The sequence below is a fragment of the Accipiter gentilis genome, chromosome 17, assembly GCF_929443795.1.
Source record: "Accipiter gentilis chromosome 17, bAccGen1.1, whole genome shotgun sequence".
In the NCBI taxonomy this organism is placed as follows: Eukaryota; Metazoa; Chordata; class Aves; order Accipitriformes; family Accipitridae; genus Astur; species Astur gentilis.
Window position 1 is genome coordinate 19,394,675 of NC_064896.1, and position 288,358 is coordinate 19,683,032.

Genomic DNA, 288,358 nt, shown 5'->3' on the forward strand with positions numbered 1-288,358 from the left:
GAATCCAACGCAGCAAAGCTGCAAGTACTAGCTAGGAAAATGAGGCCTGATCCAAAGCCTATTGGAATCCATGCAAAACCACGTTTAATTACTTGATCCTTCTCTCTCTGAAGTCAATGAGATGTTGACATTTATTTCAACAGAAGTTGCTCTATGCCTTTGATATTCTCTCATGTATTTCTCAGAGAAGTGACTTCTGCAAATCAAAGCAGAATCAAAACTGTATCTGAGCACACAAGCCCAAATGTCAGAAATGAAAATATCTGTGGAATAAAGACCTTAGGGCACTGAGGACCCGGCATTAATAAAATGAAGACTTTTAGTGATATTCCTTAAGGAAAATGTCCAAATATATCCCTGTGGAAGACTAAATCTTTTAACAGCTGACTAAAAGACTGGCTACAACAAGGACAATAAAAAGAAGAAGCAAATGCAAATCTTTACAATAATGATTTCTTGTAACTTTCATAAAGTCCACCTTATTTGATTATCTGTCAACTCTTCTCAAAATTCAAATATACCTTACAAAATCATATGTGCTACAAGAGAAGTTTCAAACTTCTTAAGGTTCTGGTTGTTGCTTTTCAGAACTCAAAAAATGGTTCCATGATTTGTAATTACATCATCACTAAAGCTGACATTATCCCTTACATAAAGTGAAATGACACTGAGATGTGACTCTATTGTAGGAATAAAAATGGGATTATAATTTTGTGCCTTACTAAAATGAGAGTTATCCTAGAGAGTATGAGGCTCATTTCTTCTGCCTTCAAAGAAGGGATTTTTTGATTCATGAACTGAAGATTTTGAAGAGACTGGTGCTGGCTAGCTAGGTACTCTGTAGATGAGATTGCAGTTATCAAAGTGACTAAGAAAAAAAATCAATTAATATTGCATGATAATGGGAGCAAGAGATCATCCTGTGCTCAGATTTGATGTATTATTAGAAATTTTACATCAGTAAAATCCTTTTTAGCTTCAGGGAGATTTAACCAGCAAGGACATGATCTAAAGAGTGAAATTTCCTAGATTTGTGTCAGTAACCTGCATTAGACAAGCTCTATCTCCTTTTTTGTCAAAATATCAGAGAAAATATTCACATATGGGGACCCCCCCCCAACAAAACTAAAAAAACCTTCCCCCCCCCCCCCCCCGCCCAATGCCTAAACCCTAAACAACAGGGTATTTGCATTGAAGAAAGGAGGACTAAAGAAAGGAGGACTAATGTTACCAACCTGGGGATGTGTTACTGGCCAGGTGTGCTGTGGGATAGTTTGTTAGAGCTTGCCCTCTTAAAGGACAGAGGCAACACAGGGCAAATACAAATCTTGGCAGTTCTGTGCCAGTGTGGGGGAGCCCTACTACTGTTACTGCAGCAGAAGCACTGAGTGTATGAGAAATTGTGAATATGAGGAAGGTAGGGTGATGAAGAACCCATCCCCAAACTTCCCTAACAAATTAACTTGTAGTCATCTGTGGGAAGAGGGCTAGAAAATTAACTAGGTGTGTTTTGTTGGTACTGTTTTTTAATTAGGAAACAGGGACCCTGTGGAATAGTTTAAATATTTATTATTTGCCAATGAACCAGTGTTTTGAACTGTTCCTCAATAGACATGTATAAATCTGTTAATGTGTTTGGAAACTTGAACAGAAATGTTGCTTAGAAGGTGTATCACACTGGAATAGTTCCATTATATACTAAGGGTATTATGTGATACTTCAGGATCAGGTAGGAAGGGCTATTTCCTGCACATGTGGTAAGAAAATCCAGCTATTCCAGGCTCCAGGAAAATTATATGCTCCCACATAAAGAAATCACCCTCCTTTCCTTAGATCTATTTTCTTTTCCTCAATCTATAAAGCCAAATTCCTTTAAAAGAACCACTCTAATGGCTTTATATGTTCATTTAAAACAAAAAGCATTACTGAAGGAAGAGAATATGAAAATTTATATTTAACTACTGATTCTCACCAGAGAGGAATATGATGACAAACTTCAAGACCAGGAAAATACCTATGCTACCCATAATGGCCTTTCATGTGATGTAGTAGAATGTCAAGGTTTTACCCTCATATGAGGGTTTCACCCCCCATAAGGTAAGGAAGTCTTATTACCTGCACGCTATAGGCCACGAACCGATACACACCGTGGATGCATGGATTCTCAAAGTCATGTAGGAGATGAGTGGTGGAGGAGGGAGTTTGGCACAGTCTCCTGAGACCCAGGCTGCGACTTAACAACCAGCCCATCTCTTTTGTATACAAAAGTTCAGTTAACTTTGAAAAAATCCAAAATTAATCAGAAAGGATCAGGCAGGTTGTTTAAATACCACAAGAAGAGCTTTTATTGTGTTGGATATGTAGATAGTATTACATCTACAAGAATTTGAATAGATAGGCTTGCACATGTCAGGAAAGGGAGTGCTTTACATAATCAGCCACAGTGAGGGGATGAACATCCTGCAGCGGAGTTAGCACGCATGGCTTTATACTAGTTGGTAAGGCTAGAGTGTTTTTCAGAAGGGCTATTCTTACTCTTTTCTCCTGTCTTTCCAGTGCGGGAGAACGGGCTAGGACCGAAGGAAAAAAAAATTACAAAGCAGCTGCACTGTTAAAAAGAATGGATTAGGAACTCGGTCTCACTGGAAGGGGAGGCTGTGCAGCACCCAGGAAGTTGCTATTTCCCTTTATAGCTGAGCGTCCCATGCTTCACATAAGGGGGAGTGGGCTAGGGTAGCTGACAGAGCCACATGTAATGCCAAATTTGTGGTGCTTGATTAGGGTTTATTAATCTAATCTTTACTGAAATGTGTTCATCTTGGCCCAGAGTGATTAAACTGTATCTTAGTTACATTTTCCTTGGGAGAGAAGTAGGTGTGACTATGAATAAAGAATTTCTTAATTCTGGTTAAGTAACATCTAATGAAACATAATTTTAAAAGACGGTTATGATAATAGTTCAGATTAGTGACTGTGAACTATATATTCATCTTTTGGCCGTTTTCAAAGCTCAAATATTTAAGGACAATCACTAAATATACTAATTATAGTTATTACAATAGCAGGGTCGCTGGTGGTCTTCATGCAGCCCCTGGCACGTCACCCTAGGGAGTGCATGAAAATTTTGGAAGGACTTGGCAGTAAAGTTTTATCTTCTTATGGCCCTAACTTTTCCTGAGAGGAGTGGAAGAAAGAGGACAGCTGGTAAAGGTGAAGAGACAGATGGGAGGCCAGTGCTGTAAGCATCTTTCCTAACCAAGAAGGAAGTTTTGGAATATTCCGCAGGAGGGGTTAAATTCTTTTTGACTTTGTATTTTCTGCGTTCTTTGTGGAGGAATCTTGCTTTCATGTGGCTCTCACTGCTGGCCTCAAACTAGGAAGACTTTGTACAAATGATATAGATATTATTTCTTTCATACACACATCCCCCTTTGCAACTACAGTTCACTTTTGCTGGAAGTTTGCCAAGAGCATTTTCTCATTCCTTGTTCTTGCCTTCCTCAAGGCTGCTGAAGAAGATGGTCTTGTAGATAGCAGGGAACCAGTATGCACCATTACTTCTATATTCTAGCTTTTATCACTTTGAGGAAAAGTACATTTAATCCCCCAAAGTTAAATAAGCAGATAAACATACTGCAGTTCAAAAGTTAACGATCGAGTAAAACTTGGGTTCAGCCAAGCACAACGCTAGAAGACAAATTTCCACCCAAATGAGAGGTATTTTCCACAACAGAACGCTTACCTTGAAGTCAACAAATTATTTTAGAGAGTTGGTTAAATGCTTGGCTCATTAGAGACTGTGTTACATTCAGCTGTGCATGGTTAAATAGGGCCACATTCACACTTGTTTTCTCTCCACTTTATCCAAAGCAGCTTTAAATTTGGCTCAGAGCAGGCAAGTGTGAAAAAGGTCAGGTGGCTCATGTCATGGCACAGTATGTTCCCACCCGCTTGTTTGCCACAGCCTTCTTCAAGGTCACTTAAGGTATACTGCCTGCGTGGCACATGTCAAAATATGTAGGAATGTTTTAAGTTACCTAAAAGTAGGCCTGCTGAGGTTTTTATCAAACCTTTAGGTTAGCTCGAGCTGCAGAGCATTTTACCCTCCCTGTTGCAGCAGTTCAAGTGAATCCCAGTTGTTTTTCTCCGTTCTTTCTTTTTTTCCACAAAACTTCACTTCTACCGTTAGCAAGATGTTGTTCTTGTTGATCAAAGTCAAGGAGCTGTAGTGCAAGTGCTGTTAGTTGCATTACCTGTCCATCTTGAGCTTTCTTTCCACCAGTTTTCCATTTGCTCGCTGACCTAAATCTTCTTAAACCTCCTGAATCTATGACAACCGTTAAGCTTCCTCAAATACAGAGCCGAAGAGGCAAAAGAAGCCGTCGCCGAGTTCCCCACGTCCCTCTCTGCCGGATGCGCTGACACACGCACCACTTCCCCAAACTTGCAGGTGGCACCTTCTCCACCGCCCCCGCGGGGACGCCGCTCAGGGCCGGACCCGGGCCAAGCAGGTGAGCCCCTGCCTCCAGCCGGGCGAAAAGCCACGGGAGGGCGTGGGGCAAGGAAGGAAGGAAGGAAGGAAGGAGAGGGCAACGCACCTTGCTCGGAGCGCAAGGGCGCCCGGCGGCGGCTCGCAGGGGGCTGGGGCGGCCGGCCCGCCTCCGCCCGCCCCGGTCCGCCGGCCCCGCCCCGAGCCGCCCGGAGCCGAGCCGAGCCGCGCCGCGCCGCGGGCAGCATGCGGAGGGGAGCCGGCGCCGGCGCCGCCACCGGTGGGTCCGCGGGGCGCGCTGCGGCGGGCGGAGCAGGTGCGGTGGGAGCGGGACGCCCCGCGGCGGGTTGGGCGAGGGGGGAGGCAGCCGCCGGGGCAGGAGGGTCCCTCCGCGGGCGAGGGCAGCCGGAGGAGCCCGGCTCTCCGTCCGCGGGTGGCGGCGCTGCGGGCGGCGGCGTCCCGGCGCGGGCGGCCGGTGGCCGGCGGAGCGGAGCGGAGGGCTGCGCGGCCGGTTGCCCCCAGGGCTGGGCTTCGCTTCGCTTGGCTTTGCGGCTCGGGGGTTTTGCCGGCCGGGGCGCTTTCGGAGCTGCGGGCTGTACCTGCCCCTGCGCGGTTGTGGGAGCGCGGGGTAACGCCGAGGGGTCGCTCTCCTGCCGGCTCGGGGGGCGACGCGGGAAGAGTGAAGGTAACTTCAGCTTGGCGAGGCCCCCGGGACCGAGACGGCGAAATGCTTTGCAGACGTGTTGCAACACTGAAGTGGGCTGTTGGTTTGGACGCGTCTTAAGGAGAGCGTTAATCGGCATAACGTCCTTCTGCGCTCACCTTTTGGGCTAATTGAATATGGCATCCGTTGGGCTTTTCTTTGTGCTTTGAAGTACGTGTTAACCTGTGATAGTAATTGTCTTGTCATGTTCGCTACGTTTTTAACGTGTAAATTCAGCATGTGACTTGAATTGAGATAGTTGGCCCTGGGTTGGCTCGAAGACTGGTGATTGTAGATTTATTTGCCCCTAGGCTTATAGGGTTGAACCAGTATCAAAAAGTTTTAAGTTCTCTCTCAAGCTTATCGGAAAAGATCTGGAAGTCTCTGTCGACTTTAAAAACCGTTTACAATTGGCAACCTTGCTGGTACTTTCAGCCAAAACACAATCTGAGCGTGGAAACCAAACTGCATTCTCGTATCTAAAGATGGTCCCTGCAGGTCAAAACTGAGGCGTGTTGGCGTAGGCAGGAAACTTCACCTGAGTGTGGACTTTTTTTTTTTTTTTTTTTCCTTAGAGACTCTGAATCTTGCAATAAGGTGGAGCAGTGCAGCCTCGGGCCGCCAGGCCTGGCTGGGGTGTAGCTGCCCCTTCTCTGACTCTGGTGTTGGTTTTGAGGAAGTTCTTAATCTCTCTGTGACTCAGTGTCCTAATCTTTAAAATGGCTTAATAAGAATTGTCACGCTTGCCGCCCAGGGATATTAACATCTAATTGATGCTCCTGAAGTGCCTTGATCTCGGAGAAAAGAGGGCTTCTTGCTTCCCTATTTTGCCACCTTGTATTGGTTGCTAATTACATTACATGGGTGGAAAACAATTATCCAGCAACCAAACTGGAATTCATGTCTGTTATTGTGTACGTACTCTAAATAAGTGTATGTCCGTGTATGCTTAGTTTGAAGTATCTGGGTATTTCTCTAAGTACAGGGGGTTTTATCCTTTCTGGAGGATGCATCTGAAAAATGCACTTCTAAAATACTGTGCTGAAGCATCAGCAAACTTTTGCTCTTAACTCTAGAGATATTATACAGTTTTCCCCTGTGTATTATGAGGTCAGTAAACGTTTTAAGAATTAAAATTATGTTGACTTACTTAACACTCAACACATCCTTGATCTTAGTCTTACTCAGACTGAATCTTATATTCAGTCTCCGTTTTTTGTCAAGTTTCACTTCTTTAGAAACTGGAAAAGGGTACAACAATTCTCTGCTTGAAGATACAAGTTGTCTTTAAAATACCAGTGCTGTATTTATCTTTGTAACCATTTTACTTGCTGTCCAAAGCGGTGATTAGTTACTGTAGTCCCCTGACTTGAATCTTGCCCCACCTCCTCCTCCTCCTTATCGCTGCTGCCTCCCCGCCTCGGGCAGATAGCAGAGCCTGTGGGGCAATAGCACAGGGTTGGGGTGATGGGGTCGCCAGCAACCTATGCCAGAAGACATCAGTATTCCAGACATTGGCTGGTGTGAATGGACACACCTACTTACAGCACAGGCGTAAGCTAAAGCCTTGGCTTGAGAAATTCTCAGTCCGTTTCCTACGTCTTGGTTTCGCCATACCACAAGGCTGTGTGCTAGGAGGCTGCTTTATGACTGGGCTGACCAACCGGGTACCAGCACGTTCAACTCATGCGTTTTATTCAGTTCTCCTTTTCAAGATCGTTGCTGCAAAAAATACATTATCCCCCACATTAAACAGACGTGTCAAGGTGATACCTGACAAAGGTTTTAAAATGCTGCTTGGCATCGCTTAGTGCTGTTCTCTTCATAGTACTAGAAAAAGATATTGGAGATGCAGCTTATACTGTGTGGGGGAGAAATGGAAGTTCCAACGGGAAACTGAAGGATGCTGCATCCAAATTCCTTTTGCCATATGGCCCGCAGCAAGCGACGTGACTTTTCCTGCCCTATCTGTAAAACTAGGTGAATTCTTAGCAAACCGGTAAAGTATACAGAAATGAGAAGCTGTCTCTGTTTGAAACTCTGAATTTCTTTTTTGTTGTTGTTTTGCTTTGTTTTTTTGTTCCGAGTTGCCTAATGCTGCCCTAAAGTTGAAATCAGGGTGGTGGTTGCATCGCTGTCTGTGAGGAGTTGAGGTTTCCTTCAGTTTTGTCTAGAATGTAGAAGTAAGTATGATCTGAAAAGACTTTGGTTTTTTTTCTAAGATATTCTGAAGCAGAATTTTCTTGTCTGGTGTCCATGTCCCATTCCTTGTGGAGATGAGGGAGACTATTTTTTGGCTGGAGATGTTCTCTTGAGTGTAAGAAACCATAAAACAAGAGAGGTGATGGCTAGCTGGTTTCTCTGTGAGTATGCTTTAAGTCTTTCACCTCTTTTAGCACGTACCTTGTATCTGCTCCAGCTGTCTCACTGCTCTGGTATTTTATAATTAGTATCTTGAAAACTCAAGGGAAAACTTTCAAATGCTATATATTTCCCATTGGGACTCTTCCACGTGGCTGTAACATTTGTTGTGAGTCCTTGGTAACGTGTATCTGTTCCTCAGGAGTCCTTAGTCTCAGTTTGATTCCCCTGGCGTCAGCAGAAAAACTCTGTTTTGTAGTGGAAGAGGCTTTGCTGCTTAGGGGCTTGGTGTTTTTTGATTCCCTTAAAACGAAGATAATTTCAGATGACTGAAATTGAGGTCTTCCTCCCTGTACAGTCTTTCTATTTTCTTAGCTTGCTCGTGTGTTGTGTCTGGAGCCAACGAGCTACGGGAAGGCTCAGGGGTTGCTTTGTATGGCTGTAGATGCAGCCCAGCATGCATGTATCTGTATCATACGTGTGTACCGATGTAACATAGATTTAGCATGTGCATTTTGTATGCGAGTGAATTGTTTCTTTGAGGCACCTTTTCTTTTCAAGCTCTTTCTGTGTGAGGAGTCCATTAATTTGAAAACGCAGCCTCTGCTCTGTGTCTGGCAGCCTGGCTGCTAAGGGCTGGCACGCTGTTTGCTGTGCTCATCTCTAGGACCGGTTTTAGAGGTGTTTATACTGCAAATTGACTCCTTCAGAAGTGGTCTTAGTAGTTTGGGGTACTCCAGCACAGTACATTAGACTGTTTCCAGAAAATACAGATATTCTAAATTAAGGCTATTAAGTGTCCACTGATTCAGTGACCGTGCAGATACATAGTTAATATTGTATAGTGACACATTCTGGAAATTGCTGGGTTTATTTTTGACATGGAGAAGATGACTAAGAATAACTCTTTCATCTATGCATAGTTACATTTACAAGCAAGTAAAAACTTCCCCAAAATGAACTTTTGTCATATTTAGACTCTTAGTTCCATGAAAGGAAAAAAAATTCTGACTTGTGTTTAAATCTGAGCTGCATGTGCTATCAACCCCTCTTCCTGCTCTGGTCTGCCTGTTCAGGAAGGCGTTTGGGGTTGGGGTTGTTTTGTTTTGTTTTATTATCCTCTCCAAATTTTTGTGAGCAATCTACTGTGTGGGGAAGGGAGGAAGAGAAGCCCAATTCTTCGTTGGGAAAGGTAGACCCTACCACAACACAAATTACAGTAGACGCTACTGCCCTAGCTTGTGTTCAGTTCAAGTTCTGATTATTTTTATTTCAGTGTCCCAGTAACATTGATGTAACTAGGAGGAAAGTCTGAACTTGGGTTCATTTCTTCTTGCTTTTTTCCTCCTAGAGCTGTGATGGTAAGACCTGGGAGGAGAGAATTATTCTGAAGACAACCCATGGGTTCAGAGATCACCTGCCTCTCTCTTTCTAGACACTTAGCTACATTTTATTGACTGGTCTCAGAAAATTTCCTGTTTGGGGCCTGACTCCTTCAGGCAGATGATTTCTTGAATTGTGATGGGAATATGTGGATTAGATTTAAACTTTTGTTCTCATCACTGGCATCTTGTCTGCATTGGTCTGGACAAATAATGTCAGTATTTTCTCCACTTGCTCCGTTCAGCCAAGTGGATGTTACCAATTCAGTTTCTAAAATGACTGCGCCTGCCATTTTAAGTGTGTGTTGTGGAGTTTTGGCTTCTTAAAAAGCAGGTTATTTGGATCCCTTAGTTCACGATAAATCCTTCTCAGACCTTTTAAGCTTGCAGCTTATTGCCTGTTGTAGACTGCAGTAATGCCCAAGGGGGTGTTACAGTTTATCCTTCTGTGTAACTGCCATAGCCAAGCAGCAGAACAGAATTTCCAAAGCTGGGTGAAATTTTTGTTGGGAATATGTGGGGATGTTTTATAATCAACTTTTAAATAGTCTTTGGTAATTCAGTTGCTTATCTTAACTCTTTTACATATTTTATGGTTTGGTTTTTTATATAGCGTTACTTCTGAAAGACTGAGTACATCAAAACGCTACTTGGTTCAGGTAGCATATTTTGCCATTTTCTTACCTGAATAGGCAGCTCCAAAAGCCAATTGGAAGGCTTTTATATCTTCCAGGATGTTTTTTCCTAATCTATCATGTGCAAATCATGTATGATGGAGTTCGTAAAAAAAAAAAAAAAAAAAAAAATTATTAACAGGTTAAAAAAAAAAAAAAGCAAAGCAGCAAGTGGAACAGGAGCATAAGATGCATTTTCTCCTGTCTTTGAGAAGGCTTGGGTTTGGCAGATAGTGGAATTCTTTTTTGCATGTCATTGGATGACAGGATATCGCAATAACTATAATCTGTGTTACCAGCTGAGGTGAGTCCCATCTTTTAGCAGTGTTTGGGATGTGCAATAGCCGTGGCCTCTAAACTTGTGCACACAGGGAGCAGCACAGAAGGATTTAGAGAAACAAGTGCAGTCTCTGAAGGCAGTTGCTAAAAGCAAGAGAGAAATTAATAATGCAAAACAATGTTCTCTGTTGACACCCTTTCCAGCTGAAAAAACCCTCTGGTTAAATGTTACCCTTAATGAACGTTAGGAGATAGTGGGTAGTATTTGGCTTCTGCTTACTCATAAGATCAACTTCTTTTCATACAGGATCATCTATTGTATGCTTGTTATCAGGCTCTTTATTGTGGATTTTCTTTATGCTGTGTCACCTTGTGCTGAGCTGGGGAATAATTTTAAGTAGCAATCTGAACTGATCAGGAGAAAATTCCAGGCTTGTATTGCAGGAAGTACTCGGGCTTGACTTCATGGTAGTAAGTGTATAGTCAGTGCTGATTTTATTTATTTATTTATCACTTCACCCCAGCTGTGGATCTGGCACAGTGTATACTTGTACACTTGAATCTCCATTGGTTTTCACCTGTTAAGAGGTTGTAAAGGAGTGAGCATCCTGAGAAGAAAACTTACTTCTCCAGGTCTCATTTCCATCCTAGCTGGACTGAAGGAACTGCTGATGAAATGTGATATTTGGGTTTGGATAATTTATGTGAATGAGTTCTCTTTCAGATCCAAACTCCTAGCCTTCTGCCCCGTGTTTGGTTTTCCCCTTTCACTGCGTGCTAAGGATTCCTATGGTTGCCACCTGTGCAACCAACTGTTTCTATCAGTTCAGAAAATTGTTTAAGTAGTTGCACAGCTGTAGGGGCAGAATAATATCGAAGTCAAGAGCCGTTTTTTCAGATTTCAGAGGTTTGCTTCATAAGATGAATGCAGATTGCAGGTTCCTCCCATTTCCGTCTATGGACTTTTAAAAGTAACACCTGAAACTCCTCTCTCTGTACAGTATTTGTGTTCAGAACATTAATGTGGTTGAAGTAATATCAGAAATGTGCACATTTAAAGCTTGGAAACAAGCGCCATAAATATGAACTATTGTGCATATTCAAAACTGAATTCAGTGGATGTAACCAGACACCCTCTTGCTGTACTACTCTGAAAGACTGCCCTTGCACCAAGTCAACATTAGGTGTCCTAGCAAATGCATTAGGGAGAATAAGGCTTGCATAAAGAACTAAATACATCCCAACAGTGAACCTGTTAAGACAAAAGAAACCATCTTTCTGTTGTTCTGATGGGGGGTGTATGTGAGAGGGGAGAAGGATTAGGGTGGTTGACTTTATTTCCTGGAAATGAATAGCATACATTTTTCAGTGAATAAAACGGATATTACTCAGTTTGTGACCTGCTTCCTAGTAAAAGTGTCTTGAAGCGAGGATTGGTTTAAATCTGTTGCCTGCATTCCTGACATACAGTATTGTGTGATGCTATCTTGTCGCAGAGGCATGCAATGTGGCATGATGTATAAATAACCCTGTATGTCAAAGGTGATTTGAGACAACGTGCCAAATATTTAATGAAGGACTGGGTCTTGTCCTGGGTACCTGGTATATATTTGGGAGTAGGTATCTGAGCTGAAACTGCAGCAGAGGGGTGATGAGTAATGTAATACTCCCCAGCACATACCGCAGAGCTACTTTTTTACGGTACAGTAAGACACAACCAGCGCTACAGGTCAGTGACATTTTATTTGTAACTTTGATGCTTAGATAAGCAGGCAGGAAAATAGGTTAATGTGCACCAGGCCAACCTGCTTTGTGCAATTGCCTTCAGTATCCTCTGCAGAGTAACTTTAATGAATACTTCACATCAATTTTCAAGATAAATATAGAAGAGCATACAGAGGGGAATGGCTTTATTCCTTTGGGAGCACCACTTCTCCCCCGAAGGTGGACTCAGCAGGATGCTCGCCACAGGCAGTTCAGCATGTTCTGTGCTTTATCGAAGAGTTAAGGCATGCTGGGGCTGACAGCAGCCCTGCGAGGGGGATGGCTTCTTTGGGAGATGCGAGGGGGATGGCTTCTTTGGGAGATGCGAGGGGGATGGCTTCTTTGGGAGATGCGAGGGGGATGGCTTCTTTGGGAGATGCGAAGCAGTGGGTGCTGGCACAGGAACGGGGAGCTGTGTCGTGTACCAGGAGCTTGGCAGAGGCCTGGGTATGGGTGGCAGAGGGGGATGCTGGCCCCTCGCTCAGAAGGGAGGATTTCTGTCTGGGTTTCCTTCTGATCTGGGAATGAAACTCCACAACGGGGAGTTCTCCTCTGTGTGTTTATGTGGGAAAGGAGATCCACAAGGACTTTATCTTAGACTTGCCTGTGCAAAAATGCAAAGGGCAGGGTTATTTTCTTTCTCTCCATTTTCTTTCTTACTGAGGAAGGAGTTGTGATTGTTTCCTGAATGCATGCATGTAGAGGGCTCCAGCAGTGTTTCTAATGCTATTTCATGACAAATGCAGAAGCTTATAATATCTTAAGGCCTTCTTTATCCATACATTTAAATATATACCACTGAACCTGTATGTAGCTGCTGCTTTAACTACCACCTGACTTCATGAATGGATTGATGTTATTAGTAACTTGCATGTAGAAGCATCTTCAAGCTCAGTTATGGAGTCAGAATATTTGTTTCCCATTTATCTTATGTTTATCATGCGTTAACAGAGAACAACAGGAATTACACAGCTATTTCGGAGCAAGGTGAGACATTTTTGTGTGTTGTTCACAATACTTTCCTCTTACAAAGGTGAGTCCAAGGTTCAACCTGACATTCAAGACAGTACAGAAATGACTTAACACTGTGTTTGACAGAATTTCTTGACTCAGCTTTTTCTAACGGAGCATTTGTATGCGCCTGTCAGATGGTCAGGTAAAGCAGGTAGTTCTAAAAAGCAATGACAATATGAAACTCTTTTGCCCTTTGAGGTAAAGCTTTGTGGGTTCTTTGACAAGCAAAACATTCAACAGGACATAACTGACCCAGAACTTAATAGGATACGTATTTGTAAGGCGATCTGGCTCGTTTGAAATCTCAAGCCAGTATAACTACAAACACTGGCTTCTGGAAAATGCTGTATAATTACTTAAGTGTCTCTTTTAGTTCATTGATTTCCAAGATTAAATAAAGGAATGGCATACATAGTATAGAAGGTCTGCATTTGCATACAGGACTTAATTTAGAAGTAAATATTGATGCAGATATGTCACAGGTTTTTTTACTCTAATAGTTCTAGCGCACAAAGAGGCTGTGAACCACTGCTTTTCAGTTTTATTCACTCTACTGAGGTAACATACAGACAAGCAAAGAATGGCAAGGCTCTCTTTGTCTGTCTGCCTTATCAGCGGTTATGCAGCCAAAATGCCAATCCACATGCAAAGTTTATTGAAAATGTGTGTGAGAGAATATTACTGGTACTTCTACAAAGTAGAAAGCAAACTTACTTAATTACTTGGTCTGACTTTCCTACTAGGTATCAACACACTGTAAGGTTGTGATCAGCGCTTCTGGTGAGTTCATGGAAGCCTTCATTACATTTATTTTTAATGACTGTTTCTCTAATGAGAAAAATACACCTCTGTCATACTAAGAAGCAACCTACATTTTGAATCCAAATTTTCTACTTTCCTTATGGGCTTTGTCTGTTGCCTAATATTTTGCTGGAATATTTTGCCGGACGCAGGACTGAAATGAATGTGCTTTTTAATTTTGGAGGAGGTAGTGAAGCCAAAGCCAAGTGTTTTCTTCCTTTGGCTGATGATTCCATTATGATTTTAATAATTATTCTGCTTTCTTGGGGGAAGATATCCAGAAGAGAGTGAGCTTTTCTGTTTTCTGCCAGGTCTGGGGAATTTCAAATGAAAACTAATTGATTGTCCTGGACCTAGTTATTGGAAAGGGGTATTGCCAACATAAGTATTGCCTCTCACAGTTGGAATTAAGCAAAAAAGGCAACATTAACATTAATTATTTATTTACCTTACAGGTCTTTATTCACATGAATAATGTCTGTCAAGTGTATCTGTAGTCACCTTTCTATTTTTAGAAATAGGATCCTGATTTCTAATATTTCTTACGTGATACATTTTAATCTTAAATAGAATATTAACAGTTATTGTCCTGTATGAATAGTTGTTTCACATCTTGTAGTGTGGTGGTTTTTTCTTGTTAAGGCTTCTTAAACTTAATTTGCAATGTTCTGTCTTCTCCCATATTCACAGATTGGTGGGAGGAGGGAGATAAGAAGAAATTACCTTTATTTTCAAATTGATGGTTGAGTATTGACGTACCGGAATGCATGCTTAGTCATGTGCTGTGATGCTGCTGAGTTTCGCTTGGCACACCCCAGCAGATGCAGTCCCTACCCTGTTTTCAGCAGATGACTGGATTTGTTTTACAGCAGTGACACAGTGTAATGATAACCTTGCCAATGCTAAGGGGAGGTGGAAACAGCTGAACTTTTTGCTTGTATAGCATGTTTAAAAATTTCACCCCAGGTGCTGTCACTTGAAGGTTTTGGACAGTGTTACTTACAAAACTGTCTGAACTTCTGTAAGAAAGTGTGAAAGTGGCAGTAAGGCTCGGCCCAAGGGTTATTTTTTCTTTTACCAAAATTGTATTTTCGTTGCTCAATCAGGTTTTTTGCCTTTACCTGCTTTTTCTCTCCTCTAAGCCTTTATTCAAGGTTATGTTCCTATCACTTTTGATTAAAATTCCAGCAGTAAAATTTTCAGCTTTAAGCTGTGAGATGCGCTGGTGTGCAACCTCATCGGGATCAGAAAAATGCGATGTAGGCAAGGATGTAGAGAAATCCATTTGAGAAGTCCTGTGGTAATTGTGTTGTTAACTGTTGCTAATAATCTGGGGTTTCTGTCTGGGAAATACAAGCATGTTGGATTTATTGTACTTGTTAACGCGTGGAGTATCTGTAAGGTTACAGCAGTCTGTCCGAGCCTGGATGGACTCTTTCCTCGGTGAAGGTAGCGCCTGCGAGCGCAGTGCACCTCTTCTGCCTGCTCTGGCGTTTTGGAGATCCGGAGAAGTGGAGTCGCATTAGCAGTGGCTGTGCTCCGCGTCCTTGGTTGAGATCCTTGCCCCTGCCTGTCGGGTGTATGCCTTAAGCAGATTTACTAATCTGACCTTTTAACCTGCTGATGACTAATAGACCTCTGCCAGAGCACTATGAGACACGGTTACTCTGGAGTGGCCCTGCCAGTAAAGGTCTGCCATGAGGTAAAGGGAGTTAATCATGTTAAGCGCAGCTGCCCCAACTGCGAGAAGATGGGATGTAAGGGGCCTGTGCAAAGCTGTCAGCTTCTCTTTTTAGAAAGGAAGGGTGCTTTCTGCCTGATGTTGCGCTGACCTATTTAGGTAGTCTGACCTGAAAATACCGAGGTGAACTGTTCACACGTTGCCATACGCTGCCGGCCAAGATGCCTTGTGTAAACATGCTCTGCAAAAGTCGATACATAATTAGTTGATATGCTGGATATTAGGAATCCAATGAAGTGCTGCCTTCTGCACTTTTTTCTAGTAATCTCCCCTAGACCCAATTTATATGTTCAAAGTGGTGTTTCATGTGCGCATCTTACGGGCAGCAACAGGAGAGATTGTAGTGGCCACTCGTGTAACTCAACATCTGTAATTTAGACCTCTTTACGATTTTTTTAGTCTCCTTTTATGCAACTGTATAGCATCTTTTGTTGCAGTGAAAAAAATAAGCTGATAATTGAAGAATCCTATCATGTCAATCACAGAAAGCTGGGAATAAACTGCTCTGGATGTCATTGACTTGCTGCTTTAGTGCATCTGGTAAGCAAACACTTCATAACTAAGGCTTTTGAGTTTTTCTGTGTGCTTGTGTTGCTCCCCCAGAGGCAGCACACCAGTTGGGTTCGCTGCCAGGACCAGTGGTCAGCAATGGGCAGCGGTGGAAGAGCCCCAGCTATATGTGGTGGGGTGAGGAGGATTTTGGACTGTGGACAGATAAACCGTCGTCTGAAATGCAACAGAAGAATTTTTCATGAAAAGCTCCACATCACTAGTGGCAGCAGGAGCCCTAGGATATGTGCTCACAAGCCGAACCACTGTAATATATCCTTGGATGTGCATGTGTGTGGTTTTAGATGTGGCAGTTTAAGGTAGCAGGTTAATCTGGCTAGAAAGGAGCCCATTTTCCCTAGATGCAGACAGTGGTATGTCTGATGGACCTCCTTTGAAAGGAATTCCCTGAAGCTGATAGCATCAATGGAGAAGTCCTGCTCAGTCTAGCTTTGATAGAAACATGAGATCTGACAGCCCTCTCATCCTGCCTACTTGCACCGGGCACCAGAACCAGCACCAAAGAGACATTGATGTTCAAAGCCTTTGCTATGATAATCTGTGCTACACACAGGGGAGGTTCTGGAGTATTTGAACTTTATGTATTTCATAGTGATCGGTGCTTGGCAGGAATGAGGGCAGCAGTAAAAACTCTTATGTTGTACCTTACAGAGATGGACTGATCCTGTGACTGTTGCAGTCACTTCCCGACTCCCTTTCGTAAGGATTTCTGATTTAGAAATGTATTATGGAAATATCTTGACTGGCATACAAGCTTTTTTTTATGCTGCTGTGCCTTTCTTCCCTTTTTTCCCCTTTGGCTACTGGTTTGAGAGTTTTCTTTTAAGTAGTATCTGGCTGTAGTGTGACTTGGAAAGGAAGCACTGTTCCTTGAAAATTTTGCTTCCAGAGCTGGTATAAATACCCTTTAAACTTGTTCCATACTTCTTCCTCTCCAGATTATTTCATCAGAGGTTAAGTTTGTATGTTGACTCACTTTTTTTTTTTTTTTCCACAATGGGGGTGAACTCATAGTATTCAAATGGTATCCATTTGGACCTGATGTGCCAGCTGTACAAAACATCTGGTATATGCCTCTTTTTCTTTTTTTTCTTCCCTCCGTGCAGTAACTGCATGATACCTGAAACTCGATTGTGATCACATGCTTGTGGGTGCAGCATGTACTGAAGAACCTGTTTTTAACTTCAGTTTAAAACTGAAAGGGGAAATACTGCAATTTTACATGCATCATAATTCAGCTTTTACTTCAGAAAATATCATTGCTTTGCTTTGCTTTATGCAGTGTATCACTTCCTCATTCTCTTTGCTAATCCAAGTAGCAGTTCCAAGCAACTGTTTGGGGGGGGAGAAAAAATAAAAATATTAATGTATCTTTAAAAAACCCTAACTCCCAGCTGGAAGGAAAAGCTGAGGAGCAAAAACTGTCCAACAGTACCTCTAAAGTTCTCTTTTCTTTTCTCTTCCCCCCATCACAAAGCTTTATAAAGCTGAAAGGTACTATGCGATCTTTTGGGGTGTTTCTGCCAGTCTGGGTTTTCTTTGCAGCAGAGTAGTGAGTGGTGTTGTCTGAGGGTCCTTCAGCTACTTGTCCCAAACCAGCATCTGTCACTGTGCTGTGACGGAGGCAATGGCAGAATTTGGTCTGGTCCTCCTCTGTCTGCGCCTGTCCATCACCAGCCACCTCCGTGCTGATGCCTAGGCCAAAAGTCAGGCTCAGCATGACAATGGCAGAGCGAGATGCCAAATGCAGATCGCTACACTCTGTAGCGAAATAGCTAAGAAAGTGCACCACAAGTAAAGGCTAGTTCTGTGCTGGTTTTGTGGGTCTATGAACACTCAAGAGCCCCATGTAGTGAGCTCCAAGGATGTCCTCCTTTTGAAAGATGCTGCAACAAAGCCTATGCTGTTTTATGCGTATAGGTCTTGGGGCATTGGTTGTGTTAGCATTTAATTGCAGTGGTAATGCAGCCACTGTATTAGGGCATTAGCTAACTCTCTATTCCTGGTAAACTAAAGCTTGATAACCGGAGTGTCGATAAAGATCTGGTTGCACATTTCAGTGAAATAAAGGCCATACTGTTTACCTGTATGCAGAAGAGAGGGAAAAACCTGCACTAATATAAAACTGGAGAGAAATCCAAGCCAATATAAGGTCTTGGGCTCAGGAACAAAACTTTTTTTAAAATCATATTTGTAAAGTGGAGAACTTAACAATATTTCCTTGGTGAATAGCTTACATCTAGAAATTTTTCTCTCCATCTTTTTTCTGATGGTCAATTCTCTGTTTTCCTTCTTGGTCTCTATAATTTGGGGGATATTAAAATTGTTTGAGCTATATATGAAGGAACTGTAATAACAAAATACATCTTCATGTCGTCAGTTGGTTTGCTTTGTGTGAGCACATCGGATGAATGGAATTTGGGTTTTCTTCTGATCAGGAGTTGAGTAAAAACTTTCAGTATTCTGACGGTTCCTGTTCCCCAATTCCGGCTCTTCATAGAGCAGGCACAGTGAGGGAGAAGCGCAGCACTCGGGGCAGTCGGGCTTTGCAGGCTCAACCTCCGGGACCATGCAGGGTCCCTGGGCAGCCCGTGGCAGGTGGGGTGAGGGCACAGCCACCCCATGCCCCCCACCCCGTGCGGCCCTGGGGGGCTGGCAGTGCTGAGGCATGGGCCAGTGGGCATCCACCTGGCTGGCAGAGGCTGGGCTGTGCTAAAGCAAAGCCAACTTGACCCAAGATGTTTCTGTAAACCACTTTCCTTCCTAAATTGTTGTTTTCTCTAACAAAGCCAGCTCTAATGAGGACCTTGTGTACCAGGCGCTCTGCAAACCCAGAACCAGTTAATCCTTTCTCTCTCTGAAAATTACAGACTGTTTGAGAGTTGAGGCACCAAAGCGGCTTTAGCTCTGTCTTCCTGTAGCTCTAGGAAGGGGAAGAAATGTGATGCCTTTAATTTGCTCTGGTACCGCAAACATGATGCTCAAGTGAGCAACACGTAGTCACCACATGGCATCATTTTAGGATCCCCAAACAGCTGTAGCTGTTACATGTAACCTCATGTTAATATATGGGAATGAAATGGTAACACTGTCTTAAAACTTTATGGATATGTCTAACATACCTGCAATGTTTTGCACTTACACATGCTTAACTCTTTAAAAGCGTTATTAAAGTTGACTTTCAGATATGTATGTGTTGATGTTGGCCACAGGCTCCTACAGATGCATTTTTTCATTAAGAAATTTTGAGTCTTGTATACAGTAAAGAGAATGTTAGGACTAGATGATAGTGAGAAAAGTAACTTTTTAGAAAGAATTGACGTTGTTCTTTGCCTTGGCACTTTGGAGGTGCCTGTGTTCCTACAGTGTCTGCCCACTTACGTGCAGGGAAATACAGGTATGTGGAAAAACAAATTTTCCAAATGAAAGAATGACTAATGAAGAGCCCGATGACAATATCTTCTATGTATTTAAGCATAGGTCATTCTGCTGGGCAGGTGATTGGAAGCAAATGGCCAGTGTTGCATGAAGACTTTAATATGAGAAGGTATATCCACCTCTGAACTTCAGTATTGTTGACAGGACTAACACAGAGGCTTTAAACCTCAGGCTTTTGGAACCAGGCTGTGTGATGAACAATTACTATTAAGAAGTGCTTTTTTGGTGTTTCACATTTTCTAGTAAACCTTTATGTGCTGGAGAAGATGAATCATAATTTAATTCTGACTATATCTCAGCTTGCCTTGTAAAAACAGTGATGCATTTGTCATCTCTTCTATTATTGGTTAATTATGTTCTGCCCTCAGAGGTGTTTTTTTTGTAGAGGCTGCTTGTTAACATTTTATTCCCACTGCTATTTTTTTTTTTCTGATGGATTCCCCCAAAATAATGTTTCGAGATGTATTTTGTTGTTTGACTGAGAGGATTTTTCTGCAGCAGGAATGGATGATGTATTTGTAACTCTCTTGGAATCTTTATTTGGTTTTTTTTATACTTTGTTTTTCTTCATTTTTGGGGGGAAGTCAAGGCTGAGAGAGGGTAGAAATTGTCCTGCATATTTTCTTCCAAAAATACTGTTTCTACTTTCAGAAGCGATGTCTTTTCTAGTCTCTTCTGGTAACTATGGGTCCAGTTTACATGGACAAAAAAGGAAAACAGATATAAAGCAATCCCCAGTAGCTTGCTTTCTTTTTTGTCTTCTCATGTAAATGTTCCCTGGAGCAGAGTTTGGTGTTTAACCTAAATTTTCTGGTTTTCTACCACCCTCTGGCTGACTTGTCTGGGTGCGGCTTCACAGTTCTCCACTGTCCTTCAATGGCTGGTTTTCAGTGGTGAATTGATGTTACTCTAATCAAGGAGCCTATCATTCACAACTCAAAACTGCTTTTGGGGTTTTTTTATTCTTTTTCTCTTTCTTTAACTTATTTGTGGTTCCCATGGATTTCAGTGTGACTGATAACATTAATACCCCAGTAAGCCGCAGGAAGTATTGTGTGCTAGCTTGCATTAAAAAATTACAACAATGGAATGTGTTGATTCGTAAAAGCATGTGTGTATGCATATGAAATATTGCCCAGAATGTTTTATTTCTTTGTTGATTGGCAATGCAATACTGTCTGTGTTTTCAGTGGATTAATCCTGGTTACTGATCTGGAAGTCTGATGTCTACAGATGAGGACAGCTCTGCCAAATGAATTATCGTGGCCTGGAGCCCTCAGGGTCTTGCAGCCCTTGTGCTGACTTTATTTCCCCTGTTCAGCTCTTGGGTAATTGCCACAGCCCCAATAACAAGAGGGAAACATACTGGAGACAAGACATATAACCAGAGATCCACACTTGGAAAGGCAATCTGAAACATACGCCAGAGAGCTTTTGGCATGTATTCTGTGAAAGCTAACATTGGTACCGTTCCTTTTCTTCCCCTAGGACATATCCTGGGCAGTTTGCTTCAGCACAGCCATAATTTCATATTTTTGCTTAAAAAAATACCCAAAAGAAACATTAATTTCCTTTCTCACAGAAATCCTGAGGGGAAACAAAAGACAGTCTTACTTCGGTATCCACTGTTCTCTGGTGCCTCACCGCAAGGCGCTTTTTGGTGTCTCCAGCTGATGTCTTTGGGCAGTTCTCAGGTTGAGTAGCAGCAGTGCTGGTCACCTTTCTCTGCTCCGTAGCCCCTCTGAGTCAAGAGTGGCCACAGTAAGGGGACAGGCTGTGTCTGGGTGGCTCCCAGCTGGAGAGAGCAGGAAGGCACCGACACCGGTGGCCCCCTTTGCCCCATGCTCCTTGCTGGGGGCTGCCAGCTGCCTAGAAATGTGCTGGTACCACCTTGGGCACTGCCAGGGGCCTTGACGGTCTCGTGTTGCTGTGTCAGTTCATAGCCTATCTCGCTGCCCCGTTGTTCTGGATTATCCTTATTCTCAAAGTGTCACGAACACACATCATTTCCATGATTGGAGACTAAGAGAGTCCGCTTTTTCATGGTTCATGCATTTATACTTTTTTCATGGTGTATTTACCTCCATCATTTTTGTCCCCGTGCATACAAAAGGAAAGTTTTACTAGAGGAAATGCTGCTGTCAAATGTGGCTCAATTTTGTTGGTATAGCTTTATCTATACCAGGGGTTTTGCTGACATAGGTAGCTCTGTCAGCTAGCGTGTATACATTTTTTTTCTTGTTCCTCACAGACACAGCTGTGCCATCTAAGTTCTCCCTGTGAGCTGGGGGTGAGGAGTAGAGAGGAGGACACGGGACTGTGAGAGGGAGTGGGATGTCGAAGCTCCCGCTGGCAGCCGGGCAGAGTGGTGCCAGAGCTCCCTCTCCACCATCCCCTGGCATCGTCCGCCCCTGCTCGACACGCCTGGCCCTGCCGCCTCCCTGCTGGATGTGATTTTGGTAATGGTAAATAGGATATTACTTGCTCTCTGAAGCAGTCTGGCCCAATGTCCTAACATCCTATTGAAAGTAGAAAATCTTGCACCGATCAAAACCCAACCAATCCTCTGCTTGTTCTGTGATTAACTTTTATATCTCTGCTGTTCCAGTTTGTGAGCTTGAAATTTTAAGTGTCACTATAGGAAAAGAAAGGCAGGATTTTCAAAGACCTTAAAGTTTGTCCTTTTCATTGTTTTCACTGACAGTATTTTCATAACATCTTTCTAACTTAAATAACAGGTGCCTTTTCTTAAGAGGTACGCTTACTTGCTGGCTGATGTTATCCTTATGGTGTACTTTTTTCCTTTGCTCTTGTGATCCTAACCTAGGAAAACATCAACATAAACTTTCTACTGTTGTTTATGTTGTGTTTCTAATCTACTGCAACAGAGCTGAAAAATGTTTTCTTGTAACCAGTCTAAACAAGAGTCAGGTTTTAATATCTTGTTTATGCATAACATAAACCCCTAGTGACTGTGGTTTAATCATCTACAGTTAGCTTTGAAGATGTAGACTGTATGGAAACCTGGGACCTTGTAATAGACCTTTTAGCACCCCTGTTAGAAATAATAGTTTTTAAATACTCGCTGTAACCTGCATAGAATAGTAATTGGGCTAGAGACATTCTTCCTCAAAACTATTGGACTTAAGAGTTTAGAAGTCTAGAGCTACAATTTCCAGTGGTGTAGGTACAACACTATTACTTAAAAAAAAAAAAAAAAGAAAAAAAGAAAATTTCTTTGTTTTACAACTCATGCCTCTGAAATGCATCAGTGTTTCTGAGTAGTTTAAGTATATGCTGCATTCAGATGCCTGGAAAACTATGTTTTGTCATTCATTTGAAATACTTGTGCTTGTGCTTTGCAAAATGAGCATCTGGGGGTTTTAGCGATGCTCACAGGACAGGACTTCCTGCACAGGCAGCAGAATGGTGCGAACCCTGTGACTGCCGGTTTTCTGTTCTGTGTTGTCTGAAATCTGGGTTGCAAGAGTTGGCCGAATGGCAAAGCTAGTGCAGCGTGCCTTGGGCCCACCCGCGGCTGTGGAAGGGGCAGATGTTTGAGCCTTCATCTCTGGGGTTACACCTGCGGACCCTTGGGCAGCATCCCATGATTTATCCATGCCAACACTGTACGCTTGCTTGAATGGAGACATATACAAGCTGCTGGCTTATGTGGTTCATCTTATTTTACTTGTCAGTGTCTTAGTGTATTCCCACAGCAAAACCGGAAAGCTCAGACCAGTAACGTCAAGAAACAAGCTGGACTATTTTTAAAGCTTCAGCTTTAAAATGTGTGGAATGTGACTTAGTCTGTGGGGCAGATAAAATCCTACAGATAGGTCATTTTATTTTATGCTTCCTGTGAACGTAGCTAAAACATTTACTGTAAAGTGTTAGTGTCCTTGTACATGTGCTTCCAGCTATATTTTATTGTGGGATGATTCCAGATGTAGCAGGTTAAATCGGCACAGCAGCACTTGTTGGAAGGCTTATGTTTGAAATGTCTCATATAACTTCGGCAAAACAAGCCGATAGCATGTACGGTAACCTTGTAAGTTCATAGGCACAGAGTGTCTCGGTAGGAACTGTTTTGAATTCCATACTTGGCCTGAAAAGTTATTTTGCAGGAGTTCTGTGGAAGTCAGCTTTTTATAAAAATACAGAAAAGTAATCTGTCTGTTTATAAAGACAGACTGTTTGTGAGGCTTTGTTCAGAAGCAATTTCTGTTCATTGATGTTTCTGTTAGGATTGTGCATCTTAAGAAATGTGTTTTCTATTTGTCACCAACAGAAAACAAGTATTTTAGGCAAATGTACTTTTGTGGTTTTTAACTAGTTTTATAAGCAAAGCAAGGGAGAGATTCGGTTGTAACCAGAATCACATTTAACATTTTTTTTTTCTTCCTTTTATGTCAGTTCTGGGAAGACATGCAAAGAAACCAAACCACCGAAAAGCTATGTTTCCTCCAGATAGAAATATTTATATTTAAAATGGTCACCATGAAAACAAAGTGCCTAATGTGAGTAGAAACTAAGTTGAAAAACCTAGAAGGTCCTGTAACACAGCCAGTCTCGCTTGAAAATTTCACTTATTGTAATGGTATTGAGATTTTAGACAGTTAGGTCAGGGAAGAGACAGCAGAAATGCTGTAGGTTTTACTCATGATGAGGAAGGGCCAAAGTAAATGATTACTACAGATGCTGCAGAATCCAGTCTTCTGTTTCTATTGGTGTTTCTAACCTTAGGCAAACAATAAATGTATTGTATTCTGCATGCCAAACAAGTCTTAATAAAAGAATTTATTCTCAGTAAACATGGCAGAATTAGGGCCGTATTGAAAATGGAATCAGGATTAGTGGTATTGAAATGTGAGGAATTTAATTCTTTTCCAATCTCCCTGAGGAACATGTTCTCAAACATTAGAAACAGAGCATTAAGGGACTAAGGAAGGACTTAAGTGCTGCAAGTTTGAATTAAAATTAGGGTTGTTCTCTCTCCAGTGGGACAAATAAGCCAAGAAAGTGTTTTGATATTTAATATACTACCTCAACACTGCTGACAAGCAATTCACATGGTACCGCTGTCAAAAAATTTAAGTTATTTTCATTTAATGACTCCTATATGTCAACTTTATTGCTTGCTTTGTTATGCTGAAAGGCTTCATGTGCAGACGTGAACCAGCTCCATACATCCATTGAACTAGTGATAATTAGTGGAATTAGCCTGACAGTGGAGGCATTTTTTCACTATTCTCAAAATCGTCTGCAGTAAGAGAGCTTGTTTCACTGACAGGAAAATCAGCCAAGACTTGGAGGCATTTGCTTTCATATTTATACATCTGTACATGCACCATTGCTTTAATTTCTACTTTCTCTGTGTCCCTTTTGCACTGCTTTACTTTAAGTTGTAATAAGATCTTCACTTTCTCCTTGGGTAGCCATGAGGCATGAACGGCACTTCTCAGCTTTTCTTATCTGACATTCCTGTTTGCTCCCAACTGGAGGCAGAAAGGAGCTTGGACTAACTTATTACAGTAGAAGGGATCATCAAAATGCAGCCCCTCTTCTTCCCAGTGTCTGCGCCTTGTGTCTGGGAGCCCTCCAGAGACTCCTGTAACACCACTGCGTGGAAGGCCAAATTTTTGTATGTGCTTAATACATCATGCGTGGGACCTAAAATGACAGTTCTTGTTAGCGGTGATCTAACCCATGGATGTTTCAGTTCTGACTTAAAAGAACTGGGTGTCCAGACTATTTCCTGCTCCCTAATTCTCCTATGTTCTGTGGCCCAAATTTTTACGGGGCTCTGTACCACTTCAGTAAAGTTTCAAATAAATGTCATTAAATTTTTGGATTGTGCTCCCAGAGGAAGTCCAATGGTCACTTTGAAAAGCATAGTTTGCAGTTTCAGCATCAATACTCACCTTGATGAGGCTTTTGGATCTATATTTCATCCCTAGTGTAATCTATTTGATGAAGGAAGAAAAAGGGTAAATGATAATACTCTAAGAACTCAAGTAGTTCCTCAATTCTGGAGTTTTTTTGTTGTTTGGGTTTTTTGTGTTTGTTTGTTTGTTTTTTTTTCTTTCGCACTGCAGGTAAGCAGTTCATGCATTGTTTCTTAAGTCTTTGAGACAGTTACAGAACAGGAAACTTTAATTATAGTTAAGAATTACTCCATTCAACTTCTTGTCCTTATTGCAGTGTTTCTAGTGAGTTATGTACAATACTGTAGTGAAATATTGGTGACTCCCCAGAAAAAGATGCATGCTTTTCCATGAGCTGCATATACTTAGAGCACCAACTTCTTCTGTTATCTGTCAACAGTGTTCATGCCAAAAAAAAAGAGAAAAAAATGGTGTTTCCAGCAAGCCAGAAACCCCAGTAACCAGAGTCTCCTGTCTCATCCTGCCTTTCTGACCACAAAATGTGGCTTTTTTGGAGAACATGACCTCTGACACAGTGAGGAGAAATGCTTTGCTGGTGAGCAAATGTCTCTGCTGAGATGCCACTCCACAGCTTTTCAGTGTGGGCAAGATGGGAGTGTTTTGGAAGTTCATGAGGAGAAGATTTTGTGCCCAGAAAGAATGGCCTCAGTCCTGCCTTTGCGGTATTGGAGGAGGGAAGTTTTAAGGCTGGGGAAGGTGTCCTGCCTGTCCTTCCCAGCTGCTTTCTTCCCCATGGAAAGGCGGAGGAAGCCCAGGCCTGCTGCGTGTTTTTGTGCGTGTGCGGACGTGCGTGCAACACCTACTGCCACTGGTTTGCAATATGCCAAAAATGTTTTCCTCTCCTTCTCTTTGCCTACAGTGGCTCTTGCTGACAATCTCTTCTGTCTTCTCCTCACCGTTATCAGCCCTGGCGCATGCTGCTTTTCTTCATTGCTTGGTTCAGATATGGCTCTACTCTTTTAGCTTCTCTCTTCCCCCCTTTCCTTGCTGGATGGAAACAGCTGAGGCTATAAAAATCTCCTCTCTGTGAGCAGAAAAGATACGAAATTAAAGAGCTTGTGACCAGACTTACTTATGAATTACGCCAGAGTTAACTTTTAAAGATATTTGTGTTATATGAACATGATAACAGTCTTGTGGTGAGCTAATGAAAACAGTGGAGAGGAAGTATTGTTTTATAGCTATTAAGCCAGTCAGAGTCTTTGGTAGCACTGAGGCAGTAGCGATGTGGGTTTATAGTAATTAAGAAAACCTAATCTGTCTGCCACTCCCTTAGCTGAAATGTCCAAAGTGGAACATTTCACTGACACTTCCCCACTCCCCATGAAACTATTCATAATTATTTTGAGAGAAAAGAAAAATACTTTGGTTTTTCTATTATAAAAAATCTCAGGCAGGTATGGAAGTCGGGTAAAGAAAGTGTTTATCCTTGATTTTAATTCTTTTTTCAATGGGCCTTGAATCCTGGGGTGCCTGTCTATCAAGCTGTTTAAGCCCCATTGTAGCATCTTGCACTGTGCTGTGCTATCTTCAGTTGCCCTGTGTTGCCTTCCCCTTGTAAACAACAGCACTCACCTGTACAGCTTTAGCCCAGACATACATGAGCCTCTCCCCGTGGCATTCCCCTGCCTTCTGCCTTCTCCCTTCCCCTAGGAACTTCTGGATCTATCGGCCAGTTTGGGGCTAACCCCAAAACTGCTGTGTAGCTCTGTGTTCCGAAAGCCGGGGCTGATGTGGGCCCCCCCTCACACCCACGCCGGGGTAGCGAAGGTGGCTGGGCTCCCTCCTGCCAGCATGCAGTTGTTGGAGGGGTTTGCTCGTTAATCACTGAGGACTTGAACCTGGAAAAGTGCTGGATGTGCTGAACTCCTTTTGAGTCAAGGGAAGTTCACTGCACTCAGTTTCTTGAAAAATTATACCTTCTGGAAGTTGGGGCATATAAAATGCTTGTGCTTTTACCTCACAAAGCCACAAAGCTCTTCAGAAAAGGGCATGGAACATACTACATATGAAGTATTCAGAGGGGAAAACAAAAATTTCCTGACTTATTCTTGGCACCAAATATTTAATCATGACATTTGGTCTAAAAAAATTTACAAACTCTCAACATTGCCAATTTATTTTACCCACAAACCAACAACAGACTGATGATGTGCACACAAAGGTTATTTATTTTGAGCGCAGCCAGGGAATATGAGTATTCCAAATGCATCCTTATATCTCCCCATGGGATCTCTTTAATAAGTTGCATAATATTTTTCTGTATTAAGAGGATTGCAAGATAGATATGGTAGGTCTCTTCTTTACTTAAATACACTGGTTATGTTTTCTCTTTTCTTCTTTGAAGGAAATGCAAGCAGAGAATGAATAGTTTGTGAGCAGTATTAAATTAAAAAGCATAACTTCAAAGGCCTTTCTAACAATTTATTCTAAAACTATCAGCCAACAGATGATGTTCCAAGCAAAATAACTAATTATGTAGGAGGTTGGGCAGGCATTGATTTAGTTTTTGGTTTCTTGGACTGGCACATAATTCTTTAATAGCAAGAAAAAGAATATATGGCTTAAATCTCTAGACCTGAGTCCAGGTAGACCCTCTTCTGAGGACAAGTTTATACATAACCTGTAACAATTTTCTTGGAAAATGTGAAAGCCACTTGGATATTTTCTGTGCACCTTGGCTGACTCTGAGATGCTCCCCGTTAGAGATTGAGAGCAAGGTTAAAGAAGGATAAGGGAGTGCCACAATGAAAGTATTTTAGTTCTTTCAAACTTGTGTTAATTTTGAATAGCATTACTTTTACAGAATGTAAGGTTATTATCTAGAATATCAGGCATAGTTTGACAGTGATCATGTTACTAGGAAAAGCCAATGGGGCTTAGTGGGCCAAACATCATTACTTTATATTATCAGCACATGACAAGGTAAGACTCCAAACACGTAACTTTAGCATTTAGCATGTGGAGACATGGAGATAAAATTCCTTTCTATGCACTAGAGCACCAAACCCTTTCTCATTTTGGCAAGAGAGTTAGAAAAAGGGGAGCTCTCTGTGGTTACTTGTTTTCTGTTTCTTCAGTGCTGGTGTAACTTGTAATAATGTTTCTGCCTAGCCTGTTTTGTGCATTTCCTCATGGCAGGTAATTGTGCAAATTCTAAATTGCTCTGGCTAAGCTGCACTTTTGGCCCTAGCTTGTGCAACAGGAAAAAATTCCCTCAAATTGTGTTGACTTTTGATGTCAGGTTTCTAAGAATTCTTAAGACCAAAACATTACCAGAGATGTACTTGCTGTGACATAAATCCTGCTTGGGAAAAGCAGCTGGACATAGGATTTTTCTTCATCTGTTACCTAGCACTTATCACTGAACAGAAATTGAAGAAATCCTCTTGCTCTCAGTGAATCTGGTTGGTTTTGAAGCAGTAGACTTGAGTTTGTAGGGCTTTTTATAAGAGTCTTTGTGAAGTACATGTCATGACAGCACACATACGTTATGTTTGTTTGTTTGTAACACTTGGATGCCACTACTAACTTTTTGTACCTGGTTGTCTGGTCACCATATGCTATGTGTTTGTGTTCATATTGGATATGCAGTTTGTGGGTTTAATGTTCTTAGGCAGAACCTGCTTTAACGTGACCTGTGTTTGTCTTTTCTAGGAATAACATGCTTGGAAGTACTTGGTAGTGTTGATTACCTGTACCCCAGCACGAAAGCTCCAGCTTAATCCTATTCAAACACTTCTCTCAGAATATGGGGGAGAACGATGATGAAAAATACAATCAAGCTGGCCAGATATTTGAAAACTTTGTACAAGCATCAACATGCAAAGGTACCATTCAGGCCTTTAATATACTCACTCGCCAACTTGAATTAGATCCTTTGGACAATAGAAACTTTTACACCAAACTGAAGTCAAGAGTGACCACATGGAAGGCCAAAGCTTTGTGGAACAAGCTTGATAAAAGAGCAAGTCACAAAGAATATAAACGTGGAAAATCTTGTATGAACACTAAGGTAAGTGGAGTTCAGTTTTGGATTTCATAGCTTAGAATCTTTTAAACTTGGTTTTCTGCAGAAGCAAGGTTTCTACCATCACATGCAATGTGTCCATTCATGTAACCCTCCCTTTAATATACTTTTTGAAACCATGGCTGGCATCAACTTATTTAGACAAATTTTCAGGTATTTTTGTTCTGCAGGTTTTGTGGAAACACACAGCATGTAAGAGGGTTCTTAAAAACACTCTGTTTTACAATCTGCCTCAATCATTCCAAAAAAGTTTTCTGCCCTCTTTAGATATCAGTGTCAATCAGGCATGAGGCAGTAGGCTTCATTCATTCCAGGCTCACAAGAACTACTTGCTTTATTAAACAGGGTTTTGCAAGGTGCAAATCATAGCATATTCAGCAGGCTCCTCAGCTTGCTGCTCGGTGCATGCTGTAAGAGACCAGGGCTGGCCGAATGTGTTTCAACAGCAGGTTCTAGGCTGTTCTCTGGAACCTGCTGCTCGGAGGTCTGGGGTTCTGTCTTTGTCACCTAGCATTGGCTCTAGTTATTAAACAGCAGCAAAGGAAAGTCCTGCACTATTTATGGATTTAAATACTTTCCTGTAACTGCTTTTTCACAAGCAGAATGTGGATAATTATGATATGGTCGTTACTGAAGGAGACGGTGTGCTTGGTTGTGGAAAGGGCAGGAAATTATCTTCTCTTCAGCAGAGCATGCAAAACCATATTTTGATAGAGAGAACCACTGAACATTGGTATAAATCTTGTTTACAAAACTGTACAAAATACTCTAGTGCACACCACTTGTTTCATCTAGCTATCACAGAATATTTTTAATAGCTTTGTCTCAAAGCAATTCACTTATTTACTGCTGAGTGATGGCTAAAAGTTGCCCCAAGTAGGGTAAGGTTTAAGAAACTACTTGACTGTATAGAGGTAGAACAGAGAGGAAGGGCACGCTGGAGGGTAACTAGACACCAAACTGTGGAGGAATTTTTAATTAAAACTATCACTGAAGTGTTATTTTTATGGGCTCAGTAGACAAGCAGTGTTGAAAGTCTCTTTCTTCTTGTTTGCATCGTTGCATTGAAACTTCTCAAAAGCACCAAGGAGGACACCATGTTACCTTCAGTACATATAGAGGCCTCTGCTTTCATTCATTCACTTTTAATAGGCCCCCAATGATTATTAACTCTTTCTAAGGTAATAAATGTCCTTACTACAGTTTTTGTTAGAAAATGAAGAGTGCCATTACAGCTATTAGCACTGTTTTCCTGACAGCCTCTGTTTTTCTCCTTTCCTTTTCCCCTTTGTTTCCCTTTTTGACCTGTGCTTCCTTCCTGCCTTTTGTTCTTTTGAAAAGGCCTTGAACATATGTCATTGAGCATCTTTGTGATGAAAGCAGACAGGAAAGGGAAGGAATGAAAAAGCGTCTGATGAGTAACAAATTATAGGAGATATTCCACATGCAGCTCACCTACACATACAGCCCCAGGTCCAAATTTCCATGGTTAGTTTGAGGAAGTATTTGCAACACAAAAAAGCAGTTTTAAGACCCATGTGAAATATAAAAATTAAGCCCTTCTCTCTGAAGTGTGACATTACAAAGCCAAGGCCTGGTTCTGCAAAGTTCTTAAGCAAAGTGATTAACTTTTATATGTGGTGAGAAGACTCATGGAAATTGGTTGGTACATAAAATACAGCCTGTGTAATGCTTTACAAGGTTGCCAAGCAGGAGGCTAATCAACACCTTCTGCAGTGTTGAAAGTATGGTATTACTACTCTTAGAGAGTAAAGATCTATTTGGAGTGGCATGTTATAAGTATATGCAGAAATTAATGGACATATCTATGATGCACATATGATCAAATAGTAAATGAATATAGAATGTCTGTATATGAACAGTGTGTGTATAGATATTCTGTGAAATACTTGTAGATGTTCGTTATGAACCTGGTCTATGCCCAGACCTGTACTTCACTGTGTCATCACTGATTTAACAAGAGAAACATGAATCTTCAGATTGCTGCAAATGAAAGCAGTAACCACAGTCTGTGGGGATATCTACCAAACATTCCTCACACGTGAATCACAGTCTGCTGTGAAAGCCTATCTGTGCAACATGAATGAGAGGAGACATGTTGCGAGAAGACCCGCGGACTCCCAGGTCATTGCAGTGGTGTACTCTGACAGCCCCACTTACAGATAAGGAATTCTCAGAAATGCTGGCAGTCCAACCAAAATGTCAGTGTGGAGAGATTAGGCTGCAATATACATACCACGATTTTCCTTCGGTGCAACTAGTGACTGTCTGTCTTGCATGTTATGCCAGCTACCATTTTTAGTAGTGAAGCAGGCAAGCAGGCTAAGTCCTGACAGTGGTGCCCAGCTCGCACCTTTGTGGAGCTGCCTGGGGACTGGTTGAAGTAGATCAGCCTGGAGTAAAAATCTTTTTTGTTAAAGCAGGATCACAAAATGAGCTAAGTGGATTTTCGCAATTGCAGTTCTGTAAACAGAGCCAAGGTTGCTAGTAGGCATCATTTTAAAAAAATATATGACTTGAAGGCTTTATATGAGGTTGTGGCCATGAGCTCTGTAGCTGAGTCTGCAGCTCACAGTTCTTCTCAGATGTGGCTTTGCAATCTGTCTGGTTTCTTGCAGTCTCCCTAATCTTTGGAGGAGATAAAGGAGATAAAATGCAATAGGGATCTAAACAACTCGGGGTCTTTTTTTTTTTTTTTTTTAAAAAGAACCTGCTGCCTCACCCAAAAACTGTTCACTATTTTGCACAGTATTTGAGCTGAATGCTGTACTTGTTGATTTTTGTTCTTATAAACTCTTCAACCACACTTAAGTTACTCATTACAATATACACAAGTTTTATGCATACATAACATTCCACTCCAACTAAATAACAATAATCCTGTGTCTTAACTGGTCTTGAAGAACATTGCCAAATATGGCCTTCAAAGTTTCTACAATGATATGATTTTAAGCTGCATGAAAAAAAACAGTTGAACAATTTTCAAGAAGTTCAAACCCACTACTATTTCAGAGTTGCCTTACTGTGGACGTTATTTTCTCTTTAATTCTTTGTAGAATAAAAAACCCACCTCAAAATAAAACCAAAGTGCTGTAGAAAGACATGCACAAAATTGGGGTAGAAATGAACTTTTTTTGAAACTGTAGGAATCCACCTGTATGTATGGTTAATCTGTATGAAACATACATTTCCTTCCATCACAAACTTGCAAAATGGGAAAGACTACTGTTCAGAACTGCTGTTTCTGGAGCTGTGGCATTTGCACAGTTCACCAGTATTAGAATCAGAAGCCTGTCCTAAGTAGCCAAAACTTTAGAACTCATACTGTGATTTTTTTTTTTTTGCAAATATGTCTAGAAAAAGAGCACAAATTTATTATCCTGGCAAAGTTTCTTTCTCATTTTTGTCTTTTACTAATCAGTGCAGAGTGGCGTGCTCGGAATCTGTAATGTTTGTTTCATCATGGAACTAAGTACAGCTAGACAATTGAAGAAGATTAAAGGTTTGACATAAGTTGTTCACCATGGTAGCAGTTTGAACAACTCTAAAGTTTTGAACATGCAAAACATAATACAATGATGAACAAGAATTCATTCAGCTAGTTGCAGAGTGTATTGAATAGCCTTTTTAAGACACATGTGTGTGTTCTCTAACCATTTAGTTGAACCTCTCTGTATGGAGTAGAGTCTTGCACATGATTTACTGGCAGTTTACATGCACAAATGATATAAATATGTGCATGCACATATAAATGAGGCTCCCACTGATGTTTGAGATATGTGTGTGTATGTATCAGAGGGTAGGACCTGGCTCATGCTCTGCACCTGAAATTCTGGCTCTCCCATGACTGTAGATTGATGCTTGAGGACAGCAGAGATTGCTGGGCATGAAAACATCCCAGACTTGCTCTGAAGGGAGGTGTTGATTCTCTAACGCATGCAAATGTGGTATCATCTTCCCCCCTCAAACATGTATGCTGTTTTTTCAAAAAACATGCATACACTTAAGGAGAACTAAGGAAACATCATTTAAAGTGCTAATGTGTAATTATCAGTTGCTTTGGTGGACTCTAGCATTTCTCTGTGGATGTATCAAATTTTGGATGATGTGTTGCGCATTGCAGGTGGGGCAGTGACAAATTCCTGGGCACAGCTTTGGTCTCCTAAGCATTGTCTCCATTGTAGACCCCACGGTGGGCACAGTTCCTGCGCAGAGAACTTGTACAGTCTGAGCTGCGGTTTCAAGGCCTAACTGGACATTAGCATAAAACAAGTAAATAAAACTGAGCTAAGGAGTTTTGAGTGCTGTGTATATAAATACATACATGTGTGCATTTGTAGGTATATGTCTATATAGAATCATTAAATTCCTGAAAATCAAAATAAATTATCTTGAACTTGGTCCTTGTTGGCCTGTCTAGTTTTTCTTGTTCCTGGACTTGGCCTTTCAAAGCTTGGTTTGTGATAGGCGAGGTTCCCTTACAAAAACTCCTGTTGGGAACCTTATTCCAAGAGAGCGACTGTGAAATTATTTATGACCATGTTTTCAGGGCTTATGTAAAAACACAGTGGCTCTTTTCAGTAGCATCATGTGCCGTCAGCCTTATCGAGCCTCGGTGGGATTGGCGTGTCTGCTGTAGGGAGGGCTCCAGGGGCTCCTCTGGTGGGGTGATGCTTTAGCTGAGGCAGCGTTACAGAGAGGGACAGGGGTGGAGGGGAGTCAGGGGCCAGGGTGTGAGTCAGCTGAGGAGGAGCCCAGGTCAGAAATGGGGATGGAGGCTGGAGGTTTTGGGACTGACTCAGCACTGGCTCCGAGCCTCATCTCCCTGTACTAACCGGACTGGGGTACCCATGAATGATTGAACCTTATCTGCCAAACCCCTTCCGTTCCTTTTCATATTGTCTACGTTTCCAAAGACTGTCAACTGAATGCTGCGGGAGTTAATAAAACCTGCTTCACCCGGTGGTCTCCTTCCCACAGAGTTGAGGAAGGGAGAGGTACTCCGGGGCCGTGCTGGGTGCTGCCATGTTCCGTAGCCGTGGGGTAATCAGCCGGATGAGGAGTGGATACCAGGTCTCCCTCCTTGTTATTAGGTAGAAATTGGCTTCCTACCAGTCCTCAGTTGTTTACAAACATCCTAATCTGCAGTCTTGCCTCTCACAGTAAACGAGATGGGTTGGCTTCTAGATGTCATCTCCCCTCTCTCCACCTTCCTCTGTAGCACTAAACAAATAATCGTCTCTTAATTAAGCAAATCATCCAGCATGTATAAACCTGCTGGTATTGTGGCTAAATTTCCTCCTGAAGTGCTGACATTTGTTGATCCTTTGGAGGCAACTCAGATTTTCAGCCACGTTTCTCCCGTGCTGTATATACTGGTACAGAAGCCAGTGAGTTTATGAGTTCAAGTGTCATGATTGGTTGTGTCCCCTGAGATAAATTTTTTTTTGGAAGAGTGTAATTGAATTATAAGATGAAAGAAGGGAATGCCTGTTGTGCTCCAACTAAAAAAATATCCTTATTATAATGAAAACTTTAACCTGTTTATGTTATAAAGAGTGACTATCCAGATGGCACATCCCTTTTGCTGGACATACTAATCTCTTCAAAATAATAATTGAAACGGGGAGATTTCCAAACCTGATAATCACGGTTTATAATGCACACACCAAACTTATCTTGGAGGTATTAAATAGCATTGCTAACTCTCTTAATATAATAAAAATGCATTCCTGTGAAGGTCATAAAACTTGAATCTAGAAGTTGACTGCCATATTTATAGGAAGTTTAGTGAATGAAAGGTTGTGACTTTTCACAAAAAGACATTCAGCTGCTTTTTTTTTTTTTTTTCCTTAATCCAAACACACACACAGTGCTTGCACAGCAGAATCAAAACCTACTGAGGTGTTGGGGGTATTAATGACCACATATTCTGCTGACTTAAGTGACACCTAGGTGTGTTTGGTACACTTGAAAGACAAGCTGTTTATTTTGGTATCTATGCTTTTGCTTTTGCGTTTTAGGGCAGAGCACCTAAAGCCTTGCAGTGGATTTCCATTGTAAATTTATTTTTAAGAATTTTAATAAGTAACTTCTACAGAGTTATTTCAAAGTAGTAGAAGATATGGGACTAATGGGAATGAGTGGTAAGGAAGATTTGTTTGAGACAAGGGGAGAGGCAGCAGATCACCTATGAACATGCAGTGAAACCACAGTCGTTGAACATTGTCTATGCATTCATTGCTCTAAGAATTTTTAGAGAGGGGATGGGGAGAAGCTTGGGCGATGACAGGACACACAGCAGACATGGTTCTTTGAAAACAAAACGAAGTATTTGACTCTTGGAGCTGTGTTTTAAACTGAGATTGGGCCAAATTACGTCAGCAAAAGCTAATGTTTGGCATGCCATTTGGTAACGAAATCACTTTATTTTTATTATCTTACAGACATTTCCACAAACACACAATTTTTCAGCTTTATCAGTCATGAAAAGCAATGAAGCCCGGCCAAAGTAACATAATCAGACAGCCTAAATAGAATTTTTTGAGACATTTGGGAATTTTTAAGTTTTTTTGGCTTGCAAGATAACAGTAGCTTTACATCTGTACTTCAACAGTGCTGTGCTGTTTCTCTGTCCCTTGCTTAATGGCTTTGCAAGTAATGGACAGAAGGGAACTGTCCCACCCTGACCTGGTTTCCTAGATATTTTATAGAGATTCCCACAGGGAGTGACACCCAGTTACTTTCACACAAAACTCTACTATTGTCACCACAAGTGGCTTAATTAAGTTTGAAGGAAACAAAAGGTTACAACAGGGCGTGTTCCCGTAACTGTGGCTTTGTAGTGCTTTTTTGGGGGTTTGGCCGTGTGAAGCCGGCGGGCTGTGTGTCCGTCCACGGGGCAGGGTGGTGTGAGTGGGGCGAGGGGTGCTCCCCAGGGGTGCTCCTGCGTGGCCCCCGGCGCACAGCCTGTGCCCACACCGTGCTTGGGTCAAGCCTTTCTCCCGGCCTCAGAGAGACCCCGACGGTGCCAGATGTGGTTGTTTAGGGGTTTGTCGTTAGCTACGTTTCCAGCTTCGATCTCGTAATGTTTGTGTACTGATAAGTGAGGAAATACATAACTTTTGCTACCAAGAGGTGATTAAACACTTGGCTGCTCAAAACCAGATTGCAGACAATAAGGCAATTTCCTGTCTCCTATAGTTCAGGTCCTTCCCGAGGTTCCCATGTTGGTCCTGAGAACTGGGGGTTTGGCGATGTGGTTGCCTGCTTTCTTTCCTCTTTTTGCTGCCAAATCTAACTCTACGTTATTTTCTGTTTTAGGCATCTGTGCAGATAGCCTTTAATATACTTTTAGTAGAATGTAAAATACCACAGCTCTAAGAGGTGCTGTATAAAGAGGTGAAAGTGCAAAATATTTCGGTAGGAGCTGATTGTCTTAAGCAAACAACAGAATTTCTATTTGCATTCTCTCTCTAAAAAGCCTTAATATTGATGGAGTCCATGGTGGAAAAAAAAATTAACTGGGATCTGTTGTACAGACAAAGTAGAAATTCCCTTTTAATGCCCATGAGATTGGGTTAATTTTCTTTACTTTCTCTGCTACAGCATTTAAAGGTGGATTATTTTGTGTCAGTCCTCAAAATTCCCACAGGCCCTAACATGTCTACACTTACACACAAAATCTGTTTGTGTCTGCAAACAGCCAGGTTTCTGCAAACTAACCCAGATACCTGTTTGCCACTTCAGGTCTCTAGGATCTTTGTGTATTAACCTGTATTTCTGATGAAGAGTGCGTATTGAAAAATAATCTGAGTTTGTACTCTTTGGTCTTTTAACCTTTTCCTCATGTCAGAAATGTTTGGGTGAGTTTAAGCTGTATTTTGAAACAAACGGCGGGGGGGTGGGGGGGTGGGGGGGAGGCAAACTAAGTATTTCTTTGGTGAAAAAGCATTTGCAAGGAGAGCTGTTGTCCTGGCAGCTGGTCTCATCTTGCTTCAGGTCTTCCCGAACTGTGAGAGTCTGGCAGGTACCCAGATGGGCCTTGGTTTCATTCTGGGTCCTGGGTGATGACAGAGGAAAGGACAAGCGTTGTATCATTTCAGCCAACAGAAGAGCTATGCTTCACATCTACAGAAGTTTTAAATTAGACATATATGCGAGTTGTGGGCCTGTTATACTCACCACCTGGGAGAAGAGGGATGAAGTGGGTAATGGTGACATCTTGCATTGATTGTGAATGCTACAGCCAGTTACAGGTATCTTCCTCCTTTATGAAGAAATTCAGCCAGCATATGTGAGGGAAGCAGAAGTTGCAATTCTGACTTGACCCTCACAGAGCCCTTGCTTTAATGAGCAAACTTGCGAATATGGTTTACATTATGTCACATGGGCAGCTGAAGAACTGTACTTATAGTGGTGCTAGCAATAGTTTGCTGCCAGACTGGGGAAATGCATTAAGTGGGATTTCGGTGATTCCTGTTGTAGATTGGTACTTGTTAAAAATCTGGGTGCTGGATTAAGGAGGTGCAGATGTAACCAAACTGGGATGAGCTGCAAGCACTTTGAAATGTGGGATTAGAATTTTTAAAAATCTTGAAAATTTGAAGAAATTATCTGAGATCAAGAGGATAAAATTTCTAAAAGCTACTGGAGAATTATGACCCTTCTAACAAAGGAGCGCAACACGCAGAAAAAATTGGGAATATGCTGCAGTAAATTATTTGGTGCTTATAACAGACAACATGCCGAGCCTGGGTCCGTAGGCTGTAGTGCTGACCCAAGGGGAGCTGATCCGGGGAGCCTGTCTAAGGAGGCCTGTGGTGTGTCAGGGACTGGGGCGGTTTCCTTTCCACCTAGTTGGTGCAGGTGAAACCCCAGCTAAAATACTGTGCCCAGTTTGACATGTGTTATAGGCAAGAGACAGATAAACTAGAGCAAGTGCAGAGCAGAGCAGCAAGAATGGTCTTTAAAGAACGTGACCCGTAGGAGAGGCTTAAATACCTTCGCTAATCTACGTTAGAGAAGACCCGTAGAGGAACACTTCATAGTTCCTTGGAGCACAACCAGAACTGTTATTCATTTCACTTTCTCTAACAGTCTGCCTAACACTGCTAGATCACATTCTGATTAGTTTTTCAAAGTTCGCATTTTGCCATGGACAGTTGCTGCTCCTATTTCAGCCCTGAAGAACAGTTTGTTTCCCAAGGTTGTGCCTGTTTCCGCTTGAGAAACCAACCAAGAGGTACTGCCTTGCTGGTCTTGCATCACTCTCTGGATTTCATTTGACTAAGATACTAACTTAGAAGGAACCACGTGGCTATGCCACACTTTGAATTAGTCTTGTGTTGTGTACTTCCACTGCCCCTTTGAATAAGTTGCAAGAGCAGCTTTAGAAGGACCTGTGCAACAGCAAATACTCCTCTCTGTGACTGGTGTCCACCTCCCCATCCTACCTGTGCTCTCTGCCATCCTCGCTGGATTTACAATTCAGATAAAACAACTGCCCCGGGGTAAATTGCAACTCAGATTAGAAAGCATTGCAAGAGATGGTAGTGAGCTTCCTGCCAAGGACTACACACCCAGATCATTAATAACAAGTTACGCTGATCAGCAAGTGCTCAGTGGAAGGCAAAGCCATTTCCCTCAGATTATTTTTTTTTCCTTTTTCTTGTGTGTGTTTGCTTTCTGGCGAAGTAGGAAATAATTGCATGTGGTAGGAAGGACAGGCGAGGGCTGTTGTGACCGGTGAGGCTGCCGCTGGCTCTGCTCGCTGCCTGCAAGGGCTGGGCCGGCTCGCTCCATCTCCTTCTTGGCTGTAGGCATCTGGGCTAGGAAGTTCGCTGCCTGTCGGCCCAGATACAGCCTCAGTAGTGGCGGAACAAGCGCAGCCGGTGTTGTTGAGGCAGGTGCCTCCGTCTGAATTTCACCCTGGCTGGAATGTGAAAACAGAGTCATTAATATGTGGCCGTGTAAATAAACGCTGATCTTCTATGTTTGTTTATCTATCTCCCTTCTCTTGTGTCGGATGTTGGTGTAAGAGACTATTACACCTCGTGATGTGCAATTTGCTGCCAAATTTTATGTCTTCAACTTTCCGCCCCTCTCTTTGAAGCATGCTCCTGTTCATGTTTTTTTCAACTTTTTTATATTTACTCTTATTTTTCAAGACTCTTTCCTTCAGTAATCAGGGCTCTCATGTACCTTTTTTGTTTTCAGCCAAAAGGGTTTTGGAAATAAGAGCTAGAGGTGCTGAAATCTAATTTTCACTGTGCGATACTCTGCCAGCAGCCTGGTTTGTTGGTTCAGTATGAGTGCTGTTAACTCCCTGCTATCAGAAACCTTCCTACAAAATGTTACGCTACAGATACATTTTCAAATTATAGTTGTTTGTTCAAGTCCATCTTGCTTGTTGACGCTATTGGATGCCGTATTGCTAAGAGGTGCTGGTTGGTCAATTCCAAGTGTTTTCAAATCGTAAATAAAAATGTAGAAAGTAAAAGCATTGTCTACCCATGGTAAACTGGTATGGGCAAGTGACCAGTTAAATAAACTGGAAAAAAATCAGGTTATCACTCTTTAGAGCTGTATTTAGCTTTACTGGTTAAGTGGCTGTGAATGCTAGCACTGGAAAATGCAGTGACTTTGAAGATCGCACGATGAGCTGGAAGAAAATAGACCCCAGAAGCCCAGAATTGCTGCTGCCTTGTACAGCATTGCATTTTGAGCTCAACTATAGCTGCCATACGCTACTGTACAGTCATTCTGCTTAGGAAAGCTAGAAATGATGGGATTAAATTATTCAGCTCTTTAAAAATAAATAAATAAAAAATTAAAAATCTGGATTCTGACTCAGACCTGATGGCTAGTTCTGTATGAGCCCATTTACCCAGTACTGGCTCCTATAAGCCAAGACTTAATTGGTTGGTTAATAATTCACCTGATATAAAAATGTATTTTAGAACATATTCTAAAATACTCTGTGAAATGACTTTGAAATAACTTGACTCACCACTTACTTTAAAAAGCCAGTTTCTGAGCAGAAGCTTAGCTGATTTGTTAGATTGTTGTAATTGTTGTTTAGTTAAAAATTTTAGGTTCAGTGTAGTATTTAATCTCTGTAGACAGACTAGGCTGTAGCAATAGTGGGGGTTTTTGTGTTTGGTTTTTTTTTTAGCATATTACCAACTTCTTCCTGTAGCAAAGCCGTGGTTGTTGACCAACTTGTTTGCGTGGTTTGGATGCCATAAAGCATGAGAAATCCCTTCCTCTGGGTCTGTAGGCAAGTCCTCTACTGGCTGGTCAACCCCGACCCTGAAACCATGTAGAGGATTAATTATTTTCTTGCAATTGCAATCTCACGAGTGTCACTACTTGCAAGGCTCCCAAGGCTCGAGGCTTGGTCTCTGCTGTGCTTGGAGGTAAGGCTCTTGGTGCCTTTGTTTCTTCATGTCTGTTCACCAGTTCTCTGTTTCTGGATGAATTGGTTTGGTTTGGGTGTTTTTGCTAAGTTTTTAAGGATAGCCTTAAAGCATTATCTCAGCATGACAGGCGTAAGCCTACAAAAAAAAGGCTAGGTACTTAAATGCTGCCAACTATATTCATGACTGGGACAGTCAGACAACATTCTTTCTGCAAGGTTTATCTTGTTTTCATTTTGATTGTTTAAGCAACTGGCCAAAAAAAAAGAAAAGAAAGCAATCTCTTCTGGGTTTTGGGTGTGGTTGGGTTTTTTTCCCTGTTTTGATTACAATGAAAGACAGGTAAGAAAACAGCAAATATGCTCTTAATTCCAAAGGATGTTAGAGGGTTTATTTTGTGCTTTATTTGAGAAGATTTAGGGGTTAAAGTGCTTGCCTTTCTGGTGGATAATCTGTTTATTAGAAATAATATAACATTTCTTGTCAGATGATGTGCAGGTTTTCTTCAGGTAACTGTAACTGTGGTGCAGGGGAACTGAAAGTTTGTAGTGATGCTTTTCGGTATTATGTCTACCAATTGCAATTTTTAAAAATTTATTTTTGCAAATTGTTATAAAAGCTCTGAGATCAAGTCAACATATTTAAATATGACCAATGTTGCCTGAGAGAGGTCTTCAGAAAAGCTTCAAATAACAGGGTCCTGACAGCTTTGGTGCATCAACAAAGAAACTCTTGACCTTCTAGCACACAGAATGCATATAGCCTTTCTTCAGGGTGTTGCATAGCAGACTATAAATTTCAGATGTCTTTCATACCATTGTTTTAATTTCAAACTATGGAAAGGTTTTTATATGCAAATCTAATATTAGTACATATATCCGAGAGACAGAGAGGATGGATGGACAAGTGTGTCCAAATTCATCCAGGAAAAATGAAGCCATGTGGTTTTTTCCATGCAGAAGCTTATCTTCCAAAAAAGAGAAAAAAATCCCAGTGAAGCTGAGCCAAATGAATGCAATAAATGTACTAACGTTTCACTTCTGGCATTTCGACCCAATAAAACAGGAGGGCAATAAAGATAGGTCCTCTGATCCCTGGATTGTGCCGCGTCCAGCTGCAAGTGCAGCAACTGCAGGGTGCAGCGCTGGGGAAAGAGCTCTGTCCAAAATCAGCCTAGATTAGGTAGCCTCAAATCCATGCTACAGTCTTTAAGGAAAATAGCAGTGGCTCCATTTTTGCCAATTGCCGATATGGGTGCTTTTGGAAGGAGATGACGAAACTGCGTATTTCTCAGGTGCTCAGCTGGGGATACAACGGGTAAAATAAAATACTGCTGGGATCGAAAGCAGAAATGGACTCGTCATGTTGCGCTTCCTGCACTGGGACAGGATTTTGTTGTCTCAGTTGGTGGCAATTAGGGGTACGTGAGCCTTGCTGTTCCCAGCTGCTTTTGAACTTCCCCAGCAGTGGTATTTGTGGTGTTCACTCTCTGATAATGTCTGTTCAGCAAGATACAGCTAGTCTTAATAGTATTTTAAGATAGATTTTAGAACTAGCTGTATTGCATTCAAGTAGTGTTCATGTAACCCTTTGGAGAGTTAGGACCTGTCATTAAAATACATTTAACTGAATATTATTTTTGTCAAATTAAACATTTTTAACCATACTTATTTTATAAGGAGCTCATAAAGCATAGTATAATAGAGGAAAATATGCTTTTAAAGATTACTTAATTTTTGTAGGGTGAGTTTAATTAGCTCCTGTACCTTCTCCTTCCCCTTCCTTTGATGGAAGAATTAATTTTTTTTTTCCTTTAATATTTGTATGTAGTATAGCTCTGTTAACCACAGAGGTTTTGGGTATATGTCTCAGTATCTGGCCTCTTTCTAAAAATGAAGAAAATAAATCTTGTTTTAGGATGGCATTGTCCCTTTTTTATATATGTGTGTAGTCGAATGGACACCTTCCAAATCACTGTCATATGTAGTTACAGTTATCATCACTGTTCTTGACAGGGTCATGTTCTCTTGCCTTTTAGTAAAACCAGTGGTATAGGTATGGCAGTGTTCAGCAATTCAGGCAACAGGCAACGAGTACAAGCATCTCATGCAATGCAGGGCACGTTACTGTTAAGAAAGTGCTATACTTGTGTGGCTCTAATGTGTCTGGTAACCATGCTATTTTATAGCAACACATACTTTGTTGGTGCCAGTGGCTGGGCTGGTTTGTAGAAAAGGAGATGACAAGGACTTTGTACTGGGGGTCTTTGCCTAGAGAAGCAGTGACTACCTGAACAGGGTTGTTGAGTTTAGGGGAGCAACCATATATTGAAGTGCTTTGATAGACCAGGGCTGTAGCAAGATTAGACTCGCATCTTAGATTGATAAAATGCATCATGCCTATTGTGAGCTTAATTGGTTTTTTCCTTTTTTTTTTTTTTTTTTTTATCTTTAGCTCTTGACATTTTTAACATCTGAAGTGGCATGTAGTTTTATTTGTATGTATTTTTCAGTGACTTCAAGTATAATGTTTCAAACTTTAAAAACTATATTGGCTTTTCAGTAGATTCAGGGTGCATTTGACTGCACTGTCATATCCAGTGACTGTCAATGAATTTGTGTGATAAAGCCTAAGACTACAAATGCAAGATGAACTGTCAGTCAGTAAGTCAGGAATGTCCTACTGAGCAGTCCTATTTTTGCCAGAAGCATTTTCATGTCTAGTAAAGGGGATGAAGTGAAAAGCATTGTGGTGGAGAGAGCTTCCCGCTGCAGCTTCTAGTAGCTGTCTGCCTTAGCTGCTTATGCAGCTGTTTCTCTTTGGAGCCTTTCCAGGGGAACAGTCATTGCTGATCCAGAAAATGTGTTGTTTCATTACATTTTGTGCCTATCTCATGTTGCATCACATTTAGCTCGATCATGAATAAACACTTGCCCAAATCCATGTAGGTTGGAATCCTGTGGAGTCAGTCAAATTAATCCTTGGTGCATCCCTGTTGCTTTGGACGTTGCACAAAGGCCAGGGCTGGTGTGAAGTCCCAGGTCTGGTGACTATGGAAATGCATGCACGTGAGGCCCCGAGCAAATGATGGAAGAGGGTTTGCCATGGAAAAGTGAAGCATTCTGTTCCTCTGCGTCCTGCAGGCTGTCTGGCTGCGGGCAAAGCCTCTTATTGCTGTGTGGGGAGGCCCACAGCCGCTGGAGGCACCTACAGCACCAGGCAGGGCTTTGAGGTGCGCGGGGAAAGCCACCCCTTGGTGCTCATGTCTAGTAGCAAGATCCATTCCTATAGGTTTTGATTTCCAGTTGGTGATTTGGGTAAATATTACATATAAGATAAAGGAAGTTAAATAATTTAGGCAGATGGTTTTCACTATTTTTTCACTAGTATATGTGTGCATTTCCACTGAGGAGTAGAAGTGGTGTTTCTGACTTGGTGTGCCTTAGGACAATGAAGCGTGTCTCTGTGTCTATCCAGTTGCTGTTGAGCTGGAGTCTAAAACTGATCTCCTCTTTTTCATCTCCAAAACAACTGAAGGGTAGAAATGAGAAAATCTTGAATTCCTGGAGTGATTGTAGCTTCTGTCTTCATCCCAAGAGGATATGGAGAATGGATCATAATTGAACACACTTTTATTTTCCAGGACAAATTTAGTGGTTGGGTACCTTGGGCAGGAGAGGAGTGAGGGATTTAGAGTTGGATGATAACAGTGTAATGCATTGAGCTACAGCGGGATTTATCTATTCTTAACTGTGCAAAGAGGTCCTGTTTGGCTGCATACTACACCTGCATGCTACTACCAGCTGGTACATAATCCTTGACTGTGAGCAGGTAAATGCTGCGAGCTAACATTTTTTTACATTTCATAGAATCATATAACGGTTTGGGTTGGAAGGGACCTTAAAGACCACCTAGTTCCAACCCCCCTGCCATGGGCAGGGACACCTTCCACTAGACCAGCTTGCTCAAAGCCCCGTCCAACCTGGCCTTGAACACGTCCAGGGATGGGGCATCCACAGCCTCTCTGGGCAACCTGTTCCAGTGCCTCACCACCCTCACGGGGAAGAGCTTCTTCCTTACATCTAATCTAAATCTACCCTCTTTCAGTTTAAAACTGTTACCCCTCATCCTGTCACTACAGTCCCAGTTAGAGTCCCTCCCCATCTTTCCTGTAGACCTCCTTTAGGTCTCCCTGGAGCCTTCTCTTTTCCAGGCTGAACAACCTCAACTCTCTCAGCCTGTCCTCATAGGGGAGTGTCGTGGTTTAACCCCAGCCAGCAACTAAGCACCACGCAGCCGCTTGCTCACTGCCCCCCGCCCCCCCCCCCGTGAGTGGGGAAGAATATTCGAAGGAAAAAGGTAAAACTTGTGGGTTGAGATAAGAACAGTTTAATAGAAGAGAAAGGAAGAAACTAATAATGGTATTAAATAATAGTAAAATGACAACAATAATAATGAAAAGGATTGGAATATACAAAACGTGATGCACAATGCAATTCCTCACCACTTGCCAGCCGATGCCCAGTTAGTTCCTGAGCAGCGATTGCTCCAGTTTATATACTGGGCATGACATCACATGGTCTGGAATACCCCTTTGGCCAGCTTGGGTCAGTTGCCCTGGCTGTGTCCCCTCCCATCTTGTGCCCCTCCAGCCTTCTTGCTGGCTGGGCGTGAGAAGCTGAAGAATCCTTGACTTAGTCTAAACACTACTTAGCAACAACTGAAGACATCAGTGTGTTACCAACATTCTTCTCATACTGAACCCAAAACATAACGTTATACCAGCTACTAGAAAGAAAGTTAACTCTATCCCAGCCAAAACCAGGACAAGGAGGTGCTCCAGCCCCCTGATCATCTTGGTGGCCCTTTTGCAAGGTCGATGAGTAGATTTGGCCTTTCAGTTATTAAGGTAAATGAGTTTTTTGTGACTAGGTCATTGTGGAATGTTACTTTGGTTTTTGTTAAACATAGTGCTGGTATTCTCGCTCTCCCCCCTCCCTTCTCTCAAAACCTCAGTTGTTTCTGTAAGCTTACTTTACTGTGTGAAGACCAATAGAGGCATTCTGCAAATTCTCAGCTGTTAAACTGCGTATGGTTTTTCAAGAATGGGATGTAGGTGTCTGGATTCACAGGCTGCTGATTTAATAGTGCGGGACAGGAAGGGTTGCAAGAGGCCCCTACTTCACATCCCTCTCTCCCTTTCCTCCCCTTCTATTTTGGAAGTTATATTTGTACATCCAGACAGGAGATCACATTGAAAACCTGTGCCTGGCACAAAAGTCATTCTGCTTTTGGAGAGGTAACTTCTGCTTACTTTTAGCTCAACACGAATTGCTCTTCTCAGTGTAGAAACATTTCCTGGAGATTTTCAAGGCACTGCCATTCGTAAACATACTAATAGAGAGAAAGTAGCATCTCTTACGGTCAGATCGACCTTTGAGTAGAATCAAGCTTATGAGACTTACCAAATGCTGTGTATGTTTGTATTATTACAGGTGAAACTTTTTTATATCTTTTAGTTGTACCAGCAAAAAAATACATGAATTCTCTGCTTTATTTCAGTCTGAAGATAAATAATGCAATGAGCGGTGTGCTTGCTTACAGTGTGGGACAAGATTTGTACAGAAACAATTATATTTTAGGGAAAAGTACAGTACTTCTTAACAGTACTGTAGAAACAGTATTTAGCAGCTTAAGTAGACAACTTCTATTACATATCTGTCGGCTTATTAGTGTTTTATTTTGAAGTAGAAAAATTTCTATGCTTTACTTAATATTTATAATTTTAAACTGAAATACTCCTAAGTTTATCACTAAGCAACTATTACTGGCCTGTAAACTTTCATTAGTCCTCTTCAATGGGAATTTTGTAACCGGTGTTCTAAAAATGCTCTTGCAGAAGTTTAACTCAAACCAGCATGTCCATTTACTTCTGATAATTTATATCGTAAGTGTGACAGTTTCATTGTTGCATTTATCGTAACCAGTAATTAGCATCATTCATATCCAGGGTATTTGCAAGAAGAGTAGATGAATTTAGCTCACATAAAATTCTCATTAAAAGTACTCATGGTGACCATTGCCTGTAGGAGTCAGTGTTTATGGGCAGTCTCTTCAGTACTGCCAGTACCGCGTAGCAGGAGTTTGATGCAGGAAATTTGATGTACGTAACCTTACATGGTCCTGTTGCTGATGAGGTGATGGAGCGCAGGTTTCTGTGGGAGGCAAGCCGCTCTGGGGATGCATGCAGGGTGTTCATGGCACCCGGCTTTTCTCCCCTTGGCTGGGGAACTGGTGGGCACAGCGCTGGGCTGCGGTGAGGGACGGGGACAGGGAACGGCCTGGTCACGGCTCCCTTTCTCGGTGTGTGCGTTTCCTCTTCTAGAGGATGTGGGCTCAGTATTGTGAGCATTTGTGCAAAGATAAATTATTTTCATAAAGGATAAAGGAGGAAACTTGGCATTTTAATATCGTGCTTTGATCTGCCACACGAATGCATATCTGTGTTGTTTTCTCCATCCTCATGTATTCTTTCTGTACTTTTGCCTGCTCCTGTCTTGTAACGTAGGTGGTGTTCTTGGGGAGTGTGTTAAATTTAATGAAGCTTCTCATTTGACAGGAAGTGCTTACATTTGTAGGCAGAAGATACTATGAGGTTTTCACTGAGAGAAATGTCTTTTCTCAGTATTGCTATCTTGCACTAACATGGTATACTGTTGGTAGTAAACCAGAATAGAACATCCAACATGATACTGATTTTTTTCAGGCAGATCACACGAGTCTATTTGTGATCTTATTCTTGGATAAGCTGCTCTGTAATCTATACAAGTCTTTCTCCCTCCATTTCAGGCCTGAACAAGAAATATGCAAAAGCTCCTTGTCAGTCCTCTTCAGCAACTGTTACTTTGATTAACTTGCGGAAGATGCTTTGAAAAGTCAAAGTACCCTTTACCTTTTTAGGACATGATCTGGCATCACTAAAAGACAGTTGAGCTGTGAATGGCGATGTGGTTGTCAAGAAACTGTTGGTGTTTGTCCAACCCTGTTTGTTAGATTTCAGGACTGATCATTTGAGACTTCCATATGTGATGTCGGTTGTCACAATCTGTTAAATTGCAAGGAATTCATTTCAAAAGCAGCCCCTGATGAGCCAGAAGACGGCGGTAATAGGAGGTGAAAATAGGAAGCCATTCAAGGTTTGTTCTAGGCTGACTACGAGGAGGTTTCTCCTGTGACTTTGCAAGCAGAGAGCTGGGGAGGGAGGGCAAGGACAGGACAGTGGTACGGTCCCTTTCCTTACTTAATAAAGGTAAGAATATAAACACAGTAGGAATTAGCTTTGCCAGGGTTTTGTGCTGGGTTTGACCCCAGAAGTTTCAAAAAAGATGACAAAGTGCCAAGAGTAAGCTCTCCACCAGCAGGAAGCATCCTTAATAAATCAAAGAACAAATAGTTCTGAGACGTAGATAAATATGTTTATGGAAGGTAACCATGGATGATGGTAAGTATACAATCATTTTTCAGTGTCTCTAGGTAATTAGGAAGGTATTTTGTCAATGGTGATAGGAGGGGAGAGGGCAGAATCCTCCTTAAAATTGTAACATGCTGTGTTGCAGAGCACCAGGAGGAACTAAGAGTGTTTTCTGTGTGGGTTTTATTACTTGGCAGGATCCACTATGACTAAATCTCAAAAGACTGCTTTTTTAAAAAGTTGCATTTATTTATATATAATACAGTTTGTTAGCCAAAAAACCAACCCCACCTTATCAAACCGTGTATGGTCTTTACTTGCAAAATGTTTCTAACTGCTTGCTAAACACTACTGGAGGACTGTGTAGCTGTGAAGACAGTCACTTACTTGTCAGAGCTCAGAGTTCCCATGTTAATCACAACAAGCATGTGCAGAAAAGAGCTGACCCAGACTCCACCAGTGATCCTCTTGAGTCAGGATAACATCTGCACTCCATTTTCTTCCTTTATATAATTACATCTGTTGATGTTTTCTTAATATTTAGCATGTAGTGAGGAGTGTTCTTATGAAATTATGAATTAAAAATGTTATTTTAGGAGGAAGAAAGCCAAGTGGCTAATGCAACAACCTAACTTTAACTTATTTAATATCTCTAGTTAACAAAACACTTGCCTAAAGCAAAGCAAAAGTGTTTCACAGGAGCTCTCCTTTCAGTGGGAATTTGAATTACTTATTCAATTTTTAAAAAAATTTTGCACTTTTACGATTGGGATGGACAAAAGTCAGCACCAGAATTTTTGCTTAAGTTGTTAAATTTGAAAACAAATGACGAACAAACCAAAATAAATGAATGACTCTATTTCATGAAATTGAAATGTAATGGGAACCAGACTCGTATCTGACGAGCCTCCAGATACAGTCCGTGCTTGCTTTGAAACTGTAATCACTGTCTGGCTATGTGTGCGGGACGCACAGGAGCATGTCTGGCGTGTGAGATAATGGGTTTGGATTTGTAACGTGGCACAGCTCGGCCTCAGAGCCAGAGCTCTCCCCTCTGCTCGGGCTGAGCCCAGTGCTTGAACTGACGGCATAGGTTTTGTGAAGTCTGCGCGGGTTTTGAGGGGTCTGGGGTGAGGGCGTGTGTGGGGAACAATAACGTTGTCCAGCTATTAGACTGTTTCTAATCAGGTTTTAGTAATCAGTCAGGAAAATGTAAGCATTAGATATGTCTTGAGTTTTAATTAGTTTGCTTTCTGGAAATCCTTTGCTTGTTAGTCTGTGAAAACTTACAGCTGTCAGCTAAAGTTTGGGTGAGAATTCTCTGTAATCGTTTCTGAAACAGTTCTTCTGAGGTCACCCAAACTTAGCTTTAAGCTCCTAAAATGTCATCTTCCAGAAGGTGAGGATGTTGACCACTGGGTGAAATGGAATAGCACAGGCCGAGTTCCCCGGCGCTGGTGAAGCAGGACAAGTCTGCTGAGCTCTCTTGACATGCTCTGCTTTACAGCAGGAGGTGAACCAGGCTGTTACATTCGGGATATGCCCTCGCTTGAAATAGAAAGTAACTAATACTGTAGGACTACTGGCTTATCATAGATTTGTCTAACAAGTGTAGCAAATGTACACCAATTTCCTCTTCAAAACAAAAAAAAAAAAGACCACTTATTTCCTTTCCCCTCCCTTTCATGTAGCTGTAATCCTGTTTATGCAAGCACTTTTGAGACACTAAGTGCAAGTGAGTTAGAAATGTACAAGCAGATGCTCAAAAGTGTTTGGCTTTTTGCTGTTTCTTCTGTTATACCTTTTTCTCAGATGCTTTTATGTCTGCATGAAGCACAGTTTTTCCTCTTGTATAAATTGACTGAACACCACATGCAAACAAAATTTGAATGTTTGTTGATTTAAATAGGTTACTTGAATACACTCTCAGTAGCATAAGTCCAGCTGAATATCAAGCAGTACCAATAGACTAAGTTAGAAACTATGTGGAAGTCAATACAAAACCTTATGTAAGACTCCTCCTTTTCTCTGCTAGTGTTTAATTATTGGAGGTGGCCCATGTGGCTTGCGGACTGCCATAGAACTTGCCTTCCTGGGAGCCAAAGTTGTCGTCGTGGAGAAGCGGGACACTTTTTCAAGAAACAATGTGTTGCATCTTTGGCCATATACAATCCACGACCTCCGGGGACTGGGAGCAAAGAAATTTTATGGAAAATTCTGTGCAGGATCTATTGATCACATCAGTAAGTATCTGAGGGCATGGGCAGTCTTCAGATAAGAAGTGTACCAAAGAAAGGAGATGAATGGAGACTTTCTTGATTTGGCAGAAAGCTCATCTGCCTTAAACATGTGCGAGTAGGTGCATGCACACACACAGAGGGGAAAAAAATAAAGATCTCATTGAAGCAAAATGGCAGTTGAACAAATGACAGTCTTATGGAGGAGCTTTTTTGTTAGTCTGGGAAAAAAAGCTTTTTAGTTAGCTTTTTTGTTGGCCTGGAAGTGTTCAAGGCCAGGTTGGATGGGGCTTTGAGCAACCTGGTCTAGCGGAAGGTGTCCCTGGCCATAGCAGGGGGGTTGTAACTAGATGGTCTTTAAAAGGTCCCTTCCAACCCAAACCATTCTATGATTTGTTAAACAATAGGGTTTTATTACAAAGTATGAAGAATATTGATATTCATTCTAGAACATTGAAAGTATACTTAACCCTTAATCTAATGAGAAAATATGCAAAAGTGGGATATTTTACAGGGAAATATGCTGTAAAATTTTCTATCCTAAAATGGTCAGCATATTGGTTAGCAGATCTTTTAAATATCATTAAGAAGGAAAGCTCTGAAATAGTATTCTAAAACTCCCTGGAATGAGTTTTATTACCTATGAGATGGTGCTGTAAGAGGAAGATGAGACAAGAGGACAGCATCCTGTGGTGGTTGCTATGTTTGCATTTGTCACATTATGGGAAATAATAATGCTGCATGCTTGTGTTAACGATGGATATCAGTTGAGTGGCATGCTGGTAGCAGCTGTGATTAATCACATATTAAATACATCTTTGTTACTCGCTGTCTGCAGGTATTCGACAACTTCAACTTATCCTCTTCAAAGTTGCACTTATACTAGGAGTTGAAATCCATGTGAATCTAGAATTTGTGAAAGTCTTGGAACCTCCTGAAGATCAAGAAAACCAAAGTATTGTTTATCATAATGTATTTCTGTTCACAGTAACTTCTTTTTATGTCAGGCATTATATGAAATCATTCAAGGTATTTGAATTCTGTTTAAAGAAACGGGAGGGTTTTTCTCTTCTTATTGAGCTAGGTTTGCTATATGCAGTCATATGCATTATAAGTATCACTGTGACAGAGCACTGATAATTCCTAAAATATGACCTAGTCTGAAAAGTTGAGGTTTTGCACTATGCCTTCTGGCATGTGTTTGAGGCTTTGTAGGGAGTCTGGTGTGGCTTTTTGGTATCTTATTGCAAAAACAATTTTTGATTGATAACATAAATATTGAGGATGGATTAAGCTCCCTGGGCCTCATTTTGCTTTCACATTTGATATAACTCCCACTGGCACACAGAGTCGTACCAGCCATCTTATGAAAGATTTTTAAATAAAATAAAGGTTTCTCATTCTTTTGATCTAATTTTTTTTAAAAAAATATTAGTATTTAGGGTGTAGTAGCAATAGAATATTTTAAAATTTTATTTTAATTAAAATAATGTGCTCTCTCTCTTTAAATGGTCATATAGAGACAGTAGAACAAATATATTGGTTTAAGTAGCTAAAGCATATATAATTTTTAAATATGGACAATACAAACATTTTCACTTAATCAGCTCTGTGTTAATGCAAAGATTAAGTTTAGCTTTGTGAGTATGCTTCTGTATAATTTCTATTTAGAAGACAATTAAAAGTATTGATGATGGAATGCTATTTTTCTTCTTTTAAAACCCAGCCCTCCTTTGCTGTTACCACATATATGTACTGTCCTGATAAGGTCATTGTGGGGCTATTTCTGTGAGAACGAAGTGCTTAGGCGTATTCTTGTGATATGGGTCTGAGAGGAAGTTTAGTGCATTAGGTGATATAAATGAAGGCTTCCGTTATTGTTATTGCCAGTTTATGAGCTTGAGACCTTGCTAATACAGCCTGAGCATATCTTTCACCGCAGCAGAACTTCCCTGCATCAAACTGAGGCAGAATTCCGCTCCCTTTGAATGAGAAATGGACCATTTCTCTTAATGCCCTTTCTTCAGACTCTGAAAACACTTCCCCATTGTATTACTGAGGAATGAATAAATATTACTCTTTGTGTTTTTAGAGATAGGTTGGAGGGCTGAATTTCTCCCCATGGATCACCCTTTGTCAGAATATGAATTTGATGTTATTATTGGTGCAGATGGCCGCAGGAATACGTTAGAAGGTAGGTGAATGTGTGCTTTTAGTCATTTTAATGGTCTTTAGGGTATTTTGGAAGGCCTGAAAGTCAGACGAGAGCACAAAGCAACAGGCTACCTTTCAATCCAGTGAAGTTCATGTGGAAACTATTTTTCATGTGGTATCTTCTGCTTTTGTTGTTAAGCTGTAGCTCAAAATAAAGACATTTTATGTCATTACTGATTCTCAGCACTGTATATCTGCATTGGTTCCAAAATGCATCATGATGCCATTGGGCTTGCTTCAAGGTTAAGTAGTTACATGATGATTTAACTTTAAGGAGGCTGACAAGATACATGTCAGGAATTGCATGGTCTTTGCTATTGTGCTGTAAATTTGCACTATATGTTTGAACTAATGACCAAATTGTGACTGCCGGGTATTTAATGAAGGCATCAGAGGTATCACTCTTTTATAGAGGTGATTTAATTGCAGAAGCAATTACTTTGGATACTAGAAGATAATAAATAACTATAAGGTGGTGGGGGAGAGGGGGGGAAATGCTTCATGAACTTGAGGCACTGCTGAGAATTCAGACCACCTGAGCTGTCTTCTTAGCAAGACGCTAGCTAAGGTGCTCCTGTATCACATGAACAAACCTGTTAATTATATATTCCCCTCGTAGCTTTAATTAAGTCCATGTTAGTTTCAGTTCACCAAGTACACTATTTCCTTTTTTTATTAGCTTCATAGTTTGCTTATTCTTGTATCTGCCAACCACAATATGCTTAGAGTTAATTCTTTGTAATGGTCTATTAGAAATTTCCCCACACTATTGTCCAGCTGTCTCCCATAAAAGACTGTTTAAATAGTCAGGTATCAGCAAAGCGAAATTATTCTTGCCTCAGCTGCAGAGTCTATTGAGAACTTAATGGTTATTGTAGTACCAGGATCTAAGGGAATATTTGTGCACTGAAGATTGTTTACATACAGAAGCTGGTATTATTACATATTCAATTTATCCCAATGAATTAACAAGAGCATATCAAGAAGCACAGAGACAAAAATTCACAGCTGATTTATTTCTTCTTAGAAAATACATGTATTTTCTGAAAAGTCATCTGCAATTGGCTAAAAATACCCTAAGGACCCTCTGTCCTACTTCATAGTTTACTTACAGATAAGGGGAATATGCAGAGGGAAAAAACTTAAATGTGTGATTGCAAGATTGTGGCCTAGTGGGGTTTTTTTTGTGAAAAGAGGAAGCTAGGATAGAATGAGAGAGCAAGTAACTTCACAGTTGGTCTCACCTTGGAAATCTAACAGTTAAGCCACTGAATTTTTTTCAACCCCCTGATATCTTTGAAAAATCTCATTAGCTGGTAGTGTGTGCACCTAAGCACTGTTGTACAGGTTTCTGGTTTTCAGATCTCTCTGATGCTTTTGACTGCTGATCTTTTGCAGTCCTTCACTTCTTCCTATGTTCAACTTCTTCCCATAGTTTCCCCCCAGACCTATTGCTTTTTAGTGAGGCTTTCTCTCGAATGCAGTACAGCTCCAGTTTTGGAGCTGGGAGTGGGGAGAAAAGACTCTTTGCGTTCAAGGGAATTTTGGAGGAATGACGGAATCCGCTGCTGTGTTGTTTGATGAAGTGTAGGACTAGACATAGGAAAGAGACTGAGCTGCCTTGTGCTGACCCTCCCTGAAAGTCTGACGTGAAGTTTCCAGTGTTTTTAATTCTTTTCTTTGCTTACCAGGTTTCAGGAGGAAGGAGTTTCGTGGAAAGCTGGCTATAGCGATCACTGCCAATTTTATAAACAGAAATACAACTGCAGAAGCCAAGGTAGAAGAAATTAGTGGTGTTGCTTTCATCTTTAATCAGAAGTTCTTCCAGGACCTTAAGGAAGAAACGGGTGGGTGCATCCTCATTTTTTCCCACAACCAAATACAAGAGGCAATAGAGGAATTATTTATCTGCCAGGCCACCTTCCTGTTCCTATTAACATAAATTTAAATATATTGTATAAAAAAAAAAAGAGATAAAATACTGTTGATGTCAGAATCTTGCAGATGGAGGTGTCCATTTATGGTACAGTAGGATTTTTTTTACAATTTTTTTACCTTGGGCGTGGCCACATCATAGCTTGTTTTAATGTTTAAATTTTTCTCAACTGCAAAAATGTCTGCTATGTTGAACAAATTTAGAAGAGCATTTTCAGTGCCCAAAGATTTCCCTTAAGACATGGTTTGTTTTGTTTGTATCCGTTCACATACTGAACAGCTTAAACCCTGTGAAAAAGTCTCTGCCCTTCTGGGAGGAGTTTATTCTTGCTTTTTGATGTGTAGATCTGATAAACTGAAAAGAACTAGACAGGAATCTGCCATAAGTACTTAAAATATAAACTGTGAAATACATCTGCATGAAAAGGGGTTTCAGAATAGTTGCATCCACTGTCAGTAAAAGCAATTCCATTCTTGATTTACAGCTGATTTTTTTTTTTAAATTATTATTATAATAATAGAAACCCAAACTCCTGGTTAGACCCAGTGCCAGAGCCCTCGCAACCTAAAAAGCACTTTGTTCCCTTGGCTCCCCTTTTCTACCTCAGAAGATTAAGGCTGTAGTTAACTGGCTATTCCTTAAAAGGATGCTAAATAAATTATGCTGAGACAAACTCTTGTGGGGTAAGGCTGATCTCCTCTTGTTTTGATTTGTTTTGTTTTAGAGCATCTTGCCCACTAATGCTTCATCCCAACTGGGAAAGTGAATGTATCCCAAGAAGGAAACACACCTGTGGGGATTGTTAGTAAATGACACAGACAGTGCGCTGTACTTCATAACAGATGTATTGTCTCTTTTCAGGAATTGACCTGGAGAATATTGTTTACTACAAAGATAGCACTCATTATTTTGTGATGACAGCAAAAAAGCAGTCTCTTCTGGACAAAGGAGTGATTATTAATGTATGTAAAAATGCTGGCTAAAACCCTATTTTATTTACTTGGAACAGAATAAGTATGAATATTAACATAAACATTGTTGCATGTTATAGAGGGTGTTTATAGACTTACTAGATCACTTCTTTAAGGCTCAGATCACTTATGTCTTAGTCTGACTTGTTTGTTTGTTTTTCCTTCCAGTCAGCACAAAGTTTCTGTAGGGAACTGAAAACAATACTTTCTAAATTTGTCCCTTCTGAAACTGGCTGAAATGGAATCTTGACTCACCTTGGAAATACCTGGTGTGGTCATCTCACCAGAAAATAAAACCTTATTTATTTAAAGGAGAACTTAGAACAGCAATGTCCAGTTTTATCAGGCAAATAAGGAAATGTTAAAACCTACCCCAGGCTAAATTGCAAATTCTCTGAAGTGGGTGAAACATGATAGGCGGAGGCTGTAAACATGATGGCCTGAACTTTGAAAGGTACTTGGGACTTTGAGCCCTTTTTTTTTTTTTTTTTTTTTTTTTTCTTTCTTTTTTTCGCCTTTTTCTGTAAGATGTGTGGGTCTGTTTTCTTTTGTTTCAGTAAAGTGTTTCGGCACCATTTAAAATGATCTTCCTGGAAACCCAAGAGAGGTCAATTTTTCTTGCAAAATAAGATGGTGCCAAAACAGTCGAGTATAATTTCCCGAAGGAAGTACTTGTGGGGAGCTCTCGGAAGGCTTCTTGGCTTTCTGATGGACCACGACGCTCGGTGCCACAATTTCCTGCCCTTCTGCAGGACGGGGGCTCCCGGGACGGAGCAGCCAGGGTGGGAGAAGGGAAGGGGGCAGCCCCCAGCAGGGTGCCTGGGGAGCGGGAGGTGGGCCCGGGGCTGAGGGGCTGCTTGTGGGTGGGTGCAGTCCCAGGAGATCTGTGGGGAGATTGGAGAAGAAGAGAGGCAGCAGCTGTGGCCCGTCAGGGCTGTTTTTCTGATGTGCTCAGGTCTGAGAGGGGGGGAAAAAAACCCAAAGAACAAACAAAACCAGTCTGTCTAAAACAACTGGGCTAAGAGCGGTTCTGTGGTATCATCCCTACGATTAGGGGTCTCATCCACGATTAAGCTGTAAATAGAAACAGCCGTATTAATAATCACTGGCTTTGAGTAGGATGACCTATAAAGGCAGGGTCCTTCACCACAAAGGCCAAAAAATCCCCAGCCTAAAGCAGAACAACAGAAAAGCTTCTAAGATCTAAGTTTGAGTGTGTTGCTACTGAGATGCTGTCAAACCTTCAGACTGAGACCCACATGTTGTATCATCGGTCCATCAGCGCTTCTGCTCTCGTGTGGTTTCAGGTGTGGGGTGCACACATGCAGAAAAGCATTGCGGTGGTGATGATAACATCTTTTGATGGGAGGGAAGTAACGTTATGAAAATAACACATAACCGAGCAACTGGGAGGCACTGTAAACTTCTATTGCAAATAAAGGTGCTTAGTCAGTGTTGGCATAGAGAGCGTTCCTGTTTGGGGCAGCAGAGTAACCTATGCTTGTGTATTAACTTTTTGAAGGAGATGACAAATCTCACTTGGTTCTTTGTGCTGTGAGATGTGTAGCTGCAGCACTGATGCTATGAGACTGCAACGTTCCGATCCAGAGAGGATAGCTGGAGTATCTGATCCTGTATGCTTCTCTCCTTGCAGGACTATATTGATACTGAGTTGCTCCTCTGTGGGGAAAACGTGAACCAGAACAATTTACTGTCCTATGCGAGAGAAGCTGCTGACTTTGCAACCAATTACCAGCTGCCGTCCTTGGATTTTGCAATTAATCACTATGGGCAACCAGATGTAGCAATGTTTGATTTTACTTCCATGTATGCATCTGAAAACGCTGCACTAGTGAGAGAGAGGCACAGACATCAGCTCCTGGTGGCTCTTGTTGGAGATAGTTTGCTTGAGGTATATCTTGGAATGCTCTCCAAGGAGTCTTTTTTATCCCCCCCCCCCCCCCCCCCCCCTTAATCCAGCCTTTCAATCTATCCTCCAGAACAAACTGTCCACTCTTACATGTCCTGAAACAATGGTACCTTCTTTGGAATAGATTTTTTTTTTTTCCTTTTTTTATGCCATAGCCTGTTTTGCTTTACGCAAGTTGTATTTCTGTCTGAAAACTGTGAGTTGTGTGTCCTCAGCTTGGGTGCATGGCGTAATTTTCCTCACTTCCATCACAGAGAAAAACTTGGTCCAATTTTTTATTGCAGTCTCTTTGCCTTAATATATTCTCTTTTTCTCTTTCTGAAGTGAAAAGAATATGTTGCAACTACCATTTTTTTTTATAACTCGTGCTGACAGCCTGAAGTGTTTGAAAAGATCAATCCAAAGCAAAATTAGGAGATGAGAAGAAAAGCATCTTTTTTCCCTTTTTTCCTTAATTAATTCTTGAGTATTGAGTCTTTTTTTTTCTCTCAGGTTTTACCTTTTGAGGTTAAGAAATTTATTTTTAAATATAGAAGTTAAAAAAAAGAAAAAATTAAAGCAGTCTTTTTCATTACCTAAGACTTGGAAGGGGGAAACATCTAAAAACTACAAGAGTTGGCTATGTCATATTTTAACTCTTTCTGGGCTATTTTTCTAAGACAGTGTGGAACCCTGGACTCCAAATTCACATTGCAAGTTACCTTTGTAATAAGACCGTAAGAAATACAAGGAATTAAAATGTAACTGCTTCTTACAGCCCTTTTGGCCAATGGGTACGGGCTGTGCAAGAGGCTTCTTAGCTGCTTTTGATACTGCATGGATGGTACGGAGCTGGGCTCAAGGAAAACCCCCATTAGAAGTCCTTGCTGAACGGTGAGTGCTGCTTTTTTCTTCTCCATCACTTCCACTGTTTTGAAGAGTTGCGGTATTGGTAGAAGGCAGTGGAATTCACAATGCCAAAAGAAGAAATATTCTTCTTCACTGCAGTGGCATTGGGTTGAAATTATACGTTCCTTCAGGTTACTGAATAATTTAAAATAGCAGTAGGCTGTTGCTCTGTAAGCTTCTGCACACTAATACAGAGATCCAGCAGTGTGCCTGACATGGGTTTAAATCACTAATTTAAGTCACTAATGACTAGAATTAAGTGTGATCCTTAAGGAAATAAAAAAAAAAAGATACTTTGTGTCAAAAACCGAACCCTCCAAACATCTCAGCACCTGTTTTTTTTAAATTAAAAAAAAATAAAAATTCCTGAAACAAGTCTAAAGGAATACTTTAACACTAACATCTTTCATAGTTGGTATCTGTGACTGACTCTGTGTTTTAGCTTAGTAGTCCTGAAGCCCTCTTTATTTAGACTGATGAATGTGTGGCAAAGGAGAATTGCTATAAAGCTGCGTCATAAGCTTCTTTATGTAATGTCTTTTCGAGCAGAGCAAAAAAAATCTGTTTTTAAGTATACCAGCAATCCTGGTGTTACCATGATTTGATGATTGAAGATTCTGACTTTGGTCCTGATGGCAACTGGCCTGCTCTGCTACAGCTGCCCCGGCTGTTTCAGGGTAGATACACAATAGAAATAGTCATGGTTGTGGTTATGCAAGTAGAAGCATTACTAAGTACAGTGCTTTGAGAAGTTTTAAGATAGAAGCCAGTGGGATGACTCAAACACAGCATAGTCCCAAATGGAAAATTGAACAGCATAATAAAAAAGGCTGTGGTGGTTATAGGAATTACAGAATGATGGGATTTAGTACTGTTATGTGGTAAAGAAGTTACTCCTTGGGTGGAGGTTAAAGCAAAACCAGATGATTGAATGATGTAACCTCCTTCTCCCCCCCCCCCCCCCCTTCTTCTTGCTTGCTTCCTGCCTCAGGAAAATATGGGCATAAGTTCTAAGAGTCTGTCTTTTTGTTGTCCTTTTTCTGTCTGGCATCATTGTTCTGCTGAGCAGAGATAAGAAATGCATTATGCATTTAAGGATGCATTATGCATTTGGTGCATAACACTTGCCCTGGAAGAATCATAAGGTGCAGGTAGCTGCAAAAAAACCCAAAACTCTTTATATAATAAATATTTATTTTAATCAATATTTCTTGCATCTTTTTTCTCTGTAAGAGAGAGCATTTATCGACTCTTGCCTCAGACTACCCCTGAAAATATTAACAAGAACTTTGACCAGTATACCATTGACCCGGGAACAAGATACCCGAACTTGAACTCAAGCTGTGTGCGGCCTCACCAGGTCAGTACTTAAAAGGCTTGCTTGTGAAATCACAGTCAATTTTTTATCCAGGAGAAATAAGGCCACAAGTAGTGCTAGTATATAAACAACATCTTCAGGAGACTCCTTAATTTGGATCCAGCTGTTGATAAAGTTAACCTAGAAAGAAAATTCTTTTTTTTCTCTCCAAGCAATTCTAACATTATGCTGCCAATTGATTGTACTTGTAGGTGAGGCAATTATATGTTACCAATGAGTTACAACAATGTCCTCTTGAAAGAGTAAGCTCCATTAGAAGATCAGTGAATCTCTCGAGACATGGTATGTTACATCTCGTGTTTGCTGTGGCTTAATACTTGGAGCCTTCTAAGCATACAGAAACTGATTGAAATGTTTTTGCTCTCCACTGTAACTGCAGAGTCGGATATTCGACCTAACAAGCTTTTGACCTGGTGTCAGAAACAGACAGAAGGGTACCGTAATGTTAACATTACAGACCTGACTACCTCCTGGAAAAGTGGCCTTGCATTGTGTGCAATTATCCATCGCTTCAGACCTGACCTCATGTAAGTGACATCTGTAGGTCAAGACCTTGAGTGTAGGATGTATTAAGCATTTACCGAAGTATAGCGTAAGACTAACCAGAACACTGATACTCTACAGTCCCCTTGTATTGCTGGTTTTTGCAAGGAGGTGCACACCATTGCCAGGTTTGGGGGATGGAGAGGGTGGGGTTGGTTTTGCTTTGGTTTTTCTGTACGTCCTCGCGTGCCATTTAAAATGAAATATATATGCTTTCAAAGAGCTAGGAAGGCTTTGAACCTTATGACTTATGAACATGTTTGTAGGAGTCACATGGCTATTTAAAACAAAAATTGCAGTGCTTGGAGAACATGAGAGTTGCATTCCTGGGTCCCTGGAGGCAGGTTATTAGTGTATGTTTAAAACCACAGCCATGATGGCACACAATGAGTTACAGAAATACCTGGATGAACCTTAACTGAGCCGTCCTCAGTGTGTTGCAGTGATTGTTGTGACAGTCATGTAGGGAAACGCTGGGCCACGGAGGTGCGCAGGAGGTGGTGGCTTCGCACAACTCTTTGTCCAGAAGAGTGCAGTGCCCTTGCACGTGGGCTACGCAACAACGACTAGCCCTTGAAAACTAACTGCTGTAAGGATGGAATGTAAGCCAGCATTCCCCCTTTTGACAGTGTTTCTGGGCTCCTAACCCTACAAGACCCAACTTCTTACATGTGAATATTTTGTAAGGTTCCTTGGTCAGATACAAGAGGGTCAGTGTTTAACAAGTGTCAGGAAAAGCCAGTTGCTGGCACTGGGTTACTGGGCCTGCTTGATGCAGTCTGTGGTGGGGTGACTCTTCTGTCCTCTCACCAGTCTCCAAAATGCAGTGGATACGTTGTCTTGCCTTCGTACACGGGCTTGGGCGTCACGAATGGATTATTGTCAGTCTCCCTTTATTGTGGATAAATGAAAGAAATGAGCTCTTTTATGAGGTACGATAAGTTGGAAAAAATAGGAGCAATACCCAGGGCGCTTGTTCGTGCAGCTTTGCCAGAGGAAGAGCTAACACTGTAAGAATAAGATATTTTTTTGCCTCAAGTTAGTTTTTTAAAAATAGGAATTATGGATGGTTTTGTGGATATAAGCAGGGGGAGAGAGAGTGTAGAAAGCGAAGCAATCTTTGCTGTCTGTGGAGAGCATGTCTCTTAAGCACTGCTCTCTATAGCTTCCTGAGCTAACAGGCCTCGAGCTTTTTAATTAACATTGTGTTTGGATCTTTTGGGCTTTTTGTGTTAAATGGAACTGCTGAAGGGCTTGGCCGGATGAAAGCTGGGCAGGCAAGAGAGGCGGCTGCTGGTGGGCTGTGGGCAGGGCTGGGGCAGAGGGCTGCCTGCGGACCCCGGGCTCCAGAAATAGGCAGAGTGTGTGGGTGGCGGGGAGAGAGAGAAATTCTTTGGGGGTTCAAAAACTCACATTCCTTATGAGGAGAAAGAAACTACCCTGCCTGGAGCTTTGTAATTTATTCGCATGCTTATTTTAATCGTGAATTTTGGACGCTGTTCAAGGGGTCAGAGTCTTAGAATAGGCCCCATAGAAAGTGGATTAAAGGATAGATAATACAGTTCCAGATGTGTGATGTGCTTATTTAGTGCACTGCTAAATCCGTTACAACACGGGCAGGAGGTTGTCATCCAAAGTGTGCGTGTAACACCTTAAAAAGAAATGTAGTGCCTCTGCATGTGTGTGCGCACACATGTAACATGTTTGTTTCGTAAAATGCTAGCCTAAATGTACTCCTTCTGGCTTTGATGATGTATAGAACTAATTGAAGCTAAAAAGTCAATTGCTAACAGGTGCAATCTGTAGTACCACAGCTGTATTTGGAGAGGAAAAAGCACTTCTGAGGAGGAACTGCATTTCTTCATAAGTAAGGGAATCCTTTTTCATGGGACTACATCAAAATCCAGTTCAGTGAAATAGCTTCTAAATCACATTTCCGGCAAAGCCAGCATTTGTAATGACAGGATTTGTATGAGACTTTTACCTTTGGCGCTGCGTAGACCCTGTAGCTTTGACCCAGTGAAATGCCGGTGCCCTCACTCACGGCACTGCGTCTTTCTGAGGGGGGCAGAGAGCAAATTGCCACTGATGCCGGTGTGTTGTCCCCTCAGCGACTTTGATGCTCTGAACGAAGAGGACGTTGTCAAAAACAACCAGCTGGCGTTTGACGTTGCTGAGCAAGAGTTTGGGATCCCCCCTGTGACCACGGGGAAGGAGGTGGGGTCAGCCGGGGAGCCCGACAAGCTCAGCATGGTCATGTACCTCTCCAAGTTCTACGAACTGTTCAGGGGGACACCTCTGCGGGCAGTAGGTAAGCTGAAGCCAGACCGCTCCCAATTCTTGCAAGTTTGGGGAGTGGAAGCACTTCATGCAGGCTCCTTACAAGCAGTGCTCTTGAGCCAAGAGCCCTTTCCCAGCTGAGTCATTCTGGCACGTGAGCGTGCCTGCTTCTGTCTGCAATAGTTACCTTGTGCTTAAAAAAGGAAAGAGGGAAAACCTTGATTGAAGACCAGGGTTTTGTGGGTCCTTGATGGTTTCAGAGAGCAGGAGCAGCTGGATAACTGCTGCTTGACATCATGAAGTTCATGTATCAGATTGTTAGTGATTCTCTGGTAAGGATGACTGCATACAGAATGTCCATTCCAGGGTGTTTCTCTTCCGTTTTTTAAAGTCACCCTATGTTGTATGTATTTACTTTTATTTGGCTGGGTTTCTTATATGTAATTGCTACCAGCACTCAACTGGAAAGTTGTGGCTTAGTCAAAGTATTTAAAAAAGAAATCTGAATAAATATCCTAAGCAGTTGTTTTTTTGAGCAGATGCTGGTGACAAGCAAAATGGAGAAAATAATGATCTTTGTTCAGCAAAATCATCGAACTTCATCTTTAATAATTATATCAATTTAACTTCACCAAGAAAACGAGTACCAAAGGTAAGTTGTGAAGGAAGATTTGCCCTATAAATCTTTCTCTTTTAAAATGATGGAAATAAAGTGTCAGGCTCAGAAATAAAGGGTTTTTTTGTATATCTCTATCTCTCTCTCTATATAGATATCTATCTTCCATCCAGTATTAAAAGACCTGTAGAAGAAGATTTTTGAGCATATTAAAAAAGTAAAATAAGATTTCACAGTAAACAAAGCTAACGCGCACGTGCACACTCAATAATCATGATGTTTGTAAGGATAAAACTGAAGCACTGTCAGTGTCAAATTGCTGAAGCATTAATAATAGTCCCAGTTAAGGATTCTGTGCAAATGCAAAATTGCGAATCACAATGAGAATTTGGGTGTACTTGGGGAGAATTCATATCCATTGTCTGTGGCAGTCGTGTTCAGTGTACGTAAAAGTGACAGGAGGAGGATGTTTTATTTGGTGTGTTTATAAATTGCCATTTTCAACTTGAAATATTTGAGATCTTGGCTCTGTTACGTGTATTGTCTTTTATGTTTTATTTTTGAAAATTTTTCAAAAGGTGTTTTTAGGACGTTTTGTGCAATGCTAGGGAGCTTTGGGTTTGGTTTTTTTTTGAGACAGGAAGGTCTGGGATTTTTCTGGCTATTTCTACCTTTAAGAAAAATAGGACTGTAGTTCTGTGTTCCTAGAGTTAAATATACAGCCATAATATCAGTTCAAATAATCAGTGGTATGCTAGAATGCTTATTGATTGGGAGTGCTGTTTTTTAATGAAAGCAGTGATTTGAACAGTTTGTGGATGCTGCAGAAGCTTTCAAACCCTTACAGATATATAAAGCCTGCAATGGTGACAAACAGTAGGCAGGTTGACTAGCATGACTGAGGTAATGATCTCTTAGTCATACCCATATAATTTTCTCTCTTGGTCACTTATTAATGAAAACTTATTGACAGGACCTGTTTATGTCCCTGTATAAAACACATCCATGCCCATACATGTTGCAATTAAAGACTCCAGGGCCTTGAAGAGTTATAGAAACCTGAGTTAATACTGTCTGGCATAGGACTGTGTGCAGTGAGAGTATTGTGTATATGTTTCTGAATGGATTATAACTTCAAAAGTTTTATATGATTTAATTTAAAAGTTACTCTAATGACATTATTCAGTAATAAACTGTTTTACCTTCTGCCTATTCATTAACTTGGTCCTCTCCTGAAAGGAGACCTTGAGGAGGGGCTTTTGTTTCACAGCCAAGCCTACCTTCATTTTAACTTCAATTTAAATGGGGAGTGTCTGCACAGCCTGGCTCAGAGGCAGCAGTATCTCAAGTACAACTCTTGCAGATTTAGCAGCACAAGTTAGACAGCAGCGTATGCTCCTCCACCAAAATGAATTTAACTTCTGCGTGTTCTGAAACACAGCTTAATGCAGAACTGTTCCAGGTTTTGAGTTTCCTGGGCTAGCCATAAACTGTATATTGACTATGATGATTCTCAAGTTCTTTCTTTGGTTTTTTTTCTTTTCTTTTTTTTTTTTTAAACAGACCTCCTTAATGCTTAACTGTATTGCTTCATTTACACCTAAGTTTTCCCTCCAAAAGTATAGATTTCGTACTTCTTTTGGAATTCAGTGTCCTTAATAAAAGTTCAGGTGTACATATATGTACTGCGTTTCTCAGTATTTTAATATATTGCTTTTTAAATTTGTTGCTATTTTCTCTATTTTGGTAGAAATATGATTTTTATTTTTTTTTCCACATGAAGAATTACTCTAGAACCTCCAGATATTTCCATCTTGAATATTTTCCATCCACAAACACATTTTCAAAACCTGTGGACAGTCAATTGTCCGGTAACCTCATATATCCTTGTTAGGAAATAACTTTTCCCTGCCACCCACATATACACAAAACCAAGTGACATGTTTCCCAGCTAACCAAGCAGTGAGAAACCAAATAGGCAAAATAAACATTACTTTTTCTTGCGGGTGACTTCTTTAGATGAAGAACCTTTTTCATGACCACATTATTGTTGTTTTTCCATGAGTTATTTGCAGAAGTAAATAGACTTTTAGCAGTGGGGAGGGCTCTCCATTGCTAAGCCGTACAGCCCTCTGACTAAACTCCCGTCGTGAAATATGTCTTCTGTCATAAGAGGAGGTATAGTTCTTGGTGCTATATGAAAGCATGAGGTGATTTGCTTGACAGGCCCCTTTGGTTTCACCCTACAGGAGCTCAATTGAAATGAGAAGTGGAAGCGGTATTTTCCAAATCAGCTTGGGGAGCGGGACTGTTGAGACCTTATTTTGTGTGAGGCTTTGCAGCCCTGTCATGGGTGGGGTGTGAAACTGAGCAAGAAACACAGTACTTGGGTTCAGACAGAGATTTGCGAGTGCCATAACCGCCTGAAACTAGCTGGGAAATGAAGCTCCTTGGAAAGCAACTGCTTGAGTTAAGAGTTTGGCTGTGGCTTCAGTTTTAGGATTCTTTCCCCTGCAAAAAGTGGTGCTGAGCGTTACCCAGGTGTGACAGTAGGAGAGCACTTGCATATCACAGAGTCAAAAACCAGCTGGGGTAGCAGTGTCGCTTACTAAACTTTCCGTACCATCTAGTTTGTCCTTTTATTTGGCTGGAAGAGGGATCCTTATCTGGGCGTAGGTTGTGAGAGACTGGGAAGCGGGGGCCCGGAGCTGGTGTGGCGGTAGCTGTTCTGGCAGCGTGTGCCGGGCTGGATAATGTTTTTCATTCTCCTACAAGGGCTGGGCTGGAGAGGAACTGAGATTTCCTGTGCTCCAGACTAATAAATGAATGGAGGTGTTTACACAATAAAGGGCACAGTCCTTTTTCTTGGAGTTTTTGCTAGGCAATTAAATTGCTTTGTCTTTCACTTCTTTGTAAATATGTTAATGAAAGTCCTTTATGTAAGATTTTTGAAAGGCAACATCTTGTTTGCTCCATTCGCTTAGGCAAATTCTGCTTTTATGTGGTACAGGTTATTAGGCAGAATACATTGTGCTGTTACGTTGTTTGCTCTTCCTTGGTAGACTAATGACTATAGGTAGTGCAAAGCTAGGTTATTGAGAGCTGGTGTTTGAAAGACAATGTACCAAAGCATACCAAGTAATGAAAATATTGTCATCTGATTCTTCTGGTGTTTGCCCAGAAGTTGTTTGGGATTACTTCTATTCAGCGCATAATGATTTATTAAAAACACTGTATATGTAAAAAGGAAGCCTGTATTCTTTGATCTTTCTCTCTTTATTCTTTTTTCTTAAGTTGGCTGAGTAATCACTAAGTTACGGCGTGGGCAAATGCAAATAAGTGGAATGTAGTTTATTGTTCATAAAATATAACCTAAGATGAAATTTATCAGACCAAAAAATCTCTTCATTGTACCAGTTCTTCAAGACTGAATTTAATAAGAACTGATAGAATTTTGTTAAGCATTGACTATTTTGCAAGTTTGTGCAGGCTGAGTATGAAGTGTTATTTATTATTTGTGTAATCTCTAGTTCAGTAAAATAATGAATTATGTGCATAGCTTGAGCACAAAATAGGCAATTTGGTTGCTTAAGTACTGTAATGTAAAGCATAGTCAGGGAGATAAACCTTACAAGGGAGACAGACCTTTAAGGCAGACAGTAATTGCTCCAGAAAAGGAGATACGTCTGCACTACGAACACACAATCTGCATGCAGATATCTAGGTTAAAAGAGATGTGGAGGCTATAGTGAAAGAGTGAGGGGTTTCTGGATTTTGTTACTTATCTGGAAACCAGTGTAGTCTAGATTAAAATTCACGGAATAACTGGTGCTGTAATGCCTTTTTCTTCAAGGATGTGCTAGTGCTTTATGAATTATAAACTCTTCAGTACCGAAAGAGGAAAAGGTAAACGCCAATATTGTAGGGCCTGCGTTCAACAAAGTGGACGAGCATGTATTTTCACCCATCAGAGTCCAGCGAGAGCTCCCAGTCAGGGGTTACAGGGCAGCTTTTACGTAGATGGTAACTGCCACGAGGGCCACCAGGCTCCTCGCACGAGGAACGATGCTGCTGAGCTGGGGGGGTGCCTAATGAGGCGTGTCAGTGCAACGAGGACCCCCGCGTGCTGGCACCGATCACCTGTGTTTGCCTTGTTTAACGCAGGCCAGACCACACTTGCCTGGTTATGAAAGTTAATAACCTGGGAGGAACTGCTTGGGTAAATCTGGTATACTGCTGCAGTAATCTGTAGAACTTGTTTTGCCTTTGCCATTTCAGGTTGAAGGGAAAACGGAAGAAAATGAGACTAACAAAAGACGTCGAAAAGGTCTTCTTGGTGTCTTCGAGGAGGTCGGTGTTCAGTGGTGTCCACACGTATCCAGCTCCTTGATGAGCACCAGAGCAGCAGAGGCAGTGGGAGTCGAGGGGCCAAGGCCTCTTGTGCTTGGCAGGAACAAAAGCCTTTCCCCTTAGAACCTTGAATTTACTGTGGTGTGCACTAAAGGAAAGCTAAATTTGTTTTAAATTTGTTGGGAGGAGGGCATTACATAAATTGCACTAGTTTTCTTTCTGACCCAAGAACATTTAAGGTATTGTGGGTTGGGTTTTGTTTTGTTTTGTTTTTTTAATCTTTTCCCAACTCAGTTATTTAAACAAATTTTTGTTTGAAGAGTTTGCATTGCAGCTTGGTTCCTAGCCCCTCTCTGATTAGTTACCTGCTTTATCATCACCAGCACCAATTAATGTTCTCTTTTTACTGTACTCTGGGACCAAAGAAAATATTTTTGGTGATTTTTGCATGCTAAACAGTGTCATTTTTAATATACTGTGGACTGTATTTCCTTTCACACTTTGCTGATCAGGATGTTATCTCTCTCCTCTCTCTTCGTAAGTGTCATAGGTAAACTCAAGAAAAACGTAGTTTGTTGTGTTCTTGTAGGCTTCAGGCTTTTCAAGCCAAGGGACAAATGCTGGGAAAGAACAGAGTGATGGCAGAGAAGGAATGAACCAGAATAAAGTTAAATCAATGGCAACTCAACTGTTGGCAAAGTTTGAAGAGAATGCTCCAAATACAATTTTTCGGAGGCAGGTAGGTCATAGATGAACATAAAAGTAATCTCTGAAATTAAACTGTAGTCCCTTCTTGTGAACATGATGCAGATTTCCAAGGGAAAAAATGGATGTGTTATGTGTTCAAAGTGGGTTGTCTTTTTTTATACTTTATGCAAATTAAAGGTGTTCCTCTCAATACTTAGCGAACAAATATGACTAATATAGATTGACTAATGCATATTAATATAATGTATTAAAATCTATTATATTAATAAAGCGTAGTGGAATTGCAATGACCAGAAATCTCTTGTAAGCCAGTCTGTAGAATTTTTGCTTTGTATGGAAGTTTAAGCTGGCTGCATATGGCATTGCAGGAGGACTTCCCCCCCCTCGCCCCCCCATATTCTGTGAATAAAGGACACTACATATCCAGTGGTAATCTTTCTTTGTGGAAAATTAAGAAAGTGTAAGAAGGGAACCTAATTTTTTGCAACATGTGTCTGGCTTCCATTTCCATTCCTAAAGTAGGCATAATGGAATATATTTGTACATTCCACAGCATTTTTGTGGTTTGTTGTTAGTGTGACTAGTGGTGTTTTAAAAGTAATCCAGCGCTGTCAAGGTAGGGATGATAAGCTCAAAGCCACACTTGAGTCAGTGATGGTTTGAGTCAGGTGCGTTCAGATCTGTCACCTAAAAGATCTGAAGGAAGGATGAGCAAGGTGTCAAGGTTCTGTCAAGGATGGTGGCTTTCTTAAATCTTTGTGCTTGTATCCATTTGTTTATTTACATATTTAATTCCTCCAGAAGTGTAGGCTTTATAGATGCCAAGTGACTTTCTCAGTCCATGAACCACTGTTGTTTGCACTCTACCTGGCTGCTTGTCAATGCCCTGAGCTTTCTGCGCGCGATATATGTGCAGCAGTTTGCTGGGCCTTATTGAAGGAAGCCTTGATGTGTTACTTTTTGATCATAACCTCTCTTAAAGAATACTGAATGTGCTGAATTTTAAGTATATCTTTGATGGTGGAAAGGGTTAATAAAATGGATAGGTGACAAAAATCTGCAAAACATGTTGTTAAGCTCCATAGTAACCTGTCTTTAAAAGCAGCTTTTCTTTCTTTCTGCCTCAAAAGATCTTTGAATCCTATTTACTGTCTTCCTTTTTTTTCCCCTCCCACTCTGTCTTTATAATTTTAAAAATACTTTACAAGGAGCTAATAGATAGACCAGCCCTGCTCTCTTCTGACCCTCCTGTTAATCCTCGCTTTGCTAAACCTAAGGATCCAAGTCTTCTTCCACCTCAACCAAAAAGGCAGGTAGGAACTCATATGGGTAACACTTAACAAGCACACCATTTCTCTTACTGCTGGGAACTCAGTGTTATTGTATAACTACAGAACATATAAAACAATATTTGGATGTAATCTGCAGAGTTAATAGATATATTTAGCTGAGAATTGTGAAAACAACATTAAACTTCAAGGCTCTTTTACACCTGCTTGACCAGATGAGAAAACTATTTGAAAGAATTAGTAACTGTGTGGAAAAAAAGCCTAAAAACATAGTTGTTGATTTCTGTGTTATCACATCTAGGCTCCAAATTATATAAATATAATTACATAGCTACATTTAACATGCAAGAAAACTACAGCAGTACCTGAAAATTTGTGTGTGTATGTACTGGATGCTTTGGGCTATTGTAATGATAAGGCAAAGGGGGTTTTCCACCCTGAGAAACCTGGCAAAAAAGTCTCTGATAAAAGTTTGAGTGTTGGAAAGCTGATATTGATGCCCAGGGTTTTTTTATTTCTTTAAGTAGAACTTGTGATTAGAATTTCTGCTGAAAGCTCTTTTGTGGCATCATATATATGGGAAGACATTGTCTAAAATTTTCTCTTAGTACTTCCAATGAAAGCAATCTCATATCCAATAGTATTGATGTTCACTTCACATTAGAGTTTTAAATGGAAGTACATATCCTGTAGTGGCATTTCAAGAGTGGTCTGCAGTGGAATGAGATCTGCATTGCAAGTGGAAATCTGCAGATCAGCTTGATGAAAAATGTGGATTCATAAATGAGCAGAAAATTGGTGTTTCAAAGGCAAGTGTGCTATCCTGAAACATCAGGAGCACACTGCAAGTTGATTGACATTAGTATTTTTTTAATTTTAATTCTGAGAAATTTGGAAAATTTGTGTATTTCTTTGAATTGGACAGATAGAAAGAAGTAGAAAATTGTCATGAAAAGGCCAGCTGGAAGGTCATTTTTAAGACTGATTTTGATAAAGCTGAACTGGCTCAAATGTTTCATTTACTTCAAAAGCTACTTTATATGAAGACTTAAATTCAGAGACCTATTCTGAACTCCTCAGAAAATGCTTTAAATCTGAAATACATTATAGCTTGACTTGGGTCAGACTAGATCTAGAATTATGCCAAGAACTACTGTTGATATTCTTACAATTTAAGTTTAGTTTCAGGCAGATGTGATGCTAAAAAAAAACCCCACAACCCTAAACCTTTTCTAAAAACCCTAGAAGGAGATGTAGTGTCGTGTTCTTCTGCACTGATGCTATCTGGGGATATTCATAAAAACTGACACAAAGCTAGAGAAGGATGTCAAGGCCTGCATAAGTTATGTAGGACTGATTTATTTCAGTGCCTGGACACAAGCATCAGAGATGCAGTAGATAGTGTGCAAAGAGTGATGTGACAACATTTGATTTCTAGTTATGTGCATGACTGTGCTGCGCTTTCGGAAGCATCCTTAAAAGCTGCATATACTGCGTGCTAGTGCAGAAAGCAGATTTTTTTCACTTCAAGTGTTTCCCAGTTTCAGGTGGTAGCTAGGAGTGAACACGAGGTCAGGGAACCCAAACAGTCTTTAAGTGGTTCTGATCATATGGCCAGGAGAGCAAAGACTGTACAAAAAACAGATACCCAGCCCAGTCTGTCAGAAACCTCTGAAAATCTCGCATCTGCCTGTTCTGCTGCATTTGTACTTTCTGGAGTGCTTGAGCGTCTGCAGCACCTGGAGGAAAAAATGAAACAGGTGACAAGCAATTTCTTTTCCTTTCTATCTCTTACCTGCATATGTTAATCTGTGTACTGTATTTTCCCTGGATATGCTGACCTTTTCCTCTGTCGAATTTAGGTTAAATATAAGACTGTAAAAGTCTTTCTACAAACTTTCTGTATTCTGATGATGCATGTGACATTAACTGAAATCTCTCTCTTTCTCTTTTCTTGGCTTTCCTTCCCTGGCTCTTATTGCAGAAAAGAGCTCAGACCATAGCAAATAGGGAATTCCATAAAAAGAACATTAAAGAGAAAGCGGCACATCTTGCCTCAATGTTTGGATACATGGAGTTTCCAAAGGTGAATATTAGGTTTTGCACCTGAAGAAGTGCTGAGTTAGAAGACGTGTAAGGATTCATGGTGGGGAGGGGGGGACCGGGGCAGAAATTGCAGTGGTTTTATTTTAAACTTTCCTTTCATCCTGGGTGGATCTGAAAAGTAATGTGGATTCTACTGAAACTGGTAAAAAGCTTTGTTTAAATATTATTGCATAATTTAATTGAGGTAAAACACAATCTAAATCATAAAGCTAGTCGGAGTACTTCAGCACGAGAGAAATGTGTTAGAATAAACCATGTCTTGTGCTTAAGTATACACTGGTAGCTCACAGTTTCTAATGAATCGGTGAACAGTAGCTCTTAGGGCAATCTGGCATTCCTTATGTTTTGTTATGCTTTTTCCCAGCACTATCTTATCTTACTGCCTACTGTAAATATTTTTAATAAGAAAACTGAGTACAGTAATATCATTTGCCGTGAAGGTTTTGCCATGATGATTTCCATGGCTCATCACTGTGCAGAAATAGAGAAAAGAGTGGAATTGTAGTTACTATCTTTCTTCTTTTTTTTTTTTTTTTTTGATGCATGACTGAAATTATTCTCTTAACCTGTGCTAATGTCACTGTCTCTTGGATAACTCTCCTGTTTCTGCTCTACACAGAATAAGCTACCTACTAAAGGCTTATCCCATTCTCAGCCCCCAACTCCCTCTTGCTCTCCACCTCATGATTCAGCTGCTGCCTCTTCTCCATCATCTGTCGGTTCAGCTTCCCCTGCTGTTCCTTCTAGACAGGTACTCTACTAACAGATTTTTTCCTCTAAAACTTGCACTAAAGCTGCTTGAGAAATGGCTTGAATGGAAGGTGCTGCCAGCAGATCTGTTGTATAGGTTGTATTTCACATTTGAATCAAACTTTACTTTGTTCACTGTTGTTAATTCTGCATGTTTGTAAGAGGAAAGTTGTTGTTAAAAACAGTTCAGGTATAAAACTGAGGAACAAAGTAAATAGCTAACAAAATTTTTGCTTCAATTCTGAAAATTTTGCATTGCTGCTTAATTTAAATGTTCTGTTGTTGGCTAATACCACAGTCATGCCTAGCAGAGAAAGAGCTTCACATTGTATAGCTAACTGGGTGTTATGGGACCAGTTAGTTGTTCTTGGGTGGCATTTGTGTTTCTTTTCATAAGAATATCCATCTGGACTGCAGGGGAGAACCTGCACAGTAATAGTTATTTTAGCTAGAAGACATGTCTTAGAATTGTATGAGCACTTGTCAATACAGACAGATTTTACTGTTGTTTTGTTTGTTTGCTTATTTGTACTTTAAACTTGCTTCTGCACATTAATTGCTAGAATACAGTTCTTTGTAAGAGCGAACTTTACAGAGAGGTAACATGCATACTCTGAATGAAAGTGATTAGATAACACTTGAATCAGAGATATGCAGCTTTTACTACTTTACGCTGATGTTACAATGGGCTGTGCTTTTATCTCTGGAAGTTAAGATGTCATTGGCTTCGAACTCCCCTTGTTTTAGAAGGATTTTAATTGAAGAAAGTTTGGCATTTTTTCAGCTTTTCAGGGCAGGTGAAGGCCCAAGTTCCATTTCCTTCACCCACAGATTTATGTAGCGGCAGTCTGGAACACTGCAGTGTTGAATAGGGTTGGTGTGGAAGTAGAGATGGAAACATCAAGTTTCTAGAAGTATTGAAGGCGACTGCTGTGACCCAGTGCAGGTGCTGCTGGAGCTGGCGGCTTTGCTGCCTGACGCATGAAAGAAGTGCTATTCAGCAAAATCGGGTACCGTCTCCATTTACTGTGAGGAGGAGCAAAGCATTCTGCCTGCTTCTGTTGTATTTAAATAACGGTAGTTTTATGAAATACTCATGAGTATTGCCCAGCTCCGGATAAGCCATGGCTGAAGGTAATTTCCCATCTGGTGGGAGGCAGGATCATTTAGTGGAATTGGTCTAGATCTTTTTAGGTTATTTTGCACCATATTGTCAACGCTCGTTGGAAATCAGGCTCACAGCCTCAGCAGTAACTGAGCAGGTAGATACTGAGCTGACTTGCCGTTTGTAAAGGCACGTTCCTCAGCTGAGATAAAGCTGTGTTGAAAAGACTCCCTCTCATTGCCTAGGAAAATACAGGCTACACAGCCCTTCAAGGACACTGCAAGCCCAGCATGTGCCTTACTGTGGTAATCCCCTAATTCCCTTCAGCTTCAAAATAATTCCTTTGCCTGGATTTACCTCTTACTTTTTATGACTTAGGGGGTATAGCATGTGATGGGTTTTAAGCTAAGTAATGGTTTCCAAAATATTGGGGCCTGCTGCTTGTTTGGTTTGGAGAGCTATCGTGACACTGAAAAAAGAATTAAAAAACCCCAAACTATGTGAACAACCCTTTAGAATGTGAGAACTAGGCTCTTAATCATATGGAAAATCTGTGAGCTATAATTCTACTAGGATTTTAAAATTTTTTCTTAGAGAACATTTGGCTGAGCGATCATTTTTTGATGTTTTAATTCAAGTGCATTTAGTTTAAAGTGCACTCACAGCCTTTTATTAGTTTGCCATTGTATTTAAATGGTGTAGCAATAGTTTGTTGTGACTTGATTTCACTCAGGCTGAGTTTACTTCAGTTGAAAAATGCTCTTTCCAGAAGTAATGGCAGAATGCAGCACAGCTGAGGCAAGAAAAATCTTGTTCTGTCACCAGCACAGTAAATATGTGTTCATTTCATTTGGTAAATATTTGTCTGGTTAGGTAGGACTACATGTATTCTTTGGCAGATCTACACATATGAAGATCTTGATGCCTAGAATACTGCTCCATGGGATTGTACAGGCCCAGGTCCTCTTGTACACTGTATGCATTACATATGTCTAAATATGGTGCATTTGGCATGGCATATTTGAGAATTTTTAAATAGCAGGTCTGATAATGAACAGGCTAACTTTTATTTTCCTCCCCTTCGAGGCAGGTGTGGTAATAGAAAGCTGAAATGCTGAACCCCAAGTGATGATGCTGAAGCCCAAGTGATGATGGATTGCTGTAGATGTTTCAGTGGGAAAGGTAGCAAGTGGATTTAAAAAAAAAAAAAAAAAAAGGGCAAAAACCCCCTTTGAGTTTCCTTTCCAGGGTTGCCAGTGGGTACAAGTGACATTGTCGGTACTGCCCTTGCTATGGGGGTAACTAAGAGGGAGTGGAGGGGTTAGACAGGGTCAGTCAGCCGTGGTGTCTGTGCAAGGCTGTTGTGCAGAAGGGGAGGGTACCGGTGCCCCATGCCCACTGTTGGCACAGTAAGGAGTGATGGAAGGTCACCATGGAAATGGAGATTCAGGTGAGGCTTGAGGATGGGCATAGGGCATCCTTGACTAGTAGAGCAGGGTGCTGGGGGAGGCCTGCAGTCTGCAGCACGGACGCCTTTTGGAGCAGGTTATGCCAATGTGCCCTTACTTTACATAAGTAAAATGGATCCTGCCCTGGGGATGTAATGGCCCTTTGGACCTATGTCCAGGATTGTTACTTGCGTTGGTGATGTGCTGGTGAGGTGTTAATGGATGTGCAAGACTTTTGGTCTCCACACTATTCGTGTGCTGTGAGGTCAATTCAGTCCTGTGATACCCCTGTTACTTTAGCTTTACCTCTCTTTGGCAACTTAAGTTCTGTTCATCTTGAAGTTACACAGGCCATGTTTTGGCTTACCTTTTGTTACTTCTCAAGCAAAATTTTTCCAGACGCAGATTTCCTACTGCAGTTTTTACTCTAAGAGTATGAAACCTTGGGGGAACACCTGCTGCAGCCTTGATTTCATAAAAAGCAGTATGTCCGTGCCCTTCCATGGTTAAATTGTTTTCCCCTTGTTTTATCTTTTAGGATTGCACACTGTTGCAAGCATGAAAATTTTATCATACTCCATAAAACACTGGCTAAATGTGCAGCACTATATGAATAAAATTTGACAGTATTTCAGGTGCACAGTGCACATTTTCAAGTATTGTTCATGATAATTTAACAATATGTTTGGACCTCTCTGCTGTGAATATGTATGGGTAATTGCTTGTATCTGTGTTATCTTGAAGGTGGGGTTATAAGACTCAGAATTTGTATTTCTGGTCTCTGTTCTGAGAGATATCGCTAGGTAAGTTTAGACTTCAGTATGAAAAAGGGCTTCAGGATTGGTAAGCCCACGGAAAGAGCTTCCTGATGTTGCTCTCGGTGTTTCTGCTTTTTCCCAGCAGAAGAACAAAAGATAATAGAAGTCTTTTGAGGTTTGTAAGATTTCATGAGATACGACCTATAAACATTAGCACCCTACCATCCTGTACTGTCATTTTAATTTCAAGTGAGTACTGAGATTATCAGACGTGACGATCCCTTACATCTGTTGAATTTTCATTGGACCAGTATTAGTTATGGTGGCTAAGAAATCATACTGTCTTATTACAGAAACCTGTTATTAAGCCTCAGTCCTGAAAAGAGTACTTGAAAGGAAGGCTTTGGAAGCATATTGTTTCTCTTAAAGACATATAGTCATTACAACTTATTAAGAATTAACTTCTATATGACACCATATGCAAGTTGCCAGTAATCATCAAAACTACCTTCTAGCTTTAATCAGCTGTCAAATTTCACATAGGTAGAATTATGAATTAGCAAATATTATATTACAGGCTGGGCTTTGGTTATTCCTGTTTTCTGTTTAAAGTTGGATTGACGTTCAGAAAACTGTGTTCATCTGAGCTTTGCATGAGTGAATCCACACAATACGTCATAAGAACTATGAAGATGTTGCAATCAGTAGACTTTACTGCCTCCAGAGTTTGGACCAACTACTTCCCTTCAGTGACGTGACTCTAATTACCAGCAGTAAGCAGAGCTGGGGTGTTTCCTACATGCAGTAACTTATTACTCAAATGTTGTTTATCTCAGAGGTAAAATATATGTAGCAGGTGGTACCAAAAGTAAATAAATTATGCACAGAGCAAAGTAAGACTGGGAAAATCATAAAGGATATGATACAACAAAGGGGAAGCATTGTATGCTTTTGGAGGCAGAAAGTATATTTCCTTTGTTTTATGAAAACACTACTGAGGCTTACTTGTTGGTTGGCTGTGGTGCTATAAATAATAGCACAGGGAAATACAGAAGGTAGCTTTCTCTTCCCATGTTAATAACCACCTCGATCAACTTGCTGAAAAGCTTTGGCAACATGTCATTGACGGGTCAATAGTCTTAGTAAATCACAAACACCTGGGGGATTTTTGAGTGTCGTCTTGGTTGTTTCCTGAAATTCACCATGTGAGGTAACTCTTTAAGATTCCTTTCCAACAAATGATTTAAAGCTACTGGTATAAACTTGCCTAAATTGTAAGTAGTAGCCTGTTGCATATTGATGGTGGCCCCAGCACTACAAAATTGCATGCATGTGTGGGACTTCACGTACACCAGTAGCCTCAAGGGTAGTAAGTGCATGAGCAAAATATAAAACCTATTATGTGTATACTGATTTTCTAAGGTACATCAAGCAGGCAGAGATCTGTGCGCTGTAGATCAAAGCTAAGCCATGTAAGAGCTGACAGGTTCTCTAAAGGAATGTGTGTAGATTTGGGGTCCGACCCTCTCTCCTGCAACTGGAGTTTATTACACTTGCTCGATTAAATGGGTGAGGGTGTTATGGAAGTCCTTGTCCACAAGCAGGGTGAGGTTTAGAGAAGGCACAGGGGGTTGCTCAGCAGTTGTGCTGTTGTATGAGGGCAGAAGTCAGGAGCCTTGCAGGGCAGCGCTGCTCTTGCATGCCCCGTCCCTCCTGTTCTCCGTGGGTTTCTGATGGTGGCAGGTGCTCTTGGGCCTGCCCTGGTGGATTCTCGTCCTGCCCTGATATTTCTATTTTGTGATTGAATGGCATTTGAATAGAATAGAATATTTTCAGTTGAAAGGGACCTACAATGACCATCTAGTCCAACTGCCTGACCAGTTCAGGACTGACCAAAAGTTAAAGCATGTTACTAAGGGCGTTGTCCAAATGCCCCTTAAACACTGACAGGCCTGTGGCATCGACCCCCTCTCTAGGAAGCCTGTCCCAGGGTTTGACCACCCTCTCGGTAAAGAAATGCTTCCTAATGCCCAGCGTAAACCTCCCCTGGCGCAGCTTTGAACGACTCCCATGCGTCCTATCCCTGGATACCAGGGAGAAGAGCTCAGCACCTCCCTCTCCACCTCCTGAGGAAGCTGTAGAGAGCAACGAGGTCGCCCCTCAGCCTCCTCTTCTCCAAACTAGACAACCCCAAAGTCCTCAGCCGCTCCTCCCAGGACATGCCTGCCAGCCCTGTCACCACCTTTGTTGCCCTTCTCCGGACGCGTTCAAGGACCTTCACGTCCTGCTGGAATTGTGGGGCCCAGAACTGCACGCAGTGCTCAAGTGGAGGCTGCACCAGCACTAAATACGGGGGGATAGTCCCCTCTTTTGACCGGCTGGTTAGCCTGTGCTTGATGCCCCCCAGGGTGCGGGTTGCCCTCTTGGCTGCCGGGGCACGCGCTGCTGACTCCTGTTGAGCCTGCCGTCCACCAGCGCACCCGGACCCCTTTCTGCAGGGCTGCTCTCCAGCTGCTCCTCTCCCAATTTACACTTGTGCCCAGCATTACTCCGTCCTAGGTGCAGGATCTGGCATTTCGACTTGTTAAATTTCATCCCCTTAATCACTGCCCAGTGCTCCAGTCTGTCTAGATGCCTCTGCAAGGCATCTGAAAGGTGCAGTACCAAGGCCACAGCAAATTGATCTCCTCTTGACTACCCGCATATCCAACTCAGTAAGGAGAGCGAGTAGAGATCTTCCCACAGTAATGTGTCCTTATTAAACAGTTTCTCTAAAATGAGATCTACTTAGTCCTCAAGTCCACTTGCTTCCTGCCTTCGCTGCTGGTGAGTAGCAACAATGCTTGTGTTGGTGGTTGTTGATGAGGAGACCAGAGCAGTCAACAATCTTTTGGTTGCTAGATTAAATTGAAATCACATTTGCTTTTACGTGGAATGTGAGTTCACATTCATTACAGGAACATTTCCTTTTAACAACACTTTTTTAAAGCACGTACAAAGACACAATTTTCTTGTTTTGACTGCTTTAATGTTGACATAGATTGTTCCAATGGGTGGAGAACAGAAATCAACCAGCCTGATGAATTTCAAGGTGTAGTTCGGGCTCAAGGATACTCTTCCTGAAATTCAACTACTTGCACTTTAAGCAGCAGCCTTATTGTTTAACTGATTGCTCCAGCATTTAACTAGTTCAAGGTAAACTTTCTGCTTCAGCTGACTTTGAATGCTTTCTTTTACCTAGGAGCTCATGGGTAATAAATTGTATGTGGCCTAAAAGTTGCTCAGCATATTCAGAGGTGCAGAATTTGGGGAGGAAAATTTTGTGTTCTGTGATCTTAAACAATACAAAGGAACGTAGTTTTGCTGTAGTAGCAAGTAATCTCACTTCTGGTATTGGTTTATAATTTAATGTATCACTTAGGACAGCATTGTGGTATGCAATTAACAGTTTATTTTGCTGTTGCTCCCCCACAAGTTGTGCAGATATTGAATAATATTCCAAAATCTTTTTATATTAAACAAAACCAAACAGTACAGAAATTTGTCCCTTGAATGGCCTTTGTCATCTTGACATATATATTTTATATCTGCCTGGATATTAAGTTAATTATGGGATAACTCTCAAAAGATAAGGGGAGCTATAAGGGCACCTGTAAGGGGCTGGACATGTTCCCTTGAATTTTTCTTTTTTATTAGCAAGAATATTTTTATCCATCATAATTTTTGAAAACACACCCACAATGGATTAAAGTTCTTTTTAAACTTGGCAGAAAATGCTTTAAAATTATTTTAAAGTATCATGAATACCATTGCAATTATGTTTTTCTCCTTTCTTCATGGTAACTTTGATATTTTAAAACCTTTCAATTAGCAAGAGTTAGTGTGGTGGCAGTAGAAAAATCATTTTACTGAGAAGTGTGGGAGTTAAAATTTGGGCTCTGTGGGAGGCAAATAGAGCATAAGATATGAAATCATGGATCCTTTCAGGGGCGGGGGGGGGGGGGGGGGGAGGTGGGTGTGAAGTCCTGACTTCAGAAGCAGAGTATCAGATCCCTGGCTGTACCAGGATGGCCTTTGCTGCCTTTGCTACCAGAGAGGTTGTGGGATCTTATATCGACTATAAAACTAAAATCAAAATCACTACAGAAAATTTGGTTTAGGGTAGAAAATATTTCTGTAAATCTATGAAGTCTTCACAGTATTTTTTTCCAGGAACAGAGAACTAGAGTATCTGCCTATCTGCCTGCCATGCACACACACCTTTTTTCTTTTCCAGTCCCCAGGCATGTGTTTTGGCAAGGAAGCCTGGACCGTGCGGTCAGTGGTCTGGTTATGGTGCGTTTGGAACCACAGCCCAAGGAACTGCAGTCTCCTTTGATGAATTTGGTTAGAAACAGCCTAACATTCATGGCTGCAATAGTGTGATGAAGCAGATTAAAGGAGATGTCCTCCTTTCATGAGCGTAGTTTCTCCAGTTTTCCATGGTGTTAAGATGAGTCACTGGGGAGAGGGACAATGGTTGCTCTGTGAGCATCGACAGAATGTTTCTGTGCGGGACTTCTAGTACGTTTTTGTAGAATGTTTCCTGAAATGCCACAGTTTGGTCCGTTAATGTGAAGTTTAGTCCCCACTCCAATTCTGAAATATAACAACCAAGTCCCAAGAAGTCAAAGTGAACAACAGGGTTGGTTTTTTTCATCTGTCAGAATGGTCCAACCCTGATAGCCAGGCAGTAATTCCCAGCTCAGCCTTTCATGGACACAGTGGGAGGCCTTGTGCTGTGGGAGCAGCGTTTGCTCCCAGCGGCTATTTCTCCGTCATCTGCAGGGAGAAGTGTGTGGGCTGCACGGAAGCCTTCTGTGGCCACCAGCTGGACCATGCTGATCATGCATGAACGTGCTTGTGCTCTGCTAGACATTGCCTTTGCTCTTTCTCCTAGCCTCTCTTTATTGTTGTTTGCATGTTTTCAGATCATTCTTGTCCTTTTCTCCTTAAGTTCTTTTTCAAGAATAACTAAAGCTCTTCCTTCTATTTTTCTTCATCTCCCCTTTTCTGGTTAGATGACTGTAGGAAAGGTCTCAAGTGCAGTTGGAGCTGTGGCTGAAGTTCTTGTCAATCTGTATGTGAATGATCACAGACCCAAGCCACAGCTTCCCCCCCTTGAACTGGTAAGACTAAACCCACAAAGAAACAATAACTTGACTGAAAAGAGTGGTGTTTTCAAAATGTCATCCTGACTTAAGACCCTGGTTGTGGAGCGCTTTAAGCATTATGAGAGGTCTTAGTCTAACGCTTACTAAGGAACCAAGTGCATATTGGCAAAATATGCCGATGTGTGGATGTGTTGGAAATGTTGCTCGCTATGTCTTCTATTTATATTTTTATTACTTGTCTGTATGAATTAAAACTTCAGGAGGCTTTTATTAAATGTAATTACTGGTACAATTACTAACAGAAGATGATTATTAATCAGGGTGGCTTCTGAAGAAAGTTTTTCACAGTACATGTTTATGCAGTTATTTTTAACACACAAATGCTGAATCACCGTGCCTCATTTTGAAGAGAGCTGTTTTTAAACTCTGACACTGTTCTGTGTTGAATTCAGAAGCGGTCTCTGGAGAGAGCTACAGGTTCTTGCCCCATTCCTCATTTGCCATCTCCTGCCTCCACTGCTCAAAGCTGTCAGGTATTGGGAAGCAAAGTAAGGTGTTGTGCTGTGGTGATGACACTTATTATTAGCCAGCACTAAACCCAGTTGCTTCCACTTCATTGTAACTCTCTGTTCTATTAACATCGTATTTTTAAAAATGCTTTTGTATATTTTTCCATTGGCATGGTTGTTCATTTGGAAAATTTCATGCTCTGAAATGATCCATCACAGCAAAATGGATTACTAATGGCAGATTTGGAATAGGATTCTCAACTCTTAAGCACAAGACAATGTGACAATGACAACTGTGACTTGCACTTAACATTGAGAAATTGTTCCAAGGCCTTCTTTTGCTGGCAAATTAAAGATGAGTTGTGTGGACTGATGTGCTGATGTCTGAATGTGCCTGGACTCTGCCAAGCCTGCGCCTCCTCTGTCCCACGTGTGGGACCTCTCCTGTGGCAGTGGGCATGGTGGAAGGAGAAGGAGATGGTGATGGCTGTGGTAGATACAGGATGCTCCTCTGTACCGACCTATAACTAAGCATGATACAATAATGCAAAGTAACATCCTCATACCTGCCTCTAATAAGAAAAGGGAAGCCCAGCGGCATCTAATCCATTTATAATTTATTCTTCTGTACCTTTTGCATGTATATCCAGAGAGGATGAGATTTGTGGCAATTAAAGAATGTCAATTGCCAGCCCAAATTCAACAAAAACTTTCAGAACAGTTTCAAGTTGTTAATATGGATCATATCTTAAAGTCCAACGAGTTAAAAATATTCTGAATGTCTATGGTAGGAATTTAATTGATATTTAAAACAAACCAAGTCCCAGCTTGGGCTGTCATCTCAGGAGGAACACGGCTGAGAGGGGAAGCCTGTCTGCGGCGATGTAAATGGTAATTCAGACACCAGCATCGAAGACTGTCAGTTTTTCTTCCTGGGCCTTAAGGCACGAGCCTAAGTTTTCCTCTGGAGCGTGTATGAGCTGAGTATTCAGGGTGTCTGTGTTCTTAGCTCCAAAGGTGTGTCTTGTTCGAGGCTGGTGAGGTCTGCCTTTGCCCTCCCCTGAGGAACCGATGCGCAGAGCCGTGAGACGCGAGTGCCGGAGCCGGCGCGGTGCGGGGCGATGAATGAGCGCTCGGAGCTGATGCTGCCCTTGCGCCCGAGTAAACACAAAATGTCGGTGAACTCCCAGAGGGAAGCTGGATGCGAGTCCAGCTGAAAACTCACCCTTAAAGTCCTTGTGAGGTCTGATTTATGAATTGCTGCATAAACCTACGGAATTGCAGCAAATGAGTAATAAAAAAGCTGACTGATGCTTATCTTGATTGTATGTGGAGGGTGCTGTGTAAAACTTTGAGCAGCTAAAGCAGCTGCCCGCTTAACAATTTGTATCTGGGTGTAGTGCAACGGTTTTATGTGCATTTCTATTTTTATCTTTTAACAGGGATCTCTGCGAAAAGAATTTCCTCAGTCTATCGGGGGGAGTGACATTTGTTATTTCTGCAAAAAACGGGTATATGTTATGGAGCGGCTGAGTGCAGAAGGCCACTTCTTTCACAGGGAGTGCTTCAAGTGTGAAATATGCTCTACAACGCTCCGTTTAGGAATTTATGCCTTTGATGTTGAAGAAGGTAATAGGAGCTATTTAAGAATATTTTAAAATGTCTGACTATTGATGCTTTTAATGGAACTAGGGAAAAAGACCTGGCCAAGTAGCTCGGTCAGGAGGAGGTCTGCCAAGTATGTTGTTTGCGTCCATGCTGATCTTTGAGTCTTGTACTGGCAGTTCTAGTCTTTCAAAAGAATCCAGTTATGACAGACCTGAGCTTTAAATGAAGAAATCCTTAGTGGAAAATAACTTGCGTGACCAAAATGCAGTTTGTCCAATCACAGGTCAAAGCAGGGAGAAAAAAAGGTGATTTTTCTCGAACAGTACAGAATTATTCTCATCTCTCATTTGTAACTGGCCATTAAATAATGTGATCTGTAAGGATAAGCCGTGATAGTGGCAGATTTACATGGATGGGGGGAATATAGGTTATTTCTTTCAAGATGTTATGGCTCAGGAGTTGAAAGCCCTAGTACTGGCCAAGCAGCAATGTAATTTATTCCAGTCTGCTTTAGAACAGGGCGGGGGGCGGGGTGAGATCTTGGGCACTGAATCCCACTTACAGCCTGCGGTTTGGAGATGGGGAATTATTTTTTGCCTTTTTTTTTTTTAAGTTTAGAAGGAAATTATTAAACTGAATTGAAATTCCCTTGCCGCTTCCACGTGATTTGAGTAGATTGGAGTATTAACCTGATCTCCTTCTACAAAAGGATTAAAGACTCAAGGCCAAAGGTAGTACTTTTGCAGTCCAGAGAATCTTCTACAAAGACTTTTTGAACTGATTATTTGACTTTTTGCTGCTTGATGTCTTGTGTTGGTTTCTGCTATTTATTAATCTTAAACCTGTGTGACAGGTAAATGAACTTGCCTTGTTTAACAGATGTGCAAATCTGTGTACTGTAAAAGAAACCCATTCAGAGCAGTGAGCTATTCAGAGTCAGTGGCATGTTTCCCATTCCTTTTGCTGCCCAACCATTAATTATCCTGATTTCATCTTTTTATAGACACAACAGTGGGTTTTCAGTCCGTATACATATAGATAAAATAGCATATCATTTATCTTTTCTTTTGTAGGTAAATTTTACTGTAAACCTCATTTTACGCACTGCAAAATCAGTACTAAACACAGAAAGAGAAGAGCAACGTTACAAACCCAAGGAAAGGTACGTATTGGTTATATTACTAATGCAGGAAATGTTGAGGCAGCTTTATCTGGAGCAGGGTGCAATACTTGTGTATGTATGTGTGTGAAGATGTTTTCTACCTGATGTCCAGAAGTAGTAAAATCAATACTAAAATATAACTTCCCGGTTCTGTTAGTTTGGCATATTTATAGTCTGGTTCTCAATGGAATTTAGCTTTTCCTATACAAAGTAAAGTTGAACTTAAGAGCAATTGGAAGTGAAAATATATATGAAGACTTGAAAACAGTAACGGAAACTGGGCTTTTCAATATTCTAGAAGTATCTTTAACTTTTTTTTTTAATGCTTTATATAAGGAGGCAACAGAAGCATGGAAGAAAGAGGAACCCAAACCCACAGAGACCACCACAGAAAGCACTTTGTCTACTGCTAGCAGTCCAGAGGACAGGTCCCCAGGTATCCTGACTTCCTTCTTTAGGGGCACGCTAAGCTGGCCCCTTCGGGTGACAAGGGATCTGCTTGACATTCCCAGACGCCTGTCTAACTGGATGCATGGTTTTCTGCACGCTACCAATCTTCATTTCAGGGACAATGCATATAACTATACCTACTTGTATGAACTCTTGAGCCTTGGTGTGCCATTCCTCTGTGCTCTTCTAGAGGTACTTGCTCATATGTACCGGGAAGCAGAGCTATCACTTGAAAATGTGCTTGAATGGGTGAAAAAATTCTATAGGGTTTAAATTCTTCTACGTGTCTTGCTCAGTTGTGCCTTTCAGATTTTCAAAATTAACAGCCTCATTATTTTCTTGAGGGTTTTTGTTTGGTTGCTTTTTTACTTTTCATGCAGTTTAATGTGTGACTTAAATGAACGGTGGATTCCTTCTGCTATAAACGAGGTGCAATCAAAATTTTCCATATAAAATGTACTGTATGTTAGAGCATGAAGGGCAGTGTCCAGACACATTTCCAGAACACGGAGACAGATGAAGGATGTTTTGTAGATTGTTTTGGTTTGGGTTTTTTTGATTCCCCATTTTATCCTGTAATCAGACCATTGGGAGGGTGGTACATTTTAAAACCATCCTTCCTGCCCCACCCCACCCCCTTTTTTCTTTTTTTTTTTGTTAGACCAAGAAAAAAATGTGTGTTCTTTCAGATATTTAGGGAATATTTATGACAAATGACTGGGTTTTGAAACCTGAATATGGCGCATATCTTTTTTTTTTTTCCCTTGCTTTCATCTTTGCGCTCTGGGTTATGAGGTTTATAACTTGCATGAATATGTTTAAAAAAAAATAATCATGTAATTAATTCACATTGCTCCTAGTCATGCCTTCTACATTTCTTATATGTGATAGATGCCCTTTGCTAATAGTGGGTATAATCTGTACTACTAATTTATTTAAAGCTTTGAAATAAATTCGAAGAGCAAATCTAGTGGAGTAAAGGCTTGATTGAAACTGTAAGTCAAAGGAACTGGTAGTGTAATGAGACCTTACTCATTCCTCAAGTTGAGGCTTCCTTATCAGGTGGCTGATTCGAGGAATATCAATTTATGGAGCAGTCATCTGTAAGTGAAATCACTGCTGTTGTGCCTCTGGGTAGGCACTACTCCTATTGTTTTCTGGAATTTTTTAAAAATACAAGTTTAGAACAAACAACAAAAACCTACAAATGTATGCTAAGGAGATTACTTCTTAGTTGGGTATTTCATTTCGATGTGTAAAGCTGATGGCAGAAAGGTGAAATTCTATTATTTGGAGCAGCTGTTAAGTAGATTTCTTTCAGATGTCTCTCAACAAGGTCTACCTTAATCAGAAGGTGTCAGGACAGGTTAGATAAGCTATTTAGTAGCTTAATAGCAAGGAGACACCAACATCCCAAATTCTGACTACTTTCAACCTAGTTAGCCAGTGAGGTAAGCATGCTCCCTGCCTCTCAAATACTTAAATGGTTAAATTCAGAAGTTAACCAGGAAATAGGTAAATACGTAGACACGGTAATATACATAGCCTAAAATTGAAAGCATCTGTAGCATTTATTTCTAGCCAAAAGAATGTGGCTTAAATAATAGGAAATAATGTCGCATTCAGTTAGTGTTAAAGTTGAGGATCATCTTCCATTGGTCTTAAATGACTGTGCTGCTTATGGGCTAGCAGTTTTTGATTTATTTTTTTTTAACGTAATGTGGGAAATGATGATTTGAATTGTTTTGTTTCTTAGGTATTAAAAGGAAGTGTGTCTTCTGTTTAAAATAAATGACAAACTGGATTTCTCTTCTAGATAGTTTGAGTTTCTTTAAACTACGAGGGTAAAGCTTTTCACATTTTAGAGTGATTATGTATTTGGGGAAAAAATGGTGAGCACATGCACAGAACTTGAAAAAGTGCTTGAAAGAAGTTGTTTAGGTATAAGGTAGCATTCGTTAGAAATAAATTGTCATTAATGCTCAAACATGTATTCAGCAAAACTTTGCTAGAATGTTGACTGAACACAGCAACAATTATAGTAACATGGTGGGCATCTGTATGTATGTAAAGAAATGTATCTGTAGCTTTTTTTTATGGCCCTTAAAAAAATGCTTTGGAGCACTGTATACTTTTAAATTATTTGCTAATGATAGTAATTGTTTCATCCAAAAAAGGAAAAAATCTGCAGTGCATTTTACCATGTTACTCCTGCAACACACTAAACTGCTGAGTTCTACAGTTTTAAAATTTGGGTTTGCCATTAATTTTGATTTCAGTTTCTCAACAGCACAGTCTTTAGGAACACTTTTTCCTGAAATTTTCTCCTGCTGTTTACTACAGGAAATTCTCTCCTTTTCAGCAGAGTGAGAATAATGGTAAACTTGCAGAAAATGGTGATATAGTAAGATACTTGGAAATCTTTGATGTCCAATGAATTTAAAGCAAAAGAATCTTACTAGTAGAAAGTTTAAAAATAAGTTTTAAAAAAAATAATTAAAAATATAGTATTGGCTTTATATGGATATGTAAAAGGGAATAAAATCCCTACATTCCCACAATAGAATTCAGCAACTTGCATAATGAAAACGTTTTCCTGAGGAATCTTAATTACACTGCCTATTCCACTGGGATTTTGCAGGTGATTTTGTTGGGCAGGTTTTTTTATTGGTATCAATCTAATTGATACATTTTTTTTAATCTCTTCATATTAATATTCCACTAGTAAGATTCATACCTATTTGTCCTTGTTTAATGAACAAAGGCAGTTTCATTTTGGCCAATTCTTCTTTGTGCCTACGTAATCTTTCCGATGCTTTCCTATATAACCAAGTTAAGTTCTGTGTTTTTTTTTCTTGCCGTCTTCTCTGTCAATCTCCCTCGTTGCTTTTAGTCCAATTCATCATTCCGGTGCTGCACCCGCTCACTGGCTGAAGCCTTTCTGCTCTCAGGTGATTTTTTTTCTGCTTGCCAGTTCCAAAATTGTGTGACTAACACTGTTGTTTGACAGCATTTCATTGCGTGGTTTTTTTAAGACTTTTGGAGCAAACTGTGTGTGTCTGGTATATTAATGGATGTGCGCTTTGGCATGATCATTTAACCTGTTGCTGAGTTCATGGTTCTAGAAAAGGTAACGTCTGCGCTCTCTGTAGAGAATGTTTTTCTCTCTGTGTCTGTGCATGAACACTTCCTTGTGCCTTTAAGGTAAGTTAGGCGAGTAAATTGTTTCTTGAAAGAACTAGTTAAAGCCTTACTTCTTTCAAAATATTGAAGGAAAGATTTAAAATAAGGTCAGGACAAGATTAACCAACTGATTCTCCTGGTTAGCGTGAGCACCTATTTCCATTGAGCTCGAATATGCAATGAGCAAGCAACGTTTGAGCGCTGTGGTGCTTCCTAAGCACTTCTTTGCTTTTATACTGGAAAAGTATGATATAAAAGGATTCTGTTGAAAAAGTAGCCAAAGCGATGCAAATTCCAGTCTTCTACCCCAAGTACCATAGTAGGCAGGCCTAACAGCAGTACATGTGCATGCTATTTTTAGTCTGTAATATCAAAATGCCAGGTTTATATAACCAGAGTGTTTTGAATTGTTTTGTTAACGAATTAACTAGGCCCCATTTGCCATTCTGATGAATGGATTCGTCTTGCTGCATGAGACATTGCCACTACTCTCCATGGCAAATTTGTATGTCTATTTTACATAAGTTCCAGTGTGTGTAATCACGTGTTGATAATCCAGAAGGGGAAATGAATCCAAACAAGAACCAAGGGCTCAGTCTGACAAGCAAGTGCTCTAAGGTTTTGGTCGACATGGTCATGACCTAGCCTTCCCTGCTGGGGATCCCTTTCAAAGGGAACGGCCTTTGGGAATTGAGCTAAGCACCAATTTTCAGGAGGGGCCGAACAACCTCTGCCACTTGCCCCGTTTCGCACTCCTCGGTGGGGAATGCAGAAGGGCTGCAGCGTTGGAGGCCCACGCTCCTCATCTTGCTGACCTGTATGTTTGCGTGACTAAAGCAATATTATTAATTTGTGTGGGTATCCTATAATGTCTCGATGGCTTTGAAAGTCCCCACACTGTGCCCACGCAGAAACCTCTCTGTATTTTAAGCATCACTTCCTGCACAAATGGTTAGGACGTGACTTGCTGTGTATTTCAGGGCTACGGTGTTTTGTTACAAAGCTCAGCATGCTTTGAGATGAAGGCCGTGACGTGAAGGTCTGCCATTTCAAACCACTTCCCATTGCTGTGTTTTTTTTACCCTCTGTTGCAGAGTCTTCCTAGCTCTTCCTGGCCAGTGAGGATTCTGTCCTTCTCCTAAATCTTCTGTCTTCATTTTACTTTATAATCTTAACTGAATATTTTTATTAAATAGTTTTTAATGCTGTATTTAAATTTTCACATGGAAATTCTGTATTTTGCACACAGTGAAAATTGTTTTAGCTTTATTTATGATACCTGCTGTAAACAAAAATAAATGTAGTTCTTTTTAAGTCTCCTTGTTTCATCTCTTCCTTTAAAAAATATTTCCTGAGGACAGAGACTTAATAGTGACTTCACGCTCGTTTGCAAATTCCTCTTCTGGTGGATGCTGTTGCGTTATCTTTGTTGTGGCCTGGCCCAAAGGCCCGAGAGTTTCACTGTGGTGGTGTAATGGCATGTGTGTCCCTTCTGAAAGGGATATACGTCGGGGTCCTTGAGAAGTTATCCCATCTGCTGCAGATCAGGAGGTGCCTGGTGTTGGGATTTATCCTTCCTGGGAATGCTGAATTGGTGTTGGAGAGCATGGGGGTTGCTTGTATTGCATACACAAATGGCACTTCAACTTCTGTTACCTTTTCCTATGTTTTTAGTTTACATATAACAAATGTTGTAAAGGTCATGCTAAGTTAATGTCTTTGGGATTTTATATTGTGTACGGGAAAAGCAGGCAACAACTGTGGGTAAAGCTTTACCTTTGCTACTGGCTCTGGAGTGCTATTTGCGAGCTCCCTCTATCTTCTGGACCACTGGAAGCTATAGCTAATGGTGATCTATTATCTGTTAACAGGGGCCTTATTTTATTTATTTATTTAGCCTTCTTTTGCTCTGCCATGGCTTTTTTTAATTTTCATTTTTGTTTTTAAAGCTGGTGTTGTGGTTCTTTTTAAACAGCAGGTTTTCCAAAAGAGCTTTCCCTAAGTAGTCCTCCCCTTCTCCTTTCTTTTGCTTGCTCTGCAATTCTTAAGCTATAATCTCTTCCTTTGTATTTCAAGAAAAAAAACAAATCCCAGAAAGAATTGTCCCAATCATTTAAAATACATGTGACGTATTTTTTTTAAAAAAGTTAATTCAAACTGAGCCTCACTAGGGCTCTTTGAATGACAGAAATTAATTTTTTGAAAGTGTTGCAAAACACAATGTTGCTAAAGAACACCGAATGCTATTCCCAATGAACTATTCCATCATCCCTGCCAAAGAAAAAGCACCATGCACAGTAGGAAGTTTGCTGTCCGAGGGGGCGATGATTTACATAATGAAAACATAGGGCAACAAATACCATTTAAGACAATACTTGGCACTTCCTTAATTTCAATGGACAAAGCAATTCGGGTAGAACTAAATTTACTCTTTGAACAATTTACAGTTTTGGAGCAGGCTCATTTCTGCCATCTTGATCATTTTAGGCAGAGGCAGTGGCATGGAAACATCAGAAGAGGTTTTTGTGTCTGCAGAAGATGATGATTTGTTTGGCACTGAAGCTTTGAGAGGCATCAGATGTTCATGCTGTTCTCATAAAGTTTCACTTATTCCTGCTAAAATATCAGTACAATAACTTGGAAATGGGGTAATCTTAGAGTCTAGATTTGTTGTAATTGTGTTTCTCGTGGTGGCAGAAGTCAAATCACTAGCAAATCCTATCACTAGAGGGACGTACCTAGCAGTAAACAGTCCATACCCTGGAATGTTAGTGGACGAGACAGGACACAGTATACAGGAAAGAAATAAAACAGACAAAATGAGCAACCTGTGGGGAGCAAGTTCGTGTTAGGTCCCTCACTCTCTGTCAAAATCATTACACGATAAAACTAAATATTCCTTGTTTTGCTCCTAGTAATGCTGCTAAAGGAAGAGAGTAGTGGGTTAAGCTCTGTGCGAGTTTAACAAGCCTAATTTGGGACTCCTGTCCTTCTCTGGCCATGTGAGCAGACCTCCCTGTGAGTAGGAGGCCTGAATCCTTCTATCGCTCTTGTGTTGAGCTCTTTCCAAAAGTTCCAGTGCTCACAGTCTCCGGCAAGCACGTGCTGTTACTAATGCACACCAAAGCAGCAATGCTTTGTCCCTTCGCATAGCTGGAATTGGCAGAGGTGCTGGTTTGAAAGGCAAACAGGCTGCTACTCTGGTCTTGAGCGGCCGCTGAACTGGGTGCCTTCCAAAAATCGTGGTTTCGGAGCAGATGATACTAATGCCTCTTTACATAGTTAATGCTTTCTAAGACTTGGAAGCTACTTGATGTTATAGATGCCATTATAGCACTAGAAGTGCAGAGGTGACGTTTGCTGTGTCTGGCAGCCACAGGAGTTGCTCTTTCTTCCTCTTTATACTGGTTCAAATGGGTTCTGAACTTGTCTGTTGTCACTAGGGCAATTTGGATTGGAAATATGTACACAGATGGGCTTTTTTTTTTTTTTTTAAAAGCCAGGCTAATCTTTCATTCTCAAAGCAAGGCAGCATTACCTGCCTAGATGTCTGTTAATAAAAATCAAACATGTTGGGATTCTGTAAAGGTAACCTTCCTTTATTATAATTATGTTAATGCTTTATAATGAAAAAGATCTTGCTGGTTTTAAACATACTTGATTTGAAAAAAAAATGAGTACAGACAAAACCTCTTAAAATTGCTCAAATTGAAACATCAGCCTTTCATTAACTCTACCAAGAAGAGTAATTTCTGTTCCTCTCGGTTTCTTCTAGATTGCTACAGCTATAAAATGCCAGTGAAAGTTGCTTCTGTATGTATTCCAACCTCAAGCAAGGGCTATGGTCTGCGTTTTCCCACAACATTATGGCAATTAGTTTCTATAATGGGCTTTAATTCACTGCTGGCTCACTCATTCCTCACATTCCAATCAAAAGAATGAGTTCTGAAATGCACTGAATTTTGCATTAATATTCTTGTTTTTGAAGGCATGACATGTTTGCAGAAGACTTGATTTTTTTTTGCATGAAAGATCATGTCACTGAAGATCAGAAGACATTTTGTATTAATGCTTGATCCAAGTATACATATTAGTCATGTAAATATTTCCCTAAGTCTCTTTCCTTTTCTTCATGAACTGTGTTAACATAAGAAGGCTTTGATCTCATCTCATCAGGTGGTGGGCTCCAAACTTGTTTGAAATTGATGGAATTTCTGATTTTTTTTTTTTAATGTGAAATTACAAAGAAATTTGCATGTTGCTGTAGTCTTGAATTTGCTCTTCCAGCATTTATTCTGCAGGTATTCATTCACGTCTTTCTTTTAAGGTTTTTGGTGCTTTGAGTCTGTGGGCAAAAAATATTATTTTGACAGACACTGATCACTCTAGGGACTGAACTGTTGTTGCTGCACTCTGAATTCACAATTACTACATGCATTAATATACCAGACTAACACAGATTGCTCGATAAAATATGTATTTACTCTAAAATTACGGAAACAGTGGGTTGTTACAGCAGTTTTTGTTTGAGACGCAATTTTTCCATAAAGATACACATTCAGTATATGTAGTAGGTTTTCACTGAGTTGCTTTTTCCTTTATCTGTATTAATTTTTGCTTAGTTTGTATCAGAGCGTTAATGTGCACCATCCTGGATGCATTCAAAAGTCGTGTGCTTTGGGCTTTGTCTTGCTTTGCCGACTTCAAATTCCCTGGTTGTGTTTCATGCATGAATTCAGAAGTGTCTGTTATCGAGTAAGTAATGGATACTTGGCCAAAGTGTTGTCCTGCTGAAGAACTTGTGTAGATGCTGGCGTGGGCCCACAGGGGAGTGGGAGAAGGTGGGCTCCTGGTGTGGGATGGAAGGAGGGGGCTGTGGAGGAGCCTGTCACTGGGCCGTGGGTGGAGAAGAGGCAGCAGGAAAGCGTTCGTAGGCGCTGGTGGTTGGCAGCACAGGGAGCAGCGTCCCACCCCATGGATGATGGGAGAGCCGGTTGCCTTTTTTCTTTGCCATTTTTAGCCACCATAACATGGAAATGACTTCCGTAGATGTACGAAGCAAGCATGAGGAAAAAGGAGGAGAAATGTGGCAAGAACTGAAACCTGTGAAATGTCAGACACCGTATCTTTTACAGGAGTCATTTTTCAAAGATGAAAAACTGCCTGACGGTTTCTCAGGTGTGATGAAAAGTCTAAGTTTGGACGGGACATCAGTTTGGGAATGCTGCTAGGAGCCCTATAGCCTCCAAAGGCAGATCTGTGAAATACCTTAATGGGATGTGTTCAGTTTCAAACTGTAACAGGGGTGATCCTCCCCTGCAGCCGTACGTGTTTTGAAGCTCAGGTTACAGGGCACAGCTGAAGCTGTAACAGGTTTGGGCTCCAGTTGCACTCCAGTGTGGGCTGGCAAGCAAGTGTATTACAGCAAGAGCAAGGTCTAACCGATCTGGAGGTGTCACGGTTTTCCCCCCATCCCCTCTCGCAGCCCCGTGTGGGCTGTGCTTCCCTGGTGAGCCCTTTCTGCTCCGTATCTCATCCCTCGGCTCGCCGGGTTCGTTTCAGCTGTGCTTCCGCAGCACTGGTAGGAGACGCCTTCCTTCTGCCCCCGCAGCTTTCTTCAAGCACTGCTATATTATAAGCAGGACTTGTAAATTATTTTTTTGGTTTATTATACAGTAAGAAGTCAGAGAGGCACTAAAGTGTGCTGGGTGTGCTACAGATCAATTTGTGGTCTGCTGACTGAATTTCTTAACGTCGGTTTTTGATGCCAACCGGTGTTTGCTTTCACCATCAGAGCTGCCTACGTTTATGAGTAACTCCACTTTAAAATTGTTCACTCCTGTCATTGCCTTAGTCAGCAGCTCCATACAAGGCCAGGCAGAGGTCTGCTCATCCTGTGAATGAGTTATGGGGTGACACAGTTTAATGGCAGGCCAAGAGCCTCAGGATCGCTCACCAGGAAAGCAGGATGCAAGTTAGGCCGGGATCTTTTTTTCTGCGGGGGGGACAGACACTGTGTTGTATTGGGCCAGTTGCACAGTGGGGAAAGTGAGCCATGTGCCAGCCCTGGGTGCCCGGGCACCGGTCTCCTGCTGATAAGAGCAGCACTTGAGATTTCGGTGGTGCTTTTCACCCGAGGACCTGAAAGCCCTTTGCCAGCCTGGAACGGCTGGGGCAGCTGCGGGTAAGTACTGCTCCTGCTTCACAGCCCTCGGGGGGTCACAAGAACGGGATGTGTCAGGTGCTCAAACATCACATCCCAAATGTAGGTTGCAACACCTAATTCCAGTAAGTTTCCTTCTCCGCCCCCCCCCCCTCCCCAAACAAGGCCTGCATGCAGGTACGCAACATGGGAAGGTCTCTCAGGAATCAGTCATTTTTTTTGTCTGCTTTTCCTGAGCCGCAGAGCAGGTGCCGAGCTGCCTGCCCTCAGGGCAGGGCAGTTGTGGCAGGGTCCCCTCTCACTGCCAGCAGCAGGTATGAACAGTTTCTTACCCCTTCCAAGGGCCCAGCCAGGGGGTCTCCACCCAGTCAGCCACCAGACCTTGCGTTTGGTGTGGGGGGACCCCCAAGCCGGGCAGACCAGGGTGCTCTCGGGGGCATTTTCTGGACCAGCCTCCCTGCAGAAACTTTATTCCTGACCACCAGTACGCCGGGTGTGTTGTGGCCCAAAGCAGAAAGGTTGATATAATTTTAAAATTTGTTGTTTCCTGGCTCTGTTGCGTTTCTGGTTTTCATCGTGCCTTCAGGGATGTTCGCCGGGTTTGTCTTAGGTTAAGTTTTAGTACTTTGGTTAGCTCGGCAAGGCTCGTTCTTTCTGCTTGTGCAGGGCTCCCGTTTGGTCTGACTTGCCTTAGCCAAGAAATACCGGGAGAGCTCTCGCTGTGCCTTGCTTAAAAATTAATTCCCCTCTCATGACTTAAAACCAGCTAAAGAAGAGGAGGGAGGATAAATGTGAATGATTCTGGCTGCTTATGGCACGGCAGCATTCCCTTGATGGGGAGGCTGCCGCAGCTGGCGCAGTTGGGGATTTTTCAGTGGAGCATCTTTGACCATTTTTGTCCAAGACAGAGAGAAGCACGCACACAGCAGCCACTCCTGAGCAAAGCTGATAAAATGCAGCTGCCCTGAGCCAGCTGGTGTCCGAGGCACTTGGCCCAGCGCTCCCGGTGGGGAGGGGGACGTCGTTTGGCAGAGCTCAGGCTTTGTGCCGGCACGGGCGGGCGCGTGCTCTGCCCGAGGTGGGGGGGAAACAGCCAACCTGGTCCAGCTGCCCCAGCGGGGGCTTGGCTCTGCCCAAATTTGGCTGGTTCCCGAGCCCTTGTCATCTCATTGCCAGGTCCCAGTAATGTGATTTGTCTGATGCTGGTTTAGCGGATGACTCGGGAGCAGCAGCCGCCCGTACAGAAAGTCAGGCTGCCTCATCAAGTAGGACTCGCCAGTATGAATAACATCTGCTTACGTTGGCCCTGGTGTTATCAGTGGGGGGACTCAGATGCTGGAACGATCAACGCCTTATAAATGGTAATCATAGAAAGTGCTGAGAGCAGTCTGCGAAGCCCTGGGTGGGTGGACGCTAAGCCCCTTTGGAAGGGGTTTCTCCTTTGCCGCGTGTGCGGTGGCACGCTGCTCCTGGGCAGGTTTCTGAAAGGGAGCCGTGCCAGGGACCGTCACAGGACCATGGTGTTTTCATCACCTAAGCAAAACCCATTGCAATCACGCTGCCAAGCATGGCATAACATGGAAATAGGTTTCGGTGCTTCTCTGCGCAGCCCTGAATCGGCACGGTGTGCCTGAGATACCAGCTTGTAACTCAGCACCTTTCCCTCATTAAATTGGGCTGGTGTGTTGGCAAAGCCTTTGGGACCAGGAGGAGGGACGTGATGATACATTTATCTGTTTTGAGGTAGCAGAGGGAGCTTGCCTGCTGGTGGACTGCATTTAGCAGTTTGTTAGTCATGGAGGGGCAGTAAACAGCTCTGAGATTTGAGCTTTCAAAAATCTGAGCTTGAGCTTCTTGGCAGAGCGGTCTAGTAGAGCTGGCACGGTGGTGCCGAGACCGTGAGACAGCATCAGTCCTGGACTTGGGTCTGCGCAGCTCCGTGTGTGCCCTGTGCAAACCCTCCCCGGTCCCTGCGGGGGCTGGCAGTGACACCCTGCGACACGGGGAGGGCTTTGCTCTCTTCCAACGTGGGGCCGACGGGCCCGTGCGGCTCTGCTGCTCCTGTTCAGCTGGAGCAAAACCGGCACGGGTGCCTGGTAGCCGTGGGGAGACCTGCCCTGTAGTTCCACAGGTACAAACTGCCTTAAAATCACTCCAGGAGAAAATGACTAACAAAACTAATTGCAAGCTTTCAGGGCTTTAAGAATATTCACGTAGCTCATGTCTGTAATATGCAGCATATTACAGACAAGAAAGCCCTCTCCACTGCTGTGCTTGTCTGTCAGCTTTGCCCTTGTACCTGAGGGAGGGAGGTGAACCAAGGTATCCACAAAAACACTCCAGATCCCTGATCCCGCATGCCGAGACGTTTCCCTGTCCTTGTTTCTGGGCATTGGGATGACTCGAGGGGCTGTCCCCGCTGCGGGGCTGGGTCGTGGCTCTGCACGCGCGGTCTCCCTGCCATGCCCCCTCCTTGGCCGCTCCTGCTGGGCACAGAGCCTTGGCAGGAGAGTGGTGCTGCTTGAAGGCCCATTAGATGCCGACATGCATCCAGACCACTGAGGGTGCTGGTACAAGAAGTTACTTAAAAAGGCAAAAATGCTTTTTAGGTTATGGTGCATCATCACCGGGTGTTACTCTGTAAGCGTGCAAATTTTACAATCCTGTCATTGAGAAAATCACCGTTGCAATGATCTTTCCGTGAGCAGAAGAACCATACGGAATTTGCATGCTTTTTGCTAGCATGAAGCTGCCTTGAGCCTGTGCGCTGTCTTCAGGGCTCAGCCAGGGAGACTGTCTCCAGAGACATGAAGGGAAAGGTCTCTTAAAAACTTCTGCAGTAGGGCTGCTGCTGGACTTGTATATACATGGACCTCCAAATACCATCATTATATTCCTAATTAGAGGCTGCTACTTTGCCGAGCCATCAACAAACCACAGTTTGTTTCTCAGATTCGATAATCGGCTCAAAACAGGCCCCTGCCGAGTTACCAGCCCTGCCCGGCTCCTGCTTGGCGGCCGTGCTGAGATGGGAGCATCTTCGTGTAGCCGTGCTCCCCTAAAGCGTGATGAAGGATTCGGAAGGGCCGGGGCTCTGGGTGCGGGCTGGCAGTCCAGCGCGTGACCTTGCTGTGTCGTTCCAAAGGTTTGGGTTGCTTTGTTGCCTCCTCTGCTCCTTGGTACAAACTTCCCTGAGTGGGCCAGTCTGCTCAGCCACAGTCTCTGCTAGGTCTGACGTGTGAATTCCTGCAAGTCCACCAAGAAGCCATGAACTGGCTGAAGATGGTCTTGCTGTCCAAATGTTCTCTCTATTTTACCTTTAGCGAGTAAATGACTGTGGTGTTTGGATTATTGGTGCTGTGGGGAAAACCTGAGGATTTGTGCTCTGTGACCATATCTGTTCGGCTGCAATAAGGCCCACGTCCGAGGTTTATAAACCTTCCTAGCGTTGCAGAGATCTTGTAACGTCTTTGTCTCTCACTGACTGCACCTCTGACTCATTCGAGACTTGGCGCAAAAATTGTTGTCTCAAATGCAAGGGTGAGCTGGCACAATATTGAATTGAGAAAACTTGGCATGACACTTAATGGAGAATAAAAGTGTGTTTTACTGGAAAGAGGTTTGCATCTGTGTGGGGGGTCTGCAGGGGCTGTTTGGCCAAGCCCATACATTGGAGTGAGTTTTGAACAGCCCTGACCTCCGGGTGAGCACTGACCCGGATGCGAGCCCTGTGGATGAAGCTTTAGGAATACTTCTCGGTTACCGCACGGTTTAGCTAAATCCTTGCCTTGTAAGGAAAACAGTCGTTTCTCTCCCTGTGTGAGGAGGATGAGGTGGGTTTTGAAATACAGATAAAGGAGAAATTGTTTATCCAAATTTTTCATCGTGTTTGAGTGGGCAGGCCAGATGAATACAGGATTGTTCTGTTGAAATCGCTGGCTGTTTTGCTGCCATTTAAATAACGGAAGGCAGCTAAGCTCCACTGCTTGCATTTAAAAAAAACAAAACAAAACAAACCCCAAAAAACCCTTAAAGCTGTGCTGTTTGCTCTCAGTGCAAGTCAGCCAAGGACTCTGATCAGGAGACCTCTGACTAAGGAGAGACACTTGCACTGAAGAGGTGGGCAGTAGAGCTTGCGTGTGGAAATGCTGGTGCTAAAGCAAATAAACTCACTGCAGGCTTTGGCTGGGCAGGCAGCGTGTTCTCCAAAGGCCGGTTGCCCACGCCACGCTGTGGTGCAGCGTGCCCTTCGTCGGCGTGTTCAGTGCCCTCAGGACCCGTGGGTTGGGAAGAGGAAGCGTGAGGCTGGTTTTGTGGTACTGCAGAGCTGTCCTCGTTGCTTTGATGGGCAGAGCCCCTCCAAGCCTTCGCCTGAGGCCAGGTCCACCTGCTGTGGAGCCAAGAAGATGTCCCTGGCCCCAGAAGCTGGCCGGCTCAATACCGGAGCCAGCCTGTAGCTGGGTGAGGGCTGTCGAGGTTTGGAGCTGGAGGAGGAGGGAAGGGAGCACCCAGGAGCTGCTGGCTAGCAGGTGGTCGTAGGGACATCACCCTGCGAAGGGAAAGGCAGCCGGGAGGTCGGGGATCAGTTAGGCAAGGCACGGTGCGCTGGGCAGGAGAGGAGGCAGGAGAATCGGGAGATTGATGGAAATGACATGGAGTAAGGAGGAGGTTAACAACTTAAGGAATGGAGAACTTAAATTCTCTTAATCCCACCAGACCTTCAGACAACAAGTTATGGCTGTGTAAGCGTAGTCCATAAACCAGACAGCATAAACACTGGGTTGCGGAGGACCTGCTGCTCCTCGCTCAGCAGAGCCGGGCGGGCTGTCCCGCCGGCTCACTCCCCCTCACCCCTGCACGGAGAGCACCAAAGTACATGGAGGATTTGGAAATCAGCACGTTAGCTCCCTGGCTCACTCGTACCGGCTAGCTTAGGAAATTTCAGCACCTAAAAAACGCAAGTCAGTTGTTGTTAGGACGTTTCCCCTTTGACTGGCCAGCAGCATGCTGCGAGATATTTGTGGCGTGTGCTGCCTGTCCCCGCAGCCGTAGTCGTGTGACAGATCTGGCCAGCTGACTGTGGCCTAAGATTAACGCCTTCCCATGGTGCGGCTTGTCTGTGCCCCTCTGGGTAAATTATTTGAACGTTTTGGCAAAGGATTAATAGGGACTCCAGCCCAAAGTCTGCTACGGAGCAGGCGTACTCACTACTGGAGGTCTTTAGCATGGCGAGACATAGATAGTAGGAAATCTGAAGTGAGCGTGATGGAAATGAAGTAAGATCTTACGCAAATGCTATTTTGAGTGACTGTTTCCTGAGGACTGGGCTCTCCTCCGATAACGTCCGGTGCTGCCCCGCGGAGGTCAGCGCCATGGCACCAGTTCGCAGCGGCAGGAATCGGTGCCGTGCCCTTTCCTGTCCCGCAGACCGGACGTCTCTCTAGTTTTTATGTTGTATGAGTTTATCTTAGAAAGTTCAATTCCTCTGGCTCGGTCTCTTCACTTCTAGTAGAAAAACTCCTGTGCTGGGGAGGAAACCTGATGCGGGAGCGAGAGTGCCGGCTGGCCACGGAGGTGTCCGTAGTGTCGCCGGCTGCCTGGGTAATTCCAGATGAGTGGCTTGGTCCACCCGTGTGCCCCTTCCCCTTTGGCAATAACGATAAGGCCATTTTCTGTCTTCTGGTGAAGAAGTCGGATAACGTGCTTAAGTACAGCCAGGCACAGATGTATGAAAGGACTCAAGCACTAGCAAAATTGGATATCTCGGAGCTTATGTGGGAATTGCCGCCTTGGATTTAGGAGCTCAATGTCCATCTCGATCCTTTTGCAAGAGCTTGAGTTTCCCCAGAAAGCAGGGGTGGCAGGGGGGACTGCTGCACGTGCCCAGAAGTGTCAAAGAACTCGGGCTTATCCCCTGCCGGAGCACAGCTCAGCCTCCGGCGAGGTTCTGTCTGCCTCCTCCATGAGGGCCAGTTTATCACCCAGCTTGGTGCATGACCAGTTAATTGTAATGGTCACTAGAGGTGCCAGTCTGAGGTGCTTAACTCTCAACCTACTGTGTGACGGGAATGAGGGCACTGAGGTTTAGAGCCCGGTTTCCACCCTGGAGTCAGATTTCCAAAAAATCAGTGTCCTCCCACTCAGCCTGGCTGTGCTGATGTCTCGCTGAAGACCTGACTGCCCGTGCTGCAAGGATGAGTGGCTGTCCAGGATTCAGGGAGAGCTGCGAGGCTTCTAGCTGGAATGGAGAGGTACGAGCGCTGCTTCTTATTTTGCCTAGCATCTGTTCAGGAGCATAAATGTATGCCTCACCTTTGTGTAAGTACTCAGCCTTTGGGCTGATTCAGGAAAAATTAGTTCAAACAACCCTTCTTACCTTTTTGTGCAAAATAAGAGCTTTAAAGAAGTCCCGGCTTTCATTTTAAAGTCCTTGTTTATATCAGATCATATTTTTCCTTTTTGATACTCCTTTAAAATTAACGGCAGCGATGGCTGGTGGTGGAGTCGCAGCTGATGGCTGACTGGATTTGTTTGCATTGCTGTGGAGATGCAGGCAATAATTGCCAGGCGGACCCCAGGCCTGTGGAGCCTCTAGGCTTTTGTTTGAATTGACCATGCTCTTTCTCTGCAGTGTTTCCATGAATCCAGCAGCAGCTTGTCCCCGCTCTCTCTACTGGGTCCGTACCCCTCTTGTTCTTATGGATTGAAATCTCTCCCTTGCGGGAGCCCAAAGTGCTCCGCTGGGCTGTGTTTCTCCGTGCAGTGCCTGCCTGCAGCGTTGGGGGATCGGTCCGGTGCTGCAGGAAGGGCTGTGTTTTAGGAGAGACCAGTCAAATTGTGTAACATCATCAGAGCCTACAAAAAAACCCTGACGCTTGGGTGTCTGGGACATCTTTGCCTTTTGTTTGAGCCTGTTACCCAAGGTGAAGCCCTGCAATGAGAAACAGTGGTACTAACTTTAATCTTTTCGAATGTCCTGCAGAACGTGTAACCCAGTGTTTGAGTTCATGTGCACTCGTGGATGTCCCACACAGTGAAACACCAAGGCGGTCCAGCTTCTGCTTTTATGGAGTTGAGTGCAATGTAGTTTATTCAACTTTATATGTCACAATAAATATTGATTAAAGCTGGTAGTAAGGAGTGGGTTTGCTTTCTAATCCTAGACTGGGTTGAGTTGGAAGGGACCTTTAAAGGTCTAGTCCACCCACCCTGCCATGGGCAGGGACATCTTTCACTAGATCGAGGTGGATGCTAATGCAGGATGCTGATCTTAAACCTGACTAGTGTTGCTGTGAATGCAAACTTATCGTGCTCAGAAAAGACTCAGCTGTGTAACAGATTCCTGAGAGGGTCAGCCTCTAGGTGCAGAATTAAAGAACGGAAGCTACCATGATACCCGCCCCCCTCCCCCCCCCCCCAAAAAAAAAAAGGAAAAAAGAAAAAAACCCAACCACAGGAATGTAACTCTTCAGAAAGAGGTGATGGTGCCATCCATCACTGTCAGTCAGTGGCCTGGATGACATCCTGAGGTCCTTCACCAGGTCTGACTATTATGTCTATAAAGGTTGAAAACTGGATGTGTAACAGGCTGTTGCAGAGGGACTTGTTGACTGGAAATCTGTTCACATCCAGGAACCATGCTGGGAATCATTTTAGGTAGTCTGTCTGTCTGTGGGTTTCGATGCTCTCCAGCTGTGTGTCTGTTAGTCATAAACATGTTTTCTCCTTTTTTCTGTTAGCGTGGCGGGGAAAGCATTAATGGGCGGGATGGGAAGGGAATACGTACTGAGTGTGCAAGCAAACGACAAAACTGACTTTCTTTAACAGCCGCTTGCAGCAACCTTGGGCAGTGCTTATCGCCAGCATGGGCACAAAGTTTATAGACATTGCTGGCAAATTTTTGCTTTTTTTTTTTTTGCTTGCTCTGATTTTCATATAAAATGCAGCATCTTTTAAGGATAAAGTTGAGTTGAAGGACTTGGGTTTTACAAATTGGCTCACAATACTTCTTTCTCCTTTGCTTCTGGAGAGTAGAAATGGCACGTCATGGTCCAGCCAGCTCTGGGGGAGAGGGGGCTGTTCCCAGGAGGGTTCCATGCCCCCGTGCGAGGAAGGGCAGCAGTGCCCTGCTGCGGGCAGCCGTGCCCTGCTGACCCGTGGACTCCCACGCTGCTGTGCACTGCCTGTGAGTGGCTTTGGGGTGAGTGGCCTGGCTGGGCCAAAGTAGAAGTCAGACATAAAAATCAGAGAGGGATGAATTTCCTCCATCTCCCAAAGGAAATGAAATCTCTGCGGTCAAGAAACACATGACTACTGTTAGTGAGCTGGACGTAGAGCCTGAGCACATGTTTTCACATGGGAGCATCTTGCTCTGGAGAAGCAGCGAGCCACTCCTCTGTCCTCCTTGGCTTCTTGACATAGCAGAATTTTAAAAAAAAAAAAAAACAAAACCAAAACCAAAACAACCCCAACACAAAACTCTTCTGAGCAGTGAAGTCTTGAGGAGTTTTCAAGCCAAGAAAATACGTTGACTTTTATGAGTGGTGAAAAACCAGAGCTCACCACAGCCTTTTGAAAAGTGCAATGCTCTATGCCACTTGGGAGAAGCGTAATCAGTAAAACTACTAAAAAATATGACTGCGAAGCCATCTTAGTCTGTAAGTGCATGTAAGAGAGCTTCACCTGGCCAGCAGAAGAGTTGTACCTGTAGGGCAGTCATCCGTGCCACCAGCAGCTGGGCTTTCCTCAGTGGTGCCTATTTTCATAGAAGGGGGGTGAGCACAAACAAGACCTGGGAGAGGTGCAGAAGCTCAGAACACCGGTTTTCTTTTTCTGGGGGAGGTTGGGAGCTACCCGAATCATGCAAAATAAAGGCGTAGCTCTGCTGTCACAGCTTGTTTTGAGGACCTTGTTTCACGGCTCCACAGAAAGGGTGACGGGGATGGGACAGCGATGGACGGACCGGGCGATCCGAGACGGGGTTAGGGCTCGGCACGGCGCGGGTCACGCACCTGCAACGCCTGCCGTGTCTGCTGCCCCTCGGGTGCGAGTGAACGGCCGTGTGTGATGGCCCAGGGACAGACACGGGGACTGCAGGTGGGGAATTGCTGCTCTGGAGGGTCCCGTGGGCCAGCGTTTGGGCTCTGTCGTGTATATAGTCCTCCTGATGCGTCTGGGATTTGCTTGTAGCGCTCTTGCTCCTGGTGGTTTTTTTTTCTGTGTTCAACCCATGCAAGCGCTTGACATTTGAGTTAAAAACCCTTGCAAGGTGGAGGACAGGGTTGAGTCTGCTCCTGCAATAAATGGAGGAGCTGCAAGTTAAAGAAGAGTTTAATTGATGTTTACTAGTTAGTTTGCTCTAATAGGTGAGAAAATAAGCCGTGTCCCAGGTCTGATTTTTTCCACTTATACAGGAGTAAATTAGAAGCAACAGTGTTGAATTAAATGTGGCAAAAGCACCACACGTGGTAGGGAAACCAAGCAAAACCACTCTCCCAGAGCTTGTCATTTGTCCCTTCTGCACTGACCCCCAGGGGAACTTGCACAGCTGATATGTTGGTAGCTGCTCGTGCAGGACATTGTGGATAGACAAGGTTGCTCAGAAATTAAGGATTTCACAGGGAGAGATGATCTCCTGTCTTTGGCTCCATCTATATCACCTGGGGTGAGCTGGGGAAGCATGGCTTTATTCTTTATTCCTGCCTGCCTGCATGCGAAGTTCAGGGGTGGTGCTGTTTAACTGCTGCGATGCTCTTTCTTTTCCCAAATCAGCGTCTGTATTTGCTGTATGCACTCAAAAATAACCTGAAGAGCCTGTGTTTATTTTGCTCACTCCTGCTGTCCTAAATTGACCTAAACTTGCAATAAAAGGCTGAAGATTCAGCCACCCGAGCAAGGTTGGTCCATCTGCCTCCTGCCACACACACGCGTACGTCGGGGGCCTGAAAAGAGACCCTAAATCCCTACCTGTGTGACTGGCACATGTCTTACTGCTGCCACCAGGCCCCCAGCCTGATGGGCGTCCCGCTGAGCAGGTGTGTGTCCCCCCGCCACCCCGTGGGCTCCCTCCTGCCCTAATGCCCTGCTATCGCCTTTGTGCTTTCCCAGACCGCTGCCTGCCTGCGGCCGACGAGCCCACCTTCCCGAAGAAGGCGAAGAGCATGTCTGAGTGCCACGACTTGGAGAGCTGGTTCTCGCCCCCTTCTCCCGAGTGGGCCACCGTGAGGGTCATCCCCGAGGAGGAGATGACCGAGCACAACCTTCTCGCTATCCGAGTCATGGTCACCAGTGATGCAAGCAGGTACTTTAAAATACAAGCAAGCCTATAAAAAACCCATAAGAGCAGCTTGGTTTTCTCTGGAACGCTAAGGAAAAATATAACAAAATATAGTACTGAATGTACGTACAACTGGCGAAAGAAAAAGACAAACTGCTTGGAATAACAGTTGTTCTTTACCGCAGCCATAAATCCCCCAGACACATGACTCACTTTGCAGGAAATGTTCAAACATTCGCATCCCACACAGGGGCCTGAATCAGAAAAAAACATTGCCCGATCACCTCTTTGTGTACCAAAAAATGTCGGTTTGGGGATTTAGGGCAGTGGGTGTGTTGTGGCAAAAGGTGCATCCTGTGACGTGGCTGCCTCCCACCCTGGGCATCATCCTGCAGCTCCGCACCCTGGGTCTCTGCCAGGGCATTAGAGGGCCTGCCTACCCCTAAGAAATCTGAAATTTGATGGTCCTTGGGGAGCTGTCAGAGGAAGCCTGATTTCTGTGTACAAGTTAGAATGTATTGGCTTTCTGGGCAGGATTTTGTGGGAGTTCATTCCATCTAAAGATTAGATTGGTATCTCCTGAGTAAAGCAGTTTTCCTTAGTGAGAATTAAAAAAGAAGAGGGGAAGGAAAAAAAGGAGGGGGGGGGGGGGGGGGGAAAGGCAAACCCAAAGCCAGCTCTTGCAAACAAAGAGCTATTGCTCTGTAAGGAAGCTCATTCAAGTTCTTGATGTCCTTTAAACACCTCTTCGTGGTGCTGTGTGTAGCTTGTGGAGAGCAATGCTTCTAGAAATGCAACTTTCTGCTATTCCCTGCGGTGGTTTTAAATGGCATTTGCGCTCTGCTGCATAGTTCTGGGTGCTCTTCTGGGGAAGGATGAACCTCTCTGGGGTTCCTTTCCCACAGGGGATGGAGATGTCGGGGAAGGGTTTCCCACCTGTTTGACAGCCCCCACTGCGGAGCATCCGCTTGTATCCCTTGCTAATACCCTCCAGCTCGTGGTGCCCCTGCGGCGAGCGAGCAGCGATGGCAGTGGGTAATCCCTCTGATCTGAGGGATCAGGTCCCTTCTCCGGACGGCAAGGTCCCTGGTTCCCCGCCAGCGGGACGCGGCACAAAGGGTGACGCCGTGTCTGTCACCGGCGCGGCGGGTGCCAGCAGCTCCGAGGTCAGCCTCCCGCTGCTGCAGCGGCTCGGGCGCCCTTTGTCCCACGCCGCTCCGGCTGGCCAGCTCCTGCCTAAAAAGGGGGGACGAGAGAAATAGCAAGTGACAAATGGCACCGCTGAGCTGGCTGCGGGACGCTTGGTGGGATGGGGAAAATGCCCAGCTCGGTGACGCAGCTTTGCTAAAGTTCAGGCTTTAGGTACTTGTGAATAATGACTACCTATCAAGCAGAGATCAGAGGAGAAGCTTCATACTATAGCACTTACATCCTTGCCCGCCAAGGAAAATAAACGTTTTGCTCTTTAAAACAGAAATATATCAATCAACGTTAATGGCAGGTCTTTTTCTTTTGTGTGGCGCTCTGCCCAATCTCAGTATCTCCACATCCACACAGCATCTCAGCCTTCAAAGACTTCATATATTTATATATTTTTTTTACATTTATCTGTATGCTTGACGCAGCTTGAAAGTCACCTAAAAAGTATGTGTTCGTGGTGAAATTTGAGGCGACTCTGATTCAGCCTACCGAGAAAGCAACGCACCTGGAGCTGTGCTCCCGTCCTCGCTGCCTTGCTGGCCCCGGCCTCCCAGCACTGCTGGTTTGATGTGGGTGAAGCAGTGGTGCAGGAGCGGTGGGCACTGCCCATGTGGCATTTACCCTGGGTTTATGCTGTCTGCAGCCTTTCCATTAGCTCTTCTTTCTCCTGCCTCCTGGGCTGTACCTGGGGCTGTTACAATAAATCTTTATTTTCTACAAGGCAGTGCAATATAAACACGAAACAGTTTTCTCCTGCCACGCCAACAGGACTACTCATGGTGTAAGCTCCTCTTTTTTAAGGTAGAGCTATTAATCATCACAATAAATCTATGAATTAGCTTAGCAGTATTGTTTGCATTAAAAATAGGCCGAGTGAGATGATGGCATGCTTATTTATGGCACTGGGAATGTGGTCACATCAGAAGGCCTGAAAGTGCCTGTTCCCTCCAGTCTGGCCTTTAGAGATGAAAGAAATCCCATGATTATTGAAGAAAGGACTAATAGTCGCCTCAAACGGTCATTCTCCTGCCCAGAGGCAAGGTCACAACATGCGTGCCGTTCACTTGTGTTTGTGTGGCATGTTTTTAATTACATTTAAGGAAGGCGATGCCGTAAATCTGCCTCTGTGATCGTTTCAGGTGCCTCATTGCACTTGCTGTTCAATGGATCGTCCCAGCGGGCTTCCAAAGAGTTCGTTTCATTGTTTCCTATAGGTGCCTTTTGCACGCTTGAAGGGTGTTCATGTAGCTTCACTTGGTCTTCTCATCTCTAGACTGATGCTTAGAATTTTCTCCAACTTCTTGCCTAAGCCCTGTTTGCTTGGCCAGCGGCTGTCCTCACCCCTCTCCTCCCGGCTCCGTCCTTGTCCTGTATCACAGCACCCAGAAGTGGAGTCAGGACCAAGTGCAGCAGCTTGCTGTGGTCCAAAACCCTCCCCACGACTCCACGAGGTGCCCAACACACGATAAGGAATGATGCTGGTGCAATAACAAAAATACCCAAGTTTTGCAATAACGAAATACCTGAGTTTTACAGAGGTCTCATCCGAGCCACGGATGCCAGTGACACCTTGGGGTCAAAATGGCTTGGTGTTACGTGACTTCCAGCATGGGTTCCCCCAGACTGCTGAAGGCTAGGAGAGCCTCCCACCCCTCAGCACTTCTTCAGCCTCCTTAGCTTTATCTTCTGCCAGCAGTGCCAGCGCAGAAGCAGGCGGGTTGCAGGAGGGGGCTGCGCCTCCCCCGCCGTCAAGCCTGCCTCACGGTCCACGTGGGCTGCCCTGGATTTGGGCTCTTGCGAGTTCCCTATGGCATGCCTCTTATGTGCAAAAATCTGTGGGGAAAAAGGTGAAAAGTCTAGAGTTTTGCCCCTCGTGCTTTGCTTCTAGGCAGATTACAGCATTGCCAACGCTGCTATTTCCCTTTTCTTCATCTCGCTACAGCCTTGCAGGCAGAAGGGCCCGTCCCTGCTGCCCTAGCAGTGTGGTGTTTCACCCCAAGTCGCTCTCAATGCCAGTTTGATTCCAGGTGCTGAATGCAGCAATCGTGGGTGCGAATCCAGGCAGCAGAAGTCTGATGGGAATAGGGATATCTCAGCTGTGTAGGACCTACTGCAAATTACAGCGTGCAATGACAACGAAAAAAGGAAAATAAGGATGTCAGCTCTGGCTGCAAAACGTCCATTTCTCCGCTGCCTGCACTGCTGTCAGGGCTGACGCTGGTGCTTGTTGCACTGAAGGGGAGCAAATACCTCCATGCCGTGCATCTTGTGACACGTCCCGCTTTCTTTTCATCTTGCCCTTTTTTCCCCATAGCTCTGAGCTGGAGTCTGATTGTAACGGCGACGTGTCAAACTCTGAAGTGAGCGAAGGATGGACCTCGCTGCTGGAGCCCCACGCCTGCACGAGCCCCGTCCGGAGGTGGGCATCGCTCGCCAGGAGCCCTGTGGTGCCAGAGGAAAGCCCCAAAACATCCAAAGTCGCTGATGGTAAGCAGTGTCCCAACCTGGGGATGCTCCAGCAGCCTCTCCTGAGGGCTGAAGTCAGGGTTGGGTGAAGGTGTTTCAAAGCGGAGGCTGTTACCTGCTATGTGGCCAGGTTGGATCTGTTAACGGTGCCTTTTTTAGGGGGGATTTGTGCCTTTTGGGTGCTGTGGCTGAAACAACATTTCCAGGATGCAGGATAACCTGGAGTAGTTGCACCTGGTACTTTGCTTGCAGGGGCGAGATGAATGTTTTCCCACCGGTAAAAAGTTTGAGCGTTATTAGTAGCTAATGCAGTATTTGCTGCGTTGCCTAAGTAAGGGTGACGCTGGGAGGCACTGGAGGGCTCTGCTTGGTTCAATTTGTATTTCTGTCAGTAGCTGCTTAAAATTTTTTGTATCCAGTGAAAGCACAAGGAGGAAGGGATATAGCTAGCAGGGAGGTGGGGAGAGGTTTAGGAACACTCTGCGTCCAAATGGAAACTCCTTTCTGGAGCTGGAGAAGGTCAGAACTAAAAGTTGTGCTAAAAACAGCCAGAGAAATGGTTTCGCAGAAAATAAAAGGCCATCGGCATTCATTTCTTCCCATGTCCCACCACCCCCACATCCATATATGCATCCCCCACATCCACATATGCATTTTTAATCCAAACAGAAAAGAGGGGATTTCATACAGCCATTTAAACTGACTCTTGAATAACGAAGCCCTTGTTTAGGGCAAAAAAGAAGGACCGCAGCAGCAAACCCCAAAGCGTGCCCAGCAGCGTGTGACCCCGTGCAGTCACTAAAAGAGGTCATCCTTTTTCCTCCCCCCGCTGCCAGCTGCTACGGTCACCTTCTTCCTCCCCAGCATCCCCTCCCTCCCCAGCATCCCCTCCCTCCCCAGCATCCCCTCCCTCCCCACCATGCCCACCAGGTTCTCTGGAGCTCCGTGAGCAGCCTGTCTCCCAGCTCCGCATCCTCACCCAGCTGCGTTACAGCATCCCTAGGCTTTTACCCCTTCAGTCTGTCCCCTCGCCCGCCCGTCTGTCTGTCTGCCTGCCTCTCCGCTCGTGCCGCCTGCCCCGAGAGAAGAGCCAGGGCCGCTCTGGGGACAGGGGAGGCCGAGGACATGAGCTCCGTTCCCGGGAGCCCCTCGCTGCCCCCCCGGCAGCCGGGGCCGGCGGCGGGTGCGCGCTGCCCCCTCCCGGCCGCCGCCGCGGGGAGACGGGGCCGGTAGCGAACTGACCCCAACCCCCGGCTTGGGCATCCCCCCTCAGCCCCCCCTTTCTTTTTTCCCCTCTCTATCTGCGCTCTCTGGCTTTTGCCACCTTAGCTGACCGCGCGTCTTTTCTGTTTCTGTTCAGCGCTGCAGAGAGCCAACAGTTTTCACTCCACGGCGTTGAATAAGTGTCAGAATTGGAGGAGGAAACTCCAAACCAGTGAGTAAAGCCTGAGAAGCGACCACGCCTTCTACTTGTGCTGTCTTCTGTTTTCCTCTCTCTTAAATGTCTGTTTCTCCTTCTCTCCTTTAAAAGTTTTGTACGTTTGAGTCGCTAGATGAGGAAAAAGGGGTCTAAAATGCACCAAATATTTCTTTTCCATTTTCTTGTCCTCAAAAGATCAAATTCCCTTGCTGTGTGACTGTTCCCTATGCTATTACACTCACCAGCAAGTGGTGTCTGCCCTAATTCTCTAGTTGAGAAAATGCACCCCTATCCCAGAGCTGTGTTATTTTGTCTCTAGCCCTGCCTGCACTGATTGCTTTTGATAAGGTACCACGCTGGATCTGACATTTTATTAGAAATGCTCCTGAAGGTGCCTGTTTACGGCCGTCTACAGGTTCTCTATCGCCTCTTTTTTGTCAGAAAAAAAGCAGGTGATGTTTCTGGGTTACTGGAAGGGAGAAGAGTATTAACAGTCATCCCAAGAGGCGTGCTGGTGAAAATAAGCGTTACTAGTTCTTGTCCTCTAGCAGTTTCGGTAGGTTCGGGCTGATCCATCTCCGCCCACAGAAATCGCGGAGGATTGCAGTGATTTCGATAGCGATTGGGTCTGTGCTCCATTCACTTTCGAATCGCGGCGCGATCAACCCTTGCAGCTGAGGCTGTGTCTGGGTAATCTTCCTCCTGGGCTGCGGTCCCAAAACAAGCCAGCAATCCTCGATCACACCTCTGCTGCTCCTAACAGGGTTGCCCACCCGCCTTGGCACAGCTCCTCTGCAAGTGCACACGGTGCCAGCCCAGTTCCCACTCAGGACTCGCAGGCGCCTGCCAGGGTTGATCATACCAGGAGGGGAGCTGGGTGAGCTTACCAGCACCCCAAACCCTCTCAAAACTTGGTTAGAAATGTAGTTGTATCCGTTAGACTGGGGTGTTGGCAGTCTGAAGTATAAAGCATGAATGTGCAGCAGCGGAAAGAAGGGATTTGGGCACGTGACCGAGTGCCACGGTTTCTGGGTATGTAGACAGCAGGTTTTGGGGAACGGTGGTGACAGCCGCTCTTTAACCCTGCCCTCAGCTGCCCTCTGCAACGAGGGGGATTTCAGCCGCTCAGAGCCCCGGTTGCCTTCAGAGAAGTTAAGGGCTCTGCTCCCGAAACAAGTAGGATCCCTGTGTCTGTTACGGGACCAACGTTCAAGCAGGGGCGTCTCGGCTTGTTTCGTTTGAATGCACAAGCAAGCTTCAAGATTATTTGCAAGTACCCCCTGTGGAGTGAATTTTCTATCTCAGAAGAGGAGACAAGCTGCATCTCTCCTTCCAGGCACCTGGCTCGCCTCCGAGTCAGATGCCTGCAGGTACGCAGGAGCCCTGTCAATGCCGACCCCGCGGTCCCTCGGAGGCCCCCGATGCCACACGTCTGGGGTAACTCGGTAAATCTCAGTAGAGGATGCACAGGGCTATTTCATGGTCCTGAGAAGATGCTCCCACCGAGCTCAACTTCAGCAAACCATCCCCTGTGATGGGCTGTCCCCGGAGAGGCAGCTGCGGCAGATGTGGCCGCGATGGGGCTGCATTCCCTGGGATTCACCGCACTTCTGAGGCGCGGGGACTTGCCGTGCTCTGAGAGGTCTCTCTGGAGCAGCCACACGAGATGTCCCACCCGGGGGAATGCTGTCCCGTACCTGCGATGGGGACGCAGAGCTGGGTGCCCTCAAAGTCTCGTGGCAGCTGCGGCAGCCTCAGGGCTGTCTCTGAGCACTGAACAGCATTTGGGGATTGGCTTATACATCAGAGGTTGGCTTCACCGAAGGCTTGGGTTTAAAATCTTGCCTTAATTCATCTCAGTTTTTAGAAGATCAAACAAAAAAATGATGCTTATTCCAGGTTTGAGGGGGGGGGAAGAAAGATTGTGAGAGAGGAAAGAAGAGAAGACTGGAGGTCACTCTCAATTTTGACTCATTTTCAGCTTGTTCTTAGGAAGTATATTACTTAATCGTTTGCCAATTAATTTTCCCCTCATTTTATTAAAATCTTCCGTGTGCTTCCGAAGGGCTCTAGAGGGAGCTAAAAGCCTTTAAGAGGGAAGCAATGCGCTGTATGAGTTTGAACCTCAAGTATGCTGTTAAAACGAGGTGTAAAGCACATTCAGTGTATACTGGGAACAGAATGAAGGCATTTTTTACTCTCCGGAGGAACGCTGTAAGTCTTAGTTTCTATATTTAATCCACTTAATATTTTGTTACAAGAATTCATATGATCATCAGTCACATGAAAGAAAAATCTGTCTCCTCTTCAGACTTATTTCCCAAAACACATATGTTTCATAAACAGCACAAGGTACGCAGCCAAGGAAAGGAAATCAGTGTCATGGTTATATTGGCTGAAAAGCTCAGAGCAGGATATTACCTTTCAAAATCTTTAATCCCTGCTGCACAGCCACAGGGAACGCCACGCTCTTAATTTATCTTGGTCACTTGGAGTAGCTTTTGGGCCAAGCAGATCATGATATTGCCCTAGGGGACTTTGTTTTTTTTTTGTTTGTTTGTTTTTTTGTTTTTTTTTTTAAATCCTGTCTTGAATGTGAAGCTGCAAATATGGGTTCAATGTCTTGGTGGGAACAAATCCATTATCTCTGTGAAAGACGGCGAGCCGTGGCTTTGCGTGAAGCAATGTTCTCACGTGTGCAGGCCCTGTCCTTCTAAGCTAATGCACGCCCATGAGAGCTTAGTGGGAAGTAGTTCTCCCTGCCGGCATGTGCCGTTACCCTGCAGACCCCTGGGATGTGGGTTTTATGTTCTCATCGGCTGTCGCTGCTGCAGTGGTTGCATTTCCCTGCGGTGTGCTGAGCCATGACGTTTGCCTGTGTCAGGAGGCTCAGGGCTTCAGTGGATCAGGCTAAACCCCCCTGGCTCACTTATACGGGTGATAGTGAGATTTTTTTATCCTAATTCTGGATTCCCATGTTTTCCCATGGCTCAATTCACGTTACAGAATGTGAAGGTCAGCCCCTGGTTGCTAGTCCCTGCAGGAGTTCCTTAACGAACGCCAGCGCATCATTTCCCTCCGTTCTTGACCGAATATAACAAATTGCGTCAAGATTGGGAACGAATAGGTGAGGCATGAGAGGAAAGTTGGCCTCTCTCCCTGGCTTGCTTTTTCTGAAGTCCATGTGCGAGAACGGTCTTCTCTCTCTGGTGTGTTGCATTTGTCCTTACGCAGCTTTTAATCCCTGTGTAGAAGAACAAAGTTTGCTTTGGGAACCTTTGTGAGTTTCAGAGCTAATAATTGGGTTTGGGATTTAATAATTCAGCTATAAATATACTTGTCATGTTATAGCTCAACATGGTAATATCTTGGCTCAGGGATACTTTTGTTCTGTCCAAAGATTATTTATTACGTAAAATTCCCACAGGCGCAAATGTTAGAGAGTTCTCCTGACTCCCTTCAGGTGCAAGTTACCTCCCTACTTTTTCTTCCAGCAGGTCTAAGTCTGTCTGTGCTAGTTTTGGTTCGAGGCCTTTAGCCATTTTTTACCTTGCCTGATCCTAGGAGAGCCCCGAGCACACTGCCCATTGCCCTGGCTTGGGAGACCGCAGGACTATTTGCGCCCTTACTGCCTGCAGGTGGTTGTATTTCCCATTTCTCTCCCATTCTGACAGACAGCCCTCTCAGAAGTCACCTATTTTCTTCGTTTCTCGGAACTACCCAAAGCTTCAAAGGTCACTGGTTGCTTTGACTGCCTCTGCTTTTAAGGTCTGGAAGCCCTCTGAAGAGGGCTGGTTTTCCCAAAAGTTTCCTGGAACTCAAAAGCTGCTTCACTACATCCAGCTGAAAAGTGGAAGCAGTTCAGGTCTGCCGCTGAAAATGTCAACATGTGTTTGGCACAACTTGCACACACATGTGAGTGAGGCCATAAACTTCATTACTCTAGGTCAGTTCTTGAGGTACAAATGTATCCAGATGATTGTTTAACTTTCTACTCTTGTTCTTTACTTGCAAACTTTATTTAAGACAAAACCAATACAAATGTGATGGTAAAATTTGTGCCTTTGGCAGGTTTCCCTCTACTGTCCAGCAAGAAACCTGGGCTACACTGGAAGGACAGCTCAGCCAGCTGTCAGAGTGGTCCTGGAGAGGATCAGTCCCAAGCACAGGTACGAAGGAGAACTGGGCAGAGCAAAATGAGCGTAACTACTGTTGGGGCCTGTCTGCTGTCAGCAGGCTGCCTGAGCATCCTCTGCTCTTTCAAATAGTTTTGGTCCTCGCAGTAACCACTAAAGTTGGAGTTATGCCTGTGCTGTACGGAGGGAAGAGGCTCTGACGCTCTGCTTGATATAACCGTTCCAAAGTCGTGCAGCTAAGTCACATTTGCCGTGGGACTCGGACCTCGACTGCACTGAGAGTTAGGCACTGATCTGTTGCCTCAGTCAACGCGTAGGCACCCCCACGCTGCCCTTCCCTCGCAGCGGGAGGTTTAGCTGCCGCGGGGATTTCCTTTGTGCCACGGTTTCTGCCCAAAGGAGAGGAAATCCGTCGAGCCTCTGTCCGCTGGCGCTCCCGAGCTGGCTGTCGGTCTGTCCGTGTGCTCACGGGGCTGGATGGAAACGCGTGGCCTGTTGGGCAAGGCCACGGGCCACCAGCGGTTGGGGGAGAGGGTATCACGTCCGAGTAGCTGAAATGCCACTTGATCGCTGTGCATCACTGGGCAAAGGGCCTTGGAGAGCAAATCTGGGAGCTGAGGTAAGGGCTCGCACAGTGCCAGCCATAGGAAACCTGGCATAGGAGACTGGGGATTTCAGGCCGTTATGGCCCTTAGACGTAGGTGTGCCTGTGTCTAATGTTTACTCCTTATATCCGCTGGGCAGAAGACTTCTTTTCTTAATTTGCAGCAGGCCCTTGGCTCCACACTTCCCACAGCTCAGGACCCTCTTCAGCTTCCTTCAGGACCTAGGATTTCCATTGTATTTTTTTGCTTTTCTTAATTTTAAATTATTTTTTTTTTTAAGGCTGAGGAAGGGTGGGCCTGCCTTAAGCGTAGCACTGCAGCAGGAGTCGTGACTGACCGTCCCGAGCAAAGGGCAGCACGTCCCCTGCGCTCAGAGCCGGGAGGAACAGGGACCAGCCCATGTCTCCCATGTCCCAGCCTGTTGTCCTCATCCTCGGGTTAAACATGATTAAAATTGCTTCGCCTCAGGGTCTGCGTTAGCAAAAAATCAAGTCTTCCGCGTCCACCGTGGTAGTTGAAATCCGGTCCAGGACAATAGGGCCAGGAAGGGAACGTCCCAGGGGAGCAGAGCTGCACAATGCTGCCTGGCCACGCCACGCACGAGGAGAGGTGACTCCGTGCAGCTCCCACTCTGTAAGCAGTGCTTAGCGGCCTTTTTCTTACTCTAAAGAGAGAGGCTTAAGAGAGTGTTTGTTTGTTTATTGGTGTTTCTCATGTTTTTCTATCTGAGATCCTGGCCAATGTTAATTTTAGTCCTCAAATACAACTGTGAAACAGGGAGTAATCATTATTGCCTTTCTTCTGGTGCTCCTGGGAAATGAGAAGTCAGATTAATGGTTTCACCCGTGTGAATTCAATTCGGGAATCTGGCACATAAGTGGAAACAGGAATTGAACCTTCACACCATCCGTTATCACATAGCATTGAGGATGAAATGCCTCCCTTTTAAGAAGGAAAAAAAAAAAAACCCCTCTAGTTTTGGTCTGCTGGCTAGATAATGTGGGCATTTATCCTTGTTACTATCTCCGGCAGAATTCTGTGGCTAGAATAATGAATTTAAATCTTCACCAAAGTAAAAATAATCATGAGAGAGAACTAATTGAATTGTTTAAAACTACCATCTTGCATTTTACAGTCTTTTCTGGTTCACTTCATTCATTCCTACCTGCACTATATAAGCCTGCAACATTATAAAAACAGTTAGACAGAATGAGTGATGGCCTCTTGTGCTTCACCTAAGGTGATGCAACTGGAATGCACATGGGAGAACAGAGCAGATCTGCTCTTGCTTATTTTCCTGTAGATAGGGCTGCTTCTTTCTAGGGAAAATATTGTAGGCAATTCATAAAGATATGACAGATTCTTAGCAGGAATAATATTATTTTTAGACTACTAAAATTTCCAGTAGTATTAAGATCTCCGCTCCTAGAGGAATATTAGCCCTTTAGGGAGAAAAGGTTTTCTTCGTATTGTATTATCATCTACATATGTATGTGTGTATAAATTAAATATTATGTTTATTAGTATTACATTAAGATTAAAATTGATTAAAATATTACATGAAATAAAAGATACACTAAATTGTTTTTCTACCCCTAATATAATCTTTTTTCATGCGCTTCACAGCTGGCTTCTTACAAGAAACCACCAGAAGTTATAAGAGGACATTTCAAACCCCACAGCCCAGTATTTCAAAGAAAAGAAAAAGCCAGAGAGATGCCTGAAGACATCCATCTCTACGTGCCCCATTGTCCTTTTCAGAGCAGCACCAGAGGTTCTCCACGGACCCTTCCTGGGAATGGGACACTGGCTGCTGATTTTTCCCATCCTGAAGATACAGATAGTGACATGGGGACACACAGACCCCAGGGCTGGAAGGAAAACCCCCAGAAATATACCTCTGAACCAGAAGATTTTAGTAGGAAGACAAAAGTGCTGTCATCTCTGGATTTGAAAGAGAAAGACGGCAAAAATACAAGGCACCCAGAAGAGAAGCTTGAGCAAGAATTGAAGGAGGCAAAAAAGAGGCTGGTGCTTTGTACTCAACCGCGACCCTTGTGTGATTCAAACAGGACGGGCTTAGGTGGAACCAGACCAGGGTATCGAAACAAAGGAGCGCTGTGGACCTGTGAGAAGGATGCTGACTGGAAAAAAGATGTGGTCAAACTGTCTGTTTGTCCTGTGCCTCTCTTATTTGCAGATGATGCTCCACCAGCTTTGCCAGTTGATACAAAAGATGCTCTGAGGAGTCCAGATGCAGTTGCCAGGGAGCACGCAGCTGGCCAGCCGAAATCACCACTGAGGCTCATAGCCAATGCTATCAAAAGGTCCATTTTGGAGCCTCTAACCTCATCTCCAGAAGGACTAAAGCAGGACTCGGACAGCAAAGTCAAAGCCTCTTCAGAACAAACTTTCTTCAGCTTCCCCAGTACTCCTGCCTATTCCCTAAGCCAAAGGAACAGTAACAATAACAGAGCAAATAACCCTCAGCCACAGCAGCTTAAAGTAGGGGAGTGGGCAGGAGAATATTTAGGAAATGGGAGCCCTTTCTCAAACCCATTTAATTTTTCTGTCGGCTCTGAAGAGAGATCTCTAAGCCAGGAGGTATCCTTCCCCGTCTACAGTTCTCACGCCAGGCCTCCCGAGACAACCAGTATACCTCAGAAATCATCTTGCACTAGGATGGAGGATGTCCCTGGACTCCTAGAAAAGTTTACCTTTAAAGAGACTCCTCCAGGGGCTCCCAAGGATGACATGTTTATTTGTAATGAAAAGTACCTCCTCCTTTCATCTCCAGAGCCCAAGAACACCTCCAAGGACAATCTGGATGACTCTGCACAGAAGGGTAGTCTTGGGTCGCTCTTCGATAGACTGAGAAGTAAAGTTCATGACAGAGAAAGGAATTCCTTTGTGTCATCTCTGCCTTCCATGAAGGACCGTCCTCCAGAAGACAGGCTATGTTATCCTTCCACAGGTGAGGACCTGAGTGGAATTATTTTTATTATTCTTAAATGATGATGATGATGATGATGATGAAATAGCACTTAACATTTAAAAGACCCATGTCTGATCATGCAAACACATTGTTGTATGTTACATTTCACTTATAGTTACTTTCTACATAGGAAGTCTTAATAAATCTATTTTTTAGTTAAGGTTTAGGAGTTTCTGCTGGTTTAAAGGAGCAGAGCGGATTTGCAAGCAGAGCGCATCTCGCTGGGCCCAAGTTTGGTCTGCCGCTCGCTGCTGTTCAGATGTGTTTGGGTCAGGAAAATGCACTCGGTGAGGTGGAAGGAAGACGGAGGCAGAGTGGGATGCCATGCAGACCAGCTGCTGCTGTGACACTGAGCGTGTTGTGGAAAGGGGAGTACAGCCCCACAAACTCCAGTGCAGCGTTTGCTGCCCTTTCCATGAGGAGCTCAGAGACCAAAGAAATACGGTTGCAATAGCAAGAAGCTTTGCTTTGTGTATGTGCTTTCTCAGCAGGTGTCTCTTCAGCTCTTTCTGCCGTTGTCGTGACCGAACTCTAGACATACTTTGGGGAGCTTTGCGGTGTCATTAATATCCCCTTGTCTTTTATTTGAGAGAAGATAGCGCCTTATTGACCTACTCTGACCTATTTGTGAGGCTATCTGGGCAGTGATTAAAAGGCATCAATTTTCATGTTTGCTTGCAAGAACAAGGTTAGTATTAAAATTGCAGATGAGCCTAAGAAATATTGACGTCAGACAAAGAGCAATCTGAGTAATCTGAGCACAGGCTCAGGAGGAATTAAGTGCAGCACTGTTCCAGGTATGAAATATGAGGTATGAGAGCTGCACCCACCTGTCTTTCTCTGATCTGTCTTTCCACTAGCCCACTGCAGAAAGTCACAGTTATTTAACTAAATAACCAATTGAATTTTATTGACATACCTTTTGTTTCTTACTTTATTCAATTGCAACCCAAACTGTAACCCCCAAATTGCCCCTATGCTGCACTATTAAAATAACATTCTGCATGTAAAACGTGAAGTCACTGGAATCTTCCCAGTGAGCTGCCAGATCCTTTTTGTATCCTTTCTGCTTCAGAAGTACTGCATACTGTGAGGAAGATATACAGTATATATGAGACTTGATCTGATGCGCGTTGAGTCGACAGAATAACTCCCGTTCTCATTCCTGAACTTTTGGATCAGATTCTTGGAGCATCCTTTACCTAACAACTTGCAAAATCAGACATCCCCATTGATCCAGAGGATGCCAAGGACTGCGCTGAAGCCACAGGGAGTTGCTAGTGTTCACGCTTGTCATGCTGTGGCCTCCAAGAGGAGGCTTTTTCTGAGCCTATACCTAGTCATCACCCATCAACTAAGCCAAGCTGACTTGCTCTTAACTAGATGTATTACAATAATTAATACATTGTGTTCCTGCTAAAATGGGAAAAGTTCATGTCAGGTTTGAATAATACTATACTTTCTTTTAAGTATTTTGAAAACCATGCTGGGTTTATATGTGTTGCATCCCTCTGCTGTGCAAGCCAGAGGAGGAATTATTAATTTATTATGATTATTGAATGTAGACATTGCAAAGTCTGTTCAGAAGAAAAAAACGCAGCTTTGATCTAGCCATTTGCCCAATAATCTGTCGTCTTCAACGTTTCAACATTGCAGCTCCCTGAACTTTTTCAAACATTCATATTTGAGTAAATCAAACTGCTGAAGAGCCAAGTCCTGCTTGGCTCTCTAGAATGGCATTTGTCTTGTATTGGCACTTGTCTGAGGCCCAGGCTTGGCAAACTTCAGACATGATGACGAGCTTTAGCCCGTGTTACATATCATTATTCTTCTCTCTTGAAATTTACCACGAGTCACAGAAAATTTCTTTTCTTTAAAGAAAAAAAATACTCCCAGCTCCTTGCAGACATCAGTTTAATGGGCCTCTTTCTCATACTCCTCTTGGCTCTTTGCAGTAGGGCTTTTCTATCCTATCCGAGGCCAGACAGACGTGTCCTGTGCAAGTATGGTTGGTCTAACATTACGCTGGTGTTTTCTGCCTCAGTGGGCTGTTTTGCTTGTGGAGCCAAAGAATGAGCTGGGTGATAAAAGTCCATGGGCTTGAGATAAGAGTGGGCAAGCTCATTGAAGAGAAATCCACTGAGGATTAACCAAATGCTTAGAAACCTCTTCCAATTTAGAAAGCTCCTGAAGTAAAAAATGCTTGGAGGCTGGGCAAGTGTTAAAAGGAGGAGCCTCGCGTGACTACCCGGTGCCTGTAGTGTTCCTTTAGATATCCACTGCTGGAGACAGACTAGAAGGACCTTCTGTCTCGCCCTACGCAACTACTTCTGTGTTACATTGCTCATCTTTCCCTACAGCTTATCTTAGTTACTTCATCTGCAAATACATGTCCAGGTGTCTTTCCTATGCTGATGACTTCTGCGTTTCAGACCCAGGTGTCTGTCCAAACTAAAACTATATTCTGTCCTTCTGTCATCTCCTGCCAAGTGTTCAGCTGCCAGCTGAAGCTCAGCATGAGGAAACGGAGATCTTAATTTCTCAGCAGGAGATTGCCTGTCACTCAGACATGCCTGCAGTTACACCTTCCATACAGATCATTCCAGTTCCTGATGTCCAGACCTGGTCTAAAGACTTTCTGGCTAACGCTTTCTCTCTGTTCTATAAGAGCTGTTCCTCAGAGCCACCTGGAAATTTGGGCTGTGCAGAGATCTGGCTGCACAGACTACCTGTGTGGGACCTTGGACAAATCTGACTGAAGGAATGGGGGTTCATGCACTCATTTCAGCAAGAGATTGGTCTAAAAAAAAAAATAAAATCCTATCTGAATTTGCCTGTAGAATATACCAATGTCCCCAGATAGCCACACTGGAGTTTCTAGGTGCAATTCCAGATTCTTTTATTTGCTGCACAAATATCTTTGAGGCTTTTGTCCTTTGATTCCTCCTTTGGGTTCCAACCTGCAGTTTAAAAAGAAAAGAAACCCAAAACTTGATCAATAAAATCAGTCAATGAGATGGCTAACTGATCTCTCCTATGCCTACTTGCCCTTTTGAAATTAAAAAAATGCCAAAGTGCTATGTTAGTTATAAATCCTAAAAATCATCAGTAACACAGAAAAACAACAGTAAAAAAAAAAAAAAGCTAAGCCAGGTTGTATGAGAAAGTTGCAGTCAGCAGAGTGTTTGTAATGAGACGCAGTAGTGGATCCAGGGTTTAGGTTGTTTTTGGCTTATGGACAGACCTTTTGGAGACCAGCCCACAAAGGTGGTTGGTTTTTGGCAGATGTTTGGGACTCAGGAGTTGCTTCTTGATAGTGATGGAGACGTGGAAGGAATATTTCTGTCCCTGACAGAGTAGGAATCGCGTGATAACATCCTTAGAATCGTCCCTTAGGTGAGGTGAGAGTTGTTACAGCTCAGTTTGTGACTGTGTGTTGTTTAAATGGCTTGCACCATTAAGCAGAGCTACGAATTCAGCCGATGAGAAAATTAGATGTGTTATGAACTCTGCTGTTTTTGTGCACTTTTAGGTTGAAAAAGGGTTACTTGTAAATATTTTGGGTCCATACACAGTTCCCATTACTGCATCGTTGTACCGCTGAAAGTGTGTGTGTTTGCAATATTCTTGGCAGCTGAATTGACACTGTCATCTCGGTGATTTAGTATTTTAGAAGGGGCACTGAGGCACTGCAAGATTACATTACATGCCACATAAGAAACCCACGGAGAAGCAGAGATGTGAAGCCAAATAGCCAAGCCCACTCTTGATTTCTACTGGCCTTTCTCTTCATCTCCTACCTCGTGCCAATTCCCATCTGGTTTGGGACACCAGTGCCCCAAGAGATGTGTGTGACTTTGCCTCTCTCTTTTGTAAAACACCAAAGTACTTAAAGAGGTCATGATTAACTCCAATGACCTTATAAAAAATATGCAATCTTGGACATTTACAGAGGAAGCCAACAGATTAATATATAACATCATGTTATAAAAACAGTTCCTGCTCCGAGACTTTCTGTGTATTTAGACTACAGTCATTGCTGTGACACAAAAACACCCCAGGAAAGGGAGGTGAGCTGTGACACGCAGAGTGACGGCAGTGGTGGATTTCCCTGTACATCTCCGGGACAATCAGCAGTGCTCCCATGTCCCACAGAAGGTATCACCTTCTTCACCTCTTCATAGGACACCTCCCTCTTTGTTCAGGGGACCTCAAGTTTCCTGGGAAAACCAGTACCTTAGACTTACTTATACGTTAAGGGAGGGCTTCTCAAAAGCGCTGGGCTTTGGTTCAGTTGATCCCTCAGAATACAGCAAGGGTTTACCACTGCTGGCATTCAATGGCAGCACGCTCAGGCCAAAGCAAAGGGTCTTTGAGACTCACCCTTGGATTACCAAGCTGTAACAAACTGGCCGTAGGAAGGAATTTTAATTTTATGGATGTAATTTTTCTTATGACATACACATATGAGGATACCAAGTCCCAATATCAAGAATTGGAGGTTTCCTCCAACTTTGTACTTTGAAGAGTATTCTGTGACACTGTCAGATTCAATAACAATAATAATTAATACTCAGTTTCCTGTGATTTGACAGCTGTAAATCAGGTATGCTGGAAAGGGCTCTTGACCAAACTCCTAGCAGCTACTGTGAGGTAAAAATCAAGAATAGATTAATAAAGATTTCAGAAATATTTGTTCCTTTCCCCTTTATAATTAAGAACTAAAACTATGGCTGGCAGTTCCTAGTGATCCAAAGTCATGTTAGCTGGGGAGGAAAAGCTCTAGAATAACATATGTTAATTTGGAAGTTACAGAGACACTGGAGTACTTAAGAAATAAGTAATAAATATCTCATTCCTTCAAAATGGGAGTTGGCTGGAGAGAGAAAGCCCAAGTCTAGAAAAGTTGAGTTAATATTTGGGGAAAAAAAAAAAAAGTATATTTTTGAGATCTCTTCTGTAGCTGTCGAGCTTTAAGGCTTGTCATATTTGGAGATCTAAGGTTCAGATTTAAATGACCCAATAAGTGTAAAAGTCCGTAAGGTGAACATTTGTATGTGTGAACTCCTTGTCCAAATCCTCACAGCTGGTGGCTAAATTCTGCCTATCCCACCCCTTTAGAGATGGGAAGGATTAATGCTCAGTTGTCTATAGCAGAACACATAGATGCTGTAACACAGAAAAGTGGTGGTTTTTTTTTATTTTGTTGTGGTTGGGGGTTTGTTTGTTTTTCTTCAAAAATAAAATAAATTTGTGGTATTTTTCTTAGCTCTGCATAAAGGAAGTTCATTCAGTGAGGTAATTTCTTACTATGCTTGTTATAGTTGTCTCGAAGCTGAAATTTGCAGCTGGTGTACATTTTAGAGCATGTTTCTGAGCTCTCGCCCAAGGAAATAGCCAAAGAAAAATGGTTGAGCAGAGCACCGAGTGGCTGCCCTTTTAATGTCGAGAGAAATGCATTGTCCCACTGTTTCTGTATCCCTGAAATGTGGCAGGACCACACATCTGGGAGCCGAAACCCTGTATTCTCATCCCAGTTCTGTCACACTCTGCTGTGTGTTTCCAGGCACCTCCTTGGAGCAGCCCATGCTTCAATTATTCATATCATGTTAGCAGAGAACATCAGTGCTGTGAAATGTATATGCAATAAATGTGACAGAGACCGTAACTGTCGGTGCGCGCAGGTAGATCCATCAGATGCCTCATCGCTGGGTGGTTTCACGTGGTCCTTTGTCCTGTAGGCTTCTCGGGCGGAGGCAACGAAGGACGTTGCTGATGGCAGTCGTGGCTGTTGTCTCGCAGGGCTTTGGGTACCGCACCTCTTGAAAGGCTGAGCTGTGCCGCAGCAGTGTAAATGGCTTTTCTCTGCAGAGCAAGGTGCAAATACCTGGCTCTCCGTAGCAGATAGGCGTCGTAGATGTCATGAATCTATTCCACGCGCAGACATCAGCTTCCTAGCGCTCAGGAGATGGCTCTTGGAAGTCCTTGGGGAAGTCATTGAGCCTCCCTCTGTCCCAGAAAAGCAAACGGCTCCCGAGTCACCCCCCCCCCGAGGAGGAGGCAGGTGCCCTTGTGTTACGGCAGGCTGCTTTTCCTCTAGACCTTGTAACGCTTTTTAAATTATTGATATCAATCAAAGAGGAGGACATGGGGAAGCAGTCACTTATTCCCACAGCTGGGAGAAGAAAGGGAGCGTGTAATTGCTTGTGTTTCCAGGCCTGCCGGGCTGTTGGGTTTGCCGCTTGCATATTATGGAATTGATTTCCCCAGCAGCCTGACCTGCAGGGTGGTTACTGCAAACTTTTGGTCGCAAGAGGAAAAGCCACACAGGCGAGCTTACTCCTCGAAAGGAATGGTAACCGTGATACCCCCGCGCCTTCCTCCACCTCGCGCACGAGGAAGGGCCTTACGGCTGGCCGTCCCCGCTGGGGGCCGTGGCGTGGGTGGGTGGGTGGGTGGATGGATTCGCGCTCTGGTCCGCGGAGCGCGGGGCAGCGCGTGCCGCTGGTGCGACCCCAGCGATCCCGAGCCGTCGGAGCGTCCCTGGCAGGCCAGCAAGCAGGAGCCGTGTCCCTGCTCCAAGGGGAGGTGTGGGTCGGCAGGCGCGGGCAATTCTGGAGCAGGGGAATCACCCGGGGGAGCGGAGAGTCCCTGGCGCTTCTGGCAGGGCTGTTGCACCCAAGGACCTGTCGGCTCCACCGGACCCTCTGAGCTCGCGGCTTCATTGACGCAAGGACGGGGTGCTTCTAAAATTGAGACCGCCGACAAAAATCAGAATTTCTGCCTCAAATCGCTTGCATTTGCTTTCATTGCTTTACCGCCTGGGATGGGCAGGTTTCAGGGATCCTGATTTTTAAATTAGGGCTTGAGACAGAAGTCCTACATCCTAGGACTGGGATCCCGGACAAGGCAAAGAAGAAACGTTTACACTGGGAGAATGGGAAGTGATTTTAATCTGAATACAACTTGCACACAGAAAGCCAACCGTTACCTCGTGGATACGAAGAAAAATGGCACTGTTAGCTTTAAATAATGTACATTTCCAAGATGCTGCCCAGCTGTTAATCATTAACCCCGTAGCAGGTTGAAGCATAGAGACAGATGTTCCAAAAGCAATTTTATTTTCTGAAATAAAGAGAATGAAGCTATGAATTGGACAAATTAAGAAGAAATTCAAATATTTACACCCAGCTGAAACAAGATGCTGGAAAAACAGGCATGATAAAATTGCTGCAATTAAATGTAATTTAATTTATAATTCCGAAAGCATGCTTCTTCCAAAGGCAGCCTTTGCGTTTTCCTTATGGAGTGCATTGTTATGATGTATGGATTTTCCTGACTTATTATGGCATTCTAATCAACAGTTCAATGATGTGATAATATTCCTAAAGCAGAAAAATAAGTGACGTTTGTTTAGACATAATTAATGAAATATTTATGTTGCATGAGGCTGTGTGATAAAGCCTTGTTCTCTTAGTCCATTTGCTTCTGATTACATTTGTGATTTTTTTATATGACCAGACATTCTGACGCCAACTATTTTACACTGAGCAGATGTCATGTAGTAAAAATGGGTGCCAGATGCTACAAGCCACATAAGGGTAATTTGTTTAAGAGCTGGCTCAGTCTTTTTGCATTCAATTACACTGTATAGTGAGCCTTGTACAATCATTTGAGTAATATGGCTAACTTCAGATATACATTTTAATGAATGTTGAGTGCGTTCAGAACAGCAAGCTACATGCAGGGTGCTCAAGGAATTAATTTATTTGTATGTAATACCGGAAAAAAAGAAAATATACCCAGACAGAGTTTTTGACAGGGATCGAAAATTTAATTAATGCCGTCAGCCAAATTTCCAAATTGCTCTAGGTGCTGCTGATTAGAACTCAGGGCAGGTGCAACGTGTCCGTGTAAGTTAAAGAACAGTATTTTTTGCTTCACTGACTGTTTTGTTTCTGCATTTAGGATGTGAACACCTACCTGTCAGAAAACAAGCTATCGAGTATTCTACTTCTTCCTCCGATGACGAATTTGAATCCAAGCCTTCATTAACACACAAGGTAATCTTGACTTGGAAACAGAAAGAAATTTCCTCAGTTGGACTGCATTTAAGATTCATCGTGTGATTTTGATCTAAAACATACGGCAATTTCTCAAAGTGGGGATTGGAACGTTTTATCAGTGGAGGTTATGTGTCATGGAGAGAAAATACATTAAAACTCTTTAAGACAGATGAACATCAAAATTTCTTTTTCCTCTTTGGATCTTTAATTCCCCCAGGTTACACCAGCGTTGACAGAGGAGGTCTTAATTTGACAAACAGACATGTTTCACTGAAACCACTTTGAAGGTGCCTTCTTAAGTGGCCTTAATATGTAGCCCAACAAGCAAACTATTGCAAAAATTAAACCAAACAGATGCAGATTTCCCTTAGGGAAATGCAACTTCATTTGAGAGGCACTACAGGCAGGTTGTGTGGAAAACGCTGTGTTTAATCCTAATCAGCACGACTGTGTGAGCCACGAAGTCGCACCCGGACCCGGCCGAAAGGGCCGGCTGCACGGCGGGCTCTCCGAGCCTCAGCTCGGTTCCTGTGGCTAGCAGGAGCCCTGGGGTTAAAGCACCAGTGAACTCTTGATACCCAGCTCCCGTGTGAAGAAACAGAGCTTTTGTTGCCTGAATAGCTCATCAGAAATGTGTTTACCTCTTTCCTGTGGAGGGGAAACATCAGTAAGTGGAATTAATAGTATGAGATGGCCCTTTGATTTGATCCCTTTGAGGGGGGGAAAAAAAGGAAAGCGAAGCAAAAGGCTGCCCAGTATGCTGAAAAAACATCTGAGCTGAAAGCTACGTGGGGCTTTCAATAGAAACCCAATTGCACAGCTCCGGAGGAGCCGAAGTGCCACGGGGCAGAAGGGCGGCAACGTGTGGTGGCACGTCCCGCCAGCGGCTCTGTGTCAGGATGCGCTGAGATGTCAGGATTCATCACGCATCTTTCCTGTTACAGGAAAGACAACCTGTAGTAAGATAATATTATGGGGAATTAAATAAAGTTTAAACAAAATAGAGAAAAGAAGGGCGATGTGGGAGAAAGCTGGATAGGAGCAACTCCCGGGCGCTGGGGCAGCCGCAGGGACAGGCAGGACCGGGCAGCGGGGAAGGCAGCGCTGCCGGGGCAGCTGCCAGAAACGGGGTGAAACACGGGCGTTAGCAGTGATTCAGCCTCGATGCGTGTTCCCCACTCAGCTTGTTTCTCTCGCCTGCCTCCTAGCACCTCTTTCCATGCCAGTTCTGGCTGCTGTTTTGCCAGTACCGCCATTTGTCTCTGGCAAAACACGGTGAGAAAAATTTTAGCGGCTTCCTGGCTTGTTGCTTTTTTAATCATCCTGTCTACGGCGCTCATATATTCTGTCTCCTCCAAAATGGGAAACCCACAGCCCTGTAGCACTTCTAGATAGCTTGGGTCAAAAGCAAGATGGCGCAAGCGCAGGCAATTCCCTCAGCCAGCCCGGCAGCACCCCAGGGAAAGGCAAAACACCTCCGTAATGCCATAGAGAAATGCCATTGGGGAAGGTTTCGTGGAGCTTCAGGTAGTGTCCCATGATGGCTGTTTCTTTCGGATACGTCCCTCTTACTGTGGTACAAGCGATCCGAAGTGAATTTTATTACTTAGCAGCTACAGCAATAGAACTGGGTTGAGTTTCCTTAAACTGGTGCTTCCCCCTGCCTGTGCCTGGCTTCTTCCCTGATCGTGGCGATGTCTGCAGAAGCCACCAATAGTGGTATGTTGTATATAGTCAACTTTGTGATTCATACCTTTTTTTTATTGATAGGCACAGCTCACGCTCACTTAAGGTTGCAATAAGAGCTTGTAATGATTTAAAGTCGATGAAAATACTCCCACATGAATATTTTCATTTTGGTTAGGTTGCCCCAAGCACCCTGCAGTAGCTTACCTCGCTTTGAGCAGGGGAGTCGGGTTAGATGAACTTCAGAGGTCTCTCCCAACCTCAACGGTCCTGTGATTCTGGGGAAGGTTTGAGGAAACCTTTAATGGTGTACTTATGCTTTGATTGCCTTTTTTTTTTTTTTTTTTTTTTTTTTTTCCCTCTCCTCTCACCCTTTTGTAGGCAAAAAGAGCTCTCAGAAGGAGAAGGAAGCAGGAGAAGGAGACAAAGCAACTGATTAAGCAAGAGGAGCTGAAAAGGCTTCACAAAGCACAGGTGAAAACCTAGCTTGCGGATGTCCCATTTGTCTCCCAAGAGTGACTAGCGAAGACACGGGGCACGCAGTGTGGGCTCTGTACCTCCCCTCGCTCCTCGCTGCGTCTCACTGCCTTCTGGGTTGGAGTCCCCCCAAACCATCAGGAGCAGGAAGATGTATGTGGCAGGGTCTCGCACCTCTATATGTGACAAATCCACGTGTGCCCCAGGAGATCATCATAATTTTGTAATTGTGTATGAAAAACAAGTGACTAGCAATAAGAGAAGAATACACTGGAGAGAGAGAGAGAGAGAAAGAGCAAATAACGTTAGCCCCTGAGAATGTAAAAAAAAATCAGCTATTACCCCTATATGCTACAGGAGGGTATGAAAATACAGTGATGGTTTTTATTGTCTTTCTGCCATAATGAAAGTGAACCATTTTCTTAATGATGCAAAGCCACTTCACTTTATAGAGGCCCTGCTCTTCAGAAAATGCTGGAAAAGCTCTGGGCTCTGCTAACGCTTTATTATTTCCAATTACTGTTCAAAGATTTGGGAATGAACTTCTGTACAACTTGATCTCAGACTGTGTTGTCTCAGTTGTCAAAATTTTCAGGTTTATCTATTTCACTTAGCACACATACATATCTATATGCATACACCCACACCCACCCACCCACCCACCCTTTAATGGCTTATGTGGCCATTAGCACTTTTTGTGTGTTTCTGTACTGTAGCATAGGGTAGAGCTAGGTTTAATCTCGTTAATTCAGGTTGTAATGGTAATCAAGATACGGTAGTGGGGGAAGAAGGCTTTTTGAAGGCAGAGTTGTTCATCGTCTTCTGTTGTATTACTATAGCAGGTGGATAGTTTTGGTTGGAGCTTCTACTTGCTATTTCTGTACCAATATTAAATTAAAAAAGAAAGCTAGTACGTTGTTTTTCAGATGTGAATCTGAAATATCTGCTTTTGTAGACATCAGTGCTTTTGCAAAATGTATGACTGAAAAGGGGAGAAATTTTGTGTTTGAACCAGACAGTGGATTTTAGAAAATGCTAATATCTCTCCATTACTATAAAACCTGTGACAGAATAAAACCCATAGGAAAAAAAATCATATCTTATTTAATCCGAAGCAAGAGCAACTATGTTATAGTTTTTATCTGAGAATTGTAAATTATCTCAAGGTAAAATTACACGCATACGTGCCTTCTCTTATCTTACTGCTTTGTGGAGCTAATCAAGTCCAAACTTCTTGAATCATCTTTCATGTTTGTTAGGCTGTTGCTGAGGGCTTGGCTTGGTATGCCCTAACACAGCCTGAAATGGGAACTGCTGAGCATCTATCTTTAACAATTCGACCTTTTAAGATTTTTCATGCCTATTATCCACATGACACCTCTGAAAATCTTATTTAAAAGGGGATGGACCCGTGAATGTAGAAGTCCTTCCTGAAGTGCCACTGAATTATCACTTCTTAGCTCTTAGACCCTTTCCTTCCTGTGTCAAAGGCTTGTGAAATATGAAAGCAAAACAAATAAGAAAACCCCATGGACAACAAAATAGCTAGCAAAGCTTTCTAGCTGTAAACCTTAATATTTATGTGAGCTTTATTCACGTAGCATCTCAGAATATGTGCCTCTCAATGTGTAAGGTGTTGACTTTTCACACCTTGCGAGACACAGAAACGTTCTGATCTCTGTTTTACATCAGGAGAGCTCAAGTTCAGAAAAACTGAGGTTCTTTTAGTACCTACGATACTTACCCACATAAAAATGTGAACAGATACCTAGTGGAATTATTAAATTGCGTAGGCACCTAATACGCACAATGAGTTTGCAAATTCCATGACTCCTCCAAGACCTTTTCAAGCTGTTTCTCTAACCACTGAGGCCATCTTTTGTCTCTGAATTTTTAAGCTATGTCTGTAGCTTGTGTATCATTACAATTTTGCAGGCAGTCCAGCGCCAGCTAGAAGAATTGGAGGAAAGACAAAAAGCTCTGGAGGTTTTTGGTGTCAAACTGGAGAGAGAACTAAGAGGAGAATCAGGTAAACGAAGCAGTGTTTGGTTGGTTGGTGGTGGGTTTTTTAATCTTTTTCAAAGCAGAGGGGTTTTAATGATTGTCATAGAAATAGAGTTCAGTGCAAAATCTGAAATCGTAACCGGAAGGACAGAAATCATTGCTTACCCTTTCCCTCAAACTCTGTTAGCTCAAGCACCTTTACGCTGAACGCTATGAATTTTCTGTTGGTCATCACAGATTTGGAATTATTTGCCTCGCTATTAAACCTGAATCTACATTCCCCCCCTGTTTTTTTTAAATCCCATCCTGAGCTTAATTCCGTCTTCTGGAGGGAAGCAGTGAGGTTTCCAGGAGCTGTATCTCAGTTACCAAGCCAGCAGCAGCCCGTGCCTAGTAACAGAGTCCTTAATGACTTCTCCCGGAGTGCGGAACGCCATTAATACGATTAGAGCCGGTGGCCATGCTATAGCAACAGCAGCATGCAGGCACACAGACCCAAACTACACGGCTTTTCCCCCAGTGGGTAGAAGATAAAACGCGGACGTCGTCCTGGCGCCGGTCGCAGGCGCGGTTTTCCCTCGCCTGAACCAGCAGTCCCGAGCACCCAGGACTGCAGCACCCTCCCGCCAGCCCAGCCTTGCCGCTGCTCCCCAGCACGCGTGGGGTGAAGCTGGGGGGACGTCCCGCGGAGGGCTGGGACGGCTGGGGGCTCCTGCCAGGCTCCCAGTGGGGATGGGAGTGTGAACCGCGCGCGAGGGGCTTCAGAGGGGGCCGTGGTCCTGTGCTGGAAGGACTCTGGGGAGCCGACAGCCCGATGGCCGACGTGTCTTTGCTTACCTCTGTTTTAGAAAGCTGAACCTCGTGCTTTTGTGACAGGCGGTTGCACAACACCGAAAACCTTAGATGTGTTTTGGCACCTGATCTTGTTGTCTTAGCTAGGCAACCCAGCACAATCTCTGCATGCTGGCTATATTAATGCCATATTTCTTAGCAGTTATTGCCCCTGTTCCAACACTGAACTAATCAGTTCAGCAAGAGACCGTTTGCCCGACCTTTTATATTTATTAACTAATTTCCTATAATTGATAGTGCCAACCTATTTCAAATGTTATTTAAAAGGCTAGCATCTTTTTTTCTTAAATGGAAGCATAACCTTTTATCAAATGACACTCACCGTACTGCCTGTGAGGAAGTCTGCTAAAAAGACTTTGAGGATTTGCGGTGTTAGCTTTTTTCTTTACTGCCAAGTTGTATAAGGGTGGTTGTTTTTTGGAAACCTCGAGAATACAGAGGGACAAGAGGCTTCTAGCTCTTGGGATAGACACTGAATACCAGGATAAATGGCCTAGAGCCACCTCTTGTTTTTGCTGTTTTGACAATCACATTTCCTAAAGAAGGCTGTCTGCCAAGAGATTGATGCTTCTCATTCTCTTTCCATCCTTAGTAATTGGATTGCCCTCATTAAGGTGAAAGTACTATTTTTTCTCCCTGTTGATTGTTTGTGTGTAGGTGGCCAGTTACAAATAGGGCAGATACTGAAATGTAGGATGTTACTGTCTCTCAATAACTCTTCTGGTGCGAAAGCATGAGGCTGTAAGTTTCGCAAACAAAATGTGAGCGCTTTGTTGCTTTTAATAGCGTACATGTAATGATGCAGGAATTGGTGAGTTTAATACTCTGTTCAACCTTCTTAAAAATAATAAGCATTGTTATTTAATGAATGACCAGTGTTTATTAGGTTAAGTTGTATTTAAGCAGGTCTGCGCTTATGCAATTCAAGTGATTTAATAGGTATTATTAAGGTAATTAGAAAACGATCACAGTTCAGCAATAATATTGAGCTGCAAAGGTTGTGAATAACCAAATTTAGAGACAGGCCTGCAAACACTAGTCTTCAGTGACATTTACGCAACTCTCCTCTAATAATTCTGTAAGCCCGGGGTGAATGGCCCCTTTGTTAGGGGGAGTTATTCATTAGCTCCTCAACTGAATTAGAAGAGAACATGCGTGGGTGCGAAACAACTGCCATGAAGACTGATGAGCAAAATGAGGCTTTGATGATCTTCTAATTGTAGTGACAACAATTCATGCATTTAAAAAAAAAAAAAAAAAAAAAAATCCGTCCTATGAATAAGTTTTCATGCCCGTTATTCCCTTTATTCTAGTTCAAAATACCAAATAATAAATCACTGATGTACCGTTGCTTTGTTTTTCCACTGACATTTGTGGAGGCTTATGGAGATCTTCTGCCTACAAGAAAATACAGAAATAAAAATCTTGAAACACATTTGCCACTGAAATTAGCATAACCAAAGCAGTTGACTAAACAAATCATGTAGAATGATGGTAAAGAGGAAAATCCATGTTGAGAGAACATTAAGAAATCTCTCCATGTTTGGAAGATGAACAAATATCTGCACATGTTGCAGCTAATTTTTTATTTCATAAGGAGCACATCCAAGGTTTCTCAGACCTTTCAACAGAGTCAGAATAAATCGGTTAAAAACCTGTAGGAATAAGGAATATGAAGTTTAGCTGTTCCTAAACAGGAGCAAACTGGCCGAGCCCCTTTTACTGTGTGACTGCTGTACGGAGGGATAGCGTAGCATCACTCTGGAGAACAGAAGGTTGAGGTTTGGAGAACAGTATTCAGTAAATACTCCTCTCCAGCCTGGCATTGTCTCAAAAGTGAGGAAAATAGAAATAGCTATGGTGTAATTAGAAGAATATCTGATTTTCAAATGGGAGCTAGGTTAAAGGAGACTTGGGTAAACCAAGAGGAAAGGTTTGCTTTAGCAATGCTTTAAGAAAAAGCCAGCACGGCTCACAAAACAAAGTCACAAATTGTTTTCCCTCTAACCTTTGAAAAGATCTGTCGTACTGCATTACGCAAACGACTTCATTGGCTTGTTCTGCCCTTGGAAGGCATAAAAGCACTCCATCAGACTTAAATAACTATTAACACTATTATTAACAAACATTGAGAAGTTCAGGGACAAAATGCCCCTGGGGACACTTGGGGGGCATTCTGTGGGATGGAGGAGGCGGCAGAACAAGGGCTATTTTTATTTCAGTTTGCACTGAGGATTTTGCGAAACTGAGCGGCATTTTTGTAAAGTGCATTACACTTTGCTTACCTCAGTCAACCTATGATACATAGTCTTTTATTAGGGATATAGAGATTTTAAAGTGTAAAGCGGAAACATTAAAAAGAAGAAAATTTTTGCCTAATCAAGAAAACAGCAAAAAGGGAATAGTAATCCTCTCTGTGTGTGCAGGACATACACATACCTGCAATTGCAAATGTTTTTACTGACAATAAGATAGATCAAATTTTGATGATAACTTCATGTCCTGGTTTCAGCTGGGATAGAGTTAACTGTCTTCCTAGTAGCTGGTACAGTGCTATGTTTTGGGTTCAGTATACAAAGAATGTTGATAACACTGATGTTTGCAGTTGTTGCTAAGTAGTGTTTAGACTAAAATCAAGGATTTTTCAGCTTCTCGTGCCCAGCCAGCGAGAAAGCTGGAGGGGCACAAGAAGTTGGCACAGGACACAGCCAGGGCACCTGACCCAATCTGGCCAACGGTGTATTCCATACCATGGGATGTCACATCCAGTATAGGAACGGGGAAGTGGGGGCGGGGAATCGCCGCTCGGGGACTGGCTGGGTGTCGGTCGGCGGGTGGTGAGCAATTGCCCTGCACATCATTTGTACATTCCAATCCTTTTATTATTGCTGTTGTCATTTTATTAGTGTTATCATAATCATTAGTAGTTTCTTCTTTTCTGTTCTATTAAACCATTCTTATCTCAACCCACGAGTTTTGCTTCTTTTCCCGATTTTCTCCCCTATCCCACTGGGTAGGGGCAGTGAGTGAGCGGCTGCGTGGTGCTTAGTTGCTGGCTGGGGTTAAACCACAACACTTCGGATAGTGGCATATGAAGACATAAGGGTCTTAATACTGATGCTTCATCCCTCCATTAGATCTGTGAAAAGCCACCGTTGGCATGTCCCATCGAGAACTGCTCCAGCAGTCACTCTGAGAAGACATTTTTTTATCATGACTTGCTGACCTAGGAACACATCCATTACTGTCAAGTTTTAATGGAATCGGGCAGAAATCAGACCAAGATTGCTCTTCCCTCTCCTGCTGCTTTATCCTCCCATCTCATGGTAACTGCAGACTGGGGACAAATCCTAATGAGAAATCGCAGAACTGCACCTAAGACAGCGTGACTCCTGTCCTCGGTGTGGGGGCCCATGTAATTCCTCCGACGCTGGCAGGAGGTGACCCAGGCTCTCTGGGATGCCAGTGCCTGCTGAAGGCAGGCAAATGGGCTGGTGATCCCAAACACGCAACAATTTCCCTCCTGCTCAGGAAGATTGCTAAAGGGCTGCATTGGGTGAGATCATTACTGCCCAAAGGGGATGGGCTTTAAACTTCTGTTCTGGAGCGGAGTCAAATCCTGGCTTTGACATTAAAGTGAGGGACAGCTGAAGCAGTAGAGGCAAGAGGATAATTCCTCAGGTTGAGAACAAAGCATGTTTCAAAACTACAACAGAAAGGCATCCAAAACACTGGTGAACTGTCTTAGGACTCTGGCTACCTCTTCACCTGGTAATCTAGTTTAATGATACTCTTGTAATTGTCATCTCTGGAGCTTCAGCCTGAGAGCTTTGGGTTTAAATTTCAGCACTCTCAGTCATCTGAAATAAAGGTGCAGTCCTCTTAAAGTAGGAGAAATCACATAAGTCTCCATCCACAGAGAAGAGCTAGGCTGGTTTATGGGGTTTCTATGCTTGGTTGTCTAGCAGCGTGATGCAAAGACTGAGGAGGAGAGAGCTGTGTTCCCCTGCCTGCTGGCAGCACGTCCTTCTGCTTTGTCCCAGGTCCGGCTGTCCCTGCCTCCAACACGGGGCTGCAGCGCGGTGGGGTGTGCGACTACCACGTGCTGAGGCAGGAGCAGGGGCTGGCTCTTGGGTTTGTGCTTCTGAAGGGGTCAGCGTGTCACCTAAATTGTTGCCTCAAGCTGGAGTACTGCAAGATATTTGCTTCCTACAAGTGATGGCTATTTTGTGGCAACAGATGGCGGATGGGCAGAGCAGATGTTGTGGGAGGTGTGTTTGCAGTGCCATCGCTGCTGCTGTAATTCTGCACCAAAGGGTGGTGGAGTGGTTTTATTTTGTGAAGAAAATGAATGGAAAACGTGGAGTGATGAGCATGTTAAAAAAGGACAGTGAGGAAAAGAAATGCATATGTGCTCTGACTTGCCACTTGAAAACACACAGGGTTTCTTCATTGCCAAAGATTTTTGTATAGATGGCATTTTAGGAGCAGTAAAGGCCCTCACCTGGTGAAAGAGAAATCCGTCCTGCTCTTCAGCAAAGCAGAGTCAAGCTGTGAGCTCTTTGAGAGAGACCATCTCAAGTTTCATGTCTGTATAGTGCCTACCGGTGATGCCCTAGCCCAAAGTGTTACAAAACCATGCAGTAATAATACATTTGTCCTGTCCCACAACCTTTCCTGTCATTCAAAGCAGATGCAGATTTAGAGGCCAGTTGGCAAATGAATGAAAATTTGTAGAGGATTTGATTGTGCGTCTGATGCCCACTGGAAGCAGGGACTATCTTGATACGTGCCAGCGTGTACATCCTGAAGTCAGATTGTGTTAATGGGATATCCGTTTATACATATAGTTCAGCTGTTGGAGTCCAGTATCAACAGAGAAACTATGCTATCAAAGGCAGGACTAAGAGAAAGAAAAAGTGCACATTAAAAAAAAGAAAGCCTATACAATTATTTGAAAGAAAAAACTTAACTTCCAAAACAAAAGTAGTTTTACATCTAATGCATCTTTAACTGCAATAAACTACAACATACAACCAAACATAGACAAGAATGTTATATGTATTTTACCCAGACATTACAGATATGTACAGCAAAAAAAATCTACATTTGAACTCACCTGGGCTTACAAATGAGGACTATTTACAGTGAACTTAAGTGGTAAGAGCACTGGCAGGAAAGCTGATAATGCACACTTAAGTTTCCTATTTTAAACAGATTCAGGCATGAAGGATGAAACTCAGATGCTACATGAATGGTTTCAGCTGGTCCTGGAGAAGAATAAATTAATGCGTTATGAGTCTGAACTCCTGATTATGTAAGTAAGGACAAGCATTAGTACTAAAGATGGGGAGGGGAGGGGAGGGGAGAGGAGAAAAGTGTATTCACAATACACCTGAACACCTTGCCGCGTGCTGCAGTTTGAGACTGTCATGGAATAAACGTACCCAGAGTAGCTACAATCTGTTTTGAACACAGATTTTAGGTTGAGCCCTCCTAGTCCCTCCCTCCCACAGTGGTTCAATTATTTCAATCCTACATGATACTCTAAACGAGTAGAGCATATAGATGCTCTGCCTTTACATAATGTGGGTCTAATGAACACTTGGGCACTTTCTCCTGCGGAAGAAAAATAGTCTGACAAATTTATCTCAGTTTTTATTGGGCATAGGAGAAAAGATCTAGGAATTCACTACAGCAAAGAAACAAGCAGATACACCAAACAAATCAAAATCACCTCAGGTGCCACTGTTCGTGGCTGATGGATACAATATTGGCTGTAGCTCTCTCACCTTGCCTCTGCGGAAATGCACTCAACAGATAGGCGGAGGTGACTCTCAGCTGTTTTCTCCACTATTTCTGGGCAATGTGGGAAAGCGATGAGAGCTGCAGCAGCCGTGACTCACCCCTGGATTTCACACCAGTGCAGGCTGCTACTTGCCAGTTATCGCTTCCATATCACTTACTCAGCCCCCCATGCTGTGTGCAGGGCTCCAGTCCAGCCACTAGCTCCAGCCGCTCCCCAGTTTCTCCCCAGCTGTGCTGATGCTGCCAGGGACCAAACCTTTTCTTTCCCCTTCGGTTGTCCTCGAGTGTTGTGGTAGCAATGCTTCCTGCTCGCACTGCCTGCAAAGCAGAGTGAAAAACGCAAAAGCAGGCCGTTTTTAGCACTGCAGGACACAAAATGTTGTTGTCTGGATGCGTTCGCACGTGTTCATTCCCTTGCCTCGGGACCTGTTCCTGTGCAGAGGGTCTGGCAGGGCCCTTCGTGTGTGGGAGCGTTCAGTCCTATTTGGAATCATGTTGTGGGTACCACCGACAAAGCACAGCTGGTCAAGGCCTTAAGTGTTGCGACGTATGAGGGAGCTTAATCTGATACATAGTGCAAAAGGTGGTAGTGGGACTTCTGGCATTGCACAGGCAAAGCTTTTAGCCTTGACTGCCCGTGAGGAGAAAATACTGGATAAGGAGAACACAGAATTTCTTGGTTGAAATAGTATTAACATACGTGTCTCTATTGAAAAAAGCTTACTCTTCAGCATGCTTTTTATTGTACCTAGAGCCCAAGAGCTAGAACTGGAGGACCACCAAAGCAGGTTGGAACAAAAGCTGAGGGAGAAAATGGCCATTGATGGTGAGTCAAAGGGGGGAGCATGCTCCAGCCCACAGTGATGGACCATGCCCAAGTGAGCCCCTGCTTGCTCCAGTAAGGTCTAGAGTGGCTGAGGCTCTTCCTCCTGTGCTCTTCTGCGAGTGCAGCTCGGCCAGCAAAACGCAACTTGTGAGATCTCATCTCACGACTTCTAGTCGTGACAGCGAAGCTAACCCGTCCAGTTTTACACTGAACTGGATCAGAAGCACTCGCACGTGTAATCGCACTAATTGTGCTGTGCAGGGAGCAACATCCAACTAACATGTGATGATGAGCAGCAAGAGAAAGTAATTTCTTCCACCACCTACCTAAACACAAAAGAGGTTATCTGCTTTTATGTTAACTGTAGCATTACTGGTTACTCTGCGGTATTTTGGAACTGCTTTTACGTACTTGGGATTACAGTTTGGGCTTGTCCTTTCATTTGGTATTAGAAAAGAGAGCATGGGAAGGAGGAATGCAGGGAGAAGGGGGGGGTTACAATAGCACTGAAGACTCCAAAATATCCTGTTGTGTTCTAAGGGTGTGGATTGTGAGTGATGGCAGTTTTCAATACTTTTTGTGAAAAACACCTTCCGTTTTCTTACAGGTACTGCATTTCATGGTTGGGCTTTTTACCTTGTATAAACTAAATTCAAATTCCAGCTTAAATGTTTTTACAAAACAAGTAGCTCTCTTTCTACTCCTTCCAGTCTAAGTTTTGCTAAAAGATCTACTCTAGACATTAGGAGCCTTAATGGTCAACCTTAAATGGCCCAAATGCCAGAGAAATTTTCCCTGAGCTGTAACATGAAAAATATTAGCTGCTATTGAATTCATTTTTCATTTACTATAATATTAATTCAACCTGTACACCAACAGTTAAAAATGCAAAGCATAACAACAGAGTGATCTGGATTTTAACCTCTTGTTTTGTGATCTTATAGACAGCCTTAAAGATGACATGGATCTGAATGAGGAGGATGAAATTTTTACTGAGATGATGAAAGTGGTTGAAGAAAGGGACAAACTCGTGTCTACCTTAGAGGAGCAGAGAGTGAAAGAAAAAGCAGAAGACCAGCACTTTGAAAGCATTATATTATCTAGAGGCTATCAGCTGAGCAGGATTTAAACAGTCACATGCAAATAAACATGATTTCAGCAACATCTGTAATCATGGAGATACAGTCTTCTGAAAAATGAAGGAATTAAAATTTAATATCAGTTTATTTGGGAAACATGTTGGTTTGTTATCGAAAGCTCCTAAGCAGTTCTTTTGCTCGTACTGGAGTGAGTCATGTCACTATCAGCTTAAAGGATCACCGAAATAGAGAATAGGACTGAATTTACCTGTCTGATGGGCATCAGGGTCTGTGAAAGGGAAATCAGAGCTCTGTTGTTTTCTTGGAATTTTATTTTAATGCTGAGAATAGAGTTCCTGAGAAACATGATGACATAATTTAGTATTTTCAAGATGGCATTGCTTCCATCTGTCTGAATCTGTATGTGGTTTTGTTAATATTTTGGCACAGCCAACCCACGTTGAACTATTTAAAGGTCAGAAAGCAAGCATCTCATATAAAAATAACATTAATTTTTATTTCTGGTTGAGGAAGGGTCATTTGACTAATAACTGCGTATAAGCACTCATTAAAACCACTGTAAATGCAATGTCAGAAATTAATTTTCCAGGAATTGTTATATTTTAGTGCACTGTGTATTTTTGAACAAGAAGTTAAAGCAATATTAAATCCTTATGTTTTCTAAAATGGTAAACGATTATCAAAGGGGTGACTATCCTTAAGACTGTTACATGCTCAAAAAAGCTTTTGTATGTCACAGATTAAGGTCTTCTCTAAAATATGCTGAAAGATAATTTAAAAATAGTAATCCAGATTGACTGCTTTACAATTGCTTGATAAAATACATCACAACTAGTATCATTCGATGTGATGAGTGGTGTAGCAGTTAAAGATCTCCCCGAGTATAATTCCTCAAAAGGGTTGCAAAAAATGTTGAGTTTGTAATGTCAACATTTGATAGAAAATGTTGTGGGTATATTTAAACTATATTTATCATGTTGCTCAAGAATATATATGCATATTTTTTTCTTAAGGGAACTATATCCTCTCTTTTTTGTACATGTATTTGTAGATACTGGCAAAGCAGATGTGCAGAAACTCTCCTTAGTATTTGGTGTAATTTAAGTACTTTCTTAAATCTGAGAGTATTCCCAACTGTATGTATGATGCACTACATTTTCAAACTGCAAAAACAAGGAGAAACTGAAAGACTGGGTTTTTTTGAATATCATTTTACCTCATGCTCTGAGAAAATTTGATGTTCTCATTATTTCGTGAATGGTGCTAATTTGCAGCAGTTGCCTATGGTACAGTCAAAGCTAGAAGCATTGCTGTTCCAAAAGCTTTAAACTAAAAAAACCTCTTGGTAAGTACTTGTAGGGTAACAGACACACTGGATCCTGTCACAGTCATTTATGAATGATCTTAAGTTTTTGCTGTGTTTTGCTGTGTAAGAAATTTAAAATGCCCTTTCTAAAGATAAAAGCAAGATTTTACTATTGACCACAGATAAATAATATACCTCTACTAGTGCAAGGAATATACTATTATTCTGCAATATTTATGTATTTATATTTATTTATTAGACTGTTTAAAGAGGATAAGAGCGTCTGGTTACATTTTACAGTTTGGATGTTGTCTCTGATTTTGATCGATAAATGTGTATTTCTAACAGCTATGTGTAAGTAAAGCTGTGCATAGTAGAGTAGATAGCTTTATCGATTTCGTAAATAATCAGTAATAAAATATGACGTAAGATTTTTAAACAATGTTCTTGGTTACCATAACTTGAAGGGCTACCCTTAAAGCATAGCACGTAGGGCTTTAACAATATAATTTGTCTTTCATCGCAGTGGAAGGACATAGCAGAATCCTTGAATATGTTCCAAAATTACCATCAGACTTCTTTTTTTCTGTCCTTCATAGGCTAAGCATACCTGATCTTCGGATTTACATTTTTATTGAGATGGATTGCAGTGATTGATTTTTAAACTAACTTAAGATTGACACAAAGTAGGAGCAGGCAGGGCAGCAATAAATATTTTAATTTTCTCTGTTGAGATCTGCTGGTATTTCCAGTTTTGTGGAGAAAATTTCTGGATTTTATCACTGTTCCCAGTAGGCTCACGTAATCCTATAGAACAAGACTGTCTAGAACATCTGACAGTTTTCTGTAGAAAATGGAGAGTCATAATGCTTTCAAGGTATTTAAAAAAAAAAAAAAAGTTTTAAAACAAACTTCTTAGTGCTTTGCACAGGAGGGGAATTCAGCAGAAACCTCCAGTTAGTCAAAGATTATTTTTCTCACCTCACTTTTACAATCTAAAAAGTCCATTCACCTTCGTGTTGCTGCTGTACGAAGAGGAAGAGGAAGGGCAGCCTCAGAGAAACATGATGCCCCTAGTCCCGAGGAGGAGATTGCTCTCCTCTACCAAAGTCCAGCCTGCTTGCCCAGGGGAGATGGGCACACTGCAATCAGTCAGGTTCAGGTTGCTCTGAATTGTAAATAAACCCTAAGATTTCAGTTTACAGCAGATACCTGTTTGGCTATAAAACGAAATGCGAAAGGGTGCTTTCCTTTTAGCTCCAAAGATTTGAGTTCTTGAGAGTATTAGCGTCAACAGAAGCTGAGGGCCATCAGCATTTTATGGACCTTAAAAATATTCTTTGCTAAAAAGATACTTTTCTGGATGCCATGTGGTCATAACACATGCTCCACCCAAACCTGTGTGTCCACTCTTGGGTGGAAAAAGCTGTCAGGCTACTGTTACCCTGCCTGATATTAAGTACCTCACAAGATTAGATCCAAAAATGAACTGTAGAAGTGACTCTGAAAAAAAAAAAAAAAATACTCTTAAGTCATTTAAAGCAGGTCTTCATGTATCGTGAGAGTAGAGGAGGAAGGAAAAAAAAAGAGAAGCAACGTGCAGTGTTCACAGGTCAATTTAATATGGTTGGCTTGTATTAGAAATGTATTTAAACATTGGTTTGGTTATGAGTCTTCTGTGAGTTCACTCACAAACTTATAATAGATTTGTTCATTTTTAAGTCCTTGGCACTGTTGTTTTTGGGTGTAATATGATGTGCTGGACCGTATTGACTGTCTAAATGGACTAGATGTGAGCAATTTTCTATTTGAAAAAAATAAAATTATATCTCACTCTCTGAAGTCCCTGAATCATTTCCATAGTAACTTCTCTCCACCGGTATCTACAATGTAATAATGTGTGTCTAGGAAAGATCTATAGGTAAGAAATTATATGTTTCTTAATTCATATACCGGTAAGTAAATCGTGCTGTCTTGCAGTTCACTGATGCGTTGTATAGTTTAGGAATAATGACACTCTGAAGTTAGAGGGCATTTGACTCTACCTTTAACACAAGAGGCTGCGAACTCCAGAAGATCAACAACTTCCTCACATTCTTACATAGGAATTCATGAAGATCAACAACTTCCTCACATTCTTACATAGGAATTCACCACCTAATTTCATTAGGCATGACATACGAATTATAACAGCTCCTTGAAGACCTAAAAGAAAAGTGTCACTGCATGGATCACTAAGAATTGGTGATCAAAACCTTAATTGCCATTTTTCAAATGCCACTAGCCTTACTTCTATCAGGTTATTTTGTTTTGTTGCTTTCTACCAGTGGGAAAGCCTTACAGAGCAATCAACATGCTCGGGATGAGAGAAGTATATAAGCAAGATTTGGGCTTATGTTAGTGCCTGCACCATTGTCCCCTGCTCAATGACTCTGAACTGATGGATAGTTCTCTTCTCTTCAGAGGACAGATGGACAGCTGCTTCTCTTCAGAGGTCAAGGTAAGTTTTGGCGTATTGGAACTGAGGTTTTTCTTCCACTGTCTGTCATGTCCTTTCCCCTCCATCTTGTGTGCCTCAGAGGCAGATGAGCATGGTGGTGACTCCTCTGATAATGTTATTGATTTGTTATTATTAGTTAGAATTAATCATATTTAATTTTAATAGGGATGTAGAATTTTAAGAAATATTTTAACAAAACTATACGTATCTATTACATTTTACACATTTAACCATGGGAGTGTTAAGTTTGAAATATAGTCATAGGAACTTAGGAACTTTAGAAAATGTATTATGTGTAACCGTGAGAATTCAAGTATTGTCTAAAATCATTTAAGCACAGAAACTTTGACAAAGATTTGTTGATCAGCAGTGTTTTGTTTTAAGAAACTAAGGAAACTGTTATGGACACCAGTTTGCTGCTTGGAAACCCCTTACCCTTCCCACCTTGATCTAATTATCGAGGATTCCAATCAGTAGAGTTAAGTGAGATTAACCAATGATTGTTTTAACATAAGAATATTAATGAGATGGTGTGACTGAAGGACCAATCATTAGAAAGGTTATATTTAAGAACAGACATAGTATGCATTTTTATGTAAATGATGGTGAGAATCGTACTGCGCAGAATCACCTGAGAGGTCAACTATCGGACAAAGTGAGGAAGACTATGGAAGACCACCAGAGGGTTTCTGAAGACCACCAGAGGCTTCACCACGCCTGCGTAGAAGGACATTTGCATATGCTAATAACTTCCCAGAAATCTAATGGATATGTATAACCTTTCTTGGAAAACTAATGAATATGAATGAATAAGTTTAATATAAGGGTATGATTTTGGTGTTTAGGTGTGTGTGGTTTTTTGAGAGGACTCACCCACGCACCCGGCCGTCAATAAAGAAGTGTCTGCTTATCTACACTAAATTGGTGTTGATAAGTTCTTTATTCCGAGTTTTTCAGCAACAATAATACCACACATAAATTCTCAGGACTGCACAGGAATTAACTGCCTGCTGGCTTTATTGGAAGTAATACGTCAAACTTTTATCTGTGTTCAAAACCTTGAGGCCAGGTTGACTTCTTAGCCAACTGGTCAGCAGCTGGAGGACTTGGCTGGCCCACGAGTAGGATGTGGGTGGAAATGCTACCACAGGACTTTACTGAGGCTCCCCTCCTGTTCACAGCACACACACACCCTTGTCCCCTCTTCAGAAGATCATAGTTCTAAAGAAAATCAGTTGTACAAGAAGTTCAGGAAAAGGATTTTGTAAGCCATTATTTGACTCAAGGTCAATCCATTTGCCCCCAAGGTAAAAGAAAGCCTCCCTGATTTTTAGGGTTTTTGGCCAGGTTTCTCTGGGCACAGGAAACAAACTTACGAGGTCTTGTGCTTTGAAACCTCTGCTTTTTAGCCCAATGCATATCTGATTTCGACTAAGGATTTCACTTCAGTTCAGTAGTCTCTTTCCAGAACGATATACTCTGTTTTCTTTCTTGAGCAAGTAACAGGATGTGGCTTAGCAGATTAGAGATTCTCTACGTTTTTTAAGACTTTGCTACTGTTAAGATCTAAAACTGTCTCTGCTGGCTTTTGCATGGACCATACAGTTTTTGCATAGTTTAGCACAATGGATTTACCATGTTAGCATGCAAATACTACCATTGCAGTCTTCATGGCAGCCACATCTCATGAACGTAGATCCTGGCAAATACTTTGTGATGAGTTAAAGTATTTGCTGGATTTCACCTAAGTCTCTTTGCCTAGTATTTATGAACAAATTGTGTTTTCTTCTGTTGGTTCTAATGAACTACGAAAAGAGACCTGGTGGCCCTGCATGCCAGCAATGCACTTGCTGGAATAGTCATGTAACACAGATGTACAAAATTACAGGCACAAGTGAAGCTTATTAAGAAAAAAAAATCGTAACATTGTTTTCTTTCTAAAACTATCTCAAGAAGGCCAGATGTAAATACAGGTAAACTTGACCCGGTATTTATAAATAACTGATTGATGGAACAACATGTTATCAGAAGCATTAAATACCAGGATGATGTTCTCATCTTACTGAAAATTTTAAAACCCACTTTCTTTCCTTTGAAACTTTCCAAATAATTAATCTCTGGGACTGTATACAACATATTATCTTTTGTCTTTCGTGTGCATTTTTTCTCATTGCATCTTAGTCTATCGTTTTTGCTCCTTGATGTACGACAGAAAATACACTGTACTTTTAAAGAATCTAGTTGAAAATACTCTGATACTTTTATGAAACTATGTTAGTTTATTATTTGTTATACTATTTATTTAAAGAGAAGATTCTTATCCCAAAGAAGTTACAAGTTGAGTAGAAATCATAGCTCTCTTAAATTCAAGCATAAGCATACGCTCAATCTTAAATTCACCTTGTGAGCTGGAAACAAATTTATCCTCAGATGTGAGTTTTAGATGATGGTGGCAATGAAAATTTGGAGCCCTTCTACCCCTGATAATGATGTTTTCTGCTGTTATAATGTAGCCCCATTGGGATGACCAGTCAACCCTGGGCCTGTCTTACAGGGTCTGAAATCACGTGCAGCAGAGTCCTTTGGGATGTCTAAACGTTCTTGCGTGGGTGTGGAATGAGGTGTGGATGTTCAATGCCAGCCAGGTGCGGCTGTGCTTTAGCCTTCTCTCTGCGCTGCCTCTCCCAGCGCCGCGCAGAGGCGGCCGCTGCCTGCAGCCACGCGAAGAGGAGCGGGGGGCTTCCTGGTGGAACTCAAACCCACTTTCCCGCAAGGCAGGGCTGGAGGCAGCTCATGCTTCCCAGCCTCCTGGGGTGCCAGCATCGGCCATGGCCTTACCTCAGCTGAGGGAGCAGGTGCCTGGCGCGTCTCGCCCGTGGACACCTGCGGGACTGCCAGGTCCTGCCAGAGCTCTTATCTCCAGGTATTTTGGGGCACTCTCCGGAACATCCCAGTCAAGCCATAGATAGATGTTAAACATCCGCGAAGTAACCTGGATGGAAATGCCTTCTTTTCTGAGGAGGCTCTTTTAATGTGCTGTTAACTATTACTCAGGGTGGGGCAGGCATGTTCAGCAGTTAACCACACAGAATTGGCAGGTCAGTAGGAGGCTGACTGCAAGTACTTAAAAAAATAAAAAGGGTAGACTTTGGACTAGTTCTGTTCTTTCTGAGGCCAGTGAAGGGTGTTACTGTAGGCAATCACAGCAATAGCAGTAGGTCCATAGAGCATTTTTGAAAATTCCCCTTTCATTCTTTAAATGACCAAATGATCAAAAGGCTAGAGCAGAGGTACACCTAGGAGAAAAATGCTAGGAGAAAACTCTAAGACAAATGAATAATTTATTGTACGGCCTTAACCAGCTTGGCTGCTGCTGTGCTCTTCCTTACTTAGCCTAGCCTGTGGTTGGTATACTGCGTACCCTGCCTCTTCTGCCTCATGCGGAAAGTAAGACTCTGTGATTGTTCTGAGTCCCATAGTAAAAGAAATAAAACCCAGGTGTGCACGGACAGATATGCAGGTGAGTAAGAATTATTTGAAGTATGTGGATTTAGCCTTCTTTTATTGCCTGGCAAAAGGCAATACAATATATGATCAAGATACAATTAATTTGAGCTACTGGTTGGCTCATCTGTAAGAACAAGGTGCTGACAGGGAGCACCGTGAGAGCTCTCGTGGTTTGCTACAGATTTCTATATGCCAGATGCAGCGGGGCCAGCCTGAATGGCAGTCTGCTGACTACTGTGTCCTGTGCGTGAGCATGATCATGAAAGTATTCAATTATCAAATATAAAGCAGAGCAAAAACCTAGCCAAACAAAAATCCCCCACCAAATTTCTATTACTGCAGCTTTTATTTGTGGTTAAAATAAAAGAGCATAAAATAAGAGCAAGGCATTTAAAATCAATGTTCCTATATCTGCCATAACTTAGACCTTGTGCATATCTATAAGGCCTTTTGTGCTGAATGCAATACTAACTTAAGGTCACTGACCGTATATATTCCCAGATCAAAAGAAAAAAAGTAGCATATATAGTTCTAAATTTAAGATTCAGGGGAAAAAAACATTGTCACTATCCTCAAAGAGAAACATCATTAAGTGGAAAAACACTGCAATAATATTATACCCAGAGAACTGCAAATAAATTCTGAAAGAAACCCATAAAAAACCCCCAGTAAACTTAAGTCTGTTGCTTCAACATTATTACTTAAAACACACAGTATTTGTGGTTCCAGATCTGATAAAGTTGATTTTAAACACATTGTTTAATTTAAAATTTATTTTCTCCTTGTGATGTGAAACACCCATAGCTCATGAGGCTATTAAATAAGTAATATTGCATTTGTCATTAATTTACAGATGCTGAGTGTAGTGAAATAGGAAAGACAGATGCTGGGTCTTCTCAGCTATTTTGTGGGAGACTTGGCAAACGCATGTTGAATTCTGACTTTCCCCGTACTGCACAACCCAGCACCCGTTACTGTTCATGAGGTGTCTGGCTTGTTCTTTCTGTCTTTAGTGGTACAAAGGCAAGCACACTTGTGCTTGCCAAAATACTGTCTCTTCTGCTGTGCCCACAAAATCCTATATTGACATCTATATGTAGTCATTTGGGTCCAAATGGAGATTTAGTTGGGTCATTTGTCTGTTTGTAAATGCCACAGATTCACATGCTTATAAAAAAGGGCTCAATGTGTTTATTCCTCCTTCTTTTGAAATAGTCTTTTATTATGTTCTTAAAAATCATTCAAAACTGTTCACTTCTTAATCCACACACTGTGTGAGTAGCAGTTCTGTAAAAAGGGAATAATGTCTGAAATTTGGAGTGTTCTGTAGACAACAGCCCTGCCACACAATTGGTGCTACCAGCCAGAGAGCAAATGTAAGGAAAGGAGAGATTGTGCTAATGGCTTGGGCTCATTCCTGCTTTTAACTGATGGCAGTATGGATGAATAAAGTTTTTTCTCTAGGGCATATACTAACTGCATGCAACAAATAGGCATTGATGTCTACCGCTCATCAGCTAACCAATGTTACCAGCTTGTAAAAACGCAACAATTATTAGTCGATTTAGAACTATCCTCATGGTAATTTCATTTCACTTATTATGCCTAATGGATAGCTAGATATTTGCATGAAGTGTGTGTGGCTTTTTGCCTGAATTGTTAATCGAGTGATTAAGTGGTAAGTGAAAGTAATGCATCCAGATGACATTAATGCTGTTCCAGTCCTGGGTGCCTCCTGAACCAGTCACAGCAAATTACCTGTCTTAAAGATACTTCTCTCTTAAACTGCTCATCTGCAAATCAAAGCAGGGTTGGTATAGGCAATCTGTCATGAAAAGTCTTTCCCACTGGCTTTTGTACCGGGTCTGACTACAACAGTTGGTTTCTTTTGTAGAAGTGGATATGATGGTGCCAGCTGCCTCTGACCACAGATGTAGCTGAAACCTACAGGCAGAAAAGCTGCTTTGCAAAACGTGCTCGAGGCTGAAATATACGTAGTAAGCTTGAACTTTAACTTGCACAAAACTATTTAGTGACGCTTTATTACTTCATTAGCTCTTTTCCATCAGTGCTGACCACAGGGTGTAGAAACATCTGCCTGCAGCTGTGCCCCGCCCCATCCTTCCAGAGCCTTCACTTACGGATAGTTATGGATGAACTGAGCTGTCAGAGCCCTGGTCCTGCCTGTCTATACCTGCCTTTAACTTTTGGCACGGGTGTTAGCTAGCACTCTCGTGCATGTGGTCACCGACGTTTCTGCGTCCGACCAACCAGCCCGAGCTGGTGACCCACTCCACTGCAAGGCAATGCAGAGGTGGATGGACCGTGGGGCGAGGCACTGTCCCGTGCCTCAGTGGGCAGCCGCCCGCCCAAAAAGCTGTGGGCCACCTTCATACCACCCTGGGGCTGCAGCCCTCCTCAGGGCTCCCGCTGCCGGGCTTTCTCCTTCCCAGCGCCCTTTTCCTGAGCCTGAGGGACCAGACCCCACGGGCAGGTAAAACGAGGCCATGAGGCCCCCGGCTGAGCCCCCCTAAGAGGAGCAGGTAGGGGTGGCTGTTGGGCTGAGGAGGGGGCCCTTTGGTGGCCATGGGGCTGAGGAAGGGGCCGTTGGGCCGAGGAGGGAGCTGTGGGCAGCCATGGGGCTGAGGAAGGGGCCGTTGGGCCGAGGATGGGGCTGCGGGCAGCCATGGGGCTGAGGAAGGGGCTGTTGGGCTGAGGAGGGGGCTGTCGGCAGCCACGGGGCTGAGGAAGGGGCTGTTGGGCTGAGGAGGGGGCCCTTGGGCAGCCATGGGGCTGAGGAGGTGGGGGCTGTTGGGCTGAGGAGGGGGCCCATGGGCAGCCATGGGGCTGAGGGGTTGGGGCCGTTGGGTTGAGGAAGGGTCCGTTGGGCTGAGGAGGGGGCGGCCATTGTACTGAGGAAGAGGCTGTTGGGCTGAGGAGGGGGCCCTTGGGTGGCCATGGGGCTGAGGAGGGGGGGCCTTTGGGCAGCCATGGGGCTGAGGAAGGGGCCGTTGGGCTGAGCAGGGGGCTGTGGGCAGCCGTTGGGCTGAGGACGGGGGGCCCTCGGGCGGCCACGGGGCTGAGGAAGGGGCCGTTGGGCTGAGGAGGGGGGCGGCGGCGGGAGCCGTACGAGGGGAGCGGGCCCTCCCCAGCGGGCGCCGAGCAGGCGGGAGGGCGGGCGGGAGGGAGGGAAGGAGCGGGAGAGCCGGGAGAGCGGAGCAGGAGCTGCCTCAAATGCTTGAAATAATTCCGCTTCCGTTCAGAGCCGGGAGCAGCCTCCCACGGCATCGGGGCCTCGGACCCGGCTCCTCCATCCCCGAGCGCCGCCGGCGGCTGGGCCATCATGGCAACCTCCCCCCAGAAGTCCCCTTCTTCCCCCAAGTCTCCCACCCCTAAATCTCCCCCGTCCAGAAAAAAAGATGACTCCTTTCTGGGCAAGCTCGGCGGCACGCTGGCGAGGAGGAAAAAAGCCAAAGAAGGTAAAAATTACAGGTTTGCACGTTTCCTGGGAGTTACCTTAAAATGGGGGGGGTGGGAGGAGGAGGAGACGGGGGAGAGGAAAAGGCTCTGGGGAGCGGGAGGAAGGGGCTGACTGGGGAAGGACGCGCGGGGTGGGGTGGGCAGGCGAGCAGCGGGGGAGGAGCGCGCCGCCTTGTCCCCGCGGCTTCGCCGGGACCGGGCGGGGGCCGCGGCGCCTCGCCCCGGTGCCGTTCCGCGGTGCCAGCGCGTCACGGCGGGGAAACGCGGGAGCGCGGCCCGGCGCCGGCCGGGAGACACCCCACCCGCCCTCGCTGCTAACGGCCCCCCGCGCCGGGGCGGGCTGCGCGCTGCGGCCGAGGCGGGCCCCGGCGCACCGCGGGCCGGGCGGGGGCGGGGGGAGCCGCGGAGCGCGGGCCGGGCGAGCGGTGCCCCCCGTGTGGGGAGGCAGCGCTGGGCTCGTACGGAGGGCCGGGGGTCAGAGAGGGGCGGGGCAGGGCAGGGTAGGGGGGACTGGGGTGCCCGGGCTGGAGAAGGGGAGCTTTTCTCCGCAGTAGGGGAAGCGCTCCGGCAGGCGAGGGCCGCGGCGGCCTGCGGGCCTGAGCGCCTCGCAGCTCGGCGCGGCTGGGGAGGGCCTGGGGCTTGCCCAGGTTGCGCCTCGCAGCCCGTCAGGAGTAGTCGCCTTTTAAGTTATGGTGCAAACCCCCCAAAACTCGGTGCTCAAATCCCCTGACTCGTAATGTGTTGCTTTATATTGGTGTACAGCACGGTCAATACACGTTGCTCCGAGAAGCTAGTGCAATACACGCAACTGATCGCTTAATGGTTATAGTAGTAATCGTTCCTCGGAGGCTTAATACTTAACTTGATTATTCTTGCACTGAGCAAAAAACCTTTGCCTCATGACAGTGGACTTTAAAGAACACCGAGCATGTACAACAGTCTGGTTCTTTGTCCATACATGCGAATTATTATCCACCCCCTCCTGAATTTGCCTATTTGAAATCCCATGAGACAGAGAATTGGAATTTAACCTCCCTCACCCGTCATTTTCACAGCTGATGTTAATTTAAATACAATGCAAATAGAGCCAAAGTAACAGTCGCTTCAAAACAGTTTTTCAAGCAAGTGTTCATTGCTTGCAAGTGCAAAGGAGGGTATTATGCTCAGCAGACCCTTGCTTGTCATGTGTATTTGGGTCATGAAGCCAGGCACAGTATTTCAGAGTAGCACTCGTGCTGCGGACAAGGATGGTATAACTTTGTCGAGTACAGTCCCTCATTCTGTAACCATCACATAATTTTTCTGAGAAGCGTGGTCTTGCTTTTCAATTAAAATGCATGTTGCACGATTGTGCTCACATTATTTGGCTTTTTCTGATCATTGCAGATGACCCAGAAGTTGGTGAAGTAGGAAATAATGGCAAATTTTATTAGTTACCCACTTTGTTATATTATTCTGTTAAGGTATTCATAATATTAGCAGCACTGAACTAGCAACAGTTTTCTGTGATGAGTCGATATTGTAGGTATGTTTAGAGATCGTTAATTTATCCTATTTGTAGTAGATTTAATATGTCCAGTATTGTTATTATTAAACAATGCCATTTTCCTCAGTGACAGATGCTGTTAAGTCACAAATCTCCAGCAAACTGTTAGAGGCAGCAGTTACTTTTATCCACAAACTTGTAATCTTACAAAAAGATGTATTATGTAAAATCATATTTCTTCTCATTGCTTCTATGTCTGGATCAACTTTTATTGACTAAAACATGAACTTGCCATTTCATTATCTCATCATGTTGATATTTACCCTTTTGAAATTTTGGAACAATATTAGTGTTGTTTTTGTCCTTTGTGTTTCCCAATTTTCTGAAGTCTATTTAAAAATAACAGTGGTTTGGAGAATTTTTTTTTTTTAACTTTGTGAGGAGCTTGTTATTTGCTGATGGATGAAAAAGTGTTCTATTAAATTCACTTTAACATCCTTCTTACTTCTGCATGTATTTGTCACGTTTCTTTAGTGGAAGCACATATAGAGATGAGAATGATATTATGCTATCTTCCTTGTTTGTTTGCTTTTAGCAGATTCAAATGGCTTCAAAGCTGGTAAGTCCTTACTGTGAAGCCTGTCATCTTCATGCTTCCTAATCTTTTCTCCACTAGAAATAAATATGGGTTTGCAAACTATTAATGAGTCGCCTTGTTTCTTGCAGGCTGTGATGCACATGGGTTCCATCTTAGTTGTGCTGCTAGAGTTTGTAGGGCTGCAGGTGTATTTGAAGTCTAGCTAGGATCTTCATATAGGAGGTCAGATTGCTTGTTCATGTAGGCTCTGTTCTTTGATTTTTATTTTTATTTTTTTTTCCTTCTGCTTTAATCGACCTATCTAGTGGCAGGTTTCCTATAGAGTCAGGTCTTGGTCATAGGAGTGCAGATGGTTATTCAACTGTTAGCACACATAACGTATTAGAAGATGGTCAAGTAAAGTCACAGGCATTTGAAAAAAAAAGTTTTTTCTACTGGCTGTGTTTAGACCTTCAACTTTTGTAAACTAGAATTAAGTGCTCTTAGATGGCACTTTTACTCTTTGTATTTCTTGTAGAACATCAGGATCTATTCTCTAATACAGTTTGTTAGTCTGATATAGATATCTACCCCATTTTGTTGTGAATGTTGATCTCTAATAATGTAAGGTCTCTAAATGGGATGAACTGTTAGTAACTCGTTAGAAATAATGCTGTGGGGGTTTTTGTGTATAGGATATTAATTTCCCCTTTTACCTACTTAGTCTTGTGCTTTGTGATTTTAATATTCTAGTAGAGTAAATCCACATTCTGGGTTTCATCTATGTCAGTATTTCTTCAGGAGGCAACAATTCTGGTTATTCCAATTTATTGTTATCTTTAATGTTTGGGCAGTAGAACAAGTATTCTTCTTTTAGATGAATGTAGACTGTGCAGCAGATGCCTCTGTCATCCCAGTCTCCTGATCAACTGGGTTATAGAGCTGGCTAGAGCTACTATGGCTTTTTTTTTCTTTCCACCTGTGCACCCGCATGGGCTACCAAGGGGCTGCTGCACGCACACTTCTGTTTTGTTCCTCTGCTGCACGCCCCTCTGTTTGTGTTAAGCCAGACCATGCTCAGGGTGCACACCTGGAATCAAAAACTCAGGAGCATACTCAGGTCTTACAGCGTAGCAATAGGTCAAGAAAGTCAGTGGGACTTGGTGTGCTTATGATAAACATGGGTAACTGAAAATTTCCCCCTCTTCCAGTTGGTATAAGCTCTGCTGTTACATAGAGGACAGAAACTTACTGATTTACTTTGGTATTTTACCACAAGGGCTAAGAATTGCTGTTTTTAAATAATGCAAAAATGTTTTATCTCTTATAGGGAGTATACTAATTACATTTTAGTACTATCTCTGTTATATATGTAGTTAACTGTTGTTGACGGTGTATGATTATATATTTATGCTATCAACAGGCATTTTGATCATCAAAATGGTATTTTTTTTATATATTGCAACAATAGTCAGTGCCAAAATGCTCCACTAAATGAAAATCCGTTAGGATCTAAACTGATATTATGGTGAAGAGTAATGCAGATTATTTACAAAGGTAATAAAGTATTTGTAGTTTTAGAAGTAGCAAAAGTAGTTTATAATACAATATAAAATGGATTTTCTGTAATATTAATTTATATGTATAAAGGTATATATATATAAAAATATATATAGCAAGCCTTTCCTTATGAGCTTTGAAGTTCTGGGCAATGGTAAGTATTCCACCCATGATAGAGGTGAGAATTGTCTAGGAAAGTGAGATGAATTCTCTCAAATTGCGGTACCGGTCATTGACCAAAACAAAGACAGTAACCCAAGATACTGTTACTTGAGATACCACATGTGATGTAAGCAGGGATTAGTCACACTTTAAGACGTATGTTAATCTGAAAAATACGTTGTCATTAAATATTAGACAATATTTCATAAAATCTGAAATTTGTAGCTCAAATTTGCTTGTGTTGTCATCTGTCACATAGGGTCTTAGCCTGGTTTTCGGTTACAGTATCTGATCGCCATTGGTGTAATTCAAGGATGAGAACATTGTACTTTAGTCTTTCCTGCGAGAGCATGAGCAGCTGCATCTTTAAATAGTGTATAAATTCTGTTGAGGTAAGAAAAATTACAAATTATTAAATATGTTTGGAATTAATTAGCTTTAATGAGAAAATTGTGAGATAATACTAGAATATTTGGTGACCTGTTTACAACTGAACTGACCTATGCAAAAATTATTTGTAGTTTATAGCAAGATTCCATTCCTTTTGTTCCTGAAAAGCATTTGAAGACTGAGCCACCCAATATATGCTACTGGAGGATTCCAGTCCTTATCTAGCAGGAGTTAAGATGCATGGTGGAGCTCACTGTATTAGCAAAAAAACAACTACAAGTTAAAAATTTTTCTAGTAAGCTCCTTACAGTAGTCTGCATTGTGTGCTAAACACAGCTTTATACATGTGCAAGGAGAGAACAGAATGACCTCTTTTTTTTAGATGCAGGGGTGTGTGTTGTGTTATCTTCTGAGTTTTTCATGGTAGGTTCATTAAGGTCATGTGTGATTGTCCTTCTTGAATTTTTCTGGCCTAGCAATTACAGACACAGAAATTTCACTCCTCCTAATAGCTTACCTTAGTGGAGAATCTTAAGAATTGGCCCCTGACGTGCTAATAAACCTGTGACACATTTGGGAACGGAGAGCAAAGTTCAGAATTGCTTAAATTGCATAGGAGCAGATGGGAAACAGGCAGCTTGGACCCATGAATTTCACAGAGAGCAATTACTGCTTATTGTATGGGCTCAGTCGGTTTTCCAATTGATATGACATCAATTTCAGTAATTTGACTGCTCTTCTGCCTAGTTTATTTGGTGTTGATGGGCAGGAGAAGGAATGAATTTTCTAGTAGCTTCCACTTATGATATTTCTTCTTTTTCTTTTGTATGTCTTGTTTTACTTTAATTTTGGTATGTGAGGTCACAGTAGGCCGTATTCTCTGTATGCCTAAGGGAAGAGCGTGTTAACAGTGTAAAATATCGTCAATTCTGCTGTTTCTTGATATTCACCTTAAATTTCTTAATCTTTACTTTGTTGCCATCATGGATTTCACAGAATAATATGAAATTAGAACAAATTAAAAATACAAATTAAGAATAAGTGTAAGGTGATGAGAGCTTTTCAGGTGTTTTAAGTAAAATCTTTGTCTTTCTGGAGTCCATGACTAAAATGCCTTGCTGTGTGACTCACTGACAGAGAGATCATGCCTTGGTCTGGCTATGGGCATTTTATGATGAAAGAAATGTATTTGTCTTTCTGGAGTCCATGACTAAAATGCCTTGCTGTGTGACTCACTGACAGAGAGATCATGCCTTGGTCTGGCTATGGGCATTTTATGATGAAAGAAATGTATTTCTTGATATACAAGAAGTGTTCTGCTGAATTTTAATTGACATATTAGAATTATTTTATTTGGACCTGCTTCTGCAACTTCTTTTTGGGTAATGTACTACTGGTGCAAAGGACTATTTTTTCATGTCAGTAGTCTTTTATTTTGCTTGTCTGGTTTTTTTTTGTGAGAGATTCCTGACTAGCTTAAATACTTTGCAGGCTTTTACTTTTTCTACTGCTCTCACCTGATGCTGTATTTAAAATGCAGACGAAGCTGAAAGAAGAATTGATGTATGTCCTACCATCGTATTTGCTAGTATGTAGTGCAAATGATGAAAATAGGCCACCGAATGCTAATTTCATACTGGTGCTTCAAAGATGACATGTAGTGTTTTCTATGAGAAGGAAATGGCATGGGGAAGGCTTTATCGTCACTCTTGTATCAGTACTTTTGAATTTCTATCTTTTACTGCAGCATATCAGTACATCGACCCTAGGCCTTCTTGTGCCATCAGAATAGCTGAACAGCTGTATTGATGTCTGACATAATGTACTTTACCTCAACCTTAGCACGTAGCAACTGAAATGTGCTTATGTTCCCCTATACACTGTGTTACATATTCGCATGTCCCTGGTGTACTGCCACAGGCACATCAGCTGCATAGCTGATGCTGGACAAAACCTGTTAGTACCACCATTGAAATAATTATTGCCTTGGAGCAAGTTCTGTTAAATAGATAAAATACTTCTGTTAAGTGGAAGGAACGTGGAAAGTGAAAAGAAAAATAGAGGGAAGGCTCACCTGCTTCATTGGTTGTCATTTCATTGCTATCAGCCTTCTGGGCATGTCTGCAGTGTATGAAAGGAAGAGAAACTACTCCAAGAGGAGAGCATTGGGTTTTTATTTCCATCCCTTGAATCCAAATTGTCAGGGGATATCTGGGGAGATCTCTCTGCTCTGACCATTGAAGGGATTGCCCAGTAGAAAGAAAATAATTGCCTCTGAAATGCTTCTGTCAGTGTAGATGGAACATCCAACTGTTGCTTATGCTGTGATGGCAATAGCCCTCCAGATTGCAGCTCAGGCATATATGTAAATGTCAGCTCTGACATGCTTGAAGCTGTTTGTCATCTGTCAAGCCGTGCTTTGCTGGGTTTGTGCAAGTGAAAGAGTAACTGGTGTAGCCTTTGGCAGCTTTTGGTTCTGTCTCTCTTGCCTTCCTGCCTCTAGCTCCTCTTCCACAAGTGCTGCTCTCTGCAATGAAGAGAAACTAATCAGCGCTGTTATCTGTAAGACACTGTTAAGCATCTATTATTGTTTATATGTAGCTAAATTGAGGGCAAGGTCCTATTCTACTAGACACTATACTTTCACAAATCGCGCAAAGACCCTCTGCATGTGATCATTTACAACCTACAGCTCTTTATCTGTGGGTCTTGCATATTTTTCTCATTTTCTTTCCTCCTGTAATTTGCATTTTAACATTATTTCTGGCATTTCAGTTTTGTAGGACTCATGATCTCATTCAGAATTTTATCTACTGCATTTTCTCTTTGTTTTTTTGGTTTGAAGAGACCATTTTTTTTTTCCTTTTTTCTTTTTGTTTTTTTAAGTAGGCTCTGGCTCTTGTTGGTTCAGAGAAAGGTATGAAAATATTACCTGTGAATACATTTCTGAATCTGAGAAGTCACAGATAATCCAAAAATTATTCTAAAAAATTCATTGTTTTAACCAAGTACGCATGTAGGGCCTAGTCCAATTATGCTTGGTCTATGTGTTTCGTCTACAGCAATCAAATGTGTAGGAATGTGTGAGTCCCAGATGCCTGCATTTTTGCCCGACAGGTTATTGAGTCTATATCAAGAGGTATCCTATCATGGTAGGGCTGAGCGCATCAGTGCCTGATTTATGTGAATGTCTCCTACCATGTGTAGGGGTTGGATCATACAGGATTGTAAGACATAGGATACATAAAATGCACTGACAGCGCTGAGATGAGCGCAAAACACAGCACTGCCAACCTCTTCCCTGCCACAGAGGAGGCAAAGGAGCCTGTGGTGGTGTCTCACTGGAGGTGGGAGGACCCATGCATGCAGTTGGGAATGTTTATGAAGAGGACACAGAGCCAGGGTCTCCTGCTTGTTCCCACAAGAGCACCTCCAATCATTAAGTCCATGCAGTTGCTTTTGAACTAAAGTGACACAGAATTGTGTTTTTTTTTTCTCTATGCATGATTAAGTTCTGAAACTTATTGCTATAGGATGTTTTGGATGCCAGAAATATTTTTTTAAAAGGGAGGGAGGGCTAAAAATGGATCTGGTGGATTCTAGATGAAAAAAAAAAAAAGTCTGCAGTGGCCCACATGTGAATCATGTAGGCCATCATAGACATTTCAGATTCAGAAATCATTAAGTACCTATCATGAAATCCACAGCTATTAGGAAGCATATACCAAGGAAAAAAATTTCTGTTGGTTTGCCTTTCCCTGTTTGTATTGTTAAGAATGCATTTCTGCCAGGGGGCAGGACCCTGGACTTTGATCTGCTGTTCTGACCCAATATGGCCATTAATTTTGTTGTTCTCTGTCTACCTGCATGTGGGTATAGAGCCACTGAACTCTGTCTTTGCATTTGACTTCCAAAAGCAGCCTTAGATTATGTGGGCGAGTCAGCTGCTACAGAAGCATGCCTTTTATTTTCTGTGTTTTTCCCATTTGAGCAGTTTCTTCATTGTCTGAGCCTACAGGTTTCATGCAGGATAAATCTAAACATGCACAGAACAGGTTAAAGGAAGGGGGGGTGGTGAAGAGGAGCAGAGAAGCAGAGCCAGGGGTCTGGCTGCAGAAAGCAGCTGCTCTCTGAGGTGCTGCTGGGCTGGGAGGAGGGACAGGGCTGGAGGGCAGGGGGAGGGAGGATGTCTGCCTGAAAGGCAGTGTCCATCCTTTCCTCTCCTCTCTTCAGCAGCAGCTGCTCCCCACCCCTCCTTGTGCTGCCTTGGCTGCAGTGTCACTGCTGAGCTCTTTAGGGTGCTATGAGCAGACATGGATGAGGGTGCTTGGTGGTTTGGCAGTGCTTGTTGCTACAGCAGCTGTTCCTCATCTGTGGGGAAGGGGTGGTGGCCACAAGCTGCCAGCTGGACCATGCTGTCATAGAGACTGACAAGCCTGGGTTGCAGAATTACTGAATAGTTACAGTTGGAAGGGACCTCTGGAGATCATCTAAAGATTCAAGTATCTGATGGTTCAGGATCTCGGCTGAGGGAAGGTGGACTGGTCTGGCCCACCAAGCTTGTACCTCTGACTGGCCAGGTGTGATGAAGGCATGGAGACAGCATACTCTGTCAGTTCTTTTCATTATCTGCTGTAGTTGGCTAGATGCATAGCGATTATCTAGATGAAAGGTAAAAAAGATTAAAGTGGTGAAGTAAAATCAGCATTAAAGAAGTGGTTGAAGAGCCTCCAGTGCTTCCAAATTACAGGACAGAGTCATGGAAAGAAGAAAAAAACCAAACTGCTAGAGACCAGCTCAGACTGATGTACATTTATATCAATGGCAATTTTTTCTTTACATCTCCAGATTTAAAATGTGCTATCCCTGATATCAGACTCATAAAAACATGCATCCGGTTTTCAATGTGAAGGTGGATATAACCAAGTGAAGCTGTAGAAGAGAGTAAATATGAATTTCTCTTTTTCATTCTCAGTAAAGTGAGCATGCTGTCAAGAGAATCTATAATTTTAGAACTCGTAACGTTTCCCTTAGCATTTAAGGGCTTACCTGCCCTGAAGGTAAGACAGGACCAAGAGACCAAGACTTTGACCAAGAGAAAAGTTCTCACTGAGTTTGATTGCTGCTTGTGAGGCTCTACATCTTTTGAAAGCCCTCAGCTTAAAGGCAGCTTCCTGTAAGTACAGGTCTGTGCTTCTGTGAATCTCCCTTGGACAGAATCTCTGGGATATATCCTACTTTTTCTTTTCTCACTTTAATGCCTTCCATAACCATTAAACCATGCCCTCCCTGCGGACTGAGTAGTTTAACACTGGACTCTGCCTTTCTCACTGAGATTAAGATAAGGACAGTCCAGTTCTTTTGCTGCTTCACTGTATCTGAGATCAAGTGCTTCCACACTTAATCTACAGAGTTCTGCAGTCTTTTTCAGCAAAATGCTGATGTTGGTAAAGGTAAAATCAGCAGTTGTAGGGGCACAGTTCTTTGCAAATTGGAACTCCAGAGAAGCAGTTGTTGAGGTGTACCTAAAATATTGTTCCTTTTCCATATACTGCTTCTGTCCTCTTCCTTTTCATCCCCACACCAGTTCCTATTAAAATATATGGTGCTGTTGACTTGTATCCCTAATGATAGGCTATTTTCTTAGCTAAACTCCAGCCAAAACCATGAAAGGACAGTTAACACTGCACTAGGTGTAGTCAGTGCTGTGCTGGAAGCAATGTGATACCATTTTGCGTGAGAGCGGATGAGCTGGAAGGCAGGATATTTTGCAGTGCTTCACATTTTCACTTGTAGCTCTTCCAAATGTGGGGCTGCAGGCTTACCTTGCTCTCTGTGTATTCCTTGTGCCTTCTCCAGCTCGTAGTAGTTTCTGTGCTTCTTTTGAGTGTGTAGCTGTATTCAGAGCACTGAGTACCGTCGCTCTTTATGCGTATCATCATACATCTTCTGTTTGGTGTGCTAATACTTATTAATAGATAACATTACTTGGTTTGAATACCCTTGTTCCTCTTGGGATTGGGTGTGTATGTGTGTGTTGAGTGCACCAGTGAGTTAATTCACTTTGGTGATCAGACTGAAATACAAACAAAAGATGTCTTGGACCAAAAGCAAAATCAGATCAGCAGCCTTATGTGAATCCTTAGCCTACCATGCAACTACCCCTTAACAACCTGTGCTCAGGCCAGAGAAAACCAAGGGCCAGAAAAAAAAGAAAAACAGGGATGTGACTGGTCAAGAGTGAGTGGTATTGGCAGAGCTGTATTAGGAAGATTAGCCACCATCTGTTCATCCGAATCCTGCACCTGGCTCTAGATTGTGCCACTGTTCATGCAAGTGATGATCTTACTCAAAGTATTAAAGAATTGCAGGGTTAAGTAACGAGGTTCTACAGTCTCCCAAATGTTCCGCTTTCCTTTTAGTTTTGTAGTGGTCCCTGTGAAATAATTGCATGTGGTGGTATAAAACATTCTTATCATATATGTGGATTTAATACAAAACTAAAGAGAGCACATTGGTCATGAGCTAGCAGTACTGCTTTTCTTTCAGTCTTTGCACTTCTCTTCCTGACTTCTTATTGATGTTTGTGTTAAGTACCACATAGTGTACCATGGTTGACAATATCTTACTCATCTTGTTTTACTTACATGATATTTTTGCCAAAGAAAACACCTGGAATATATATTTCTGTGAATCATTCTTGGTAGTTATAGTCATGGTTAAGTCCTTTTGGCTTCTCTGATTCCTGCTTAGCATAGAGCCGATTCTGTTCTTTTCCCTTCTGTGGAGTGATAGAGCAGTCTATGGCACTCACCCAGTGGTGGGTGAAATTAACCTTTATTCATAGTGAAACCTATGAAATTCCACTTGAAAAAAGGGACTTTAGTCAGGGTGCTAGGAGAGGGGGTGCAACAGTTGTCAGTGACCACTGTTTCCCTTTAGAGACTGAAGGATGTGGTAGAGTGAGGAGCAGCTGTTCATCTCCAGATTGGTAGAGATTTTCCAGACATGAAAATACAATCTCATACTGCAAAAACTTCAAAAGCACCAAAAATCCTAAAGGTAGTCTAAACACTATAATTTCCTGAATTTTTCTCTAGTATAGGGCTCATCATTTTTTAATGGAATGTGTGTTCGCAAGAAGAAAAATCAGTCACCACATCTTAGGTATTTGTACTGAACTTAAATGTCTTTTGCCTGCCTTTACAGGCAGTAAGACAACTTTTAAGTGCTCTAATTAGAGCTGGCCTCTTGGCTTTGGTGACTGCAGCAGTGCACAAGCAAACAATTCAGGTGAAGTTAAGTATGCTAGAAACAGGATGGAGAAAGGGAGTTGTGAAATATTTTTTTTCATACATCTTTTTCTGTATTAGCCTTTGGAGATGCCAGCTTTTTCCACTAACCACGTTTCTTTGGTCATTTTCATATAGTGCTTTCCTGTGTTTGTGCCTACTAAAAATACATAAAGCTCCATGTTACCAGTGATGTTCAACAGGTAGACTTCAACATAGTCCTTTTCAGATAATGTGCAGGTAATGACTGCTGGTTTCTTTTATGTTAGGACTCAATACTCCAGCTTCTCATTTACTGCAGAGGAAAAATGTAAGTTCCTTCTCATGGCCTGGCCATGGGCTTTCTGGCCATAGCTTCTAAGAGGTGCACGTGATTGTGTCAGTGCTCTCCTGCTAGTTGTACCTGCAATTCTTTAGCTGACGATTGTTTGTTTCTCTGGAATTACAAAGACTTGGGTTTTAAACAATCATAGGGCTACGGTGGACCACCTTCCTGGTTCAGCAAACAAGCAGGCATCATACTTTGCAAACAGATGGACAGGGGTACAGGCAGCCTAGAGAGCACGTGTGCAGCAAGGGTGGATGTTAAGGTCAGAATTTCCCAGAAGAGAATGTCTGAATTGCTGTGGCCTACTTATCCAACTGTGAGCCGGATTAATGAAAGGGAGAGTTTAGACAGAGGAGTACTTTGGGTACATTTAGTGAGAGAAAAGAGAGATGTTTTCTTTTGTATCTGTACAGGTGGTCCTTTTGAAGCAAGCCAAAATAAGCTTCCTTACCTGGGTAACGGCCTGAATAGGTTGGCAGGGTGTGAATCCATTTTCAATGTGTATAAAGAAAAGCCTAACAGTTGCCAGTGTACGGCCTTTCCATTTATTTTTTCTTAACAAGTTTCTTCTTTGGCCATCGAGTCAGGCTGAGGCCTAATAATTTTTTTTCTTTTAACTGTAGGCGGTTCTAAAGCAGCAAACTATTAATAGTGAAATATTGGTTTAGAAGAACACTAATGCACAGGGGATTCTAGAGCAAACGAGGCAATGCTGTCAATGGTTCAGATTGTTCTTAATTACAATAATGGCATTATAGGAGCTGCAGTTGCTGTCGGGCACAAAAGAAGATAATGATAATGTCAGAGTGCTCAGAGTAAATGCAGTGTAATGTATTGCAGTACTGGATTCAAAAGATGATATGTCTAACTTGTCATCAAAGTGCATGAAGAAGAAGAATGGTAAAAGGCCAGAACAGTTTTTGTTGTAACTATGTAGTTCAGGGGTTCAGGTTTTGTGTTTGGGTGGGGTTTTTGTTGTTGTTGTGTGGGTTTTTTGTTGTTGGTTGTTTTTTTTTTAAGCCTATGCTTTTAGGCTTAAAATGTCAGGTCTCGTGTTTAAATGATGTGTATTAATTTTACTGGAAGGTGTGATCACATCTGTCCTCCCCACTTAGAATAAAGAAAATCACCCTTGTTTTGAGGAGGAAAGGAAATATGTATTGGCTCAGTACTCTCATATCCTCAACACATTTGATATTGATCCTGTTAGAATAAAAGAACATGAACATGGTAGATTTGGCCCTGAGTCAGAATTTGCCCCAGTAGCCTCTGGAAATATGTCCAGGTCTATTTGATGCATGTAATCCCTTTTTTATAATGAGACAGAAAAAATCAAGTCTGAGTTTTGGGGATGTTTCAAAGCTGGATTTGAATTTTATGGCTAGAGCCCAAATCTGAACTGTAGCACTTGTAAACATTTTAAGGCCATATGCTGTGCACTCAAATTCATTACTGTAGAGGAAGAGACTTTACTGTTTTATTGCAAAATAATACTGGAAAATAGTGGTGGTGTCCCTCATTATACCACGAGTGTTCAGAGTGACTTAGTGTCTTGCATACTTCCTAACAATTCATTGCAGTGGTGGGTTGGATTGGAAAAAAATAGTCAGCATCCAGTTGATTTGCATATTTATTATTTTGTTCATGTTTAACTGACTTGAAACAGTTACTCACAAATGGAACAACTTATATAGAATGCAAATAAATATTTTTAGGAGGAGTTGTCTCATGCACAGAATGCCAGTATGCTTTGTAAATAAAGATTTTCCTGAACGGGTGGCAGGGTGCAGGTGCTCTGTAGGGCACAAGGTGGCTCCAGTTCACGAGGAAAGCTGGCGTGAGCGGAGTAAGTGCCAGGAATTAGTTCACAGGAATCAGCTAGAAGTGTGTCAGAATGGAGCTCAGCATTTTATTGTGTTGCAGGTCTGGTATTTTGAATATGAACTGAGTCTTAATGGGTCTTTGGAACAAGACTGTGTCTAGTCTTAGATTAGGACTAGTAAATTTAGATTAGAACTAGTAAATTTAAATTGCATTTTGCGTCTCATATTTCGTTTTTGAAGGAGTTACCCAGACAATCAGACAATCTGAGCTAAGTTGCTTTTGTCAGAGTAAAAGGTAGCAACTCTATATGCAGAACAGTTTTCCCAGGGTAAGCTACAGAGAAAACAGAGTTGGTGTATACAGTAAGAGCAGAAATGTAAAGTAAGCTAGGCAGAGGATAAAACAAAGATGCAAACGTTCATGAGAGAGGTTTTTATCAAGCAGGTCATTAAAATTTAATGGTAGAGGAGAGAACAGAGTAAGTTGATGAGAAAATCCCATGTTATAACCTAACAAAAGACACAAAGCATTTTTTATTGTTTGTCTTGTACTCTGTAAGAATAGCATTTTTGTTTTCAGAGTCTCTTGGAAGTGAATTACTTGTCCATTTCTATTTCCAACATAATAATAGCTGCTAATCGTCTGCCCTTACATGGAACATGTTTGACTGACATTTCTAAACACCTGAGATTTTTTGAGTGAGGATAGAAAAGGAGAAATGTTTGTTCTATCTGTACTATCTGCTTGGGGCAACTGAGGGAGAAAAAGGTGAATTGGGTTGATTTACTCGTGATCTTCTGCAGGGTAAGAAGTGGAAATGAGCAGTGGTCTCCTAATTTCAGTGTTTAGTCTTGCTCCATTAGATAGTGATTTGTGCCATTCACAGTTTTTGTTGTTTTTTGTTTTAACTCTCTGTTGCATGTCTTGATATGGTTTAGATTTTTATATGAAACTGAACTTTTAACTGGGTTTTTTGGTTTGAAAAATTTTTTTTAACAACAGCTCATCTGGTGTTTAATTTTTTGTGTGTGTGAACTAGGCAGAAGTTTTCTGGGTTTTGCATTTTTTAGTTCGCTTTACATACTATTGCAGCAGGTATTATATTAGAGAAACATATGAAGAAAAAGATTTCTTAATGTGGTCTTTGCCTCTATCCTGAAGAAGGAGGATTTGGTTAAGAGGTTAAAGCTGTTTTACTTGATAACAATCTTTCTCAAAGTAATGTCAGGTGTTAAAACAAATTCATAAAGTTAACTTTGCCACATTGTTTATTTTAAAAGTCTTGAAGCTTATAGTTTTCCCATCTAACATATAATGTTAAATACAACAAAACAGATTAGGTACAAGACCTACATAGAGTTAATATTAAAAACAAAATAGTGCAAAGCACCATTTTGACTTAGTAGAGTCTCTGTGTTTTCAGTTTCACAAATGAATTTTATCAAAAGTTAACTGTGGGCATGATTACAATTGGTAACTCCCCATATTAAATCTAATCCCTTTGTTCTTCATTCAGACAGAACACCCATTAAGGTCAAAGAAAGTTTTGACTGAATAAGGAATACAACAACTGGCTTTAGTTTTAGTACATATAGGGCCAGATTGTGGGTCACAGCCAGCTTAAAAGTGTACAGCTCCAGTGATTCCAGATCCTGTGCATAATAGGCAGATCCTTCACACTGTTATGATGGTACTTTATTAACATGTCAAATACAGAAGAAAAAAACCTGACAATTTTATGGCTGCTCAGAATGTTATTAGCATGTCTCAATGTTTTGTGTTTCTGAGCTGAAATTATGCAAATACGTCTTCAAAAATACTTCCCTGTTTTCATTAGAGAGTGAAGAAAATAAAAGTAATCAAAAATTGGAATTAAATACTCGAATAGTTTGGCCAATTAATAAATCTGCAGTTGCAGAATAGAAGGTCTGTGGGCTGGAGCTGGCTCTTAACTTAATGTTAACTTACATTTAATTAGCCAGACCAGATGGAAGCTGGCTAAGCTTTGCATGAAGGCTTGTGGGAAAAAGACATAATCTTCCATTTTGTCAAAGGAACTAATACTGCAGATTAAAGGTCGGTGTTCTTTTCAGAATGTAAGAGTGCATGCATAGTGGCTGATGGCAAGAAACAGCAAGGCCACTAGCAAATTAGCTTAACCCCTACATGACTAGTATACCACCTCTGCTTCGGTTGATTCCACAGTTCAAACTATTGGTCTCCAGTTTCAGTAATAAATCCCAGAGAGAGATAAGAATGTCTGTAAATTTTATTCTGTTGTCAGGCAAGTAGAGTTGTATGTAGGCAGTTAGCATGGCTAGAGAGGTGAAGCTCTGGGAAAGGTTTTCTTAGTCAACTGAGTAAAAATTCATGCTGTTCAGATGCTAAGCACTTAGGATCAATCTGACAAACCACTTAAATCCTCGCTTAAGAGTAAGCCTGCAAGTACACAAGTCAAGAAACCATTCATGTGCTCAAAGAGGTGCACACATGGATCAAGTCAGAGTGCGCAGAGCTTAAGGACTAAATCAGGCACATACTATGTTAAGGCTTGAAAATGTAGTGAGTGAAGCAGATCTGTCAGACTGAACCTTAAGCATAGCTGCAAGAAATTATACATTTTAAAAAATGGGGAAATGAGTGTCCATTAAAAAAAGAAAGGAAGGGGTTAGGTTTATGCTAATTGTTTGAGCATTTAACCAGTCTTTGGGGATGCTTCCTAGTGGTTTCAGCAAGGTAGGAAGGAGTTCTTTCTGAAGTGGAGAGTAAGAACTTACATACCAAGAAAATAAGGCAAACAGCATTGCCATGAAACATCAAATGCCACATTTCTTGTGCAGAAAGTAAGGTAACCCTCTGCAGTAGGTAATAATTATTATAACTTTGGTTTGCCATCTTTGCATATCTTATTTACAGTGGAAATGTTTGTGCAACATCTAGCTTGGGAATGGAGGCTGGGAAATAAGCATCTGCTTTTTGAGTCAGGTTTATGTCTGTGTTCATTTCTAGCAATAGGGAATTAAATATCTGGTGGGCTTCACCAGCTGAGATGCAGGCAACTGTAGGGCTGGTAGGTATCTTCTGGACACCCAAATACATACCAGATCTAGGTGCCTAAATAGCTACTTAAGTTCCCACAATGTCTAATCCTCTGTTAGTCTAACACAATGTGTTTTTAAACACTTAAAAACAAGCCTTTCAAAACATTCTGGAGCTTGCTTCTATTTTGTAAAACTGTTTTGCTACTAGACCATCTTGTGTAGTTTGTCTCATCTAAACTTACCTATAGGAGTCAAAAATCCACTACCATTTGATGGTTGTATCACTTAAGAAAAATTAGTTGGATGAGATTGGGTCAGTTCTTATGAAGAGTAGTGTATCTTGCAAATCTCAGTTAATAATCTGTGCTTGCTGACAGTCCCAGGAGAGAGGGCTAGGGAACTGAATGAACATAAAACCTCTGTAACCTGTTTATGATTGCCTTGTGTAGATGGAGATTTGATATGCTGAGGTGAGGAAATCTGTGCTGCTGTTTACTGTAGTATTCTCAGAGCGTGGATAAACACAAGATTCCAGCCCCACACTCTGCAAGGTGTGCAAATTAAAAAAAAATTATTTTTGGGGGAAAGCTCTTCTACTGTATCAGCTGAACTGGAGCACATATGGGTTTGGAATCCTACCAAGTACTTTGAAAGCTATATTCACATGCATGTGTGTTGATGCTTTGTCTCATTTTTAAATAATTGTATCCTGAGGATGGTAGGAGAAGAATTTTACTAGTCACCATTTACTAGACCACATTTATCTACAGTTACCAAATGGTGGCGTTGGAGATACCACAGTTATTTTCCATTTTGAGTTACTGACATATTTCAGATACCACTTGGTGACAAAATATTTGAAGGGAATAGTAAATTTAAAAACAATTGTAGTTGCAAATGACAGAATTAGCATTTATTTATCAAGTGGCTCACTTCAGCTGTTGTAAACCCAGAGAAGTATAGGAGTAGGTAGTGCACTTTTGGAAGAAGTGTAGGTAGCATGGAAACATTTTTTTTTTTACTTTCCTTGTCAGATAAAACCTAACACTGCACGTCAAACCCAGCTTCTGTTCTCTGATAAATGCCCACTGCCTCATATGGAAGTATAGTATAGTCCAGTAGTATTTGTCCCAACAAGAACATTTGAAGAGAACATTTAGGAAGAAGGTAATTCATTTACCTTTGATCAGTGTGTTGGACATCTTCAGGTGAGGATCACATTCAGTTTTATAAGGGCATGAGTACAAATTCTACTTTCATTAAACTCTATTACAAAAAACCATTGAAATCGGAAGAGTTTGGGAGCTGCCCTTTTCATGGAAGTACTGTGCAGTATGAAACTTGCCAAAAACTAATGGATCGTTTGCAGGAAATTGGAAGTTAAAGTGCATGAGTCAGTCTACTTCAAGGCTGAACAGTTTCCACTGAACTTAAATAATGAATGCCAAGACCTAGAGACAGTACAATCAGCTGCAGCAGTTTTCTTCAGTTGTTTCATCCGGCACTGTAGAGGATTCTATGTTTAGCGGAGTCCTCATCTTTTAGTTCTTCAGGCTTTAAAAGTGTTAGCATACATTGTTGTTACTGTCATTGAAACCTTTGCAGAAGAAGCAGCAGCCCAAGCATTTTTATTTTTGCTTCAAAGCAGTTACTACAGAGTATGGGCTAGAATGTGCAGTTTCAGGGATTTCATCTGCAGAAAACAACCTCCCACTTTTGTAATGTCAGTCTCCAGAAAAGGAGAGGATCATTTCTTTATTCAGAAGTGATATGTTAGCTTCACACTTTCTTCTCAAAGTACACAGGTCATTTACTTCCTGGTGTGTACGAGGATTTCAATATACTTATTGAAATATATCAGACATCAGATAAGAGAAAAGACAATTTTTAGTAGTTTTGTTTTGTAACAGATCCTGTGTCCAGAGCATATTTGTGCAATACTACTTTTTACCAGGGTACTAAATGAATCTAACTCTTTATGAATTCAAGAAAAGAATGAGGTGTTCCTGTATGTACACATGGCTTAGATTTCCTTAATTTGAGTTATTTACTTGATGTCCGTGCCTGTAAAGAGTTGTTGAGGGCATGCATGGCCTGGTGGATTGTTTGCTCAGTTCTGTGCTCTTGCAGTGGGAGTCCTGTTCTCCAATTTGTATCAATAGTTGAACCTTCTGAGCATTTCTGAGTTGGAGAATCACTGTGTGTACAGAGCCTTGGGACTTGGGTTCATACAGGCAGTGTGATGGGAGGTAGATGATGTGTCTCCATCCATTTGCAATTAGTCATGACAGTGTCACAGCTGAGCTACAAAGATCACTGTGTGCCTGGAGTCACAGGATTACAGAACGGCTGAGGTTGGAAGGGACCTCTGGAGGTCATCTGGTCCAAGCACCCTGCCCAGGTAGGGCCACCTAGAGCCAGCATGTCCAGATGGCTTTTAAATATCTCTAAGGATGGAGTCTCTACAACATCTCTGGGCAACCTATGATAGTGCTTGGTCACCCTCACAGTAAAAATGATGTTCAGAAGGAACCTCCTGTATTTTGGTTTGTGCCCATACCTCTGGTCCTGTTACTGGGCACCACTGAAAAGAGTCTAGCACTGCCTTTTTACAGCCTCCTTTCAGGTATTTGTGCACATTGATGAGATCCTCCTGAGCCTTCTCTAGGCTGAACAGTCCCAGCTCTCTCAGCCTCTCCTCATGAGAGATGCTGCAGGCCATTAATCATCTTTGTGGCCCTTCACTGGACTCTCTCCAGTAGCTCCATGTCTCATGCACAGGAGAGCCCAGAACTGGGCACAGTACTCCAGGTGTGAAAGTGCATGTGCAACGCTCTCCCCAGTGTCTCCACTGTGCATAACATCCATGCAGCTCTTCAACTATGGCTTGGCCAAGAGTATGGGCATGAGATTTTAAGAAAATTTGACTATGTTGCCGTATGAAATTCATATGAAGTTGGCCAAATGTTTCTTGTGATTAGTCTGAGTAACCTTAACATTATTTAGAAGAGCAATTAACCACTTTTTCAAATAGAGAATAGTCCTAGATCAGGAGGAAGGAATTTATATTTTTTGTTTTCTTTTTTTTCCCTTCTTTCTTTTTTTTCTTCAATTAGATGGAAACATGACTGAGATTTTTGAAGCCGACTAGAGAATTTTGCTGCACTGACTCAATATAACATTCTGTTGCCAAGTCTACTACTAGTTGGCTCTGAAAATCCCAATCTGAAATATGCCCACCTAGACCATGCCTCCTAAATAATGGCTACAGACTTGGCTGTATTAATTTACGCTCATGGACCAGGGTGCAATTTCTGTTCCCTTTGGGCCCAAAAGGTAAGCATTTCCTCTGGGTGTTTCATTGGAGAAGACCATGTAAAGGCTCCAGAGAAATCTTACCATTTCAGGTGTTGAAAGAAAAGCTGAATTACACCAGTGGGTATAACCATCTGGCACTCCGGTAATGTATAATCTAAATAGGAATGTTAGATTTTGATTTCTTTTTTTAAATTTAATATTTCAATTAATAAGCATGTTTTTTATAAATAGCAACTATCTTTCTTATATCTGCTAGTTAACATAAAAACAGGTAAGCGAAGGCCTGACCAGCTCAGCACTTACTGGCCAGAGATGTACAGCTGTAGACGAGTATGAGATGCATATGATGGCTTTTCAGAATGCTCTGCCAGCCTCCAACAGCATGTCATTGGTAACTCTTTTTATGTACATTTACTAAACCTCTCTCCAAATATTTTCTTGGGTGAGTTTTGCCATTTGGCCTCTGACTGTGTGAAGTTCTTGGTATCATCAGTGTGCTACTTAAGGAGTTTCTTGATTTTACCGTGAGCTTTCTAAAGACCCATCCCTTAATGTTGGCTGTATTTTCTGGAATCTTGTTTTTTGAGTGTACATTCCCTCCTCACCTTCTCTGCTGAATGATCACATGGTCCTGAGTGTGCATGATTTCATGTGTGTAGCAGGATTTTAGGAAGTTCCAGCATTAATGCTCTAGTTTCATTAGTCTTACAAGCTGCTGAAAGATGGAGTCTCACTTTGATCATAAACCCTGGGGTGTCGCCTCCCTTGAGCCAATTCAAGTGTTTGTGTGGCTGTGGAATGAATGGGATCAGGAACTGACATAGGTTAAAACTAACCTTTTTTTGAGTGGTCGGTTAGTTTTAATCTGAAACTCTTTCATGATGTAATTTATCATAAAGCCATGTGAATGCTTGTGCAAGAGATGATGATCATGTGGGAGTGAGAATGAGCAACAAGTTTGGGGACAAGGTGCAATCATCCCTTTAAAAAGCAATGGCCACAGGTTCCTGTGTTAGGTTTGGATATTTAATTATTGTGTGCCTCAGTTTCTAGGTATGCAAGATGGAGCAGTGACGAGGATTAAATTTGAAAGATCATTTGAGTTTTCTAGATGAAAATTGTTAAGTGTGAATGTGGGGAAGGTCTTAGCAGACAGGTGTGGCTTGAAGAAATGGTTTGAAATCCAGTAATTTAGTTCTAGGTTTAATTGAAAGTTGTAATCCCAGCAATTGGTGCCAATGTCTTCTAGGATTTAAATCTAATGCACTGAAGCGTGTAATTTAAGGCTTTACAGAACAGTGGTAGCATATATACGCTTATCACTCAGCACGTGTGAGTATTATTCCTGTGGAATGCTCTTAATTAAAATCCAGTAGTTGCTTACAGTGCATTTCATGCTTACTACTATCATGAGCACTCAGTCAAGTTAGCAGAAAAATAAATTTAAAGTAAGAATGTTTTTTCTCAGAGGTACAATATAACTGGCAGATGCTTTTTTAACTGATGTTATCATTAACATCCAGGAGGTTTCGGCAAGAGACTCCTTGTTGATCAGATGATTTCTGTTTTCCTTTTCTAAATACTAATATTAGCTTCATCTCATACTTAAAAGCTAGATTTGGTTTGGAAAAGTTGCACCCAGAAAATGTCTCGATAAACTGGAGAAATCTTTTGCTTTTTTTTTTTTGGAAGGGAGGAACACACACCAAAATAAGTGTTTTGTGATATAATATTGCTTCTTTCTGAAATTTTATGGTTTGGTTTTGTTTTTTCTGATGTATAGTTGGTACTCAGTAGATAGGGTTAATTGTTTCAGTGTGAGCAACCGAAGTTTTAAATATGAATTCTAACTTTTTGACCCCATTAATCATAAAACTGCCTGACCTATCTTGCTTACTGTAACCCTGCTTTTTTTAATTGATGACTCATGAGCATATATTAAATACAATTTCTTTAAAAAAATCAAAAAAAGCCCTATTTGCATCTTAAAAGGATTTTGTAAGCTAAGAATTTAGCATATATATGTCAGTACATATTGCAGTGGGCTTATGATATAATAGCTTCGATGAAAATTAGATCCAAATTAGAGTAGACTTTGGAAAAGGGTTGTGGGCACATGTTTCTGGGAGTGGCTGGAGGAACTTACTGTATGGGAAGGTTCAGTTGTGTGCGCTCTACCTAGAAACCAGATAGGGTGATGTTTCTGGTTAAAGCAAGATGCAGAATTCAAGCAAGGAACCAATGCATATGAAAATTAATTTTTGTGTTTACCCAGAAAGAAAAACTCCAACTATGCTCTAATTCATTTTCTTTGCTTAGCTTTCCAAAAATATTTTTAGAAATTAAATAAAAAGCATTAAAGTATTTCAACAAACCAGTTGGTTGTTTTGGTTTTTTTTTTTTTATAATGCCATTAAAACTTCTGTGGAGAAAAAAAAACACTCTTGAGGACCAAAACCCTGCCCTCTGTTACAGCTAGCACTTATGCGGCTGCAGAGCTGTTTAACCCACTCTGTGCACAGTAATCACAGAGTTAGAGCTGAGAAGAAACTGAACAATGACTGATGACAAGATTTAATTCTATCTGTTGTTCAGTTCAAAACCAAGTGTGTTTTGAAGTCCGTAGCCTTTTAAATGTATAAGAAAATTTAACTCCTGTATGTCTGTGGAGCTGTTTTACTTCAAGGCATGGGGGGCATGCTGCCGCCTTCTATTTCAGAGCACTTCACAGAACTGAAGTGAATCCTGGCAGTGACCTCCATGGGCTGTGATTCCCCCGTGAGTGGGTGGATGGGGAAACTGAGGCACGGAGCAGTGACCTGACTTGGGTGCACAGAGTACAGCCAGCTCAAATGCTTGCTCTGTTCTTTGGACTTTCTGGATCACTCTGTTTTCTCCCTGCTGGCTTGCCCTCTTCCAGGTTATTTTGTTCCTACATTGCTTTAACATTTTTCTCCCGGAAACCAGCCACTTGTTAATTTATCTAACAGATAAGAAATTGTGCGTACAATTAACAAAAGCTGCCTTTGGTTGCATTCACCCTTACCCCTCCTCCCTTTTTTCTTCTAATTCCTGGTGACCCTTCTTTGACTTTTATTACCTTTTAAGAAGTGGCAGGATCAGGCCATTAAGTTGAAGTGAATTATGAAATACTTAACCCTCTTGTCTCCCCTCTGAAACACCAAGCACACACATACCAGTTACGCACAGAGGCTTCTTGCAGAAAATTTTAGAGGGCTTTTTTTGTAGAAAAATGTGACGTGTAAGTGTTGGTCTCTAGCGTGGATTCTGGGATGTGTAAGATACAAGAGGGATAAAACCAGAAAATTAATTTCCTCGCACTCTGAATCCCTTGTCTCTCCAGGAGCTCTATTTTTACTGTTTTAAAAATGAATTTTGGATAAAAAAACCCACTGTAGGGTTCCACACTTTATTCAAGGAGTTAAAAGTCTGGAGCTGTGCTTGATGAGCCAGATGGTCTTTAACAGTAACATTGTTCATATTGTTTAGATTATCCTGTTGCAAGTACAGTGCCTCCTTTACCTTTTATGGAAGAAAGTGTGGAAAATTGACCACAGATGTAAGTAACCAAGAATGATGGCTGAGGCAATTCTTACCAGGCCTCCCTCTCTAACACGCCTGATCCTGCAGATAAAAATAAATAGAGAAATGTGAGGCAGCATGAGAAATATCTAGTGTTACCTATTTAAGTGTTTAATTTGAGCTCTGTGAGCTACTAAAATCTTTATTTTCTTAAACGGAGATTTCTTCATATTGAACTGGTTTCAGTCTCTCAGTGTAGGCAGCCTGAATGTAGATTTTTATCCAGGTACTAAATAGCACATCATTATATATTTTTTTCCATCCTGGTTGAAAAAAGGGGGTGGGAACAAGCCAACTACACTGACCTCAAACACAGTTTATGGTCCAAAAATCTTCATGAGAAGATTGGTACCCATTTTGTGCTGTAATGAGAGAGCACAAACTCCCCATTAATATTGATTTGATTGGTATCAGAAGCAAAGGCTGTGCCAGATTAATTAGAGGTAGCTCATTGTTACTCCTAATAATGGACTGCTGAGTTTGTGAAGCATCTTGCAAGACAGTTCCAGATTGAAATAAACTTTTTTTAGACAGGTAGCTCTTTTGTGCAGTATCTGGAATTGGAAGGCTCAGTGCTTAAACAGAACAAAGAGAAAATGCTACAAATGAAAGCAATAAAGCCCTGTTTTATAAAGTCCTTTTGTCTCCTATCACTTTTCTTTCTCTCCCTCATTTCCTTCCTCTTATTAGGAGCTGCTGTCAAACTGCATTTACTTATGGCAAGTGGTTCCCTTCGGAGCCCCTAAGCTGATATCGTTGTATTTGCATGCAGGTGCTACTGTGGCGGAGCACAGCCTCTCGCCTGCCCTTGTCCCCCTGCCCTGGCAAAGCAAAGAGCGCTGTAATTATAAACCAACAGGTTTACTGTGTGAGGGCCCAGAAACTGAAAATTTCCTGTTTGTTCATCAACATGGGTTGGCTGGCTGGTACTCTTTAACAAGGTGGTAGATTCCTTTGACTGTTAAAGGCAACATCTTCCCTTTATTACACTAAGCCTTGATTGATCCAGGAAATACTTTCTTTTGCCCGTGCAGTGCTTTTAAACTTAATTCTTGACAGCACTGATTTCTAGAAGCATAGGCTATCAGAGTCTCTTTTTAATATATTTTCAAAGACTTTTTAAAAAATTGTCAGGAAGAAGCGTTTTACAGGCATCACAGGAGGTTGGAGGTTATGCTGAGAACTACACTATCTAGGATGTAATGTAAAATCAGTGGTTAACACTGGAAACAGAGTTCTAAGGCAAAGTTCAAACACTCAATTTAACGTGCCACTAAGTGGGACAAGAGAGAGTTAATAGTCCTTTTCATATTTTTGATACGTGTATTCAAAATATGATAAGTTGGATTGGCAGCATGGGGCACTGTTTTCATGGTTTACCTTCTGGTTCTGGCCCCTGCAGCATCTGGAAAAGGTCTATTGGACATACCAGCTCTGTCTCTGTGCCTGCAGTTGTAGGGTGGTCAAGGGGGAAGCCATGAAAGCACAGGTGGGGTGGGAGTGACAGCAGCAGCACCAGAGTGGGAGAGTGGAAAAGTGACAACAAACAAGGGCCCTGGAGGGGGGGATGGACAAGGTGACCGGAGTGTTCAGGTGATGACCAGCTTGAATCAGGAAAAAGTGGCTGAGAGGAGAGTGATGCTGTGGCAAGCTAGTGAAGCTTAGGCAGGGTGGAGGACTGCTGCTGTAGTGGACTAAGCCTGTGTCTGGGAGCCAGCAGCCCTTGAGTGCTAATCCTGGTTCCGTTCTGAGGGTGCATACAAATGCTCTTTTTTTTCTGTTTTCTTATCCATAAAGTAGTAATGACCTACATCATTATCTGCATCAAAGTTATATCATGAGGCTTAAAGTGCCGCTGTAGTTCTTAAACAGCAGAGATGTGTTGACCTTTGTTTGTGCCCACAGTCGATAGATGCTTACCTCAGTGACAAATTAAGGTTTTGCTTTCTTCTTCCTGTTAACACTACAGAGCAACCACAGCTATGGAAAAGGGTTTGGACACCATCCTGGCTACAACAGACTTGTTAACTTAATTGCAATTGGGCTGCACAAGTAACAAAGGGCAGGATTTGCCTGACATGCCCTGTAGTACTCATGAAAATGGGAACATTTGAAGAAAAACAGAAGCTTTCAGGTCCTTGGTTATGTCTGGAGACCTAACAGAAAAACTAGGATTAAGTTGTTCACAGATGTAACATTTTGCAGCAGAGTTTTAAAACTGATCAGCTCTGTTGGAGAGATCAGGTTTTATGCTTGAGCTGATCATTCAGCAGGGGAGCCTCACCTGTGTTTTAACTCATTCAGACTAGAAATAAATAGTAAGATCAATTAAAGTCTGAATGTTTCAGAAAATAGTTTTAAAGCAAGGCTTTCCATGATGGGCACAGTTTTCCATCTAGATTAAGCTGCCAACACATTATTCACAAGACCCCAGAGACTGCCCATTAGATAAAGCAGAACTATTGATCACTGTTAGTACTCTAGAGAAATAAGATGGAAAATTTCTCATTATCTGAGCAGGACCAGTTGAAGAGAGCACACAGGAAGAGCAACAGCAGCACACAATACAGTCAAGACTGATGTGTGAGACACTTAACTTTTGCTGTCATAAAATATCCTACAGAGGCATGTGCTAAAGACACAGAGCCCTGTAGATTTTAGCTGTGGAGATAGATTTTTTGCAGCTTTACTCAGTGAAGGGATTATTTGTTAAATTTTGCAGGAGGAAGGCAAAGAGTGCTTAATCAGTTGCAGCTAACCAACACAGTAATTCCTAACTTGGTCCTTAGAGGGTAAAGTCAACATCTCTATATGTAGATGAGTACCGTGGTACTTATAGACCTGCATCACAAAGGAGACAAATGATCTCTTTCAAGTCAGTGAGACCTTCCTTGTAATCTTTCAAGGGTTGTGATACAGGTCAAATAGACTGTAGAAAACACAGGTCTGTGGAGCCAAAAACCCAACTAAGAATGTTTGGAGAAGCAGAAAAGTAGCCTCTTCTGCTAGCTCTCTTCAAAGTAGACTATGAATTCAGGTAGAGCCTTGTAAGACACACAGGGAAGTGTTAGGTCACCCAGATATTGACCATCAGATTGGTCCTAGAATGGACCATGTGCTTTGAACCCTGGCACTACCATTTCAGGGATTAAAATCTAGATCTCAAAGATGTAGAGTAAGTACCAGGTTTACACAGTGGGTTGTAGAGTTACCTTTTATCTCACCATTCCAGAGTATGCCCACATAATAGAAGTGCTGTAAACTCTTGGAAATAGGCTGTCCAGTTCACTGAAGCTTTCATGCAATTCTGTAGTAGCCTACAGAAGTCTAGAAATCATTCTGTTTGGTTTGGAGTTGCCTCAGTGGGTGCTAGTCACTGGTTTTGATCAGCAGGATGGCAGCAAAACAGTAGCGTGTGTACTAATGATTTTATCTGAAAAACTAATTGAAAGTTAGGTTACTGAATGTGGAATCAGTGTGTGCATGCGATGGGTGAGAAGATCTCTTTTTCTGGTGCCTTTGTGGTATTTTGACTTGTTGCTCTTCATCCATTTATAAACATAGGACTCGAGGAGTGAAGCTGTGCTGCAGAGGGGCTGTGAATAGAGATAGTACTTTCTCAGCAGGACATGATCCCTAGGCTCTAACGAGCATTACTTGATTTGTAGAACAGACTAAGGTCTTCTGATGAACAGCACGATGTAAATAATAGATAATTCTATTTTTAAAGTGGTATATCCTACTACTTCTTGTTTCTGACAGATATGCTGGGAATTTCCTTTTTCACAAACAATGCCTGTCTTGGTAGAAGCCGGTTTCCATGACTAAAACTATGATGAGAACATCAACCTAGTATGGTTCCAGGAATAACCTACACATCAGCTATACTCTGCCAAGAACACAGAGACTGGCTATTGAGATGAATGGTTTTGGTTAATATGCACCACAAGGTAGAAAAAAAAGATACCTATATATTTTGGTTCATAGACAATTATCAAGAAATTGTGTATGGAGAAAAATAATGTATGGTTGGGGAGTAGAAATATAAGCCTTGAACTTCCTATCCTGAAAATATAAATCACTGCAAGTTTTAAAGCACTTGCATGACTCATATGCAGAGGTCATAGACCAAATTTGCTGATGGAGGCAGGATGAAACAAATTCGGCTGCATTTTTATGATATTTTTCCTGCTGCTCTTAGCTTTTTATTTACCCAAAGTAATACAATTTTCCAGAGAAGTGTAACAGCTCCAACATATGGAACTGCTATCCAGTTCACTGCTTAGGTGCAAAACTGCATGGGAACAGTGGTGTGTCAATAAATAGCTTACTGCATGTCAGGGAAAGTAGTCTCTCAGGAACCATATTGCCAGCTTGGCAGCATTCTAGAAAAGGAGATCTCAAGATGGAATTGGTATATTAATGCAGTTCAGTGAATAGGACCCAGGCGTAGAGGAAATCCAACTCAAGTAACGTGAAGACTAAATGGAAGGCAGAGAGAGAGTAACAAGAAAGAGAGGCTTGTTAATGCACAGGTCTATAAATCAATGGTTTTTTCCCCTTACTCTGGCACAAACTTTGAGCCGATTTTGGACATCCTTGTAAATCAGTACACCGTAGTTTTTCACTTGAGAAACAATATCATAACACTGAGTAAGCTATTTGGTAACCAATTGTGCTGCCTTTACTCTTGCTAAGTAATATTTTTGTGCCGCAAGAGAAATCAGCAGGAGTTGTGATTTAGGTCCGATCTGCATACTAGTTTTATGCCGCTGAGATTCTGCTGACTTTGAGGTTGTTTCTGTATTTTCAGTAGCATTGCTGATGTTTAGATTTTGATCCAGCATAACTTAGAAAATGAGGGTAATTCCTGCATTCAGTTTAAAATGTCAGCACATAACACGTCAACAAGCCTGGCTCCAGTTGAAAGTTTTAGACCAGAGTGTGTCTTGATTTAATGGCATGGAATGAGACTTGCTTGTTAGGAGAGAGAGGCTGTATTATCGAGTGTTCCAAATGATCTGATTTTGTGTGTGTGTATGGTTGTACTAAAGATTTTGTTTATGATATAAGGCATAAAAAGGTGTGTATGTTTATAACTATAACATCATTCTCTTTCTCCTGTGTGCTTAGGGAAAAAGGTAATGGGCCTGCCTGCATTTAGTAACACTTGGACCTTGCAAGGTACACCACAAATAATAGTAACATACTGGGGGAGCTGTAGTCCGTCAGGACCTTGTCAACATATTTTTAGCCATTTGTCAGTTATATTATAGGTGAACTATGTCACGTCAATGGTATTTTATTTTTGTCAACAGTCTCATTTTTTGCATTTGCCACCTAGGTCTAGTTGGAATTGCCCCTTTTGAATTACTTTTGTCAACATTCACCTGTGTTATTTGGGAAGGACACAGTTTAATACTTCGCATGTCTAAAAATATAATTCTGGTATCTACCTTCTCCCTTTACATTACGCAGTCTGTTTTGGAATTTTCCACTTCTGGATTTTAGCCCTGGTGAATGGGGAAGGGAGGTTAAGCGTCAACCTTGTCCCCAAAGCCACTCCTGAAATCCCAGATGCCAGCCTTATGTCATACTTTTGAGGACTGGGGAAGGCCCAAAGGCAGTCTGGAGACACCTCTTTCCTCACTGCAGTTGTACACCAACAGACTTTGGCCCTGCCAGACATCTGACCAATAATTTCTTGGTAACCGAGCATTTTATGCGACTCCCAGTTTGTATGACTCTTGTTTCTGTTTATGTATAACATATGAGTTCTGTCTTCTCATCTTCCATTTATGTGATTCCTGGCATTTTAAATTCAAGTAGATTAGATTTAGACTTTTTGTAATGAATCTGCATCATTTTGTGTTCGGCATGCTCCTGAAATGGCCTAGGGGAACCTGATAGACACGATTTATGTGTATCATTTAGAGACATAAGAAAGCATCTGATTGGTTTTGTCTTTCTTTTGTTAGCTCTTTCCTATAATTCTAATCACCATTTTACTGTAGCATTACACTGTTGAGGAAAGTGTGATTTTTCAAAGATAGGATGCTTGCCATATTTAGAAGTGGTGGTACTTAAAGGAAAATGGCTTGGAGGTCTTTACAACAGATTTTCTCCTGCTGATTCTAGTGGTAGCTCAGATTGTAGTTTGCAAGGTAGAAATATATCTGACATGTATTTCACCGACAGTAAGTTTAATTTATCCATTTCTGGTATTATTTCCTGACTTCAACAGAATACAATATGGGTAGGATGCTTCTGTGCAGCACTGAGCTATACTGCTGAAAAGCAGTTTGTGTGAAAACAGAAATGGATGCTGATACTGCAGTGCATTGCGTATGGCAAAGGAGAAGGACTGACAAGATTTGGCAATGTTTATTACTGTGGTGGTGAGATACTTGGAGTCTTTACATGGCTCCTAGGTCTCTGTCACTTTTGCACAGAGCAGAATGAAGGAGACAGAAGCATTGAGGACCTGGCCCTGTAATTTTCCAATTGAAATCAATCGGTATAAACAGTAAGCCAGATTCTCCTCTGATATCAATCAGTGCTCCTCCGTTGGCTTTGGTAAGGCTGTAGCTGAGAATTAGGCTGTTGCTCCCCTCCCAACCTTTCTGATGACTTAGCACAATTTTTAAAACATAAAAATCTTGTTTCAGGTCTGGGTTGTTGGCTTATATGTTTAAATTGGAGGCATGTCAGTCCTCATGTAATCAACACTTTGAAGAAGATCCATGAATGAGGTTAGGTAAAAATACATTTATTTTTTTTTCCCCTATTACTATCTGGATTTTCTCAGAACCTAGATAATTTTATCCCATTTGCATCAAAGATACAGGTAACTTTAGAATCCTGCATCTGTATTGTTTCTAGGGAAGCAAAATAAAATTACAAATGACAGTAATTGACATTACATGCTTTAATTAAATTTCCTCCTCTGTGAACCAAAACCTTTTAACCAAGTATTGCAGTGCTATTTCTGTATTTATTTGTTACATGGGTTAATGTGCTATGTGGCAGATACGGTATTTATCCATTTTCACAAATTAAGCTATCAGTGTCATGTTGCCTTTGAATTGTTTCCTGTACTGATGGCCAAAACCGCTTGAAAAAGGCTTTAGTCCTCCCTGGCTATGCTTCTGTTTTTACAAAGCTGAAAATTGTGGGGTTGAAAGTGAACCCTTAGGAACAGTTTGGGAAACTCTAGGCCCAAAGCATCTTACCAATGTGCTGGTTTTTTCCCTGCAGTGATCTCTGCTAAAGGAAAGGGGACATGCACAGGGTTTTTGAATGATGGCTTTGTTGTTGTTGTTGTTAGATTACAGGATTTAGAAATTAACTCTCACTTGAATTTATGTTTGTGGCAAGTGAAAATGGATTAGAGAGATTATTAGAAATTCCTCTACTTGGTCGCTGAGCTATGCACTTCAGACCTGCTATCGTCAACTTCTTGCCATGTTATGTATGCCCTCTGAGAAAGCAGCTCTGTTTTAGCTAATTTGCAGCTTTCTTACCCTACTCTTAACTGCCCTTATTAGAACTGTTTACCTGGACATGATCTTTTGCCTGCTACTGTAGATACAAAAACTCATAATAAAAAAACCCCACCGACTTTCATTTACTGTTTTTGTAGAATTGCTATTTTTGTGCATGTAAAAAAGTGCCACTTTATAAATAGGTATAAATAACTACTTATAAAATAGGTTGAATTGATGATGCATGTTGCTGTGGCTTCAGACTTTGTGAATTTTCTTAACGCATGATCATCTTCAGCATACTTCTTGTTGTTTCAAGTGGAGCATGGTTTTCCTTTAGCTGTACTTACCTCCCAAATGGGATTGCCATAATAAAGTATCTGGGACACTTATGGCTCTATTCAGAAGTTAAGAAAAGGAAAGCTTGGTAAAGAACTGCCAGCTCAGTATTGTCCTGTAACTGAATGCTGTTATTCAGCAGTTCAGCAATCCAGTTTCCCAGTGCCAGAAAGCAATGGGACTCCAGGAGTCAGGATGGGGACCCCCATTACTACTTGTGAGTACAGCATGAAATAGGGCTGTTGACGGGGAAAGGCTGCTTTTAGGACTGACCCAGTAGCTGCAGACAGATGTGCATCAGAGATTCCTTAAAACTGGCGAAGAATGTGATTTCAGAACAGTGATGAGAGCTCTATGTCTTTTTCTGCAAGGAATCACATCTGATACGAAACCTGGGGGAGGAATGTTCCTTAGCACAGCTGAATAACCCCAAACAATAAATACCTCTCAGTTCTCCATACTTGCCTTTTGGCACTGTTATTTTAAGTTAAGTTCAATTGGAAGCTAGAAAGGTAACCACTTTCCATGACTTAGAAATGAGCCAGGGAAGTGTCACTTCCCTCATCCTACACCAAGTTGAAACAGAGACTTAAACATTTTACAACTTCTGAAAAATTTTAGTCTGTAGAAAACTTCATAGCAATTTGATTTCTAGCCTAAGTAATTGCTTTAGATTATCTTTTAATTACTGTCCGTCTTTGGAAGGATGCATAGCCTATAAAACTAGTTCATTTCTTACCAGTAGTTTTTTATTCTTTTGATGGCTCATACCTCTCCTTCTTCTGTTTAGCTTTTTATATGCTTTTACTTGTTTTAGAGCTTAATCCTCCTTCCATGTGAGTTTTGCTAATTATTTCAGTAGGAAAGTATTTATAGAGAAAGGAGTACTGTGGTCAGGACCTGAATTTGGTAATAATCACGTGTGCATCTCAATTCTGGCAACAGGATTCAAGGATTCTGTAGCTCTTGTTGACCAGCTTTTGTTTCACCAAAAAAAAAAAAAAGAAGGAAATTTCACTTCCAATATTGCCATGTCTGTGCCTAGACCTTTCCTATGCTTTGAGGGGAATTATGACTTTATTCAGTTGTAAGGGGAAAAGGTACAAGTTAACTACAGCAGAAACGGACTGCAGTTGGTAAAAACATGTGCTTTATGCTTGCTGTTTGAGCACTTTGTTCAGTTATATGACTGATAACAAAAGCACACAGTCAAAACTGCATCCTAGTATTCCGAATGCAACTTACCAAGCTGCAAAAAGCAGATTTAGTTTCTTTTGCAGATGGTCTATGAGTCTCATGTGGCATCATATTAAATTATATAGGCAGTCAGTCACTTGTTCTGAAGCGATGCTCTGAGCTGAGTTAAGATGTGCTTGGACTATTCTGTTGGAAAACAGGCTCTAAAGCTAATACAGCTTCTCTGAAGAGCAGCAGCAAAGTGGCCTGCATAGCAAGGGGCTTCAAACACCTTACATACAGACTGCAGTTTTCCCTGTGATGCACTATGAGGGTGGCCCAGGGACCCTATGATGGGCTGTGGAGCATTTTGCCCTAAAGGTAGGAGATTAGACCAACTCATTCAGTTATTTTTCATCTTTGTTTCTGTGATACTTTAGGAGTACTGTTTTCTGACCTTATATTTTTGCAATGGTAAGTTATTTTTGTTTTGTAATATTTTGAAGATAAGAATGGGAGTTTATTTTCTTCTTGCCCTTGTCAGCCTTTGTTTTTCCTGGGTAAAAGAGGAAGAAAATACAGCAGTTTGTTAATTTTGTATGCTATTCCATGAAAATATTTCTGCAATATGAGTGAGATAGAATTAGCTGTTTCATGCTAGTGGTATTTCATATGTTTCTGTTAGCTTCAGTGTGGTACAAATTCAGTCCTCAAGTAATACTGGATCCAGTGTGAAAATAGTGATTTTTATTAGCTGAATTTCCACTCAGGGAAAATTGTAATTTGTAGTCAAAAGCATGCTTGAGATAGCAGTTTTCAAATAGGCTATGTGTCATGCAGTAGATAAGTTTTAATATTCATGCTTATTAAAATGAAAATTTTGTAGTACTAAACACTTTCTAATAGGAATGTTAACATAAACTCATTTATGACAACAACAACTGAAGGCTGCAGATTGTATCTGGGTAACTCTGAATGTGTTAGTGCTATGAAGTAAAACCCATTTAAGGTAATTTACTTGGACAATTGAATTGCAATTTTTGGTGTGTTCACCTGTGAAGTAGGAAATACTGCCGCAGCTACTATTGCTATGAATGTTTTGCATGCTGAAATTGATACATTGGTAATGACAGCAACTCATGAAATGCACTGAAGAGGTAGGAGTTTACACAGAGGGGTTTCCCTTGTCTGACAGCGCTTGACAGGTAGTAGCAAGTGCTGCTCTGAACGTACAGCTTGTTTGAGATACCTTGGAAAAGACTGTTGAGATGCATGTGTACAGTTCAGAGCTGTGGGTTTACCCTTACAGTGCTGGTGCTTGCATTGCTTGCAACTTGTTTCCTGATAAGAAACACATTAACGCCATAATCAGATGGACAGTTCAGTAAGGTAATTTTTTTGAGACAGGGCATTTCAAAGTTGGAACAGCTGTCTGAGTTTTATAAGGAAATGAGCAAGATCAGGAATGCACAGGAGGGTACCAGGCAGTGCCTGTGAAAAGCAAGGCACGGGGCTGGATGAAAATCATTACTACTGGTTATATGAAAAGAAGGGTGTTCTCTTTACTATGATACGGGTTTGGGAGGCAAGAGGTGTGGGTATTCCTGTCCATTCTACATCAGGCTAAGTGTAACATTATAGACAGTTTTTTAAGGCTGTATTTTTAAGTGCCTAGCTTCCATTTTACAAGGGGAATGTGTGTCTCCAGAAATGAAACATTAAATGTATCCCTTAATCTAGAAGTGCATCACGTTCTGTGCTGCAGAATGGGGATAATGCTGTTTTCTTCTGTTGGTGGGATGTTAAACAAATTAATTCTGATTAAGGGATTTGAGAACCTAGACTGGAAAGTGTTGATTTAGTTCCTGTGCAAGTTGAGAACTAACTCTGCTTTCCTAAGCCAAATGTAGCTTCCAGTTTGTGCTACCAAAGAAGTCCTGTCTTGCATCATCATCATCTTACACTTTTGTGTAATGTGTTTTAGGAGAGTACCACAGCCATACGATTGATCCCACCACACTGTGATTTACGCCAGCTGACTGAAGTCCTCCCTCTAGGCAGGGGTTGCCGCAGCCCGTGGCAATTCCTCTCTGTCCCTGAAATGACACTTGACGCTGTATGGCTGGGTAAGAACAGGAGGGCTTCCACACATCAGATCTGCATCTTGATGATGTACACTCATATGAAATAAGGATGGGGAAACAAGTTTACAGTTTCTGTAGTCCTTGCTGTAACAGTCCAAGCCTGAAGTTTTTCTGCTGTCAAATGCACGCTAACCTCCACATTGGTCAAGAGAACCCCAAAGGGTAGTTTATTCTTCAGTATGCTAGAAGATATATTTCTGCCATTTTAAGGTTTCAATTTTCTGCCCTTCACCAAATCCAGCCCGTTTTCTTTAAAAATGTAGCTGCATTTCTCTTCATCCTGCCAAAGCCACAGCCTAGTTTTTCCATGTTGAAGGCCGGTCTTTAGACACCAGTTCCCAAATTAGATCCTGATTCTGTCCTTGACAAGAAACTTCAGTTCCCTAGTACACACTGCAGAGACTTTTAGAAAACATCTGTGTGTTAGGCACAAATATTAAACGTAGCAAGAAATTGAAAACCCTTAAAATGGAAGGAGGGGAAAGAATTAGATGTCACAAGTCAATTCTCATTTGTTGTACTGAATCTGAGAACCATGGTTAGATGCTCAGGATTGATGCAAAGAGAGCAAAGCATGGATGGCAAGCTACCAGTTATGCAGATAAGTAATAAATCTGCATATTTGTATCCATTATTATTTTAATTTCTTTGGGTCACCCTTATCCCATCTTCCTTGTGTTTGCTATTTGTCCAGCCTTGGTGTCACCCTCAGACTTTATCTTGGTTGACTTTGTGCCATGGCTTAACCCCAGCCAGCAGCTAAGCACCACGCAGCTGCTCGCTCACTTCCCCCCCATCCAGTGGGGTGGGGGAGAGAATCGGGGAAAAAAAAGTAAAACTCGTGGGTTGAGATAAGAATGGTTTAATAGAACAGAAAAGAAGAAACTAATAATAATAAGATAATGGTAACACTAATAAAATGACAATAGTAGTAAGAAAAGGATTGGAATATGCAAGTGATGCACAATGCAATTGCTCACCCCTCACCGACTGACGCCCAGTTACTCCCCAACTGGTGATCCGCCCAGCCCTGCTCCCTGCAGTTTATATACTGGGCATGACATCACAAGGTATGGAGCATCCTTTTGGCCACTTTGGGTCAGCTGTCCTGGCTGTGTCCCCTCCCAACTTCTTGTGCCCCTCCAGCTTACTTGCTGGCTGGGCATGAGAAGCTGAAAAATCCTTGACTTCAAACTAAACATTACTTAGCAACAACTGAAAACATCAGTGTGTTATCAACATTCTTCTCATGCCGAACTCAAAAACATAGCACTATACCAGCTACTAGGAAGACAGTTAACTCTATCCCAGCTGAAACCAGGACACTTTGATACCAAAGAAAGATCTTGAAGCATGAGGAGGTCTCAGAAGATGTTAAGGTGGTTTTGGTTTTGTTTTTTCCTTCTGGGAATTCGAAATACTTGGCCACTTACTACAAATCTTTTGATCCTTTGTCACAAACTCATTCCTTGAAGATGACCAGATGCTTATATTAAAACACAAGCAGCTCTAGGAACTACAGTTTGAAAATACTGGCCATGTATGATACATAAACCAATTTGCAATCCCTGAAAAGGAACTTTAACTTTCCAGTAAATGTAGTAATTTTTCTAATTCTTCCAAGAAGTAGTCATCTAGATTACTGAGATGCAGTGGGTCTGACACCTAATTTTTTCTCCTTCAAAAACAAGGCTTATATACACAAGGAGAAAAGAGCAAGAAATTCAGGAAATCCTCAGCTTGCTACTAGTGTGCCCTCACATTCCTAAGAACTATTTTTGGGTTTTCTCTTAGGAATATCTAGAACTTGTTGAGCTGGGAAAGACTTCTTGGAACAGATCTTTGGTTTTGTCTTTTCTGCATGAGCGCCTCTTGTTGATGTTGGAATAGCTACTATTAGCTGGTCGGTGATTCAACGAACAAGGCAAGTCAGTCCTATAAAACCAGCTTCTCCACAGTATTTAGAAAAAACTGTTGAAGCAAGCTGGTGAGCATATAGGATTAACAATTGCCTCCACTTGCTTTGGGTGAGGACTACACCAAGAGGTCTGTCTGACCCTCTTCTGGATGTTGCTACCTGCAGATCTGTTATAACTTGAGAAATATCAAAATATTGGTAAGGAGAATACAAATGCTCTCCCTTCTGTCTCCGTACAGCCCCAAGCACTCCATGTAGTTCTGACATATCTCAATAAATCAGTTACGAGATCTCTCAGTAAATTAGAAGTCTTAGCTGTCAAAGGATTTGTTTCAATAAAATATTTTGCATTTAGGGATACCAAGTGCAGACCAGCTAACAACCTGTAGGTATCTTTTGCACAAAGACCCTACCAACATATCTGAGGCTGTTTGGGGAATTTTCAGGCTGGGATCAGATTCAGTGCAGCACATTTTGATAAGGACTTGGAATGGTCACAGCATTTCTCATATGCATGGCTTGTTCTTCCATGAGGGAAGGTAAATCAGTGTCACTTGAACTTCTGTCTGTATTTGTTCCCAACACTGTCTTTGGGGTTTTTTCAGTGATATTTTAAACACTCCTGTAGGGTGACAGGCTTTTCAAAACATCTGCAGATACAGCTTATGTATTTTACAGGATGTGTTGAAGGAATGAATGGAATGACATCTGTGTGTTTGCGTGACACTGCACCACTTGTTACCTCTTAGAAACTACAGGAAAATTCTGAGAAGAACCTTCATTGCAAATGAAATGTGAAAACATGTAGGGCTTAATGAAGCTATTCGTGGCATGGCGAAGAAAATCATGTGTTCTCTTTAAAAGGATCAAGTTTGCTGCCTATTTTGTTGGTTGTTTTTACCTACTCAGACCAGAGATCTGTCTATCTATGGGGTTTTGTTCCCTTTTAATTGCAAAAAAGAAAGGAACAGCAAGCTAGTCACTGAGGTACTTCAGAGTAGCTTTGGACTTTAAAGAAAGTTCAAAGCAATAAGCATTTAATTTGTATTGCATACATGAAAATTAAATTATAGCATTTCTCCCATTCTTTTTTGTGAACAGCATTTCTCCCATTCTTTTTGTGTGTATGCCATGTTTGGTGTAATGGAGAAATGAGAAAAGAAAATAGATTCTTTTTTGGAGATTGGGTACTAAAGCAGTAACATTAAAGGCAGGCACATTGTTGTCAGCCAGTTTGCATATTTATTTACTTTTACAAATGGTTGGCTTGGAGTCAGCAGTTAATGGAATGAGAATGATGTTCCTGTACAGATCATTTCCTGAGAAACATTTTCAATTACAAACATATCTCTGCTTTTCTTTCCTCATTTGTTATGTCTTGGAGAATAAATGGGGAGTAGCATTTACAACTTAAGGTTTATGTTCTGAAGACAATTTTAACAATGATCCCCACATAAAAAGGCCCCTTTGTAGTTGCAGACATATGTTTATGATGTTTTGTGCTGTGAATATCAAATTTCTGGTGGACGCTGTGTCACACTCTGCAAACTTGTAAACATCTATAAATGCATTGGATCATTTTAGTACCATGTGTAATGCAGATTTATTGTCTTTTGTGTGGATTTCCTTTGTTTCGGAGTTAAAGCTGAGCTGCCAGAATCCATATTGGATGAATTATGTATTCAAGAAAATTAGGCAGTACCATTTTAGATTAATATTTTCTTTTCCCTTTGTGGACTTATAAGATGCACACACACAAGCATTGGAAAATAACATTTTGCATGCATGGCCCAGAAAGCAATCACGTAAGTTTGCTTGACTAAATAGTATCATTCTGTAAAAGCTTAAACTAATACTTTTTGAAAATGCTTTTGCTGCTTTTTCTCTCATTCTCTGACCATCTTCAGTAATTTGGATCTCTTTTCACATTTGCCAGTACAAGTTCAGAATTACTCCACTGGAATTATATCAGGGTATAAAACTGGAGTATGTGAGGGGGAATAGGAATCACACTGAGCCGGTGAGCTGGTATAAATCAGCATAAATCCACTGAAATCTGTGCAGATAGTCATTTACACTCAAGCCTGCATTGAAGACCTGTAGAAGAAGTAAAGCTGGTCTTGTGCACAAGTGGTTGCAAAAGCAAGCCATCGCGGTCATGAGCATTTATCAGAAATTTGCACCCAGTAAAGAGAATATGAAACCAAAACTGATTTATTTAAATTTGGCTCAACTATAATTGAGTGAGTATCTCTGTCTTATAGAAGAGTAGTAAAGACATTTCTTACTGCAAATCAGCACTTTTTTAAACTGGCTGTAATTTTTGGCTACATACATAAACATTATATAGCATAAACATGCATGTTTGAATGTGGGTGTATATACAAATATCCAGTGTTACTCTGGCCATATGATGTCTGCAGCTAGCCTTCCAAGTTGTGCTTGTTCCAGGAAAGAGTAGCTTAAGATAGACACACAGCACGTAAAGCTACTGTCTACCATAGTAGTTTACAACATCAGGTAGTTTGTCCTTTGACTTTTTGTAGAAAGCTTAAACTCCTGGAGTCATGTGAATGTCAACAAATCTCAGCTTCCACAGAAACCCCCCCTCCAAACAAACCAAAGTATTTGCAACCTTAGAAATGGCAAACATGACCTTGAATGAAAACCCCTTACATTAGAAAGGCAGTTAAAGAACTACAGAAGTGTGTATGTATGTATTTATGTAGGTCTATATGCATATATTTAAACGTACTGGTTTTGAAGGATTGAGGTTAGAAACATTGTGTCACTGTGTTCCTCCAACATTAGGATTCAGTTCTAGTTAATCACAAACTTTAAGAATCGATCCATTAGTGTTGTAGCACTTGAGTAATTTTAGTTTTGTAAGTACGGAATCAATTACATGGAAAGACATTGGCTGTAGCACTCCGAGGAGAGACCATTTAACACTACATCTTGCTGTATTTATTTTATGATTCTTTGGATAGATATGCTAAAATACGTCTAAACCACAAAGAGTGCATTGGGTGATGTGGCATTTCTGAGCTCAGTTAAATAATAAGATGTGCTTCATTCAAGTCAGAATAACATTAAGCCCTGAATACTAAACAGGGCAGCAAAAAGCCTTCAGCACACAAAATAAACAAGTAAAAAACCCAAATGAAACTGTCTAATAAATACAATGTGGAGCAACAGGCTGCATGTACTAGAGGAATTAAGCCAATTTAAACCGTATGGGCAGTACTCCACTTTCAGATGTGCTCAGCGTCCGACAGTTGCAATGGCAGTTGGATGCACGCATCAAAGGGCAAAGTCTGGCTCAGAGCACCCGCGTGGATTTGATAGCATAGGTTTATGACCTTGTAATCCTAGAGCATCTAAACCAGTAAGAACTCTATCCAGCTTAAAATAGTTGCTGTAGTTGCTGTTGATACAAGCTTGTGGGCTCCCCAGCTCTGGGGCCAAATTTGGTGCTGGCATGATAGGAGGAAGTCTGTTGACAGCTGATAGCAGTGGAGTTGCAGTTCATTACATCGTAACAAATTTGGCATGTGGAGCCAAATCAGAAGTCTAAGCAGAAGTGTCCATTCCTTATCCAGAGTTAAAACCAGGACTTTCACATTGCCAAAAGTTACAACCATGTGTAACTTGGTTGCTTTCAAGGGTTTTGCTTTAAAAGTACATTCAACCCCCAGTTCCACTCAGTATGGTGACTGTAAAAAAACCCATGAAGGACTAGATTTTCCTCTCATGTCCAAAAGGATGTAGGCCTTAATCATGGCAATATAAGCACGATGCGAACAAGCTCCATGGTAGCTGATGCACTGGGCTGTATCTGGGCTGCAGCAGAGGGTGAGAACAGAAAGGTGCTCTTAACTCTAATTGCTGGGGTCATCCAGTGGCCAAGCATGCCCCATGTCAAGCAGTCAACTCTGTGGATACTGTCCTTCAGAGGAACTGCTACAGGTCCTGGCAGCTGGTGTGCTATAGACGAACTGCTGCAGCTATGTCCCTTCTTCTCTTCCTGGGTCTTTACACTGTAAGACTCAGAGTGGAGGTCTTAGTGATGCTCCAAGTAATTCCTTGAAGTATTTCAAGGAATGATTTTATTTTAATTTCAGCTGCTGCAAAAATTGTCCCAAACCTGTGTGCTTTGTTTTTATTAAAATACTAAATTGCTGAAGTGATTTTCATGAAAATTAATTAAAAAAAATTAATGAAAAGCAGCTGAAAAATTGATTCCTCTGCTGAAACTGTAGTGTGCAAACTCTTAACCTCAGTCACATTTTTGTGGTTCTTCTATAAACACCTAAGTGTATAATAGTGGTTTGTCATGGAACTTTTTTGATGGAAATTCTTAGAAAGTGAGGCTATACTACATAATACATTTTCTCTCCCTTTACGTACAACTTGATATAATGCATGTATTCTTACCTGTTCCTTTTAGTACTATTGTTAATCTGTAGTTAAAACTTTTCCTCTTCAGTATTGGGAAAGAAATTAAAAAGATGCTATCCGGCTCAGGGTTTCTCCATCATGTTTTCTGCTTGTAGGGTACAGGAGGGCAGGAGCCTTTATTATGGGACTAATACCAGCCTTGGACATGGGTTGTGCACTACAGAATGCAGTGGCTGAGGAGGAGCTGTCCTCTCTGGTAAACTGGATCCATCTGGGATCTTTGGATCATCCAGAGGTCTATTGAGTAGGTTCTGCATATGGCTCAGGCAAGTGTGAGAAATGTATGCAATTTGGGTGAGCTGCCTGGGGGAACAAGACCACCACTTGTGTATACCTGCGTACAGCAAGGCAGGACTTGACCCTTGCTGTACAACAAATGTAACATTTGCAGTACATTCTAGAACAGATCAATGTATTAGTTTCTCATGTATATTTATTATTATTTTATTTGTATTTTATGTTCCCTTTGCATGCAAAGATATGGTGGGTTTTTGTTTGCTTTCTCGTATTTTCAGAAACGCTGATAATATGATGAAGGTCATATTATTAAAAGTAGAATGTAATAGTTGTGCGCATTGGAGGACAAATATGGGGAGGTTCAGTAGGCCTGTAAAGAATGCCTTATGCAACAGTCAGCCCCGAATGGTCCACTCCGTCTCCCTGGAGAAGTGTCAGTGAGCTCTGCCAGTGGGTCGCTCCCTCAAGAGAGGAGCCAAAAGCTTTCCCCACTGTCCGTCGCTAGGAAAATGAGCTGACTGCTTCCTCCAGTGTGTCTTGCTCAAGCAGAGCATCCAGCCTTTCAGGATAGGAGAGCTCAGTGGAGCCAGTTGACTTGAAGAGATTTTATTTACTATGCTCCGTCTTGGGATTGATGTGAAAAAAACGTTTTCTGCCTAGGAACCTTTGTGCAGAAGTCCTCCATGAACTAAATATTTAACAGAAGGACCTCCACATGGAAGTTTTCTATCCACTGACGTTTTTATGCCCATTTTGAACTAAAATAAAAAAAAAAGAAAAAACCACCCCAAAAAACAAAACCAAAGAGGTTAATAAAACCAACAACGATTTTCCCTAAGGAGTGCTAGCAGTTTAAAAAATTGCCATTAAATGTAAACAGTTCCTGAGATTGTACATGCTAGACCAAATTCATCCTTGCAATAACTCCTCAGAACTCAGTGGAGTTACATGAGGGATTAATTTGGTCCATTGCTCTCAGCCATCAGTTTTAGAGGATATACAATAATCGAGGGAACTATTATTGTCAACATTATTTTACCACTCTTTAGAGCTGCTCAGTATTTGTATTTTACAGATAGACAAGCAGGGTGAGTGTATGGGGTGAAGTTAGTGTTTCAGTAGTGAAGGTAGTGGATTTTTCAAAGTTATGTTTGTACAATTAAAAGTAATAAGCACTCTAGCAGCCATTATTGCTATGAATCTTACATAGATGCCTGAATACAGCTATACAGACTCTTGAAATGTGCACAGGCATTTCATCTGGCAGAGCACAAAACATTTCACAGAGCGTAGAAAATATTTGGAAAGTCTTAAGTACTGTTATCACACCAACTGACTAATTATCACAGTGTTCATGTGAAACATAGCTGTACTTATTGCACACAGGAAGTTAAGGCAGAAAGGTAAAACTGTTTTCCAAAAGCTAAGTTACAAGGCAGTCATGGGGCCAGGAACAAAACACAAGGTCTCTACTGTCACTTTCTACTTTTCTGTTTTCTCCAAACTGAAATTGTTTCTGTAATTTTCAAAATAAACTGAGGAAAGCTTCATGCGGTAAATCTGAAATGTTAGATGGTGAATCTGCATCTGCACATAAATCATGTATTTTAGTTCATGTCAGAAGGTGTATACAGCTACCTGAATCTTTGGAACACATGTAAGATGGTTGATTTAAGATATTAAGTTTAAACTCTGACTGGAACAGTTGTGCTAACAACAAGTTCTATTAAAGGTCTGTACACTGGAAAATGAGTGGTCAGAGCAACATTACTTACGTGTCATTCATAAGACAGCGAGGCTCTTTTCCTGGTTTGGTAAATCAGGTTTGCACTGATTTCTTGGTTACACAGCAAGATACAAACTTGTCTGATCACCAGCGTGGTTGCCCTCCCTGCACAGTGCTATGTGTTCTTCCATGGCAGTAGGATTAGTGTATTGGCTTGTTTGTATTTATTCTCTTCTGTTATGGAGGCATGTTTAGGCAGTGAAGGAAGGGGTTTGTCTTTGCAACCCATTGAAGTTTGGGTCACCCAGAGGAATGAATGAAGCTGCTCTGAACTGTACCAGGTACAGAACCTGTATAGCACAGAACTAGTGGCAGGACTGCTTTTACACTTCTTCTCTGGATCTCTCTGTTACTATGTTCTCAGAGCATGTATTACAAGAACATTGATTTTTGCAGCATTAGGGAACTTTGGCTGAGTAAGAACTCATCCATATTTCCTGACAACTGTGGGCATCTCCAGACTGTGGGATCTTGGATTACTTCCCCATTACCACATCCAAGCTCTTTCTCAACCTATGTCTGGACTCCACACTAAGGCGTTACTTAGGAGGGTTCATTGTCTTACACCTGGGTCCTGCTGCCATGGTTTCTGCTAAAGAAAGGCCAAGAACACAGGCCAGAAGCATCCCACAATCTGCTGGTCCCTGACCTGAACAATGGAGGTAGCCGTGTGCTGGGACTGCACCTTCAGTCCGAAATAGTTATCAGTCTGGCAGCTCCTGTGTGGATATATAGCCAGACCTAGCTCTTCTCAAGTAGCTAAACTTGAAGCATCTCCAGAGCAAGGGTGAAATAGCTGAGAGCAGTAATAATTTTCCCCAGCTAAAATGATTCATTAGTGTTAAAATGTTAGGACTGTTAAAATGCAAATAAGCCTTTTAAAATTTGAGGATAATGGGCCTTATCCTGGAAAAGATTTGAGGAAATTGCATTGATTCCAGTACCGTTATCCAGTGCATATCCAGTATGAAAAATCTACTCATACAAGTAAAGGTTTGTTGGCCAGGCCTTCCATTTTTGTTAGCTATATTCTATTGCTGTAATTACACCTAGTGGCTTATCTAATAGAGTCATGTTCTTATAAAGAAATTAAGACAATTAATGCTACTTTTAGCAAGAGTGAAATAGTAACTAAAATTGAATTGAAATTTGACCAAGCTCTTCTTTTTTATTTCCTAGTATCTGAATTACAGGAAGAAGGAATAAATGCCATTAACTTACCTCTCAGTCCAATTCCATTTGAACTAGACCCTGAGGACACTATGCTAGGTAATTCACAACAATTTTACATCTCAACATGAAAGCTTGATGTAAAATAAAGTGTCATACCTGTAACAGTTTCTAATATCTTTCTTTTAAACCTTCCAGAGGAAAATGAAGTCCGAACAATGGTTGATCCAAATTCAAGAAATGACCCAAAATTACAAGAACTAATGAAGGTAATGAAAAGCATGTAAACACTTTCAGAAAAGTGGAACTATTTTTTAATACTATCGCTGCCTCTTTCATTTGAACACTTCAAAGCACTGTTTAGAAATTAATTAAATGAAACCACATGGTGTGTACATCCCAGTGAAATGGGCAGGTCATTTGTTTTAGTATCTTTCCCTAGATATGGCACAGAGAAACTTAAGAATTTGGATTAAAATCCTGAGTCCTGATTCTTAGTCCCATCCCACACCCAGTCTAAGACTACACTGACTTCCCTTATAGTCTTTGTCATTCTTAGGGTTATAACTTTAGCAGGAAACTTCATTAGAATCGACTTCAACACCTTTTGCTTCACAATAAAATGTTAAAATACTACTGAAAGTAAAGGACAGAGTTCACTCCAGAAGGCACTGCATCAATCTGGTATTTGTCTAGACCTTGTGGTGCATTGACATAGCCACCTTAGAAGAGTCCTTCCTAAGTCCTTCCTCTTTTCTTCTGATGGTATTTCAGACTGATTGTATTTTGAGCCATTGCAGCTTTGGTATTCTTTCTGCTAAATATTTTCATCATTGTACAAAATGACATGTGTTTTAAATTGCAAATGAATAGTGTATCATACTGCCAAATTTGTGTTTCCCATATAGGTATTAATTGACTGGATTAATGATGTGTTGGTAGGAGAGAGGATTATTGTGAAAGACTTGGCTGAAGACCTGTATGATGGACAAGTATTGCAGAAATTATTTGGTAAGAAAAAATATATGTGCATGCTGTTGCGGCACTTTGTCAGTAAGTGGATCGCTTGTTCCTACTTAGGAGCCTTGGTATCATCTTACATTTATGCCACTAAGTGATATAAAAATAGCATTGTATTATGAGACCCTTGAGCCATAGGCTGTATGCACAATCCTTACAGCTACAGTGCAATGTGTGGTGCTCTGTAGTTGATGAGAACAGCATAAAGCCTACCTGGGGTGCTAGAGAGGGAGGGTTCTTGTCTTGGCAACAGTATTCACTCCAATTAAATTTATTATCTGCATATGTGCTGCACAAACTTAACCGTGTTACAAGTGGAAAGTAAGTTTGAAAGCAAGGGTTTTTTCAGTACAACGGTGGATGTTTTTAATCTCTGCTGGTTCCATACTATAGTTTATTCACATCATGAAGTTCCTCTGGAAAGTTGGAATTTCTTTCTGATTTGATGTCTGGCTTTTAATGTTACTGAGGTAATGGTACCCAGTGGACTGCAAACTGAGCTTCAGCTGAGAAACAGATAGAGAAAAGAAACTGCTAATGCAGAGCTGGCATGTGCTTTTTAAACTGTTGGCTTGGAAGCCATTTTCTTAGTTATTACAGCTCATAAAGTCTCCAGTAAATTTCTTTTCAGTATCTTAAATGAATCTTGAAACATCATGTGAGCACTTCTAATAAAGACTACACAGACTATTCCCTTCTATGAATGGTTAAGCTATTGAATATATTGTGATGGACTGGATATGCCCCAGACTGAGCAATTTGATTCTCATGGGCAGACCTCCACTGACTTCACTCAAACCCCCCAAAATACAAATCAGATACAGCCTGACTTTAAATACGTGTATACTGTTCCAGCACTTACTGATTTCAGTGGAATCTTTTCCATTACCCTAAATTCCTTGTGGATCAGGTCTATGCTGACTTTGGTCTTGTTGTGAGACCATGCACAGACTGATTTCTGTGGAGGCACAAGAAACCCATGGAGATAGCAGTCTCTTAAGCAGGATTCATAGGCTGGTAGCTCACGTTCATGCTCTTTGGGAAAATAATCAGTTGGCTTTGAGAACAAGGTCAGCTCTTAGCAAATAAGATATCTCTTAAGATATCTTTTAATAAGATACTCTTTCACAGAAGTAAACTGATAGGTAACCAAGCATTTTGTTTCTTGTGTTTTTATCAGGGAGCTTTTACTGCTAAATTTTTTTTGCTTACTATTTAATGGTAAACAGTAAGCCGTGTATCTATATACCTAGCAATATGTACTAATTAATAACAAACCAATTTATAAAGTATCTTAAAATTTACTGCAAATTTTGAGTGCAGAAAAGGGCCACGGTATCATAGAAAGAAAGTGCCTGAGGTTTTAGTTGTTTTCATACCTCCAGAAATACTTGTTCACGTTTCTTGGGTGCATCTTCCACCTCTATGAATATGGTGTCACTTCACTTTTATCAGAAACGGGCCAAATAAAATTTTTAAATCTCCTGAGTCTGATGGAGAAGCTGGGAGACTGAGACTGATGAAACAAATCTTAAAGTTGGTATCTGTTTCCTAGGTTTAATGGTCTGCTGTACAAGCCACATGCATACAGAATACCCTTTATCCAGTAGCAATAGAAGCAATGGGCCTTACCTTTGAATCTGGTTTTCCCTAAAAGGAGTTGCAGCAAATATTTGCTAGCCACTACTGTGGTTTTTATTAATACTTGGCTTTCCCCATGGCAATGGCTAAATAAAGGGAAAATGTGAACTGTGTCTTTAGGAGCTCAGAATTGTGGAGGAAAGTGGCTCTGGAAGGAAAACCAGGTAATTTTAAAACCAGGAAGTCTAATGTGTCTTGACTGTACATCTGGGTGCATGGTATGGCTTTGCATTCTTCATAGAGTTGACAATGTTTTTTCTTCTTTTTTTTCTTCTATTATCACTTCAGAGAAACTTGAAAGTGAGAAGCTGAATGTTGCTGAAGTTACTCAGTCTGAAATTGCTCAGAAACAGAAGCTACAGACAGTGCTTGAAAAGATCAACGAAACCCTTAAACTTCCTCCAAGAAACATTAAATGGAACGTTGACTGTATGTTGTGTGCTTTTTATGCTGTTCTCATTTGTTGACAGCTGAGAGTTTTTAGCTGCTATCTGGAATTTTGAAATATCCAATGATAAGGGAAGGCTGAAACCTGGTATTTATGGTAGGAACTGCTCTGCAGGGCACTTCCAGATGTGGTACACTCTACCCTCTTTACTGATACTCAAGCTCCAATTTAAATAAACTGTCTTTTCAGAGTCTGTCAAAGTATGGTATTTCTGCTTTTCAATCCATATGCATACCAGATTATGTTTTCTTTTACTAAATTAGTTTGTTGAAACAGACAAGTACCTGCATAAATGCAGTAGATAGGCAGAAGAATTAGGTCCTAGGACTCTTTGTGTAAAATTTGCAACATAGATTTGAATAATATTTCTGATTGTTTAAGGCTAAATACGAACCACTGATTTTGATTACAAAACTCTCATCAAGATTAGGACTGCACCCTTTCTGTTTTATTGTATTAAAAATTAACATAGTAATATCTAATAGAAATGCCCTCAGTGGCCCAACACAAGACATTCTAGTAGTGCATATGTGTTGCAGAAAGCAGGTTATAATCTGTTTTAGAAAATGAGGCCTCATTTCACGCTGGTGAATACCTTGACCAGTGTATAGCAGTTGCCCTGTCTCCTGTACCTGTCTTGAGCTGAGCTGTTTTGTATCCCATTCTATTCACAACGAATCAGTGAGAGGGAGAGAAATAGCTTGAGGGAGGAAGACTGAACATTAGGCATCTCTGACTTTCCCCTTTGTGTGGTCCCACTGAGTTTTCTGTCCACATCTCTCTTTAATCTCCCCCCCAGCATTTTTTTCCATTCTCTGTTGTGCAGCTGGAGGCAGGGTGTTTGGAGTGGCCTGACAATTTAACTTTTAGTTTTAATTTAATGTTTTACATGTGTTTTAGAGCTAAAGTAGAGATAGACAGCAGCAGCTGGAGCCAGCTGCAGCACACACCGGTGCTAGGCAGACAGACATCTTTTTAGTGTTCTGCTAAAGCACCTCATCTGTGACCACTGGCACCCCAGCAAAACTTGACAGCGATGCCTTGTTTTATATGAATGGGTATCTCCGTGGCATAGTTGAGACTTGCATTGGAAGGTAATGAAGAAGGATATTTTAGTGAATCTGATCCTGCTTTACGAATGAAGTAAGGTTGTAGTTATTGGTTAATTGAAGTACAAAAAACCTAAGTATACTGTAGCCATCAAAGATCATTTAGGAATACTACTCTGGGGAAGTCTATAAATGCAAAAACAAAATAGAAGAAGAAGAAAGGCAATAATAAGAATTAGAAATTATTCACTTTCATGCCAATGGTTTTGATACTTAAGAATTTCCTACAGTATGGCTTTTGATATCTTTTAAGTTGTGCTAGTGTTAACTACTGATATGAAACCTGCTGTGAAAAAGCTTCAACAACAAGAACTATAACAACTTCATGAGGAATGTTTGAGTCATTGAGTTTAGTAAGTTATTGCTTAAGGCTTCTGCCAAAATAGGCTCGTTTATCATCCTGCAGACATTGTGACACTTAAAAATGAATAAGTGCATGTTATGAGTACAAAAATATCTTTCTGATAGTCCATAAATCCTTATTGAAATAAAGGGAATAAAGGAAAGGCAAGGAGAATGCGGAGACAGCACTTAAACTGCCATACATGAAATCTGGCTTTTGGATTAGCTTTACATTTCCATCTACGCAAGCCTATAGCATCCAGACATGTTGCAAAATGTAACGTTTTAGTGCTGACGCATCTTACTGAGTGGGTGACTGGGCTGCGTTCGTGTGACCTGTTGAGCATGAGGAGACCAGTAAAGGCAAGGTGCCTTAAAAGTGCCCCCTGGTTCCAGGTGCAAGAGGGAAAAAGTCCCATAATCCCTACATCCTAAAAAGTAAAAATATGTGCCCTAGTTACTTTGCAGTTTGTAAATTGTGCTTTTAATATCTATTTCAGCTGTTCATGCTAAAAGTCTTGTGGCAATACTTCATCTTCTGGTTGCATTATCACAGTATTTTCGAGCACCAATCAGACTCCCAGATCATGTGTCCATTCAGGTGGTGGTTGTGCAGGTAAGAGAGGTGTTAAACAGCTCTTGGACGTGTTGTGTAATTGACTAAGGGCTTTCTTGAAAAATTACTTCTAGAGTTTCTGTTCGGGTGGGCATGTGTGTATCTCTTTGGCTGACAAGAAACACACATGCGTCTTCCCTGCTGACAATGCTTCAACCAGAAAAAGACAGAAGTGCTTTCCCAGATTGAGCTGTGGCTCAGAATATCTTATTTTGATTGTGAAGTGGCCAGACTCTGACATTAAAAATATATGAAGCATTATTTTAGTTGGAATGTGTTTATCACCCAGTATGATCTCTAGAGTTATTATTTTTCCCATTTTTGATGGTCGTCTTACTTGTGTAGAGATTCAAATCATTCTTGGCACTGAATGATGAATTGTCACTGTTTATTAAATTCAGATTCATGTTAGGTGACTAAATATTCTTTTTCAGCCTTGTGCATGCTAATTTAGTCTGATTACAGTGTTGGCTTTCTCATAAGCGTGCAAAAAAACCCTGTCAACTAAATCCTTTGTGTCAGTCAGTCTCCTTATTAGAGCCTCATCCATCCAAACTCTTCATGTTACTCTGTTCATCATTTTTCTTTCAGCTGGACTTGTGCTTGCTCTATCTTATTTGGCCTCTTCCCATTTAATCTGTTTTTATTTCTCTCCAATTAACTTTGCCTTTATTTTTCACACTGTAACTGTCTGTCTTTATGTGTTTTAACTGACGTTACCCTGAAGTATCTGGTGCAAAGAGCTATTATTAAGTTTTGTGTGACGGAAGATCTGTGGGACAGATCTGAGAAAGTAACCATTCCTTTTTCTAGCATTCAAATGAGACAAGTTTTGTAATTTGTGGAGAAATCTGAAGGAGAGTCTCTGGTAGATGTGTCATTGATGCCTGATAATGACTCATTGACTCTCAGATTCTGCTTCATGGGTTTCTCTACAGACAATGAAAGAGAACTCCAGCAAATCTGCACTTATGTGTCTAAGGCTTCAGAGGAACATAATTTTCAAGCACTTTCCTTTGGCTATTATAAATATATTAATTATACTGGTTTATCTCAAAGTTCTACCAAAACCAGCTTAAGAAATCAGGAGTGCAGTGATCAAGGCATGTTTGGGATGAGAAACTAAACCAGAAAAAGAACACAGTCCTAAAATAAAGAACCAAATCTTGCATTCTGCTGTCACTGCATACATCCAGAAAAAATTCCCGTTGAAATCAATGGACATAATTGTCCTCTTGTTTAATAGGCTAATGTAGTTCAACAGCAAATCCATTGAAGTCGGTACAGATAAACCAATTTAAAAACAATAAGTAGTGGGAGAATCTGGCTCACTGCTTTGCCTCTTAGCTACACAGCTGTAGTTCAGGCACCAGTGAACTGCAGAGAAAGCAGTTGCACCAGAATAAAACCAAGTAATGTTGCAGAAGATTTTGTTCTGCAGACCCGGTCCTTGGTAAAAGCCAATCAGTGGAACTCCAAGGCAATGCCAAGAGGGTGGGGGCCAGTATTCTTATTGTAATTGTGTTTGAGACATTTTTCGTTTTTATTTTATGGTGGGTGGTTTTTTTATTTTTATTTTTTAAATCTGTCTTTCATGTCCTGTGGGATTGGTTCTATATAATTCATCACACACCCTTTGAACTCAATGAAAGTTTTAATCAACAATCGGCAGATCCTAAAGCCTAATTCAGTGTTCAGACTTGCACGCCTCATGTTCTAAACCCTCATACATTCTGTAAAGTAAGGTCATGCCTAGGGAAGCTTAACAGACTATGTGGTAGCTGTTTTTAAATTCTACTCTATACAGTTTGATAAAGGGAATAGTAGAGAGAGAAAAATAAAAGAACCAGGTACTTATCTGAAGTGTTTAAGGGAGATTACCTTAGTTCATTCCATGATTTTGTTAGGTTTAGAAAAACTTAAAAGGTGAGGGTTGCCATGTTGGCTGGGTGTAGTTTATTGAAATAGAAACAAAGATATTTCTGAAACAAAAAAAGTGCTCATGCCCAACAGGTAATCATCACAGTTCTTGTGAAAGCTCGTTTCCTTTGGCTGTTTTGTACAAAAGCTGTTAGCAATGAGAGTCGTATAAAATCTGGGTTATAAGCTGCTTTGGGAAAAAATGTGATAGCTGGACTTTTTGTAGCTATTTTGTTATATTATTTTCTTTTCCTTCCATACTAACAGAATGAATAACTTTGAACAAAAGTCCAGGCTTTGTTTGATCATTTCTACTGAAACAAGTGAAAGCTTTTGTGGAGAGCTGGATCTTGCCATCATTTTGCCTCTTTTTAACAATTATTTATTTATGCCATCCACAAATGGTTAAATTACAGATTGTTTTTGTACAAGAGATCTAAGTCAGAGAGTATAGGGGCATTGGCAGAGCAGCCAGAATGGCTTCAGCATATTCTGAGCACTGGGACAGCAATTCTTGGGTGCATAAGTTACTGTTAAGCAAAGCTAGGAAATTAATGAGATTAGAAGAAGGTGTACATCACAAGCTTAATTTGAGATCATTGGTCCCACTGCCTGGGAAGGTCTGAAACGTTTCCTAGCAGCATTGCCTCCAGGTTCTTAAGAAGTCTTTTTTTGAACGTGTGACAAATATATTTGTTCTTTCAAGCTCCAAAATAGTTCTGCATTTTGTTTTGGTGAGGCAATTATAAAACATGATCCTCTAGATGAAATGGATAGCAACAATCAATACGTAGGCAAAACCCATTTAAAGAGTGGGGAGGTTTTCAGAGTGGGACTTTGTGTGGGAAATTAAGCAGTTGTCCCTCAGTTACATAAAACTACTGACATATAGCTGATGGGAAGAGAGATGAGTAAGAGACCCTTTCCATCTCCAGACACATTACCCAAATTTCAGATGTATTTTTTCGTAATAGGGGTAGTTGCCAATTTAAAATAAGTGATTAGGAAGATCTTTCATGGTCTTTAGTGGAGCCTTTCAGCTGTGAAGGAAGAAAATGCCAAGCCTGTCCAAATAAAGTCTCTGTCGTCACTGGAATGTGTGTCCAGCTTTTCTTTTTAATGGGGAGTCTTAATTCATGCCTCATTTCCCAGTGGCTTTCAAATAGTAGATGTTCGTTTTTATAATTTACTATTTCAGTTACAGCTACTGTTGTCTTTAAGGAGCACTGCTGGATAGTCTTCCAGTTCTCAGTGGCACTTCTTTGTATTTTTAGGAATATTGTGTCATTCTTTGTCTAGTATAAAACAAACGTCACAACAGGTGACATCAATGTTAGGGTCAGTTTTGAGGTGGAGAGTTTTTAAAGTGTGAAAGACTTACGGGAAGCAGCCTTCACAGAGAAGGTGCTTAGACTAGTGTTTCTAAGGTTCATTCTGATTGTTGCCATTGGGATTTTTTCACCAGTCTTTTTACAAATCAAAAGCATAGTCTATCTTGACATGTGCTGGTCAAATTAGTGTGCAGTGGATGCATGTCGTATTTGGGCAGTGTGGAAATTCCATTAATGTTAGTGATAAGATGCCAGGCACAAAACTAGGGCTTGATGTCTTTTTTTTTTCAACAGTACAGTTTATAAAAAAGGGAAATATGTTTTATATTGGTACTGGAGTATGTTTTAGGCTATTTTTGCATGTTTGCAGAAGGAAGATAGAGTACTGGAAGCCTTTTTCTTCTCCCATATCACCAGACTGGGCACTGAGAAGTACAGTTGCCATTGCTATGATGCCTCACTCCTCTAGGAGACAAGAGGGTTAGGGCTTTTGTCCTGGAAGGCATCATTGGCATGTCAGTCATCACTGGGGGAAAGAAAAGTTTCCTTTCACCCTGCAGCAAAGGGAAAAATAAACAAAAATCCCAAACAGCAGAATTCTAACTTGAGCTAGCATGAACTAGATTGTAACTTCAAGTGCAAGTATTTATTGCTGTTTGCACAAGCTGGAAATGAAGATAGTCCTAAATGATGTAGTTTTTCTTCAGAGTTCCAAGGTGTGTGACAGAAGATGTCTCAGCAGCTGTTCTGTGCCCTCTCTTTCAGTATGTAACACACCGGACTCTACTCTGTCTTTTTAATGTTCAAAGGTCCTCCCTGAATGCACTTTTAACCATGTGCAAGATATTTAATAACAGGGCTTTAAAAAAATATAACAGAAAACCCATGAAACTATCGTCTAGCTAAAAGGAAAGTTCAGATTACTCCAAGTGCCAGTTTGGAGTGACCCAGAGGGTGCTACGTATGGCTTTCTTGCAGAAAGTAAGTTTGATCCTCATATATTTTAGTAATACAGTATAGAAGTAATAGACTTAAGCCTGGCCAAATCCTCAGCACATCATGCACCAAGGACTACCTCAGGTAGGGGTGTGCTGTCTTCTCCAAGGCAGGGAAGAGCAGCATCCCCAGTTCACATGCAATGAAGGGCTTTTCGAAAAGGTTATTCTCCTTTTCCACATAGCAGGCAAATCTAGGACCAGCATAAATTTATTTTTCTCATTTCCTTGTATAACAGGGAGTGAAGAATCATGAATAATTGCCTAATGTCTAGACTTTACATGCAGTCGTCAGCATTTGCCTGACTTTTCCTTCTGTATTGCAAAATTTTACTAATTCCAGTGAATAGAATTAACAGAGAGAACACAAAGAGAGGCAAAACATATGTGTGGTATTTACACCACCACCACCAGATGACTGTGACCAGCATACTGGAAACAGTGTCAAATTTTTAAACTCCTTCATTTTCCAACTGACTCAAATAGCAACCATTTGAGTTGGCTTCTGCCATTTTGTGTACAGCTTCTAGACACAGGCCACTCAGCACCATGTACGAAGGGCTTCTCGCAGCTGAAGAACATTGGAGTCAATGCACATACTAACACCAAGTTGACTAGGGTCTGGAGCAGGCTGTGAATGGATTAGCCTCCATTTTGGTTTTCCATCACAAACACATAGAACTCTTTGTGTGGAGAGAAGTCAGAAAAGGAAAACATTGAGGCAAAAAAGAAAGTCCGTAAACAGGGCAGAATGAACAGATAGCCTGGGAGCAAGATTTTTTGCAAAAGAGAAGCATGGGCACTGTCTGCCAAGTTGTTCGTTGAAATACAAGGTTTAATTCAACTCACCTAGACATACCTCTGCTAAAATACATACATATGTCTTTAGGTGTTTCAAATGTCTTGCTGAATTGGGGCCTTTAAAAGAAAAATGAATTAAAAACAATGGGGAAAGGAAAAGAAATACTTCCTTCTACAGGTGGAGTTTCAAGTTTCTTAATGTACAAAAGAGTTTCCTGAAATACTTGCAAGGTGAAATAATGTATTACTGTAAGTTTGTTCAAAAAAAGTTCTTATTTTTCAGGTTTCTTATCTAATTATGTTTGTAGATCACAAATAAATTTTTACTGTACCCTAAGCATTAAACTTTACAGATAAAAAATGTCACTTTTTAATTTTTTTCCAGAAACGAGAAGGAATCCTCCAGTCTCGACAAATCCAAGAGGAAATAACTGGTAACACTGAGTATGTCAACACCACTTTTGCCAGCAGTTTAGTAATTGAGTGCAGATGCGTCTCAGAAATTCAAACATTTGCTGATATTTATATTTCAGTATTGGGGTTCCAGGGAGGATGATGCATCAGCCAGTAACTGTATTTTAGCCTTTTGAAGAGGGGCAAACATGCATCTAAAAATACAAAAGAGTGAGGAAATACAGAGTGGGGGAACTAAAAGCAGGAGACTAGGATAAAAGAGAAGACAGAGTGAAGATATACAAAATCTCTTTTATATTTATCTGCTATTAATTTATTTCTGTATTTATTATATTTCTTATTATTTATTCAAAAGTCCTTCAAACAAACAAGAAAGATATGCTTCATTGTTTTATGTTGGTATTTATTTGATAGAGAACTAGATTCTTTCAAAAAGGAATGTGATATCACTATTTTTTGCTGTTTGGACTTCGGGGGATATAAAATGATGGTAGTAAGCCCTGTACATGTCATTTCACCAAACAATTTATAACAGAAAAGTTATTCCAAACCAACAGAAAGCAATGGTAGTTGCTAAATCCTAGTTTATAATAGAATGGAGAGAAACCAGACTATTGATTTATTATTTAATCTTTATGGATTTGTTTATGTGTAATAGTTTTATGAGTGATCAACTGGAGCAAAATGCTGCAGTCCTTAAGAACCCAGTCCAAGCATTGTTTTGGCTGGAATTGCATTGTAGTTGGTGTGGTAAATGCATCTTTAAAGCAAAGGGAAAAATTTTCACAAAATCAACATGAAAAAGCTTTTTTCACTCAGGCAAGGTGTGTTGATTTGGTTCAATAGTAGGAAATCTGAGATCTGGCCTCCCATGAGACTTTAGTGAAGCCAAGAGATATTATACTGATGGACTCCAGACTAATCCAGATTCTCAGTTGGAGTAACTTGATGAAGGTTTTCTTAATTCCGTGGATCTACTCCAGGTTTCACCAAGCTGAAGATCTGCCTACATATGCTGTTTTCTTTCACAGAACAATGTCTGCAATTATATATAACTTTGTTTTGTTCTTTTTTGTTGTGTGTTTGTTTTTGTTTTTTTGTTTTTTTTCTTAATAGGGCATTATCAGGAAGGCATGGTAAGTTCATTTGATTATTATCTTTTTCTTGAGGCAGCCAAAGTATACATTAGTTCTGAAATGGGTGGTCACATTGATCAAACTGCAAGGAAGTAGAGATTTCAAGTTGCCCTGGAAAATACATAAATATATGCACCACAGGCTATTGTGGCAGGTAACAAAAAGAAAAAAGCATTAAAATCAGTCTGACCATCTTTAAAACACATTTCATTGTTTTTCAGCACATGTTAATTTGCAGGTGCTTTGTGGTTTAACCTCCAGAACATTACCATAATAGTATTAATGGTCATAAGTTCCCAGCATAATACGAAATGATGTCTTATCATAAACTAGCTGGTGAACTTGTTGGCAATGTTGCATACAATACCTGCTTACACTTTAATGACTTTGATTCATTATTCAGCAGGCCTAAACACCATGAAAGCTCCTGTGCCTAGTATGTCTTACTGCTAGTATTGAGACTGGCCAAATGCCTGGCTGACAGAAAACACTCACCTGAGGAGCTTAGGTGGAGTCCCACCAAGAATTTAACATTTGCTTCTTGTATTATTTCAATGGCTGCCTTACAGCTGATTTAAAAGGCTACATGTGTGACCTCTTTTCCCAATGATATCCCTGAGCAGTCTTACTTTGTATGAAGTCCGCCTTCTGCAAATGCCTTTGGACCTACTCTAGCATTTTTTTATTGAGGAATATGAATGTAGCTTTTTGTGCAGTCATCCGCTATCATTTAGGTGATTGTCAAAATGGAAATTGCTCAGAAAAGACTCTGGTGCTTTTTTATATTTTTTTTTTCTGCTTTCTTCAGAAGGTGGCTACAGTAGCACTCCAGTCATGTTACCCTAGGTTGCCTGTCCTGCTGATAATGTCCTAAATTGCATATCAGAATGGCCCCAAAACATCTGTACAAAGGATTGTATTGCAGCTGTGTAATCATAAGCTTGCTCAAGATGGTTAATACTATAGCACAATGCAGTCAGTGGCCCATGGGGAAAATCTTCCTCTGTAGGTGGAGTGACTCTAGATGTAAACTCGTGTTCTTCGGCACAAAATGGTTTGGTTCCTTAGCTCCCTTTATCTGGCTGTTTAAGGTTTTATGCATAAAGATACCATTCTGTGTTCATTTTTTGAGAAACGGGGTTATTAGGTAATCCAAATCCTATTTGAAAATTACACTTTTTGTAAATAATAGAGAATAAGTTACTAGCAGTTTATAGCAAGAGAGCAGTATCCAAAATACATGGTACTTGGAATGCAAAGAGGCTGTATTGAAACTTTTTGCTGACTGTGCTGTCTCAAATGAGTATGTGCCTCAATAAGTGTTTATCCTGTGTTTGGACAACTGCTACTCAGTATATTAACCTCTCTGAATGTTTTTCAGAAAGAGATGCATTTGACACTTTATTTGACCATGCCCCAGACAAGCTCAATGTAGTCAAAAAGGTTGGAAGGTTTTTATTTTTTAAATACATAATGTGTGCGTGTGCATGTGCATGCTTGTGTGTATCTGTTTGTACATACGTAGTGAGTGTGTATGTATATAATATACAATTGGCATAGTTTGCCGACGTTAAATACAATTAAGCTTTATGCTTAAACAAATACACAAATTCATGATTATAATGTTACTCTTTATTAATATTTAGCAGCATGAATTTAACTTTGGAACACAGAAAAATATGCAGTTATCAAAATTTCCATCAAAAAGAAGTTCTGAAAAAGGGTATGTTGAGTAAAACCCAACTGGTAGATTGAGTGTACTGATGCCAAAGAGGTATCCAGTTTACAACTGCCAGGGTTCTGACCTAGAGTATTTTGGCTGCTGTTAGATTTGAGTGGAGTCCAGTTACCCACTTCCCTATAGTCTGCTACAAGTTTTTTTCTAAGAATTATTATGTTTTAACAGTGTATTTTTATTTCTATACATCTCATTCATTTTATTTCTGTTCTTCATTCCTAGAAAAAGATTTTTTTTTTTTAAATATCACATTACAGTTTTAAAACTTAAAAATTGTGTTGCAGTCTCTTCGCTCACGCAGATTCTCTTCTGAGTGGAGTTCATATTGCATGTGTTGAACTGCTGCCCTCGTGAATAGGCCTTCACTCCATTGTTTTCATATTTCAGACTCTCATCACCTTTGTGAACAAGCATCTGAATAAATTGAATTTGGAGGTCACTGAACTGGAGACCCAGGTAGGATTTTACAACCTTCTTAAAGGGGAGGGATAGCTGCACTATGTTATGCACTATGCCCCCAAATTTATCCAGAAATTTCATTGAATTGTTATTGATTGACCTCTAAGATAATATTTCAGCAGGAAACCCTTCAATTCTAAATATGTTTGTGTGAAGAAGACCCTCACCAATTAAGCAAAGAAATCATGAGGGCAGCTAAATTTCTCTAAAAACAGTTTTGTACTTCTGTTAGCAAGAAAATCTGTTAACAGATGCTACCTCTTGGGCGCTGCCAAGTGCTGTAAGCAGAACCTGTGCTTGTTTTGGTCAGGAAAGAACTCTGTCCGCTTGATTTGATCCAATGTCAAGCTGAACAGTTGTTTCCTGCCTACCTCTACACAAGCATGCAATCCCATGGGATTACAATGACTCTATTCAGTGAGATACGTTCCTGAAAGTAAATCTACTCAAGTGTATAGGCAGCTGTACAGTTGGGCTGCAGGCTTGATTGCACCACAGAAATAATGTGGTACATGGTCTTCTTGTTCTCAGCTGCTAAATTGGCTGAAAAGAAGCTAAAAGAAAAGCTTAATCCTGCTGTATTAATACCTATCCATGTGAACAATTGCAGCAGTTATCATAAGAAAATTACAAGGTCAGGCAGGAAGGATGGTATCTGCACTATCAAAGAAAGCCAGGTGTCTTCAGGACAGGCTTTATTTTATTCTTCATTCATGTTATTAAGAATCTCTGGTTTATTTAAATAGCTGTCAATCTGATAGAGATTTTTCAAAGGTAAAATTAAGATTTAAATGGAAGTAATGTGTAAGGGCTTTCAGAAAGGTGTTCCCTATGCCAGTTTATTGCATTGTTTACTTTTGGAAAAAATGTGTTATTCAAATGTACCTAGAAACCCCTTAAGCATTTATCCGAAACAGTGTTCCCTGAGATGAGAGACTGTATTTCTATCAGTTGAAAGAAAATTATCTACCTCAGGAAGGTGATGGGTTGCTTCAGATAACTCACCTTGATTGTGAGGATATCTCTGCACTGATAGACCTGATGCCACAGAGGTAAGAATGAGAGGCCTTTAACAAAATCCTATGGATGTTGCTATTTTTTTTAGATAGAAATGAACGTATATCAATTAGATATCTTCCATCTGTAATTAAATATGTAAATACCTACTTAAAATTAGATTGACAACAGACTTGCAGAACATGGATGAAGATGATTCTTTGTTCCTTTATTTCCTCCAATATACTGAATTTCAGTGTAGTCATAAGATTGCACCTTCATTCTGCTTTTCTCTGCTCAGGTAATGAGAGCTTGAAAGGTGGCTGTTCTGATTCTAGTAGAATAGAAACGAAAGGCAGAGATCAAAGCCACTGACCACCTCTCTTTCCAGGAACTTTATTCTGCATGTATATTTTAGCACTAGGTCAGTTTTGGAGGAGACATAACAGAATGTAATAACTAAATAGAAGGAATCAAAGAAGTGAAATGAGATCTTTTAGTTGCAATTTAAAACATTTATATTAGCAGTTTGTTGACAGTACCGCATTAGACAACATATATATATATCTTGTTCATTAAGCAAAGCAATGAGTTATTCTTCAGAAAAATGTACTGAGAAATGTCTTTTTTACAGTTTGCAGATGGTGTGTACTTAGTCCTGCTAATGGGTCTCCTAGAAGGCTATTTTGTTCCTCTACACAGCTTTTTCTTGACTCCTGATAGTTTTGAACAAAAGGTAATTAGATTTCATTTTACTGTTAAAAACAAATAAACATAAATGTGTCTAGTAGTACAAAGATGACACAAACTTTTCCACGTAAGTTTGATGTAAGTAGCTGAAATCAAGAGAGGACTGTACTGATAACCATTTCCAAGCATTTTAAGATCTCAGTGTTAATGCTTATCCAGAATAAAAAGGAAAATTGTATTAATGATGGGGTGGTTAGCAGGTATTAACTGATTTTGGCAGCCATTGTGTGATGCTGTCATTGAACCAGACTTACTGTTCATTAAGTGTATAAAGAATTATACGTATGAATTGATGACAGAACTGGGTTTTTGTGTCTAAAATCCAAGAATTTAACATTTGAAATGTTTCAAGTTTTTTGGAAGCATAAAGGCATATACTTATGACTTATCATTTAAGACCAACCATTACCTTGGTATCTGTTGCTATCCAGTCAGTTCAGCTGTCTATTAAAGACGAGCACTTCACGGACCATCATGTTCCAATTTTTAAACTTGCGGGAGGTGGGCTATTCTTACTTGTAAGTAATTTTTCTGTGGGTGATATTAGTTCACATGTTATTTTTCAATTACTTTTATATTTCTGCAACTACCATCACCACCCAGAAAAAATAAAACAATGGATTGTCTGGATTCCGTGGACTAGATTGATACATGGAGCCCCAGCTATTTTTTCTTTCTGAACATCTGGGTCTGCAGCTTTAAATACATCTTGTTTGTACCGTTTATACTATACTGTATATAGTTCACAATAATGACTACCTTTATTATATTACTAGGTCCTCAATGTATCCTTTGCGTTTGAGCTAATGCAAGATGGTGGATTGGAAAAACCAAAGCCAAGACCAGAAGGTAGCTATTCTACTTTTTTCATATCTCCTTAAAAATTTGCATTGGATCCAGATCTTACCTCATAGGATTATGGTGTAGCTAAATGAAGGTTAAAACATTAATCCAAGAGCGAAAGGCAAGATACATTTTGAAGTGCTCAGGTAATGGCTGATAGATACACTCCTGTAAATGTTGCAAGGCTTCCATTCTCGAATGGCCATGTGTGACCAAACATATGCAGTAATACGCAGATATTCACTGAAAGAAAAAGAATACAATTGTGAATGGTGTCACTGTCAGATATGAATTGCTCCAATTGCTCCATTTTCCCCCATCCCACATCTTCATACTAAACCTCAAGTATTCCAGTGTAATTTACAAGATTTTCACAAAAGAGGTAGATGTTGTGGAAGAAGAATTTAAAATGTTCACATAACTTTCATGCCTTTGAATGCAGGACATAATCGTGCATATTTCAATTAGATTTAGAGCTGGAGACTGAAAGTAAAATGTGTCTTCAGGGAAGATGAAGGTTTTGCTGCTGACTTTAACAGGACCAGGATTCCACTCCTTTTTGCTCATATAAATACAGGGTTTAAATCCAGCTTAGTGGGCTGGATATAGAGCCCTTGATTCACCATGATACAGTTCCTCCCATGAGAAGTTACCACTTCTTACCATGCACCAGCTGGACGTGCAACTTCTGCTCCACTCTTCCCAACAGGGGCGGTAGCTGGGCTTCTGCTGGTTACCTACCATAATAATCAATATATATGCATGTTCAAGTCCCATTGCAGATTCACATTCTATGGTGTGCACAGTCTTTTCCTGCTGCAATATCAAATTGTCATTCACTGAGGAGTTGATATAAGCTAATGCTCAGAGTTTAATAGTAAGGGCTCTCTGGAGATTTAGGCACACATCACTGAGTCAAGTTCTGCTCCATTCTGCTCATTTTCCATCCTTCCCAACTTCCAGATCATAACAGCAGCAGACATATGCAGACACACAAAAAAATATGTCTCAGGATTGAGCCTACACCACCTACACATTTAATCTGGACCAACCTAGCCTATTTTTTCACTTCTTGTGATTGCTTGAACTCTTATCCACAATCATCCTTAACAAAACTAGTGGTGACTTTATCACAAACTTTTGTGCTTGAAAGAGTCAGAGAAAAGGGGGAAACAGTGAAATCTAGGGATCCAAGTAAAACAGAGAGTATCTGTGATCCCTTACTCCCCATGGAGATTTAAAATTCTTATGGCATTTAATTTTTCAGGTATTTATTGCTCTAGGGGACAGCTAATTTTTCCAGTATAAATCAAGCCATAAGGATATTTCAGCATATATAAGACATTTCTTGGGCAATTATTGAAATGCTTAATATGAAACTTCCTGCCCAATGTGAATGGAAAAACACATCTGTTTTATGTGTTGTTACATTGGGCACAATGCCCGTACTTAAAATTTCCAGTGAGCAAAAGAGTATTGAAAAGGATCTTATCCTAAATGTGTATACTAAATACTCTTTAAATTCCTACACTGTTTCTTTGAGGTTCTTGAGGAAAAAATATGCTGAAAAGTGCTTTAGAATATGAAAAACATATTTAGTGGAAAAAAGAATGCAGTTAAGTAAATGAATATGAAAACCAATGATTTTTATGAGGTCAACAGTTTATTTGGGTTATTTGCAATATAATTGAAAAGGTATTAAAAAGCTTTCCATGACCTTTTACTTCAAAAATGGCCAGAACATTAATCTACTGAGTCTATAACGAATTCATTTGCAGTTTGAGCTTTTTCAGATTACCTCTTGAGATGTGTACATCAAAGCCAAACATGAGTTTCTCTTTTTGAAAATTGCAACTGGTAAAATGTTATACATGTTGGTCAAACACATGTAGCAATGGAAATAACTCTTCTTTCTCTGGGAGTGTGCTTCTTTTTAGTTTGGACCTTTCTGTGTAATTCTGTTGTGGTGGTGGAGTCTTCTGGTAATTTTGCAAAGACCTGTCAAAGTTATCTCTTTATTAATTTGAAGTTCTGTATTAGGAAAGGAAGGTGTTTTGCAGCTTGCTGCTGGCCTGAAGGAGGAAACTTCCCGAGTTACACGCAAACATCATTGCAGAATATAACATGATACTCTGGGAGCAATGTGCCCTTGCTGTAGCTTTTGGCATTTTCTCTTCATTTTATACCAAGCATTTTTGATCTTATTTATTAAGAGCCACAAAACTATGTGGCCATGGTTTCATGACCATGCGTAAGCTCAGTATAAAATCTAGGTTTGAGTGTTTCCGTCCTTGGTCCATGGATGTCAGTTTGCCGTGTAGCTAATCTCTTTAGCCCTTCAAAGTCTGCATACGTTGGGATGCCAGGCCTTGGTTTGACTGGATTCATTCTTCAAAGTATAACCCCTTCACAATCTATGATAAAACATCAGTGTAGATAAATATAATGGCAAAACTATCTGATGATTACATACACAATTTACTAGCCTTACTTGGAGGTTTTGAAGATAATGGGAGTAGGCACACCATCTGCTTTACACCTTCATGGCCAATTGCAAGAATCAAAGTTAGGAGATTGAGTTACTATACAGTCAACAGAAAGAGATAGGACAATTCTAATTCTATTCTGTTCTTTCTGAGGGCAATTCTAAGTCACTATTTGAGATTGAATATTCCTTGAAGCACTAGCATAGACTGCTGCAGTAGTACTTGTCAGTTTGTTTTATAGATTTCTTGTGAAATAATATTGACTTTCTCAAGAACTTCTCTTCAAAACAGAAGGTATTCATTAGCTTTTTGTTTCATACAAATCCTTTACTTTAGACACTGAGTTTCTAAGAACTGATTCAGCCATGTACATCAGCTAACCCAAAGCATTTTCATAAGTGTCTTCAAGGGGCACTTGTATATCTAGCTTCTTTAGATCCTTTAGAAAATTTAAACTTGCCTCTAGCTATCTTGTTGAAATTAGACCTAATAAAGGATGTTGCAACACAAAATGGGCCAAGTCCTGCAATTGTTACATAAGAGAAGAGCTCCATTGGTTCCTGCCTGACGATTTTTTCAAAATCATTACTTTTCAGCCACAACTGACTGAAGATTCAGTCATATAAATTTACATAATCGTAGGCACAATTTGTCTCATGGGCATCTAAACCTTGGTTGCATTTCTACATCAGCACCATTAGCCATTTGTATCCCTAACTAAAGTGGTTGAAATACTAATTTTTTGGGTTGCCAGTTTAAAAACTGCTTTATTTATATTTCTACTCTTTCTTACTATCCTTGTGATTGTAATGTTCATGGATATGGATTTGAGCAAGGAAAAGAAGTAGAGAGTAGACACTTTTTCTGAAAAATGTTTTGAGCTAATGAAGTTACTAATTGTTTTTTCCCTTGTCTTTTTTCTAGATATTGTAAATTGCGACTTGAAGTCTACACTGAGAGTACTGTACAATTTGTTTACCAAATACAGGAACGTGGAGTGAAGAATTGATTTGGGTTGTAAAGGAGTGTTAACAAGAAAGCATCATAACTAGCATATTTTTCATCGGTATTCCTCTTTATCCTAAAAGGAACTAAACCATTTATCTGAAGAATTTTTAACTGATTATTCTTGCACTACTATTTTCATAGTAGATTTAAAAGTAATATAACTTATGAAGAAATAAGGTTTGGAGGAAGGTATTTGGGTATATTCTGGAAGAATTAATGTCTTAATAGTAACTGTCTTTACACAGTATGTGAAGCAACAATGAAAAAAAGATTTAGTAACTTTAATTCAAATCAGCCTTTGAAGCCCATCATAGGAAGATTCTGCACTGAGTATCTATTTTAATATTTTTTACATATATCTTTTCTAATCTGGGGAGGGGAAGAATATTTTCTATCCATGATAAGACAGTTGCATTCTAATTATGAGAAATGTGCACGGGGAGAAACAGTTACATACTCTTGTTCACACACAACTAAAAAGAAGAGACTTTCTCAAGCACTTAACCCGATTAATCTATATTTCCAGTGCTATTAGGCTTGAATTTTATGGGTACAAACTGAAGTGGCTACTCTTTACTTCAGACTTATTATAATGTGATACTCTGCTTTAAATATATGTTATTAAGCATTCCGCATAAGCACACTGTGCAGCTTGTCACTTGGTTTTGTCCAAGGAAGAGATCTTCTTTGCAAAGTACACACTTCAGGAAAACACACCTGTATAATACAGTTTCCCTATAATATTTTATTATTACGTAGTATTAGAAAGTAAAAGAATGGCTTGTTTCTCTTTTAGTAGTTTAAACACAGGATTACTAGCTTGCAAGTTTAGATTTATTGCTAAATAAGATTTAGAATTTGTCCCTTTGGTTGATTTTATGGTGAATGTATTTTGCTGCATAATGTCCAACACAAAAAAATAAGATTCATTTTCTAGAAACAGTCCTGTAGCATTTCAGATACAAAATTTGGTCAAAACTACTCCCTTCTGCGAAGACTCAGTTACAGTGTAAGGTTCTTTGGTCATTTTATATGGCTATAAAGAATACTTTTTATCTAATCATCACCAAGTATAAGCTGTTATCTGTTTGGTTTTAGCTTTAACAGACACACAAAAGAGAAATGGGAATTGATTCTTCCCTTAGACTGATATCAGGCACCAGTTATGTTTCCATAAAGAAGCTGAAAGAGACTGCCTGAATCATCAAAAATTGCACTGGCATAAGTTGAAGGGTAAATTAATCATTTGCTTAGAAGCCTTGTTGTTAGTATTAGATACCTTTCTAAACGAAGTGTTCCAAAGCAACCACATATTCTTGGGATCCTGGGTTACACAGTAAAGGAAAAAATCCTCAGGCAGAAATTACTGGACTATTTAGAAATCTTTGGATTGCTTAGTGCAGGGAGGAGACTTGTTAATAGTCATCCAATTATGGCAGAACTAGTATAGGTAAAAGGGAAAGCAATTTGTCAGCTCTTGAGTCTGTTCATCTGAAGAAATGCAGTGCTGGCAAGAACAGTCAATAATAGCTGTATGCTACTTAATATAAAGCATTACGTATTTTTCAATTTTCCAGGGCTTTTTTTTTTTTTTTATGTAGAGCTTTCCAGTGCAACATTAGCATAAAGGGAAGACAAGCAATTATGTTCTGTCTTTGATGAACACTAACTGATGTTTAATAACAGGATGATACAGACTTCTGCTGGGGGGCTACAGAAATTATTCTTCTGAGAAGTAGATACCAACTTTTGCAAAGGAAAGTCATTAATTAATTCAAAGGACAATACCTGGATGTTCTCTGAACTCAGAAATTGTTATCTGATTGTTATAAGCATTCTAAATATCTTTATTAAAATATTTTGTTGCCTCTATATTTTTAACTGAGTTTCGGAAATTAGAGGTACAAACTATAACCATTATTTGCCTTTTATAGAGGGAAATAACTGGACATTTTGACCTTGGTGAAAATGAATATATTTTCATTGTGTCTTTAATATCTGAGAAGCTAAACGATAGAAATTAACCAAGCATTTTTTGAGCAAACTGAGACAGAACTTCTAATGTATATACCAGCAGCAATTTCAGCTTATTTTAATGTTTAACATGTAAGTTTTTCATTTGCACAGCTAGATTTTAATAATTGTAATAGTTAATTAAAAAATGTATGATGGTTTTTCTGCAGGTCGTACTCGGCTGAAACACTCTTTTACATCTCAACAATGCCAAAACATTTTGATTACCCTTGTTTTCAGGAGCACACTTTCTTTAAAGAGGAGATTTATATAGTAAATGAAAAAGGTTAGGAACAGTGAAACTCTTTTTTGCCTGGACTTGAAAATAAGTATTCCTGTGCTATATTGGTATAACATTATTGGAGATTTTGAATTCTGTCAGACTCCATTTTCCATCCTTAAAAAACATAAAACTGAGACAGGATGATGAAATCGTCATGCTGAAATGCAGTTATGCAGAACCATAGAAACATTTAAACAATAACCAACCTTTACACAATAACCTAACCTGTGGTAAGAATTTATGTAAATTAAAATCTGCTATGTAAACAAGAGTGTCCTATGTAAATATAGACCCATGTGATAGTTTTAACACATTCACACAAATAGTATATGCTGCCATGTAGGAGTGGGTCACTGCTTATATTTTTGACAGTGTAGATTTAAATAGCTATCAGATAAATATGAAATCTAATATACAGATTATATCTAATATTTATTGCTTTGATAGAGAATATTATAGAAATATAGAATACTACTGTAGACAGTTTGCTATTCAGCAATCAGTGTAGGCCAGCATGTTCCTTCAGGGAAGTGATATGTAAGTTAGCTGGGCCAAATTCTGCTGACACCTACAATGCTTTCATTCTTGATACACAGCGGTGTATACTGATGCACAGCTGAATGCATAATTTTCCTGTTTATATTAAGATAGAAGTTGTTTAAGGTTTAGGTCAATCCTGGTTTTATTTATAATTACTTTAAATGATTAAATAGATCCAATCAGTGGATTTAGCCCATTAAAATATGAACGGTCACCTGGAGAGGCCAGTTTCTCTCCTGGTCCCAGAGGGAGCCTCTGATCTCAAGGCTGCTATCTCAGCACTTTGGCTAGGTTTCTAAAGCCAGGTAGTATGAATCCAAGCCACTGCCTTAAAATCTCATGGTAGTATTTGGATCTCATCCACCAGACCAATGTGCTTGTCTGTTGTGCTTTGTCACATGAAGGCCCACAGGTAGCTGAGTCCACCGAAAACTGGCAGATTACCAGCCTGCCTTGAGTAACAGACAAACAGTAAATATTTCCACTGCTGGGGCACTACGAAACTGCCAAAGAGTTTTCTGTACTTCTCTGAATTCTAATCCACCCATTGCATCCAGCAATGTGGTATCCAGATTTATTTTGTGGTTGGAGATGGGCATCGTTTCCCTATTGATGGATCCTGGCATGCTCTGTCAACCACACAAAACTTATTTTTTCAAAAAGGAACTACAGATTCTTAATAGTATGTCAAAAAGCTGTTGTCAAAATAATTAACTAAGATCCTAATATCGTAAGGTCAACTCCTTTCAAATTTCTTTCTCAGCTGACTGGCATTTAGTTGCCATAAAGAACAGGCCCTGGAAAAAAGGTATGGAAGGAATCTTTGCATAATTTTACTTTAGACACACTCATAAAGTCCAGAATTGGATTGCTCTATATTTCCAATGGAGTACAAATGCACCAAGTTTCTTATTAAATGAGCTGACTACAGAATATCTAGTTCTTTGCATTTCTTAGTCAGTAGGTATCTTCCTGTTACAGGGCAGCAGCAGCCCTTGCAGCTCCATAGTTGAGGAATTCAAGTGGACCAGCAAGTGCTGGATAAGGTCCTAATCTACTTTGACTGTGGACCAAGTTGCTGATTGGCATATCTCTATGTAAACAGGTGGCATTAAATCAACAGAGCATTTGGTCCTTTCTGTGTTGCAGAGGGTTACAGTACTTGGGAATGGTTACATTCAGGCAGACTGTATTGATTGAGATAAATGCTACTTGGTTGACTTTTGTTCTTACTTATTAAAGTGTGTTTTAAAATTCATGTTTCAGATTAATTTAGCAGACACTTTACTGCAAGCCACAGTGTTGTAAAGCAAAATGACTTTTAAAGGTAATGAGTTTTAGTTCATTAGAGAAGGGCATATATGATAATTAATACACTAGATACTAGCTTTAGGTCTAGTTTTTGTTACTCTTGTCTTCCTATCAAAACAGCCTTCATGAATGGGCTGTGTGTGTGCCAAGCACCCAAAGAGACAACAGTGCCTTGAAGACCTCTTGCAAGATTTTCTACACTGTTACCTAATAGACATTTGTCAGTTTACTGTAAGAATTAGTGTGGGTTTTCTCTTTACAGTTAAAGTACAATTAAAGGGTGAAGAAATCCTTTGTAGAAAATGATAATTAGTTTAATAAGATATTTTGTTTTCATGTATTACATGAAAATGGAGATAACAGCACCAAAATTCCAAAATTATGCATACCTCAGCATCCACAGATTTTCCAAAGAGGTTTTGAGTCATTTAACATTACTACAGCTAATTTTATGTATTTCACAATATTTTCTGTGTGACTATTTCTTTTTGCAATAATGAGATTTTCTTTTCTGTCTAACAGTTTAATACTACACACTCTGCAGCAATGTTAGGGTCATTGAAATATTTGGTTCTCAATTTCAATATCAAACTAATTGAGAAAAAAGAACATTTGCAAAATTTTCTTCTTAATGTGTATCTGAAAATAGTGGTTAGTTAAAATTAAGCTGCATTCCCTTCAACTGCAGAGTTAGTAGCTTTCACAGAATGTATTTTATGTACTCTGTAAGTAAAAGATACTCTATTGCTGATTTTTTTCCTGTGCTTTTTCTGAAACCTTTGTTATGATCCACAATAAAATTTGCACCTGAAAATCAACACTGTATATTGTTGTTGGGTCATAGTATGAGAGGTATGACAAAAAATTAGGAAGGCTGTATAGTTTATGTTCTCAGAGCCTCCAGACCTCTCTGTGCATCTAACCCATTTTCAGTTACGTCTTTGTGGGTGTACTAGGTTTTTATTATTATTTTCTGTGGGGGCTGGTGACAGCTGAAAGTGGGTTGGCAGAAACAGCCACGTAAACATATGCTTGAAATGATTAACAGCAGCAGGTCAGGAAAATGCCTTAATTGACTCAAAATAGGAAAGTATACCTTCGCTTTAATATTACTGTGCTGAACACTTTAGTGGTGACATTGCAGCTGGGTATAATGCAATTTGCAGAGTAATTTTGTTAATTTGAAATTTAACAAAATGTTAGTGAAATTTTAAAATGATCGAAATTAAACTGTCCATTTCAGAAAATAACTGCATTTACGAAGATTTTGAGATCTATTTTTTTATAAACTTGTTTTTGTTGTGACCTTTTAATGCAGGAGCTTCAGTGCAGAACTTGGAACCAATCAAAAATATAGGCATCTAAAGTGCTACAGATCGAAATTTTAGCCACTGAATTACTGGAATGAATCCAGAAGCAGGTGTTTGATCTTTAGGGCTGTTTGTAAAGCTGAAACCACCAAGCAGAGCTGCCTAATCAACAGGGAACACTAAAGACAGGGTGAGTTTTAATGCTGTTCTTCAATCCCAGCCTATTACTCGGGGCTGGAAGGAGGTATCTCTGTCTGCTTAGAATCCATGGTCTTAAGCCCCACCATATGCACTTATGGCTTTTGTCCTGAATTTTATGGATTTTGTCCTGAAGAGCATGTAGACTTGCTCTTCTTCAAACATTGCAGTACAACAAAAAGGTCACAGTCTGGCTACCTCAATTTCTTCATCTCTATTCAACCAGAAAGTAAAAGATCTGGGTTTAATGCCCTTCTGCACCTGTGGGAGTCATTTTTCCTCCTCCTTCTTAGAAGAGTGCCGTAAACTGCAGTATGAATTTAAGGTGATACACTTTTTTTGGTGTTGTTGGAGAGGCACTGTTGACTAATAAGCTGACGTTACAACTCTATGTATAAAGTAATTCCGCGTTAACTGACTAAGAGAGAAAGAGAGTAGAAGAGGGAGCATAAGTGGTGGTTAGGTTGTTGAAAAGGTGGAAGAGGATTTGGGGGAAGAACCTGTCTTCTGGGCCTCCTGTAAGGCCTGCTTCTGTATTTTAGTCAATCAAAGGGTGCTAAAATACCAAAAACACATCCTGAAGAGGAACTAGGACTAACATCACCTGTTTCAATGCCAAGTTCCTGCTGAGCTTTAGTCACTCACTCCTCTCCTCCAGGACTCTGTTGTCAAAACAGCCCCAAGAGAAGGTATTCCTACCCCACACAGCCTGCAGCCTGAGTTAGATTTGCATTTCCTCAGGCAAAGCAAATAATAGTTTCAGCCCCTGCTTCCTACCTGTTCTCTAGCTATTAGGTGAGCTCACATGGGAAGGTGAGGACCACATCTACAAGCTGTGTTTTAGGAAAATAGCAGACACACTTGCATTTTGTCTGTAAAGCCGGTTGAGATTTCTTGGGCCTTCTCTGATCACAAGTACTGGATTGAGTGCTACATCTCAATTTTGGATCCCAGCCAGATTAAAACTAGAATTACTCAGTCCCATTGAGACTGGGTCAGCTTCGAGCATGTGGAGGCATAAAATGCTAGGGATTTTTCAACTGAAAATCAAAGGTGAAATTTAGATGGCTTCAGGGGGAGGTGGTGCTCAGACAGATTTTCCAGGATTGCAACCTTGGTGCCTATATTCTGTGTGAAGAGCAGAAAATCTGCCTGGGGCCATCCTCCTCATATGGGCTGGGGAGGGAAGACAGGAAGAGCATCTTCGGCTTCCCTTCTGACATCTCCGTGTTGTGGCAGACTGCACAGACTGTTTCCTACTTGGCTCAGTTTAATTTTATTGGGAATAAGCCTGAAAACATGCTTTAACTATTCCTCCCTCTCCTGGATGTTTGCACTGTTCAGTTAGGTGAAAATTAATACTAAACTAGCATGTTGAGGCTCTGAAGTCTTCAGCTGTGACTAATCAGCACCATCCACTGCTCAGGGCTTTTGATGCTGGGAGGAATGAACAGTGCTGACTGTGGTCATGTCTCTGAATGATTAGTCCATTGGATCACATGCCAAATTTATAACTGTTATATTAGATGAACAGATGAGGGCTATTAAATTACATGCAGGGGGGTGGGGGGAAATTGCTGTGATCAGAACTTTTTTTTTTCCCTCTTTTTTTCTTAAAGGTAAAGGGGGGGGGGGGCGCACACAATACTTGGGTAAGGGGGAAGTACTTATATTACCGTGCACAGTCTGAAACTTGTGAAACTTGCAAGGTGCTGAGGACTATAACCTCAATTCACAAAAATACTGAATTAACTTTAAATATGTGAGAAAAGTCCTTGTGGTTTTTTTGAGTCTGTTTTACCTAGAAATGGATAAATATTCGTATCACCGTGGGAAGCCTCAGTCACATTTACACTGAGGCCTGTGTTGTATTGTCTTTACATCCTAGCACAATCCTATATAATTACACCCACAAAACCATAACTTTTAAGACCTGCTTTCCTCAAAGGATCCCTTATAGCCGCTTTGTAAATTAGCTCATAAAAGATATATGCTTCGTGTCCACTCTTGTATTTATTAAGAGTTTCACCTGCATGAGGGTTGAAAAACCAGGATAATTTATGTCTCCTCTTGTGAGGCCCTGGGAGATCAGATAACTAAATCCACTGCAGAGTAGCAGAATGCTGTTGTCTGCTTTCAACCTTGGCACTAAGTTTTAGGCAGATATAACTCAGGTATGCTTATTTTCTGTTTGGTTTATATCCATGCCTACAGGGTTTGTTGCACTAGCAGTTCCATGAATGCACGCTATGATACAGTCCTTGTCTTGAACTGTTCATAGTCTTGCAGGAATGTGGGAGGAGGAAAACTGTAAGTGAACTTCTCTAGCTTTACACAAATGATCATGATAGGTATGGATTAGGAACCAAGTTCCCCTTTCTGTACCCTATCTGTGCCTTTAAGTTGTGGTGTAAAACAAGGAACTAGGAAGTTACCAGTGAGGCTTGTGTGGAATGCCATTCCCCGGGGAAAAGGGATCAGAGGAGTTACAAAGGCTGCTAGCTTAAAAGATGACCACACTTTTCTGGTAGAAGTATAGGTGCTCAGCATCAGGCCACTGAGGCAAGTAAGTGTATGGGTTTGTTAGGTTGCTTGGGGAGGAATTTTTCCCAATGAAGTGCTACAGGGCCATTGGCTAGGAGGAAATTGCCAGTATTACAAGTTACATGCATGTGATATAGACTTTCCTCTATGTAACAGTAGCTTAAACACTTTCATGTGCATATTGTTACAATAAGAGAGTATTGAAGGTGTCAGTCCTGGATTTCTAAGCCTTCTGTACCTCCAGATCTTTCTGAACTGTTTGTAACGGCACTTGAATAGACAGAAAGGACATCATTAGAGCAGATCTGTACTCTTAATTGCATAAAAACCTTGTACATCTACTGTCTGAAACCAGCACTCAGTTCAAACAGTGTCATAACCTCTAGCTTCATTTTTTCTATGTTATCGGGACAAATTAACCCATTAGCTGCACAGACTCTATTGTGAGTCAGAGGTATATGACTCATATGAATAGAACACATTTCTATTCTGGTTTTAATTAACTTGGCCTCCACCCAAATCCTCCTTACAAATGAAAGATACTAGATTAACTGAAGTCTACAATACATTTTTATGGTTTGTGCTAAACTTACATGTGTATTTTTATGAGATAATGCTACAAAAAAAAAATATTCCCATGAATGCACTAGCTTAAAAAGTAAGAAACAGAACTGCCTTATCTGACAGGCTGTTAAAGTATTGTAATTAATTTTGGGGTTTTGTTTGCCTTGCAAGCTGTAAGAGAACAAAAAAAAATAATGCACAATTCTAATGCATTGGGAAATTAGTCCCAGTCTTGATTCAGATAAGTGGAAAACAAATTTGTGGTGGCTACATTTTTGATAGAAGTACAGTTTGAGGTGGCATTTCCCTTTGTGATTTTCATAATTTTGTTATCTGGGAGCTTTTATTTTCTTTCTTCTTTCTTTCTTTCTTTCTTTCTTTCTTTCTTTCTTTCTTTCTTTCTTTCTTTCTTTTTTAAGATAAAATATAAAGATTGAATTGGTCAGGATCCCTATCAGTATTTCTAATTGGGTCACTGTGCCTTCTCTTAATAATGCATTATCAAAATAAAACTCCTCAAATATGAGATGCAGAGAGGGTAATCTGAGTTACTACTGAGTGTAGCCTGTCAAAATGGAAGCAATACTAATTGTACTTACACAATTATAGAAGAATTAAAATAAAAACAAGAAAACAAAACCACCCCTCCTCTGACCCTCACAGAAATCAAGGCCTGAATCTTAATGCTAGACTTTCTTCATGGCACCTTAGGGACTCTTAATGCAAATGAGAAGCAGGCATACAGATACTTGGTGGAGCCTTCCCACAACACCACAATCTCTAAAGGAACAAGCGCAGAATAAAAGCAGAGAGCAAGGGGAAGAGAGAGAAATGTATCTTTGTGTGAACACTTTATAGTTTGTAACATGCTCATATAACACAATGAGGGTGGGCCAGCTGGCCGTAAAATAACCTAGACTGATAAATTAATCAGGAGTATGCTCTGTGTGCCACCAACTGTCCTGTGACTAATATGTTAGTTTTCTACTTTGGCAGGTTCCTTGAGTTTACTTGTAGCATGAAGAGGAGAGCTGGAGGAAAAAGGTCAAGTTTTAAAAGGGGCTTAGTTTGAGGGGGTCTGAAATGAAAACTTGCATGTGGACCACTACTTCCCAGATTCTGCAGTCCCACAGTTTAATTCCAGTTGCTTAGAGGACTTAATCAAGATCTGCCTTCAACTCTGCCTGCTGCCAGTTAGTCCTGATAAAGCCCTAACTCGCCTTCTCATTGCCTAAGTGGTGACATTAGGACTTTCATCAAAGCAAAGAAATTAAAGGCACGTAGCAGACTCGGCTTCATTTAGCCAGAGCTCCGTGTCCAGATTCAGAGATTTTTCTGTCTTAGAGGAACATTGTCCTCCCATGCAAGAAAGATAGTCTGGCAGTGAATTTGTTACAATATGCACTTCCCAATCACTGTGGAAAGTTACCGAGTTGGTAGGAAGCAGATTTAAGGCACCGATTCATCTACTGATATTTTGAACAGTTACACTGCTGTTCAGGAACATACGTATTCCTCAGTTGGAAGTTTTGAGTGTTAATTTCTGAAATTTTGTTGCTGATAGCTAGACCTTGCTTTCCATTTTTCATTAGCCACAGTAGATTTTCTATGCCTGCATTGTTTGAGGTTGGATTACCAAAACTGCCTGGATTCCTGTTTTACGCTTACAATAATGTCTCTCTATTGAACAGAGCTCCATTATATAATCTACAAAGTATTGTATGATCTACCAGGGTGCAGGGCATGATGTAAAGGTAGGATACTATTGGGCAAGTTTTTTCTGAGTGACCTCTGCCTCCTTTGGGGATGTATGCACAAAGAAACCTGCATCAAACCTCAGGATGTCCCTGTTACCATGTGTGCTCAGTAACAAAAGATCCAGGGCTCTCCTTTACTTGGTTACGACAGTTATGTGTAGTTGTACTACTAGAAGAGGGAAGAAGCAGTTGTACCCAGATGTGAGATAGAGGATGGATTTTGCTGGGGCAGCACAGTCCCAGCATCTTTATTAATTTCTTTCCTAGCAGACCTGTAACTTGCATTCTGAACACCTTCAGGAAATAAGCTGAACTATCTTGTATTGCTGGGTCTTTTGCAGGTACCTTAACACTTTAACCCCAGAAGTCTTGTGATCCTCTATTCTCTCCTCTAGTATTACACAACCTCACCCAGTAATTTTGGTACCAGGACTCTAACTTCTGCTGCTTCTACGACCTCTTTCCCAATGGCTCAGTTACCCAGGCAGACCTCTGGGATAGGGAGTTAAACCACAGTGACTAACACCAACAGAAAACTTCTGCTGTCTTAAGTCAGGCAAAATTTTCCACCAGGTGAATTCCCCCGATTAAAAATCAGGAGATTTGTTCCAGGGAATCAAGACACGCCTGTTATTTAAACACAATTTCTCTTTTACTACTGGCTTATTAAAACTTACGTTCTCTATTAATCAGCATTTCTTAATTAACATAAAATTCCCAGGGTCTGGTACAATTCCACCACCCACAATCCAGTGCTATCCTGTTTGCTTCTATTTAGACTACATATTGCTAGAGTATGTAGGATTGTATTGCATGCTGCAATTATTTTCAGGGAGGACTGTGACACTTGGCCTTGATCTTGGCTTTCTCTAGTACAGAGCACTGTAAGTATCTTGTAATTATTTATAACTTCTTGGGGGGAACAACAGAGGCTGTCTGACACTGTACTCTTTCTCTTTACACTGTAATTCTTGGATGGGACTCTCAGGAGTTACAGGGAGGAGAGCTTTGCCATTTGGAAAAAAGGTCTTACAATTTAATCAGAATACAATTTTAGCCAACCACCTAGTTCAATCAGCCAGTCCAATTATGGTGTGGGTTGAGCAACTCTCTTTGCTCAGGGTTCCCTTGAGTTGCTTTTAGTTATGAAATAAAAATAAGAAATTAGGTCAGTTATACTCTCTTGACTTCTTCTAATCATACAGCTTCCAAGAGTATATAGCAGCATAGCTTTGCCTAAATTAATATTTGGCATCTCACCGCTACGACTAGGCTTTGCCACCGGTTGAAAGTTAAATTGGGAATGCTCATTCCAAATGGCAAATTACATATGTGCTTGTCTCTGGACTCATTTTAACCCTTGCAACACTGCAAGTGAGTACTCTTGGTCCAGTGTTACGAGAGCTGCATCACCATCTAAGAACAGTAGATACTTTCCTGGGTGCCTTGCCCTCTCCATTGGTTACTTCCTCCTTGACTGACTCTCCTGAGATCTTGCATGAGCCTTTCTACCAAATTTTTCTTACCTGCTTTAACCCTTCAAAAATTCCCAGCTCCCAAACCTCCCTTCATCTGATCATACCTTATAACCTACCTCACCTTCTAGGTGTCCGTTCTCTCTGGTTAAGGTAGTTGATCAACCCAACATTCAAACAACCAAAATCATGCAGCTGATCATCCTGTTGTGTCACCAAAACCCTATTTTTTTTCCAACTGGTCTTAAGCACTGTGTCATTCCTGTTCCTTCTCTCCAAGCAACATGGAAAGCTTTGAATGGTTTCTTCATCTTGCTGCATGTAACCACAGATAGAGCATCTTATTTCTGTCATCAGCATCTCATGTTCTATGGATACACTCATCACACTTTCCCACTCATGCCCCTGCTATAATTTTAAAACATAGAATTGAAAGAGCATGTATCAATTGGGTTTTGCCACAATCCAGCACATTCTGCAACATAATTTGCAATACCTTTTTCTTCTGCCCTAAGGATTATTTGAAGAAGAAAAAAAAACAAATTTTGACCCAGCAAACAGCCTGTGGCCATTGTTTCATTCATGGCTGATCAAATATGTGTCTGTTCATGCAGACTGCACAATATGGAGAGTATGGCTGCATGTCTCTGCCCATTACGTTGCAGAACATTATTAAGCCAGAAAAGTGCTGGGAAAACCTCAAAAGTGCCTGAGTTTGGATACATCCCAAATGTTTTGGTTTCTTGTGTACACTTACAGAAGTCAGAAGAGAAAACAGAAAGACCTATAAATGTGCTATTGTTCGTTCCCCTCCATTTAATTCTCTGATCCTGTCATTTTAAATGGCTGCAGTCTTTATTCACTCCTTACTTCTCATTTCGTCCCTCAGTTGCAGAGGCATACCACTTTGCCTACAGTGCCATGGAATCAAATTGTTGAAAACAGTCACATTGTTGCAAAGTGAAAATGGGATCTGAGGAATTAACTGAACTTCTTATGGATTAGTTACAAAAAAACCCATGGAGTTGACACACTTCAAGGTTATTACTTGCAATACTGCAAAGTTAGAAAATGCAGAGGTTGACACATGTCACATGAAGTTGAGTTGCATGTGCGTATCTCTTTATGTGATACTGTTGGTTTCTTTAGCCCAGATGAAACTGAGTGATAAAACCTGCTTCTATACTATTAGTGTTATATGCACCTGAGGACAGCTTTAACCACAGATACCGCTGTGAAGCTTCCCATTTTATGAAATAAAAGTTCTATATCTGTATATCTAGGATTAAGTCCTCCCTGCTCTGCAGAGGATGAAGTTGCTTTTCTCTAAATCATTTTCCTTCTCTCTAGCAAGTCATGTGTGCTTTCAAAGCTTTGCATGCTAACAGACTCTTCATATTTACTGCAAAGCCAGTGATGGTCTTTTCTCAACATCATTGGACATGGGTCAGGCCAGACTTCCAGAAAAGAGAAATAGTCAGTATTTCCTGTTACATTATCCTCTGAAGTAGGTAGATTATATGGTATGGTCTGAATTATTAGAGAAGTCAGAGATCATTATGTAATGTACTAAAATAAAACTGTATCTCAAGATGTATTTTGCTAAGTATAAGTTAGATCTTGACATTTGAGAATGATTTGGATTTTAGGATAGCATAAGAATTAATTCCAGAAACAAGATATAATCAGTTTACCTTTCTTGGCGCTGTATCTTGCTAAATGTAAAAAAACCCTCATTTCATTTACTATATAATTATCCTCATGTATTCTTGAATGAAAGCATAGCAAAGATCACATTTCTGGCACATTTGGGAGCAAAACAGTTAAATTGCTAACAAATAATGTTTTGTAGTTTGTATGAGAGCCAAGAAGATTAATGAAATGTTCATGAGAGAGTCTGGCAAGTGGCCACATTCCTATGGGAACATTGCTGCAGTGAGGTTTAACGGAGCGTGAGGGACATTAAGAAACAAATGTGTGGGAGTTTTAGGGTGAACTGTAAATGATCAAGAATCTAGTAAAACTAGATATCGTGTATTTTGCCTTTGAGGCTTTCCAGTGGATCTCTGTAACATTTCTCATCCTTATCTAAAGTCTGTGAGGAAGATGAGCAAAGTGCATCCTCCCTGGGTTTTTTTTAAGAGCAGCTGTCAAACACTTGAGCTCTACTGACTTCTTTGAATGTTACAGCAGATGTAAACTCATTAAACAAATGACTACAAGAAATAAGTCTTTTAGCCTGACCAGAGTTTTTGTGTCGAAGCTCCTCAATTTAATGCTTAATCTGCCAGCTGCCTGAAACTTGCATATGCTTTTAATTGCAAAAAGCTGTGTTAATTTCATTCTTTCAGACAAGCCAAGGAGAGGCTGCGTTTCTATAGCATTATTTCTATTTCTGCTGTACCCCCACCTCCCCTTTCACAGCAGTTATCTTTGAAATACATCCGTATTGACCATGCATATCCACTAACATGCTGTATTTCAATTAAGTTAGTGAATGTTATATTTAATCAAAGATAAGGAAACAAGCTAAGTTTCCTCTGTTTCAGAAGAAAAAACTCTTTATCAGTAAGATTGCTAACAGCACTCAAACAATTCTTTTTACCATACTAAAAGGTAAATTAAACAGGAAGCTATCGATTTCCCTGAGAGCAGGACAGGCATTGAGAGATGCATGGACTTTACAGTATGCTTTCTAGACATTTTCCAAATTAGCTAAAATAATCATCAATGATCATCATGGGTAGCTATTAAAGTGAAGGAAACCTGTGTTCTTACTTACCTTTCCACTAGATGGCAATGGTACATGGTAGTTACGTTTACTTTAGTGGAGGAAATCTTTAAAACCGAAAATTTTATTAGAGGTTTGGATATCTCTGTAAATGAGGACAGTTGTACCATTAACATATGCTGAAACTCAGCTGTTTCAGCAGTCCCTATCTCAAGTAGTAAAACTAATTTTCTTTCTTTGCATAACAAATGCAATATCCAGATTTAGAAGTAACACAGATATGGATAATAAGCCTATTCTAAAGCAAATACAGTGCTGTGACGACGAGGCTGTCTAACACACCGAAGTGTGTATTAAGTTTCTACTTTTATGCTGGATGAGGCACTTTTCTGGTATTAAAACCAAGACACAAACCAATTCTTGGAGTCATTTCACTGACTTCAGTAGAGTTACATTAGGGATGGATTTGGTTCAGGGCTTTTGCATTACAAAATTAAGAGTTCACACTTCTGTGTGAGGAGGGGAGAGGACTGTTCTTTCTGTGGTGAGTCAGCAGAGCATCCAAAATGGGACTTCTTTGTAAAAGCTGACCCAAAGCCAGTTGGAGGCATTACATCCTAAAGGAAGTGATGTTGGAGGGGGAGGGGGAGAGGGGGAAGAGAGGTAGCAAAAAATACTTTTTTTAGTGTACCCAAAGATCTGAAGAAATGCAACAGACATTCAGACAGATGGGATATCTGAATCAGGCTACTGGTGAGCTGGCATCTGTGGAGACCATTTGAGGCCTGTCTGTAATTCAGAACGCACCATGGTAGAACTACTTTTTTGTAAAATGTGACAGCTTCTTGTGATATGGATTAACTGTTTTGCTATGAAATAGCCCAGAGTGGTATACCTGACCCCACAGGACCTGCTTCCCAGTGGCTAGATAGAGAATATATGGGTATTAAAGTGTCTTGATTTAAGGAAGATTTTTTTTATGTGATCACAAATGCTTAGACAACAACGTAGAACATTTGTCCTGTGCACCCATGTTAGTCTAGCTGATACACGCGTGGAGAGCCAGGGCTTGCCAACAGCCCACAAGACAGCACAGCTAGCCTGCACCACAGCAGCCTCATGACAACAGGATATCTGTCAAGAAAAGGGCCTATCCTCTTCCTCAATAGAGAGGAGTTCAGCAGCAAGCTTCAGAAATGCTGGTTGTGCTCCCACAGCAGTAAAGTCAGAGCCATTCATATGATCCATGGTGAGTGTGCAACTAAATAGGGCAAAACATGCCACATTTCCACAGGTGCTGGCTCCTCCAGGGATAGCCCTGTGGTGTGATGTTTCTAATATTGGCCTTGATGGATGTTCTTTTGCTCTGTGCAGGTGTATTAGCAAAGGGGTTATGTAGCAGCCTCTTCAGGCTGGCTCTGATATTTTGGGGGAAGGTAAAATGCTGTATTGGAATCTTTCAGACTTGAAGCTAGCACAGATAATGGACTGCACATGTCTGTATCTCTCAGAGTTGTGCAATCTGTAAGATCCTGGTTCCTCCATCCCCAGCGTGCTCAGAATTAGTTTGCTGGGCCAGGCAAGCTACAGGTGGGTAGCTACTGTACCCACCAGAAGCAAAAGAGTCACTCCATAATTGACAGTTAGCTTTGCGGGCTGTCCTTATTCCCTTTCCTTATGCCCTATACAGAGAAGCAGGTAGGCCATCTCCTAGAATCACTGTTACTGACTCCTACCCCAGACTGACTGACTCTTGATCTCTTCAGGCTTGTCATGAGATGGAGAGCGAGAGAGACCCTCAGTATCGTATGTTGCCCTAGCACATGCTGCCAAGGTGTGAGGAATGAAACAACCGAGAGATACCATTAGCTCTAAAAAGAATCTGGAACTGAGTCCCTTCTCCCTGGGATCTGTTGTGTTGACTTGGGGAAGGATCAAGGTGACAGACTATTCCTTGTAGTCTTCATGGACACCCATGGAAATATGGCTAAGAAACGAGCTTTGAAGGCCTGCTCAGAAATATCCCTAAAGCCACCTCTCCCATAGGCTCGGTCTTTATCTCCCCACAGCTGTTCCAAAGCACTGGTGAAGCAAGATGAAGGTGAAGTGACTCTTCGGTTGGGCGTGTGGGATATGCACAGAATCTATGCCCGGCACTCCACCCTGTGCTTGCTCTGCAGACGTCGTCACTGCTGTGCACTGTTGAAGAAAGGCAGTAATTCCTGGCCCCTTCTTCTCCGTGGTTCCCACTGTCACCTTCCCAGAGCCAGCATTTCTGTTCAGGAACAGAATTGCTCTGAAGCTGTCGCAGATTCCTTTCTGCCTGGTGTGGTGATTTTAGTCCTAAGAGAGAAATCTGGATATGGAGTGCCTCTCTTGAAGTGTCAGGGCGGCTTGCAGAGTCCCAGAGGTCCCATTGTGCCTTTCAGAAGCCTCATGGTTACAGCTGTATTAAATCAATCCTTGTAGCTGATGAAAAGTCATGTTCACAGTTGTTGGACATGGCAAAACATCATATTCTGCTACATTTTTTAAAAAAACAGGATTTTTTTACAGCTCAGCTCTAGCTGAGGGGTCTTTGCAAAAGTCCTGAAATATTGTCAAGCAGAATCAATGTTATTAATATTGTCAAGCTTAGAGACAATTTTTGAGGACAAAACTTCAGGAAAGGGAAATGAGCAATAAGATCTTATGATCAGATCTCATTTTGTCACAGAGAAGTGGATTTCATTACCTGCTTCAATAGGCCCAACTGCTCTTGTCTGAGTGGAAGCTCTGGCAGTGCTCTAAGAATGTGTTGGGTTCTTTTTGTTCTTGTTTTATTTAATTTTATTTTTTGCATCTATTGACTTGCGATGGCAAGCAAAAATGCTGGTTGGGCATGAGGAAATGACAGTTCCCACCATGTTACCCTGGCATTTCCTAGATTGGTGCATATGGTTCTAGAGACCACTTTTCAGTGTGTTACTTATGACTGGACACTTAGGCAAAGGAAGAAAGCCTTCTTTCTTCAGTAACTGCAGCATGGAAGATGTGCCTCAAAGCATGGTTCTTTTGTTCTAGAATACTTTTCTCTCTCAGCAAAAAGATTAACGTTTCTTGCAGGGATCTGTGTTCTCTTCTTAACTCTGAGCATTGCTCTGACATCCACAGTTAGCAGAGAAAGCCAGAGAGAAATACTTGGAGCTACAGCTTTCCAAGGAAGTCAGGAGACCTTTTGTGACCTTATGGCTCAACCAAACCTCTGAGGTGGCTGTTTGTAGTGTGGCTGTTCCAGCCGAGCTTGGCCGGTGGGCAGTGGTGCTGAGGAACAAGAAAAAACCCTTTCTCCCTTTGCTGAGAAGTTAATTTCAGTTTGGTCTTGTGCTGTTTCATAAAGCTTGTTTTTCTGCATCACACCCTGACAGTTTTATGTACCAGACTACAAAACCACTCCAGCAAATCAACTGTAGGAAATGCAATGCCTCGGCCATATTCTTGGACCTTTTGTAAAGAACTCTAAATGCAGTCTTGTGTATCAAAAATCACAAATGTAAGTCAACATCATGGATTTTTAAGGTCTGAGTCATTATTTTGTATACATGTCAACAACGATCCCGCTTTTGATTTAGTGAGGACTGTAGATTCAGATCCCTGGGTTTGATTTTGTCTTGTCTCAGCCTTACTGGAAATGGTTTCATGTGTCAATACCTTAGTGTATTGATGGTGGAATACACAGTGAAAACATAGTACCACACATAGTGATAATCCTTGTTTTCTTCTTAAACTTCATAGCTGAACAAACTATGGAAGTAAACTTTCAATGTTCGCATGATTCAGGCATGTTCTGTTTATTTACTATGTGTGTCTTCACAAATTCTTTCAGTTTAAGGAAAAAAACTTACAGGCTTTTGGAGGAATATTTAGCCAATTAATTCTCAGCGAAGACTGGCTATGTCTGACCATAGCATGGAGAATGAAGGACATGAAACTGATTCTGTCATCATGTCTGCTCCTTTCCAGCTCATCTTCCTGTCACTTTACTTCCAGAAATTGGGGCACAGGTATATACCCTACCCTTGACTGGTGCGTAAGCAGAGCATTCACTTAGTTCTCCCTACAGACTAGTTGGAGGAATGACTCCAGAGCAGGGCTACGCTTGGTTAGTTCCCCTTTGTAGCAGCCCTTAGGTACTGTAGTGATGAAATCATTAAGCTTGTGCCTGTGAGAAGGAATAACAGGTTTTCAGAGACCTGAGTGGCTGCATGAAGACTGCAGCCGCAGTGCCTTTCTCCACAAGGCTCTGGGGCTGGTGTGGCAGAACTGCCTGCCAGCTGCACTCGGGTGTCGAGCAATAGCGCACGCTGGTTATTAATCCCCGCTGTGAAGAAGAGGTGAGTGATACTTCTACAAGGAAGGTTTCCCAAATTAATTTTTACTAATTAGTCAAGAAAATGAATAAGAAATATGTTCTTTCCCTCAGAAGGCTCTAATCCCACTTGACTGAGCAGTATTAAGCAATCCTATCAAAGAGAATGTATTTTTGAAGCAGTCCTTGGGGCAAAATTAGAGCTACAAGAATAAGAAATAATGAGAGATGTAGGGGGGAGAGGCTGCTTTATTTTTGGAACAAATATTAAAGAAGAGCCTTTGCTCCTGAGTCAAGTTCCCATGCTTTTTCATTATGTTCTTTGGCTGAAGTGGTCTTTAGATAACAAATGTGTCAAGCTGTTCTGTCTTACTAAGTTAGAATTAGGTTATGTCTGTGCAGAATAAAGTTTTGGAATAGCTGCAGAAACAATTACGACGCTGCTTGATTCACTGATGATGTTAATTGTAAATCCATATTAATCTAGGGCTGGGCAGGAGTTGCCAGAAGGATTCATTTTCCATGTACTATGACAGCTGCTTGTCTCCCTTTCCTTTTTTCTGGTGCCTTAGACCTTAGATATCTCCAGTATTTTCTGAAAGCATAAACAGTAGCCTTAAGCAAAGTTACAGTTGATAGGAAGGTTGCAATGGCCTATATAAATCTCCTTACATGACTTCAGCTCTCATAAAACCAGCTCATAATATTTTAATCATATTCTGGAAGTCCTTGAATACTAACACATAGGAAATATTGTACCAACAGCTAGCTGCTTAGGAAACTTTAAGGTGTTTCTTTTTTTGATGTGATTCTTAACAAGGGACAGATACAAAATGCAATCTGGGAGAAAAAGTCAAGAATGGAAGATAAAAATGTTTTTTTTACTCAAATTTAAGATAGAAAGCTGTCTTTTTCAGTCAGATGCCACATCTCTTTCCGTTTGCAAAAGTTTTCAAGCTCTATGTCTGCTGCTGAGCTATGGAAGGCTGTGTGGGAAGTATATCTGTGTTTGGTTGGGGCTGTGCATTTTTGAAAGCTTGTCAGATTTGTATGCTCTAGTGTGCAACTGTTTAAAGGTGCTCAGATGTTTACAAATTGTCCTAATGATGAGAAGAGCACGAAAAAATACAACATACTGGTTGATTTTGCCTCTTATAGGTAGGTGGTTTGGCAATCTGTCATGTGATAATGCCAATTTATAGGCAAGCTTAAAGATACAGAGGCATGATGTGGGTGCCAGGAGATGTAACTTTGGTGTGGATTCCAGGTTATTGGTGTCACTTCAGTGTGGCCACACTACCAGGGGCTAAGCCAGAGGTGAGTTATACAGCTGCCTAACTGAATGGAGAGAGCAGGAGTGATGTACCATAATCCCACAGATTTTCTGCTTGTAGGAAGAGCACTAAGATAGAAACAGATGCTGAGAGATTCCAGCAGAGTGTAGAAACAAAGTGAAATGTCCTGTGTCTATGGCAAAGCCCACATGAAAAATTCAGTTTTAGTATATTGTTGAAAAATTACCAGTTCCATGGCTGCAAGAGCAATGAAGCTACTGATTAATATGAATAGGGCAGTTCAGACTCAGGCACAGACTCAGGAAGATCTCGCTGTTTCAAAAATATGTTTGAATCACATTTTCTCCACAGCTATAAGATCTAAAGAGTTGGGGGAGGGGAGGGAAGTGGTTAATGAATAGCAAAGATGGGTGCAAATTCATGTCACAGAAGTTGAATAGAGATCACAGATCTTCCAGGCCCTTCTTTAGCTGGCACAAACAAAGGAATCACTAAATTGTTCCTGTGACAGAGACTGCACAGCCCATGAAAGGGTCCTATTAAGTGTGCTTTTACCCAGAATCTTTATGACTGTAATTGCTGATGCAAGTTACTTGGCACAGCAACTGACAGTTCATTCATAACTTGGTGGTTTCTCCGTTAATAAGTCGCCCCCTAATTAGTTCCTGTGAAGGTACTTTCTGAAATCATAAAGTCATATTCTTGTAACTTCTCCAGTATGACATCTGCCCCATGCTAGCCACAAAGGACTAGAATTCACCAGTCTGCTGAGCTATAGTTGGAAGACGACTGCAGATGGGAGAGGAAGATGTCGACTGCTCACTGTGCTTCTCAGTCCTAAAATTAAGGGCAGAACCAGGAACAGCATCAACTAGGGTGCTTAGGCCCCTCCAGCATCCAGTTGGTTGGTAGGGGAATGGAATGCACCCTTGCACTGGAAAATGGCATAGGGACCATTAATTATGGTGACACTGTCCTCTCTGGTTCCCCATACTCAGATAAGATCCTCATCTGTAGAGGTCCAAGGATCTGACCATGATTTCTTTTGGTGGCTTATGTTTCCCTCTAGTTCCTGTTAAGGAAATCAAATGAATTTTCTACAGCTAATCCAAGGATAAACTGGCCTTCCTTTTTTGTTGTGCTTCCTCAACCCTCTTTTCAATATTCAAAGATAATAACGGACTATCCCTACCATTCCCTTGCTTTTGTTTTGGGTTGTTTAAATGAATTTCCAAGTCTATGACCTTCTGCATGAGCAGTACCATCTGCCTGAGAGTGACATTTTCTTCATCTTGGCAACCAAAGACCTAGAATTACAGCCCTTTACACTGCCTGTTACTGTGCAGCAAAAAGAGCCTTCTGGAGCAGAAAAAAAAAGGGGGGGGGGGGGGAGGGGAGAGAAAAAAGGAGCATAGTTTTACTTAATTTTGTAATTTGCCTTGCTTCATGTATACCCATGCAAGTATAGGGTACTGAAGTTATCTAAAGGGTCATCTCTGGCACACCAAGTCCACAGGAGAAATTTATGAAGCTTGGGTGGGTATATTGTTAGTAAAGATCTCTGATCTCTGTAAAATGTATCCAAATCTCAACAGAAAGCTGGAAAGCTTTTGGCTAGGTCTTTTTCTTAGTCTTAGTCTCACTCTCAAACTTCCAGGAAATGCAGTTTTCTAATGCTTTTTAGCTAAAGGTGCCATTTAAGACAAGTACTGCTTACCTGAATATTTCTGTAATGACTAACTCAAACAAATGTAGTACTACTACAGCTAGGTCTCCATTAGTTAACCCAAGTTTCCTGCTATTACGTTATTTATTAAGATGGCTATTTCTTGAATTGAAATTTGAGATACCTATTAACACATGTTACGAGCTGAACAGATGGCTATATATTTCTAACTCTAAAAAATATGTTATGCAGCCAATACAGCTGTTCTGCCGTCCAGAGGAGTCATAAAATTTAAAATAAACTAAACTTTAACTAACATATTTATATTTTTTCTTAAATATTTATTCAAAACTTTCTGCAATGCAAACTTTATTGCCCTGGAAAAATGCTAACTTTCATAATACTTCACGTGCTATAAAAGATCATCCCAAGATAAGAAATAACTGCAGATCAAATCTAATGACTGACCTGCAGAGCAGCATTTTAAAAATTAGGATCTCAGCTTAAAAAATGGCTTACACCAAATGATCAGATATGGCCATTACACGGACAGAGGATGGGAACAGCCACGTCACTGCTAGGTTTTCTCGTGGTCCAGGGCATGAAGTCGTGGCAGAGTAAAGTGTCTTGTGCTTCATCAAGTACAATTTCTGAACTGGAGTTGAGCAGTACAGCCCAGAGCCACTTTTAAAGCTACTGAAGTAGCTTCAGCTGAGAGTGGAAGAAGGGTCTGCTGAGGATTTCTCCTGGAAGGTGTGTGGTGAGGGGGTCTAGGGACCCAAGGGGCCTGGCCACAGTGGCCAAAGCCTCTCAGTGAGTGGAAGGAGCATTAGTAGTTTTGCTGTGTGTGACGCTACACTCTTAGTCATGCCAACTTGGCGCTTAGTATCAAAGTAACTTTTTTGTAACATTAAATGTTTTTATTATTTTTTACAACATCAAGTTTTATGGGATTTTTGTCAACCAACTGCAATCATAACAACAATAAAAAGACATGTTTGTTTAGTGAATAGAGTGCTGGTAAAGGTCTTGTGTAGGCTGCCATTGGAGCTGAAGCTCTCCAGTTATCCAGGGAACAGGTGTTGGAGGTCAGCAGTAGGACAGGCTTGCCCAGCCTTGCTCCCAGAATGTGCTCGGCCCAAGCTGGCACATGGCAGTAGCATAGAGGGGGTGAGCATCCCTCTTCTATGGCTGAGGGGAATTGAAACACAAAGGGGTTAAAAGATTTGTTTGAAGTCAGCCCTCCAACTGATCACAAAGCCAGGAATAAAGCCTGCATTTCTGCAGGTTCCACCAGCATATTTCACCATTAGGCTATCTGAGTTTTTTCCAGTATCAATCGCTAAGAAATGCAGTAAGACCTATTTGTGTGCGATTTCAATAAACCAGCCATGCGACTCCTTAGGGAGGAAATGCACAGTGTAAAATTATGGACTGCAGAACCTCTTTACTCCAGTCACCCAGACCTCAGCTCTAACCAAGGGCTGCTTCATTGACTCCAGGGAAGGGAAATGCTAGCACTAGTCCAATTCCTTTGGGACTGTTGTCTCTAGCATGAACGTGACATTACAAAAGGCTGACACTAACGTATATGCAGCCTGAAGTTTCTTCTTCATCATCGCAACTTGGGAGAAGGGCTACACTGGCACTGTAGAGGTACCTGATATTGCAGGGGGTGACAGAGCTTGTCTGAGTACCACAGGTAGCCCAGCCACAGCAACCCAAAACACCATGTGGGCTAGTTACCCTGCAAAGCAGCTTTGTGAGATGACAGTGAAGCGATTGTTGTTACCCAAGCCGGATTGCCTACCTGTGTCTCTCTGCTGCACTGTAGGTTGCAGTGAGGGCATTCCCATGCCTCTTCTGTGGGGCAGCATGAGGAAATTTGAACAGCTTGGGTTTGAAATTGGCCACCTCCATGGAGAAGTGACAGGAGAGCTGTGGATTAACACTTGACATGAACATTGATTTTGGTTCTAGATGTTATAGCTGTTAAATCTGGAGTTTCACTGAGAGTCATCATGAAAGTCCCCTCCCAACAGTTGCTGCTGTGAAACAAATGGGGGCTACTGTGATTAGAAACAAAGGTAAGAGCCTCATTAAAAATTGACATGTTTTGAGAAAAAAAACAGTCTTCCATCTAGATGGAGCAGGACTTGAAGCAGTTTTGGGGAATTTATAGGTGAAAGGGGGAAGTTTTAATTACATTTTTAAAAAGCTCAGAAGTTGGATGTCCTTAGAATCACAGTTCACAATTCAGCTGGACTGGACAGTGTGGGGAAGCAAGAAGGGAATATATGTTTACATTGTAGCAAATACAAAAAGAAGCAATCTTAACTAAATTTTGTGTGATACCTTTTCTGTTTGCTTTTCTTTGGTATGTTGTTAGGAAACAGGCCGATTTCAAGAATGTAGTTTTTAATTTTCACTACTACAGTGGGTAAACTGATAGCCAGAGTATTTAAGACCAGACCACACTGACTGACACACAAAGAAATTGTCTCTTTAGAAAACATAAACATTCAGAACTGCAGAACCGCGAGGGATTTCAGAAAAATCAGTCTAGCCCTGCACTGAGGGAGGAACAAATACTCGCAGATCACCCTGGCACATGCACATCCTAACTTCTCAAAAACTTCCTGTGAAGGAAGCTCCTCTGGCTCCCCAGTTGGTCTGTTGTGGTGTCTCACCGTTATAATGCAACGTAAGAGAGATTCAGAACATGGCTGTGTTATGTTAATGGCAGGGACAAATTTGCACTGCCATGGCAATGTATTGCTAAAGTGAGTTTTACATTAGGTTTAACTGAAACTTTATGACCTTTTTATATTGCCAGAGCAATATGAAGGGCCCACTAATGTAAGTGAAAGTGAGGCTCTCAGTTTCTGATGATCTTTCTGTGGCTGTAGACTAGGAATACTCCCTAGGACAATGATGGTATTGGCTGCATAAAGAAAGGTGGATCATATACTGCATCTCTTCTTTGACGGTGTTGTACAGTGCCAAAATTTGAATTGTCAGGAAGCAATAAAAAGAACTGCATTGATAACAAGAGAGGGTGCAAGATTCTGAAACTATCATCTGCCACATATTTTAACATGTATACGATAGACTTTTGATGTAATTTAATAGGTTTTTTCCCATGCTTTGTGTATTCCATCTTCCTCAGTTTAACATCAAAGGAGAGCTTTCAGATACACCTATGTCACTGCCTTGTGTGGTACATCCCACGTCCAGATGAAGCTGTACAAGATACCCCACAAGGTAAGCCTGCAACTCTCATCATCTGCATCTCTGCCTACCCTCTCAAAAAGAGCAAAACTCTGCAGGAGACAACAGATTGCATTCCCTCTCTCTTTTTGCTGAAAACAGTACAGCTCTTTTCCATTTCTTTCCCTGCTTGAAATCACCTGTTAATCTCCAGACAGCTCCAGACCTGCATCTCACACATTTGCAGAGCAGCCCTGCAGCTCCCCCTTCTCCATGACCCCATACACTGGAAGCAGCTGGTCGGTCTGATCTGTGATCTATTAACCAGCTGCGCTTGGCACACAGAGTTATGGAGGAGAGGAGAGAGTCTGCAGGTGAGGGTGTGCCTCTGAGCTTAGCTCCAAGCTGAAAGAAAGGCACGCTCTTCAGCTGCAGCACAATACTGGGTGGCCTCTGCTTGCACGTGACTTGCATGCAGTGTCTCACTCAATGCAGCAGCAAAAGCTGAGGGCCCTGAAAATCTGTTTTGTTGCATGATGTGCCATAACTGACAGCAAGGTATCTGGTCTTCTTCTAGATTGCCTATTTTTAAGGATGTTTTCTCGCTCTGTGAATTGAATAAACCAGTTTTGCAATCTGCTACAGGCCCCACCCTGCCTAACCCTGGCTAGTTAACCTGTAACAGATTGCAAAACTGGTTTGAGTCACACAGTGAAGAGAGAGACGTAAATTAATTTTTTAATAGTTTAACTCTCCTCCTCACCAATAACATAAGCCATCAGTTATTAATAGTGGTGCCACAGAAGCACAACATGTGTCACCCAGTCATTCCTTTGCCACACTGTAGTAGTTCCTTTCATGGTTTTGGAGATTAAAAACTATGTAGGCAGGAGTAAAAGTCCCTTCCCAATGCTGCAGCCTGGATGCCTACTTCGTATTCTGTATGTAGGATTCACGTATATGCCATGAAGAGCTCTGACGTAACTGAGCAGCCATAGTTCAGCTGATATGCATTGCCTTGCTGAGCCACTGTAACTGGCTTGTGTGTCTGAGCCCATGCTGGAATAAAATGTAGGTAAATATCTCACCCCCTTCAAACCTGGGCAGCAGAACAAACCCATGTCTCAAACAGTTTTTACTTACTGTTTTCCACTGGCCTGAATTCATGAAACACCTATAGGTTAGACAACAGTCACCTAGAGAAAATAGAACAAAAAGGTATGGACAATGTTTTATACATATAGGATGTTAATATTGATATGTTACTAAAGCAACTAGATCCCACGCAAGTTTATTTTCCCCATTGTTGTGCTACAATGCATGGTCAGAAGGAGCATGCATGGCTGGCCTACTGATATAAAATGTAAAGTCAATGAATGTTCCCTCTGAGCAGTTGGCCCTTCCAACTGGCTTTAGATTTTCTTTTCCCTCTGGCCCATTTTCAACCTTTAATTCTTTTATTGCAAAAGGGACCAGAGTGAGCAGGAGTTATAATGCAGAGATACCTTAATGCCTGATTCCAGTCCAGATGCAGCCAGAAAGTAAATTTTGCCCAGGCTACACCAAGACCACTAAACTGATGAAGCCCACCTACTTGTTTGAGAAAGTATACTGGTGCCCATGCTCCTGGTCTTGTGGAACGGAGAGATTATGTGCCATTTCAGTTCCCATTTTGGAGGGCTACATCCACTAATGGCTTGCCCAGAAAAGCTGGGACAGACCCACTGCTTGCTTCTCCAGGGAGCACAGTAAAATGCAATGAATAGCTCTGAAGGAGAACCTACCGTTCTGCAACAGATCTGCTAGACAGTGCTTTCTCCATGGGGCTTGGAGGAATCTATTTCTTTCAGGTGGAGAAGGACATCAAATTTAAGTTTCCTTTGGTCCTGAGTGGACTGAAGCTTATCTACTTTGCTACCAGAGAAGGACAGTGAATGGCAACGTCACCTTCTTCCTCTCATGGCTGTAAAGCCTGGAGGCCAGCTGCCAGTTTGAAAAGCAAGAGCAGAGACACCCACCCTCAGCAGAGGCAACTAGGGTCTGAACTGCAAGAGGAGAACACCTCCTGTTATGGCAAACAAGGTGTCATTATGCTGACAGAGGGCAGACCTCTCACTGCTTTCCTAAGAATTTCCCTTGTAGCTAGTTCTAGGTACCTCTAACTTACCTGTGTTGAATCTTATTCTCAGGCATCTGGCTCTTCCCAAGCATTGTCCATTGCATCTAACATGGAAGCAAACCCATAAGTCATGAATTGCAACACTGAATGTTAGGGAGGTTTATCCTGAAGAGCATCAGGTCTGGTGTCACCTATGCCCATGTGGGGAAAACATTTTAAAAAGGGAGGAAGGGAGGAAAAGGCAATATCATAAACAAAAGTTCTTGTGCTGTGTTTTTGTTCAGGTGATTTTTTGTGTGAATGGTATGACTCAAATGTTGGGAGGGCTTATAGAGTCTTTTTGTGCTGAGGGGCTGTCAGGTGGTGGTGTACTAGCAGAGTTCAGCCATGCACCACTAATCTTTGCTAGTATAGACAAGATTAGATGAAGAAACACTGCCCAAAGAAGGGGTTACAGGCTTCTAATTTTGTCTAGCTACTACCCAGTGTTTCTTCTTTACTTACCTTCAGCAGTTAGAAGTGACTCGAAAGCCTTCACCTGCCTATAACTATGTATGTAAGGCCATTATTATTAATAAATCAAACTACTTCCCTTTGTATGTACCTGGAAGGAGTTTAACATTGCTGAATGCTCTACTGCAGCTAAGAATGCAGTCGTTCTGAGTTTCAGTTCTTTCCAACTGTTACTGATGTCAGTTCTGAAATACCTCTATTTTACAAGCCATTTAATTGCTTACTTCTTTAAAAATTTACCAAAGCTCATCTGGGGCCTGATTTTCAGTGAACCTCAATTCTGTACCCACAAGGAACTTAGATGACTCTGTGACCTCCTGTTAAGTGAATAAATTTAGAAGATGACTTTTTAAAACTATTAATTGTACCTGACAGACATTTGGGATACAATACCTGAAGGCACCAAAGTTGTACTCATTTGTTTTTAGAGTATTTTGGAAGTTGACTTGTAGACAAGTTGAGAGCTCGGCTCTTCAACTATACCAGAGACCAAAAAGTTGCAAGAACTAACAGAGCTGGGGAGAAGGTTTTTATATGTAAATAAAAAGAAAAAAGAACTACTGGAGGGCAGTGTGGTAGATGCGTTTGCATTAGGAAAGTGTGACATGCTGGAGGCAGAAAGAGCAGTTAAAAAATTGGACGGTACTAAGTTCTGCTGTTACTTTAGCTACTGTGAGGATTGCTTTGACTTTCCATAACAATTTCCAGTTGGTAGAAAGGAAGTACTAATGCTCAGGGCACAGGGGTGGTGTGAGGATCAACTGCTTGGTGTTTATAAAGTGCTTTGAAAATGATAAATGTTATGTAAATCAGGAAATGCTGACAGACATCATCCATCTGGGACTGATTGTGAAAAACAACAAATTAACTAATTTCTTCAGGATCTAGAGGGTAAAAGAAGCACATAAAACATACAAGGCTGTGCAGGTGGTAGAGTAACTGGACTTGTGAGGTCACCTAAGATGAAATCATATGTGAAATGAGGTCAGGTTTCTCTATGTTTATGATAAGCATTTGTCCATTACATCATCTCATTGTTTGACACACTTCTACCCAACTATTTAATGACCATTTACAGGACCTGTGATTCACAGTTCCTTATGTGTCCCACTTACCTGTGACACCCACTGTGGGCAGAGCACTTTGCCCTGTGTGCTGTGTGGCACATGGCCCTGAGTGGTGAACGCTTGCAAACTAGCATGACTTGTGGTCACCCCCATCTTCCTTCTGCCAAAACCTGTTCATTAAGACCGTACGGCTATTCCCCCACCTTTGGGAGGCATTGCTTTTCCTGCAGGATACCTGTTTGAGGTGGTCCTCCGTTTCCATGGACCATTTCAAACACCAGCAATGTATCCTGACTGGCTTTCTATGGGATGTAACACATCATGAGCGTATGAGCAGAAATGTAGAAACAAAGAGAGCATTTGCAATCAGGATTAAGCTTCACAGCAGCCAGTCCATCAACTGCAGCTTGCAAAGCTACAAAACTCTGAATTTTAAGAGCATTAAGCAGCTGCTTTAATTTCAAGTAAGTAACACCGTCAGTTTGGTTACTCTTTGTCACTACTGGAACGTGACAGAGAAAAAGCAGTGAGGGAAGAGGCAGTCCCATATTAAAAATTAAAGGTGGGGATCCTATTCTGATAGACTACAGCACCAGCTAGCCTCAGTGGCTCCTACATCTTCAGATGACTTTCCTTTTTCCCGTTTCCAAAACTGTCTTCCTAAACACAGGCTAGAGGAGAAGTATTTGTGGTTCCCACTGGGAAGGATGAGGAAAGGTCGGGATTTACATGGTGATATTTACTACTACAAATTCTGTAATGGCCATTCCAGAAGCTTGTAGTTCTTATCCCCGTGAACTGAGTCCATCTAACTACATACCCATACCCCATTATGATTTCCCAGCAGCTTTAGGTAATTTTTTCTTCTTTCATTACCCAACCAACTGCAAATTACTCTTTGTAATTTTCCTACCAAAAAGCCATGTAAGCCTGGCCTTCAAGGATTAGTTGCAGTAAGGAGTGCATTACCTCTCTTTAGATTTCCTTTTATACTCATTTGAACATCCAAATAGTCAAGTTTAACAGGAAATAGCAGCATATTCTTCTAAGAGTCCCTTTCCTTTGCCTCTGCTCTCCTACTTCCCACCTTCAAAAGTAGAAAGACTGAATCCTGCTAGGTTTGAATCACCTCAGAAAGAGAGCTGTGCTCTCTCAGCTCTCCGGTTCTGTCCTGAACAAACCCTGAGCTTTCCAGGTGGCTGGAACAAGTTTCTACATTATACCAGAAGAATATGCACTGAGAAAATAATGAGACAAGAGGAACTCGGGTACTTTTTGCAGGTCTCATTATGCAGATGACACAGAAGAGAGCGTGAGGACGTATGTCTTCTGAGTTTTTCCTTTCTTAGCAAGATCACCCTTAACACCTCTGCACAGCTCAGACTTTCTCACTTCGGTTTTCTCCCACTTTTATTTACCATGTGTGGTACCTGCATTATGAGTGGAGAAATGGAAAAATCAGTGTAAAATAAGGGTAACTGTATTCTAGTTGGACCTTAAGTGTGCAGTCTGTCCTACCTGCCTTGATCATATACTGGGTATCCCTTCCACTTCAGGTGAAGTTTGGTTTTGTATTTATCAGAACTTCCAATGATACTTTGGGCCCTGTATGGATAAGGAGCATTAAAGAAGTCTTCCTTGTTTGGGAGAGTTTGTTTTCACTTTAGACACTGTCACTTGTGGTTCACTGGTTTTGGTAGCCTTTCCCAGTATCTGGCAACTTCTTCCTTAGCACATGGCTTTCCAGGGATTAGATGAAGCAGCAGCCAAGGGAGCCCCTATCTGTACTGCCCATGGCGTGGCAGGGGAAGCAGCCTTTGTGCTCCCGACCTGAGGCCGAGGAGCCTCAGCAGGAAACGCAGCTCAGCTTTTTGCCAGCGGCTCCATGTCACCCAAGTGCCTGCTTATGCCCAAAGTTGTTTATAAGGATAGGTCCAAATGCTGCACTGATTTACACCTTTTGCAGCCTCAGCAAAGTCGATCGTGAAAGTGGAATTTGTCGTATTGCAGAAGGAGTCGCTATCTCTGGTGAAGCTGCCTGGCACTTTCTCTAGGGAAATATCTTCCACAAGAAAGTGTTAAGATGGTATAACAACTCCTGTGTTTGCTGCTGCTCTTTGAAATGTGGTTGGTTAATGACTTTACCGTCCCACAACATACTTCTTTCCATACAAACGGTGCGGACAGATGCCCAGGGCAGGCCTAGCGGGGAGCCGAGCGAGTGGGACCCCCTGCCTTTATGGTGGTGGCAAGGTGGCCACGGGCTAATTTGGAAGTAGCAGCATTATAGGGGACAAAGGCAAGGCCTGCCCGTGAAAGGACACGCTGCAGCCTCCAAGGCAGAGACAGAGGGTAGAGAACTGGCCGGGCTGCCACAGAGGTGTGTGTGCTGGGACAAACTGACACCAGGAATGGTGTTTGCCTGTCCTTCTCGGTGACTGGAAAAGGCCTACGTAGAAATAATTCATCTTGGAAAGAAGAAAGTCTGGCCCCTGCCTCTCCCTGTAGAAGTCATTTGTGAAGTCATTTTGGTGAGATAAATGAATGCTTGCGAATGACCTTGTACAACAGATCTCGCAGCAGGTGGTGCTTTTAAGTGCTTTGAAATGTTCCTTGGATGTAAATTTTGAGCATGATCTAAAGGAAGCCTTTAACGGTACTTAAGTGGTTAAGATAAACGTTAAGGTGTCTTTTATTAGTATTGTTATTTTTATTGCTGCTGCTATTATTATTATTATTATTATTATTATTATTCAGGTGTCTAGATAAGTATTGAGAGTTCCAGAATAGGTACCCACCTAAAAACCATTGAAATCAAAAGAAATTAAGCACTTAGGGACTGAAGAGGATTAAAATTACCTACACCTAACTTCAAGCATCTACATACCATTAGAAATGTGGGCCAAAGTGAAGGGAGGGAACAAAATATGCCATTTGCGTATTAAGCAGGCTGAGAAGTGCTCAGAAACCTGAAATTTTGATGAATCAAAGAAAAGAGATTCTTTGGGAATTTGAATAGGAAATTTTTTTCTCCTTTTTTTTCCTCCAGCAGAAAATGATGATAACACAACAAAATATGTAGTGCAAAATATTTTTTAAAACCCTAACCACCCAAGTGGTTTTCATAGCAATTTGTTTCAATCAGTGGTGCTAAGAATTATTGCTATCAGTAGAAGGAATAGGCCGCTGTGCTTACATTGTTTGCTTTAAAGCAGGATAAGAGCCACACCATTTTGACGTTAGTGATTTCATCAGTGGGAGAAATACACAGCCCTGGACTCTGGTCGTGTAATTTTAAAAAGCTCTCAGTTCACCTTTAGAAATAAGCAACCAGAATTATATATACCCACTCTCTGTACTATTTTAACTCAGTTGGGCTCTGAGGCCATGGTTCATGTCCTGGCTTCCTCTTGACTCAATTATTGTAATTCATTATTAAACTGTTATTTGTTTTCATTCTTTATGCTGTCTGCTGCTTTACAAAGCTCAGCAGCTAGATTTATAATATGGGGAGCTCTGTTCCATTACATTACAGCTTCCCTGTAGTATTTTTGTTGGTGTGTTCAACAACACGTTGATTTGGGTCTTTAATTGTTTGCACGCTATAGATTAATCCTAATCTACATACTGCTTTTAAGCATTTCCTGAGATTAGTGGTTTTCCTAATCTGAACTGCAATCCAATTACAAAGTTTTAAAATCCTTTCAGTATTTGTAACCAAAATGCTGTATCCAAGCATGGTTGAGCTTTTAGGTTCATTCCAAGTCCAAAATGGGCTCTCGATCTAGAATTTGCAGAGTCCATCTTGTTTTCGTCTGACAGTACTCTCTAGGCAGATGAGAATTTACTTATTCCTGGAGTAAACTAGGAATTCTGTTAACCCTGTATCTTTGGGTACTGTTTAATCTCTTGGAGACTTAAAAACGTCATCTGTTTTTGGGTGTTGGGATGAAACATCGAAGTTATGTGCCCTGTACCTAGCATAGCTAACGGCAAAGGGAAAGGGAACTACAGTTTTTCTGTTAGGCTCCCTAATGCCCCCTACTATCTGTGGTCTCATTAATGAAGACAAAAGTGGTTCCTGTATGCAAACTACAATCCAGCTTCCATCTTATCTTTAAGTATGTTCACACTTGCCTCCGCCCCAGTCTCAATAGGACTTGCACTCAAAATAATATTTCACTGACAAATGCAAGACTTGATAGTACTGTAGATCTTTATTCTCTAATCGTATATTCTTTTGCTTGTTCTTTCTAGGCTTCCTTACCTTAGTCCTTTTATTGTCAAGCTTTCCTGTTTCTACTGCTTCTTATTTTTCTTCTCATAAATTACAATCTCCCTTGCTCTCCCAGCTGGTTTCCCTTCAGCTGTTCTTTCTGCCCTGATCGATTCCTTTTCATCTTCAGGTTTCCCTTTCTCCATTTTTATCCCCCCTTTTAAACTTTCTTTTTATTTTATTCTTCCTGCCTTCCTTCTATAGTCACAAGTATTTCTCTCAGTTTCCCTTCTCTCCTCTTTTCTGTGTCTTCCCTTTCCCCAGTCTCTCTCCCTGAAGTCTTTTTATTGGTGTCTGTCTCTTGAGTCTCGTTCTTTCTCTTTCTTAATATATTTTCCCATATTCGCCACTTGTATGTCTCCTTTCTAGCTGAGATAAGCATTTGTCCCCAGGAAATGCCCCTGTCTGGGCTTGTCCCAATGTCCCTTTGTTTTCTTCAGCTTTTGTAACTCTTAGCGCACCTGTGTGCCTGAAGAAGCCATTCATCAATAAACACAGGGCCAGCAGTTCATTAGGGAAGGTTTTCTGTGTATGAATGTGCCTCCAAATGTACCTTCCTTCTTCATCCACAGGGCCTCCAAAGAAGCCTACGCTCGCATGAAGGCAGTGGCTGGACCAACAGGCTGGATGCTGTCTTTCCTCATCCTCACCTTCTGTCAAAACACACAGACGTCTCTCCCCCCAGTACAGATTTTTTTCTGTCAGAAATTCATTGGGATTCCAGGTATGTATTTTTTGAAGTGACTGCCAATATGGTATGCTAGGACGTGGCATGACATGACAACCTACAGGATATATGAGCCAAGAGGCAAGAAAGATCAATACTTGACAGAGTTTCCCTACCTCAGTGTTCAGAGGCTATTGGTTTTATTGGGAGCTCACTGGCCCACAGACCTATGCTCAGCAAGTGCCATGATTTAGTCACCATACTAGTTTGCTGGTCATCTTGGCCTCAGTGTTGGTAGTTAATTGGTATAGTTGTCTGTGAGCAATTTCTTGTCGGGACTCCGCTTTGAGTTGGAAACTGTGGATTGTGGACGAACTTTTACACTGTGCTAAGGGAAGACCTCAAGTCTTCCCCACGCATTTGTTTTTGAGAGCTAACTGCCCGTGAAGAACACTAACATACAGAGTTTCAGAACCTGGGAAATAATCAGAACTTTGCGAGCTTTCCCTGCTGCTCGCAGGTAACAGCAAGATGGGCAGGTATCAGGTAAATTTAATTATTCTTCTTGAAAGAGTTCTGAAGCGCAAAAGAGCTACTGAACTGTCTGTCTGCAGAGGCGGTCAAACAGCTACAACCTGGTTTGAGTTTGATTTGTGTTCATCCACGACCACTGGTGTAGAAACAACCCCCCCTTTTTTTTTCTTTTCCACTAGGAGAGCATAGTCCTGCAAATTTTCCATCACTTTCATTTGTGAGAACTGCTATGGGTAAGAAGTTTTCAAACTCGGTTTATCCATTGTCCGAAAATGTGCTATTGTCCCTCCATGTGTACAGAGCTATGACACCTTTTGGGCCCTGCACAGGCATAGAAGTTACAGTCAGTATTCTTGGTACTTTCTGTGCAAGCCTTATAGAAAAGAAATGAAAAAATCACGTTCATTTAAAGGCACTTCACATTTCTGTGCATACAGTGAACATAATGGGGTGAGTTTAAGTCTAGTGACCAAAAAATCTATGGTATAGGTGTTAGGGGGCAATGTTTTCCCCCATTTTTCTGTTCTGGCTTTGGAAAAGAGTTGGTAAACTTTGGGTACATTCAAGAGGCTACGGCTGTCATATAGACCTCTGCAGAGTGACTGAATTTTACAAATTGTGCAGGCACTTAGACAGTTATTAGACAAATATTACTAGAGCTATTTGGAAAGGAGGAGGGGAAGAGAAAGGAAATTCTCTCTGTGTGTGAGGTTGTTCCTTGTAGCCTACTTTGGGGAAGAAATTTTTCAGCCAGTGCAGAATGGTGTGGGGAAAAAAGATCCTAAATTATGTTCATTTTTGCATCCTCCCAATCCTTTGACCTGCTCAAACTTTGGCTTCATTTGGAATTGTTACTTGTTGCACGCCGTTTCTGTAGGGTTGGGTTTCAGTAGATTTTAGTCAGTATCGCTCGTGTGATCAGTGGGAACTTTACATCTTTTGCTCGCACTGCCTATCCATACACAGTCTGTGCCTGGTCCACAAAGGTAAAAGACAGTTGCAGCCCCCGTGTGAACTGCAACGTGAGCTTTAAGTAAGCGGCTCATTTTCAAGAGGCTCCTGCGTCGGTCACAGGCTAAAATGGTGGCTGTTATCAGCCTGGCTGTCTTACAAGATTGGTAGGGTAGTGGGAAAGCACCAGGACGAGCACGTTTCTGGTATTGAGAGACACGCTCAACATCTTTTCGTAATATCACACAGGAGTAATATACGGGGCATTTATTGTGAATCCCCCCAGCGTGCCATGAAGTCATATGCGATGGGAGCATGTTAATGCTGTCTGATGACACCAACATGTGGTTCTGCTGAGGTTGTAATGTGATTTTCCTGACATCTCCAAAAGCGGTGGCCCTGCTGGGCAAACTTTCAAAGGTGGGTAGAAATGTATGTTTGCACATCAAAATAGGCAATTTATTTCACAAACAGGCACCGAGGTGTCCAGTTACCCATTTCACTTACGCCGTATTTGCATAATTTTCACAAGCACAACAGCTGTGCCCGCCCTGTGATTATTTCCATAAGGTAGCGGATTGTTAACCGAAGGGGACGCGCCTTCCGATAATGCGCGGGGAGCGTTCCTGGGGGATGGGTTGCGCCAGTGCAGGAAGGGTAAAGGGAGCCTGGCGGCACTGGGGCTCCCAACTCGAGCGGTGCAAAACTCGCATTGCGAAATCCGGAGCCGGGGCCGGTTTTGCGAGAGAAGTCCTGACCTGGGTCCGGGGGCGAAGACCGCGGACCCCTGGGCCACGCCACGTCCACGTCGCTTTGGGGCGCGATGTGTACGAAGCCTCCCCGCTCCCCCCCCCCCTCCCTCCCCCTGCTCCGGGGCTCTCTTGGGCCCCGGGGTGCTGCCGGTGGCCTTCCGGGGGCAGGCCTGCGTTTCCTCGGGATCGGCGGGGGTCTGTTCGCGCAGGGCTCCGCGGTGCCCCCAGGGGTGGGATGCGTGTGCGGCTAAGCTGGGCCTCCCCAGGGGAAGAAGCAGCCTCCTCCCCAGGGGAAGAAGCAGCCTCCCCAGGCGGCGGGGTCCGGGGTCCGGACCGCAGCCGGCTCCCGCGGCCCGTCGCAAAGACTAGCGGGCCCTCCCGGCAGACCCCCGTTGCCGGCCCGTACTTCGCAACTCCGTCGCAAAGGGCTGCAAGCGGGTCGCGGAGCCCGCCGCCGGCCCTCGAGCGGAGCGCAGCGGAGCGGAGCGGAGCGGCGCAGCCCCCGTGGCGTGGCGTGGCGTGGCACGGCACGGCGGTGTCGGTGTCGGCCCCCCGCGCGGGGCCGCCGCGGTGCCCCCCGGCTCCCCTTCCTCTCCCGCCGGGCCCCCCCCCGCCCCCTCCCGCGGGCTCCCCTATGAGGTCAGCGCGGCGCGGAGGCCCCGCCCGCCGCCCCGCCCGCCCGCCCGCCCGCGGCCGCAGGGGGCGGCGGGCCGCGCTCCGCCCCGCGGCCGCCCCGCTCCCGCGTTCATTTCATTCCTCCCCTCATTCCGCGCATTCCTCGCATCGCTGGCGCCGCGCAGCCCGGCCGGGAGCCCGGCCCGCCCCGCCGCCGGCCGGGCAGCAACTCATCCTCCGAGGGCTCCGTCCGCCGGCCCGCGGCAAACCTACCGCCGCGGTATAAATAGCCGAGCGGCGGATTAAAAATAGGCGCGGGGCCATAAATAGCCGGGGCGGCCCGGGGGCGGCGGGCGAAGTTTGCCGTCGGAGCGCGGCGCGCTGGCGGTGCGCGGAGGGGGGGCCGCGGCGCGGAGGTAAGAGGGGGGCCGCGGCCGCGCCGCCGGCGCTTTGTGCGGCGGGGCGGGTGGGGGGGGGTGGGGTGGGGTGGGGGTGTCGGCCCCGGCCGGGCTCGGCCCGGGGGGCGAGGTGGAGGGTGGTGGTGAGTGGTGGTGGGGGGGGCCGGCGCCCCCGCAGGTGCCGGGGCGAGGCGGGAGAGGGGCCGCGGCAGGGGGAGAAGTTGTTTCCCGCGGAGTTCCTGCCGCTGCGGGGCCGCGGCCGGAGCTGCAACAGGCGGCTGCTGCCCGCGCCGCGCCGCGCCGCTCCGCTCCGCTCCGCTCCGCTCCCCCTGGCCGCCGCCGCCGCTCGCACTTAGTTGCCTGAGTCACTGCTCTGCAGCCGGGCGCGCACACACGCGCGCGCGCGCGCACACACGCACACACTCACTCCCTCTCTCTCTCACACACGCACACGCGCGCACCGGTCCTTGGCATTTTTCGCATTTTTTTTTTTTTTTCTTTTTTTTTTTTTTTTTTTTTCTTTCCGCGGGGAAGCAAGAAGTTGGGAGCAGCCCCCGGGCTCGCCGCAGACGCTCGCAGCCCTCAGGAGCGGTCCGCTCCCCCCCGCGGCGGTGCGGCCCGGCCTGGCTCGGAGCTCTGCTCGGTGCGCTGCCCCGAGTTTTGCTTTCCTCCCCCCCTTCTCTTTTCCTCTAAAAGATGAAAGAAGGAATGTCCTTTTTCGCTGCTTCTTCTCCTTCTCCAGAGCTGCTGCCGCTGCTGCCGCTGCTGCCGGTTAATTGCACATTCAAGTGGAAAATTTTCGGGAGTCAGCAGAAACATTGTATCCAAAAAAGACAAAGTCGCAGTTACAACAACACGGAGGAGATTGTCCCTGGAAAACTTCCTTTCGGTAGGAACCGTAGGGGATTTTATTTATCCGTAACGTTTTCGAGAGCCGTATTCCACAGATGTCCACAGCGCTGATGCGGAGGGCCGGTGGCAGCCTTTGTTCAGAGCAAGAGCGTTTTCCAAGGAAGTACACTTCTGAGGGGGAGGGAAAAAGTTACACAGTCCGGCTTCTGGAGCAAAATTAAAACAAAGCGGCCCCCTCCAAACAACCGACCAAACCCCACCGGGACAAATAAAGCGGGGGGGGGGGGGGCGGGGGTGGGGGAACATCTCTCTTTTGACCAAGTAAAAAAAGTTTGCGCTCTTACCTCAGTTGAACAGAATCCTAGTCGTGATTTTTTTTTTCTTTTTTTTTTTTTTCTCCTCTTGAAATCTGTTTTAAGTTGAACGGTGTTACAGTATAAAAATATTTATGAAACAATGAAATACCAGCCACCCACGTTTCTCAGGAGAGTTGTTAACTTATTAGAAACAAGTGCCTGCCTTTGATATGAAGAAATGAAAAGTGACCTCCAGAAGTGCTGGAAAGTTAGGGAGCAGTTCTGTTCTACGCTTTCTGAACGTAAATGGCTCCCGGTATTTTTTAACTGTTCGTTGTTGAACACCGTCTGGGAAAGAAAGGCCAAGGAACATCAGATTGTACCGCCGTTTTCTGACGTAAAATACTATATGTAAGCTGAAATGGCAGAGCCTCAGGGAAAAGAAGTACCTATACAGCTGTATTCCTGTCTAACAGGAGCATATTTGCTTTCCCTTAGTGCTGATGAAGTTTAGAAACGCAGTATTGCCAGTTAGCGGTTTTACAGAGATATCTAACTTAGGTAATGGCAAAGTTTGGAGCTGCATGGATAGATAGAAAAAACTGTTTTCTCTAGCTGCATGTTCAGTTATTATGCAGTACATCTAATATGGAAATCTCTGTGGGAATGCCTCTCACAGGAAAATTCATGTAAATAACTAAGTGCTACCTGCAATTGAATATGAAAACAAAAATGATTGTAATTACATTAGGACTTAATTTAAAATTATGTGGGATTCTTCTTATAACCCTAGATTGAGAATGCCTGTCTGTAATGTATGATGTATTCTGTCTCTATAAATAGTTGGGGAATACCATTACAGGGATATTAGATTGTACTGATGGTAAGATGGTGCTATCAAAAATGACACAGACCTGTATATTAAATTACTTCTGGGGGCAGGAGGGAAGCTTGCATGTTTGTGTGTATATATATTTATATATGCGCACACATATGCATACATTATTTGGGAATAGAAATACAAGGACTAATGCAGCGAATGTTTTTAAAACACAGAATTAAAGATTTTATGTTTGGGTCCCATTTTGAACTCGCAAGTTTTTAAAATCAACTTTTGGAAATGATTTTCAGTAAAGGTAAACTTTCTTGAGGTGCATTTATTTTTCACCTTCACGGTAAAACGTGTCTTTTCACACTGCACTGGTTTTTAATTAGGTCATAAGGCATTTTCTATACCAATAGGGATAATTCTGCATTTTGCCTGCTGCAGGTTTTTATGAGCTGACCAAGCAGAAATTTTGGATGCAAAGGATTTCTTTTTTTTTTTTTTTTTTTTTTTTTTTTCCTTTTCTTAGTAGTCTATAAATGCCTTTGGAAAGTACTTGATCGCTAAACATTAGGTGTATTTTGAGCATCAATTTTTACATATGCTGCTTTGGTGAAGTAAATATTATTAGCCTTTGCACCCAGGAGAGTGTAACAACAGCTCTTGAGATTCAAATTACAGTTTTATGTTCTGTACAGTTCCTTAGTGCTGGGTGGCATGTACGTGAGCAGTACAGTGAAGCAGAGGAAAAATTTCGATTTGACAGGAGTCTTAGTAAAGACAGCCTCTGCTTAAAGGAGTTTTAACTAAACAGCTAAAAAAGAACAACAGAAACTTTATTATCAACTAGACCCGCCATGAGTTTCCAGCTGAGAAATGATAGCATATTGTGATGTGTGGAGATGTGTGAGCATGTGTGTAACGTGTTTGGTATAATTTGTAACTAGCGTTTTTTGTTGTTGTTGTTGTTGCTGGACGGTGTAGTGGTTTTGGATATCATTAAAGTGGTTTTTAGGCTTTGTTTGTCCATGCCTGAAAAAGTTAAGCACAGTTAAGTCACATGCAGGGGAAAAAGGATTTCTTCCTTTCTTTTTAAGCTACATTTGTAGATCATATTGTAAGCACTTTCAAGATATAGTACAGGCAAAAGTGTAATAAAGACTTCTGGAGCTACAGAGAAATTCTGGTGTCTTTCACTTAGAAAAAAGTGAAAGGTAAAAATATGTAATTGTGTATTATGATATAGCTGTCAGGTTTCAGTCTATAAAGTAGGATGGTTACACTGTTGGAACGATTTCACTAGAAGTAATCTGATTTATTGGAAGGTGCCTAAAACTGTTTCCAAAACATGAAGATTTTGTGTACGGCTCTGAACGTGTGTGTTTGGAAGAAGGTTCCCTTCACACGTTACGTTTTGTACGCGTGGTTTCTGACTGTATGTACACACGCATACATCACGCTTTTTATCTGGTGTTTCTTCGTGATGTTAATATTAATGCTATATCTTTCCAGAGATGGTTTAAAAACTGGCTTTCTGAAGCAATTCCATTTATTTAAGAAGAAAAGGTTTGCTAGATCCAGTCCCTACTCGGGCTAAAGTGACTGAGATGACTCATAGGAATAAACATTCCCTGGATCAAATACTAAGATATTTACAGCATATGCTTTATGTACATGGTTAGTATGGCATTTGATGTCTAAAGAAGGACATGGGTGCTATTCTGTATCTTTGATTAAAAAGACCATCAGATTGGACACACATGCTTTTTCAAATTTCTGTACGGGGCTTATGTTCCGCTTTGCTTGCGATCTGCCTAAAACTTGCAGGCAAATTTCTATTAAAAGTTGGTTGCTCATTCCATTTGTGCTCTTATTCATAGCATGTGCAAACATGAGGTGAGGGCTGACTTTTCAAAAACCTGGTCTAAATTCAGGTTAATTCCTTTGACTTCATATGGCCTGTTGCTGTATTATGTTGGCTGTAATGAGGGTGCAAATGGGCCCTTTAAAAATGATTTTGAAATCCTCAGTTGATCAGAGGGACCTACTTATGCACGAGAGAAATAGTAGTTACTTATTTCTGGGATTTGAGATATAATTACTGGTTTGTCACCATGCTGCACTTTGCCACTAGTGCTTGCCTCAAGCGGGAATGTTTTATATTCCTAAACTACAGTCATTTACTATTAAAAAAAAAAAAAAAAAAAAAAAATCTAAGTGAGTCGCAACAAAATTTTAGAACCTGCAAGAGGTAAATCATCTCCCTGAAAGAAAACTGCTGTTAGAGGTTTTGTGGCAGTTTATGCAAGTACTGTGTAATTTAAATTGTATCCTGTGATATATGAACAGATTAATGGCATTATTTATTGTAAAGCCAACCGACTCAGTCACACTGAAGACACATTTTTAGAAGAAAAATCTCTGCAATAATTTCCCACTTTATGACCATATCTTGCTCTGTGTTCTTGCACAAAACTCCTTTTGACTTTTGCAAGTGGAACAAGGACGGAATAATATTTCCTGGAATAATTTTGTGTTTGGTTTTAATGATTGCTCATTTCCAAAACATAAGAGAGTGAAAAGTTGCAGACTTCAATCCATTGAGGCACCAACTTCAAATCTGCTCCTCAGACTTGTCGCATAAAATTCAGCTAGGAGTTTTCTAATTTAATACCCTGAACCTCTCCTGGTTTTGTATGAACTCCTGATCCCACTGCAGTCACTGTGAGTTTTAACTGGTTATTGGTAAACCCAAAATTTCTCTCTGTGTTGATGCAGATTCAGCAACTTTTATACTATGTCAGGTTATAAAAGCTCCACCAGAATTATATTAATTTTAAAATACAGGCATTGAAGAAATGGAGAGAAGAGAAAGGCGGCAACGAGCCTGTGTCAAAATCTGGTAGCTAACAACTAATACGAGATACTCTACACAGCAAGCCTATGAATGTCTCAAAGAGCAGCCTGTCATGTGCTGCATGCCCTTATTTGTTTGATGAGTTTTTGTACCTACATCAAGAATGCGATGAAAATCCACAGAGTGTGTAAAGAGGTTATAGATGCTTGCCTGGCTGGTGCGGGGCTGCAACCCCATTTCTGAGTCCCTCCAGCTTGTGTCTGGGTCTGTCAGAGGCAGCCCGTTTTAGTTTGGCTCCTGTCCAGTCAAAGGTATCACCTACAACTTTTTGTTCTTTGTCTTCTAGCCATTGTTTCCTGGAACAACGTGATTATTCCCTCTGCATCCTGTTGTGCCTTTCCAAATGGCCTTCTTAGATTTCTAGTTCTTATTATCTCTTCGCTAAAATTTCGAATCGGAGATAGTCTGTGCAGCAGCAGAATCACATGAGCACAAAATACGAGTTTACTTGCTAGCAGGTCAGAAGGTAGAATGTGAAATCTCAGTGTGCCGGGAGGGGGAAGGGAAGGAAAGTTTAGGATTATGTGTAAAACTATTAAAATGCTATTGACTGGGAATCTAAAACAATGACGAGTGCTGTTGTTTTTACAGATACATGAACTGAAAACTGCTGCTAATGATGGGAAATGTTAATTATGTGAGAACATATTGAACTTATATTCTCTGGCATGAACTTTTTTAAATGCATCAACTGTGCTGCCTTTTATGCGCACAGCTTTCTAATTATCATAATTCAGTACAGCTCTGGCTTTTGGAAAGAGTTCAAGTGCAATCTCAACTTAACATGAAAGGAGGTTGTTTTTTTTTTTTTTTAAACTGAGAATGTTCAAGAACAATTTGAAAAGATAATCTAAAAAATGCTACGTACTTAGCTGGGTATAAGTCAGAAAATAAATATGTTCCCATAACTGCTTATCAAAGCAGAACAGATTATTAGAACAGAAAGTTATCTATTTCCTCATTATGTCTTTCACACCCCTACAGAACACAACTAAAAGCACATTTTCATAATTGAATGCCATAGACAGATCTACTATGTATTGATTGACAGTAGGTTTTGTTTTGTCAATTTTTTAAACGATTGAGTGGATTACTGTGTTATTAAAAGATTTTTTCCTCAAATAGTATGTCTTAAATAAAGCAAGAAGATGACTTTCATGATTTTTTTGGTATTAACCGATTGTGCTTCTGTAAGATATTAAAGTCCCATTGTAAATCTTCCTTATCGGTCAGTATTCACACCTTGTCTTTGTGGAGGTTGAGGGTGTTGTAAATACCAGGTCTTCCTAAATCTTTCAAAAGTGTTTTGGTGGGGTTTTTTTGTTTGTTTGTTTGGTATTTTTTTTTTTTTTTAATGAAGGGAAAATAAATTTCTTTTAACTTGTGCTCGGATTAGCCTTTCACAGATTTTTTTTTTTTTATTTGAGTTTTTTTGGTATGTGATCAAATTGCTAATTTCCAAACACTCCTTTTCCCCCCCCCCCCCCCCCTTTGCCTTTTACCCAGCTTCTAGCTGAAAAAGAATCAGAATTTTTTTTTTCATACTTGTCTTTTCCTTTACTCTACAGTACATGCTACATTTCTAAAATGCGAAGAAAGCCCCAGTGAAACAAAATGACTTCATTTGAGCTGGCACTTAAGAGCAGAATTCACTTCCCATAGTGCTGAAATAAAAGAAGCCAAGTGTTTTAAATAGCCACTCCCCTAGGCCAGAGTGTTTTTAGAAAAGCTCATTGTCTAGATTTGAGCTGTAGCAGTATGCCTGCCTCTGTTAAATCTCCTGATCCAGACAGCTCGATTTCTAAAGTTGACATCTGGTTTACTCTTTGTTCACCTGTTTAAAAAAAAAATGCAAATAGGCGAGTGCGCCATTGCCCTAGAGCTCTGCAAAAAAATAATAATGCTGTTGACAGTTTGTCAAATAGTGCTTCCAGTCTAAGACTGCAGTAGCCTATTGTTATGCCAGCAACAGGCAACAGAAGTTGTGGCACCATATGGCTAGTATATGCTTCAGATAAGCTATCTGTTAATTTAGCTTATCAGTAGCGTTTTGATATGCTTCATGTTTGAATCACCAACCAGTATGGCCTTGGGTATTTTTGGTGCCAGATTATTCCTTAACATTATAGACATCACAGTTATTCCCTTGGTGGAATCTCTCGCCATTCATTCACCTCATGGTGCTGTGAACAATGGTGCTTATTTTTGGAATTAGCTGGCATGTTTTTTTACATGGTTGTCTTTCTGTTGGGAGATTATAATTCAGGAATGACATTTCGGTTTTGAGGGGAGAAAATGTCAGAAAAGATTTGGGAGGAAAAGGTAAATTCATAGAGGTTTAGTGGATTAAAGCCTCTGTTATGTGTATCAATTAAAAAAAAATAGTGTTTGGAAACATTAATTAATGGGAGAAAGGAAATTTATTCATGTTTAATCTACCACCACCATGCGTACACACTTTTTGTCCTAAAGCTGGTTTGCAGTTTAAAATAAAAGGCAAAACTCTGTAAACAGTTTCACTTCCCATATCCCTGATTTTACCCTTATTCTTTCAAAAAAATTGACCTTGAAAAACAATTGTGTCCCCATATCTGCTGTCAGCTGATCTTTGGAGAAATTTTTTCTTTTTATTTGTTTCTGCTTTTCCACAATCGGCTTGAAGACTCAATGGAAGTTCCTTCATCTTCCCCCTACCCCTGCCTTTCTTTGGCCATAATTATTTTGTTGCAGGAAAAGTCTCAAACCATAAATACAGTCTTCCATTCAGTGCTGCAGTGATGTCCTTAGGGTTGGATGCGTCCGCGTTGCTCTCTGACCTTGCAGCACATTCCTCTGTGTCTTCTGCCCTACAGGCTCTGTCTTGCCGTTCCTTCCAGGGCACCGCATCTGTCTCCGTTTGCCTGGACCCTCCTCTTTGTCGGGTATGAACTTGTTCTTGGACGGTGCTTGATTAGGCTCTCCTTCCTTTGGATCACGGTGGCTTTTCGTTTCCCTCCTTTTGCTCTCCGTCTTGCCAGGTCCTCCTTACCCTATCGCTTCTGCTGCTTCTCACGGATGTGGTCTCGCTGTTGGGTCTCTTTGCCCATCCCTGTCACTGTGCTGCTTCCACTCCTTCCTTGCCCTGGCTGTTGGAAAGAAAGGACTGCTTGTGCTTGTACAATGCCTTTCATGTCCAGGATCCTTAATGGCCAGTCAAAGGACCCGATTCCCTCTCTCAAAGAAATTTACAGTCATCTTCTAAATCTGTTTGCTGACACCGCTTTTTTTACTAACGAAAGGAGGTCAAAGAGAAGAAAATTTTTCTCCTGTCCCTTTGGAACAGAGTAATATGACAGTCTGGAACAGTGGCCATTCTTTAATGCCCCACTAAAGTCCACCCGGATGAGCTGCATGGAAAAATGCAGGAGCTGGCAGAGCACCTAGAGGCCAGCAAGGCGGGCAGTGAAGCGAGAGGTGATGCTCCCACCTCACTGCTGTGCCCGAGTTGACATGGACACCTGCAGAAAATGAGAACGGTTTCGTGCCCTTGGCTTGGCATCTAAGGCTGCTAATAAGAGGCTTTTATTTTCTCTGCAGGGACGTGATATGCTAGCATCTGTCCGCTTAGAGCTGGTTTGGAGTCGCCTCAAATTTTAAATCTGCTTTAAATTCAGATTTATAGTTCAGGTCCATGTTGTGTCTTACGCAGTTGGATGATAATAGCATTTTTTTGTCTTCTGGCTCATTGCGGGTTAGACCTGTGATCTCTCATTCGGGTGTGGTTGGAGGGGAAGGTAAGCGAAGAGGCTGGGAAAGGAGAGGTATTGAGACTGCCAGTTCTCTGTGAGGCATGTGTGCATCTTCCCTATAAGTAATTTCTAAGTACTTAACTGTGAGAGGCAATTTTCAGTCCACTGATGTATCTAGTTGTCACCCATCATGATTACGGTTGTCTTTGGACTGATGGGTCCATTAAAACATAGCAAATCTATGTTTATTTAGTACAATCAGATGCACCTTTCATATGGTTGTGGGGTTTGGGTGGGGGGTGTGTTTTTTTGGTTTTCGTTTTTTTTTGTTGTTTTTTTTGTTTTTGGTTTGGTGGTTTTTTTTGTTTTTTTTTTTTTGTAAAACTTCAGAGCCTGTGAAGTTTTAGTTGATTTGGTATCTGCTTGACTTGGCTTCACTAGTGTTTCATTGGTTCCAGTCTGTTTTGTGATAGGAAATCCATAGCTCCAAATAATGTGCATTTTGCTCTTTAAATTTACCATTATTTATGCATAGTAATTTCTTGCTCTGTTTCTTGGCATATTTACTGTGTGCTTACTGACCAGTTGAAGGGGCACATTTAAAATACAATTTCAAAATATGCAGCTTCCTATACAAATTCCCTTTAGCCTCTAGCATTAGTAATATTTTTTGTTGGTGAAACAATGACCCATAAATAACTTTATCTTCCAAAATCTCTAAAAACAATACAAAGAAGTCCAAACGGTAGTAGAATTATCATAGTTCTTGGTTGCTTGGAAAATTAATATTCTGGCCTCTGAGATTTTGGAAACAAATTAAAGAACCCTTTTTTAGGTAGCAGGCTGCTTTTAATGGTTCTTCTGTATTAAGGAAAGTACAGTATTGTAGGTTATTTATTTCTGGGCATGCAGTACAGGGTGAAGAGCCTGCAATTCAGCTAGCAATGCCTCTGTGCCCTGAGGTAAACTCTATTTCACAAAGGGAATTTTGATTATGGTCTACTGCTCTGTAGCATAGTGGAGGCTTCAAGAGGCAAGTGGTAAATGCTACCAAAGAAAAGCTGGATTGGAGCCACTGACGTCATCTAAGTAAATCTGCTGTAGGACTATAGCCATAAAATGACTGCCAGCCACTGAGCGCACTTTGGCCTTTTCTTGTCAACTGTTTTAACTGCTGGGGTTTTTTTTTTCCCCCCCTCCAAGCAACATGCATTTTGTTTTCTTTTTTTTTGTGCTAGTTGTGCACATGGTGAAATATAGAAATGCTGACATCCCCCTCCCTCCCCCCAACACTGTACATAGCGTGTGAGTAGCTGCAGCTTGCAGTTCAAAAATTAAAAAGTAAACCAGTACTTTTCCATACATGAGCCTAGCAGAATTAAGCTTCCATCACAAGCTATTTTTTAGGTGCAAGAGCCTGGCAGTTCAAGTTACAGCATACTGATGAGGTTTGTGTTGTGGGCAAAAAGCATTTTGATGCACTGGAGGGCATGCTTCCTCCTGGAAGAACTAAACCTGTAAAAATGGCTGGTTTTGAATTCTGAATTAGCACAAAATGCATGTGTTCGTGAGCGCTTAGGATCCAGTGTTAGTCATTGCTTTAAGACTGACCTCTGCAGCTCCAGTCACTCCTGAAAAAAACTTTCCTGTTGTTTCGAACAGCCAAATGTACTGTTACTAGCCGATCGTTTGATAGTACTTTTTATACACAGTTAAAGAAACCACGTGCATTAACAATAGCAGATCTAGGATTCATTGATTAATATGTAGCAGTGGATATATGTGTACCTAAGGTATATCTCAAAATGCAATTGATATCCCACCTGTCCTCCACTTGAATTTCAGCTGTATCAGGATTGCAACAAAAGTACTCTGGTTTTTGACAGTGGATTTTGAATTCATTGTCAACTTTCTCTTGAAATGAATTTCCAGGAAGTTAAACACACTATTTTTTAAAACTGAGTGCACTGTAAAACACATTTATAATTATTAGCCAGTGTGTCCCATGACAATATTTGTTTACTTGATTTATGTACTTTTTTAAACTTTAAAATAAAAATTAAGCATCACTGGTTTTGAAGTTTGAGTCTTATGATCAGAAATATATTAAAACCAGTATCTTATCCATGAATCATTAGATGAGTCAGTTCCTGAAACCACTACAAGCCTCACAGTTCTTGGCTACGACTGAAAGCAGGAAATCCAGGCTTCAATAACTTCCTTTCCCAGTACTGGCTATAGCAGCGTTAGTGGTTAGTATATGCTGCTTTTGTAAGCAATAGGAAGATGTATGTCTGAGGAACAAAGGCACTCAAGTCAATTTGCTGAAACTGTTTATAATTTGTGGTCTTGATTTGAATGTCAGGATATATTGGCATATACTACGTTCTGTGCTACAGTACATTTTCCAGCAGTGATATTCAGAATATGAAATAAAGGGAACACATTATGGCACAATTCTTGGACAAAACCCATCTAATCAGTTTACCAGAAAACGGAAAGATATTTTGGTGATATCATCCAACTCCTGAAGAGTAATGGGAATGAGAACTGAACACATAGGAGTAAATTTAAAAATGTTTATTTAGCAGTTACTTTGTTTTATGCTTGTGCAACAAACTATTTTTATTCTGTTTCAGTGCTCCAAAAGCGCTTGAAAAAAACCCAACCCAAACTTGGAACTTGTAAAATAAAAACACATGATTTGTTTTTCAGTCTCCTTTTCTGTAGTGAAAACTGTTTGCCTCCTCATAATCAAGGACACATTGATTGTCTTTATGTCAGTGGAGCACTGTTGGCTGCAGAATCTGTCTCTTTAAATGTGGAGTGCTTGTACACTACGACATCTGTGCAAGAGGATGCACTATTTACCTTTTTGAGCTAACTGGGCCAGATTCAGGTTTGGTACAATGTTGATCTTAATGTGTTTACACCTGGAAAGTATTCAACCCTTTATGTTTTTCTTAAATATTATGAAAGACGGTTTGGTATCTTGTACTTATTATTTGGTTAATTTACCTCTCTAATTAATTAGCAGCACATAAAAGCCAAACCTACCTTCTTTAATTAATTTTTTTGTTCCTCCCTCCAAAAATCATTTGTTTATAACAAACTGGGAAGAACACAAGTATTGAGAGCAATAAATTAGTGAGACACTGCATTAAAAAGCTACTTTTGACAGCGTTGGTTAAACTGTATATGCAGTATTGATTAAAAATAAATACAGAGCTCCTCATTTAAACAGGCAGAATGGTTCCTGCACATTAGGCAACAACATCTTTTGTATTAGATAATATGTGAAATTCCTTTAAAAAAGCAAGCGACAAGGTGGATTCTTTCTCGGCTGGTGCAGTTCAGTGTTGGTAAATCGGCCTCCGTGTAACGGCCACTTACAGAGTTTTGGAGCCAAATGGTTGACACGGGTGATCCCATACTGATGCCCACTGCGGTGCTTCTTGAGTCTTGTGTTTGGCAGCATGGAAGAGGATTGGGCTGGGGAGAAGGGAGGGAGTGCAGACCACCTCGAAGGCAGCTGAGTGCTGAGATGCTTTCTATGTGGAGACCCATATCCGTAATAGAGACTTTTCCCACCTCCTCCCTCGGTCTGTGCAACTTTGCGCCCATGGGAAAGACCCGGAGAGGGTCAATCCCTTGCACAGACAGTGACGTTGGAGCCTTTAAGGGACTGTTCGGAGTTATGGGTGAGGTTGCCCTTGAGGGAGAGGAAGAGGCTCTTCTCTCTTGATGGACAGGTTGGCATCGGCACGGTTTTCATGGGCACGTTTCCGATGGCCCATGCCGACTGCTCTTTTTCCCCACAGTAGGGCTGGTAGCATCCATCCAGGGATAGGCCACACGGAATGTGTTTTGTCGTGATGGAACTGTGCCTGAGGTGGGGTGCTGGGACTTCCAGAGCGGCAGCAAGCACCCAAGCAAGCTGCTTTGTCAACTGGGGGGGGAGGGAGGGGGGTGGATCGGCATTTGTCTTAGAATATTTAATTGGATGCTGTCGAACCATGAAGGTGCAGATGGCATTTTAAAAAAATGTAAACAGGGTAGCCGGTCCATAACTGCAATTCTCGCAGCCCCAACTTCTCTGGTACAGGAAATCTGTAGACATCTCAGGTGTTGGTACTAAATTTCTCCGAGTACCGGCTGCTCAGCTTCTGGAGGCGAGTCTGTATCAGGTGGGGGAGCTCAGTACAGAGTCACGTCCCAGACAAGCAGAGGTCCGTACCATCGAGCTTGTGCGGTGCAGAGCATCGTGTGAGCAGAGCGGCTTGGGCTTCGCACAGTGTAGCTCTATAAACAGCTAGACTGTTTTGGAGGCAAGCTGGCTTGTCTCACCCCTCCTTCCCTCTCACGTTTTAAGAAAAAGGAGCGGCCTTTGAAAGAAGGGCTAGATGCTTATGTCCAGGAAGGAGGGTCCTGGGGAGGCATGCCTCGGTTCTTCCTTTCTCCTGGCTAGCTGAAGTGGTGCTTTATTCACAGATGCTGTGCTAGAGGACCAGCTGTTTGTGCACATAGGAGAAGAAGCCTCACTCAGGTGTGTCCCCTCTGCTATGGGGAGCCAGATGCTGATGCTTTAGGGATTGCGGTGTTCAGCATCACACCACCTATTGTGGATTTAACTTACTGCATTGTAATTAACTTCTTGTAATAACAATAATTATAATAATTAACTTACTGAAATAACAAGGATGTTCTTCATGCTGCTTCTGCATGCTGCTTTTGGGACAGAAATCTTTCTTCTTGTTTTCTGTTTAAGGGAAGATTTAAGCACTTTAGCAGTGGAGAATAACAGTGAATTGTCGCAGGATCAAAGCATACGTAGAAGGCATTGTTCGTGTTTGCGACCATGTGAAGTGCAATTTTCTATTAATTAATGTTAAGCAGCTGATTGTTTAAGAGCAAAGAAAAAAACCTACAAATGGAATAAGCATCTAAAAGTTTAGAAGCAGATTATAGTTGTGCTTGATTTCATTTCTTTCACCTGCAAAGAAATGTAAATGATTTAATATTGTTTTCCTAGTTGAACAGTCCTGAATATGGGAATTGTAATGCATAAGATCTGGAGATACATTTTGATCAAGTTCATACACTTTAAATGTGTATGAACTGAACATCTTTGTGTTACTATCGATCAGAGAGATGTCCTGTTGCTCTAATGTGGATTTTGGTTTGGGATTAGAGGCCTGGGGCTTTGAATTGCTTGCTGTCTGTAGACCAAGTCATCAGTGGCTAGTGATTGATTCATTAATTAAAATCAATTTAAATGGATTTGTAAGCCTCATGTAACAGATCATCTTATTAACAGCATGAGAAAGGCACTGTGATCTGCAAGGAATGTGTCGCTTTAGACAAAATATAACATGATTTTTATGGGAGAATTTAATGAATTGCTGTTGCTGTAAGTGATCTATGCAAATGAAAGAGCCTTGCTTAAATCCTACATTAAACAGACTCTTCCTGTTGAACATGTTTTTTTTATTTTTTTCTTGTAAGCCTCCTCCAAAAGACTTGACTTTAATCTTAATGTGTGTGTGCATGCACGTGCATGTGTTTGTGTGCACACGGTCACAGAGACATGTTAAGCATTGTGGAGATTCTGATATATCCCGGTCTTGGGGATTTTTATTTTTTCTGTAACATCTCCCTCACCCCATTTAAAAATATCCACAACAAGAAAAATAATTTTCTAAATTACTGAAAACAAAATGACAGAAAGAACATCTAATACTGTTTAATCCGTGCTCCGCCTGCTCAGCAGTACTGTCTGGAGGAGACACTGGACAGCTGGAGGGGCCACGCGGGCCGAGGGCAGTTCTGGCAGAAGTGAAAGTGTTGAAGAGATGGCAATAAAAGCTTTCCTGCCTGGGAGAGGGAAGGCTCGTCTGTCATCTTTGCATTCGTTTTGTAACTTCTTTTTACATCAAGATGTATAGCAAGTCATTCCAGGCATCTATATATATATTATTATGCTCTGTGATCAGGCCTCAAGAATATCTAAGCCAAGGTGTCAGCAAAATCAACGGGAATTTCGAATTTAGTTTCACACAGAGCAGGGTTGTTGCCTCCAAATCATAGCCTTGGCCACAACTTTTCAGTAATCTCAATAAAGTGTGTACTCTCCATTCTGATCTGTAACCCACGCTCCTACAGGAAACGAGATTTTAAATTGTGCATGCTATGTTGTACCATCACTTTACGTATTTCTTCCCTAGTTCGTGCTCTCTGTGCATATGTGATTAGAGAGCAAAGTGAATTAAATTATGAGATCCCTTTTTCATTACAATGAAGCTAGTTTCACTTCAGGTTTTCTCCGCTGTATTGTAGAAATAGAAGTACCTATGAAAACAGGCAGTAATAAATTGTTGATATCAACTGAAAAATTTTAACGACTTTCTTAAAAAAAAAAAAAAAGTCAAAACAAACCCACTACTACCATATAGCTCTGAATTGCCTCAGAGACATCATCCATTCAATGTGTAGGCAATTCTTCAAAGCAAAGTGGTGTTGATGAGTTTTGCTTCTTAGATAATCTTACTGTCATTGGCAGTATAGGTTACAAATCTTTAACCAAAAAAGGTTTGAAACTGGATTGACATGGTAAATCCAGTTGTAACTGGGTTTTGGTGAAATTAAACGAGTTGCCTGAGATGTGTGGAATTTGCCATGGTAGAAAGGTTTTTCATTGCTTGTGGAAAAATTTAACAAAGTGTTTGGGAGGTGTAGTATTTTAAAGTGTAATAATACCTTACTCATTTGATTTGCAAGAAAGCTTGGTGGTGACCTTCAGTTTACTCCATAGTTATCTCATTATATTCTTTGGGTTTTCACTTTGGAGGAAGGGTGATTCACCTCCCCCTGCATGTGGGCATTTTGCCAGCCTGCTGCCTAGTAATGGCTCCTGTAAGAAGTTTGGAGGACGACTCAGAAGTGCACAAGGACAGTGCAAACTACCAAAACAGCAGCTTTTGGGGCTCCTCAGTGCACAGGTACATCTTCCAAAAAGCCTGTGCCGCCTACTGCACTAGTCCCTTTCCTTCTCTGAGTCTGTGGCTGGTGCAGATGTGTTGGTGTGGAGGTTTGTGGCTGTGTCCTGCTGGATCACTGGAGTCTGGGAACTTGGAAACTAGCAGTGAAATCCTGGGCGTGACACGTTATTTCATCCTGGACGCAGCCCTTGAATCTCGGGAGAAAGTCTTCTTGCCCTGACTTACATTAGCTCTTATATTAGCATGCCAATTTGAAATTAGAGTAGTCATGCAATAATTATTTATTTTGTGAACCTTTGGTTTGGAAAGGAGCAAGGAGACTCTTGAACTTAGAGCAAATGTGCTGAGCGGTAGCATTTTCTTAAAAACGAGAGAAGACAGTAAGGCAGGACATAAGCAGAATGTGGCACCCTCAAAGTGGCAAACTTGCGGAAAGGTAACTCCAATGTAGAAAACATAGGCCGTGACTGCTAGCCCTCTCTTCTAGTACTGAATAGTATATGGAAGTGTAGTCCTTTCCTTCAGCTGCTTCATCCAACGCATCCAATTCCTCAGCTGTAGAACCACAATTTCAATTAATTGACCTTCTTCAGTTGAATTTCTACCATAGAGTTCTGGCTAAAAGGAAAAGGACATTGGTGAATAGCTTTTAAATAGCATACTGCATAACCCTGCCATTATGACTTCAGGGAATATTTTCCATTCTGCATTTGTCTATAATGTGAATCTTAGTAACATTTGTCTTGTATTAAGGCTGCAGAGTTTTTTGTATGTATGTTGCAAACCTTCTGAAATGGTTTTTATTCTTGCAAATTATAAATAGTTCAGTTGGCTCAACTATCCCTTTTGTAAGCACATGATTTTTTTATAATAAGACATAGTTATGGGGCAGTGTTGTGCGAAATGCAATTGAGTTGTACAGTAATAAAATTTCCATGGTGTTCTATGAAGGTCAGTGGTATGCAATTAATTGCTGGACTGATGATGGGTGCTGGGTAGGAAGTGTTGCTGCCCTAGACACTAAATATAGTAATTAAGCTCAGGGATTGGTATTAAAAGCATGGAAAATACATGACTCTGTCATTAACACAGAATTTGTGCTGTATTTGTTTTAACAGTGCTGTGGTAGATGGAGGTTCATGCCTTGATGTTACGCTTGCAATTTACAGTTTGCATCTTCAGGGAAAGTGTCTGTTCTGAAGCTTGGAGGATGGGGTCCAAATTAAGAGGACCGAGTACTTAATTTGTTGCTAAAATTTTGGTGCTTGGTAAGCCAGTCTTACTAAAGAAAGTTTCTAGTTCTTTGTATATTCAGAGGAAGGCTTCCAGAGGGAGATCCTGGTCATCCAACCTCTGTGCCTAAATTGAGGTGGATGGTATCTCCCTTGTCTGAATAGGGAGAAGGAGGAGTTTACTTGGGTGGGGGTAAAGCTGTTATTAGATGTGGATTTGAGCATCTCACTCTTTTGAATGCCTAGGTTATCTCTGCCTGTTTTATGCTGTAGCTGCCCTTTCCTGCCCTAACAGAAATATGGAAGGATCATTGGGCAGAGAAGAAGGGAAAACTTTACAGAACAAGGAAGAATGTGTATTTGAAAGGTGCCTGATTTAATGGCATCTGCAAACTTTTTGGTTTTTTTCAGAGTCAGCAAGGTATTTCTGTTTTACTTAAGAGTATTTAGAAAAATTGTAAGAAACAGTCAAAATGTTAGTGTTTATTTTTCCCCTTTTTACAATGCAGTCCTGTGAATGCAGCTTGCCAGATTCCATTGTATTTAAGTCTGCTGCCATGCCATGAGGCTGACTTAGATGACTGGAGAGCATTTAAAAGATACTGTGTGGTAGATTCTGGTCCGTGAAACTCTTGTAGCACACTTGTTATGGTGTGATGCAAACAAGGCATAATTGCGAGGAGCACAGACTGAATATTCTGCTGGAATAGGCCAGACTGAACACAAAATGTCATAACTGTGAAGACTGGGGGAAAATCTTGGCTCCAAAGAAGTCAAAGTCATAAATGAATGGAGTCTCCTCCACTTACATTTACACCTTTATTCACAAAGAGTCTTTTAGAGCAGCTTTCGCTTACTGGCAAACAGAGCAAAGAAAAATCAAGGAAAAATCAAATTAGTATTTGTCAGTTCAATGTCTCTCCCCAATTTTAATTAAGTAGATTTATTTGAACTCAGAGCTGTCTTTAGACAAACTGCCAAAGATGATCATTGCTCTTGTTTCTCTCCTTGCACATTTTATGGGAGGATCAGTTGGTATTAATATAAAAAGGCCAGTTTGCCTTGGCTTAGTCCATCTTCGTAAGAGCCATGTCTTGGAAACAGGAGAATGGTTCCCCATGGAACGCTGCTGCTGTTGAAGGCATTGAAACATGTTGTGAATCCCTGCGGCTAAGTGCTGTGGGAAATCATGAATTAACGTTTCAACATAGGGTGTGGAAGTGTTCGTATATACTTCAGTGGAACAAAAACTTTTTAAGTGATGTTTTAGAGGATTTACCATTCCCCCTGCAGGCTAAACTTTAGTACATAAAATTGCTGTAGATTCAAAATAAATGGAAAGTTTAAAAATATTTTGCAAGATATATGTATAGCATATACCAATTCTTACCAACCCATGTTTAAAGTCATTGGATTAGAGCTCTTCTCATCTGGCAATTTTAACATGCCTGGCGATTCTTTTACTGCTTCTGGGAAGAAAGGTGATCATGTGATTAAGGCACGAGTCAGGGGGCAGAGATTTGCATTTGGTTTCTGGGGCAGAGTTGAGTGAGGAAGCTGGGAGAAGTGTTCGTTGCTCAGATGACTCGTGTAGGGGCTGTTGGAGAAAAATCAGAGAAAAATCCATCCCGTTGCATTGGGTGTGTGAGTTAATATTTGCTAAGTCCTTTTATATACCTGTTTGGAAAGTGCTGTCAGTGTAAGTGATTGTCTCTGAGATAGAGATTTCCCTACTTCTTTGCTTTACACAATTTTCCGTAATTGGCTTGGAGTGGTGAGATTGAGTGTAATTAAGTCTCATAATTAATTAATATGAGAAAGCCTACGCAAAAACAGAATAAGTATTTCAGATTTCGTGATTTGTTCCCTTCTGTAAAATTGGAGTAATAGTACCTTGTTACTTAATGCTGTAAGCAATAATTGGGTAATAGTTATAAAGTGCTTTATTATGAAAATGTATGTAAAGAACCATTTTTAAGCAGTGAAACTGATGCATAGGTCTCAGTCCTTGCAGAAAAGCTGATTATCCGCTGAAGTAACATGCTGAAACTGGTGTTTTCCAGGGCCAGAAGAAATATCAAGTCAGTATTTAAGGCTACTCACAGAATGATCAGAGGTTTTTGAAATATTCTTGCTGAGGTCTTGTCTTTTTTTTTTTTTTTTCTTCTTAATTTAAACAATAGTTAAAAAATCCTTAGTTAGAGGTGTAATAACAGTAATTTAGACTTCCCACTACACTAACAGACACCAAACAGGCAAACCAATCGTATACATAATTTAGGACATAAAATCTCCGAGTATGTTTTATGATGAACTGTTAATAGACTGCTTTCGTCGCGTGCAGCAATTCCAGATCCATGAGGATAAGGCAAGTTACAAAGCCCCCCCGGATCCCTTTCTGAGAATGACCTGCCAGCAGCTTTTCTTTCTTCTTTTGCATTTGTAAAATTGAGTACAAGTATTGACCTGGGCATTCACTCCGCTGAGTAGACACCGAACGTAAACCGAGAGCTGCCTGCGAATGTCTGTCCAGCAGCCTGCGTGGAGGAAAGCTCACCTGTGCTGCCTGTTGGGCAGATGTGCCCACAGGCGAACGAGAGGAGGAATGAGTCAAAAACAGCTGCCCTGATGGCACTGAGGACAGCAAGTAAAGGCCAATAGGTCTCCGCTGGCTGGTGTGTTTCTGGGAATAATGCTTGGTCTAGGGATGGGCCGTCAAGACGCTCATTCTTGATTGCTCCCTGGAAAGGTACTGAAAGCCGTGAAACTCGGCCAGAACAGTCAGAGCTGAAGCTTTTCAGTGAAACCGCAAATGATATGGCCGCTAAGCCAAGCAAAGGCAAGCAGTTCAAAGCCATGCCCAGACCATACTTTTATCAGCTCTTTGGCTTTACCGTACCAGCTTTGCAAAACTGAAGAAGTGCAGGGAACAACCCCAGAGGAGGAAGAACGAACCTTAAGTAATTAGCCTTCCAACTGTGCAGCAAACAGCCCTTGTGCCTAGCAGGGGGCCAGGCCATCAGTACTATGGGTGAGGATCTGGTGAATGAAGCCTGCTTCAGGCAGTCTGACAGCCTTTTCTGGGTGGCCCTTGGAGGTGTTCCCTGACAGGTCACTCACGGGACTGCTCGGACAGTGGTGAAGCGGTTGGTTCACTTTGTAACTCCCAGCACTCTGGTAGTATCCCGAGTTAAGCGAAGTGGTGATACATTTGCCTATTGCTAACCTCAAAAAGGAACCTCCAGAACTGACTTTACTATGGGGAACATAGGAAGGGTATTTTGGAATATGCCTCCTGTAGATGTAGCGCTACCGATATGTAACTGGTATAAACGTAAGTTTTGGAAATGCATAATCTTGTATGATAAAGTTTGGCAGAGAAATGCAGTGTTCTCTTTTATTGTTAGCTACATCCTTTTCCTGTGAAAGCTTATGAGAATGTTTTCATACTTAACATGTTTCCTCTCCTCACTATAGTTCATCTGCCAATCTGACCCTCCCAAGGAAAGCAAGCTGGCTCTGATAGTCAAATAGATGAGGGGAGTGTCATCAGGAAAAGAGCAGGCAAATTTAAGGTCTAACCCTTTCTGTAGAACTGGGTTTGGCTCTGTGCAATGCAGAAGGTGAGAGTCAAAGGCCATCTGTGTATCTCCACACCACCGTAACAGACGTCAGAAAAATACACTGTCCCTTTTGTAAACTTCTTAAGAGAACTTCAGAGCTAACTGTTCTTTATAATGAAGCAGCGGCAGCTGCTGCATAGCTAAATCTGCAATTGAATTGCCATAGTATATGAGCCTCTTGCTGTGCCCCTCATAAAACTGCCCTGAAAGAAAGTCATATTTATCTCAAAAGTGGCAGGCTTGGCATGATGCCCTGGTAACTTTTTTTCTAGCGAACCTGAAGTGAAACTAGCTCACCCTAGCTCGGCTAGATTTGAGTTTACCTAACCTCCTTTTGAGAGAGGCTGAAAGAAAGAAGGGCTAGGGAGAGAGGATTACATATAGTTTTTTAGATTTCCCTGGCGCATTTCCACTACCCCACATGAAAGATCTTTTTAAAATCACAGTGAAGTTTGAAATATATTTAATAATTAAATTAAGATTGTTCCTATTCAGTTTTGGCTTTGCTGAGTTTAATGCAGGAGTCAAATAACTACTGGAGACATAAGAAAAACAAATGCTTGGCACTTTTCCCTACAAGGCTGAATGTGAGTCAGTATCTAAGAAGGCTTCTCAATGGAAAATGAGAAAATAATCTTAATAAAAAATTCAAATTATTCAGATGAGCCGCTTGTAAATTACACACATAAATACAGTAGTTGCCACAATGAGAAACTTCTCTAACACTTTTTGGCAGACATTAACTTGAAAATAAAGACTGAGAGATAATTACTATTATTATTCTTATTACTACTACTACTGTCATTTTGGTTTGTGCTGCATTAGCATTAAGAGGCCCAAATGAGCATCCAAAATCCACTGTTCCAGACTCGACTCCGCTGTAAAGACATATTCCCAGCTCAGGAAAACTTGGTTTTTAAATGCACAAGACCAGGCACAAGAGAGGGTCTCAGGCAAGGGAAGTTAGGAGTCTTGCTCAAGCCCCACGGGAACCTGTGGCAAGACCAGGGTTTAATCCTGATCTGCTAAATTCCAGTCCAGCCTTCTAACCAAAAGCTGCAGGCCTCATGTAAGCCTTTTGAATTCCTCTAACGGGATGAGGCTTTACACTTCTGCAATATCAAGATAAGGTATTGACATCTTCTTAGGAAGGTTAAATTGGACTCCAATTAAATAGATCTTCAGGAGGAGGTCATGGGGCATCAGGTTGCTTCATGATTTTTTCCTCCCCCCCCGCCCCCTTTTCCTCCCCCCGCCCAGCTTTGTTTTTAATAACATCCACCAGTTTAATTTTTATTTCCTTTTCTGAGAGACTGCACCTCCTTCTCACAACTTGTCACACATTGTGGAGTGTGGAGGTGCAGCATCCAGAACCAAAAGAGGAAATGTGCTGATTTTGGCAGTTGACCAAAATGACCTCATTTCTTTGCTATTGGAAGTTTGTGCACTTTTCTGGCAGGCAGCACAGTTGAAAATATGATTGCTTAGTTCATAGCATGTCTTCATTGAAGAACATGCTTGCCAGATACTTAAATGCTTTATTCAAATCCCTTCTAGTAGTAGAACATACCTGATAGGCATAGGCAGCTGGACAGCCTGGTCAGAGGGAGCAAGAGTAGGACGATCAGGTTAAGAGGGCAGAGGAAATAGGACAAACCTTCCACACTCTGTGGATGAGGTCTGGTGCTTTTAGGGCTCAGCAGGTGCATGTGAGAGAGGAGCAGCATAATGGAACACCTGTGACCTTGCACCTGGGGCTTGTGTGCCACCTCTGTGCTTGGCAGGTTTCGGAAATGTTCCCTGCCTCCCCATGGTGCATGGTCTGGCATCCTAGCAGCTGGGCTGCTGGTGAGCCATTGCCCGTCATGAAACTCTGCGAGGAATTGTCTTTCATCGGAGCACTACTGCCTCCCTCTCCCCAAACGAAGCCTCAGACCATGGAAACTTCTGGTGAGTGATGGAGGTGTATCACTAAATGAGATTATTGTAGGGATGTGCTTTGGCTTTGACTCGCCTAGAGGCTCTGGTGGGAACAAAACCTGCCAGTGCAAAAGGACACAGCAGCCTGATAGGCTGATTTAAAGCTGGCCTGCAAGAAAAATGGGAATTTTTCAGAATTGTAATCGGAGAGTCAGGTGAAAATTAAGTCTTCACTTCTTAAGTTAAAAAAATCCCCCAAGTGGTTAATTATTCCAGGAAGAGAAAGTAATAAAAATCTGCATGGAAAAATAGCTATCTAGATTTGAATGTTGATTATGTGATTGTATCAGAGGTACAGATGTACGTGTACATTATAGTCTCCTAGAAATATGTAATCTTCCCAGAAGAACCTGACCTGCAAATCACAGAAATCTTCTTTTACTACTTTCCACCCCGCTTGAAAATGTTTTGGGTGTGTCTTGCTCATCAGAAGGGGATGAGATTGTTTGAAGGTTTGGCCTTGGAGAACGTAAGGACCACTGAAATAGTTTGTTAGAGGAGTTGAGCAACAGCAAACGGCCTATTTCTCTTCACCAGGTTAATTGTGTAAGAGCTTTCTTTTGCCCAGCATGATTGATTCTCTTTTTTGATTTATTTTGTGAGGATACAACTTTTGGCAACCCACTAACTATTTCGATTACTTTCGGAGACTGAAAATAAAGTGACAAAAGCAAACCTGCTGCAAAGGTGCAAATGTATTGATGGACCGTTATCTTGCAAAGAACTCTTTGTGGGTAGACTTCCAGAATCTACATGAAATACTTGAGAACTCCTGCATCACACTGAACAAGTAGTCTATAATTAAATTATATCAGGCTCTTCCTAGTAAAGCCACTGCCATAAGACATTGCTGCTTTTGGGACATGAAATAGCTTTGTCATGATATTTGTTCCACTGTAGATGCAAAGCTTTGAATCCCAATAAAAGCTTCTTAAAGATTGGTTAGATTAGATGTTAGCTGTTTAATCATACACTTTTAGGTGTAACTGTAAATGGATAAAAACCCCAGCTAGGGACTCAAATATTTGAAATAACAAATAAAAAAAACCTCTGCTCAAAACTGCTTTCAGGTTAACTGAGAGTGACCATGGATTTGTAAACTATACAGAAGCGTGACATTTAAATAAGTAATTTATCATACTGCCATATGATACAGCTATGTGATGTTTTTAAAAGACAAAAATCAGATTATCTGTGACTGTGTCACCAGATGGTGTGTAATGGGCAACAGAATTACGGATTATGAGACATAACTTTCACTCCTAGGTAACCTGACTGGCAAAACCTTTGTGCCTTATAAAAACAAGATACTCAGGGACTGAGTGGATGGCAGAATTTTTTTTCCTACCCACAAAAATTCCCCTTGACCAGGAAACAAGTTTATACATGTAGTCAGAGAAAGAAACATGCAATCAAATGAATATAGTTCTACCTCACTATTATTACTGTTTGCATTTTTTAACATTAAAACCAAAATTGTTTTAAAAAAGGCTGTCTGCCTATTAATGTAGTTAGATTTCATTAATTGGTAAAACTGGAACCTTACTGGTGTTCTTTCTATAAATATAGACTAGAAATAAACCTGGAGAAAAAAAAGTGTAATCTTAAAATGGAAGGCCAAGCTATAAGTGATTTGCAAAAGTCTGCAGTTACCTGTATGTGCTGGCGTAAATTCTGGTTTAGCAGAAGCACTTGCAAGGAAGGCATGAGCCAGAGTCAGTACTCTGGGAAGAGGGAAGCAGAGTGGAAGGGCTGGAGCAGCCAGCGGTTCCTCCTCCTTCTCTGGGTCCACTCGCAAAGTGGCCCGGTGCTCATCTGGAGTCGGGAGAATCGCCAGCAGTCAACGGTTTGAAATGCCGCTGTGTTGGATTTCAGTATCCCCATCTGGTGCAGAGAGTGGGCACAACCCCCTACCTGCCTGACAGCTGGGTAGAGGGCTGCAGTAAATCGGACACCGCAAGTTCCCCCACAGCAATGGGAAAGGCAGACTTACGATCTTTGTTTTCTGGCAGCCAGGAAGCCTAGGAATAGGCACGTTTTGGAAACGCGTGCGAATTTAAATTCTGAAGAGACACATTCGGTCGCCAGAGAAGAGCTGCCTGCTCGGAGCGCTGGCAGCACTGTGCCTTTAAATTGATGCATTCACATTAAAGGGAGCCATTTAAATAATGCAACGGGGTAAACTAGCTTGAGTTATGTGTGGTTTTAGCTGGGTGACTCTTACTGCCTTTTATGGAAATCTCTCATCTAAAGTCCTGCACAATTATCCCCAAGGGCAAGTATTAACCCCATAAAAGAAAGGATATCTGCAGTTACGCATCAGACGTTACGCATCTGTGTGATGGCTGTGGTTGACTTTGGCCGAAGCTGGTGCTTTATTAGAGCCGATGCTGGTAGCTGGATAACGGGAAGCTGGGCTGGCTTCCTTTATTCATGAAAGAGAGGGAAACTCTTCAGGCAGAGCGATTAACCCATAGCACTAATTAAGCGCTCGCATCGTTCTACAATAACGAGGCGCGGTTCGTAAAGGAAGGGGAAAAAAAAAAAAAAAGGACCTATCGTGGCCTCATTTCTGAAGGCCGTGAGCCTGGCGGGGCGGAGGGGGCTCCGCGAGGCTCCTCTGCGTTTCGCTGCGGAGCGGGGCAGAGCGCGGCCCCCGTTCCGTCCCGCCAGCGCGAAGCGGCGGTCCCGGGCCCTTGGTCACCGCGAGGATCACGTCCTCGTCACCCACCCTCCGGCTGGGGGGGCAGAAGCGGGAGCTCTGACGCTCCCGCGGTGGCCGGCACGGTTCGGTCCGTGCTTCGGCCGGGGTCTCTGGGGCTTACGGAAGGGGCCGTACGGACTGAGGGTTAGTACAGCAGGCCTGCGAGAAAGTTGTGTGTGGATTGAAGCGCCGTATAGAGCAGTGAGTTAGCATTGCAGTATCTGATGCGTGGCTGCCGCTCTCCCGCGGGCTGGCTGCCCGTAGCCAGAGCGGCCAAACCTTCCTTGGATTTATTAATCAGGTGATGTCACGAGTCCGGGCCAGTATGTCTGCACTGGCCTTGGTGCCTGTCAAAACCGATCTCTGGAAAAGAAAATACATGTGCAATGGGAGTATTGAGCCACAGCCTGCTGTAAGGTGCACATCCGCGTCTTTGATCACGCCGCTCTACCCCTCGGGAGAAACGCTGGCCTCCACAAACGTAGTCTGGAGCTTGTTTGGGAGCTGCTGAGGCTGTGTCCGCGTGCGTAATGCCACGTAACAGCAACTAACATCGGATAGCAGCAGTGTGCTTTCCTGAGGTAGGAAGAGAAGAAAAATATCGTCTCTGGTTGAAGACGCAAAGTGCAACTTAAGGAGCGACGAAGCTGGAAGGAAGCCCTGGCTGAGAGCTAGCCAGAACATCGCAGCCATGGTAATGCCCTGCTGCACCTGGGGAGGGATTTTAACAACTGCCTGACCAAAACACGGAGGGCAAAATTCTCTGTACAGGGATGACGGAGGCTTCGGACAGGTGGGAGCTGCTGGCCTTTGGGGCTCAGCGGTACTCAGCTTCCAGAGGAGTCGGTGCCTCGCTTTTCTCTCTGGCTTTTCCCAGCCCCCCCGGGGTTAGAGGCCAAAATGGTAAAGCAGCAGTAACGCAGTCTGCGCGTAATTTTGAACCCTTGTGTTTTATCTTAAATCAATCTCTGTTCTCATTAATTAAGGAGTTGCTTTCTGTGATAGACTGAGCTCGATCTCTCGCTTCCATTCTTTTTTTCTGTCTTCTTTCTCTACAATTTTTCATTTTTCACAAGGTAAAAACAGACAAATATGTAATTACAAAAAAAATTCTTTGAACTTATAAAATGCAGGTTGCTTAAATTATGCAGTTAAAGGATAAAGAAAATCACAGAGCAATTTTAACAAATTGCCCTTAACTGGATTGCACAAACAAACCTCTCATAAGAAATCTTAGAAAGGTGTGTTTGAGGGTGTAATCTTAGCTTGTGGCTAAGTAGAGTTAAACTTGTTTTTCAAGTTGGTTGTGTATAACTTTCTCATGCTAAAGATTGTGAGCATTCCAGAAGGAAAACAGTTCATCTGTAGCAGGGGTTTGATGGTAAATGTTGATTATTTCCAGTAATTCTGGCCCCTGGTCCATGTACAGTCCTTTATACAGTGGCTTTCCTTTTGATCTGTATTCTCATTGGCTGAGTTGTAAAATACACGTGTGTATACATTTTTATGAAATAGCCTTGATGTTTGCAAGTAGTGCAGTTTTCAAATGAACCTGAATATACCAGACCAGACACAGTCCACTCATACTTCCAAGGATACTTGCCTTTCTTGTCAGATGCAGAACAATTTGTAAACTTTGTGCGTGTGAAATAGTGTCATACCCCAAATTGCCTTTTCACTAAACATCACTACCCCAGTCTTGGGTTCCGAAAACCTACGCCGTTTCTGAATAGCTTTGTAGGATGGCCAGTGCGCTTATTCCAACATTTATAATTTTTTTTTTCTAGCATATACCATTTTTGTTGGTATTTATGTAGTGCATGCAAACTAATGTAAATATTAGAAGAATCACAACATGTATGTAAGAAAGCGTGATACCTGCAAAACCTTTCTGTACAACAGCCAAGCTTACGTACATAAGAGAACTGTTGATGCTCTATTACAGTTTAATTAGTTAATGAAACAAGATGGACTGAGCTCCTACTACACCTCTTTGGATGTTTGAGGCTAGGCACAATTAATTTATTTGTACTGTCTGTGTAGGCGTATGCCAGCTAATGTACTGTAAGAGCTTTTATCTTTATGTTCATAATGAAGAGGGGCAGGTTTTTGGCAACTAGACAAGGATTTTCTGATGACTCATCCTCCCTGGATAGTAAAACACTTTCTTGTAAAATCAAAAAAGAAGAGTATTTCCTATTAGAAGTGGGCTCAACCAGAGTAGTTTGTCCTTCACAATCAAGCTGCGAAACGGAAGGAAGAAAGGCTTACCTGCTTTTGTTTATTTTAATTGTAATTGGACCTCTGCTGAAAAATAAATCATATTATTTGAGAGGATGTTCTCGTATAAGGTATTAAAGCGCCCTTGGAGTAAATATGCTGTAGGTTGCATTGTCAGGTACCTTAGTTTATGCTCCATTGTCATTATACTGGTATTTTGATCACCTTGGCGATGCATTGGACTTTTAGCTAAGTTGGAGTAGGTCTCCTGCAAGAGTAAGCTGTACTGTTTGGTTTGTGCTGTTCACATCCCTGCGACCTAGGAAGAGATGTAGAGTCCAGGAACAGGAGTTGGGTGCGAGTATCTGAGTGCAGAGCTAAATCCATTTCAGTATAATATTTAGTATTGCTTTCTGTTTAAATGACACAGTAGTTAATGCCACTATCGGGTAAACAGGGAGTGTGCTCCACGTACCTGCTAATGGGGGAAAAGTATGAACATGGACTATTCTAGGGACGCTAGAAATAAAACAAGTAAGAATAACTGGAATGCATGAGTAGTCTACTTTATTTAGGTTTGAGGAGAGAAATCCTGCTTTTAATGAAAAATTATCAGCATTATTTTACCTCGTAGTACCTGTGCATGTCTTTATGCATGCACACTCCTGTAAACGCTTCCTCCCACTCATGCCTTTGCTTTCTCTCTCTGTGGGAGAAACTGGAGAGTTTGGGCGGCAGAGGGATATCCATTAATGAACTTCCTCAGTCCTTCTTTGCGCTCCATCACAATGCTTTTCCTGAATGACTTCTTGGGTGATGAAGCTACTGCTCCATCTTACTAAGGTGATGTTTATGCAGTCTGGACTGGATTAATTTAAATCCCTGATTTTAATCACAATTTAAGTCAAGAAGCAGAGCACTTTGATTTAAATAATTAAGTGTAATCTTGTTTTGCATTTTTGCTTTCCAGTTACTTTCCTAAACAAAGGCTGTTTTATTGGTCAATATCATTTGCTAACCAGAGCTGTTTGTTGTACGTAATTGGGTTTCTCTAAATACATGTGTACTGCTTAGATACATTTACTCACGTTCTAAATTTTTACGTTCTTCTTATGCTAGAAAATAGTGAATCACATTTCTTAATGAAATAATAGACCTTTTTAATCTCATGTGATTCATGTGTAGCAAAATGTTGTAGTTTGAATTAAATTAAAATACACGAAAGTGACATTTCAAGACTGCTTTAGTGGTTTAACTATGTTTGATGTTCTGGCATACATGGCAAAAATTTATATTGGAACATGTTGTGCTTTTAAAACTGATCTGTTACACAAAACTACTATCCACAGCTAGTGTGTTGTGCTGATTGTTTTGGGACACCAAGTACTTCAAGTTTTTTCTTAAGTAGTCTATCATTGCACATCTCAATTTTATTCGTGAATGGAAAGAGGAAAACAAACTTTCCTGCTTTCTGAATTCCTAATTGTTTTCCTAATTTATAATGAAATAATTATAAACTGAACTAGCTGAAAATGAAGAAAACTGTTGCTGTAACTTGCAGAAAAAAATACTGTTGGAAAAACACCAGGGTAAAGCTTCGACAAAATGTTTTAGATGCCTAGGCAGTAAAAGCTATCCATTCAATGGTTTAGCTTTCTCCAGAAAAGTTATCAGATTGAATAGTGACACACATACAGCTTCAATATAACATAAAATCATGTGAACATTTAAAAAAAGTTTAGAATAAGATAAAATATAGTATAGGTTATCGTAACTTAATCGTTTTATTTAGAAAGACAAAAAATGCACTCAGTAGAAGGATCTGTATCTTAATAATATACATTTAAACTTCTTTTTAATATAAGCTTTTATATTCATGCTGAAACACTCCTCATCTGTCACTTAAAAATTAAGATTCCTGTTGTACATACCTTCACACCTATCTAACTTTCATGGCACTTTTGGCAACAGACTGCTGACTGAGAGTCAATCTTACTTTAACGTTTTGCTCATTAGAAGCATCATGGTCTGTATTCTTAAATCAGTGCCAGCGAGTTGTAGGTGGAGTCACAGAACAAAAGATTAAAGGATTATATATTCTTAGCCACTATGCTGGAGCACATGAATTAGTGGGTCATAGCTGCCACATAGACGTTAACACCTCCATTCACGGAATAAGAAGGGCGATTTAAGGATTTGATGCAAAGTATTTAAATTGTAAATTTAGATTCATTTTGCTCTAAATGAGAGAACAACGGCCAGATCTAGAGAATATGTGCTCCAAAACATTATTTAAATGTTTTCTTCCAGTGATTACTGGTAAGAGGACTGTTAAGACAGCGTCTGTATTACTGCATGTGGGAATTGCAGTATTTAGTATCATCAGGGAAGTTGCACAGCAGAGACGGGAGCTTGCTCAGCTTAAGATGTCTGAATTTCCTTCTGTTTCATTCCTAATTGTAGATTTTTCTCCTTTGATAGTGTAGCTAGGGAGTGGGAGGTTGATTAAATTTAATTCAGATTTTTCTGGGTTCAGTCATGTTATCTCTCAAAATGTGTCTCTAAAGGTTAACAGTCCTTTGGCATTTTCATCTTTCCTTTCCTACCCTGAAGGAAAACTTAGTGGCTTGCAGGTCTAGGAAGTTGAAGATAGCTGGTTGTATTTTTCCGTATCTACAAAGTGATATTATATCTGGATTCATATCTGCTCCTGGAAATTTTTTTAGGCTTAATGTTTAATTTCCATATGCTTAAAAGGGAAAGTTGTTAAATCCCAAGGGTTTCATTTCGCTTCGCCTCCAGGCAACTTATCAGTCAAGGAAAGTCCGAAGTGCTACACAACCTCGTTTTGTGTTTTGCTTCCTGCCCCACGCAGTGTGGAATAAAAGCTCTCGACAAAAGGGAGCGTTGCGGGTGCATGTGGTGCCTTTGTGGCGAGGTTGAGGGGGACGGCGACGGATGCACGTGGGGATGCTGACGCTGCCTACCCCAGCTCTGCCCGCGCGCCGGCAAGGTCCCCACTGTGGCTCTGCCTGGGGCTTGCTGGACAAAGTCTCCTCCGTGACTCTCTACTGCGGTCAAGGGTTGGGCCTTAGCGGTCCCACCACCCGTGAGCTTCCAGTAAGTAAAATTGGCCACTGAAACATTGCCTGGGACTTGATAGCCCAGTATCTTTATCAGAAGCAGCCTGGGGCTTTACCCTGTAGCCGACTGTGGTTTCCAGTTTGTGCGTTTTGCAGAAATACCTGCAGAAAGACATCTGTAACATATTTTGAACAGATTTTTACCTGTAAGGGGGTTTTCTTTTACCTGAAAAGAAAGAAAAGGCGAATGAACTGAGTTTGGGGGGCGTTTTCTTGCTTTCCCAGATGAGAGGATCTGGTTTCTTTCATGATGATTTTTTTAAGTAGAATTCCAGCAGTCTTCTATAAGAAGACAGACTATTTCTGGAATGCAACACCTGCGCAAAGAAAATGAATTACCATGTGCCAAAATCGTTCAGTAAATGCTGTGTTGTGTGGGTAACTTGACAAAAGTTTTGCAGCAAACCATAAACATCTGCAAAACATTTGAAAATCTGGCCCAGACTTGGGGCTGCTTGAATTCTATGGCATTTGTAATAATTTACTGTTCCACAATATGTAATTATTTGTGTGCACCTTAGGACTAATTTTCTTGGCAAGAGTAGAAAAAGTTCTGTTTTATTAAAGATGTAAGAATGACTGATATTCTTTACCTGTACAACTCCAGGATCCATGAGTTTATCTTTTACCTCTGGAATGCATTTACTTGTCCCTATACACTTGACTATGCGGCATGGTTAGAAATGGGAAAGGGGCAGCAAGTCCAGTCCAAACTGTAGACATATGTTGCTTTTTTTTTTTCCCTTGGGGAAGCACTGGGATGATTGAAGTCATTCAGCTAGCTTTGTTCAGCTGAGCTGAACTTTGAAAAAACACACCATGTGTGCTTTTAGTGAACTCTGGGCCTAATCCTAAATCTTTTGAGTTCAGTGACAGGTTAGAGTGTCCAAGAAGTGAATCATCAGCTGTACGCTAGCCGCATCTATGACGCTGCACGGGGCATTGTCCTCCTCAGCCTGCTCGTGTGAATAAGTACGGTCAGTCTCACGCAAGAGTTTCGACTTGGGCAGGTTCAGCAACGCACAGTGCAAAAAGACCAAAAGAGCTGACGATTTTCTCCTGGGAAGAGCACGCAGCTAGGTGGTTTCATTGCACAGTTCTTGCCCCAACTTCCCAAAATGCCCAGCATCTACGCTTGTTGCCAGATTTCTAAAGACCTCGGCTTCCTGGAAGGCACCTAAATAAGGGTCAGATTTTGAAAAGAGCTTAGCACCCAGCCTGCCCAGCTTTTCAGAAAATCTGGCACCAAGTGTCGGTGCTGAGCCTCTGTGGAGATGCTGGGAAGAACACTGCCTTCCCACACGCCGAGCCGGGATAGTGCTGTTCGCTTTACAGGGCTAGCAAAACATTGTTAGAGAGAACAAATAGCAACAGGGAAAAGACACCCCCCCCCCCCCCCAACTCTGTTTTAACAGATCCTGGGGGGGGGAGGGCCCTTTCCCTTTTTAAAGATTCAGTTCAAGCATTGTCAAAAGAAATAAATAAAGCAACATCATTTAAAAGCTTTTGGAACAATAGTCTCTTCCACTTCCCTCCCTCATTGTAGAGCCCTGGGCCCAGCTTTTGTTTATTTTGTACTGCCAGCCTCATGGTGCCTGATTGGTTGGTGTCTGATTTCATTCCTATGGGTGATGTCAAAAGCTGACCCAGAAGTTCTCGGCAAGTTTGCTTTTAGCTTTTAGTTGTTGTTTTTGTGCGTGTATCCGTGTGCACAAGAGTACTTTTCGGTCCTAGGAGGATTCTGTTACATGCTGAATATTATTCAGCTGCAAAACTAATAAGGAATAATATTTGCGTCAGGAACTGCATGGCTTGTTTCCTACAAATACTAGGAATAGCAAGCAATTCAGGCGCTGTGAAATTATGGAAGTTGTAATTAATATTAATTATAGTTCTAGTATTACCGTAAGACATAAAAGACAATTCAAAATCTGTATGAGAATTTCATAACACATAACTGAAAATTAGGATGATTAGTTAGAAAGGCTGATTTCACGTTCATATGTAACACTACTACCAATTTTCTTTTTATCACTGTACTAGAACTGTGATGCTAGTCTTTATTTAATATCATTTTTATTGGTTCTCAAACTGACAATTTAAATATCACGTTCTCACAGAGGTGTGCGTACCATTGACGACAATATTCAATGTTTATTTTTATAGAAAAATAAGCAGTGTTTAAGGCTTTTTGTGTGCTCTAGCTGCAATTACTCCCATCTTTGTTAAACTTTGCTTTCCATTTCTCTAGCCTTAACACTCGGGTATTTTTCCTTCAGCAGCCTCTGACCCTCTCCTGTGTTTCTTTTTGTTAGATAAGTAAAAGATGAGCGTTACTTTATAAGGACATAGTTTCATACCCTTGTCCTCTGTTAGCATACAGTCAAGTTGCTTGTATAAACATGAACAGTTTTGCTTACTTTTCAATTTATTCAAATGCCAATGTACGGTCCTTGAGCTGTGTGTGTGCCCCCCCCGCCCTGCCTCAGTCTTTTCACCTCTTTGTCGCCTTGCCTCTAGGGAACCGTGTTGTACAACATCTTACACACATGTAGTAGGAGTGTGTAACTAGTTCCGTAGGGAGGCTATATTGATGCTTTGTATTGCACAAGAAGGTGTGTTTAACCTCTCCCATTACAGAAAATACTATGTTATGGTCTGGAAGAACATTGTAAAATTACTTTCTCTGTCTCTCTCTCTCTCTCTCTCTCTCTCTCTCTGTATATGGTTTTGGCAAAGGTTTGTTGCTGTGTCAGATTTCAAGCAAAATACTGTTGATCAGAATTTTATTTAAAGAAAATGAAACGTCCCTCCAGCTCTGCAATTCTGCGTCCGGCAAAACATCCCTTGCTTTCCTGCCCATGGTCTTTTTTTGAATCGTCCAGGCAAACAGAATTCTTGCCCTGAGTTTCCTTGGAAGCAGGACACTTAGAGAAATTTGGATGCTTCAGAAATAGTCCAATATAAAGAAGAAATGCAAGGCTTATGTGCTTTTCACCTAAAGATAACTCATTGCACAGATTCAAGCATGTTATTTCAATGCCTGTAGCTTCTATTTATGTTCGTGAAGGATGCCATTCATTTAGGGAAGTCTGTACAAAGCCCACCAAAGTGTCCAAGGGCTGAGACTCCAGAAGTTGGCCAGTAGATCGTGTTGCGTAGTTGTTCGGTCTCCTTTCCCCTGGTTGGGAGCAGCTTGCGTACAGAGCCTGAGGCTGGCCTTACCGCTCGTCCTGGTGCCTGCCCAGCCCAGCTCCAGCGTGCATCCCAGCTTTGCCTCCCAGGTGCTCCGTTGTTTTACGAGCAGCTACTTTTAGAGACGGCCTCCCTCATCTCCCCTGGCCAAAAGCAAACACTACAGTACACGTGAATAAGCTTTACAAAGAATTTGTTAGCTGATGGTGCCCCCAGCTCTGGTGGAAATGTTAAGAAGGAAAAATGATTTTATCTGCATTCTGAATCTGTTTTAAATACTGTGCTTTTTATGATTTCCATATGATTCTTAGGGATTTTAACATCAAAAGACTCAGATTATCCTAATTGGTGTAAGAGGTTGGAAAGGTTTTCTTCATGCTGGACTTAAATAGGGTTCCTGCTTGGCTGCTTTTGCACTGGCTTAGTCCTTTTGTGACATGAAAGCCAGTTGCAGTTAAGCAGATTCCCCCCTTTTTTGTTTAATAAACTGAAATAACTATACTGTTAAGTATTAAAATGCAGAAACTTCATGCATTTTTAAAGCTTCCAGAAATAGCCTACAATGCATTGCAGAAATTAGTGAAGCCATACTTGTAATGAAAAACATTTGGTAATGGACTCTGGATCAGTTAGTAGGCTGATTTACTGCCTGTCCTGTGTTTTCCCTCTTCTCCATAAACTATCACTTACAGATAGGAACAGCGAGGATTTTTTGGAAACTTTTTTGAAGGGAGAGGAAAACCCCCTAGATTTAAAAGCGCAGTAAATAGCTTTGTACGGTTTTGCTCCCAATTATTACTTTCCCTGTTTAGCAGAAAGCCACCCTTTTATCTCGAGGGTAGTTTTTCTACAGAGAAAGATCACGCCTGGGTCGCTGCTCCTGTACAATGGGCATATCTTCACCGCACAGATGGCTCGGCTCGGGTTTGGTACCTGGCCCGCGCTCAGCCACCACCTGGTGCCGGGAGCGTTCCCCCTGCAAAACCCTGCCAGCCCCTCACCGCCTCCCTGGGGTTGAGTGCCGGGCTCTGGAGGTGTGCCCCGTGCTGTGGGATGTGCTGTGCTGGCAAAATGTCCCCTGCTTTGGGGCAGACCGAAATAGCCAGAGAAGAGTCCAGGTCTGCCTCATCTCTCCATATTTTAGCTCTGTGGCTTCGCACCTTGGACAATAACCGCATACTCTCCTCCACGAAGTGGATTAGAAGTCTTTCCTCCCTCTGACAGCTTGATGTCTCGGCATAAATGTCCATTTGAGAGGTCATAATTTCTATTTACTTCCTGGTGAATTACAGGGTAAACACTTGAGGTAAAAGTATGCTCTGCTGTTTCAGCAGTTGCTAAGAGTCTAAGATAGAGATTTTTCCCCTTACCCCTTTTTTTACACTCTGCTGTACTAGCTGAAGGCAGTTTGAGTAAACTATGTTTAGCCTGCTTGCTACTAGCAACATCCTCTTGAAAAACTGGGCACCAGAACTTGTTTTGGGGCTGAAAACATTGCTTTGCTCCCAATGTATTTCTTTGTGGTTTTGAATAAAATTGCAAGCAAAAGAATAGAACAAAAAAAAAAAGAAGATGGGGGAGTCAAGACAGGCATCTGTGCACGCAGGTTAGATTTTCAGTATTTAAATAATTACTTGATTTGTTGTGCTGTATTTTCTAAGCTATCTCTGTAAAACATTACTTGTTTGGCTTTAATCGACCCCTTCACTAAATGTTTGCTTTGCACATGAAACAAAGCCATCCTTAAGACTGTAATGAAACCATTACTTAGTGTTCATTTAAAAAAAAAAAGCAAAAGCCAAAATTAAGTCAAACAGTCAAACATCAATCAAGAATGAAAATAATTGCAGAGTTTCTAATGTGGGGGTCTCAGCGCAAATCTTAAATAGAATCTGCAATGTTCTCTGCAGGTTTTAACTGATTTTGGCTTCTGTGACTACAGGTCTGAGGTCACAAGAGCTTTCTGATGTGTCTAACAAGAGACAGTTTTTATTATCTGCACACTGTGCTTTTTATTTGTGATTTCCATCTTGTGTGTAGTTACTGGACTGTTCCTGCAGTCATCTAGGTATCTACTTGCATATTTGAAACTTGCTTTTTCCTTCCCCCTCCTTCACAGGAAAGTAAATAATTGAAAGGAGAAGAGTACCAGATAGAAATAGATAAATTATATAGTAGAAAAAAAAAAGAATAAAATAAAATAGAACCCTACAGTCCTTTATGCAACAGCCATCTTCAAGAATGGAAAAAGAGTGGAGTGGAAAAGCAATTGGAATTTATGTGAAATTCTCAGTGGGCTCATAGGCACAGATAAAGATTCAGTGCTAAATGCCTGGAAAGAACATTTCCTAATTTTTGCCCAAAGAATAGTTGTTTGCAGAACTTATAACATTAAAATGTGGGAGAAAGACACTAGAAAGATGAGAAAGGAGAAGATAGAGGGATACAGATAGTCTGATTTTGGCATGTTTTTTATAGGAAAGGTTTTCACTTAATAGCAAAATACTGTGCACACAGTTCCAAGTCCCTGGGAAAAAAATCTTAAAGTTTTACTGTGAGACAGAAAAGACTGACACAGTTTCAGAAGTCTTAGTGAGCTTATAAAGCATGCCTGGGAAAGTCCCTCATGCAAATCATTCATAATCACATCCATCCAATTGTAAAAGCCAAACTCCCTGAAAATCAGAGCAACTTTGTTGGAATAGGATGTAGAAATCAAATATTCTGTGCTCCACAGTGAGTATGAAGTCACTGACAAGATCTGACACTTTCTTCACTTTGCAGGATTAAACTCATATTTTCCAGCTGTGCATGAATGTGTGTATGTATTTGTTTTTCCTTTGTTCCTTAATATTCCTGTGAAATCAGTCCACATATTAAGGAAAACCCTTATGCATTGCCAATGCCGTGTGCCTCAATAGCCATTTCCTGGGTTAAGTGGAGGTGTGGTGTGTCCGATACGAAGGCCATTCATATGGGTATTGTGGGTGTCTTGGGCTGCTTTTCAAAAGTGTTGTATCATCTGTTGAATTCACACTGAAACTGATAGGGATCATTCAGGATCAACTCTCCCTGGCCCACAACACCTGGCGACAGATGTCTCGCATCCAAATTCTTCCACTGTTATACAGTTTATGCTGTTAGCCCTGACTCGCTGCTGATAGTCCTTTAGAAGCTTCGTTACCTGAGCGAGAAGAGAGAGGAGGCCAGGCGTGCGATACTGCAAACCAAGGTGCCCTTCCCCTACTTGGAGTATACTGAAAGCCAGAGGGGAAGTTTTTTTGCCAGCTCCTAACTGATGTAGTGGAGGGTGCAGGGCAACAAGAAGCCACTTGTGGCTTCCTTAGTCTGCATCACCAGGTCCCACAGTGCAGCTCTGCTTTATGGTTTTGGTGAAAAATCCCTCTTAGTTCACAGCCGGCTGAAGTGAAGATACGCTGCCTCCGGGTCAGTCCTGGTGATGAGTGGACTGCCACAAGCTGGTTTGTGTGTTACAGCAGAGGCAGAAGCCTCTCAGAAAACCTAGTTCACAAATACCCTGACAATGCGGGAGATAGAGAACACCCTTCTTATCTTTGAGATTTCACCCTCTGTTTCTGGTGCTGATCTGGTGTGCAGCCAACTCTTTGGTGTCACCAATGCCCATGTATTCACTGCCCCCTCCCTTGGCTTGCTCGAATACCTGAAAAAATTGGAAGAAAGGAATAGAAGATTCGAGGATGGCTTGAGGATTTTTCAAAATTTACCATGAACTTACTCTAATAAGGCCTCAAGCCACTCTCAGATTTTCCACTTCTGTTTTCTACCATCAGTTGTCCAACCCTGATATTACCTGGGAGGAGGGACCTATAATTCAAATTATTATTCTGTCTTCCAGGGGTATAAACAACTTTTCTCTGCATAGTATCTAGGGAGGAGTGTAATTGGGACATTCAGCTGTCTCCTCAAATTTCTTCTGTAGCTGCTCCATGGTGGTTTCTCTGAGGGAGGATCATCAGGATACTCAGAGACAGAGTTTCTGCAGTCTCTGTACATCATTCTTGTGAGTCAGGCTGGGACAAAATCTCTTCTGTCAAGGACTTTGCTTTTGAGGAAGGGGGAGTTTGAAATAAGATGTGTCCTTCCCTGAGTTATCATTTTTTGTGGCTATGGAGTGAAGAAGGTTGCAGAATCTCTATCAGACACAGAGGCTATTTTTGGCTAGACTGAATCCTAACAGATTAATTGTCCAATTGTGCCGTAAGTCAATTTTTTATTTTTTCCAGTAGCAAAATGGTTTTCTGACCCTTTTGTGCTGTGAAGTGTACCCCCTATTTGTACTATTACTCCAGGACAACAGCTCGACTCCCTGTCTGGACTTCACGACTACAAACCTGAGCGTGAGAGCCAACCCTCCCTGCACACGGCAGGCTGAGCGCAGGAAGCCGGAGTGCTTCAGTCTGCAAGAGCACCGGCCTCCCCTCCGCCTGTGTCTGCGGCGTGGGAAACGGGACGCACGTAGGCAGGGACTTGGGGAGTGATCCGCACATCTTCCCCTGTGAAGCTTCACGTATTTGAGAGCGTTAGAGCGTGAAAACCAGAAAGAATTTGGTCCTTACAGTATCCAT

General features: G+C 41.7%; 2 protein-coding genes across 7 annotated transcripts; both read left to right on the forward strand.

Moving 5' to 3' along the window:
• Positions 1-4,462: 4,462 nt before the first annotated feature.
• Positions 4,463-141,069, forward strand: MICAL2 (microtubule associated monooxygenase, calponin and LIM domain containing 2). Of its 5 annotated transcripts, XM_049819933.1 has the most exons (37): positions 4,725-4,769; positions 21,468-21,675; positions 28,822-29,179; positions 50,142-50,349; positions 51,182-51,298; positions 52,436-52,537; positions 54,249-54,404; positions 55,355-55,455; positions 57,119-57,376; positions 58,152-58,267; positions 59,516-59,642; positions 59,852-59,942; positions 60,040-60,187; positions 62,315-62,514; positions 63,023-63,135; positions 67,378-67,449; positions 68,039-68,188; positions 69,366-69,470; positions 70,988-71,206; positions 71,431-71,532; positions 72,172-72,288; positions 72,465-72,470; positions 80,674-80,781; positions 82,718-82,904; positions 83,957-84,045; positions 84,382-84,481; positions 103,949-104,141; positions 107,632-107,804; positions 109,144-109,218; positions 113,275-113,372; positions 115,571-116,918; positions 124,908-125,002; positions 127,073-127,165; positions 129,104-129,197; positions 135,242-135,341; positions 136,585-136,658; positions 137,603-141,069. In XM_049819933.1, the coding sequence occupies exons 3-37, from the start codon at positions 28,916-28,918 to the stop codon at positions 137,785-137,787; spliced, it is 5,784 nt and encodes a 1,927-aa protein (XP_049675890.1). In that variant the 5' UTR covers positions 4,725-4,769; positions 21,468-21,675; positions 28,822-28,915; the 3' UTR covers positions 137,788-141,069. The 5 variants fall into 5 exon arrangements, with proteins under 5 accessions (XP_049675887.1, XP_049675890.1, XP_049675889.1 ...); XM_049819930.1 differs by lacking the exons at positions 4,725-4,769; positions 21,468-21,675; positions 72,465-72,470; positions 80,674-80,781 and adding an exon at positions 4,463-4,511 and having other exon boundaries at positions 72,172-72,303; positions 137,603-141,068; XM_049819928.1 differs by lacking the exons at positions 21,468-21,675; positions 72,465-72,470; positions 80,674-80,781 and having other exon boundaries at positions 4,739-4,805; positions 72,172-72,303; positions 137,603-141,068.
• A 7,213-nt stretch (positions 141,070-148,282) lies between these two features.
• On the forward strand, positions 148,283-217,865 carry PARVA (parvin alpha). 2 transcript variants are annotated; one of them, XM_049819946.1, is made up of 13 exons: positions 148,283-148,550; positions 192,857-192,946; positions 193,046-193,116; positions 193,756-193,858; positions 195,797-195,937; positions 197,908-198,023; positions 203,456-203,514; positions 204,601-204,620; positions 206,002-206,063; positions 206,746-206,814; positions 208,448-208,549; positions 209,340-209,412; positions 212,817-217,865. In XM_049819946.1, the coding sequence occupies exons 1-13, from the start codon at positions 148,415-148,417 to the stop codon at positions 212,891-212,893; spliced, it is 1,119 nt and encodes a 372-aa protein (XP_049675903.1). In that variant the 5' UTR covers positions 148,283-148,414; the 3' UTR covers positions 212,894-217,865. The 2 variants fall into 2 exon arrangements, with proteins under 2 accessions (XP_049675903.1, XP_049675904.1); XM_049819947.1 differs by lacking the exon at positions 204,601-204,620 and having other exon boundaries at positions 203,456-203,540; positions 206,008-206,063.
• Positions 217,866-288,358: the final 70,493 nt, after the last annotated feature.

Coding starts and splice junctions, on each gene's coding strand:
- MICAL2 (XM_049819933.1), top strand. CDS start 28,916: ATGGGGGAGAACGATGATGAAAAATACAATCAAGCTGGCCAGATATTT. Junction 63,136..67,377: donor CAAGAAAACGAGTACCAAAG/GTAAGTTGTGAA, acceptor TTGCCATTTCAG/GTTGAAGGGAAAACGGAAGA. Junction 84,482..103,948: donor TCCAGAGGACAGGTCCCCAG/GTATCCTGACTT, acceptor GTGCTTTCCCAG/ACCGCTGCCTGCCTGCGGCC.
- PARVA (XM_049819947.1), top strand. CDS start 148,415: ATGGCAACCTCCCCCCAGAAGTCCCCTTCTTCCCCCAAGTCTCCCACC. Junction 148,551..192,856: donor GAGGAAAAAAGCCAAAGAAG/GTAAAAATTACA, acceptor TTTATTTCCTAG/TATCTGAATTACAGGAAGAA. Junction 193,117..193,755: donor AATTACAAGAACTAATGAAG/GTAATGAAAAGC, acceptor TTTCCCATATAG/GTATTAATTGACTGGATTAA.